This window comes from Sander vitreus, chromosome 14 (assembly GCF_031162955.1).
Source record: "Sander vitreus isolate 19-12246 chromosome 14, sanVit1, whole genome shotgun sequence".
Lineage (NCBI taxonomy): Eukaryota > Metazoa > Chordata > Actinopteri > Perciformes > Percidae > Sander > Sander vitreus.
Window position 1 is genome coordinate 7,025,626 of NC_135868.1, and position 227,500 is coordinate 7,253,125.

Consider the following 227,500-nt stretch of genomic DNA (forward strand, 5'->3'; position numbering starts at 1 on the left):
TGTGGAGTCCTGCAAACAGCATCCAGCATCAATAGTTGCGAGGAGAACGACAATTAATTCACGAGTTTACTCAGGATTGCACATAAATGGACCATTCTGGCAGAACCTTCAATCTTTCAATCTCTCAGTTTCAGCTCCACACAGATTTTTGAAAAGGAAGAAAAAAACACATACAAACTAGGTGGAGCATGGGGCGGCCTCTAGCTCACCCAGTAAGTAAGTAAGTGGAGTGTGCTCCATATAGGCCGAGTCCTCTGCAGCGGCCCGGGTTCGAATCTGACCTGCTGCCCTTTGCTGCGTGGCATTCCCCATCTCTCTCCCCCTTTCCTGTCTATCCACTGTCACTATCTAATAAAGATAAAAAAATAATCTTTAAAAAAAAAAATTAACAGTGGTTGGCATATTTTCTGAACATAGTTATGCTTGAGCTCTCTACAGCAAGGATTAACAAAGCCAAGTCATCGACTCTAGACCTGTGGAAAAACGCAGCAGCACAAGTATCAGTCCTAATGACCTCAGCATCACAAGAAGTAGAGGAGAGTGACTAGACAAGGTGTGATTTCCGTTTTTGTTTTTGTTTATTTGTTTGTTTTTGTTTTCCTCAAGACCGCAGAGGAGAGGGTTGTTGTTCTTGTTCAGTTGTAGCTGTTCTATATGTTCAAAAATATATAAAAATAATAAAGTTGATCTTAAAAAAAAAAATGAAGGGGCAGCCTCTAGCTCACCCAGTAAGAACGTGCGCCCCATGTAGGCCGACTCCTTTGCAGCAGCGCGGGTTTGAATCCGACCTGCTGTCCTTTGCTGCATGTCATCCCACATCTCTCTCTGAGTACCAGTAGCTGAGCTGGGAAGTTATGGGCGTATCAAAAAAAAAAAGAACAAGGATAAGTTTGCTATTTCCTGTTTTCTTTAGAGGCAAAGATTCAGGAAAAGCAAAACACGGCAGATAGAGAGGACGAGTTCCCTGACCTCCACCAGAGGGCCTGAGTTCAGAGAGGATGGAAAAGAGGAGAGAGGGAGGAGAAAGAGATACAGGGAGAGAGTGAAAGAGACAGTAATACAGTACAGGCTGGAGAGAGAGAGAAAAGGGACTGTCGTAAAGGACAGAGGAAAAAGAGAAAAAGTAGCAGGAGTATAAGTAGGCAAAAGAGTAAAAGTGAGTGAGAAGATATGTGAGAGCAGCCTTGTCTCCTCTCCGTCAGAGATAAAGATTTCATTCATTCGCCTCGGACAAACACCACCACTCTGTGCCCTCCGCTCCCCTCCTCCTTTCCCTTTCTCTTGGCCTTTGTTGCTTCCCCCCCCTCTCTCTCTCTCTCTTTTGCCCTGCTTCTCCTTCCCTATTGATGTGAACAAAGTGAAAGGGAAATCGTCTGGTTCAGGGCTGTGATCTAGCTCTGCTCACACCCACCCACTCCACAGAGCTCAGAGGGAGTCAGCACAGTGAGAACCAGACTGGAGCCAGAATGTGAACCAGTTTCACCACTTCAGAGTACTGAGGGGAGAAAAAAAAAGAAAACACTCACTGCAGCACTGCAGGTAGCTGCAAACTCAAAACCCCGGGGGACCAAGAGATGTTCTAAATGGCAGAACTGGAACAGCTGCAGGAGCTACGGGGTGATTCCTAGTCAAAAATGTCACGCTGACCAGTTTCTTGATTCAGTATAAGGAAATAGTGTGACTGCAAAGCCCAGAGCCGACATGCTCATTCATCCCGGACAGCGTGGAGCGAGAATACTTCACTGTGAGCAGGAAAAAGACCACAGTCAACATGCAAAATATGATCTACTGTTGATGATGAATACTAGTGGTTTGGATCTAGGGCTGCACGATATGAGGAAAATAAGCGTTAACGTTGTTGAATATGGCGATAACAATATTACTTGCGATAAATAAACTGTGTACTCAGTTCTGCCTTTCTGTTGCTTTCAGTATTCTGCTAAAATACAACAAAGTGGTTGTTGAGCTTGAAACAAATGAAAGGAAATCATTTCCAACATTCTTTTATTGAACAAATTGAACGTTGAATTGAACGTAAAAGGCACTACTAATCTCTGGGCTGTATTTTAACGATCTAACATGGCGTGAAGCACACGGCGCAGGTTTGTTAGGGCGTGTCCACCGGGTGCAAGATAGGGCCCAAAGAGTGTCTTTCGCGATGTGTCGCAGCCTTTCGCGATGTGTTTATTGCGCCAGTTGATAGTGCGATGATGGTGAAAAAAACAATCTTTGGATCGATCTGAGCTGAAGCTGTTAACCTGACACTAAAGTCTGCACATTTTCAAAATAAAGCCTGAGACTAAACTGTGCGTGTCTGAGTTGCTTCCCTCTCACTCGAGACAGGACTGTGATTATATACATGTCGGTGGGCGTGACAGCAGGATGCCAGGGTGGGTTGGGAGAACGTCCTTCATCTGAAGAACGATCATGTTCGAGCCTCTGACTCACCCAGCTGCCGCCTTGCTGAAATGTCCTCAAGCACGTCGCTGAATCTCTCCCAGCTGTTTTACGGCTGAGCTTGACCTTTGTCCTCCCCGCAGGGTGCCAAAAAAACAACAAAAAAAAGAAAAGAAAGAGGGATCCCTAACTAGAACAGATTGCAGCGATGCGTTGATATAAAGAGCGGTGCTGGTATGAAAGGAACATGTACATGTCATGGTAGTAATGCTTTTACCATGAAGTCACATTGTCCGGTTACAGATCAGTAGATGTCACCAGAGCTTGTTAGCCTGAAAACACAGAGGACACTCAAACTAACTAGTTATTCTCACAGTGTGAGGGCAGGAATGTGAAGAAAACACACCATGACATTTTATTGTGGTTAGGTTAGAGTTTTTATTAGCCATCATTTGATGGCTTTGATTAGATTTTATATCAACACATATCTAATAATAACATGTGATAATAATCTCTTTTTTAATGAAAATCTACTTGAGTCAGCCATGTCTTTACTTGGCAGTACAGCTTTTCTCTATCCCATAATGCACCTGAAGTGTCCTACAGGCTTGTAATGTAGCGGGCAAGAGAGGGGAAGGGTGGCCCTACTTAGGGACAAACACCCTTTTTGTTTTCACCTCAACAAAAGAGAACTTGCATGTATTTCTCTTAAATTTCTAAATAAACCTCTACACCACAGAATGGGATGTAAGTCAAAGCAGTAACCTTTACAACAATAGAACATTTAAACTGAAGGCAGTTTTGTTAAGCTGTAACCCAGAAGCAGTGCCGAAGATATATTGAGGAGACTACTGTGTAATCTGGTAGATTTATTTCCACTTTCAAAGTTGCTAAGAAGATCGCATTCATTCAATGAGTCCATTTTTTTTTTTAAAACAACCACAAGCAGCCTAAATACAGATATGAAGAGAGGAAACAGGAAACGTGTAAGCTGAGGTGGTAAGCACTTCATCTTTTGTGATCATTTTAGTTGCTAAGTGACGGTCTTAACAGTAACTGTGAAAAAGCACCTTCGATTTCTAAGGTTACTTAAATTTCTTCTGTTAGAAGAGGTGGTCATTAATTCATTGGAAGTGGTCAGCCTTTTATGCTATATAAAAGCAGTTTTACTTTACTAAAAAACATTTTGACACAGAGCTGTAAATGCTTGATTGAATGATTTTGTTCTTTCAAAGCTCCAGTCAAATGAAATTGCAATTAGACGCTATCAAGCTTAGTGGTTAACAATATTTACTGTTCCTAAAAGGGGAAGCTATAAAAAGTCAACAAAGTGGGAGACATGGGATATGTAATGTAGAAACATTTGGAGGGGAAAAGAGAGAGACCGATCAGTCTGCAGGGAGACACCAAAGAGGAGGCAGTGGGTAAAGCAGAGCAAAAGAAATAAAAGAGAAAAAGTAAATGAATGTCAGGCCAAAGAGAGAGAAAAGGTTGCATGTAAAAAATAAAAAAGACAACAAGGAGAAGGGAATGTAAAAAAGTCAAAACTGAAAAAATGAGAGAGAGAGAGAGAGCGAGAGGGGCAGAGAGAGAGAGAGGGAGAGAGAGAGGCGGAGAGAGAGAGAGAGAGAGAGAGAAAGAGAGAGCGAGAGAAAGAGAGAGAGAGAGGCAGAGAAAGAGAGAGAGAGAGGCAGAGAGAGAGAGAGAGAGAGGGGGAGAGGGAGAGGGAGAGAGAAAGAGAGAGAGAGGGGGAGAGGGAGAGAGAGGGGGGGGGAGAGAGAGAGAGAGAGCGAGAGAGAGAGAGAGACTCGTCTAGCATTGACAGCTCATTAGAAAACTTCTGAAACTGCAGATCTGGCGAGGACTTCCTGGATCACCAGGCTCCGTTTCACACAATTCACAAATACTGAGATCACCACATTGCACGGGCACAGGTTGACACTCAAATGCTAGGCAACCCCAACTTACTATCACTCACACACACAACACACACAACACACACACAAACAAACAGGGATCAATGATGTCTGTGATGTGTTATCTGATGCTTGAAGGGATATTTCCTAAAAGAGAGAGATTTTATCTCACTCGTCTCCTCAGGGCGGCACTTAAAACAACGTCAGTTATAAGCAGGACACATCCAAACATCATCTGCATGCCGATGCCTGAGGCAGCAGGACAGAATAGTGAGCGTTACCATACGTAAACCATCTTCAAACTAAAAAAAAAAAGTCTTGATCGGAAGCATGACAGGTCTTTATGGATCTACTGGTGCTGGAAGTCTTGTTGTCCCAGCTAGCTCAATTCACATTTACATTTGAGACACTCTTCTGACACTGTAATCTAAGGCCGGCCGCTTTCACACGTGCACCGCAAACCTGAATTATCTAGAGAACGCTAATGTCTGAATCAGTCGGATCAGACATCAAACCGTCTTTACTCCGCCAGCTCCCAAGTACAAAGTCTGTGTAATCTCCGATTGAGCCCAAACTGTGACAATTCTCTGCAAACAAGTGCTTGTGTTGATGACATGAAAAAGGGTAATTTACAAGAACTGCAACAACAACAAAATTCTAGCTGAAGAGACAACCAGATTTGGAAACTTCTGTTGGTAACGCCGAAATTGTCCGACAAATTCTAAAACGGCAAAAGACTCGGTTATTTATGACCGAATTGGTAACCGGCTCGGTGGCGCTGTGTAATGCGTAATGTGAGTGTAGATGCGATCACTGAGGAGAGGAGCCTGTACCATTTCCATGTCTTTGAGCAAGGCAACAATCAAGCGAGCCATGATCACCTGCTGTGTCACTGTTAATAAAAGTGTGGTTTGAGTGCCTGATACGGAAGCTCCATTTACATGTCATCAGGCTGCAAAACATGCTTTCAATATTAAACAAGCAGGTAGACAAACAGACAAGGCTGTGGACAGACAGGTAGGCTAACACACTCAAACAGCCCAAAACATGTAGCGTGTGTGTGTGTGTGTGTGTGTGTGTGTGTGTGTGTGTGTGTCATATTAGGATCTTGGTATGTGCTCTTCAAAAGCAGACCTGCCTAATCTGCTCCAACACATGCAAACTATAAACGGGCGTGCCACAACTGGACCTGGGCTATCGCTGGATGTCTGACTGTACTGCTGCAGGTAGAGGCAGGTGGCTACATTACTGTGTGGTAACTCACTTGACACACAGAACTGTACTGCTATACTTGTGAGGACTCTCACTGGCATAATGTATTCCCTTAAGCGAAACCTAATTCTCACCTTAGTTAGTTAATATGCCCCTCCACTGTTGGAACAAACTGCCAGAAGATCTCAGATTTGCACCAGCTGTTAACTACTTTTAAAAACTGGCTCCCGACTATTATTTTCATGACTCCCTTTTAATTTAAACTGCACTCTGTTAGATTTGCACTAAAATTGCACTTTTATTTTGCCTTTTATCTATAGCTTTTAAACTCATTTTTTAACGGTATACTCTTATTCTTCTTACCGGTCTTTTTAAATTTCATGATGTAAAAAATAAGTTTTGAGCGCTTTTATTTCTCTTACCGGTGTCCTTTTTAAATTCAGAACCGTCAAACAGCCCTATGAAGAAGTGAGGATTCATCAAAAATAGTATCAAAAATGAATACTCAAATTGGTCCGTACAAAGAACACGAGCAAAATTGTTGTCAAATTTAAATACATCTTTCCTCAAATATGTTGTTTGAATATTGCGGTTGATTCCACATATTTAATGTTTAAGGGTTACCGTGAAATGCAACCGTTTCATGTGTTATTTGTTTTAATTTCCCATTTTGTGACACACAGTGGTTCAAAGGTTTTGGTATTAGCAACAGTCTGCCAACTAGCACAGAAACACCAATTACAGAATATATCTAGACATATTTGACTTTCTTGCTGAAACAGAAACCACTGGCACTGAAAATGTCATGTCTTTCCGTTACAGTAATAACGAACAACCTATTACACATGAACTGCATCTATGGTTGAACAAACATTACAGGCTCCAACATGTGAGCACCCATTCACCCACAGAGTGACCTGATTTCAGAGAACCACAAGATGTGCAGACAGACACTGTGCTTACCGCCGCGCTAATTCAATATTCATAACTTTATTTAAAAATATCCACACTTTCAGGAAACAGAGGGCAGAGGCTGCCTGCCATCTGGCTTCTAACAAGCAAACAGCTTCAGATGAAATGTCCTGACGTTCATTTAAATAGGAACCAACACAGAAAATTCAAAATCAAAATCAGATATCTATATAGACATTACACTTCATAACGTTTTGTATTCATAACACGATTGCATTAATGTACAAATTAGCTACAACGGTGATTCATCATAATTTTTCAATTTAGGAGCAAAACGTGCTCATTAAGGACAAACTTAACCATTAAGCCCTGTTCATATTAATTTAAAAAACTGGACTTTTGGGGTAAAGCCGGGCCCAGGACCAGGATGCGAAATCCCCCTTACGGCCTTATATTCCATTATATTTTTAAATGTTACCTACCACCAGATTTTTATGTTTTCCCAGACATAAATAAAGACGTTTTCACCTAAATTGCTGCCTAAAAATGTTTTACAATGCAGGAAATTAAGTCTTTGACCCCCACACCCGCCACTCAATATGTCCCACCAAAGGCCCATTCGGAGTCAGGAAAAACCTTGTGATAGCGCCATATAACCTTTAGCATGCAATCATTTAAACCAGCCAAAAGAGTAAATCTCTAATATTTTTTAAGATATTCATGTCAAGTGTTATAATTTAGTAACCAAAAACATAAAAACTGCTCTACAAGCTATCAATCACTTAGTACAGGTGTGTTTTTTTTTAACAAATACAAGCTCTCTTCTTCTGCGAATGATACATTTTTCAAAGTATTTCACAAAGATAAAGCGGAGTCAGCAGTCAGCAGTTGTAAGAAATGAGTTAGCTGTTGACTGACAGATGCTGACGTCAGCTCCACCTGCCATAAAGCAGGCTTGCTACATCTTTACACACATTATGAAAAAGCCTGCTTTCCAAGAGAAGACTAGAAAGTGGGTCAAAGTTAAGAAGAATAAATCAGATGTGTGTGTATGTGAATACATATAGTGAGACCAGAGATATAAAAAAAAAAGAAGAAGAAAAAAAGACAGGAATGGACCAAAAAAACCAGAAAAGTACTGTGCAATTAATAATGTGAGTTATATATATGAAAGAACTACAATGCAGATTCTGGGTGGAGCAATAAGCGAGATGAACAGCAGTTGAATTTATGTGTGATTTTAATGATTATTGATGTAACCCAAAATCTGAAATGTTACTTGATTTCATTAAACTGACTGGTTGCATGTTAAAAGGATGGTCTGCGTGTCCAGAACCCATATATCAGCACATCAGAAAAAACTAAACATGTGCTTCAGAAAGTTAACATGGGCTCCGGCCAGCAGACACAGAGCAGAGCAGAGCACCGCGTGGTAACTGCTGGAGTCGAGAAACATTTAAGCCTAAATGAGAAACAGAAGTGGAGCTCTGGGGAGACCAGCTATGCATGCAATAGTTTAGAAAGGAGTATTACGTTTGCATTTTTAAATTCCTACATTTTTAGTCCTCACATTAACAGAAATATGATGAAAAATCATCAAAAGAGATGGTATATTCTCAGTCCAAACTCATTTAGGGGCTCTTTTTGGGACAGGTTTAGAGCCTAAGGTGTGACTGGGATTAGGTTTAGGTTAAGGTAAGAGGTATGCAGAGTCATTGTATCGCTGAATGTCCTCACAAGCGTTGTTATTAAAGTGCACGTTTGTAAGTAAATGTGTGCGTGTCTTTCCCACCCCAGATTGTATGCTGCCTCTTTAAGAACAGTAGAAGGAAACAGTCCAGCCCTCTCTCCTCCTTCTTCTTCTCCTCCTCCCTCCATCATGTTTGTTATTTCAGGAATGTTCTTGCTGCCTCACTTTTACTCTGGTTCTGCTGTGTCACTGCTGGCGCGCACACACACACACACACACACACACACACACACACACACACACACACTTTCCATTATCCGTCATAAACGTGTTATGTGTAGGGCTGCAACTAACGATTATTTTCATTGTCGATTATTTTCTCGATTAATTGAGAATTGGTCTTTAAAAGTTGATCAGTGCTTTCCAAATCCCAAGATGACGTCCTCAAATGTTTTGTTTTGTCCACAACTCAAAAGATGTTCAGTTTACTGTCACAGAGGACTAAAGAAACTACAACATTTTAAAAGTTGTAATCAGAGAATTTTGACTCTTTTTTTTTTTACATAACAAATGACTCAAACCAATTGGTTGGCGATTCATTTAATAGTTGCCAATAATCGTTTAATCTTTGCAGCTCTAGTCATGTGACTGTGTATATAGAGGTACGTTTACACTAAAATTAACAGAAATCATGACATAATTGTGTGATTGTGTTCCTAAAAGTGGCTCCGCAAGCTCACACACACACACACACACACACACACACTTGAGCTATAATGGAAGACTTGTGATAATGGTTGTCTCCTCAGGGTGTTGGTGGGTTGGTCAGTGCCATAACACTGTCTTCTCTACCTCGTCCTGTTCTACTGGTAAGACTTGCCGACCGTTGTGAGCTTAAGTCTTCTGTCATCTGAAACGTGTTGGATTTTTATCATCTTTGTTAATCAAGTTGATTACAATTATAATTTTATTTAGGGTAGTAACAGTTTCACTCTCCTCCACGTTGTCTATCACCCAAGGCGACTTCTTCCTGCCAACATGGCATTTGTTTGTTTTGTCTGCAGCAATAATCTATCTTAAATTATTTTGGCGTTTTCTTTGCCAAGCAGCAGCCAGTCATGACTTGTTCAACATGACTTTGTTGAGCAAATGACTCTCTCATTAAATGTCTGACAAGGTCACTAATGACTTGACTAATCTCCAGCCAGCAATGTGACAGGTATAACTGACTGTGAAAGCAGCAGCGTGCTCCACAAGAAATCTAATTTGGAGTATTACCATGTGGCCACCAAACCAAAACAATAATAGAAATATTGAATCATTGTTTAGACTACGGTTTCTCAATAATAGAAAAAAAAACATTTGTTTTGTGCTGCATAGATGATGTTGCTACTTCTCCACTCTCCCTCTCCCTCACATCACTCTGGGTGGTTTGAGTCCAAGGTGGGACTTCAAATGTCTTGTTTTGTCTGACCAACAGTCTAAAGCAGGGGTCACATCAGACATGTATAGTTTATTGACATGATTTTATTTAATCGGAAAAAGTAAAATATATTTAACTGTATCATTGCATGTCTCATATAGCCTTTTCACATACAATTTGGCCCACATAAAGCCCTAAAAAGTTTTTCAAAAGTAGGCCTGAATATGCAAACTCGTAAAGTCGGCAAAACTGCCAAATTCGGCTTTGCGTGACGCGTAATTGCAGTTTGCAAACAGTGTCCCTCCTTTTTGGTTTGGCGCCCAGCTAGGCGGGCTAAAATTGATTGTGAACTGTTATGATAATTATTTATCAAGAGATGGACTGAATCACTGAAATTGTCTCAAAGTTCATTTACTTACAAGTAGAGTCAATTTTACAGCACTCACAGCAATATAGTACAGAAAAATGACTAACGAAAGCCTTCTACAGCAGCTTTTCCTAAGCAAAACTGAAGTCGTAATACAAAAGTTGATGTTGTCTCGCACAAGGTCAGGAAGTAGCTCCCAGGATTTTTCTCGTGAGAATGTCAGCAGTATTTTGGCTTTCTATAATGCCAAATGTTCAATATTAACAGAAACAAGAAGAGTTTTTTTCTAACATGAACCTAAATTGATTTGCGGGCCGGATCAAAATTTTCCAAGGGGCCGGATTTGGCCCGCGGGCCTTGAGTTTGACACGTGGTCTTAAGTAATCCAAAGATATTCCAGTTACAGTGACATAATACGAGAAAATAATGCTCATTTGAGAAGAGCAATTTCTTTGGCATATTTGCAAAAATAAAATGACTTAAATCAATTATCAAAATAGTCGCTTATTATTTTTCTGATGAACAACTAATCGACTAATCGTTGCAGCTTCAGTTCAGTTTGCAATATTGTGTCAAAATGCTACATGTAGCGCCTCATAGCGTCCATCAGTACATGACAATGTATGCACAACCGACCTACAACATCCACGTCTGCTCCGATCCATCTACCTCCTCCTCTCCCCTCCCCCTCCTCTGAATCCCCTTCACAACTCTTAAGAGCTGGGTGCCATGATCCCTCCCTGCCTCCACCCTATCCATCCATCCATCCAAACATCCATCCATCAATCCATTCCCCCCCCCTCCAGGAATGTTATTGTCTGACTAAACGTTTAGATTAAAAAAGAGGAGAAGAGGCAGCGTGAGGGAACGTCAGACTAGGAGGGAGGGAGGAATGAGGATTAGCAAAAAGAAGGGGTGACAGACGGGAAATCCAGGAGACCTGCTAACATGAAGGAGAGCAGCACCCTTCCCCCGTTATTATCCCTTCTTCTCTGAATGGTGGCACGGTTTTTTTAATGCCACATTAGACCATGCTGATAACTAAGTTATTAAATCTACATTAGAGATTGTTTTAAAACCCAAAACAATATAACAATATCTTATTAATTTTCCAACTGTGATTTCTAGTTTTGTCTGCCATTTCCTCTGGACTATATGTGTCCTTCTTAGGGAGACTGCTAACATTCCTGAATCAGCCCTCTGACTTAAATTCCATATGCATGTTAATCTTTTAAAACACTAGCTGATGTAGCCCAAAATACTGTAAGCCTGTCAAAAACTGCAGAATGCAGGAGTGATCCCGAAAAGAAAGTGAAAAAAACTAATCAATATCAGAACATCAACTTGGCCAAAACACATACTGGGCATTGAAGGACAATATAATAATATAATACAATATAATATAATATAATATAATATAATATAATAAAGACATCCAAGATGGCTGCCAAACAGAGCATGGCTCTGTGGGTGAAGTCTGGTGATTAAAGGGTGCAAAGATCCTCTGACAGATGGAGCAGGTCACGGAGAGTGGGACGTGCCAGCCAGGTCTCACACACACTCTGACATACTTAACAGCCCAAAATGAGGTGTGCATTCACACGGATAATCACAGACATAATGTGTATCCCTTTACTTAGGCTTGTACACACACCTATGTGAGCATGTGGCAATCATTAAAACAGGCGACCGAGGGATAGATTATTAGTGACAGAGGGCATTCAATCTGTTTAAATGCAGACACACAGGTAGCAAGTCGGAGTATGCACGGGTCCATACCCACAATTGATGCATCACTCATGGTGTTAAAATGAAAAATAAAAACACAGAGTGTAAATGTTATTAAATACAGCAGTGCAGTGTCCTGCTGCAATCCATCTCAATGTTTGTCCTGTTAGCTGACTCAGTCCATCACGTACAATTCCAGGCTATTGAATCCTCAGGCAATACTACTATCACACATTCAACTATCAGCATCAGTTTTCTGGTGTTTCAACTCATAAAATGCCATTTAGAGAGCATCTTGCGTCCTTATTTTGACGGATATCCTGTATGAGGGTATTAGACTAGAGATGGTCGTATGTGGTGTACCATTTTAGCATGTATGAACAAAATTGACTTAATTTGACTATGGCAGGAAATAAAGCAACCGATCATGTCATGACAATGTAAACCAATGGCATGAGCTGCTAAAAAGAGAGGTGGACGGGCATGGCTGTATTATTTGAACTTTTCATGTACTGTTTTTCAGGAGGAAGCTAAAACCAGTAATAAAACAAAATGGTGCATCTTCCTTGGTATATTTTAAAGAAATATAGATATTATGGGAACAGGGTGAAACAGACATTTTCCCCAACTTTATGTAGTGCAAAAATCAAACTTGTAAACCAAAATTTTGCATCTTTATTTCTACAACTTCTATTCAATCGAAACTGAAATTATACAAGCCTCTCACCCAACATCCTATCTCTCTGACATGCCTATTGATAGCAATCAGTCTTATCTCTGACTTCAAATTGTGAGAAATAAACACAAGACACACACACACGCACACACACACACGCGGAAGAATCAATACACTTGTGATCTGATCCTAGACTGGATATGAATAGCAAATAAGAGCATGTACTTAATAAGGTCAGTGTTATGGCAATGATCTTGTGATCGATGCTAATAAACCAAATAAATGTTCTACTAATGTGGAACTTATTTATCTGCTGATGATGTAAATGTTCGCTGTGTTAAACAAAAAATGCATTATTCAATTAATGGCTGATGAACAAGAATGTTTCTGATTGACAGTTCATCTGCTGAAAAGCAGCTGATTAGCTCAATCCTAATAAGAGACTGCATGCACCCCAGTGCTAATAAATTGAGACAGAAAATGAAAACGCACACATTCACACAAACCCTGAATGATATTCATGCTCTCAGAGACAGTCTTGCCTGCAGGATGGTAATTTTAGAGTTTCTCAATTAGGAGCAAAGCCTTTTAAGCGAAGGAGCTGGAGCTGTAAGAAACTAACAACAGCTCTGACTACTGACCTAGTAAAGATAGAGAGGAGGAGGAGGAGGAGGAGGAGGAAAAGAGAAAGGGATGATGAAAAGAAAAAAGAAGAGCGAGAGTGTGAAAAATAATCACGTGACAGCAACAAAGTGAGATGTAGAAAAGAGAAGATAAAAAACACAGCTGAGATGAAGATAACGGAAAATGGCAATGAAAGAGTCTCAATCAAATATGACAGATATGAAAAAGAAAAACCTGCCTCCCCTCACCGTTTCTGGTCTTGGAAATGGTAGTGCATAAATGGACGGGGGGGGCGAAAAAAAGGAAAGAGGGAGGAGGTGAAGGAGAGAGTGTGTCATGAGAATGGTATGATAGGGGTTTCATCAAGGACAGATAAAAATAAGACGACGAATCCAAAGTCTTTACACTCACAAGACCACACAGAGGGTGCTGCAGAGGTTCAGGACGAGGACAGTAAACATCAGCACCAAGGCTACAACATACAATGTCTAAAAACATTAGCAGGGCGTATTCCTGCAGCGATAACCTGAGTAACTATTTGGCCTTTTTGAGCAACTCTGCCCAAGTTGCTATAACTATTTGAAGGGCAGGGTTTCTCGAACATTTTAATGTAAGAACTCCAATGTAGCATCAGTGTTTGATAAAGTTACATTTTTCTCTTGAACACTTTTAACTTTTAATGACGTTTAACTAAAATCGGCAAGACAACATGACTGTGGATGATAGGGTAAAAACAATTAACAAAAAAGCAAAAGTTTGTATATTCTCCAATTATAAAAACTAATGAAGACAGTAAAACCACTAGAAATATTTGACAGGATGCAGAGAATCCACTAAAACCCCTTTGAAAGAGGCTAGCTTTCTGTTTGAAAGCCATGATTTAAAAAGAGACCTTAACGGAAACACTAATAAAAATGTGAACCTTTCCTGTCCCCATGTTGTTATCCACCACCTAAAAGAAATCCCTCATGTTCTCCGAGGTGAGAGGAGAAAAAGGAGGACATTACTGCTGACACAAAAAAAAGGATTGTTGGATTTGAAAAGGATCCACAATTAAAAGAAAGACACTTAAATCAATTAAGTGTAAACTAATTGCAGCAATCGTGAGGGAGTGCAGGACAACAGTGTGCCATTTAATGTCAAAGGCTGCAGGTGCAGAATGAATCGGAACTGTGACTACTGTGATGTCAGGGTCTTAGCGGCAAAGAGAGATTCAACTCTTGTGATATGGCTTAACTTCAGCATCTGTTAAAACTGCCAAATTGTATCTCTCTGAAAGACAATCAGCTTTCTGTTCATCAAGAAATCAAATCAAAAGTAGGGCTGCACGATATGAGGAAAATATCCAATTGCAATTACTTTTGACCGATATTGCGATTGCAATATGAGTCACGATATTGGAGGGAATGATCATGTTTGTATCGTTATTCTCATTATTCTCAGGAAAAACAGCCACAATTTGCAACAGACTTAACATATGACAAAAGAGCTTAATATATTAGTCAACTAAAGTTGTTTTAAAATTTACAAAATGATTTTAGTAGGATTTCTGTGAGGATCTGTACCAAACAAAGAGGTTTTCTGTAGTCTGTAGGATAGGATTTGAAGTTTGACAGGCTGCCTACTACTCCATGATGCCAGTGCCACCCTGAATCACGTAAGAACCACAGTGAACCCCCTGTAGCAGCAGCATCAGTGGTACAGGCCTGAAACGGCAGAGATGTGAGGGAATGGAGCAGTCCACTGTGACAGCGGGGGGGAGTCCTAGTTCCTCGCCATGGCGTTTGTGTACTAAAGTGGATGAATGGGATTAGGGCTCGGTCCCCACTGGGGGGCTGTCTGTGTGACGTTCTGCCAGGATGGACCAGATTACCCTCCCAACCTGATTTGAATGGCAAATCCTCACACCACCTCACGGCAACGAGGAGACGCTCAGACACACATATTGACACACAAGGCTTATGGAGTGTGGATTGTTAGCAATACACTGGGAAAAGGTATCAAAGAGGAGTGGACAGAGAAATGTGTTTAATAAACAAACACTCAACACAGATTCTATGGCAATTAGGGCTGCATCTAATGGCTAATTCTATTACCAATTTCTTCAACTGTAGTCAATCTAATAGAAATGTCTGTAAAGAATAGTAAAAATGCTTATTTTAAGATGCCTAAAACACTTTGGGCCCTATCTTGCACCCGCGGCGCAAATCCCGACGCAAGTGTCTTTGGTATTTTAATTACACACACATAGGGAAGTGCAGCAGCACACAAACATGCAAAAGATCACAAATAAAAATATTATGGTGCAAATCCGCCATCTTAATAGCAATGTGCCAAGCTACAAACGCGCCTGGCTTTTAAAGGGAATGGGTGATGACACTCTGATTGGTTTATTGCATGTTGCGCCCAAAACATACCTATGAATTAATGAAGACACTAAGTACAACTCTTTTGAACCATGCGCCTGGCGCACGGACCCTTTTTTCCACCGTCAAACTACCAAAAGTGGATTTGGACACGTTCTAACAAACCTGCACCGTGCGCTTCACGCCGTGCGCTCAGATCGTTAAAATAGGGCCCTTAGTAGGGCTGAACGATTAATTGCATTTGCGATAATATCGCGATATGTTAAGACGCGATTTCCTAATCGCAAAGGCTGCAATTTGGTCACGTGACTCGCAAGAGCAAATCAGTCTACACCCGCAGAGAAAGCATCAACTTAGCACGCTAACGCTACGCCGTACCTTGAGCAGATTTCTGTCATTCAAACAACTCTGAGTTGTAGTTTAAAACTTTTACAGCCATTTTAATAAAATGAAGGGTTTTATTCTGGCTCGAGTCCATACATGCAGTTAATGGATACAGGCACGCAGAGCTGAAGGCTCGGTTAGCAACAATTAGCTCTGATTAGCGGTTAGCTCCAGTTAGCTAGCTCCGTTATAAAGATATGGAGTGGAGGAGACTGCCACGGGGAGGGGTAACAACCAGACTCTGATAAATGACGTTCGGGGAGCTTTCACAGCAGCGTGGCTGCGTTGTTTCAACGGTTTTATTAGTACAGTTAAACCCACGGCAAGACAAGCAGCAGCATGCTACTGCTAACGTAACGATAGCCTCTCTGTCTCTGAGTGTGAGTGCAATGTTGACACTGTCATGCACACGGCACGCAACTTCATGAGGGGGAGGGGCTGGGGGCAACTCCTCTGTGTGCGCTGTAAAAAAAAAAATACACCGTTGTATATACTGTATATACTATATTTTTACTTATTTAACTGTCTGTCATGTGCAATCCACATGTTTACATATGTTTATTACAGTAAATGATAATTAAATGTAAATTTGTTTTTATATTTCTGCAATCTGCACTTTAGTTCGTGTGATTTGTTTCTGACTTTCATATAAATGTTTACACCAGGCTTGGTCAGTGCTCAGTATACTACTGTGACTGAAGTAGTTAAATAAAAGATGTCATTCATATAAATTCATGCATCACCTAATTTCATCATCACATACAGGCCTGGCCTCCAGGAAAGAACAGTTTGTTTAATCTATCTAATCTTGTGTTGTTCATACTATACAATGATTTACTGCTTGTCTTTGTTGAATAATACAGAAGACAAAGAGCTTAAAAAATAGTCGCATATTGAACAGCAAACGCAATATTTTTGAAAGAAAATCGCAATTAGATTATTTTCAAAAATCTTTCAGCCCTAGCCCTTAGTAGTTATGAAATGGAGAAAAGCAGCAAATCCTCACATTTAAAAAAACAGGAATCAGTTACTGTATTTATGACAAAGTCAACCAAAAAGTTAGCTTAGTTTATCCCGCCCCTCGGATTGAGCCCTGTCAATGGTGAGTTCCCAGACCCAACATCTTGATGTGGGTCTGGCTTGTCAGGCTACCAAAAAGTGATTGTTTGAGTAATTTGAGGAATAAAATTGGACATATTATCCAGTTATTCACAAGGCTAAAAAAGCAAAGATTAGAAGAAGGTCTGAGGTCTGTTTTTTTTCTGCTTTCCTGCCCTGTTTGTCGTCTCACAACTCCTTCAAGGTTGGGAATGACAGGAGTAATCTACAAATCAAATCGTTTGTGTGTGTGTGTGTGTGTGTGTGTGTGTGTGTGTGTGTGTGTGTGTGTGTGTTTGTGTTTGTGTTTGTGTGTGTGTGTGTGTGTACCTGCTAGAGTAAGTGGCCCAGCTCCAGTGTGTGACCTAGTGTCCCACAGTGAGTGTGCAGTCAGCTGAGAGTCACAGGCTGAAAGAATTGGAGCAGATTAAAAGTCACCCTGCCTCTCTCGCAGTCACAAGCCGGGGTCGACACTCACAGCCACTCAGCACATCCTTTCATCTAACGGGATCTAAGAGCAACACACCCGTCCAATCAGACTGGACTGCCAATTCACACAGTTATTAGAGGGCCTGGACAAAACATATGGTATAGTATATAGATACTTAAATGATCTCCTTGGATACTTAAATGGTTCATAATAATGTCTCTCTTCTCTTAAAAAAAAAAAAAAAAAAAAAAAGATACTGACTTAGAGGAATTAGATTGGTGAAGAAATCTTGAACTGGAAATACAAATCTGATGCTGGTTCACATGTTAAAATAAATTGCTAAGGCAACTTATGTCATATAGAGTGTTTTAAATGAACAAACTTTATAGTATCATGAGTATGAATAGTTTGAAAACAAACAGTAATTTGCTGCTGAGCTGCAGGAGCAAAAAATAAATATATTATATATATATATTTTTTTTTTTTCATGTTTCAACAACTCAGCATGACTCAAAAACAATCAAAACTCCAACATTAGCTGCCCTGGGCGTCAACAGACACTACCCCCACTGACGCCTTTCTCCTGATTCTGGTCAAAGATATGTGGACCAAACCGATTTAGAAAAAAAAAATATATATTATATAATCTTGTTTATTCTGCCTTTCTTCAATTGAGCTTTAAAATGTGCCTTTGTGCATCGTCTTTACGGTTATATTCTTACTGTCTGTTTGTCTATTACTTCTTCTATCAGGCCTTTAGAATTTGTAGTTCACCTGTGTATAGTCATTTTTTTAAATGTCTCTGCATGTCCGTGATAAATCTGATAAGATTTGAAGTATCACGTTTCCAGACATGTGGAATACCTTACACGCAAATACACAGATAAAAGGCGTCTACTATAGCATCCCACCCCTCAGCCTTCTATCTCACTGAGGTAGAGACTGATTGAATAACATCTATCTGAATGACAGGATGATGGAGAGACATGGGGAGGTATAGATTTACCTTCTTCAACCGGCAACAGCTTCCTGCCTTCATCAGAAAATTAACATGGAGAGTATAAAGGGGAGTGAAGGGGTGAAAGAGTAGAAGATTAAGAAAGTAATACAGCTCTTCTCTCCAGAATAGTGGTTATGAACAAGTAGAAACAGGAAGAGATAAGAAAACTAGAGAATGAAAAGGGAGGTGGAAGAGAAATGAAGGAGAGTCAAGGAGCTAAATCAACACTGAAAGACAGAATTGGCATCAGCGGCTCAGCCTCGCCGCACATAGTAGGCCAATGAGACAGACAAACGCACAAGCTAATCTGTGAATTAGCACCAAAAGAATATTTGAACACTTCTCAAAAGGCCAACCATTAAGTCTCCTTGTGGAGGCGAGGGAAATGAAAAAGGATTACAGAAGGGGGAAAAAGAGAGAGGATGCAGTATAGCCTTCAGACAGATGATGCCCTATAGGGGACTAGTGTGTGTGTTCCGCCCCGGTCCAGCAGTGTGCAATCGATTCACACTGCAGACTAACCACTGGTCCCCTATATTGCTTTTAGAGCAGCGTCCATGACTAATTTATTAACCGTCTCTCCCCGTCGTCGTCTTACTTCATCTTGAATGCTCTACTGCCACACAAACACACACGAGTTTGTTCACAATAAGCCGGCTAAATTTGAAAACACTTGATGGGTGAAAATAAAATGCTTCCACACTTATGTTTTGAAGTCGTTTCTGTAAAGATCTCCATCCACATTGAGATACACCAATAATATGAATACAGCTAGATCTCTTTTTTTTCAGCCTCTTTCAGCGGTCAAACAACAAAACAGCTTCACAGCAAACATCTGGTAAGAAGTGGGACAGACACAGCCCAGTTCCTCTGCTGAGTCTCATCTGGTTAAACGGATATTCATACAGCTAATCTCGTGAATTAGTTGTTCTTATTTCCATTTTTCATTTCTGCAGTCACTAAACTGAACAAACTACCTGTTAACCAGATGAAGTGCAATTCCTGCTGCACTGACACGCCCATCAAATTCCTGGTTTATGATCATATCCTTACCTGACAGAATAAACATGAATACAGGTTAATGGCAACAGCTGTGCTACGCAAGTGGCTCTGTTGACATTTCACAGAATGGGTTAGCGGCAACAGAAAGTTGTTTCATAACTTTACTACTACACAGCCTCGAGCCACATCCAATCAGGCTCATGTCACCGTTTTACCCTTCCATCTGAAAAAGCACGGCCGGCATTTTCACCCTAGACAGCTATTTTTTGGATGCCAGATGATGTGATCTGAACGGAAAGGAAAAGATGTCTTTTCAAATTCAGCCTTAGTCTGAGATTGGATGTGACTGTGTGTCACAAAGGTCAAAGCAACAGCAGTGTGTTCTTCCCTCGGTTTCCTTGCGGAGCCTTATTATCGAGTCATGGCGCAGCTCCAAGGAACGAACGAACACACGCACGCGCACACACACACACACACAAACGAGTTTGTTCACAATAAGCCGGCTAAATTTGAAAACGCTGTTGATGGGTGAAAATAAAATGCTTCCACACTTATGTTCTTGAAGTCGTTTCTGTAAAGATCTCCATCCACATTGAGATACACCAATAATATGAATACAGCTAGATCTCTTTTTTTCCAGCCTCTTTTGGCTTGCATGGCAACATCTACTGATATTCTCGACCTATCTTTTTTCCTTCAAATTAATGCAGACACTGACACACAAACACACAGCCTGAGATTCCTCCCCCTCTTTTTCAGCGATTACATTCACCATCCAGTATGCACAAACAGAGATGAAACAAACGTCCCTCTGCGGCTCCGACAACCGCCACGCAACACTGGAGAAAAGTTTTTAAAGATGTGGGTCGGGCCACACAGCCTTCACTGTTACAGGCTGTCATGAACACAGGCCCTGTGTGCTGCTGACAGAAGAGAGGGCCCCTGTTACCAAACACACAAACGCACTAATATGCACCAACACACACATTTATACGTTGGGGCAAATATTTCACACTGGCTGGCTGCAGCCTGCACAACCATTCAACTGAATTTTCTCCCATGACACACGCACGCACACACTCACACAACGAAGCTCATTGATTGTTTTACTGAAAATCAGCTGGGTGCTGGTTATGTAAGAGCCCTGAGGGCTACAGAGAGGAGCGAACAGTAAGAGGGTGGAGAAAAGGGGGCGAAAGAGTGGGGGGAACAGGGAAGAAAGGGGAGGAGAGACTGCATGTAAAGATAAAATGTGGAGAGCGCAAGAGAGACCTAATTTTGACACTGCAGTATTTTTCTTTTTAGCTGATATACATACAGCAGCTGGGCGTCACTATAACTGAGTTCTTTTTTTTGTTTGCATTCTGTGGTGTCGTTTATTTTACTTGCACTGTCCTCACTGTAAATATGTCTGATACTATTAAAATTAAACAATCAATCTTTCTTTCCGTTAGTAATTTTGTGTCTTGCAAGTAGAAAAGTGCTTATGTCTTTATCTCACTAACTCAATACGTTTCCAATATTCCTGATCTCCATTTTTAATGCATTAATAACAAGCGTTCTGTCCCAGCAGGGAGGAGAGGCCTCCTAGTGGAGCCCAGAGCTCTGGGAGCGTTTGATTTCCCTGAAGGCTTCCCCCCAGCTTCACCTCTCCTACTACGGACAGCAGTGCAAGCTTCCAAGCTCGGTCAGCATTTCGTTCTCCCTGCCGCAGCTCTGACAGCGTTTGGTTTTCCCTGCCAACACAGTCAGGTGCAGCTGGAGAATGTGACCAAACAGGAAGCAACCGGGGAAAGACGGGAAATCAGAGAGGGGAGGAGGGAAGAGGCAGGGAAAGAGCGAAGGAAAGAGAAGAAGAAGAAGAAGAAGAACAAGAAGAGGGGGAGGAAGAATTAAGAGATAATGAAATTAGCGAAGTGAGAGTGCGTGGGAAAATGTAGACGAAAGGAAGAAAGTAGGAAGAATCGATAGTGAGAAGAAAAGCGAAGACCGGACGAAGACAGAGAAAAGCAAATGAAACTTCTATAACGCAGAAAAGAGCAACAATGAGATCAATAATATTGTGTGTGTGTATGTGTATGTATATATATATATATATATATATATATATATATATATATATATATATATATATATATATATATCTGTAACATGTCACAGAGTTGTTTTCCAAATCATAATAAAAGTCATTATAAAACTTTATTTGCAGCTCCTGAAGTGACAACAACTGTACAGTAGATGAAAAATACTGACAAAGGTTTGACGGGGGTGTGAGCTGAGAGAGACAGAAAGATTGTGCTGGATGATTGAAGAGGACGGGGAGGAGGAGGTAGTGTTCTTGCGGGCACAGATCCACCGTGAGAGGAGAGCAGGCGCAAGGGAGTTGGAGGGGAAAAACTAGGCCACGTAGAAAAATCCAGCTGTAATGATCCAACTCGGAGACCGGCCGATAGCATGTCTGCCTCTCTTCACCTCTTTCACTCTGCGGTTACATCTATATCTTCTCTCCGATATTCAGTCAAGTTGTTTCGTCTTCTAGTCTACATTCTGTCTCTTTCTACTTCCCATCCCCTCCTCTCCTGAGACTAAACCTCTCCATCTCTACATGTTTAGCTCCTTTTCCATCTCTCTTCGCCCTCTTCTTTCCTCCAGTGTCAGAGAGGAGTGGTTGACTAACCAGTTGCAAAAGAGAAGAACACATTTTCACACGTTGCCCGTTAATGTAATCGCAAACATTTTAATTTTGCCTCTAATAGGGTCACATTAGTCCAGAGGTGTACCTCAGACAGAGGTACAGAGACAGGACACATAAAGGCTGATGTTAAAGATGGCATATTCAAAGCAGCGACAGATACACTTTAATATGGATTCTTGAGGTGGTTGGAAAAGTACAGGCGTCCTTTGTTTGTCCACAGTGTGTGGCGAATCGGTGAGGCAGGTACAAACACAGATCTGGAGAGACAGGAAGCGCTGGCCTGCACCGGCCTGACACTTCCTGTATCCCATGAAAATGCTGAATGTCAGCAAACACTCAACTCCTAGCCCTTCCTGATGCTCTGTGCACTTCCTGTCTCCCTTTTTAGTTCACAGACCTCTGTGAGTCTTTTCAGGGTCAGCAATAATTGACCTTGACTTTCAGTAAAACTGTATTATGATCATATCTAAGTATGGTTTTACAACGTTACGTTTGTACAAATTTATGATTTCAAGCAAAATGCTGAGTTATTAATATCAGTTTGATGATTTTATATGCGAGTTGCCATATCATGGTAACCATATCGGAAACCTATTCTTAATATCATTACATTGATCTCAGCCATATTGCCCAGAGGGCTCCAGATGAATCATTTTAATAAAGTTGCTCAATACAGCAATGGGATGCAAACGCCAGTATTAAAGCTGAAACAATTACATTAGGGCTGAAACGAGTCCTCAAGTAACTTGAATAATTCGATTACTAAAAGTCCTCGATGCAAAATTCTCTGTTTAAACAATGTAATTGACGTTGTATACCGCGGTGTTTCCGCACGGATGATTATTACTGTCGCACGACGGGCTGACGCTGCTGTGGAGACTGACGGCGCAGATTACAAGTTGAAGGAAGAGAGCGAAAATAGTGAGGGGTTAAGAGAGGAGACAGGCGGAGGAAACGACGGAAGGTTTGGGATCATTTTAAGCTGCAAAAAAACTCTGGACAGTGTATCACAGAGCGGACAAGTTACACAAGGTAACATTGACATCTGCACGCAGTCCCTCGTCCAGCGTTTTACACAACTACAGCATGCTACTCTGTATCATTGGGTCTTGGACTATTGGTCAGACAAAACAAGCAATTTCAATGTCTCATTAAGGATTATGGGGTATTGTGATGGGCATTTTTCACAATTTTGTGAGTTTTACAGACAAAATGATTAACAGAGAAACTTTATTGTTCCTATCTGCAGTTTTATCTGTAATGAAGGTAATAGCCCTTTGTAGCCCTGTCCAGCATACTCACTGCAATTGGAGGTCTGGCCCTCAACACCAGGAGGGGGTATAGTCTGCGGGTGACAGTGAGGGAGGTGACGCCAAATCCTAAGCTTTTTTGGGTGCAAGTCTGTTATATCACTTAAGAGAATGCCCCATTGGATTTTATTTGAAAAGTATGATCATCGTGAGAGCCAAACTGTGTCTGTCAGCATCTGTGTTCAAATGTCTGTGTGAGTGTGCGTCACTTGTAACACATGATCGCCTAGCTGCTAGCGTGGCACGCCTTCAAACTCTGCTTCTTAATGGCTAGTGGTCCTTACCTAGCTACTGCACATGTGCGACTCCAAACAAAGATGGAACAGAAGTGAGATGTCTCACTCTGTAGCTAAAACAGAGAGCTCAACACACAGGGTGAAAAGAGGAGCTGCAGCAATGTGCAGTACAACAAAAATATGGTGTTCAACATCTAAATACAATTGTGAACCTGGAAATGAGCATAATATGAGCACTTTAAAAGAGTGTGTGTGAACTTATGTGTGACTTACAAACACAAAAGCACAGTAAAACATTAATCCTAATGGGCGAGAAAAAGCCACAAAGAATGCGTCCTTTGCGTCGCAGCTACATACCAGTTTAGAAGGTCAACACACGTGTATGCAAACACACTGACAGGGCAGCAGGAGGACTGAGCTGACTGGCACTGCCTGCAGACTGATGAGTTAGAGGTGTTAACCAAGTATACAGAAAGAACATTGTGATGCCATCCTCAGCCAAAGATCTGACTGCAACAATTTTGAATCCCACTGACACACACACACATTTGAAGACCACACACACACACACACACACACACACACACACACACACACACACACACACACACACACACACACACACACACACACACACACACACACACACACACACACACACACACACACACACACACACACACACACAGCTGGCGGCTCAGTTTACCCAAGACATGGAGTTTACCCAGACTGAGAAAGATTGTTTGGCATAACTAAATTGAAACTCCATACAAGACTAAATAAATGTACTCTGACAAGTTAACACTGTATGTAAATGCTTACTTAAATTTGTTTCTGGAATACAAACCCATCCACACAGTACAGATACATTTTCTACTGTCTATATTTGTAAAAGTTATGGATGCTGGTTTCCTGACCATCTTGTTCTTCTAAATGTCCAATTGTTCTGTTTCCTCCCATGTTTCCGGACTTATATTTGGCTCTGAGAGGATTTTCATGGACTGTTGTGTATCTGTCATGTTTGGCGCACTTTTAAGCTTCTCTTAAGCCTATGTAAATGTTATTATACTCATCCAATTAGAAAAAAAAAAACATGTTGCATGCTACAAAATAATTATGGAGCTCTTTGAATAAATATAATGTGTGAATGTTGCTGTCAATTTGCCCTGAATCAACGGGTTTTCCACTGACTCAGACTGTGTGTGTTTTCCGAGTCAGGTCCCAGTGTTTTTCCATATATGATCCTGTCGCTACTGCTTTAGATATCCTGTCATTGTTGCACAGCAGTTACACACAAGCACAAACACCCTACCACCCTTGTGAATTATTTAAGCTGGATCAAATGTCCCCACTCCAGTTTCAGTCAAGTGACGCCGCAAGCAGGACGCCAAGTTCACATTTCTGTGTCTATTCTTTCAGAGAGGGCTTGGGCTAGGTCGTGTCACTCACACATTTTCCTACTTTGCCTGTGGGACAACTGTAGTAGATCCACACTTTATCAACTCTATATAAAACAAAAATCAAAAAATTGACCTCTTTTTGTAACAAATCTCTTCCCAATAGCACTTATTCCTCCAGCTGAATAACATAGGTAGAAGTGACGTGTTGAGATTTCTAAAAGGCCAAAAGGCCCAAGAGGCTCATGTCCAGTACTTAAATCAATGTGCTTATGTTCCCTTCCTTTAATCACGTCTCTCATGGGAAACACCACCTCTAATGCCTTGTTTATTTATTTATCAGTAATTCTGCTCATAGATAAAATTGAACTGTGAAGGCAATCGACAAATGTTACTTTAATGGATAGCAATCGTTCGCTACAGGTCTGAGAAATGGACAGCAGTTCTGACTGCGTGCTGAAGTAAACCCTGCAGTCTGAATTATAAGTGCTCTGGAGTGTGTGAGAGAGAAAGATAGATTTAATGGAAGTACTACTGCCTCCTGAGAAACTTTAACACCTGTATTACCTTTACCATTTAGAGTCATTTTAACATTAATAATTAACATAAATACTAATCCCTGTGTGCTAATTAAATACAGACCTGGGTCTAACAGCATATGTTTTAACCAACTTGAGTTATGAGTGGGATTTGTTACAAAAGAACAATAAAGTCAGTGCCAGAACGTTTTTTTTTTTTTAGCCAAAGGAAAGTTTTGCTAACTTAATTTAACATCGTTTTCTGTTATTTATTCCTTTCTATGCCCCAAGCGGACCGATTGCTGCGGTAAAAAGCAACTATTTGGGGCAAAAAGATTTGAGGGACGTGTTATTCAGGAGAGACACAGAAGACATTGGCATATTTTGGCCTAGATATATTTCAGATATGGCCACGTGTTTTCACTTTCCTGAATAGAAAGCTTATGTCAGGGCCTGCAAAGCACAAGAGCCGGGCAAAGCGTTGGCATAGCAAAGATGCAACAAACTGTCACTGTTACCATCTCCCAAAGGGCTTCTTCCTCTGTGGTTAGACATGTTTGTTATACAGATGCTTTATGTAGGAGGAATAAACAACTGCTGATGGCATGAACATCCTCATCCCATGTTGTCTCTCTCTCCACTTGTCTCCCACACAGTCCCAAACCCCGAGGAGTTTAGTTTCATTATAATAATCAATAATTTAAACCACCTCCTTTTCATCAGCAGCAGCATCACAGATGAGACCCGAGTCTATTGGCTGTCCGCACCCCCATACTCTTCCTTACACACAAACACACTCTCCACCCCCCTCCCTACCACAGTCAATTTCAGTAGAGGCATTCATTTTTAAAGCGCCCCTGTCACTGGGATAATAAAACGGCAAGTCTCAATGCTGGTGGTAACGCCACTGCTGCAGGGGGGTAACAATAAGAGAGACACACACACACAGAAAGACATCTGCAGAAGCATAGAACCACTTTGTTTGAGAGGGTTTTTCTCATCTTAATTTAATCTCATCTTAAATCTAAAAAATAAAAATAAAAAACATCAGAGACTAACTAAACCTTTCCAATGACTTGCAGAGCAGCAGCTTTGATATTTACAGCACAAATAGCAAACACAAGGCGGAATGTGAGGCCATGTGGGGAAAATTCCCTGACACTGGTGGGCGGGGGGGACGACGACGACTTCATAAAACTGCTTCCTCTGGTGTACCAAAAGCACACAAGTGATTAGAAGAGAGTCAGGGCATGCGATGCGCCCCTACCCTGTGCAATACAGATGGAGGCCAACAATGTGGCAGAGCTAGAGCTTTGTTTATCCTAAATATCAACAACAAAACAATCTAGGTTATGAAACTGAAAATCAATTTACACTTCCAGACACACTTTGTGCCCCATGTTTGAAGTCTTTTCAACCCATTTCTTTCATCCTCCGACAGAAAACATTCCTATAATATTCCCAGAGGGACATATGAATGGTCAACAGAAAGTCAGCTCATCCTGTGACTTTAGTCAATTGTTTTTGGCTTAGCCAGAGAAACTTCACTTTGATATTTGCTTACTCTAAGAAATAATATGATTATGTACACTATAGAGTATGCTACTTCTCCCCTTTACCTTTATATCTCTCCAGCACATCCTCGTACGCCTGGGCGAATTCCTTCTCCTGCGAATGGTTTGTCGGCAGCAGACCCGGTATGAACCCGGCCATGGTGGCTCTGCAAGCCGGCTTGGGAGTAGAGAGGGGTCGGCCTGCAGACTACCGCAGTGACCCGGTCCGCTGCTGCGCGTCAAGCCCCCAGCTCTGGCTCCTTCCTCTCCCCGGCGTCCAATTCAACACCACCTTGTATGAAACTAGTTAATTTGATGCATTGACGCACACTAAAAGCCCAGTAGCTCACTTTCTAGCAGGGTTAGATAATCCTTAGGGATACTAAGAGAATAAAAAAGGTCAACAAAAGCCTGAACTGAGCGCGTTTTTTATGAAAATGTAGGACATTTAAGATGCGAGTATCTACTTGAATTAAGGTTACATAAACGCTATCTATCCATTACCGCGGTGTGTGTACGTATGTGTGCGGGAACACACAGTCGCATTACTCGGTGTGTCTCTCCGACCAGTCCCTCCTTGAATATCGACTTCCACCCGGCGACTGCTGCTTTTTGTGCCTCCTGTATGTGTATGAGGGTGGGAATATATCCTACACACCCAGATGAGTGTCCGTAGAGGGGGGGGCAGTGTGTGTTTCCGTCCTCAAATCGGCGGAGCTCCAGGCGAAACAGTATCCGGACTCCTCGGGCTTCCTATCCAAGGCTGTGTCGGCGTCCTGTGGATCCGAGGCGAGCCGCCCGAGCTCCCAGCATGCTTCCCAGCCGTAATGGCTGCTTCTATCAGCGGCTTTGCGGTCTCTGCCTCCGTGTGAATGTGTATGTGTTCGTTTCTCTCACTCTCTCTCTCTCCCTCTTCTGCTCAGGTTTCTCCGCTCTTCCTGCAGTGGCTGTCTTCCATCCCTCTCTACCGGCCACGCCAGGAACCTCCGCCACAGGAATTTCAGAGCCGGTGGGGTAGGGTAGAACCACTAGCTAGCTTATGGCTGCCGGTGGATAAAATGGAGCTGGAGCGCCCCCAGATGGTGGGCACCGCTCGGTGACAGACATCACTAAACCCTTGGGCAAAGGCACAAGAAAAATACAAGTAGGGTCCAATTCTACAGTGTCAGATATTAAACAAATTTACTACACTCATAATGTGTTATTAGGCTACTTAGGCTACATTCTCATGGACTAACCAATTGTTTTAGCCTGTGAGGGAAAACTTTAAATTAGCGTGTGTGAGCTATTTGTCAAAGAAGCAGGTGTAGAGAGAGTTGATGAACGATGGGGAATACAATATGGCGGATCTAACGGCGATAAACAATTTTTAAATTGGTGGCCGTGATAATATTACTGAACTTGTTCATTACATCACTACAGGTGATACATTACATATCCCTAATAAATTAGGGGAGAAACATAAGTGTAGTAGGCATTTACTTGGCATACTGTTGGGTCCACTTGTCCCCTCAAAGGTAGGGACCACTTGTATCCTATGATGAAGTAGCCTATTGATAGGTAGGCCTATAGGTAGGTTTTGGAATTAACTTTGCAATGCAAAATTGTCAGAAACAATGGTAAATCACAGCAGAGACATAAACACTCAGTGTCCAATCACATTACGTGTGTATGTTATAAGTATGTTCATAATGAAAGCAAAACAGGCCAGCGGACGGACACACACACGCGAGAGAGAGGTTGTTGTGACCCTAGTCTCAAGGTCCCAGTAAACCTTTCATTCCCAGTAGAGTGCACACACAGCTGGAGATAAACATACTCATATAGAAACATCCATCATAAGATTACAGTCAAAGCAGATTTTTTTTAAACATCTTTTATCAGTTAACTCGTATAATAAAAAACAAAGTACATAGCACAAGGTTCCCTAGAAAGACAACCTGCTATTGTAATGTGTGAAACCTTTATATCCCCACCTAGTGGTGGGCAAAAGAAATGACAATAACTCAGAGTGACTGTAAAAACTTACTTTTGTTTATGTTCACCTATTTGTATGTTGTCTTTTCAATTTTTAATCACCTCATGATGTGTGTAAATGTTAAATAATGGTACAAGGCCTTTCAGAAGGAGCTAACACCTTTGCTTATGTCCTGTTTTAACTGGACTCTTAACGATGGCGGAGACCCCCCCCCCATCGTGGAAGGAAGCAATTGTTACAGTTTTACCTAAAGAAGGCAAAGACAAAGAAGAATGCAAAAACTATAGGCCGAATTTCACTTTTAAAAGTAGACTACAAACTATTTACATCAATTATTTGCAAGAGATTTGAGGCCCTCATACCAGATCTGATTGATGAGGCTCAAACTGGGTTTATTAAAGGGCGCCAAACACACGATAATATTAGAAGTACCCTCCATATTTTAGACAATGCTCAAAAAAGTGGCACAAGTACAATTCTGGTTAGTTTAGACGCCGAAAAGGCATTTGATAGTGTTAGTTGGTTATTCTTGTACGAGGTACTAAAGAGATTTGACTTCAATGAAAATGTAATCCGATGTATTAAAACTATTTATCGAGAGCCCACAGCTAAGATCAGAGTAAACAGAAGCCTGTCCAATACGATTCAGTTGGAGAGGGGGATAAGACAAGGTTGTTGTCTGTCTCCTACTCTTTTCGCCTTATATGTCGAGCCCTTAGCACAGGCAATAAGGCAGAGTCGGGAACTGCAGGGTGTCAATGTAGATGGGACAGAACATATAATTGGCCTTTTCGCGGATGATGTCATTATTTTCCTTGAACAACCAGATATATGTTTCCCACACCTAATGTCCCTACTGGAAACGTATGAATACTATTCAAGGTATAAACTGAATGTATCAAAAACACAAATTCTCAAATTAAATTATTCTCCATCCCGACAAATAAGAGAGGCATATCATTTAAAATGGAATTCTAAAACAATGAAGTATCTTGGTGTAACTCTGACTAAAACACTTACCAACATGTTTGAAAACAATTATAGTGAAATCGATAAAAACATTCAAAAAGATATTGAAAGGTGGTCTACCCTTCCATTAGACTTCAGTGCTAGAATACAGACGGTCAAAATGAATATTCTACCTAAATTGTTATATTTATTTCAAGCTCCTCCAATTAATATCCCCCAAAACAAATGTATAGCCTGGGACAAGCTGATTTCTAGATTCATTTGGAATAGTAAAAAACCAAGAATCAAATTTAAGACACTTCAACTTCCTAAAAGTAAAGGGGGAATGGCTTTGTCTAACCTTACAGAATATTTTTATGCAGCTCAACTGGACTGTTGGTGTACACCTGACTATGAGTCTAAATGGAAAGAAATGGAGAGGGAAATACAGGGCTATCAGACCCAGATAGTGGTGGGGGATAAACATTTGATAGGTGCCTTGAGACATGCTATGAACCCAATAGTAGCATTTACACTAGAAATATGGAGCGTTGTAGTAAGAAAATACAAACTTAAGAGGGATATGTGCACTCTGAGGTGGTTTGCGTACGATTCAAAGTTTAAGCCAGGGACGTATGATCCAGTATTCAAAGAATGGGCACAAAAAGGTATGACAGCAATATATACAGTTTCAGCAGGTGGAGAATTTCTAAGCTTCCAAGATCTAAAGACAAAGTACGGCCTCGAAAACAAAGATTTCTATAGATACATGCAGTTAAGAGATTATTTCACAAAAGAGATAAGGCCAGTTGAAACTATAAATAAGGTGATCGGAGTCATTATGGATTCATACAAACAGAAGGGGTCTCGGCCCACCTCTGCTTTCTATCAAGCTTTGGGTGAGAGCACGGGGAAATCAACACTCTTATATAAAAGCAAAATGGGAAACAGAACTAAAGACCCAAATACAAGAGGAGGAATGGTATCACATGTGCAAGACACAATGTACATCTACAAATTCATTAATATGGAGGGAGTTCTGCTGGAAAAACCTAACTCGCTATTTTATAACACCAAAAATAAAATCTAGGCAACTCGCTATACAACAAAACTGCTGGAGACTGTGTGGGAGTGTGGAAGCAGACCATGCACACATCTTCTGGAACTGTACAAAAATGAGGGCTTATTGGCAAAATGTTAATTTAGTTGTAAAAAATGTTTTGGGATATGAAATCCCAAATACTTGTCCAGTGATGTACCTTGGGAACATTGAGAAGGTTGTAATGAAAGAAGATCTGTACTTGACTAAAGTATTACTTGCAGCCGGTAAGAAAGTGGTCACAAGAAACTGGCTCAATGTAAATATCCCAAAACAGAACCAGTGGTTGGAAATTGTCCAGGAAATCTTTGTTATGGAAAAATTGACATACCTTTTGAGAGTCAAAGAGAATGTCTTTGAAAAGAACTGGGGAAAATGGAACATTTATATGAGACGTGACACCAGCTGAACAAATGCCAAATGGAATAGTGGACTGAATAGTGGATTATCTCCAGACAGTTTGTTAGTGTTATTACTATTGTTATTTTAATTTGTTCCTTATTTGCTGTATTGTTTTGTCTATATATATATATATATATATATATATATATATATATATATATATATATATATATATATATATATATATATATATATATATATATATGTGTGAAAACTCAATTAAAAAAAAGTAAGTTACAAAAAAAATAAAGAACGCTGACAGTATACTGAATCACCTCTTTCTCTTGTCTGCCTCGATCTGTCTCTCACGCTGCTTTCTTTCTGCAGTATGCCTCCTCCTGTTTGTGTATACACTTGTATATGTATAAGTGTGTGTTGATGTGTGTCCGTACTGTCATGCAGAGTCCAGCTGCACAATGAATGTGCTCTGAGAGCCAAAAGGACATACAGTCCTCAACACATCAGCATGACCAACGCCTCAGCAGTAGTGGAGCACCACAATGCCTTCTAACCAGAAACTCCCCGAACTTTGACCACAAATATTTTACATCCCATTTCTGACTCTTTCTGTTACTGTCCTCAATGTTGTTGGGAGCACTGCACATCTCCTGTACAAAACAGCCGAAACACCAAACATTGTGATCTGATTGTCCACGCCTGCATTTTGGTTTGACTTGCAGCCTGATAAAGCAGCACAGTGCCCTAAATACCCAGGAATGAGCAAGAGATTGAATGAAATTATTGTAAAATGTGTGTGACTTGGATTAGTGCGTTATGTGGCCGCATGCTGTACATTTTGGATTAGATTCATAGTAAAGTCTGACCTTTGACCTACAGTCTTAACTCAGTTAACGCAATTATAGTTTAAAATGTGGATACAAACATTTAAAACAGCCTCAGAAAAATGTGTAATGTGTAAAATCCATGGTTGAGCCTAGAATGCAGATAATCACCGTGACGTCTGCAAATCCAATAACTCAACACGTAAACAGAGTTAGTGGTGTTTTCAGCATGCTCATTAAAGCTCTAAAGAATACAGTAATAGAAAAAAAGATGAAAACATAGTCTTGTGATGAAAGCTTAATTGTAGCGGTACCCTTTTCCCACTTTATCTTCTTCTCGTTTTTATTTCTAAGCTTCCCTCAAGGTCTCTTTCTCTCTGTCTCTCCCCCAGTGTTTTTTCTTTCAGTGCTTTTCTTTCATTGTTTTACATTCTGTCTCTTTTCCTCTTTTTGCCTTTCAGTAGAAATTCCTCACGCCTTCACCACAAACATCAAATACCTTTCTTATATTTCTTTTAACCAATCTTATCTTTCTTCTTCCTTTTTCACTCCTCTTCACTCCCTTTAGTTTTCTGTGTCTGGTTTGATCTCTTTCAACCTCAGCTGCAGTTTTCCTCCATGGCAGTGTTTCACTTTGTTTTTCTTTCTCCTTTGCTCCCTCAACCTATTTCTCTTTTGCAATCTTTATCTCTCTTAAGTTTTCAGTGACTTTGTTTTCAATCTTTATCCCTCTTCATCATTCTCTTTCTGTTTAATGACCTCCCTCACCCCTCGCCCTCAGTTAAAAGTCATCATTTCTTTTCCACTCCTCTTTGAACCCTGCCTTTTTTTTCCTCCACTCCCTCCATCTCCCCAATACCTCCCCCCTCTCTTTCTCCAACTCCTCTCTTAATTACCTTTTACTCAATGACTCACTCCTCCCTCTCTCTTCTTTTTACAAACTCCCTCCTCTTTTCTCCCCCTGTGAATTTAAATGCTGACACTTTCTCTCTCTCTTTCACTATTTGATTTGCCCTCCTTTTATATTCAGTGTCAGTCTCTCTCACCCCGCCGCCATTGCTTCTCCTCGCCTTTTATAACCATGGAAACAGAGGAGACCACGTCGCTATGGCAACGGGGGAAGAGCCTGCGCCTTTCAGCTGATGAGGCTTCCTTTCCGCTGCCTGCAGACAAAGAAATGTGGAAACAACAGCAGCAGGCGGGACGGTGGACGCCTAAGTGACATGCAGGCACAGAGCCTGGGGTCCTGATGTTCACGTGCATAAATCATCACGCCTGCGGTCTCACACACAGAGACAGACATGGTGCCTCAAACACACTTTGTTCTCAAGTTTTCTTTCTTGTTTTGCTGTGAAAATTATTATTAAAATATCCATTTAGCCTTTTTAATGAATGTAATATCACAATTTTCTGCCTGAATCTATCAGGTTTACCACTCCTTTTACTGTAAGCTAAAACTAAACCAACGCAAATATATACACAGAAACATAGAATAATACAAGCCTAAAACACTTTACAGATGTCTTAATGTGCTTTATGTTCAACATTGTTGCTTACAGATCATCTATATGGAACAAAATTAGTCCTAATACTGCATGCAACATGCATTTGTGGATCGGATGCTGTGAAAAGAGTCTCAATCCACACAGGTCATCCGTGCACACACATTCAACAATAAATAATGTATGCAACAACAACAAACTTGACTGAACTTTCAACAGCAAATGTTATAAGATTATTAAACTTGAAGTTAGAAATCTATATGCAGAATAATTATTAGATAATGTATATTTCTTCAAGCTGGTTTAAACTAGTGTATGTTTTGCATTGTTACCTTTCCTCATACATATTTGTGAATGTTTCATGTTTTTATTCGTCGATCACGAAACACACATTTGCCACCAGTATTGACACTAATTTCTCTCCATACATCTAGAGCTCACTCTTTCTTAGCAAATCCCTAAACTCTCATTCACATAAACAGAAAACCCAGCAGCTGTTGGGAGGTTTCATTGACATTCATGCTCAGCAGGCAGGCCGAGTCCAGTCAGGACAGCAGCGTCTCTCTTTATCCTCTCCAGTGTGAATTCAAAACTCATCTGTTCCCAAAGCCCCTCGTGTTTGCACTCTCTCCTTCCATTTCTTCTTTATTCTGTCATGTAGGAAAGCAAGCAAGCAAGCTTTCCCCTCTTCTCACATTAATTTCATTACTTTCTCTAATAAAATTCACGTTCCAGGCAGAAGAAAAATACCTGTTACAGATATTTTATGTCTTTTTCTGATATTACACTTATTTTAGTATTGTAACTGGACTGTAAACAATGCAACTTATTGGTACAAGCAGCCTAATGTATTCGTTTTCAACATTTCAGCCTCAGCCTGAATGGAAATTGAGGTCAATGTAAACACATAGTTCATATTATGTAAAATGTAAAATCATCACAATAGGCTTCACGCCTGAGTGAGCACTGGACACGCCTGGGAAAAACTGAATGTTACCATTACTCTGCAAGCTTATAGAGCACATTTAGAAGCATCAGTGAGACTCCTGCTTTGTTTTAATAGTTTGATGTCCAAACAGATAAAGAGGATCCATCAATGAGTGAATTGACAAGAGAAGCACAGCAATCTATATACTCTTCAAAACACAATCCATTTCTAAGCATTTATGGAGAGCTCTAACTTCTAGACAACAGCTCAAACATATCACTCTTTGAAAAGAAGAGCTCTACATTTTGGTTATTTCTGCCAAGAGTTAGAATGGGATTCTCTTATGTCTGTCTGCTATATATGAAGCTAGACTCAGCAGCTGGTTAGCTTAGCTTAGCTTAGCATTACGACTGGAAGTAGGGGGGAAACGGATAGCCTAGCTCTGTCCAAAAGTAGCTTGAGATTCAGTGTTCTGGGCCAAGAAATATTCTGGCAAAAAAAAAAACTAGTTCCTATTTTAATTATTTTTGGCTTAAAGGCATAGTGGAGAGGAGTTCTGCAACATTTTTCAAATTTTCAAGAATCAATTTGTAAGTGTCACTTGTTGCATTTTCCGCATGGCTATATCTAATTTTAGGAAGACCCGCTTCATATTGAGACGTAGACTCAATAGTATTGGCTCTATGAATCAGCAGCTTTTAGAAAGTAAATTTCACACTGCCGAATATCGGCAGTGTTAGAAAGGCGTCGTCTGTGTTTAAACCCCTGGGTGGTTGTTGATGGCGCCATCGTCAGCTCGGTCACTACCTGCTGCTGCCACAACAGAATCATCTCCACACAAACAAGTCTGACTCGCTGACTCAGCCCAAAGGTGCTGCCAGGAAACCTCCCTGTCTTAACTGTCTCTTTTAATAATTGCAGATAATCATGTTTAAATGTTTGTTTTCTCTTCACTCTATCAGAACGGTCCTTTATTTACCTCACACACAAACTCTTTTGGCGTCCAAACTGCAGAACAGCTGTGAATTTCCACTACATATCACATGTAAAACAGACAAAGCCAAAAAAAGAGGACTGGAAAAGTTTAGCCATCACAAAGCGTTCCTTCTCACATCTGCCAGCAGATATGACAGAAAATTAGACACACATTCATATCCTACGCTGGCTGTAAATAAAAGATGAAACTGTACATTTTCTTTTAGCATTTCTGGGTTAAGAATATGTTTCTTCCTTCATCTTGTCTGCTTAGAATGCCCAGTGCAATGAAAAAGATGACCACAGGACATAAAAGTGACGCCACCCGTCTTTAACCAGTGTGATAACTGATTCCACATCTCTGCTCAGATCTGGTTGTAATTAGTCTTTCACATGTAAACAGCAAAGAGCCATCACGTGTTGGTGCCGGAAAAAGAATTTTATGGCATTTAGTCTGCAGCTTTTATCAACATTTCTCACTATTTCATATTGCTTGTGGTCATTTGTTAGCAATTGAAAGATTCCTTTCAGCTGCCCTGGCTGAGTAAAGTCATTTTTTACAATATTTTTACAGTAGGCCTATTTATTGGACGTTTTACATGTGGCCTCAGGAGGCCAAGCTATATTTAAGATATAATATAAAAAGTTGTACCAGTAAGTGACCCTGATTACATTATACTTTTGGTAATTTCATTAGGTTGCTTTTCAACTTGAATTGTTTTTACTTTGCTTTCCTTTGTTTCACCTAGTTTTCACATTACATTATGTAGAACTTTCACTGTTGTTGTTTTTTTAACCACAAGCTGCTTTCTATCTATTATTATCCCACTCTGTGCATACACTGTGCATGTGTAAATGTGTGTGCATGTGACACAGTCCCAGAAACACACACACATACTTTAACATGTATATGCACTCTCCTCCGCAAATTCCCCTCTCTCATTTTTGAACACTTAAAAGTCAACTCAGTTTTGCAAACAGATACACCCACTGTCTTTTTTTCTTTAACATGCAACGTCTAAAGAGAGTAGTAGCCCTCTCATGGAAAAACACCAGAAGTCCAAGTGTAAGCAGGTGGTTGTCTGAGCTATCTACAATTCTCCCCTTGGAGAAAATTACATATACAATAAAACATCAACAACATAATTTTCACCAGATCTGGGACCCCTTCATATATATTGAGATCAGATTTGTCACATGTGATGGAAGAGCCTGGGGACATGTAAACAGTGGCACGTTGCAGTACCTAAGATTACAGAAATATGTTTGTTTTATTCTTTTTTTCTATATAATGGAACTAATTCATTGACCTGATTCCCAACCAAGATTTGGAATCACTTGAGAGGGTGGGGGGGTAGACATGTTTGTTCAAGACATGTATTTGCATTTCTCTGTTATGTTGTGAAAACAATAAAAAGAATGTTGGTAAAAAACACGCAACGTCTAATTTTGCCAATTTCACTTTCACTCGACATGAAACATCTCGCTTGCTTGGAGAAACATACTCGTCATATCATCAGAGAAACATTAAAATACAAAGCTTCTTCACACTAACACTCTGCTGTGAAAATTATTGAATTAAATTAAAAAATAAAGTGCAGTAGCTGCAGCTGTTGCACCACCTGACATCATGGCTCACAGAAAACTCGAAATCTTCCCTCCAAACATTTACAGACAGATTTAGGAAAGACGAGACTCGGCTGAAAGCTCGTCTTAAACCAAGTAGCTGGTTGTTAAGCCAGCTATCTCAAAAAAACACACAGGCTTCTCTTGTGAACAGATAGAGGAGCTTAGAAACTCTGAAACATTAACGATGTAGGTCTGGAATCGAAAGAATTTCCAGTGCAGGAAATACATCTCTCTTTTTTTTCACATACGTGCACTATAAGAGCAATAACATGCACATGCAAACTCCTTCACCCTGTCCTGACCTACATGCTGTTTCCATGTCTATAAAGTAGGCTTTTACTGTCTCGTCATCGCCTCCCTACTCCCTAACACCCCAACCCCCATCACCTCCAATGCAACTGGCATTTACAATGTTAGTGGCATCAGAGCAGCGCTGTCACTTTATAACAGTTTATTTCTCACATAAAAAAAAGCTAAAAGATCACTTACAACACTCTAAAGACAGGAAGAGTTAGAGATGCATGATATGGAGTTCTTTGCCAATAACTGATCATTTCCATGGCAGCTTCAGCTGATACCGATAATTTTGCATCTAGGGTTAGTCCAGAAGTCTGTCCAGATATGACAATATATTTGAATGATTATTTCCCTGTATTGATAAATTCAAATAACAACTTAAGGAGTGCTGCTGGTTGGCTGTAACACTGGTGACATAGGTGTTTGACTGCACCTTGGCCCATGAAATAAGAACATTTCCTCTTTTTTTAATTAAAAAAATGTGAGGAAAAAGATTTATTTAAAAATAATTAAATTTGAGAAATTTGAAAAACTTAAAAAAACTTAAAAACAAATAATTAGAATCATTTTTATTATGTTTAAAACTCTATATCTTATTGTCTCTAATTAGATCCGATTCTTGCACTTTTTGGGGTTGTACCCACATGGACAAATGCACTTATCGTAAGTCGCTTTGGATAAAAGCTTTAGCTAAATAAATGTAAAGCAATATTTGAGTATATTCTACTGTTGCATCGACTTCAAGCAGAGCTTCGACAGAGAGTCACAGCTACGTGCTGAGGGGGGCTGCTGCAGACCAGGACACCCATCCACTAACATCCATTTATAAGATAAGATAGAGTTTATTGTCCTGAAGGAAATTTGTCTTGGGCAAACAAACAACATCTGCTGTTTAAAGAATTCAACACTGCATAATGCATACATACATACACACAAACATAAAGTGTAAATACTCTGCATGGACATGCTCATGTTGAATGCAGAGACTGCTACTAGCCAACAAAATTGCTCACTGCCCGTTGTACACACATCATAATAGTCATCATAATATGTGCAGCAAGGGTATGCCGCCTTATCAACATAAAATCCTGGTAAAAGAAAAGTAAAAATGTACATGTGTGTGTTTAAGATAAAAGCAGCATTTCAGGGCTTAGGTTGGCTTTGATGGACAGGGGGACAAATGAGTTCTTATAGCGGTTGAGTCTGCACCGGGGGACTCTGGAGCGCCTGCCTGAAGGGAGAAGCTGGTACTCATTGTGGAGGACATGGGTGGGGTCTGAAATTATCTTCTAGGCCTGCCTGAGGTTGGTATTGTCAAATACAGTGTGGAGTGTGTACAGTATGTGAAAAAAGCCTCAAACAAATAAATAATCAGCATGATTATGAGATAATGTGAGTGGAAAAAATACCACAGATGATAAGAGGCACCCACTTTTACAGAATTTGCCTCACCGAAGCTGGAAGTCTTCCCTCCATTAAAAGTAAGAAAGCTATTAGGCTGCTACCAGTGTCTTATTACGCGAGCAGGGGAACCCTGGCTTCTCCAGAGAACTGAGTAACCTACATTTCTCGTCCATCTTCTGTTACAGCAAGTAAAAGAGGGGGGAAAAGAGACCGAGAGAGGGAGGACATCCCAGTCGTCCATGTTAGGGAGGTGTTACTATAGCTGATAAAACATCTCTAACCTTCAGCTTTGACGTCTGAGAGGATGGATGCAGATAATTAAATCAGCTCAGGGTTAAACACTCCTCTCTTTTACATGACAGCTATAGCACAACAACCAAACATGAACATGTAGGTGACATTTACTAGATCTCGTGTTTCAGCCCTGAAGGAGAAGAAACACAAGTTCCTCACCGTGTTTTGATGACAACCTTCAGTTGTAAGTATCTTAACAACAGCGGTGAACACATTTGAGTGTTACAAGACAACACTTTTAATAACATGCAGTAGAGGTTTTTATCCAAAGTATAAATATACGAGATCACAACTAGATTTTCCTTGCATTTCGGTGACATTTACTGGCCAAGGATTTTGCAGGAAACCGGGCTTTTTCCAAGTATGTGGGCTTTTAATCAAAGCCAGAAGGAAGCCCCCATAATTAAACATGAGAAGCCAAGAAAATGTCAGCAAGCAAATGTGAATGAAGTGGACACATCCTGTAGCTATTGCTCAATACCCAGTACAATTCTCTGTTAGCTCGCCACAAGCACAGGTGCCATCTGATCTTTATGGTTTGTATGTGCGCTGCTGGACAAAAAAGTGATTCAGTGGATTAAAATTCTTTCTTTGATCTTATTCTCTGATTTCACAGATAAGTGATGGTTCATTAACACTTTTATTGTCAGTTTGAAGTCACTGAATACAAATCCTTAATCTGTTTTTACAAGCGAAGTTTATCAGACACCACATTTCTTGGAGTTTTCTCCCTCCAGGTTTCACTTTAGCATAAATTTAAATTTGCTGATGCGTTGCATAGTCTCTGTTTCCCACTGCTCACTCTTACAGCCACATCCTGCTTCAGTTTTTATTTTTATTTAAGTTTTATTTATCCAGGTAGGCCAATTGAGAACAAATTCTCATTTGCAACAACAACCTGTCACATTCATGCAGTTACACATTCATACCTGGTACAACCACAGTCTGTCAGATTTTTTTGGGTTAATGCCTTGTTCAAGGGCACCTCAGTGGTGGTAATGGGACAAGCTATGCTCTTTCACTTCCCCCCCAAATTTATCCTGTCGGTCTGGGTATTGAACCTACGACCTCCTGCTCACAAGCTTCTCTAACCTTTAGGCCACCACTGCCCATTCAGACTCTTACACACATCCTCCACTGGAAGCTTCACCACAACAATCACAGTCTTCTACCTTTTGCCGCTCAACAGATGCAGGTTGAGTGCCTTGCTCAAAGGCCCATCACAGAGACAGTATCTCTGTGAGATGGTTTCCCTTACCTGCGACACGAACCACCGCCCTCTCCGCCGGGTCCAGCACCGAGTCCTGGCTCTTCCTCTTCCGCCTCTCATGTTTGGACAGATTCCACGGCAACGTGTCTCCGGGCGGACCCACGGGTCCTGATGGGCACGGGGACAACGACCCCCCTGAACGCTCGCTACGGAAGGACGGCTCGCTGACGCAGGAGCGTTCGCTTAGAGTATCATCGTCTGACGACTCCATCTTACTTTAGGGCTGCAGGGAGGAGAGGGACAAGGAAGAGAGGATGGGAGGAGGGATGGAAGGAGGAGAGAGGGATGCAGAGCAAGGGGGGAGGGGAAAGAAAGAAGGTCAAAAGAAGGGAGGAGGAAAGAGGGAGGGAAGAAGAATTGTGGGAAAAGAGAGAAGAAGGCGCTTTAGTCAAAAGTGGAGACACTGTATAATTCATTGCTGGTGTACAGTGTGATCAAGCGGGGGTCATGAATGATGCAAAGTTTCAACATAACAGCACAACAGTAATAATGGGCAGAAACAACTGGGTTAAGTTAGTCATCACGTCTAGACGACTTTTTAAGGAGTTTTCGAGGCTGCAGGCCTACAGTGGCGCTCTACCGCTGTAGAGCTCTGAGGAAAAGATGGAAGAAAGCACATGACTACTGTCATGTGCTTTCTTCCATCTGATGATACAGATTACCGAAGCCTGCTCACAGGACCAAAGGTGGATGGAGACTCTTAGCCTGAACATATATATATATATATATATATATATATAGGATTGATAATCCTGCCGTCCATATCTTCCCATCACTACAGTCAATCAATCAAGATCCAAAGAAGAACTATGCGCATTCTGCTGGGATAAGAGTTTTATTCCCGATATTTCTATTATTTTCAGTAGGGCTGTCTTTGACTAAAGAAATTCTGAGTCGCCACTCATATGATTTTGCCAACTAATCGATTAGTTGATTTAATCGACAGATTAAAACTTAGAAAAACTGACTTTAAAAAGAAATCTTCTCTACAAAGAATCATGCAAAAGCACCACTTTTAAAGCTTGTGTTTGTGGAAACTGGTCATTCAAAATGAAAACGCATTAAAAAAAAAATGACTAAAGAAATCTAAGTCGACTAAGACCAAAACAATCAATTAGTCAATTAATCGACTAAGAGGGGGCAGCCCTACTTTTGATTTTGGTCTAGACAGAAATATCTCAAACAAGATTATATTTATTGCCATGACATTTTGTACAGCCATTCATGGTCCCTAGATGATGAGGTGTAATGACTTTGGTGATCCTCTGACTTTCCCTCTTCATCAAGGCAACATTTCTAATTAGGAAAAGTCTTGCTAACATGTTAAATTAAGTTGGTGAACTAACATTATACTGTCTTAACATTAGCATGGTAGCATGCTGACATTAGAATTGAGTGCAAAGCATTGCTGTGTTTAAGTAAAGCCTTGCAGAGTTATAACACGACAGTAGACTTACGGTTGTTGGTTAGATATAACACAAGGTATGTATATACATGTATGTTTTTACATAAAGTACAAACAAATACTTTTATTAAATAGAAATGTTTTGTTTAATTCTACAATATTACTTACTAAAAAGTTGATTCGCCTTTATACAGAATTTTTTTCCAGAGCTATAGCACAAAATAACACTCGACTGACAAATCCTATTCTTTTTAGGTGTAAAGTCACTCATCCAATAAATGTGATCCTTACTCTGAATATGACTGCTGCCATAAAAGCCACATTTACCAAACTACAAAATGTTATATATGGTGTATATTATATACATATAATAGTCAAATAATCATGCAAACACACACAATATGGCTTTTAAGTAAAAGTTAGTTCAGCTCAATAGAGATCACTTAGGTCTGGACAGATTAAATTACATCTTGCTTGGAGCTTATTTACTGATGATGGATGATGCCGGCTGTGATGGAAGAAAGACGAGAGAGGGATGGCGAAGGCAGGGAATTTCTTAACAGCGAAGAGCGAGAGAGAGAGAGAGAGAGAGAGAGAGAGAGAGAGAGAGAGAGAGAGAAAGAGAGAGAGAGAGCGAGCGAGAAAGAGAGAGAGAGAGAGAGAGAGAGAGAGAGAGAAAGAGAGAACGAGAGAGAGAGAGAGAGAGAGAGAGAGAGAGAGAGAGAGAGAGAGAAAGAGAGAGAGAGAGAGAGAGAAAGAGAGAGCGAGAGAGAGAGAGAGAGCGAGAGAGAGAGAGAGATGAGATTTCAAAGCTCATCTAGTGTTTCTATTTTTAAAGAGACGTCAATAAGACAGGAGATAGTTTTTTTCCTCTTACACTCTTTGTCTTTGTCCTTTCTTCTCCTTCTGTCTCTTTCTCAGCTTTTCTCTATCTGTTGATCATCCATCTCTACACTCTGACTGTTTTATTAGCATTGAGGTTAAATTCAACACCTAGTTATTATAATGAAGACGAATGAGTTATAGTAAATACTTAATGTAGCACACACAAGTGTGTGTGTTTGTGTGTGTGTGTGTGTGTGTGTGTGTGTGTGTGTGTGTGTGTGTGTGTGTGTGTGTGTGTGTGTGTGTGTGTGTGTGTGTGTGGACTCTGGGGACCTGACGCTCTCATCTGTCCATCACAGTATAAAATCAATACCTGTCCTGAGAGAATGAATTGCCCGTCATTGGCTCTTATATTGCAGCTCCACAGGGAACGTCTGCTGTTTGCTGCTTGTTTCATGAGTTTGAGTCCAGCTCACAGACTTTGTAAAAATCAGCGGTTTACTACAATTTATTTTGATCTTCACTGTGTATTTAGCAATATGCTAATTTCTTAAAAAGTAAATCATTCTAAGACTTACAGTGCAAAACATCTATCTTTTTTATCTGACATTCAGCTGTAAAAGTGTTTTTAGAAGACATACCAGCAGTGATTTGGAATGTTTCACTGCAAATAAATATATTATTCTATAAACTATGCCTGAAACTGATAAAGTGAATATCTAGTCTGCCATAATTTTTGTCAAAGTTACATAATCATTTCAAAATGAAGCAATGAAGATGATTTTTTTTTTAGAAATGCAAAGAAAGTCATATGTGTTGTATTACACAACTCAAAACCTTCTCAAGTATCACCTAATTTGTTTTTAAATCAAATGAATGGAGCCAAAACCATCAGCTTTTAGAAGGAAATAAGGATACAATCAAAAATCTGAAACTCCTGACTCCTCATCTGAAAAAATATTCAGCAGTAATGTATATACAATTTGAAACTAAAGGGCAAAAACATGACTTTCAAATCAACATAACAAATCCAACATTCAACTGAGATGACAATTTCAAATGCAGTTTAACGTTTCTCAGAAGGTTTCTAGAAGGTTACTAAAACAGGCTTTTTTCACAGCAGCATCCTCAGTAAGACAAGCATGCCTGCATACCAGGACCCTAAAACTGAAGCAGCAACATGGAATTCAGCCATCATTCAATTTGATCTTTTACGCCCCTGCTTTTCCTAGCCTGGCTCCGCCCTCCTACGTACTTCCGCTCAATTTTTATTTTCCTTCAGTACTCCGTCTGGATTTGCGGTATATTCTTGGGTTTTCTCCGACCAAATATTTGGCGGTCCAATCAGCAAACAGAGGGAGTGGCTGAGAACGATGACGTTGAGGTTGGGTAACCTTCGGTGAGTTCCGTAATGGCGGCAGAGAAAGATGCGAGCGAAGCCATTCGGTCCGTTGTGGCACCACTGCCGAATATCCAGAAGTTAAAGCCCGAGCAAGAACAGTCTTTGCTGAGTTGTGTTGGAGGCCATGATGTTGTGGCCCTCCTCCCCACGGGGTTCGGCCGTTAGTGGTGAAGGAGTTAGCTAAGGCTAACGCTAGCGTGGGCTAAGCCGACATCAACAGAGTACCCGCCTTCACGGAAGTTAACACTTGTCAATGGAGAGTGGCCAGACTCTCTGGTCAAATGAAATGTACCAGAGTCTGATAGGACCAGGCTATGCTTTTCCTGCTGTGACATGCCAAAATGTCTTTTGTGAAAAAGGTTTGTAAGGCAAAACACCATCTTCTGGTTTTGTCTGGAACACAGAGGTTAAAGGTTGTGATGGAGGTTACAAGACAGGCTGACATTCAGGATTACAGCAGGAGACAAATGAGAAGTTGGAGTACAAATTAAAGGACCAGTGTGTAGAATTTAGGAGGATCTATTGGCAGAACTGGAACAAAATATTCATAATAATGTTTTCATTAGTGTATAACCACCTGAAACTAAGAATTGTTGTGTTTTCGTTAGCTTAGAATGAGCACTTCATATCTAAATAGGGAGCGGGCCCCGCCATGTTGCACCACCATGTTCCTACAGGATCCCAGGGCGGACAAACCAAACACTGGCTCTAGAGAGGGCTATACACATCTTTACATTACCTGAAGGCCACTGTAGGTTCCACTACATGCTTGGAAAGAGATAGGTGAGGGAAGGGGTATTCAGTTGGTTGCAATCTGCGAACCTCACTGCTAGATGCCACTAAATCCTACACACTGCTGCACAGTGCAACTTATTGTGCAACGCCAAAGTAAAACCAACTTTGAGTATTTGAAGAAATTTCGAATAATCTATCTTTTTCAAATATTTACTGATGAATTTTTCAGTTTTGTTTTGTTTCCTTCCTTAATGTAAAGTCTTTCAAAATAAAAGTCTCCCAATCCACCAGTGATCTGGTTTGTTTCACAATTCCTCCACTAACAGTTACTGTGGCTCCTGAGAAACTCAACAAACAACCATATTAACTACAACAACTGTGAGCACTTTACAGAGTGACAAACTTCTGCTGGCTGCTAAAGAGCAGATCTGTCTTTGTTCATCCCTGAGGCTGCAGCTGACTAAACTGTGGAGCGACCTGAGTGGTGCTCACCGGGTGGGAATGTTTCTGTGTGCGATCTGTCCGACACAACGGCTGGGATTTCCATCTGGGCTAGTGCTGCCAAAAATCCTCCTCCTCCTCTTCCTCCTCCTCCCGCTGCTGGCCCCTGGGCTAGACCGCTGGCAAAACCCCACTTCCTGAATCCCTGTCTCCACGGCAACACTGCTAGGAAGAGGTTAAAACCTTCCCAGAATTCTCTGCGGTTCTCTGGTGTGTGTGTGTGTGTGTGTGTAGTCAGTTTCCCTGCTGCCTGCTGACAGTGAGTCAGTGCCACTGCAACAAGCGGTTTTATAAATAGAGCCAGAATGGAGGCTTCAAAGCCGCACCGTGTCATTAGTGCTCTGTAAGGAGAAAAAGAGATCTTTGAAGAAGAAGAAGAAGAAGAAGAAGAAGAAGAAGAAGAAGAAGAAGAAGAAGAAGAAGAAGAAGAAACTACCAGCAGAAACTCTGGAGGAGCACTGTGAGTGACATCACTTCCTGTCTGATGAGAAACTTCCCTTAGAACTCCAAGTAATAATTACTTTCATTACTGATTAATCTATTGATTGGTTTTTGTTGTCTTTTTTGTAATTTCTTGTCAATAAAATCTTAAAACATATAGTGAAAAAGTTCCCTAGTCCCAGAGTTTCAGCCCAGGGAGCTTTGACTAAAGGGCTATGACTTGTATTTAATCTATACTATCTATAGTGTATGTATGTGTGTGTATATATATATATATATATATACTATATAAAATATTTTTGAAAAATGTCCATTAAAGTTCCCAGAACCCAAAGGGACATCTTTAAATTACTTGTATTGTTTGGCCAAAAGTCCTCCACTAAAATAAATCCACTTACAATGAAATAAAATGGAGAAAAGCAGCAAATCCTCAGCATTGGAGAAGGTGGAACCAGTGAAAATTTGACATTTGTGTTTGATAAATTACTTGAATGATTATTCAATTATTTCAACTAACCAACTAATATATTCTAATAAAGACTAATATACTAACTGATTTATACAGAGCACACAAACACACACAGATTCATGCAGGGATCTTGGCTCTTGCCTTTTCAGCTGGATGCTTGACTGGCCCGATTTATAACTCACAACCAGGATTTGCATGGACACGGTCTGTTCCCACAGTTTAGCCTGAGTAGGGTATGTGTGTTTGTATATGTGTGTGTGTGTGTGTGTGTGTGTGTGTGTGTGTGTGTGTGTGTGTGTTTGTGTGAAAGCGGAAAGAGAGAAGGAGTGACATGAAACAGACTCTAAGATCTAGAGGTAGTGGGGAGAATCTAAGCAACAAATTAAGAAGGACAGAAAGGGGAAGACAGGAGAAAAAAAAAAAAGTCAGAGACAGAAAACCAAACATTTCCAGAGTAACGGTCGTAACTGCCGGTGCATGTCTTTGTGTCATTCCAGAGCTCTAACAGCCGCTGCTGGCCGTTAAATTCATGATCAACAGACAGACAATAATTCTGCCTGACAAACTCCATAACATAGAGCTACCTGAGCAAAAAAACACATCTTCTCAACATGTGATTTACAGTGTGTGTATCCAGAGCTGTACAGCCGGTGTTACAGCGACGTTAGCTAGCTTGGAATAACGTGTGAACACTCTTAATTTGGAATAACAGGAGTTTTTCTTGTTCTCATGATGTGAATGCAGTTTTAGCACAGACTGCTGAGAGTGGTATCAATCTTCTTATCCAACTCTCTGCAAGAAAACAAATAAGCGCATTTCCCAAAATGTCAAACTAGTCCTTTAAATTGATTATACAACATTACTTTATGTCTTTCTTTTTGACATCTGATCTTCTTCTAAACATTCCTGTCTGGGTCCAATTCTTTATCTTGCACTTACAGACGACACACTGAAAACCATCTTGTTGTTAATACACGTGCAGATAGTAAGTACAGTATGAATGACGCAGCCCCATGATGAGTAACACACTGACTGACTGGATAAACAAATTGGCTAGACTCAGCAGCTCCCCCACGCACATGCACACGCACACACACACACACACACACATAAATTTATACACATGCATATACATTCGCATATATAAACACACACAAACACGCGCGCAAACTGGACTGGCTTGCCAACAATACTATATCTTACATTAGCCCACTACTCAGCATGACTGGAAAGAGAGAGAGTTAATCAAAGTGAGAGTGAAAGAAGGGGAACACTAGAGGCAGAGCCAGAGAGAAAACTGAAAAAGAAAGAAGTGTGTGTGTGTGTGTGTGTGTGTGTGTGTGTGTGTGTGTGTGTGTGTGTGTGTGTGTGTGTGTGTGTGTGTGTGTGTGTGTGTAGGTTAAAGGTGTCGAAGAATACGATAACAGATATATATATATATATATATAAGGAGAAAAAAGAGCAGCGTGGTGTCACTGGCTCTACAGTTTATACACTAATCAATAATTCCAGCTCCAGGACATCATAAAGACCTAAAGATGTCATAAACTCTGTAAAGATAAGAAATCTCTCTTTCTGTTTCTCTCCGCCTCTGTTTTTTTTCCTTCGTTCACTCATGATACAATGCATTGTGCATACCAAAGAGCTGCAGGGAGAGCAAACCAACAGAGACTGCTGGCTAGACAGACATGCAGACAGACAGGGGAGGCTGGAGTTGCCAGTCAAGCATTTCACAAAGACGATTTTAGTATCATGAAAATGGTGCTGAAATGTTTAATGGAGAAGTCCAGAGATTCCCAACCTGGGCGTCAGGATCCAGACTAATGTTATGGGTTCGGTTACACAAACTTCATTTGTTAAAGTTTTTGCAGATCTCTTTGGATGTCTAAAAATTCTCTAGAAAAAAATCTAGGAAGAAATAAAATCTTTGGTTGAACTGATCATGATTTATGTCCACATATCGTGTCTCATTTAAAGGGGTCACGTCACAGACCAAAAAGGTTGGGAGCCACTTGATTAGTTGATAGAGACTAAATCAGTTTAAGTACTTTATCGAGCAAAAAGGCCAAACATTTGCTGGCTTCAAGCTCTCAAATATGAAGATTTGCTGTTTTTCTCTGTTTTAGCTCATTTTATACATGGAGTATATTTGGATTTTGGGCTGTTGGTTTGACAAAACAAGGAATTTGGAGATGTCACCTTGGGCTTTACCCAACCATTATTGCTTCTAGAGCCTAAGAGCCACTTCCCATTTTTTACATAGTATCAATTAAACAGTTTTTTTCTGTTTTATCTAAAGTTCAATTTAATATTTTTTGGTTTCAAACTGTTAATCAGACAAAACAAACAAGTTGAAGACATCAAATTGAGCATTTTAGAGACTAAACAAATAATAGATGAATTGGAGAATATCAATAATGAAGATAGTCACTACTTGCAGCCAGAGGACAGATCCACTGTAGTTATGTCTGTCTCTGATAAGTCTTGTGAGCAAAACGGATTGAATTAATAAAACAGAAATCCTCTAATTCAAAGACTTTTGATCAAATCAATATACAACCATGTCATACAGAAATAGTGCCCTCATTTATCCCCTGCATCAGAGACATACTGGTACTTTCCTCCACTATAACATGCAGTAGTAAGGGGGAGTGTCCACGGCCAATGCAGAGGAAGAAATGGGCGGAAGAGACCAACTTAATTCCATCTTTTCGCCTGAATAAAATGGAAATGAATTATGAATAAGTTCTTTTGTGTTTTACAGATCTGACTGAGGAGAATTAGCCTGCATGTTGAAGGTCCAACATAAGGCTGGAGGGAGATGCACATTCGACCATCTGCTACAAAGCGGCAGGAGGGGAGCCCTGAATCTTTCCCTCTCTGTCTCTGACTGCACCTTGCATAATATCACAGAGGTTTTCCAGACAGACAGACAGCCTGCAGTGCTAGAGTCCATTGGGATCCATAACCTACATCAGGTGGAGGAAGAGGTGTGATGATGGAGGGCCTAGGGGGATTTCACAGATCAATAAAGTCAGCCTCTCATAAATGTGTGTATAATAGAGCTGCAGCTGCTGTTTCATGTCATCATTTTGCATGCATGCATTTCTATCTTTCTCTGTGTGTCTTTCCCTTTGAATGTGAATGGGGAATGTGTTTGCATGAGTGGACATCAGACATGGAGACCAAACGCGTTGTGCACGCAGAGCTGCATGCAGGAGGAGCAGCCTGGAAGCACGGGACTCTTTGTCCAACACACACCGCCCCTGAGCCTTGGATGGATCACACCAACTAATTACATTTATCCATTTGTGGCTGGCGTTGTTGCGGAAATGCTGTCTCCATAGTGCTGCTAAGTGTCTCATTATAATGAGAACAACCTCGGCAGCCTTCTCACGACCCAGAAACCCTCTCTAACTGTCTGTTATTTCCAGCCCAGCCCTTCGGCACACGGATCACGAGAAGTGTGCTTCGAAATTGACACGGTTTCTGGCAACAACTATGTGAGATTATTATAGTGAAACCACATAGGCTACACTACGTCTCGTGTAATGAATGCCAATCAACGTGGAGCCTGTGATCAACACGTTATTGATAATGGTGTCTGCGAGGAGAGCATCAAGACAACCTTATCAAGCCAAATTCATCAAAATATTCATTTTTGTCAATGCACGGTTTAGGATTAGGTTACAAACAACCCTAACTAAATATATCCCTAAACTGTGTGTCTTGTGCGTTTATAGGCTCGTGGCCATACTGTTCCGCCTCGAGTTGATAGTTTTGATTTCTAAGAATTAATTTTCCTATCATTGACTCGGCAGCTCTTGAAAATACATGATTATATGAAGATTTGAACAAGTACGGGTGGCTACAGCAGCAGGCTGCGTGGAGCTCCGGAGCTGCTTACCTTCCCCGGGCAGCAGCGGTCCTGGAATCCGAGCACAGAGCGAGGGAGGCCGGGGATGCTGCCGCCGCTGCTCCCTCTCCTCCTGGATGGAAGGAGGGATGGATGGAGGGATGGATGGATGAAAGGTTGGACGTTTTTCCGCTCCTCCGATCGGGTTTCTGCTATCGACACAGCCGGGAGGGGTGACGCTGGGGAGAATATAGTGAGAAAACGTAGCCTAATCCTTAATGGTAATGGCTGTCCGATTCCTCCTCCTTTCTCCCTCTGACTCTCTCTCGCTTCTCTTCTCAACAACCCCCCACCAGCCCTCCTCTCCTGGGTCGCGCTCTCTCTCTCTCTCTCTCTCTCTCTCTCTCTCTCTCTCTCTTTTCAATAGGCTGTTTTCACGGCTCCGACACTGAGCTAACCCATGTCTATTGAGTGTGTTAAGTGTCGCGGAAATTGAAATTTCGGTTGTAACGCTACTCCTGCGTCATCCGTGGCTCAGAGTCAGCAGCACCGCCAAACCCAAGCCGACACACAGTCACACACACACTTTCTCTCAATTTAGGGAGGAAAGGGGGGGAAAAGGGCGTTCACATTGGCATATTTGCAGCAGCTATACTCATTCAGATATTTCAGGATTACACAGAAGAAGGTCTGATCTGCGCTTTTACATCACATAAAATAGTAGGCTAGGCTATTAATCTGGTTATACATAAACCCTCCACACACATAGACCCTCTTCCCTCTCCAAACAGCTGGAGGAAGATAGAGAGTAGCTCCAAAAACGCAAATTGATTACAGCTGGAGAGATGGAGAGGAGTGGGAGAGTTGTATTTGGGCTGCAACTCCCAAACAGGTCTTCACAGTTTAGGCTGACCTTTGGCATGCAGGGTCATAGTACCAGACCATGAAGGGTCCCCAGATGTCAGTGTTTACATATTAATACGTTTGTAATTTAAGTGTAAAATGCAAAATATATTTTTTCAATCTAACAATTACATACCAAAACATTGGTGATAGACTGCATTTTGATTAAACTGGGGCCCTATGCAAAGGCAAGACAGGGGACCCCTGCATCTCAACCCCCACCTATCCTCTCTTCAAAGCTGCAATAATCATTATATCGACAATGGGTGAAAATGACTATGTGCCATATGAAAGAGGTTACTCCCAATGATGAAATAGAAAATGATCACCACACTCTGCAGTTACCTTCAGCTGTACAGAACGTTTAAAGCGTGTTTCAGTTCATTGTTTTGGTTTTATGGCCCATAGCTTTACTGTTTTAGTTCAATCTTACGTTTAGCATCTAAAAACCCACAACTTGCTCAGTACCAAACAGCAGAACGACACATACACATTTAGAGACTGGCTGTGGAGCATTTAGTAGATAAAAGACTATTTCCCTCAGGAGTTGGTGGAGACTAAACACAGAGCTAAAAGAGAGTGAATATTGGACTTAGATTAATCAAGTAGCAACATGACTCCAACTAAATGCTGCTCTGTTTTAGTTATCACAACACGACAGAGAGCGGTTAATGAAAAGTGGTCTTGTATTAGTTGACCTGTCTGTCTTTTGCATGACTGTCTGGCCCTCAGATTGATAAGGCACTCAAACTCTTCAACTGGGTATCACTGGGATTGCTGTGTGTTTGTTGGTGGTGCAGAATAATCCAGACGCTCTCATCCTCTCTCCATCACAGACGCTCAGAGAGAATGAAGTATACTGCTGGATTATCTGTGCTGCTGCCGCTTAAATCAAACAGCGGCTAATGTACTGACCAGCCACATGCACTGTGACGATAAACAGAGGGTAAAGTTCACTATCACTGCTCAATCTTTCATTTTCAGTTAATTATTGAACAATGCTGGACTGATTATCCCTCAGTATAGAAACAGGACTGTAGTAAGACATATACAACTGAAGCTCCTGACATACTGGTCAGTGATGGTGCCTTTGGCTGTGAACTCAGACAAAAATTCAGTTTACACAAATGAAAACTTGTGATAATGTGAGTCATGGATCATCTGTACTTTTCACATTAATAATGGCAATTTGAAACAAGAGGACAATGAGGCAGACTGCCTTCAGACAAAGCTTTACTGTGTGAGTCATTCTTCGTGGAAAAACTTCACATTCACACACGGGCATAACGTCAAAAACCCTCAATGGAGTTTAATCAGATTTTAAGATGTGACATTAAACTGAGTATACAGTTTTGATTGTGGGGATACCTCCAAACTCCCAAGGCTACTTCAACACCCTTCTGACACTCAAAACTTTCACTTTCATGTTAACAGTCTGGGTATTTAGTTTATATCTCCACTTGTGTGACTGGAAATGAAAATGCCGTTTTAGTTCAACTTGTACATAACAGGGGTCGAGAGATCAACCGGGAGAGTCAAGATGTATCCAATAATTATTAGTGAAATAAAACAACCTATAATTCTTTCAGGATTTTAGAAATATGGAGGTTTAAAGTAAAAAAAAATTCTCAGCAGACCTCACCAAAACAAAACAATTTAGTACTAACCACCAACCAAATTCTGTTAACTTCTCTGAGTATTTATCAACACAACATTTCACAATTTATCCATTTAACAATAGAATAGAAAATATTTTGTCGTCCACTTTTTTGCTGGTGGACAATACTCATTTCATGTCAAATTATTTAGCTTTTAGTAAAAAGAAGAGAACCAGCCTTAAGTGTGTCATTCAGTAAATGTGTAGACATGTAGTGTAGACGTGTGGTGTTACATTGTCATGTCATTAAACCCCCCAAATGTCCATAAATCTACAGAGGACATTACCCTCTGTGGTTGCCTGCCTTTTACTCTCAGGCTGAACTCTACACATACAAATGAACCTGGGAACCTTCAACAAACTTAAATGCAGCCATGAAATGGTTCAGTGCTTTAAGCTTAAATGTCCACCTAAAAAAGAGCAGAAATGTTTGCTTGTAAAACCAGAAAAAGAAGAAACTTTGCCAGTTCTACAAAGAGACTTGATGAGTTTCCCCTTTCTGTATTATCTGTGCTCTTGGCTCCATCTTGTGGCGCTTCACAGAGCCTCCTAATCCCATCAGTCAGAGTTAAACGCTGGTAATTGAATCGAGGCTGTCAAACAGCATCCACTCATATCAGTCTCTCATCGGAGTAGTCCAGCCGTCCCTCTGGAGCGTTTACTCGCTTAATCCATGTAATGATTTACGAAAATAAGGTCAGTAGGTTAAGAAAGTGGACTGCAGTTAAACTTCCATTTACAGCAGAGGCACCGCTGAACACAATACATGACGACCACAGCTGATGGAAGGACATTAAATCACTTCACCAGCGGCCATTTAACCAGCTGTGGTGACGTTATTGAGCAAAAAGTATTTTTTTGCTTTGTGTCATCACAAACAGGCTGACTGGTCTCCATTATCCGTTTTTTCGCTTCACTAATCGGGCCAATGGTTAGGCTTTGAGTATAAACACACGAAACAGCATACAATGATTCAACATCTTTAAAATGTTAAAACCATTCAAATAAAAGTATCAACAGTTTTTGCAGATTTTCACGCCATTAAGTTTTGTCTGCTAATACACTGCATATATCTATATTATTCTTACTACTAGTATAATGTCACTGCTACCAAATTGCACATATCTGTACATGTTGTTCATACATTGTTCATATGACATAGCCATATTTATTCTGCTCTTATAACACTGCAATATATTTCTTGTCCTGCCTATACTTTGTATATCACATTGCACTTTTCTGCTTTTTTGCACTTCTGGTTAGACGTAAACTGCATTTCGTTGTCTTTGAACTTGTACTCTGCACAATGACAATAAAGTTGAATCTAATCTAATCTTTATACAAGTTATATACAGTATCCTCCTCTATGATGTTATTTTTATATCATTTTTTTGTGGTGAGGAAGCATTTAGATTACCTGATATTTACTTAAAAGTAGCACTGTAAAAATACTCCAAGTACTATATCAAATGTTACACATGTAAAAGTATGTATTATTAACTAAATTTACTTTAAGTATCAAAACCAAAAATACTCAGTGTGGAAAAATGTCTTCACTATGGCTATACTATACATTTTATTATAATGTATAGTAGAAAAGATTATAATTATGATGCAATAATGTGTGAGCAGCATTTTAATGTTGTTGCTGCTGAGGTGAAGCTAATTGGAAGTACTTTACATAGTGTTGGTAGTTTAATCTATAACAATGCATCATCATACATTTTTTTCAAGGTAAAAATCTTCATTTGTAAATGAACTAAGTAGTATTGTTCCCATATAAATATAGGGGAGTAAAAAGTAAAATATTTACCTCTGAAATATAGTGTAGAAGTATAAAGTAGCAGACAATAGAAACACTTGAGTAAAGCACAAGTACTTCAAATTTCAAGTAAGAACAGAACTTGAATACATGTACTTAGTTACTTTCCACCAAAGTTTTTTAGTTTGACTTTGAGTTTTGTGTAAACCTTATTTTATATAGTTATAATCTTTCTCCCAAGGCAATCAGCGAACTCTGACAGAATCACGTCACAGCAAATGACTCAACTTATTTTTTTACTTATTAAGAAAAGTATTTGGAAGTACTGAGATTTGTACAATAGTTGTAAGCCTATAAATACTAATAGTAGTAACAGGAAGACGTTTGTTAAATAAGTAAGTTTGTGGTGTCTTGTAATCCCATGTGGGATGGGCCAAAATGTTTGGCATGACACAGAAATAAAATCTAACTAACTAATAGTACATGTTTTCATTCTTGGCTTCTGCACACATCTCAGTGCACAGTAAAAAGAGAGAAAAAGAAGACAGGGAAGGAAAAGACAAGAAGATATTCGATGATAGTATTTATTTGCAAACGTACAGGCAAACAGGAAATAATGATATCTGATTTACTATAAACAAGAACAGAACTGCGGACAGTTGCGTGTTCCCTCATGGTGACTCGTCGGCCTTGCCTGCGTGGCAGGGTGGCGGTGTGTAGGTCCCCTCCTTCATCATCTTGTCACGCTGCTGACGGATCGCATACAGCCTCTGGTGCTGCAGGGAGGAAGAGAAGAAGAGGTTAGTGTGGAGGAAGAACAGGATGGAGATACAGTGAGAGAAAAGTAAAATACAAAAATAATTAAACAGAATGTTCTGCATCCCTTCACCTTTTTGTTTCCCTTTGCCTAAGCCGAGGAGGATAAAACCAAAGATAGCAGTGATTTCAACATCGTCTTTTACTCCTTTCACCATGTGAAGTTGAGAGACACGGAAGAGCAGCTCCCTACCTCAGTTTTGTGCTGTTAACATGCAGATTTCCGTCCAAATCATTTTCGGTTGCTCAAAATGAAAATAAATCCAGCAGAGATGTAGCCAGTCTTATCAGATATGGTCATGTGCTCTGCAACTGATGTTAAAAAGCTACATATAGCTGTTCAACAAATAACATTTCAAGCTTAATACATCTTAAATTGATGCGAGATTCATGTCAGACTCTGAAGTTGTCTTAGCTGACATTCCTCTTAAATCAGCACTTCATCTCCATCATGTTCTGAAAGAATGAGACGTGGCTAGAGAGCAAATCAAGGCGTCTGGATCGAGGCAAGGAAGTTCCTGCTGCTGCAGCACATTCACAGTGAGCGGGCAGTGCATCTGTCTGTCTCTGCTCTGCTGACACACACAGCCATCAAGGCCTCAGTTTAACTCTGACACTATTTAAAGAATTAGATGTGGGTGCTATTTACACTTCTGTTATTCATTTCTAGTAATTTTTACCTTTATTATATGTTTTTTATTCCTGCTTGATACATGCTCTTCTCTTCCTCCCTACAACCCATCACACCAAACTCTAGGGCTGTGTATTGGCAAGAACCTGGCGATACGATACGTATCACGATACATGGGTCACGATTCAATATATTGCAATATATTTCGATACTGTGTGTAAGGTGATATATTGGGATTTTTTTATAGTATAATTTTACAAAAACTAATATTTAAAAAAAATATATAATAAAAGACATGATGTGCATAAAAGGCAAAGAAGTTTACTTTAGGTAAACAATTCAGTACACAGAAAATCAAACTGCCAGTTTGGGATTGTGGTTCACAGGTTCTTAGTGAGCTAATTTTGATATGCTAAAGTAGGCCAAAGGTCAGCCATAGCTACATTGTTAGCTTCTAGCAAAAAGTCAGGCACTGCTAGGCACTGCTAGGCAAGGACACTAGTGGTGTGTCTCAACATAGCCATCTAGAGGTAGGGGGTTTAAACACAACATAAACGTGAACCACTGTCTTACATGAATATTTTTGAAAGTAAACTAAAAAAATAAATTAAATTAAAGAAAATAAAAATAAAAAAAGAATCGATATTGTGTTTTTGAAAATCGATACAGTATTGCAAAATAAAATATTGTGATACTCAAGTGTACCGATTTTTTCTTACACCCCTACCAAACTCTATGCAAGAATCAGGCAGTTTAATGTTGCAGAAATGTTAGATATTAAAGCCATATAAGGGTTCAATTACATCTAATAGTTTCTAGAGTTTATGAGAAACGTCTAGGCAATTTAGGTGCTGGAAGATTCATTTTTGAGATTGAAGGAATGACATTAAGCAAATAGGCTTAGATAGAGTAAGCATCATGGTTACATTATCTGCAGAAAATTATGCAGACAAACTCTTATGTGATGCCCTACAAGCTATGATACAGGCTCTATAAAGAGTATTCAACACTTTTCTCATGTTGTCTCATGTCAACCTTAAAGCACCACTGGTGACAGAAAATCCTTATTACATCCACTGTGATCAATGTTGTAAAACAATAAAATGTAGAAAAAGTGAATATTAATGGCATTTTTTTCCTTTTGATCTAACATCATGTTTATATCATAGCGGGTCAATAAGTGAAAGACAGATCCATTAAACAAAAAGTCACATTATCAAACAGCAAGTGCTGCTAAGAATAGTTGTCCCAGTTGTGTTCCAGCATTAACTTTCACTGCCTGCTGGCATATTGATTCACGTTTCCACTGCAGTGGCACATTATAGTGAGTGAGCTCAGTTCCAATATGTAAAAAGGACACAATACCTAACATAGCAAAAATGATCATGGCTCTGCAGTTTCTTAAACTGGGACCCAGCAGTCAACACTCCTATTCAAAAATACTTTAAAAGTCATCCCCCAGACACTTACCGTCTTCTGCCTGTGCATGCACTCATAGAAGTCCTCAAACTCCAGCTGGCACTCCTTCTTGGCGCGGATCTGCCCAATGTCGTGGGCACATTCAATCCACTCCTTCTCAAAGGCGTGGCAGCGCGCCGCCCTCTTATTGGGCTGGTGTCCGCTCTGCAGCAGTAGCCAGCTGTCCAGGTTAATACCAAGCCGTGACTGAAGGTCCACAAACGGCATGATTGCTAATGAAGGACAATGTAGTGGAGAAGACAGAGGGAACACACAGATTAGGGAGAGGCACAATAGAGAGAAACTGGCACTAGAGATGCCATTTGACAACTGGTCTGATTGAATCCTTGCATGAAATAAAGCACATTATGGCTTACTACATAAGGCTATTTGTTTGGAAGGGAGGCAGAATGACTGATTTTAAACCAAAGACAGTTGAAGAACAGGAAGCCGCAGCCTTTCCCAACTGTGTTATAGTTTATATACTAGTTTAGGCGTTATATAGAAAACTAAACTAAGAATAAAAAAAAATAGAAAACTATACAGCATATAGAGACATATTACAAGGTAAAGTAGCAGTGGTGTGGTTAATAGCAGCAGAGTCAGAGCAGAGTCAGCAAGTCTATACCAGACTGGTGATAAGTAATGGTACTTAGTGTTTGTCTCTATTAATATAGAGATGTATTATATATAGAATATGATGCAAAACCCCAGAACATGGTATATTATGGTAATAATTTACCATAATATACCATGCTATGTTAATATGTTCTATACTACATAAATATCATCACTGAATTAAAAACTGCCACTTTATATTTGTTTACATTTATTTACATTAACGTTAGCTACCTGTATTGCACTAATGTTACACGTTTGTGTCTTGTCTTGTATATTGTTCTGTACCTGTTTGTGTATTGTCTTTTGCACCTTATGTTCATTTTATTCTTTTGCACCATTGACTGAAGTGAGCTTTTGCTTAACTAAAGCCTAACGTTAGTTAACCTTACCATTAGCCAGCTAACTGAAGGTAGCTAGCTAGCCCTAACTGCAATAGCTAACTAGCTAGCTATCTTTCTCTGTAAAAACACCCCAATGTGAAAGCTTTGTGTCTGTCATTTGAGTCAATATATGTACACATTAACTAAAACTCTTTCTATAAATCTGTCCTCTGGTCAGATCTTTGTTATCGTGTATACTAACGTATCAGATCCCGAGAGTCTCCTTCAATGACAGCTTGTTCAAGCTAACCACAGGCCGCTCTCCTTTTACACTATTTACAAACTGGTGCTATTTTTAAACATAAAATATACTCTACACTGAGTCAATATAAGTAAGGCGCTGTTGAAGGACCGTCATATAACAAATAATACATGTATTTACCGTATTTTGTAGGATTTAATTTAACCTTCCTTCGAGTCCACGCGTTACGATTTACGGCTGACCAAAACACGGCCGTAAAATGAGAGGCTGTGTCGTGAAGATACGCGAATGTGTTGTCTGAGTGAGTATTACCGCCGCCTACTGGGTTAAATATTCAGTAAATACTCTACTACTACAATTGAACATAGGTGGAAGTAGTAGCAATACCACAGTGTACTAATAATTACAAGTAAAAGCCCTGCATTCATCAAAATATACTTCAAGTACTAAAAGGAAAAGTAGGCTACTCATCATGCAGAATGGCCCATTTCAGAATCATATACAGTTTATCATATTTGATTATAATAATTGTTGATAGATTAATGTACAGCACTTAAATGCACATGGTAAAGGTGGGCTATAGAAACTGCTGTGTACCTTAATCTGTGATAATATATTATATTTTATTTGTTGATAATATTTTATATTAATACAGTAATCTGAATCTGTAAAGTAACTAGTAACTAAATTGATCAAATAAATGTAGTTGGGTAAAAAGTACAATAATTGCAGTGGAGTATAAGTAGCATTAAATAGAAAGATTCTCTGCTCCTCATTATACAATATAAACCTCATTCCAAACTCACACGTTGAGTTGATCCTGCAGGGTGCTCACACTCCTGTTGTGTGTTTTCATATTTTATAATGTGTGAAATCTGTATATCTAAAACCAGTAATAATGTTCTCCCCCATCGGTCTATGCTCATTCCTCCTGTATAAACATGCTCTTTTGTTTTGTAGAAATATTTCACTGTCATCCTGCTTGAGCCACACATTTTGCATATTTAGTTGTTGGACTTTGTCGATTATATTTCAAATAACTTGTGTATATTCACCTCTTTATTTCCTTGTATTGTGTGTATTGTTTGGATCGCCAAAACTTCAAACTTTTTTTAAAGGTGTGTCTTTATGGACAAATGTGGGGACAGTATTGTTTAATTTGAACGCATACTATATATTCTTCCTCAACATACTACAAGTTTAAATTTCTAAATAAACAATGTGAAAGCGGCCAAAAGCAACTCAAATTGAGTTTTTTTATATATTTATTTCTATATATTTTGAACGTTTTCATATTCTCACAACTTCTTCGGTTGCCTGAAGACTGCAATATTTTACAAATAATTTCCATTACATGCATTTATTAAAATAGTCTCTGACAGCTTTCATTTGTTTTACTCTTAAACAACACAATTGACAACAACTGGTGCAACATCAGATTGTTTATTTATTTTTTCCTCAAAGGTCCACAAGTTTCTTTCACAGTCCTGCATGTACAAGCCCACACAGGGCAGGCCTTTAACAGTGACAGGAAATACACAAACAATATAATAACACTTAAATATTGCTATCTATATACTCTAAAACCTTTTCAAATAAGGACAGGGCCACCGTATTTTTTTTCCCATTAACACTCATTCAGACTCTTTCAGGAAGTTTGGGTTTCTGTCCGTGGTACATTCGTGTGTTTTCTCACAGGCAGGCAGGCAGAAACAAGTGTTAAGTGCAGACCAAAGAAATCACTGCCAAGTTATATAAGCAGCTAAATCCATAAAGCTACTCTGAGATGAAAAATGTTCCCAAGTGGATTCCCTGCACATTAAAGGGAAAAACCTGGAAGCAAACCTTTTTAAACTGAAGCACAGAGGTGATACAAAGCTGAAAAACAATTCAGGCTAGTGAGTATGATTTAGTTAGAGAGCTTATCGGCATCAATATTTGAAGTGTTTGGCTCCAAACGCGAAAGTGACTTTAAAAAAATGTAAAACGAAGTAAAATATAAACTGTTGTTGGATCACTGATAAAAACACCTTGGATGCCCTTTACATTAAAGAATACTAAAAGTTAAACTTGACAAAGTATTTATTTTGTGGTTTGTGTGATGTTTTGGAGCCAAACTCTTCTTTAGTTACATCCAACATAAAAGGCCTGATGGTAGGTGATTCATTTTGGTTGCACCACAGACTTTAGTATGCAGCTGAATTCACTTATAGTAAAAGATGATGAATAGCAAAAAAGAGACAGATACGATAAATTCAGATAAAGTGCACAAGTGCTCATTCAAAAAACAAAGTGGGACAAATACATTCATCAGGAGTTCACACACACACACACACACACACACACACACACACACACACACACACACACACACACACACACACACACACACACACACACACACACACACACACACACAGTGTTCAAGTGGGTCAGACAGCCAGTTAACACTAAACCAAAACCAGTCCTGTTGCTGTGTGCTGTGTTGGTCAGTGAGTGTCTTTAAGGCAGCCAACTGTCAAATACTGGACCAATCACGACACACACCAGAACCAGAACCAGAACCACAGAGAGAGAGAGAGAGAGAGAGAGAGTTCTGACAGTGACCGGCCGAGACGTAAGCAGTGTCAGGTCAGGCTGGAAGGCAAGTGTTCACTGTTTAGTGCAGGGGGCTACAACGTTTTTTAGGCCAAGGACCCCTTAGCTGAAAGAGAGATGGATCAGGGACCTCCTACTACATATATTGTATAAAATTAAGTTGCATATAAAACTGAGCCTACAATAACGTGTAGGGCGGCCTAAAGCCTTTACATACCTTTTTATGATGCATGGAATACTAAGCTATTAAAATAATAATATTTTATATATTTACACATCATATTTTAAAGTTAAACATACGTATAGCACAGTGAATCTTTAAGCTTAACTGTATGTGTGGATGTGTATGGATACCGTCATCAATGTGCACATTTAAAAACAAATCACAAATAGGCCGATTTAGCTTTCCTCATAATATGTTGGGCTCATGTTTATGTATATTTTCAATTAACTTTTGAAAAAAAAAAAAAAAAAAAAGATTAAACATTAACTTGGGGCCCCCCTGCAGTAACTCTGAGGACCCCCTAAGGGTCACGGACCCCCATTTGAAGATCTCTGGTTTAGTGGATAAATTACTACCAGAAGAAATTATTTACACAATATTTCACAAATTACAACTGAAATAATTAGTCTATCGACCAAAATGTAATCAGCAACTATTTTGATAATAAATATAATAAAATATAATAATAGCTTACAGAAAACAGATAGTAGATAGATAACAGTTATATATATTTAGCTTGAATCATAAAAACCAGAAGGAATTTTTGAGGTTAACTTCATATTTATAATAGTTTCTCAGTGGGTTATTTATGAAATGATAAATGTCTGTTGGATGTACATCTCAGTGCAGAAACAGAAGGACAGGCTTGTTCTATATACTGGGCTGACCTTAACATCCAGAGTGTCCGACACTGTCATAGACTTGAATAGAATATAACAAAATGGCTTCTCTCAGTGCATTTCACCGCAGTGTCTTCTGGCCTCGCCTTGTCATTGTCAGAACTCAATCATATTTCTGCAAGTCTTATTTTTTCTCCCCATATCTTCCTCCTCCACCTCTTCCTCCACCTCCTCCTCCTCCTCTGTGCAGGGAAGGTGAGATTCAAGTACAGCTTCATCCTCTAAAGTAAACTTTAACTTTCATCAGTGTAACACAAACTTGCTGCACTTTTAAACCTTTCACACAAGGCATGGCTCATGCAGACTCATGCGCGCAGCAAATAATACAATTTTAAAGTCATCTGAATATAAATAGAAGAAAAGAAGAAAAGAAAGCCACAACAACAGTTGAGTACAAAGTCCACATTTCATTCACACAGTTAGAAACATCCCCTTTGTCCTCAGCAAACATCCCAACAATTTCCCAACAGTCCCTCTGCTGTGCTCGGTGACATTTCACCTTAAATTTCATAATATTTTGTACCTCTTTTTTCTTTTTTTTTTCTTTTTTGCTTAAGTAGCCATGGCATTTTGCACCAAGGAGTAAACATAAATCATTATCTTATAAATCTCAGAGGTAGAACCCTGACAATTGACTCAGTGAGGAGATTGACAGGTAGATAGATAAGACAGACAAAGGTAAACAAACCCTGTCTGTGTTTAAGACGGTGTCTGTGAGTCGCAAAAGCAGCAAACGAGAAATGACAATAGAAAAAGAAAAAAAGCTATGACGTAAAGGAGAGCGCAGCTGTTAACTGTTGGGGGATTGGTTAGTTTTTCTGTGCAATCCTGGGAGCTGCTGTTCTCTCAGACGTAGAGGATGATGTTGCTCTCTGCGGGACAGTGAAGGCCTTCGGAGGGGTTCAGGGCTCGGCAGGAGGGGGGCTGCTGGCCGGCTGCCAGGTGACAGCTTTTCGGGTGAGGGGAGTCACAGTCGTCTGACGTCAGCTCTGCGATGTCGTCTGATTGAGTGTCCGACATCTCCAGGTCACTGCGGATGCTCTCCGGTTGAGCCAGGGTGACGTCTCGGAGTCCGTCTCTCATTGACACTCCCGGTGACAGTCCCGACACCGAGCCAGACAAAGCCCCGCCTCTTCTGGAGCTGCAGTCCTGAGGCTCCTCCACGCCTGTGACGGTCGCCATGGCAACAGAGCCAGGGGGTGGGGTTAGGTCCTCTTCGCTGGTCAGGCAGAGATGGCTGGGTTTGGTCTCAATGTCCACCTGGATCTCTAGGTTGGTGCACTCCCTGCAGGGACACATGATTCACAACGAGTCAGTCTCTAATGTTCAAATAAATGAAGAACAAAGATACAGAGACAAGATAAGTCCTTGAACCTGGTCATATCCAACTCTTTTTGTTTGATTTTCATCTATTTGCAGAAGAGCTGTCATGCCAAAATGCATGCATCATGCTTCATTTTAAACCTAAATTCTTCTAGTTTCTGAAAATGTGCTTGTTTAGCCTGTGAAAACACAACCTAAACTACATCTATGGATGCAATTCATGGATGCACTGGATTATATTTGTTCACAAGGAACAGGAACTTTTTGGAAATGTATTTAAAGATTTGATGCATTCAGTCAACGGTAGTTTAATTTTAAGACATTTATTTTGAAAAATTAGGTTTAGATTCAACCTTTTAAGGCATTGATGTGTTAAGATGGAGATTATATTTGTGAAAGAATATTTTAAAAAGTTGGTTGTAATATAAAGAACTACTGAAACAACCTCAGACAACACCCTAATGGAGGCAAAGATAGCTGAAAACACTTAAATAAAGCAATGTGTACTGCAGAAGAGCTGTGGGACATATTTTAAATGTAATGGACATCAAATTATATACACAATCATTCACAAAAACAACCTTATCTTCGGCTTGACAACCATATATAACCATTTTAACATGGCTGAAATATTCTTACGGATTAAAAAAACAGGAATTTCAACAAGAGGAGGAACAAATATTTCCTTAAATGGCAGCCACACGCTCATACATGTAGCTTGATGTTGTGATATGATTTATTTCCTGTTAATTACGTGTTAAGTGAAGCTGCCACTGGAAAGAGATTAATGCAGCTTTAGGTGTCACTACAAATGACAAAACAACATGAGAACAAGGGGTCAACCTGCCAACTCATCAGATTAGTTTGAATAATCTCCATCACATCACATCCAAATCAAATCTGACAGAGCGACGCACAAACTTTCAGCGTGACAACAAACAAAACCCTCATGAAGTGTGTGTGAAATAAAAAAGAAGAGAAGCAGTAGAGATCAAAGACACCACGGAAGAAGACAAACGTGTCACCTGTCAGGTAGTGTGTAGGATGAGATGATGGATCCAGCCATTCCCCGGGTGCTGGCACAGTCGCTGCCGGCTCCCAGGCTGCCTGTGTCCCTCGGGGCTGACTCTTTAGCCAGCTCGCCTGCCTGCACCTCCAGCCTGGAGAACAACATATTAATCAATGACTGTTATACTGCAATATTTAGATAGTTATTGTTTTTTTGGACACAACTCTGTTGAGTTGACTTGATTCCTTCACTAAAGGTGTTTGCAGGGTCAGGAAATCAACTTAGAATTGAGCATGAAAATGTATTCTTTATTTGGAATCTGTAGTTGGCAAAACAATCTCACCACAAGTTCTATATAATAGCTGTTCTGCTGCTTGTGACATTATTTTGTCAACTATTGTTTTCAAGATCAATAATTAGCTTATGGACCTCCATCTGATGAGGAAGATTGTGTGATACGATTGAAAAATCCACAACAGCTACTAAATGGACATTGTGGTCTAACTGTTAAGGCAACAACCTACGACCTAAGAGAAATAACATGTTGTAGAGTAAAATATAGCAGATGTTTAGTTTACGGTTCGGTTATCCATATTACCTGTAAACATATCTCAGTGTTGGACAAATCAAAATAAATATTCTGATGAACAACTTTCTGCTTCATTAGAACATACATCTTGAACCTCTTGAGCTTTTAAACTTGAGTGAAGTTACTTCATCTCTTTTCCTCACCTGCTGTACTTGCCGCTGCGGGTTCCCAGAGCGCCACCTGCCAGGGTGTTAAAGTGGGGTGTGTCACCCAGAGTCCCAGGGGCCATGGAGAGCCCCTCGCTGGGAGAGGTGGTGCTCAGACCGCTGACCGCCCCGTCCAGACTGCTCTCACCGAGGCTCGGGGACTTGAGGGCTCGCCACGCATCCGCCACTGCAGAATTAGATCGAAAATATTCTTTATAGAACAAATCTGGTGAATAATATCCCGCTACTCCTCCACTGTGCAGGAAATGTTTGGGGTCCTCACCTGTGATTGGACCATCGTCATCATCAAAGTCAATGCGTACACCTCGCCCCTTCCCTCGGCTGACACCACAGCCTCCCCCTCGACACAGAGAAATGGGCACCACGCCGTACACGTAGGCCAACATGATGGGCACACCGATACCTGAGAAGGGACAGAGACAGAAATACTGATGAAATGAGACAATTCAAGCCTGCATCTCTAAAATATTGTATATATTGTGTGGATCTAGCTGTTCAAAATATAGCTGCATAAATCCCAATAACATGCTGTATTTTTCATTTTTATGCTGGAGCTGCTACCCCCGTGACCCGATACCGGATAAGCGGACGAAGATGGATGGATGGATTTTTCATTTTGTAAAAAAGCTTTCCTTGTGTGCCTGGACATTGATAAACAAACTGCGCTCGGTTTGTTTTATCCGTCAGCCCGAGAGATTCACAGCGCATAATAGATGGTGGTCTTGTCGAGTTTCTTACCGACGCTGACGGCTGCGATGACAGGGGCGGTGATGATTGACAGGGCCACGCCTCCTGTGATGGCCAGGTTCCTCCTGTGACGAGACGCCTTCTTCAGCTCGTAGTGGGCGTAGATCTGCAGCAGAGGAGAAGGAAAGAGGTCAGAGGTGAAGCTGAACGTAAGCAGGGGTGCAGGCTAAAGGTAGGACTGTTGTTGTTTTCATTTAAAATGATGAGAAATTAAACACAGAAATGTGTCGCTGATTCACTTCAGGACTCCATGGTAACTAATGAACATACAGCCATGCTGAGTAAATGTAAATAATTATCCTCATGATAACTGACCTATTAATTACAGTATAAAACACATGATTAGTACCTTAATTATTTCCCGTTAAAGTAATATATGTCAAACACCCATTGTAGCTGATGTAATTTGGTTTATGTTGGACCTATTTTCTGATGAACAACTCTGTATGCATCCACCATGCAACTGATGCAAAATACTGGCAGACCTAACACTACACACGTTTTCAGATTACTTATTTAGCATGGAGCATGACCTACCAGGAAAAATAGATGGCTTTGATGCCCATGTTGTCATATAACCAGAAAGTACAAATAAAAATGTATTCTTCTAAAAATCCTTTTAAATGAGCAAGGAAAACATATGTTTTGGTTCCCTGCGTCGCCATCTTTATTTGCTTCAGATTCTAGCAAGTCTGTAGAAAAGTTATGGAGTCAATCTTCGGATTAGTTTTATCGTTTCACATTTTCATGTGAAGTGCTGTTTGAAAGCTTCTTCACACCGCCAGGAATGTAACTTTAGGAAATTGTAAATCCTACTGTATTTTAGGTATAAAATATCATAATCCTCCTTAAAAACACCATCATGTTTAATTTGTGTGTATTTGCATGATGTAAACTCCTCCCGCAGACTGCCTTCAAGGTTGTTACAACCCCTAAATTCCCAGAGAAAAAGGACAAAACCTCTCTGTCTTCAATAGCAGCTATGGCCACAGACTTTATGGAAATACCGGTTAGTGTTGACAGCAGTACAATCTACAAATACTCCCTTAAACATTCAGTAACCACAGGTTTTTAAATAGCAAAAATTCACATAGTAAAAATGGGCAATACTATAAAGCTTTTCCTGCAGTGATTCATAATCATCTTTGATCTACATTTTCCACACACAGACCCATTCCTTTTAAACATCATTCAAAGCTTCTCCTTAAAATACAAACTAAATATGTGTCATAACTTGTCAAAGAGAAACCATTCTGCTTCACTTCACTCTCACAGAAACATTTCCTGAAAAGATTGAGCGTTCTGACTAAGACGGCCAAAGCTCCTCCACACATTTTTTTTTAACAAAACACAGGGTGTGGGTGAGCTGCTGCGCCTGAAGTTCCAGTTCATTTAACTAGTTAGGGACAACATTTTTCATTGCTCCAAGAACCCAAATCACCAGCAGATCCACTTCAACATATGCCATAGGACATATTGGACACTTCAGAAGAAATATGTCTCTAAAGTCATTCCTACTCCCTATCGCACGTTCTGTCTACCTGAACAAACTGAAACTTTCCTGCACATGGTCTGGGAATGTGAACAGGTGCATGAGTTCTGGAATAAAACAACATCAATAATATCTGATGTGACAGGATGTCGACTTCCTACTGACCCGATTGTTTTGTTACTTAATGACGACTCTAAATTACATCTGCTTGGGAGACAGAGGAAAGTTTGGCTAGCCGACTCAACCGCAACCAAGAAAATGATAGCTCAGTGCCCACTGTCATTTCCTTTCCTTCCTCTTTTTAATTGAAAGAGCATCATCATAACCAACTGCAGAAACATGACAAAGCCAGTATAATATCATATTAATGGAGACAAAAGAAGAATTTCAGCATTTCTGCAGGTTTTAGAAAGCCAATGTTGTGTCTTTTAAAGACCCTTTAGGATTGCTATGTTGATATAATTAATATATTTTACCATTTAACACTTTTTTAGTTGCTTTAAATTCCAGCTTTGCCTCAAACTAAATCTCTGAATCTAAAAGACCTGTCAGTATCTCTGTCTTTTTTCATAGGAACGTCAGTGTAAAGAAAAGTTTTCTTAATTTAAGATGCTTTAATAACTTCAAGGTCTTACATTTAGATAATTTGAGACTTTTTAAGGACACTGACTTGACCTAAGGTCTGTCCTCTGAACGATCAGTCAGCTGTGGGTTCTAATTTTAAAGTGCTAAAGTCCGTCTTTAGGTCAGTGTGATTGATGATGTGAATGGAAACCGTTTTGTGCTACTCAGAACAGAAAGCACTTTGTTATTTGTAGGAAAGTTTAACATTGTGTTAAAAAGGAGGGCAGCATACTGACACTTAAACAGAAAAGGGTTTTTTTCTGCAATATCGTAAATTCCAGATAATCACCAGAGGACGATTGTGAAAGAGTGACTGCAGCAGAGCTGTAAACTATTTGTGTGCGTTGCCACAACGCTGAGGTTTTCCACTTCTGGTTTCTGTAGCTGAATATAAACGTTAACTGATCTGACCATAAAGATTAAAAACAGCGTTGCTCAGTGAGACGTTAGTACTCTGCACACAGAGGAAATGAAAGGAAATGTTTGTTATTATCAGCGTGCACGTCTCACGTTTATAGAATTTCATGACATATAAAAATGTAAATAATGTTTCATAATGAGTTTTTTCTTAAGAAGTCCCCTCATCGTCACTCATTTCTATTTCCTTTCGGATTTAGTTTAAAATTGAGAACTGAAATCTCAAATTGAGATTGAAAAGTGAAATTTTGTAGTCAAAACAATACTAAATAAAACACAGAAAATCCAAAACAATCCAGTCGCCAAAACTTAAAGCCTTGATTAAGTTAGAAACAAACAGGAAGAGTTACATGTACGGTAGAGCTTATGTTTAAAAACTGTCTTGGGAGCATTTTGCATTTGTACTTTAATCCTTTGAATTAGACAGAAAATGCCGAAAACCAGAGGAAAAAGAAAAAAGTTAACAGTATAAATGACAAAAATCGGACAAAAACTAACTAGAATAAGAAAAGTGAAGCTTGTAAACAACAAAACAGCAGCCAATCTTAATCTTGGTAAAAGTATGTATTTCTCTGATGTTATAATTTAATAACTTCTGTTTCTGCTCTTAAACCTTGCCATGATCATTCAAAGGGTCAAAGCACTGCACTCTTGACTTGAGGTTTGTTATACTGCTCTAGCAGCTGGAGCTTCTTCCTCTCTGCAGGTTTCTCACCTTGCGGCCGACGTAAACGGGGATGCCGATGACCATGGCGGGAACAGCGATGCCTGCGATGAGGGTGATGCCGACTGGAGCTCCGATCAGGGTGCCCAGCTGCCACAAAATCTTCTTCTTCCTGCTCCAAGGCTTCTTCCCCCAGAATGTGCAGCCAGATGGACTGATGGAGGGAAACAGAGGGAGGGAATTGGAGAGGAAAAGAGGGAGGGAAACATGAAGGAGTTTACAGTTACACATCTGAAAGTTCTTAAAAAGTCTAACATAGAGCTGATATAATGTAGTTTAGTGTAGTTTATTTCAATCACATAGATCACGTGTCAAACTCAAACTCAAATCCGGCCACTCGCAGATTTTAATCCGGCCCGAATATCAATTTAGGTTCACAATACATTTTGGCCCCCCTAGTTTTTGTCGCTTTTTCAACACTTTTGTTGCTTTTTCTGAAGTTTTTGTCGCTTTTTCAACACTTTTGTTGCTTTTTCTGAAGTTTTTGTCACTTTTGCCGACACTTTAACGATTTAACGCGTTTTAACGATTTTGCCATTTCTTTTTCATTTGTTTTGACATTTTTTAGTCACTTTATTCTTTGAGGGCTAAGTTACTTTTTTGGGGCCAAGCTGTAAGTGAGAAGACTGAGAAATGCAATAATACAGTCAAAGATATTTGACTTTTTCGATTATATAAAGCATGTCAATAAACTCGACATGTCTGGCCCTTGATGTGATTCTTATTTTCCAGTGTGGCCCTTACCAAAACTGAGTTTGACACCCCTGACATAGCTACACAACATCACATACATAACATAAATGTTAAAAACAAAAAGTGTCACCTTAATTCATACAGTGTCATCTTAACTCATTTATAATCAACACTGACCGAAGAGGTGTAGGTTGAAGCATTTACTTATTACACCTACCCTTTTTAAATTATTTTTTATTTATATTTTGCTCTTACAGTAGGTCCCTCAGAATCCTATCAACTTGATTTCTATACGTTATATACATATCACATATTAACACACATATTACGTGCAGAAGATATGAAACAAAACAAAATAAACAAAGCAAAATACATTCCCATTCATATACACATTGCCATACATGCCTCACTTTTTTATTTGTTTAGCATCTTGTTCATATAAGAAGTGAAAAAGGAGAATTCAGTACCTGAGGTAGTGCAGGTCAGAGATCTCCTTCATGCAGAGCCAACAGAACTCGCAGCCGCAGACGGCGCAGGTCATGTGATTGCAGCTGCCATCGTTCATCTTGATGATGTAGGCACCACAGCGAGGGCAGGGCTTGATGTCATCAGCTGGGGACAGAAGGGAGTTTAGCACTTAGTGACATCGTTCATATCAAGACATGAAGTGTTTGAATGATGAATGTTGATGAATGGATGATGGATGTTTCCTTTTTTTGCATGTTGTTAAAAAGTTGTTGTAGGAGTATTTCGACATATTGGGAAATTTTTTCTTTTCTTGCTGATAGTTAGATAAGGAGATTGATACCACTCTTGTGTTTGTACAGTAAATATAAAGCAGGAACCAGAAGCCAGTTAGCTTAGCTTAGCATAAGGACTGGAAACAGGGTAAAGTTTTCGCTAAGTGACGTTTTGGCGTTATTACACTTTGGTTTATGTAGAGATTAAACAAACAAAAAAGATATAATGTGTGAATTAGTGAGCTTTAGAGGAGCTGGAAAGTGGATTTTGTTACCACTGAAGATATCCAGGCTAGCTGTTTCTCCACTTCCATGCTTTATGCTAAGCTAACCGTCATATTTTTCAAACAGATATGAAGATGGTATCGATCTTCTCATCTAACTCTCAGCAAGAAAGAGAATAAGTGTGTTTCGCAAAATGTTGACAATTTATTAAAGTACCCAACATAAAGTTTCCTTCCAAAACACGGTTGTTTTGAATCTCAGCTGTGAACTATGAAATAATAAAACATCAGCAATGACTCGAAAAAGAAATCTAGGAGTATATCTTGAAATCCCTCGGATAACCTCAAGTAATATCTGGTTAAAATTATTACACCAACTTAATCTGAATGTAAATGTATTCATAAAGTATCAAAAGTGAAAAAATTCCACCAAAATAGGAGAAACACAAAACATGCCTTGAATGCATAAGATTCAGATTTTAAATGTAAAAAGAACAAAACTCTATGGCCGCCTCATCTAGTTGGTTTTCCTCCCCAGCAACAAAATCAAACCTCATTAGAGTAATGGATCGGACAATTGCAGCAGTTCAATCCTCTAATGCATTTTAAAGGAAAGGGAAAAAAGTCGATTTACTCTGTGTTTGATGCTGGGAACGTTCTCTGCTCTTTAAAGGGCATTATGGCATTTTAACTTAAAGAGACTCTGGCAGATCTGGCTAAATGTGGGCTGTGTGTGTGTGTGTGTGTGTGTGTGTGTGTGTGTGTGTGTGTGTGTGTACACACTGTATTCTGCTGACACACTCTCTTGTCCTCCCTTTCTTCTGCTCTCATCTTTCCTCTTCTTATCTCTCTCTCTCTCTCTCTCTCTCTCTCACTCACATATCTCTGTTTCCCTCTCTCCCTTTGCCTCTTCTTATCTGTTTTATGCCATTGACTAATCAGCAGGTATTATCAGGCAGACAGACATACAGACAGACAGACAGACAGACAGACAGAGAGGGAGCGGCCTGGATTTTTTTTTTATGAGTCAGTCTCGGTCTTCTGGATTGTCACAGACAACTTGGCACAGAGAGGCAGATTGGAAGTGGTGAATTAAGGGAAGACAGCGAGAGAAGATTGACTGAAGACAGCTGGAGGGATTTAGTTAATAGATTTTTAATCAAAATGGAATCAAAGACGCACACAAACACACATGTAAGGATGTTTGCACACACAAGCACGGATGTCTGTTTTTAATCATTAATACAACAAGTCAATTAAAGGAATACCTCAATATTGGGTTTTTTTAATTTTTATTTTAAGGAAACACTGTTTTGCTCTCTTGCAGAGAGTTAGATGAGAAGATTGAAACGACTCGTGTTCGTGCTGTAAATATGAAGCTACAGCCAGGAGACAGTTAGTTTAGCGTAGCATAAAGACTGGAAACAGGGGGAAACAGCTAGCCTGCTCTCTCCAAAGGGCAAAAATCCATCTACCATCACCTCTAAAGCTCACAAATTAACATCAAATTTTAATTTTAAAAATATGTTTGTCAATGTAAAAGTAAAAGATATGTTCCTGAATATCTACAATACAGAATAGTCTCAAAATGATGTCCATTAACAAAAATACACTTACAGAGACCTAGAGATTAAACATTTCTTCCCAGATCACTGATGATGTTCTAAAACTCAACAAGAACTCTGTTTCAAAGTTATCAAAGTGTAATAAGTGAGTTTTGTTTTAGAAGCATATCTTTAACTAAACATTGGCAAAATTGCTCAAATGCATACAAATATCACACTGAAAAGGAGTATAATAGGGGCTCTGTAATTCTGTGGTTAAACTGCTGAGGTGGATACATTTTTATTAGCTAAGAGAACTAAAATCATCTACAAATCTGACTAAACTAAGTGTGAGTACACAAATGTTATGGTGAGATTTGTAAATGCTGTATGACAGGAAGCAGGGTTCTGCAGTCATAGGAGGGGAAACTGCGATATAAATAGTTTCTCATGCTCGGTTGAACGCTGCTTGTGGTGGTAAACGCCGGGGAGTCGGTACAACAGACACGAGACGAGTTTGAGTCAGCGCTCTGACAGACTGACGTGTGATAAAGACTGACAGACAGAGAGGCAGAAAGTTCTCAGAGGTGCGAAGAATATTTTTTGGTCGGCCGGGGGAGAAGATTTTATCTGTCTGTTGTCAGACAGAAGCACAATGTCTGAGTGTCTGACTGGGGTTACTTTTGATCCAGGGAGGCTAAAAGGTGTGTGTGTGTGTGTGTGTGTGTGTGTGTGTGTGTGTGTGTGCGCGTGCGTTTTCCAGGTACCCACCGGGTCCCTGCTCCTGTGTGTAGCTGGGTGAGTGGCTGCTGTGGGTGTGCAGAGATTGCGCCCTCTGTTGGCGGGCCGAGTCGCAGGTCTGGTTGGGATGCCAGGCCTGTTTGCAGTGGTAGCAGAACTCGGCACCACATCCCTCTCTGCGACACACCAACCTGGGACAGCTGGCACAGCCCGAGGCGATGACGGCAAACCTGAGAGGAAGAGACAGACAAAGAGAGGAGTGTTCAATAAAGTGTAAACTGAAAAAAATCAAACTATGAAGTCAGAAAAAAAGACTACATTTGTTGATTATTATGAGGCAATAATTGAGAATCCTACAATTCTGATATTGGCATTGAATCAAAAGACTGTGAAATATGAAAGGGTCGTTAGTACAGCTGATCCCACTGGGAATCAACATCTGAACATCTGCCAGACACCCACATCTAAAACTCAGTCTACGTGGATCTACGCTACCTGCACAGCACAAAAACTAAGAAGAGCCAAAGTAATCAACTTACAACAACAACAAAGTCTAGCAAGCCAAATATATTCCAGTCACATATTTCTTCACTCAAACCAGAGCTACGGTAAACAGTTTGTGAATTTCTGGCTGACATTCAACCAATGGTGAGGACTCCAAAGGGATGGCCATGGTGTTCAGTTTCTGTTGAATGTATGAGAGCCCGCTCACACCTGCATTTATAACAGCAACCAAATTAAAATGATTTCAAAGTCGGTAGATTCCAAATTTATTCACTCAACCTTGACATGCAAATTTGCACCATTAACTGTAAACCGGCTCGACACCGCTGGTGTTAGAGGGAATAGAGACCTTGAGACTCCAAAATGAATGAAGCTTATCCAAATGTATGTCACTTTGCTCTGCCAGAGTATAACATATCCATCTGCACAAAAGAAATGCAGCATGGTTTGCAGTCAGTCATGAGACAGGAGTCAGTGTTGCAAATAGTCAATGGCAAGACCAAATGTCATGGCAATCCATCCAATAATAGGTCTTTTCCATTTAGCTATTTGTGATTTAAGGGTCCTAGTATCTTTCATGCTGACTCACTGTCACTCTTGCTGGGACACTTAGAATAGAACAGAGCCATCGTCAGTGTTATTAGTAACGCATGTGCTTTTCCTACTATGACAAGTCAAAATTTCTGCTGTGAAAAAGGCCTATTGTCGACAGATTTCACATAAAAAAACACAAATGTCAACCTTGTGGTGGTGCCAGAAGAAAAGTCAGGGGATCCCCACAGTTTGTATGAATCATTCTCTGGGAAACATGGATATCTTTACCAAATTCCATGGCAATCCATCCAATAGTTTTTGAGATATTTCCACTTTTTGCTGTCAAGTTAGCCACTACATGATAAGATATTCTATATTATGGGTTGTTTTGTACCCTGGTAACCTCTAATCTTAAATAATGTAATCACAGTATAACATAAACGTTTCTTGCAACCATATGATGCTGACACTGACTGGAATATTCAAACCCGAGCCACCAAGTTTGGCAACATTTTACACATCTGAGATGTAACTTTAGAAATGCAGAAAACCACAGTTTCTAAGAGATGGAGATCTCCAATATGGCCACTAATGGGCACTTTACAGAGTCTGAAAGCTTTCTGCCGCCTGGGAGGAGAGAGAGAAGATTTGATCAATGGAGTAATCACTTAGTAACAACATTGAGTGAGGAGGGGAAAAGAGATTGGATGAGGTCAATCAATAGGGATTTCACAAGGTTCAATACTGAGTAAGGAGACAGAGAGGAGCAGTTAATACAGCAGTGATGGAGTTATTGTGAGCTGCCCGACATGAAGGTTTTGTTAAGAAACAAGCACTAAAATGGTCAAACCAGTAGGTAATTTGTGTTCAAGTCTAAATTGCATTGATGGACCTTGTTATGGAGTATAGAACACAATGTGACAATCCAAATTACTCCGTTATGGATTCTCTTTTTATTCAAGAAAGTGCTATGAATCATGACAAAATAGCAGAAATGTTCACAAATCTTGAAATACTAAGAAAGCCCCTGAACAAACTACTTGTTCCTCAGCCTGTGGTCAATCTTTCCACCAAATTTAATTGAAATGTCTTATGTTTTTATGAATATCCACCAACCGTCAAACAGACAGACCCAAAACTAATTTATCTTGCTCTGTGGAGGTGAAAACTTCCTAAAGAATACATATTCTCTTCCGTACTGACGTTAGGCCAGCACACTTCTAAGCACACTAAATACAGCAAAAAGGGTGGTATTTTATAACAATAAATTAAAAAAGGCAATTACAAAGAGGGAGACAGACTGAGGTAAAGGCCATCAATCACTGAAGAAATCACAAAGCAGGCTATTCATCAAATAGTGTCACCAAGCAAAGTGGGAGAAAACATGTTGGAGGAGTGATAACAAAAGCAGGCCGGGATGTCAAATTTTAGTTTTGCCTTTTTTCTACCCAGACAAACAAAGAAAATGCCAGTTTTCTGCACGTTAGTCAAGTGTTCAACTTATGCTATTAAAAAAGGAAGAAGAGCGTGGGAGAAGTTAAAACAAGCATGCCCCAACATGTTGTTCATTACCAGCTCTTCAAACACAGTAACAGGCCTGTTTTCAGGATGGAATAAATTAACAGATATCAGAGGAGACAAGAGTTTGCTTTCTTGGGACAAGATGAGACGAGAACTTGCATTCCTGCAGAGACACTTTACCGTGCATCTGTTAGGAGTTAGACATTCCTTCTGACTCAAAACGTGCAAAAAGTAGCTTCTGTAATGAAGAAACCAACCGTGTTTTCAACAGGCCTCAAAAGATCAAATGGTCACTTAACTGACCGCTTAAATAACTGCAGAGAATTTTGATAAAACGAAGGGAAAGTAAAACACAGAGATGCCAGTTTTGCATTTCTTTCCTGGAACATCAGCGCTCTGGTTCAAGCTAACCTAAACAGAAACAGAACAGCACAGTGTAAAACGAGTACTGAAAAAGAAAGCCAATTTATTAACCATTTCTCTTTTCTAAAACTCACTGTGAAAAACCCTATTTTCATCAGCTAAAGTCCAACTTCTTAACGTTTTTACTGTAAGTGTAACACCCATAGCACTACAAAAAAAACAGGTTCATTTGCACTTATGTAGTACTTAGGCAAGTAGTTTATGGTTTTTACAATTCCTTCCCCCATTTTTATAATGCCTTTGTATTTATATATTTTATCTCACAAAGCATGTGTAATTTATTTTTTATAAATGGTGTATTTACACAGTGAGGTCACACAGGATTTATACGTATGTTTTGTGTCCTTAAAATCTAATAAAAAAAAAGAGAGAGAAAAGCTGTCTAGCCACAAAGCTTAGAGCCCTATTTTCGTGGTGGCGCAACGACCAACGTAGAAGCAGCACAAAAGATATTACAATTCATCCTGAGGTGAGCATAAATGTCTGGACCAGATTTCATGCTAACCCATCCAATGGTTGTTGAGATATTCCAGTAAGTGGACTTGCTCTGTGGGCAGACCTACAGATCCCTACAGCCTACGTGCCGCTAGCATAGCAAACGAACAACTGGAGAAAAGATTAAAGATAGAGCATATGTGTTCATCTGGCTAACTCAGGACTTGTTGCGGTACAAAGCACAGCTTGCCACGACAGCTTTTTCCTGGGAGAGCATCTCACGTCACAGCTGTCTCACGATTGGTGGATTTTGGATAGATAAAACAAAAGGAGGGTAGAGAGGCGTGTGAGATCATGAGCAGAGATGTAAATGTGGAATACAACAAGACAGATTTAGGGGGAAGGAGGCAGGCAGAGGAGTGTTATGAGTGCCGACATGCTGCGTGTAGAGACAGTCCTGTCAGTGTTCAGCTCCACCAACAGCCACCTGGGAATCCTGCTGAGCTTGTAAATGCAATGTTACAACACACACACACACACACGCACCCTTACACGCACACACACACACACACACACACACACACACGTCTGTATAAAACACCAGGATGAACTGAACGTGCATCAGCCTGACTAGCACAGAAACACCAAAAACACATTGTGTCCATCAGCAGCAAAAGGCACAAAATCAAGAACAATGACAAGCACACATGTACACCGAGTCCAGTGTGTGTATTGATCTGTTTAATTAAGTGCCAACTCCTGTTACCCCTGGCAACACTCCTTCTATGCTGCATCGATAGTTGCTATAGCAACTGACAGCCAGAGGAGACGGCACTCTTTGTTCTCACTGGATACTAGAGCCTGACAATCACACTCAGGCCGAGGCCTTATTGGCTGACGAGATGAGCAGGTTGGAGGTGTTATGATGGTTAAGATGAGTCTCTAAAGATTTACCAGTTGTACATTTTTCAGAACTAAAATGGTTACGTTTTGGGTTTTATTTTTTTACAGTGAAGAAACACTGAAAACCAAAAGACAAAGGGCCTACTGTACATGTTTGTTTGTTTTGTGTAACGTGTCACTGTTTTGGTTGTTTAGACCCAGAAAAAGATTCTACATTCATTATATGAGCTTTTCTGGTGCATATCGAGGTTTCTACGTCATACTATTTTAAGTTTTAGTTTTTACATAAAAGGTCCAGCAGCTCAGGACCATTAACATGTTTCATGATGTCTGAAAAATAAATGAGGAATTGTTTGGTTGCTTAAAAAAGCACTTGAAGTATCTTAGTTAATTTTTTAATATTTATTATTATTATTATTATTTACTAAAGACTTACTTTAAAGCAGCATAATTAAAATTGTCAACTGGATACTTTCCAAAGAGAAAAGATAAGAAAACCAGGTCACATTTACATAACTTTTCCACAAGTGGGCCAACACACACACACACACACACACACACACACACAGCTATAGACACTCCATTCACAGAGTTATATTATAGATAATCACACTAATCACACCTATTTCACTGTTTTTGTGGAAGCAAACTCTCCAGTCACCAACAGTCTGAAGTTGTAGCTGACAGGTGTGTGTGTGTGTGTGTGTGTGTGTGTGTGTGTGTGTGTGTGTGTGTGTGTGTGTGTGTATACAGAGCTGTTTGTGGTGAATAATGAGTTAACATGTCTGATTTAAAGAGGTGGTGAGTCACTGCTGACAGGATCGTCCTGGTAAATATATATGTAATGCAAAGACACACTTTGGTTTTATTTTATTTTTATAGGTACTGATTAACATCTATTTACATCATCTATCGTTATCTTTACCTACATGACGTTCATAAACCCAACCCTAAAATTGTGCTTTTTTTCTATGAGGTATGGTCAGAATGTCTCCCTCTACTTCAGTCCCAGAGACAAAGGCTCAGTTTATTTTACACCAGTCATAAATTGTAAAATCCAACAAAAAAGTACCTGAGAAACAGAGACAGCATCCTGTGTGAGAAACAGAGCCTCATTTTTTTTACTTTCTGTATTGTGTCAGTATCAGTTACCGACACAATACAGAGAGTAAAAAGACTAAACCTAATTTATGCTATATTCCTCAAGAGAAAAGATTCTGCAGATTGTCATGAAATGTATTACAGATATTAACGGCCTCAAGAAAATACTTTTTGGGGAGCCCCGACCTTACTACCACAACAAACCTTATGTTTAAGTAACTCCCTGGCTCCTTCTTTCAGGTAATCATAAGGTCAAAATATTGACTTCTACATAGGAAATATTAAAATCAAATGAGCAGATAGCCAAGATACTAAAACATTAAAGTGAGACTATATAACTTTTGCTGTTGCCGGTGAGCTACAGTGTGTTTACTTTCTGTTTTACTTTTGCTAAAACCATTTGAAGGTTTATCTGTGAAATGTGTAACAGTTTCACAGGTACAGAAGAGTTAAACATTTAGTAAATTAACGTATTAATGTCAGTTAGTAAAGTTTGCTAACATTAGCCACTATATGCCACAAGTAAGGATGTAGCAGCAAAACCAAGTTTTTACTTGTGAAAGAAATACATTTATTTCCTCATTGAAAAGTTTTATAGTCATGCTTTAATGCTGTCCAGAAGATGAGCCATTTTAAACATAACTTAAAGTGCCCATATTATGCTCATTTTCAGGTTCATAATTGTATTTAGAGGTTGTACCAGAATATGTTTATGTGGTTTAATTTTCAGAAAACATATATTTGTTGTACTGCACATTTCTGCAGCTCCTCTTTTCACCCTGTGTGTTGAGCTCTCTGTTTTAGCTACAGAGTGAGGCATCTCACTTCTGTTCCATCTTTAGATAAGCACTGCTAGCAAGTCCATTGCAGAGCATGAGGTCGTGCCATGCTAGCAGCTAGGCGAGCATTATAACGTGTGTTAAAAAGTGACGCACGTTCATCACGGAAGTAAAGGCTGGACTACAATAGAGCTGTTTGAAGCAGTTTGTGAACAGTGTTTTCTGTTGGAGATGGTAACTCCCTTTGGGGTGGACTTTGGGCTTTTTCCCTTTGTAAACCTATAACATGCACAACAAAAGATATATAACCCAATACAGGAAAGGGGAAAAGCAAACAAGCATAATATGAGCCCTTTAACAAAGACAGTGTTTTCCCTAGGTTTGTGGAAGACTTAGGGACACATAGGTTTGGGGGTCCTACCTCAAAAAAGTAAAAAAATGCTATTTCACATAATTTTGTAGTAATCAAAAGCTAGAGCAGGTAATACATACATTACACTCAAAAAGCTTAAAGACAAAACTTGCTAAAGAAGTCCACTGAGGACCAACTACAACCAGATCTGAGACTTTTTGTTAAATTCATTCAGCTTAGGTTATGCCAGAAACGGCTTGGGTGCTGCACCTAAGCCTTTTAATGGCAGGGAAAACCCTGAAACATATCTTATAATCTAAAAGGGTGTCATGACATTTGCTGAGCACATTCATGCTCCAATGGGGAACTGTCTTTCTTCTAGTACAAGAAAAATTTTTTTTTGCAGCCTACAGACATGTTGAATGATCCGGAATGTATGCAATTATAAAAAATTAAGGAAAAAAAAACATTAAACATTAAATGTAAAAGAAAATCTTCAGCCTTTATGTAGGGGTTTGACATTCAGTAATGGAAACACCGAAACAAACACAATGCACACACATAAAGGCACATATAGACAGATTCATGCAAAGATACCACACAGACGCTTTGGCCTTCCCCTGTGACAATTCCAGTATTACTGTACAAAACCACAGCAGAAACACACCACTGAATATCTGTGTTCCTCTTTTCCACACACACAAATACACAAATACACACACACAGAAACACATACACAATGAATCACTTGCTTTCTATGATGAAACAAACGCCTCCAATTTGTTCCATAAACCTAACGAGAGCTTCTCTACCTCCAAAGCCATCTGACTCTCCCCTCCTCTGACCACAAGGCCCGAGCTTAACAGTTATCTCACCTAGTTACAGTTTCAAATTCAACTTCCTCAGCCCGTCTTTCTCTTTCTTTCCTGTTGTCTTTAGCCCAAACAGAGAAATACAGTCATGTATCTGGAGTCTGAAGCAATACTGTTGATGTGAAATCCAGGCAATTCCAGCAGAAAGAATGAAGAAATAACAGAAACTGAGTGATTTAATACATCAGAGAGAGAAAACGAGGTAGAGCGAGAGTTTAATCTCTGATCATAAGACTTGATAATATCACAGAAACAAGAAGATGGAAACAAACTGGCATAGATGAGCCCAGACCAGCACTTCAAATTCTTACTTTTTTTTCAAAGGACTGGCCAGAATGTCCTCATTGTACTTATACAGTCTACTGAACTAATGCTGAAACAATACGTTGATTATTCTATTAGTCAACTGACGAATAATTATCAACCATTTAGGTAATCTATTATTTGTCTAAGAGTAACATTTCATCCAGCCTCTAATGTAAAAATGTTCTGCTTTACCCTTCTTCTTTCCTTAAATGATTATAACTCAAACGTTGGGTTTCATGTTGTTGGACTGTCAAAAAACAAGCAATTGGAAGATGTCAACTTGGGCTGTCTGAACTTGTGACAGGCCTTTTTCACAATTTTGTGACAACTTGAAAGAGTACTGAACAATTCATCACAAAAATATTAATTGCAGCCCTACACTGAACACAGAACGAAAATAAGTCAGCGACATAAACATTTAGCCTGGCTGCTGTTTGCTGCAGGGGAGAGCCGATTAAATACACTTGATCATTTCATAGAAACAGAATGATGAAAGCCAGAAGAGCCTTAAATGAGGACAGACGAAGAGTAGGAAGAGGACAGCAGTGAGGACATCATGGACAGTGTCTTACCCGCAGTCAGGCGCCGGGCACCATCGGCAGTCTGGATCGGAGGCGAGGCACCTCCGCAGCAGGAACTCCTCATACTTGTCCAGCAGGACCGCGTCATCCAAGATGTCCGCCACCTGTCGCGGGGCCAGTCTTTCGGCACACTCGGGGCAGCTGAGCTGGACTCGACTCTCTGTGATTTCAATGCGGAGGTATTGCCGCAGGCAGCAGAGGCAGGAGCGGTGGCTGCACCCCAGCAGCTCGGGGAGCTGTTCAGCGGGCTGGCGCACCAGGCACAGAGGGCACTCCAGGAGGTTGGCGTCCCCAGAGGAAGGGGCTCGGGCCAGGGACAGCTGGCTGGAGGACAGCGGCTTTGAGGGCGTGCTGGAGGCAGCGTCCTGGAGGGCAGTGGTGTCTGTGGTGGTCGTTGTGGGCGTAGCAGAGGCTGCAACAGGTGCTGGGCTCAAGGCTGAAGAGAGAAGCTGTTGTTGTGTGTGGTGATGTTGGTGATTGTGGGATAAAGGGGGGGCTGCTGCTCCTTTGGGGCCCCTGGCTCCCCGTTTGCTGTGGAAGAGGCTGTGAAAGGAGATGCGGCCCTGACGTTTGCCCGCTGCACGGCACTTAGGGTTGGGGACACCACTCACCGAGGAGTGAGGCGACTCTGAGTCCTTTTCTGATCCCATTTCCCCAGAAGACACACACAGGGCCAGTTATTGTCCCCTGAGACACGTGAATGTATCGCAGAGGGACACAGCTAAAAAAAAAAAAAAAAACACACACTCAGTCACACACACACACAAGGGAGGATTTGTCCCTTTGTGAAAGCCAAACTGGAATGCAAATGCTATCAGGGCATCTGTGAGAGAAACTCAAGTCTGTCACCTCCTTCTCTTCCTTTTATGAGAAACAAAACGTTATCAGGAAAAGACAAGAGTGAGATAATGGTGACGTAACTACAGAAAATGAAAGAGATCGTGCAAGTTCAAAGTGAAAAAGAAATCCCCTTTGGCTTTCAGAGTTTCTCTCAAACTTGGCGGTCAAAAGGTATATGAAGAAGATAAATGAGCAAGTCTTTTATTTCCCAGGCAGACGTCGAGGTGAAACATTACCGTGAGTCTCTTTGTCAAACTTAAAGATTAATGTCTGCTCCAAAGAATGACTCTTTAAAAATAGAAAGAAAAAAAAAGAGAAACAGAAAGATCCACAGGACAGAGATCAGTCTGAATGTTAAGTGATAAATCCTCGGTTTGGATTTAATTCTCCTCAGCTGTATTCAGAGCCTCTCCTCCACTCGTCTTCCTCTCAATTCTTTCTGAACGCCGGTCTCTCTGAACGGTCTTTTCTGTCAGGAAGAAGAGAGCAGGAAGTTAGCACAAAGAGCATGCTCAGTATGACACACCTCTCTCTCTCTCTCTCTCTCTCTCTCCGTCCGTCCCTCCCTCCCTCCCTCCGCTTTCTCTCTTTTTGCTTTTCTCTTCCTGGGTTTTAATTTGATCATTAACTGATGATGAATGCAAAGACTCACAAATGCAAGATAACACTACACTACATGCTTAAATAACCATTATTAAAAGGTTAAATGTAAATCAGGAGACACATTAAAACACCAACTGAGGTATTCATGTGAAACCAGTCTCTCTCTCCCCATCACGCTGAGCACTGCAAGCTCTTCCTCCACTTCACACTGGGATGCTAGTGCCGTTGCCATGGTGACGCTCACTATGAGCGAGGCGACCCACTCTGTGACTCTGGCACTTATGTATACGTACACACACACACACACACAATTACATCCTGTGTCCTCTCTACAATTACAGGTTGTGTTAATGTTAAGGAGTCTGTGTAAAAGACACCTAACAGCTTATGTGTTATTAAGTTGCATGTTATATTTTGGTTATACATTTATATATTTATTGTGTTGTGTGAGAACATTGTGACTTCTGCGTTTTAAATTCAGCTGAAGGGTTAAATGCTTCATAATGGGTCGAAAAACCCTCAAAACATGTACAAATACAACATTGAGCTGAAACAAGACATTTCTGAGAAGGTTTTTGAAATTGGATTAAAAACACTTAAGAAGCACAAATAGACTCCCACAGCAGTCCAGATGTGTTCTGGTTTTCATAAGAAAAGCTAAACTGATTACTGGCCTTTATTTTATTTAGATACTTATGCTAAAATCTTTTCAGGAAGAATAAGGAGGGTTGGGCATACTGTTTTTGTTTTGTTATTGTATTTATGGTCATTTCAATTAGCTTTAACTTATATTTATGCGTTATTTGATGTTTTTAGAAACTCAACTTAAAAGACACTTGTGATGCTTAACCAGAAAGTAAAAAGTATGTCATGTTTGACATCCCCAGCCTTCAAACAGCTGTGAAATATTGATAACCTACATTTCAGCGCCTAGCAGGAAGAGGAAGGAAAAATATTGTACGTGCATTTTTACACACATCAACATAATGTAAAAACACATCCATTTAAACGGTTCCCATGGCAGCCATTACACACCATCTTCTCAGGGTCAAACTGGGTCTTCACTGTGTGTTAGTGTATATGAAGCCTGCAGTTTCTGAATATAGCCTCCGACCGGCTGAGTTTGTATTATTCCTCTGCTCTGCTGCCCCTGGAGCATCGTCACACACACACACACACACACACACACACACACACACACACACACACACACACGCAGTGGCTTTGTGTGTCTTTGTGTGTGAGAAAGATGGAGCACTTCATGCTTTTGATTTCAACACCATTGTACAAAAATGAACAGGAGATCTCTGTGTGTGTGTGTGTGTGTGTGTGTGTGTGTGTGTGTGTGTGTGGCTTTCATCTTTCTCCAACATGTTGTATGGTGATAACAATTTGTTGCCTAAACACCCTGATGAAAAACACGTCTTTGTCTCTAACAAACACTTCCCATGATAACACACACATACACAGGCGCCTGTGGAGGCGAGATTCTCGAGTACTGATACAGATTTCTGTACAACCTGAGAACTTTACAATCTGGAGATCTGGACTTGATTTGCTATCAACATGCTCACACCAAGGGCGTAAATCCCAGGGGGGTCGGGGGGGGATCAGGACCCCCCTCCCCCCATCTAAGTGTTGTCCCCCCCTAGAAATATCATTAAAACAATGCTGTGTATTGTAAATAACATAATGATGTATACTTAAAATATCTGTGTAAGCAGTAAAACAATACAAACCCCAAAAAATGCTTTTTAAGTTTAGAAACATTTTGAGTCCCCCCTCCCTTGCCTCATAGTGGTTTGGTCCACTGCATACTGTAGGATCTGCACTAGACTCACAGTCACATGGGTAGTGATAGGAATGTAGTAAGTAGGTGGTTCAAGGCTATTTTATTCACATTAAACATCGGATGAAGTTGTTCTTTTCTCAAATAGAAATGATGCTGAGTAATTAATGAATTAGTCATGACAAAAAGGTTCGCTATGTTAGTGTAATATAATGTAACGTTACCTAGCTTATAGTGTGTTGGATAGAAATGCACCCACGTGTTGCCACAGCGATAAGCCTAACGGTATGTGTGTGAACTGATATTAGGGTTAATATTGAAGATCTACAGTTGTGTTTTGCTCAATATGAAGTTAAGTGGCTGATCAGTTAAATATATATCCAGACGAAACCTAATATTTATGTGGAGGACGCAAGATCATTTTAGAATTATAATATGACCGCGTGGTGAACCTATGAACCGAACTCATATTTAGACATCTGACGTTAAAGATTTGTGTTGTCGTTGAAAATGACAGAGAAATGAAAAACAGACATAAGATCCTTTTTCAGTAGGCCTACACCAAAACGCCAAGTAAGTACAAAAAGTCCTCATATCAAGACAATTTGGTAACATCTTTATAAGAATGGGTGCTTATGGAAATACTAACGTCACTATGTCACAGGCAAAGGAGACAGAAAGAACTGAGGAACAGGGAGACCAGGGACAGTCACGTGTAGAGTCTCAGGGAGACCAGGGACAGTCAGTTGGAGAGTCTCAGGGAGACCAGGGACAGTCAGTTGGAGAGTCTCAGGGAGACCAGAGACAGACAGGTGTAGAGTCTCAGGGAGACCAGGGACAGTCAGGTGGAGAGTCTCAGGGAGACCAGGGACAGACAGGTGGAGAGTCTCAGGGAGACCAGGGACAGACAGGTGTAGAGTCTCAGGGAGACCAGGGACAGACAGGTGGAGAGTCTCAGGGAGACCAGGGACAGACAGGTGTAGAGTCTCAGGTAAGTGTGTTGAGCTTAGTTCATATTTTTGGAGGTGTGTGGCTGTCAGGGTGAGCAGATGAGCTTTACCAGTGGCTCACTAATTTACATTATGATCAGCTAATTTAACAAGTGTACAAAAGTATTGTATTTCTTTTATATGGGGACACTTTTTCAAAATAAGTAATTACGTTTTAAGGTATTTTTGTGGCTTGATTGTAAACAACTTAAACATAAATACATGGTTTTAAAGAAGAATATTTTGGTAAATTTAGTCAGCTTTTTCATTGAATCAAGAGAAACACTGAAAAGAAGTATAATGGTACAGTCTCCATGCTACACTAATGATAGTATTAAGGCTTTCCTCTGTGTACACATGTCCTCTACAAGTATAGTTGGCTGTATTATTTGTGTCCCCTTCAAAAATTGCTCTTCAGAAATGTTATGTTTATTGTCCCCACCCCCCCTACTGTTAGTTCAGATTTACGCCCATGGCTCACACACGCATTTTATTCCACATTTGTCTTCCTACTCACTGCTGCTCAATTCAGCACACACACACACACACACACACACACACACACACACACACACACACACACACACACACACACACACACACACAAACACACACACACACACACACACACACACACACACACACACACACACAGCAGGCTGCTCTCGTGCACTGCTCACCAGACGCAGCCTTCCATGGCTGTTTTTAATCTTTTCCTCAATCAAAGCTTCAGGGACACATTCAGTCTGACCAAAAACAAAACGTTCAGGATAAATAAACTGATGTTCATGAATGTGTCCGTGGCTCTGTGTGTGTGTGTGTGTGTGTGTGTGTGTGTGTGTGTGTGTGTGTGTGTGTGTGTGTGTGTGTGTGTGTGTGTGTTATGGCTTGCAGACAAACATCATGCAATATGAAAGCTATCTATCAAAGATCAAGATTAAACTGGTGTCTAAACCTTCAGCTACTGTCAGCCAACTGATGCGTGTGAGGTTAATTCCCATCATGGACTGATAATCTTGTGTTATAGCACAAATTCTTAAACTGGTTCTCCAGACAAAGAAGGCTTCTGGTTTTTATTCTTGCCATCTGTGCAATTAACTGACATTAAGGTTGGAAAAACACAGCAGCACTCTCACTTTTTTTTTTATATAGGCTGTGATATTTCCAGCAGTGAAATATAACTAAGTACATTTACTATTGTATTTAAGCACAATAGTAAATGTACTAAATAAAGTATTCTGATTCTGATTAGAAACACTGTTATTTTAAATCTATGGCTTAGACCAGTGATCATCAACTGGCGACCCGCAGGCCACATCTGGCCCGCCAAAGCTTTCAGTCCGGTCTTCGGCTGTATTATAAGACCAAAATAGATGTATGTGGCTACTTAATATGCACGTGAATTTCTATTTGAGTAATAACAATCGAATTGTGCTTATTGTTTAGCAGTCTGGAATCTTGTTGATACAGGAATTTACATTCTTTTAGAATTGTGTGTATAGTTCCATTTTTTGTGTGTATACAATGGAGAGAAAACTGCATTGTAAACTGAATATTTCTTTGGAACGTTGGTCCAGTAAAACAAGATGTTACTTGAACTCTGAGAGAGGGGAATGGACATTTTTAACCACTTTCTTACGTTTTATAATCTAAAAAAAAAATATTACTGAAACCTGCCAAAGGGTTCTGCCGGTGCCTAGCAACGGTTGCTAAGCACCAGTCAATGTTGGGTGGGCGGGGCTTATGGAACACTTAGTAAGACTCTATAATTCCTTTGATGACTTTGATCCTTTGATCCTATGATGAGAACAGAGACAATAAATAAAGGTGATTTGACTCAGTTCATTCTTACTGAATTTCCCTTGGAAGCAAGACGTGAGTGAGACGTGAGCAGCATATAAGCTTGTTAAATTAACGGACCAGTTTGTGATCTCATTGAAATAAACGACCATCGAAATAAACAACCATCGAAATAATCGACCATCGAAATAATCGACCATCGAAATAATCGACCATCGAAATAGACCATCGAAGTCGACCATGGAAGCTAAAAATAATTATACAATAATAGTCGTCAAGCCTAGACCAGTAATCCCTGAGTATGAAGACATCCCGGATATTGAAAATATGAATACAGTAATACGCGTCAAGCCTAAACCAGTAACCCCTGAGACTGAAGACATGCCAGAGATTGAAAATAATAACACAGTAGTAGTCGTCAAGTCTAGACCAGGAACCCCTGAGACTGAAGACATGCCAGAGATTGAAAATAATAACACAGTAATAGTCGTCAAGTCTAGATCAGGAACCCCTGAGACTGAAGAAATCAATCTCATTCTCCCAGCGATCGAATCCTTTTCTAAAAGGATGACAAAGGAACAGTGGGGGTTGATGAATTTAGGCACCCCTGATCGTGCCACTAAAGTTATGTTGGCAGAACTACTTTTAGACATAATAAAAACACTGTCACAAGCCTTGTTAAAGGCTAGGAGCCAAAATGTAGTATTTTCTGAGGAGAATGTACTGTCCAGTATCGGCAACAAACTCTCTCAGAGTTTTGGCACGGTTTTGAACGTTGACGGCCAAGTCCCCTGTGTCAGCTCAATATCATTGACCAACTTGCTTGCTAAAGAGGTTGCAGGTATTTGCAACTCTTCCACTATTGAGCACACTGCAGAGTTGCACACATTGCGTGTCACTCCCTCGAAAAGACTAAACGCTATGGTTCGTCATGTCTGCAAAATGTTGAAGTCGTTCACAGCCAGGATGAAAATCTGCTCATCTCGACCACATAGTCAGAGACAAAGTCCGACCTCCTCCGAGGAAGACCTAATTGTGGAAGATGAAGAGAAGGCAGCCACTGATGTCCGCTCTCTGTCACCGTTTGCAACCACAGCTATGGAATCAGAAACCCCGGAGGCCTCACTAAAGGACAGCTCTGAGATGACAACAGCTCAATCGGTCGAATATATAATTAGGGAGGAGATGAGTAAGATCACTGAACCTCTTCTGGACGAAGTGCCAGCCGCAGAGTATGAGCAACTAAAATCTGAAAGCTCTCAGGAGATTTCAACTGTTGCAAAAGACATTGCTCAGTCAATTGCCAAGAGTTTGGACAAGACAGATGCTGCAGAACAAAACCCGAAGCGCAAACTGTGCATGAAAAAAATAGGAAACATGATCAAAACCTTTTTTGCAAAGTGCTTTGTCAAAACTTGGATTCATCGTATGCTGGTGCAACTGAAGGCCAAATTCCACCAGGGCTCCAAAGTTGAAAGCGGGCAGTCCGTGTCGTCACTCCTAGATAATATTGACTCTCTGCTTCAGCCACAGCATGGTGGAAAAGCACGCTGTGGAGACGAAGTCACTGTATTCCGGGACCTCAAGAAGATTTCCAGTGGTAAAAACTTGGTATTCACAGAGGCACTATGTGATCTCCTCTCCAGACACATCTCACCTGGGATGGCGCCCAATATTATCCCAGATGCAATTAGAGAGAAGGCATCTCACAACATGTATGCTGACATACAGAACAAAATGTGGGGTTTCCTGGGAATGCTGAGGTGGTGGCTGAACACTATGGTCGGCGGCCACAGTCAAGAAGCTCTAGGCCGATTGGAAAATCAATCACTGGCACCAACACACATCACACCAACACAGTCAGCTGAGGTGTGTGAGGATGCAACAGCAAAGACATCAAGAAACAAAATGTCCATCAAGGTGATCATGCAGAAGCTGCTTACACGCACATTCAAGAAAGCAAAAGTGGATTGCAACCCTAAAAACACTGAGGAATTCATTGACCGACTGCTGGAAAAAACATGGGCCCAAGTCGAGGGTCTCGATTTCCATACCACCACAAAAACATTCAAAAACCTCGACAAGGACATTTTCCAAGACATGTGTAAGAAGTGGGGCTGTGCAGAAGAAATGCTGGTCTCTGTGATTTTAGGGGAACCAGCACTGGAAGACTCTATTGCCTGCTGTTTCAAAGCTCACCTGATGAAATCACAGAAAACAGGGTTCTTCTCATCTGTGTGTAAAGCCATCTCCAATTTCTGCAGACGCAGAAATAGGGTTGGTGTTATATGTACGTAAAATGTTGTCTGTCTACTATGTTAGGGTTTTCTCCGGGTGCTCCGAGTGTTTCTCCCACATTTAGTATATAAATATAAAAAAACATTAGCTTAGACATAGTAGTCATCTTGAAGGAAAATGTGTTATTTTCCTTCAAACTTAATGTCATAAAGAGCTCTGGTCCTGCCTCATATCCACGTCTCCACCTCGTCCACAGGCCTCTGTCCTTCGTGATGGAGGGTCAGGGGCCAGTGGAGCAGGAGGTTACCTGGATATGAGGCAGGACTGAAGCTGTTGGAGTTTCATCCGGGTGCTCCGGTTCTCCAACATTAACTGCATAAAAACATCTAACAACTAATTTAATAAAACTGAGAAAAAAAAATATCTGCTTATCTCTGTTATCATTTACTATAAGAACTGTAAACATTCAACTCAGGCTGAAGTTCTGCTGATTCAGTTTCATTCATGAATTTCATATTTCTGTAAAGTCCTATAAAAAAGTATTTTGAGAGACAGAGAGAGAGAGAGCGAGAGCGAGAGAGAGAGAGAGAGAGGGGCAGATGTGTTCTGCAGGTAATCTGTTCACAACAGTCCACAGGCAGTGAATCTACTCAGCACTTTTGGTCTTTCCGTAACACACACACACACACACACACACACACACACACACACACACACACACACACACACACACACACACACACACACACACACACACACACACACACACACACACACACACACAAACACACTGTGTACATAGACTTCAGCTTAATAAGCTGTGTGCTACAGGTGTGCTGCTGTGAGAGCTGATTGCTGTTATGCAACTAAATAATTCACTGCCAGCCTTGGTACAGGATGCTACATATCTGCACAGGATTCACACTACAACACACACACAGCCACCAAAAAACCTTTGGTTTCCCACGTGTTAAATGAAGTCATCAAGGAAGAGCTCGTTCACACAGAAGCTTGGATGCGCTTCTAGTGAAGATTTTGTTGATGTGACACTAGATTCACACCTTTTGTCACCAGTTTATTTCCTAAAACATTTGCTGAACTGGGTTTAGGTGAGGCAGCAGTTTAACACTCAATGAAAGAAAAATGTATCTTATCTTTATCTAACAATCTAAAACAGTGGACTTGGTTTGCCTTTCAAAAGGCATGAAATACAGGCATTTTATGACGGCCACAACGGCTATTAAAACAAAGACTAGAGAAGCTCTGGTTACAACACACACAGACGGAGTGTGACTATATTCTCTGCTTAGGACGGCATTACTCCACTATATCTTTACAAAGCAAATATTTGTTTGCTGCTATATATTAATGTTCTGAATGTACAGCCTCATAATAGCCTAATATATAACAATGCATCATGGGGCGGCTGTGGCTCAGGCGGTAGAGTGGTCGCCTACCAATTGGAAGGTTGGTGGTTTAATCCTTGGCCCTGCAGTCCTATGTCAAAGGGTCCTTGGGCAAGACACTGAACCCTGAATTGCTCCCGATGCTACGCCATCGGCGTGTAAATAAGTGATCTGATGAGCAGGTAGAAGCTTGTACGGCAGCCTCGGCCTCAGTGTATGATTGGTGAATTCAATTCAATTTTATTCATAGTGTCAAATCATAACAGGAATTATCTCAGGACACTTTACAGATAGAGTAGGTCTAGACCACACTCTATAATTTACAAGGACCCAACAATTCCTGTACTATGTAAAAGCGCTTTGAGTAGTCGTTAAGATTAGAAAAGCGCTATATATATATATATATATATATATATATATATATATATATATATATATATGCAGTCCATTTACATCATATTTTTTTTAATGTAAAATCTAAATGTGAACAGTAACTTGGAACTCCAGCTGCCAAAAGTATAACATTTATTTAGTGAAATGAAGTGAAGTAGAAGTGCAAAGTAGCATAAAATACTAAAATAATGTACAAGTATGTCAGAGTTGAACATAAGTGCAGTATTTGATAATGTACTTTCAGCACTGTCAGTGACACACTGCACCCTTTTTGCGGTCACATCATTAAACCATTATGTTCTCTCCATTCTGCCAAACACATTATTTATTACATGTCTGTCTTTCCGAAGAACCTCGCTGCTGTTTATTGTCTTTGTTGATTCCCAGGCAACTCGTGAGGCTGCTCTGCCTCTGAACTTTTACTTTCCACTGCTGCTCTCGTATGTGAAACCAAGCCCAGAAAACTAAACATGCCTCGGCAAACCAATTCACCAGCATGTTTTAGTCGCAAAATATTATGTATATCAACCAAAAGCACACACATTTGATTTAAAGTCACTCATTGCAGTCACACAGAATAAAAAAATAGTCTCTTTCTCTTTCTATTGTTTCACAAATCAGACTAAACTGATTATCCTGTTGTTGCACTCAGTGTTCAAGAGCATTTTATCACTTTGGATAAGAGCATCAGCTAAAAGCCTGTAGTCTAAGTGACTGATGACTTTGTTTTAACATGAACAGACAGCTCCACAGAGAGCCACGGTCCAACAGACGGCTCGGCTTAGACTGTTTGTAGCGATACTGACTAAAACTCTGCTAATCTGAGAGCCAGGGGCCGACAGTCTCTGGACGACCAGGTGGTCCCCTTCTCAACGCAGGAGCTAATAGTGTGTGTGTGTGTGTGTGTGTGTGTGTGTGTGTGTGTGTGTGTGTGTGTGTGTGTGTGTGTGTGTGCGTGCATGCGTGTGTTTGGGGGGAGGGAACTAATTAGAGCCAGACTCCATGTAAATAATCAGTACTTTTAGTATGTATAGAGCCAGACTCCATGTAAATAATCAGAACTTTTAGTATGTATAGAGCCAGACTCCATGTAAATAGTCAGGACTTTTAGCGTGTATAGAGCCAGACTCCATGTAAATAGTCAGGACTTTTAGCGTGTATAGAGCCAGACTATATGTAAATAATCAGGACTTTTAGTGTGTATAGAGCCAGCATATTTCCACATGTAAATGGGTTAATTAAGGGTTTATTTCAACCAAACCAGAGTGGTGATTGTTGGAACCGTGAAAAAATGAACCAAGACGGCTTTTGATAGTTTTATTTAGTTTCTGTCTACTTTGACTGAAGTGTGTTTTACCATGATAAAAGTACTGATTATTTACATGGAGTCTGGCTCTATACACGCTAAAAGTCTTGATTATTTACATGGAGTCTTGGGGTAACAAAGTAAACCCTGACCCTGCTGTAAAGATACATCAAAACACACAAGCTTAAAACCATTGCTATTTTTATCTTATAATCAGTGTGGCTGTTTCACTTTCATTAATGTTATTTTGTACATGAGAAAATCCAGTAAACTAGTTGGATGAAACTGTACTGTCACATAGAGCATGAAGTACTTATTGTTTACTTTCACTATTTCACACACCTACAAGAAACACTTTCTGAAAAGCAGGGCCAATGACATTACTGTGTTATTTGTAAGCAAAGTGGTTTGATTTTGGCATGTGCATATGGGGGCGAGTTGATGATGAGTGATATTACCGATAATGGAAGCAGCTCTTACTTCTGTGGAAAAAACCACCCTGATAATCAAACATGATGGCCTGCTCTTCCCAGGAATCCAACTCAACACACACACTTGATCTGCACACTGTCTGTCTGTCAGTGTGTGTGTTTGGGGGAAGGAAACTAATTAGAGACCATCAGCTAGCAGTCACTGGGGTAACAAAGTAAACCCAGACCCTGCTGTAAAGATGCATCCCTATCTGCGTCTCGTGCTTCTACAGAGATATCGTAGCACACCATGCTTAATAAGCTAAATAAATAAATGCTTGTTTTATAGAACAAAATAAGTACTCTGATTTCTTACTTGAATAAAGTAGCATTACCACAAAAATATATTAAAAAAAAATACTCCATTAAAAAGTAAATGTCCTGAAGTTAAATATTACTTAAACACTCATGGTAGTGCTGCACAAATAATCAAATATTAATCTCGATCACGATTGTGGCTACTCACAATTAAATGAAAATGATAGACTGCGATATTGACGTTTAAAATGCATGCTCCGCTCATAGAAAAACTCTGCTGCATATCAAATCAAGCGCTTCCTAAACTGACAGTTTAAGTCTAACAACATTGTGAAAGTAGTGAAAGCAGTGTAGCTAATGAAAGCCAGTGACCAGAGTTTTTTATGAGGAACAACAGTAAAGTAGCCATTGTAAGGCATCGCCTAGTCTCGCTTTGCCAGACAGGAGGGTCTGGCTAGTCCACACAGCATTCCGGGATGGGAGAAATGTGTGCTCTGGTTTATTGGCACAAAGGATATCTGGCCGAAAAGAGTGACATCTGGCGGAATTTCCGGCGGCAATGGAGCAATCCCGGAAGTGGAATGTCGTGGATAGACTGGCATCCCCCAGCCCATGACGTGGGTATAAGTTTTATTGGAGCACATAGATCACCAGCACAAACTGCACAGCCTCATTATTAGTGGCTAAATGTTCCTTCTCTTAAAGAAGAGAGGTCAAGCAAGTCAAGGCTACTTCCAGTGAGCAGAAGGACCATCTGAGTGATGCAGATTAGATATCCCGACTGATTAACTGGGTTATAATGACATTTTGAGCAGAGAAAACCAAGTGCCGGCCTCAAGCTTCAGTGTTGATTCATGGCATTCTGGGTGACCTTGCTACAGCATTCTCCCACACAAATTAGGAATTAACTAATTAATCATTCAGAAAGGGTTAGGGTCAACATCCAACAGTTGGACACACAAACATGTACAGTAACACCTGAGGCCTGCTTAGTACAACTGTAGTAATGTTGATGGGACGTTGGTGGAAACAAAGGAAACAGTTTAAGGTAAAAACTAAAACATCCTCAGTTTACGTCCAACCAGGAAATGTTTTAGCTGATCCCTTCTCTCTCTTCCTTTCAAGTGTAAAACTGTCAAATCAAGAAGACATGCCAAAGATCATCTGCAGAGATAAAATAAATAAAAATGTTTAAAAGATAATCTTACTAGCTCTTTTCCAAAGTGTTCAACCACATCTCACAGTCTTTAATAGCAAATTGAAGTCGGCTCACTCACTAAGACCAGTGAACGACAACTGAGCAAACTCCAACTGGCTGATGAGGACTGTGAGATGCAACTGCAAGCTCCAGAAAAAAAGTGAACTTTGTTGTCAAACACATTTTGAGTATTTTGAGAATTAACTTTCTAAGCAGCTCTGTGAACTTGTACTTAGCTAGCACGTTAGCATGTGACAATGCTAACATGTTGATGTTCAGTTTTGCATTTATTTGATCATAAAGCAAAGTATTGGACACATTTTTGACCTGATGATGGCTCTAGTTGAAAAGTTAAGTCACCAAAGTTATTACAAATCACCTTGAGGAGGAGCTAAAAGTGTGTACTAAATGTCATGGCAATTCATCAAATAGTTGTTCAAATATTTCAGTTCAGGACCAAAGTGGTGCACTGCCATCCCCAGAGCAATGCCGCTAGTATACCTATAAACTAACTATTTCTCACACTCATGTATGTTTACAACAGACAGGAATTTAGCTGGCAGAGCTCCCAGCCTTTCTCTGAAACAGTAAGCGGGAAACTGGGCAAGAGCAAATAAATACCTCATATTCGCTCTGAACATCTTATGCTCTACTCAGGGCTCTAGAGTGCGACCAGTTTGTAAGGGTGTGACTAAGATTTTTCCTAGGTCGCACCGGTGCATCCAACGTCCTCGCATCCGCTGCCTCTCCACTAACGAAGCAATGTCGTTTATATCAATAGTTTATTGTTGCGTTACATGACCCATTTCTTCTGTAAAGCCGTGCCTGTGTTTGGATCTCTCCTCCGCGCAGCCCCCCCATTCACTCACACACGGTTCCCTGCAACATGGAGAGACACAGCGCCGCTACACACTGCTGACATTTGTCTACAGTTTTAATTGTTATTAACACAGCTGTATATTGTTAAGTATGAGAGGGAAACCTGTATTGGTACCAGTGTTTCCGCTGGTAACTCTCTGTTATTGCGGCCGCCACGGCGAAAAACACAGAAGAAGTTATTGAATGCAACTAACTTCAGTTCGTTGAGTAATAGCGTGTGAGACGGAGCCTGCTGGACCTGGGCGAGAGATGTGACCCATGGCCACATTATCATAGTTCATAAAAATGCAGCCAGGGACGATACAGATATTTCATACACAAGACGTGTGTAACGCCGCTGACCCACCAAAGCGCATTCGACCCATGCTGGACCCATTCATAATGAGTCAGCCGTCACTCTGTTAGTAGCATACGCGTCAGTCCATCGCACTCCCCCTCTCTCCCTATATGAGCTTCTGGGCTACCCGGGTCTGTTATTGTTGTTGAAAACAAGTGAAGGAGCTTTCTCAGAGATATGTTTTTTTAAATATATCCCAGGCTATTTATTTCAGATCATTTACATGTGTTGCAGCTGTATATTTTCAAATTGGGAAGGAAACCCTGTCTTTGCATTTTATTTTAATCACATCTGTTTCAATAAAAGAGCTTGTGAAAAGTGGCTTTGACTTAAAACTGAACATTTAGCCCACTTTGTAAAAAATATATATTAGAGATAGAGATATATATTGTGTATCGCCATTCAGCCGAAAAATACAGAGATATGATTTTTAGTCCTGGACTAGTGGAAGATCTGATAAGAATCAGTGTGGAGGGGCCCAGTTTGGAGAATTTTGATGCTAGGGAGTGTGGCAAGCTGGTTTAGCCAAGGCCAAAGGGGAAGAAGGCCAGATTACAGGTGTTGGCCATCTGAGGGGCATTTGACAGCAAGGGGGGACCCGCTATAAGACTTTGAGTACAGTATAATTGTGATTCAAATAAAAAAATATTTTTACCAACACCTTATTCTTATCGTTTAAAATAATTGATGTAATATATATATGAATGTATATGGAGCGTGATAAAAAGGTGATCTTGAAATTGTGGTGTTAATGGCGACGCGAGGAAAGATTTGGGTGCACCTAAAGTTTGTGCTGGTGCACCTAAATAAAAAAAGTTAGGCGCACCAGTGCGACCAAGGCAAAAAGTTAGTCTGGAGCCCTGTCTACCATTCAAGTTTTCTGAGTTCATATAAACACACAAAACCAATATATTCAAATCCAAACACACAAGCTAAAACCATTGCTAGTTTTCTCTTACAATCAAAAAGAAAGAACAGTCCCGTCAACCACACCCGCTGGAACGGATAAATATGTCATCAGAAAAGACGAGATAATGATGAAAAGATTTTCACACACTGCTGGTTTATTATAATATAAAATGTCAGTGTGGACTGTGACAACATGCAAACATTAAAAAAACAGAAGCTGTTTCACTTTCATTAATGTTGTTTTGTTCATGAGAAAATCAACACTTCCAGTAAACTAGTTGGATGAAACTGTACTGTCACATAGAACATGAAGTACTTATTGTTTACTGTCACTATTTCACACACCAGCAGCAGGGCCACCGACATTAAAAGGGGTTACCGTGTTATTTGTAAGCAAAGAGGTTTGATTTTGGCATGAGCATATGGGGGCGAGTTGATGATGAGTGATATTACCGATAACATTTATCTTGATTGTTATAGTTTACTATTTCAAATTTCTATTTTGTTGTTATTTTCTATTTAAGTTTTATATTTCTGTTTGTCTGTGATTTAACTGTCATATTGAGAGCTGCTAAAATGCATTTTGTTGTTGAAAATAATGACAGTATATCTAATCTATTCTTATGGAAGCAGTTTTTATTACTTCTGTGGAAAAACCACCCTGGCAACCAAACATAATGGCCTGCTCTTCCTAGGAATCCGACTCAACACGCACACACACTCGATCTGCACACTGTCTGTCTGTGTGTGTGTGTGTGTGTGTGTGTGTGTGTGTGTGTGTGTGTGTGTGTGTGTGTGTGTAGCTTACCCTTAAGGTTTTGCTTCCTACGCCCTAATGTGAATGCCAAATTAATTTGAATAGAATAAAATGTGTGTGTGAGAGAATAAGTATGTACTGTTGATGTTTACACACCCTTTTACAGTGGAGATTAGATCACACAGTTTGCCAATTTCCATATCATCACTTGAATAGTCTCGCTTTGCCAGACCATCCACACGCTGCGAAGCAGAGGAGGGTCTGGCTCTGGTTTATTGGCATTTCTTTAACCCAATCACAATCATCATCAAAAACTGTGCGAGAGAAAACTCAGATTGGACAGATAGTCTAGCTAGCTGTCTCAATTTACCCTGCAGAGATCTGAGGAGCAGTTTACCATAGTCCTCAGAAATCCACCAAATTTAAAATTCCAACACAAAGAAAGCGGTAGGAAACGGAAAATACATGCATCCGGCAGAATTTCCTGCAGCACCGGAGCAATCCTGGAAGTGGAACGTCAAAGATATAGACTACCACTTTAATGATGCTGTATCCACTGCAACAGAAACTTGTGTATTGTTAATTTCTCTTTCTATCTATGTATTAGGATTATTTTTTTGTTTTTGACTAATCGATTAGTTGATTTACAGAACGAAAATCATCCAACACACATACACACACACAATTCAGAGTCCAGGGCCATTCACTGGAAGGTGAAGGTAGAGCATCTATTATTAGAGGAGTGTTCAGGAGCCATACTGCTGAGTTGTTGAATGTTTAATGTCTGGCCTGCAGGTGTTACAGTCGCAAAGAGCAAACCTCTGAGACCCTCTCAACACACACATTTTTACAACAACAGACACAAACACACACTGAGGCCTGTACAGAGACAAATGTGAGCAGCAGTAGTAAACTAGATGAGTGGATTCAAGTTTCAGAAAGGAAACAGCAGCACAATACACGGACAGACACACACACATACACACAATACGTCTGACAACTGATGGTGTAATTCCCAGCTATCGTCTGTAACCTAAAGCACATAATGACATAGGAACCAAAGCCTGCTCTGGATGAGGTAATGGTCAAACATATCTGATGACAGAGAGAGCTAGAGAGAGGAACAGCTCCCGACATGGACTGACCTCACATCCGTTACAAAATATGTGGTTTCTTTAATGAAATCTGGTTGGGGTTTCCAACAAAATAACATAAAGTGATTTTGTTTTGCAATAATCATATGAAGTATTTCACTTTTAAGATACATCATACACTACTATACATTTTTGAAACGCTTTAACTGATTTTGAGTTTTGCAGGGATAGGGCCCTACATGCAAACTACCCTGTCCAAAAGAGCTGTCTTGAAACGATATTATTTGGTCAATTCTATGTGCAGTTTGGGGCATAATTTGGTTCATAAACATGTTTGTTGAAAATCAGTACAGTAAAAGACCTTTTTCACAGCAGACATTTTAACTTGTCGTAGTAGGAAAAGCCCAAGTGAAATTGATAACATTAACAATGGCTCGGTTCCATTATGTGTCCCAGTAAGCTATTCTAGTAAGCACAATAGCAGGACCTTCCTAAGTGGAATGCACCTATTAATCATTTTATTAATGACACTTGTGCTTTTCCTACCATGACGTGTCAAAATGTCTGCCATAACAAAAGGTCTATTAACCAGTACAATACATTAGCCAATATTCTTTTCTTTTTTTTAACATAAATGCATACATACATAGAGGGCAAACATTTTTAATAAAGATTGCATTGGACTGGGTTATAAACAACTAGTTAGCGAAACATGTACTGAGTCTGGTGGACAAACAATGTAGGACTGACACAGTTTCTAAATAAATATACTGTAAATTTGTCTTTTTTCTGTTGTGAACTTTTTTACTTATCAGTGGACATGTACTGTATGGCATTATGGTTTTAATATTATTATTGGTTGATCTCTAGGTATCAAATTATGAGAAAAGGCTAGCTTCCCTTCTAGCTCAAAGGAAGCACCAGCTGGCTGGTGTTAACTGCGTCAGGACACTTCAGACTGTATCAGAAAAGATCTTGATAGAACATTTTCTATTTCTTTTCAAATGGTTAAAGCTTTCAGCCTGTCTGTGCAGCAAAACAAATGTCAACAGTAAGCATTAGCTGTTGCTGTTTGCCTCAGTTCTGCCTTAGATTTATGTGATCTGTTAAAACTGAACAAATCCACCACTTCTCCTTCTAAATATCTAAACAACAATATGACGAACGAATAGCTCCTTATATACCCGTATCACCTATCACAATTGAGACCATTACAACTGCTTAGCTGTTATTTAATTCCAGTCTGAAAGACAACCTAAGTTTACTGGACTAAAGCTGTTTATCTGTATATCTGTAGTATTGAATATAGTATAGTATTTGTACAGCCCCATATATTAATATGGTGAAGAGACATCTTGCAAGTTGTCTCTTCACCAAGGTTACAAAAACATTACAATGCTGGAAAATGTCACCACACCTTTTCCACCTCAAATAGCATGATCATAAAATCTGACCTCAAACACAATAAATCCCCCAAATATTCATATATCTGTGGGGAGTGTGCCTTTATAACATTTTTACTTACAGTATATCTCTTCTGTTCTGAGCTCTACTGCCTCCTTTTCCCAGCACTCTATTTTAAACTAACATTTAGTATTAATGTATGTCTTTCTTTAGAACAAATTACAGCATGCCCTTAGCCCAAACAGTGACCAGGGAGTGGCAGAGCAGAAGGGAATGTTTTAAAAAGGGAAAGGATGTTTAACTTTGAGACATCCTGGATGACTTGGTCAATGACTGTACTGAAGCTGAAGACATTTTGTTTTTATAGTTGTATGATTATTTCCAGACATGCAGCAGCACTGAGACTGGACACTGGTTTGGATCCTCCCTGCGCGTAACAGCCTCCCATCTCATATATGTTTTATGAGATTGTTCCTCTCTGTAATGAGAATGTTGGGTGGCGTTGACCCTCGTGACTGGCAGATGCAGATAATGTGTGTGTCATGCTATATATCATCATCAATAATCATACAACAAACATTTCAAATCGCAAATTGCTACGCTCCCTTTGAGGTGGCAGTTTTCCTTTTTATGTAGATGGTCTAGAGAAGCAGTAGAGCTAATTAAATCCATGACATGTCAGAAAACAGCTCATGCAGCAGAGGTGGGTTCACTGCCGGACACTTACCCTGCTCAGAGCCGGATCTCTTCGACAGGAGATGCTGGGGAGCGATGCGACGGCCACTTCGGCTCCTATCCTGGCTCCCTCCGTGCATAAATAGATAAAGCTCTAGGTAGAAAAGGTCCTCCGTTACCGTGCCCGCATTTCTCCTTTCGTGTTTGGGGGCTCCTGGCAGATGAAGGCGGTCTCTAGTCTTCCTGCGCCCCGGGAGCGCAGCGCAGAAAGTCTGTGTAATCTCCGCAGCTCGCTCCGTGTCTCTGTGTCTCTGTGTGTCTCTCTCTCTCTCTCTCTCTCTGCCACTGCCCTCTGACGTCATGGAGGAAAGCCCCGTGTCGTCACCGCTCCTCAAGAACTTCAGCTGGCGTTTACTGTAAAAATCAAAATGTGTTTATGGGAAAGACGAGACAATAAGGAAACCAACTGGGCAGGGTTTTGTTTTGGTGGTAAAAGAAACAAACAGAGCACTGTGTACACAATGCTCTTATCACGGCACTTACCAATATGACTCCGCTTTGTTAATTCAAGGAGTAAAAACAGACAATAGCATCTGTGATTGGTCTTTAATCAGCCAATTAGAAGTCTTGTCTCATATCATCCTGTTTGTCCGCATGGATACAAGTTGAGACATGTCTACATCAGTGAACCTCTCCTGTGGTGGATTACTGCACCTCAGCACAGGTTTGAGGTAGGATTTGAGTAATGTCATTTTAGGCTAATTGATACCCCACAACATTATTAGACAAAAATATTTTTTACTGGGTTAGGGTTAGGGGTTAGGGGTTACCACATTTATTTAAGTTAAGATTTCACATAAAATATCCGTTCATAAAATACAATACATTGTTAAAGATGAACCATAAGTCCCCAACCTTTTTCTGCATGTGACCACTTAGATTAAAGTGTGTAAACTTCTGATGTTTCACAATTGGACTTTGACAATTCAAAGTTCAAAATATCTCACAAGCTATAATTAGAGAAAATAAAAAATAAATAAAAAACAGGACCGTTTACTCTTTTCTCTCCCATGAATCATCTCAATCTCTGGTGACCCTCATGTTGATTTATAAGCCCTCAAGAGACACATTTGTGACTTTGGCTATACAATAAACCTTAAGTCTCTACTATTAAAATGAATATAATTACTTTTTAACCGTGTATGACCTTAGTTTCCTTAAAAAAATCTGCACTCATGTTGACACGTTATTTCAAATGATTTTCATTCCCTTTGCTGTAGGTTTAATTACCAAACAGGGATTTCCTGCATGAACCACTGTACTGATTATAGAACAGTAAACATACCTGGAATTAGTTTATATTTAAAAAAACAAAAACAATGAAACCTACTTAAACGGGTAATGCCACTTCTTTTTATATTTATGTATTCCATTTTAGCTAGCAACTTCTTTAAATGGTTTTAAATTCTATTTATGTATTTTCATATTGCCTCGTGTTTCTTATATACTGTAGATGGCAGCTTCAGTATATTTTGCACTCAGTATATACAAGACTCAGAAACCAACCAATACTTCCTAACATGTAACAAACCTTTTCGGTACGTCAGTGCATTTGGGATAATTTGATGAAACAACTATTGTTTTAGGAAAATGCACCATGTACAAATTTGCACGTAATTACCAAAAAGCCACAATGCGCTGAAACAGGTTGTTTTTTTGCAGTTGGTAATCTAGCCTTGCCTATGTAAAGAATATTGCATTGTCTTGTTGATGAAGGCCTGGAAGAGAGAGACAAGTTTGTTTGTATTGATATACAAACAAACTTGTCTCTCTCTTCCAGGCCAAGATTATCCATCAGTGTCATTTGAGGACTAAAACAAAAGCAAACATCAAACAATCTCTGCATTTGTCTCATTTATTTTACAGCAAGAGGCCTAGGTCATTTAATTAGTTAACAAGTCTAATATGTATCTACAACTGCCAATTCAAAATGGCAGTTGTAGATACAAACGTGAGGGGTCAGGTGAAGAGAAAAAAAGAAAAACAAAAGGTTCACAGAAGTTGAAGATTTCAGGGAAAGCATGAGATTTATTAAAAGGGGAAACATGAGGAATATGACAACTACAAGCCCCATAGCACCGCAACATGATTACTTATATAAAGTATAAGGATTCCCTCCATTTTCTGACCCCCCCCCCCCTCCCCCCCTCCCCCCCTTCGTCTGTCCACCCACCCGAGATCTTTTGCCAAAATCCAATTCTTCGCCTTGGTGGGAATGTAGCAGGCCAGCATTCAACCAGCTGAAAGAGAAAGGAGAGAGAGGGGAAGAAAGGTTTTGGGTGAATTACAGAGTAAATTAAACAAGTCAGGAATGATGACATTTTTAGGGGGTAATTTAAATGCTGGAACTGCCAAAAGCAATGGACAAAAAAAAAAACTTTAAAGTGCTCAATTTAAAGTTACATTCATTTAAGGGTGAACAAAACAAACAGCAAGGTTTTCTGTCAGGTTTCTAAATCTCTACGTTCACAGCTTTCAAAAAGGTGATAAATAAAAAGAACTAAGGCATCATTGAGCACAGGAGGGAATGTTAAAAAGGGAAATTTAGCATGAAATTGTCTCGCTGAGCTGAAGAAGGGACAGAAATCTGCCTACTGGGCCTTCTGAACATCTGCTATTGTTTTCATCACAACAACCCCCGAGAGTATACAAACACATCAGTATTCAAGGGAAAGTGCAGGTCACACAGTCTGCATGCAAGATGGTTCCACTGAACACAAACACCAGGTGACTACAGAGGAAACTAATAGGTCAAGGAGAGAGAGGATTCAATCCTCAAAAGCCAGATGTCACAGGAGCGTTCCAAGGAAAAGTTTCCAAAATGTCAGTTATTACTTTTGTTGATAAGTTAAGATTTTTTTGTTCTACAACTCCCATTGTCAGTGGATAGACATTTAAGGTGGGAGAGTGTTGGGGGATGACACACAGCAAAGGGCCACAGGTCGGATTTGAACCCAGGCCGCTGCAGAGGCCTCAGCCTACATAGGGTGCACGCTCTTACTGGGTGAGCTAGAGGCCGCCCTGTTCCAGGAGAATATTTTTATAGAACAAAACATAGTAAGCAAGTACTCCAAGTACACGCCTATGGAACAAAAAGAAAGGTAAAAAGACACCTTTGGGAGCAGCAGAAACAAAAGCCTTAATTTAAAACATTTCCGAGAAGGAATTTTAATGAAGGTTTGAGAGACCAACGTCCTTCAGCTCATCTCTTTGATGAGTTCGCTTCACGCAAACACTGATGTCAGCACACGAGACATCGACTCCCATCTTTGACTTTCAATGTCACTGATAAAAATAAATTTAAAAAATGCACGTTTGTTTATCCACCAGAACTCTGAACTCTGGGCAGTGATATGAAAAAGAACACATTGCCCAATTTTAAAACAAACTTAACATTAGGTAACAGGGAGTTAATAGAACAAAGTGCTTTAACAAGTGCTCTACATTTAAAAAACGACGTCACATGCATACAGACGTCACACATTATTTAGGTCTGCGGGAGGGATTCAGCTACTTCAGCTGTACAGTCTGTGCAGTAAAGTGCATATTGATAAGACAATTAGCCGTTATCAATCAAAAGCCGAATTAATTTTCAACCAGTCGATCTTCAATACGTCCAACAAGGTCATTCATGGAGTCCGAGAGAGAGGGGAGAGCAGGAGGAGGAAGAGGAGGAGATTATACTGAAGGATGAACGAAGAAAGGGAATATGTCCTGGGTGAGAGGTCACAGTAACTGATGCATCATTTAACCCCGTTAACCAGGCCCACACGGACTCTGTGCGCGCAGAGTTCCGTAGAATTTTCCACAGGAAAATAAATAAATAAATACAAACTCTGAAGGTTGACTCAATAGAAATAAAATGGAGCCAAGAATGAATACATTTCATTTCTGTGGTTAATACATCTCCACAACAATCTTTCTGGATCACAGCTAAAAACTATTTTCTTTTAAAATCTGCAGATTCTGTTTGGGTCTGCTGATAACTAGGAGTTCTAAAAGTCGGATACTGTGGAGGTCCCCCTTCAGACAAAATCAAGACAACCGCACCCCCATTAAAAGTATGCAAGACTAGCTATTAGCAGTTCCTATTTGCAGTGTACCCATAGATGTGCAGAAAACTATCACAGGATCATTTTGATACTAAAGAAAACTTAAAAGCGATACGATTGTTAAGCAAGTTCTGGAGTTTTAAGTAGCATCTTTTAGTGGATTTATGGACATTTCTTTGCAAGGAGCATTAGGGATAATGATACCCTCAGAACGTGTACGTCACACTGAATCTAAAAATATGTGCCTCGTGTCTGTGTTCAGAAGTTCTGGCTCTTAAAAGGAGTGCAATTTAAAGGTTTTAAAGTACCTTAAGTGCTTACATGAGCGGTGTGTGACAGCCATAGAAGCAAACTACAGTCAAACTGCAATAACTAACTTCCTGTCATTTTCAGATCATCGGCATGCACCTGTCCATTTACCGCCTTGCCTCACAACTATAAGTAAAATTGTAACCTATTCCATGTTCTGGATTTCAGGTTTCATTAAATCAGTTTCCTCAGCCTTGTGTTTTTTCAGCTAACTTTTCAGCAATAACATCATGCATCATGTTCTTTTCCCTAAAACTGTATTGTACTGTAACGGCCATTGCTGTTTTATGACACATCATGAAAACCCAGAGAGAAAGAGAGGGAAGTTCTCTCTTAATGCTACAAGTTAAATCCAATTTGAGAATATTATAAAAGGCAGCAGAAAATGACTGGCAGGTTGGACAATGTATGTCTGATGCTTCTAATGTGTTTCTAACTTTAAGGAATTAAAAAGCAGAGGAAATATGAATGGAAAAACAGGAGCTTAACTGAATGTGCACAAGAATCCGAGACTAAGGAAGAGAAAAGGGCAAAGTCATCGATTAAACAAGAGCAAACCTGTCCAGCAAAGGCCAACAATATGCAACAAAACATCAATATTTTCTAAACACCTTCTGGTGAAAAGTAGCTAAATGTCAAAACATTAAATGTCATTTCTATATTAAATGAAAGGCAAAAGCAGCAGCAGCAGCATAGAGCTAAGTGCTTTGTTTTGTGGGTAATGTCAGTTCATATCAGTTCTACATTGTTCTCTTTCAGACTTGATTTTGACTTTAAATCCTTTCTGTTTCTACAACAGGGATCACACGAGCGGAACATTGTGAATTTCTCTAATCATCGTCCATGTTTACACATCGCAAAGTTACATTTTGTTGCCACTGTGACACTTGATCAACCTTTGTATAATCTCCACATTTGAAGGAAAAAAAGAACCAGTTGAAGGGGATACGGGAAGGATAAAAAAGGTTTTCAAATGAAGAACTATTGGTCTTTACAGGCGACGGCACGGGCGGGTTCTTCCGTGGCAGCGGAGAAGGCAGCTACGATGGAGGCGAAGACAACATCTGGACTCAGGGAAGCGTTGACGGCCGTGTGCAGGCCCCTGGCACTGTAGTACTGCACAAGAGGGACGGTCTGCCGGTGGTAGGCGTCCAGACGGGAGTGCAGCGTCGTCTCGTTGTCGTCGCTGCGGCGGATGAGAGGCTCGCCAGTCAGCTGAATGCAGACAAGAGGACAGAAAACAAATGAGAAGAGGCGCAAAGACCAAGAAATTAAACCGATTTGAAATTTATTGTAAGGAGGATAACCCCTTGAGATGAAGCATCTCGTTTTCGAGAGGGTCCTCGAGACATAAGACAAAGACAATACAGCACATGTACATTCACACTCGCTAAAGCTCTCCCTCATCCCGCCTCACCCGCCCAATCCTTATTGGAAACAAATGTATAAAACATATTGCAGTATTAAGAGGGATGACAACATTTAGCCCATACATACACATATGTATATACATACATATACATTCATAATATACATACGCACACCTACACCCATACTCGCATGTATACACATAAATAAAAGGAAAGGACAAAAAGTATCCCAAATATTTGGGTATATAAAACAAAAGTCCAGTCACACAAAGGAAAACATTTACAGCAACAGTTTGCATGCAAGTAAGTAAAGAGCAATGTTTTGAAGGAGTGCAAAGAAGTGACAGATCTTAGAGAGCCTGGCAGGCTAGTCCCGTCTGAAGGGGCTTTAAATGTAAAGGTACGTCTACCACTTTGTAGATGTTTAGCAGAGTGAAGAAGGGATATTCAGTGTGTCTCAATCTATAGCTGGGTCTATATGGAATTAAATATTCCTTCAGGTAAGGAGGATAAACTTGTAAGATACATACAGTTTCACAATGTGTCTACAATGAGGCCAATGCTCTTGAGTTTCTGCTTTCATACTGCAGCTTTATCAAGTGTCCCTGTATCCCTCTCGCTACTTGTTGTACTGACATCCCATGTTTGTGTCAACACAGGAGCTTTTGGAAATCTCAGCCTTCTTTCTAAGCCAGAGGTTTGTGTGTCTGTGTTCTGCTTTGTTTGCCGATGAGCCACATGTCTTCATGTGTTACACATGAACGTTCCATATTAAAATACAACTTTCTCGTCCATGTTATTATAAAATGTGTTGTTTTTGCTACCAGTTACATTCATTCAGCCACGGCAGCACCACAGAAATACAATAAATGGCCTCATGTTACCTTACATAAAAATGATCTCAATGCAGCTTTAAATTTGAACAACAGAACCGGTTGACTCTTTTAAATCCACTTTTTAGAAACTACATATTCCACAGAGGAGCGCAGACCATATTGGTCATAGTCCTCATTAAGTAAATGTCATGTGTTTCCACCAGGAATTTGTTTAGCTTTGATAGTGATCTTTGATAATTTTACATCATACTAGCTTCAGCCAAGAGCTGCTTGCAGTCTTCTGCATGTTTGACCCTTTTGCTCATATATGCTGCACAAAGGATTGTGGGTCAGAATAGCCAGAGAAGCATGCTGGCTTGGCATACTGCATTTGGCATACTATGTATTGGGACATACTAATTGGAACACAAGGGAAAAATGTCCAAAATATAAAAATACATCTTCTGTAACTCAGTTTCTTCATGTAAAACTACTATTTTGTGATGCATGCGGATCTAAAAAGATGAATCAAAGGGATGACGGCTTTTAACCAAAAACACAATTAAGAGTAAATGTCCCCTGTAGCGTTTAGTCAAATACTGTCTTTATATGTTTTATGTTCTGTGTGTTCACAAGCTCTGTTTATGTATGTCAAGTAGTCTTTGTATACTGTATGTTACATGTCTTTTATACTCATTTGGGTTATGCAAGGTTTGTGGGTTTTTGTAATTATTTGTATAACACCTATGGCAAAACTTAATAAAAAATAATTAAAGAAAGAGTAAATGTCCCCAACATTTTATACGTTCAGATTGCATCAAAGCCCTCAAGTCTGAAGCTGACTGTCACCAATTTCCAGCTTGGCAGAGAATTTAGGTAGGTGGCAGTTTAGCCAAGAGTGGCTCTAAGTGGGTTGAATGTGAAACTACTTACGTCATCCTTCATGGGCTCTTTAGGAGGGTTGAACTCCTCATGGTAGGAGCGGCCACTTGGCTGATGAATTAGTCTGGGGAAAAGGAGGGGAGACGGAGAGAAGAGGTGGAGGAGGAAAGGACAAGGACGGAAAAGAAATCAGAGAGCAGAGGAGGACAGATGAGGGTTAGACAGCCACAGTGACTCACTAACTACTTAACTGTCCTTTTCACATCCTACATAATGCCCTTGTCCCACTTGGGCTTGAAAAGGCAGCAGCCAGCGTCGTCCTCCTCACAAAAGACAGAAAACTGTGACGCAATAAAAAACACTAATAAAATTGTTCACATATTGTCTACTAGCACTGACATGTGAAGGTCTCTAAAAACCAGTCTGCCTGTTAAATGTGGGGGTCAGTGTCAAATCAGAGCAGAGTTCTATTAAACTGTTGTAAAAGAGTTATGTGAATAATGATATGTTGCACAATGGGGGCAGCAGAGCTGAAGACATGGAACCAACAAGACATTACCAGTTAAGTTGTTATAAAATGTCTGTTTTTCTCTTCAGGCCTCAACCTGTAGAGCTTACATAAATGAATCAGTGCCAGGTCAGACCAGAAAGTGACACAGAGAAATTGATCAGAGCATCTTTACAGAATAGGTGGCACTGTAACCTTGGTGATGTAGTGACTATTTGCAGGATGTGCAGTGGCTAACACCGTAATATGTGTAACATTTAACTGCTTTTGCAAAACAAATTTAAATGCTGTTAAAAAAAAAAAAAGTAATCTAAAAGAAACATACACTTCAACAGATTTCAGTCCAGTTTTAACTGACAGCTAGACACATTTTCACCGGTCAGCACTGTTGAGACGATATGAAATTGGTCAACGTCAAAGATTTGAGTGCCCAAGTTTGCCAAAGTTGAAATGAACTGATCTTGTTCTGCAATTTCGCTGTTGAAAGCTGGTGTGACTGTTGCAGAAATAATGAGAAATATATTAACTAACTTTCTAACAGAACTGTGTGTCCTTATCATATAACACTTAACATTTCCCCTTATATGAATTTGAATGGTTTCTGGCACCTTATAGTGAGGAGGTCACCTTTCTTAATAGCACTTGTGCCTCTTTGACTTTGTTTGCTTCATCATTATTAAATCCTGTGTTTCTCAATGTAAATGTGAGTGTCACTAATGAGCTGTAGCTTTAATCTAATATTCAGTTTTTTGTTCTATACACGTGTCCCTTTGGAGACTCATTAAAAAAACAGTTTCACCGCACAGTTTAAAAGTACACAGAGGCACCGAGCAGCTGTGGTATTCCGCACATTTCATCAGGGACACGTTGACTTCTTTAAGGATTCAACCTGTGACCTTCCAGCTGCAGGAGGCTCTCAAACCCCCTCAGGCCACCTCCTCCGTTAATCGCGTGCTTTCACGCTCCACTTCTCTCCAGCCCTATCTCACTGTCCCAGACTCTTCTGTTCACATGAATCAATCTACCTGCCCGGGTGGATTTAACACGTAGACAGAATGAGGAGCTCATCAGCCAAAAGGAAAAGCACCATCCTGGGAACTCATAAACCACTGTTGTGCCTGGGACATAAAACAGATTGGATCCTCTCTCTGGTCTTGAATAATTCATTCTCTCTCACGCTGGCTCCTACCTGCCACAGATCCTGCGGACCAACAGAGAGTCATCAACGGCGAACTCGATCACAGAGTCCAGCTTCTCGCGTCTCTTGTCCAACAAGTCGTCCAGCTGCAAGAGACAAACACAGAACGAATCAAACAAACAACATGACAGACACCGCCACCATTGATTCAGTCGCCCCAACGACGCACCAATGCCCTGCATCCACTAGCCTGATTGCCATATTAGCAGTATGCAGCACTACCACTTTGCTTTTTGTTTTTTTGGTTTGTTTGTGTTTTATATATTTATTTATCATCATTTATATGTTTTGGTTTCCTTATACATTATTTTTACACTGCCTACTCAATGTAAGTGTGGTTGTGTGTATATGTGTGTGCGCTTCGGTGTGTGTGTGCGTGCGCTTGGCTATGTCTGTGTGAGTGGGTAAGCGTGAGAGAGTTGGAGGGTCAGAGAAGAGAGAGCGTGAATATGGGTGAGCATAGGGATGCGTTAACATTATTTGCCATTGTAAGCATTTAACGGCCTGATCTAATTGGTCTATTCTGTTTTTTTTTTTTTGTCTTTGTATAAGTTTGCCTTAGTTGTCCGTTTGATTTTGGGGGGGGGGGTCTTGTGTATCTTCACCATTTGGCTGTCCCATGCTTTGTTATATGAATACTGTAATCCTCTCACTTCGTATCTGTGAGAACTCCTGTACATATACTCTTGTATTGAAATTTCCATAGATAAATCAAACATAAAAAAGAAAACATAGGACATGACGGATATCTATTGATCAGGCTTTTTCTTTTCCTTCCACTTTTCTGATAGGATGACTAATAATAAAACCATCAGTTAATGTCTGAAATGTTAAATATAAAAAGGTTTTGCTGTTGCCGAATGAAAAATTCACCAGTTCAGACACACCCTTCCTTTCTCTCGTTCTTTTCATTTTTGCTTTGATTTTCAACACGTTATTATTAGAGACATGCCTTTATATTCCAGAAGTATATTTGATCATACTTTAGTAGATGAGCTATTCTCATTTTTCATGTTAATTTGCAGAGATCTTCCTCCATGATCTTTCATGAAGTTTTGTTTTTGAATTTGGGAAATAATGTTTTTGCATTTTAGTGGAAAATCTTACTGAAAGAATGTTTTGGCTGAAAAAAGCTGCTATCTAACCATACTGCAGTGGTGGTTTTGTAGACAGTGGTCACTCCCTTTCCTTCGTGTGCGATTATCCTTTTTCGCTCCTTTTTTAAAATGTTTTGTATTGTATTAGTGTTTGTTAGTGGTGTCAATACGTTCAATGTAAGAATGTCTCCTTGAAATGAACAACCTGTCATGTCCATATTGAATTGCAATAATAATAATAATAATAATAATAATAATAATAAGAAGAAGAAGAAAATAAAAATAAATAAATAAAAGCTGCTATCTGTCCTCCAAAAAGGGGCAATGCTTTAGCTTTAATGAAACATCAATGTATTATTTGTAGGTATATTATGTGCGACCAGGCCATTTTTGAGTACCGCCTCTTATGAGAAATAAAACGTTTTTTTAGTTTTACATTGATGCATTTCACTCATCTGTCAGTGGAAATTAAGGGATGCAGGACTTTCTTATCTTGTGAAGACTTTAAAAACAATTTACGTAAAAAATGCAGGGTTTTTTTATTTTTTTTATTCGAAATAACTGTCAGTTTGTCTTGCTAGGATTGTAGCCTCTAAATTGTGCCGTTAGTGCTAACTGCTGAAATTTAATGAATAGTTCAACATTTGGCAAACAGGATTGTTTACTTTCTTGTAGAGAGTTCTATGAGAAGATAAATACCACTCTCATGTGGATGAAGTATGGAGCTAGAGCCAGGATCAGATCTCTAAAACTCATTATAATACCACGTTGTATCTCGTTTGTTTAATCTGTACACAAACCAAAATGTAAAAACAAGTTGTGGTTTAGGGGAGGAACATCCTGGATCTATTTCACTCTGAGCGCAGTGATTTCCTGTTTTGTTTTTCTGGGAAGAAGGCAAATAGGCAAATTCTCTCTATTTTGATCTATTAATTCCACTCCGTAAAGTTTCACATGATAACAGCATCAAATCAAATCCTAACCATCTCTGCTTGTTTGACTGTGCGAGGAAATCCGTCCAACAGGAAGCCGTTCCTGCAGGGCGCTGTGTCCAGGTTCTTCTCTATGAGCTCCACGACCATCTCATCACTGACCTGCAAGTGAACAAAAGACAATTCTCTCATCCATCTACTGACACTGTAATCTGCTACATTCTGCATAGCAACAGCTCTGCACAGGAGGCACATTAAGAGAACCAACAATACTATGGCCTTTACTAGAAAACACACAGTTCAACTGCTTCTGATACATAAGATTTCTTCACTGACCATACAGTCATTTAACATCCTCCATTAGCAGATACTTAATTATGCAGTATTAGTTATTATTAAGTAATAGTATTACTTTTCTCCATATATGGCTTAGCTCCAACTTGAAGGAATGGAAATTTCTCAGGAAAAATCTGGTTTGCTGTCTTACACTTGTTGCACTCCACACTTGTGTTTTAAGGCCATTTTAGCTGTTAATGTCATGGAAGACAAACAAAACACGAGACATGTAGTCATGTGGGACTCAACATGAAAGGCTGTAACGTCAACAGAGCCTCAGAGAGGGCTAAAAAAGCAGAGAAAGAAAAATACACAGAGCTCATGAGAAGCAGATGAGCAGAAACGTTACCAGTTTGCCAGCATCCATGGTTTTCTTGAGCCTCTGGCCGAGCTCCGAGCCTGAAGCCACCATGGCCCTCAACATGTCTCCGGTGGCCAGGTGGCAAACACAGTAATGCTCTGCTAGCCGAGGGGCCTGCAGGGAGAAGCACAGAGATGAATTAACTATTAAAGTTTTAAATTATCACCTCGTACTGGATGAAGACAATGTTTGGTTGTGAATTTTAACATTGTTCTTTCCACTGTTCTGTCAGAGAGCCAACCACCTGTATTGTTGGCTGTTAAAAGCATAAAAACTGTGTATTTTGGCTGCGAGACCAAAAAGTTTTCAGCAGCAGGACCGAGCTACATCTCATATACAACGACAACAACAACATATAAAAACAACTACATATACAACTCTACTGATAAGTCGACTAGATATTAGGAACACCTCCGCTCTAATAATGAGGTGAAAGCTTTGTTCCCGGGTTATTTTTTATTTTTATTTAAGTTGCTCTCAGGAGATGAAGATGAGAAGAAGTTACAGGACTGGTTGTGCTTTAAGAAGCAGTACCTTAACATTTTGCTGGCTGATGGCTTCATCTGCATACAGCATGCACCATATGGAAGAAAGCAACATGCAACACAACTAAGGCTGCAAATATGGATTATTTTCATTGTTGATTAACCTACAGATAATTCTCTTGATTATTTCAAATGTTTCAATTGTTTTGTCCGACCAAATGCCAAGACACTCAGTAGACTATCATATAAGTAAAAGACGAACAGAAAGTCATCACATTTTAGAAGCTGGAATCAGAGAAAGTTTGACATTTTTGCACAACTTATTTGAAAAATAACTTAAAAATATTAATTGAATAACCGAACAGTTGCTGGTAATTTTATGTTGACTGAGTTATTCGTTTTAGCTCTAAATACAAGAATCCACCCGTCCAAAACAGTTGAATCTTCAGAGCACTCAATAAGTGGGATTGCCACAGAGTGCTTTACTGAGAACACAGGACTCAAACGAGATCACAACACGTGTTAAAGAAACAAGATACTAAACAAACATGCCAGAGCAAGTTGTCTGTGCACTTCAACACGATACTCAATATATCATGATAAAAAACAAAGAAACCAGCAAATCCTCACATTTAAGAAGAAGGGGAGAGTGTATACTTCCAGACAAAGCACCCATTCTCTTCTCTGCTTCTCTTCATATTCATCAGATTCATCTACCAACCCTTATAGAGCTGGCTCAGGTTTGCCTTGCACCAGCTCTTAATTATGCCGTTATAGTTTTAGATTGCTGGGGTCTTCCTTAGACACACTAAGATGCTCTCTGCTCTCTCTTTCCATCTGTGTGCCTTCATGTCCCAGAAATGCTTGTTACTAATTTTGCTCTGGGGAGGACCCCCCCCCCCCAGTCCTTATGTTTTCTCGCCCGCAGTTTTCCTTGGATTAGGGTGGCACCTTGGTCCTGCTCGACACCATTTACTACTACAACTGCTATTTCTAGTTACATTATCTTTATTGTGACTATAATTGTCACTGTTCATCATACCCCCAACCGGCATCTCAGACACCGCCCACCTAGAGCCTGGGTCTGTCCGAGGTTTCTCCCTATAAGGAAGTTTTCCTCACCACTCGAGGTTTCTGCATAACAGGAAGTTTTTCCTTGCCACTTTTGTACTAAAGGCTTGCTCTTGGGGCAATTATTGGAATTGTTGGGTCTTTGTAAATTATAGAGTGGTGTCTAGACCTACTCCATCTGTAAAGTGTCTTGAGATAACTCGTTATGACATTGAATTGAACCATTTTCTCATGATAAAAACTGATGCCTGCTATCTTTTGACTTATTAATTTAAATCGACTACTGATGAAACCACAGTACAGTCCACAGTAACACTAAACAGAAAATGAATTTATGCTGACTTTGATTATATAGTTAGTTTATATTTTGGTAACTGCTGCTCATGTTCACACTGTTCATACTGTAAAATCTTGGCATATTCATGTCTTTATTCTATACATTACTCTGCACTTTACGGCTTTTTGCACTTTTGGTTAGATGACAACTACATTTTGTTTCTGTGAGCATTGCAAACTTTTTATTGACCAATTAAATAATGTTATTGACAACTAAATTGCCTTTGAGGCTGCCCTGCAATTAACCTTTAGTCTTGAGTTTAGCACTGTGTGTGTAAATGGTACAACAAAAAGATGACAAAAGCTAACCTTTGACACCAGAGTTTTAGCTAATTGCGTGCATACATACATATTTCGTAATGTCTCGAAAACTAAATGAAGTTGTTATAGTAACGTTGTTATAGTAACGTTAGTTAACTTCCCTATTACACTGACAAACACATTTAAGAGTAATAAAGCTATCTTAACGGACTGTCCAGCTGTGTTTTCCTGAGAGTTGTAGTCACAAACAGAACCCGGTAAAGCCAGGTAGGTTAGCATTGGCAGCATTAGCTTATGGCTTGTACTACTACCGACCATCTCTTAATACATCCATGCCGACCATGCGTTAAATGCTATAGTTGCTCCAAGCTAACGGCTAACTGGTAGCTCCGTTAGCTCTCCCTCTTACCTGGGTCCCCTTCCCGGCTCCGGGTGGTCCGAGCAGGATGGCACGAATCCCCTCCTGCACATCGGCTATCGCCTCCTTCAGTTGCGTGCTGGGGGACATGTCTATAACGGGAGACCACCAGGGCAGAAACTTTAGTAAAGTCTGTCTGTGTCGTCCTGGTGACACTTTAGCCAAGTTCAGCCAGGAAAGGAAAATCCTCCGCCTACTTTCTGCTACGACAGTTAAAACCCGCCCCATACAGGACAATAAAGGATTTTGATTGGCCACAAGACTGTTCTGTCACTAATTATGTGCGTTGATTGGATGAAATTTGGGTGACGCCACGTTGAGTAACATCCGAAAAAGGCTTGTTAAATATGTTAAGGAATTTAAGTAATATTTAGGTTTTATTTTATTATAAATTAGTGCATTTATTGTTGATATTATTTACTTGTCTTCTTATTTATTTATTTGTTTTGTAGAATCTTAACTCAAAGTTCACTTACTTACTGAGATAACTGATAACGTTACTGATGCTTACTGATGATGAAGCTTTTTTCTGAACTTTCAACTGCATCAGTAACGTTACTGATGCAGTTGAAAGTGTTTCATTTTTGGTGTTGGGAATAGTGCAAAATAAATAAACACGGTAAATAAAATGTATAAGCAAAAGCCTACTTACTGAAGCAAACTTCTTCTACTGATATGAAATGCGGTTTGAAACTCGTATGAGTTATTTAGCCTATTTATTGTGAAAATCATTATTATTTTATTGTGAGAGAGGGAGAGAGAGAGAGAGAGAGAGAGAGAGAGAGAGAGAGAGAGAGAGAGAGAGAGAGAGAGAGAGAGAGAGAGAGAGAGAGAGAGAGAGAGAGGTAATTTCTGCAATTTCTCTTGTTTTTTAATTGTTTGTTTTACCCTTTTTCCACCAAAACAACTCTTTCTGCCTTATCAACAGAGGAACCTCATCACGTTCTATATAAAACCCTAAACTAAATAACAAAAAAGACCAAAACCTCATCTTTCTCATCTATCTGTGAGTTCATTGTTACAGAACATATTTATGTTCTGTATGTGATTCATCTGAACTAAAAAGGAAGAGAAACATTTCTTCAGATGACCTAAAAAAGTTTACAAAACGTTCATAAAGCCTTCCCCATTTCGGGTCCAGGAAGGATCTTATTCTGTGAAATGCTTATTTAAGTTCCTGAAGTGACAGTGACAATGTCTGAAGCCGAGGTTCTGTACTCTGATGTCAAGTTCACAAGAGAAAGGGGAAACACTGGTGAGTCTTAAATATGATACCTTATCTATCTATCTATCTATCTATCTATCTATCTATCTATCTATCTATCTGTCTATCTGTCTGTCTGTCTATCTGTCTGTCTGTCTGTCTATCTATCTATCAGTAGGCTTTACGTCCCTCCTGAATTTCTAAGAATGACACCATAGCTATAAATACCTCCAAGATGTGTTTTCTTCATTTGTCAGAGTTTAAGTAAAATACAGTATGAATGTTAAATCTAACACTTTCTCTATAATCAGCACATATTCGCAGCTCACTCAACAGAAAGTTTTGTGTTTTGTGTTGCAGGGACCGCTTCCTCGCCGGCTGAAACCACATACTCTGAGGTCAGGATCTCCAAGACGCAGCCATCCACAGGGCTTACTGGTGGGTAATGAAAAGAAGTGATGTGACCTCCAGTCAGTGCTTATCATGAAGCAAACCGGTCTTAGCATTTCTTATTTCTTGTCGGAGTAAAAATCTGTATTCTTTATAACGTACAACCAAATTTATTGCAGTAAAGAATTTCAATTGCTGCCTTAACCTTTAGTATTTAATCAAATGTGTATTCTTCCTTCAAAATGTTGCATCCTCGTGTAACTTCAAACCACCTCGTGGTTTTAAACCACCTTTAATGTTTGTACTGTAAATATACAATAATATTGGGAGAATGCATTCTACGTGGATGGGTTTAAAGATAATTTAATGTAAATGCCAAAGCCATAATTTTTTTTGTAAATATATACAGTAGCATATAAACCAAAATATAAATGATTACATTTCAGGAGCAACAAAGTGACAATTGGCATGTTGTGTGTTTGTCAACTGACTGAATTTTCAAAATGACATAAGTTCCAAATCAAACATTAGCTATGTAAACAAACTTATGACAACTTCAGAAGCTGTCAGCATGAGTTCTGAATGAGGTAAACTGAATACGGAGCAAACATTTGTTATCGACTGGTGCGATTTTGACCACATCTTATTGCAAATAGTGTAGCTTTAAAATGTCAAAACCAGACCTCAAAACATTCCTCTCTTGTAATATCACCGTTACAGTTATTCTCAATCGCTTTGGCACAATCGTCGAATGACAATGTCAAGCTATATGACTATTTAAATCAACATTAGGTCAGTTGTTGCCATGACTATAGTCATTTATAGTAACGTTGGCACAAAATGCACTCAATAAGCCTTGCAGATCAAAATAGTTTACATTCATTTGCTATTGAATCATATTACTCTCAAATGCAATTTTACACATGTCCACTGTGTAAATCCCTACACGCAAAATAGAGCAACCAAAAATCATAATAACCTGTCACACATACTATATTAGATATACACAACGATACGATGGACAGACATAGGCTGAATGGGGAACAATTCAATTTTCTCACAATTTGGAGCAACCAAACACAAACAGGTGACAGGTGAGGATATCACAGCAGATTGTTGTGGGGGGGCTTCGTCATGCCTAACGTTTTATCCCTTGTTGCATTGCAAGGGAGGTCAGGTGTGATGTCGATAAAATGTTGTGGCCAAACAGGAAGGACATTGGATGACCCATGAGGTTGATACATTTGCATAAGGGTGTAACTTTGGTTTGAGAAGTGGGGGGGGGGGGGCACAGAACAGGGGGTCTGGGGGTCCTCCGCCAAAAAAATGTGTTCGATTTGATTTCCATTTCCTGCATTTCTACATATACTGTATTTATAGGCACTATTTTGATACCAAATCCAGAAAATGATGAAGTTGACCATACCGAAATGTTGCCTGAAAGAATAGTAAGCTGCTAAACTATGTATAAGAAAAATATGTCTTATTTTCTTTATTGCTTAAAATAGGGGCCAATCACAGAGACTTATAAATAAAGTAAAATCAAACTAATTTTAAAGTGGGGGTGACGCTAGTCTCGCTTTGCCAGACCCTCCTCCAAAGCGCGCTAGAGGATGGTCTAGCTACTCCACACAGCATTTGGAGATGGGAGGAAAACGTGCTCTGGTTTATTGGCATTTCTCTAAACCAATCATAATCGTCTTGGGCGGAGCTAAGCACCAGAGAAAAGCCACAGTGCCGCTGCAAAATAATCTCGGAAGGAACTTGTTTTGGTGGAACATGTGTACGTTTAAAAGTAGTTTTAGTCATGCAAAAGAAAACTCAGATTGGACAGATAGTCTAGCTAGCTGTCTGGATTTAACCTGCAGAGATCTGAGGAGCAGTTAACCATAGTCCTCAAAAATCCACCGGAGTTTAAAATTACAACACAAAGAAAGACCAAGGCAACGGATATCCGGCCTAAATAAGTGAAATCCGGCGCGGCGGATTTTCCGGTGGCAACGGAGCAATCCCGGAAGTGGAACGTCAAGGATATAGACTAGGGTGATGCAAACTGGATTTTGAAAAGTGGGGGGGACATGTCCCCCTGGTCCCCAGTGGAAGTTACACCCTAACATTTGCAGCATTTTTCTTTAATTCTTGCACATATTGTACAGCAGTTCTTGTTAATTTTGCTGTTGTATATCTTTGTTTCTGTAGAAACTTCCTTTGTGTATTTGTGGTTGGCTGGTGTGTTCATACAATGAGAAAGTATAGTGTGTATTGCTGACATCAATACTATTTAGCAGTGTAAATATACAATGTGAACCACTGGACAATATCACAGAGTGGGTAAGTGACCTGCAAAATGTGATTCTCAGTCAAAATAATGATCTCATGTTACAAATGTAAATGATAAATCATTGTCAAGACAAAAAGTTTCTTTAATCATTGCTTAGACCAAGACAGTCAAAATGTTAAGACATCTTGTCATATGACGGTGTACTCTGAAAGTGTAATAGAGTGATGTGCTGAATGTACCATGTGGTGTGAGGATTGTACTTAGAGTTTTAAGTCAGTTTAGTTTAGTTTTGTAAGTTTGTTTCAGTAAATGTGCCAAATCGATTGAGGAAAACTGTAACTGCAAAGACAGAAAAAGAAATCTACCACTGAATGAAGAGAGGACTTGCTGACAGGGTCTGGTAGTTTACTGTGAAAAGGAAAGATGAGAAAAAGTCACGTTGGAGAAAAAATAAGGAACAGACAATGAAGCAGGGTCACATAGTAATTAATGTTTTAGTCATCGTTTTCTACAAAGTCTCAAGCTTCATTTCATCATATTTGAGTACTCATATCCGTATGTCTGTGCAGAGACTACCTGGGTGATGAATAATGTACCTTAAATAAAGTGGTGCTAAAGAAAACATGAGCACATCTCCAGTGAATCAGCCATACATTTGCATAAACCTTTTTTTAGATTAAAAACTTGGATGAAAAAACACCACAAAGTGAACTCAAATCTTCGTCATCTTCGTCATCTTCATTCTGAAGGTCTAGAATTTCACCTTTGTTTGGAAAAAGTTAACTGTAAAAACTAGGGCTGTCAATCGATTAAAAAATGCAATCTAATTAATTACATACTCTGTGATTAATTAATCGAAATTAATCACATACATAATTAACGGTGCCTGAACCAATACATTTTAAGAAAGTAAAAAAAGAAAAGACAAAAAAAGGGTACTAAACAACAGTTGGTGACATTAAAGAACGGCTTGTTTATTGCTAAGGCCATATGGTCAACATTAAATGATTTAATAATAATGTATAACAATAACTTATTTCACCAGTAAATTGCTGTTGAACGACAAAAACAACAACCAGATAGGAAAAGGACATTTACAATAACTTCAAATGCACCACGAGGATGTAGTTTACCAGTTTCATTGAACGCACCGTCTGTGTTGTTTCTCCGACGGCAGCTACAGATTGTTACATCCCGGTGTTGAATCCTCTACAGTAAAACACAGTCACACTTTACACCGTTTAGCGTTAGCTGTCAGCATTTTAACCGTGTTTAATCCAGCTACTAGCTAGCGGTAGGCTAACGTTAGCTGCTGTCGAGTATAGTGTTAACTAGCATCACGTGCAGCGGGGTTTGTGTTCCCTGTAACGTCTGTTTCAGAGCAACAGAGAGAAGCGCAGACATATCAGTGGCACCAGATTTTCGTCTGTATGCAAACGTCAATATGAATGGATTAATCTGCGTTAATTTTTTTTAACGCGTTATTTTTCTCAGATTAATTAATCGAAATTAACGCGTTATTTTGACTGCCCTAGTAAAAACACATTTGAAAGTTTAGACTGGAAAATTAAATTGCTGCCAAATATATGGATTTATATTTCACTTTTACACTGACTGTGATATTTCTCTTTCCTCTTCTGCAGTCTTTGTACGTACATGCAATTACAGGAACTTTGTTTCTCGTTTAAAAAAACATTTAATAAACCATTTAATCTGAGAAAGCCCACTAATAACTCCAGTTACTTCAGTTCATCTAAACACACGTCTCTGTCATTTCTGTTCAGCAGATTCCCAACAACAACTGGTGTCAAATGGACGATCGAAGTTCCCATCGGAGACAGTGGCCTTAGGAGTTGTCAGTGTTCTCCTGGCAGCTGCTGTCATCGCTCTTGGCCTGATCTGTGAGTTTGTTCACTTCTTTTCAAAGTAATTTCATTTTGATTATAAAATCTGATGGTTGCTTTGAAGAACAGCACTGGATGCTTTCAGGAGAACTTAGGAATTCAAGTCTGATGTGTTTTTCTTAATTGATGCGTTTTCCTATTTCAGAACTATTGATGTAAAATCAGAAAATGGAATTTACAAATGTCACATTTTCAGTCTTTTCTTCAATCCAGAGCTCCCTGTATTTATAATAATTACTCATTGGAGTTATTCTGCTCTGAACAGACTCCTGCTCTATAAGCTATGTTTTTTTTCTTTTGTTAAATCAGCTCATAAAAACATGGAACTTTCCCAAAGGCTGACTGAGCATGATGCTGTGGCAAAAAATCTCACAGGTAAACTTTCTCAGCTGCAAGGTCAGTTTAAAATGTGTCACATTTATGACACTTTCCAATTTATTTCTAACAGGTGACACCTAATAATAATCTGTTAATAATTATTTCTCTTTGTTTCTACTCAATTTACTGGACCATGAAAGTTTTGTTCTCTGTTCAGGTTTTCAAATAAGAGTTGATTCAGATAAAAGGAAAATCTTTGTATCTTCTTTTATAACAGAACAATACTCTAAAGTAAAGTCATGCAACATGGTGCAGCCAATGTGCCCAAACCCTCCTGATGTAAAAATGAGTAAATGATGGATTTTTGCCTTTCTTACATGTTTGCATCATTTGATGATAATAGAAGAAACAGTGATGGATTGACAGATTGTCTTATATGCTCTCAGATTCAAACTCTTTCACATCTAAACTCCTGCTGCTTCCAAATCACACTAATGTAAACAGTGATTTGTTGCACCTGACTGAAGTCTTTGCTGTGATCTCTTTAAAGATGAGCCAAAATGTGAAGAAGGCTGGGAGCTTCACGGAGGGAAGTGCTATAATTTCTCCATCGACAGTTTGCCCTGGTACCTCAGCAGAAAACAATGTATAGATCAACATGGAGATCTGGTTAAGATAGACAGCAGAGAGGAGCAGGTATGCCACACTGCTGCAGCTTCATGTTTTATCACATCATATGTTTACACATTAGTTAACATGGTCTCTCAGCACAGAAAAGTGATGTCACATGTTGATGATTTCATCAACTTTTCCTTTTAAGACATTCCTGGAGCTGAAAGTGAGAGAAAAAATGAACGAAGATGAGGACAAGTTCTGGATCGGACTGACGGACTCAGAGACAGAGGACACATGGCTGTGGGCCGACGGCTCGCCACTGGATACAAGGTTGGACTGTTTTGTCAATTTCCAATATAATAAGTAATCAGTTTTATTGAACCAGTTCTTTCTGATCCCAATATCTCAGTTTGACTTTTTGGTTCTCCGGAGAACCAGACAACTGGACAGGACGAGATTCTAATGGAGAGGACTGTGTGAGGATGGGGGAGAAAGGCGGAACTCCAGACCTGAAGTGTTGGTTTGATAAATCCTGCAAAGAGCATCACAGACATATTTGTGAGAAAGAAGCAGCAGCTGCACGTTTAAAATGTGTCTGAGATGCAGTTCAGCTTAAGTCTCGCTCAGCCTGTTACACATGCTCAGGACAGGATGCAGAAAGTGGAGTTTTAATGCAGCTAATGATTAAAAATAAGCCCTGCAAAGATTAAAATGCTTCTTGAATGTTTTCTTGAATATGCATAACTATGAAGGAAAGGATCACATATAAAAGATAAGAGATAACAATCCTGATTGTGCAGAATTAACCTAAAGCTTTTTAATGATTTTATTAATTTGTGCTCAGGCACCTGTACAAAAGCATTTACAAAATGTTTGGATATATTAGAAGCTGTGGATTTATTAGATGCACAATAATAAAAATGTTAAAATCTTTGACTAATTCTGTGTTTATTGAAACTAAACAGCTCCATATTGCTCCAAGTGAAGTATTTTAGCCATGATTCTGAACTATGAGTGTTTTGAGTCTTTTTCAACATATACAGACTAAACATGTAAGGACTGATTATTCTGAATCAAAGATAAATAACATTAATTAAATAACAAAATCAAAAGACAAGCATATCTCTCACATCTAATCAAAGACAGTGGGCCTCCACCTCGTCTTTACATTGATGCTTCTATAGAAGAAATATACATGCCATACTTGAGATGTTTGTTTGTGTCCTATATCCTAGATGACATTCTTAAATATGCTGCTACTTTTCCTTATTCAGTCTAAAATTTAGATTATTGTTTAATCATTTATTTAATGCCAAAGAGCATAACTAGTTGATGAGTGAAGTGGTTTTAAAGCAACACCATGAACTGCAACTGTGACATTTCACCAGTCAACACCTCAGTTTATTGTCTAGCAGACATAACATCTATCAACACTTACACTGTTAACTATCCATACCATTCTAACGTGTCCCACTCGACCTGAACCCACCGTACAGGCAAGACTAACACAATTATTATTTTGTGTATAGGGAACTAGACTCTTTAAGAAAAAAAACCCCTCCTACACCAGTTTGACCAGAAAGCTGTGAAAAGTGTCAGCACTCATAGTCACTCAGTGTTGATGGTGTGCTGAACTTTGATGTTAATCTAAGTTAAGGAGCCTAAAAAGAGCAGGCCGAAGTCAGTGGTGAGTTTTGAATATGTTGCTTGATGCTTTCTATCTATCATGTAAAACTTCACTTCCACAAATTATTTCAAAAAAGATTTTGGTTTTGTGCTTATTGTTACAGAGAAAGTTTCCTCATTGATTGTATAATGAGCCATCCACAGGACTACAGACAAGGTAATACCTAGTGGTGGAATGTAACTAAGTACTGTACTTATGAAGTACAATTTTAAGTTACTTTACTTGAGTATTTCTCTTTTCTGCTACTTTATACTTAGGGCCTACTCTACAATAATTCAGAGAGAAATGTTGTACTTTTTACTTCACTTTATATTTGACAGCTTTACAGATTGATTATTAAAACAAAATATAAATCAATGGTTATGTAAATTTACTGTAAAATAGAGCGAAGAGACAACGTCAAGATAGAGAAAAAAATGAGGAACAAACCATGACTATTTTTGTTATCAGTTTGACACAGTGACCAACAGGAAATTGTGAGTAGCATGCCACCCCATGTTTCCTGTTGGTCTCAAGCAGCAGCAGCCCTCTGCACTGCCATAGACCAACAGCAATGTGGGAAACTGCTGCTCAGTGTCGCAAGTGAAACAGGGCGGCCACGTAATGGAGCAAAAATAACTTCACATTTTTAGGTTTAAATCTCAAAATGTCAAATTTTCTTTAGAATAATCACCAACTTGTAGAAGCATGAAACATAATGTAGCATTTATTTAAACTCAGTTTAAAGCTCACTAATTATTATCTTGTTTGTTGAATCGGAACAAAAAGCAAAGTATCAAAGTATATAAACGACTAATTCTTGGACGGCAGCCATATCTTTTTGGAGTCTTGCTGCCACTTGCGGTGCAGGCAACGAGTTTGGAGACCGAGGTTTATTACACTGTTAATTAGTGAGCTTTAGAGGTGCTGCTAGGAGAATTTTGTGAAGTTTGGACAGAGCCAGGCCGGTTGTTTCCACCTGTTTCCAGTCTTTATGCTCAGCTAAGCTAACAGGCTGCTGGCTGTAGCTTCATATTTACTTTACAGACACGAGTGTCAATCTTCCCATCTAACTCTGCAATAAAGCGAGAATAAGACGAGAAGCATATTTCACAAAATGTAAGTCTTTAAGCACTGTAATGGGATTCTTGGTGGCATGTTGTTGTTGCTTAACTTTATATGTTATTACGTCATAATATTACACGGCTCTTTGATTCTTTGAGAACTGCAACAGTGATACAGAAAATGTGCTTCTAGATAGGTACATATCATTACCTATCTATCCTCACATCTGTTTTACATCTCTGTCTCTTCTGTTGACACAGCAGAAGCTCCAACCTCCCAACAACACTTGGTGCCACGTGGAGGGTCAAAGGTCACATCAGAGAGAGTCGCCCTGTTCCTTCTCAGTGCTCTCCTGGCAGCTGCTGCCATTGTTATTTGCCGTCTGTGTAAGTTTGTCTTGTTGATGGACTCACATAGCTACACTGGAGAATAAAACATGTTTTGGTGTTTGGGGTGACCTCCATGAGTATACAGTACAGTGTGGAAAATTGAAATGAACTAAGAATTTTATTTCAACGCGTTAAACTTCCAATTAATCACTGACTTAATGTTGAAAGGACTTTCTTCTAAAGAAAATGATCAAGCATTGACCGATTTGAACCTGTACTTCTGGGTTTTCTTCAGCTTTTGATAACCTACAAAACAAGAAAAGTCTCCAGACACTGAGGGACGAGCATGAAGCCATGAAAAGAAATCTCACAGGTAAGCCAGTCAGGTTTTGAAACTGTCTACAAGTCACAGGTCTACTTTAACTTGCATTGCAACACTACAGTGTTCAGTTTCATTCCAACAGTTGACAGATCTGTAAGAATAATCTCAGCTGCTCTCGGATTTAACACTTGCACATCTAAACTCCTGCTGCTTCCAAATCACACTAATGTAAACAGTGATTTGTTGCACCTGACTGAAGTCTTTGCTGTGATCTCTTTAAAGATGAGCCATGTCAAAAATGTGAAGAAGGCTGGGATCTTCACGGAGGGAAGTGCTATTATTTCTCCACCGACAGTTTGCCCTGGTACCTCAGCAGAAAACAATGTATAGACCAACATGGAGATCTGGTTAAGATAGACAGCAGAGAGGAGCAGGTATGCCACACTGCTGCAGCTTCATGTTTTATCACATCATATGTTTACACATTAGTTAACATGGTCTCTCAGCACAGAAAAGTGATGTCACATGTTGATGATTTCATCAACTTTTCCTTTTAAGACATTCCTGGAGCTGAAAGTGAGAGAAAAAATGAACGAAGATGAGGACAAGTTCTGGATCGGACTGACGGACTCAGAGACAGAGGACACATGGCTGTGGGCCGACGGCTCGCCACTGGACACAAGGTTGGACTGTTTTGTCAATTTCCAATATAATAAGTAATCAGTTTTATTGAACCAGTTCTTTCTGATCCCAATATCTCAGTTTGACTTTTTGGCTCTCCGGAGAACCAGACAACTGGACAGTAGAAGATCCTGATGGAGAGGACTGTGCGAGGATGGGGAAGACAGCCAGAGCTCGAGACCTGAAGTGTTGGTTTGATAAATCCTGCAAATTGCCTCACAGACGTATTTGTGAAGCAACATTTAAAATGTGTCTGAGATGCAGTTCAGCTTAAGTATCGCTCAGCCTGTTACACATGCTCAGGACAGGATGCAGAAAGTGGAGCAATGCTATTCCTTTACAGCGATTGTTAGGCAAACATTACAATGCAATGTACTTAGAGTATTTAACGTAAAAGTACTCAATGCAGAAAAATGTCCCCTGTTATTGTTTACTGTTATCATTAGATTATTACTCATGCATTAATGTGAAAGTAGGATTTTACTGTTGTAGTTGGTTGAAGTGGAGTTCATTTTAACTGTTTTGTGTCAGACTGCAACTAATGATTGTTTTTATTATCAATTCATCTTCTGATGATTTTCTCCATTAATTGACTGATTGGTTTGTAAAAATTTAGAAAATGGTGAGAAATGCCTGAAGTGACACCTTCACAATGCAATTTTTTGCATATAAAATACTTAAAAAACATCAAAATAGTTGCCAATTCGTTTTCTGTCAATCCACCAATCATTTCAGCTGTACTTGTATAAACTGTTTGGTAGTTTAATTTATAACAAAGTTTTATATTTTATAAGCTCTTCGCTTTTTGTGTGCAAAAATCTTAATTTGTTAAGTTAGTAACTAAAGTCAAATAAATGTAGTGAAGTAAAAACGACATTGTTTCCCTCTGAGATGTAGTAGAGTAGAAGTAGAAATGTGCAGTGAGTGACCAGAGTGAGCAGAATTAACCAGCTTTTACTGATGTTCTTAATTTGAGCTACAACAGCTCGGGTCAACTGTAAAAAAAAAGATGCAAAGAACAATTTTTTAAACTGTCTTTTTGTGTTTGTTTGTAACTTTAAAGAATTTTACAAAAAATATTTCCCTAAAAAAAGTGTTTGTATATAACATGCAGCAATAGTAGTCTTTCTTGGTCTGTTTCCATTTTGGACATATGCATAATAACGAGGTAATATCAAGTTAGTTAAAACAAGGATTACTTTTCAAAAATCTGTATTTATTGAAAATAAACGATAACTAAATCCCGAGTCACAGCGGAAAGCAACATTCAACTGACTCAAGAGATACAAACAAAAAGAGTTGGCGAACTGTATGAATCAGCAGTTAACGTAAACTTTTTCTTCTTTTCTCTCTTAAAGTTAAAAGACATCAGCGGCTGGCTCAGAATTTGAGGGTTGGTAATAACGTTGTGGAGCGAGTAATGAGACGGGAAAGTGTTGGCACAAGTACTGAAGCTAAGATTGCATATGTTTTTGCACTCTTTGCTGAATTTTCCCAGTAAAACGTCCTTGTAGCTGTTGAATTTTCCCAGAAGGCTGCTGAAATAAAGGGAGCTGAGCAGTTTGATGCAGTTGCATGATCAACCAAGTTTTTCAGTAATAAAAAAAAAAAGTCAAGAACCGGGCAGCTTTGTGCAACAGATTAATTCAGACATCTATCTGAAGTCTGACAGTTAGTTTAAGTTAGTCTAAGCCAAAACCCCTGAAACAGCAGCTCAACTGTGCAACAGTAACAGTTCCAAGTCCAAATGTTTGAAATGGTTTGAAATGCAGGCTGGTTGTAAAGTTTCAGTTTGATGGAATGTATTTGTCTTTGGTTTTTATACAATTGCAAATGCCCAAATTTAAACACTGATCTCCAAAAACTTAAAAAGGTAATTAGTGCTCCAACTGCCCTTCATCATTCCGAATCCTCCTCGTCAAGTATGAACCGTGTGTCATCTTCCCCCTGCTGGTCCACACCTCTTCTATCTTCCCCCTGCAGCTCTCGGACGGCGAGGATTCGTACAAGCATGGCCTCCATGGTGCTGTCGTCCAGAGGGGTGGAGGAGAACCACAGAGGGCTGTTGGGAACACAACGGCCATCTGGAGAAAGGTAGAACAAGTCGGTGCGCTGCCTCAGCGAATCTGAGCTGGATGGAAGGAGACAAAACAGAATATAAACATGTAACAACAAGCTCCTAATTATTTTACAGTACACTGTGTTTTTATGTGTTGACTTGTCTTCCTGGATGTACTCTGTGTGGTATCGTACAAACTTTGAGACTGATGATAGCTACCTAAAGCTCCGAAAGATGATCGAGTTTACTTGGATAAATTGATATTACACTCTTTTCCCGAAAATATCTGGGTGCAATTTTCTCTTGATGCAAGTTTCTTTTCTGTGACATCGTTTTAACTAATGTTTATAAATTATTTTATTACAACATTTCAAAAAGCATGTTAAGAAGTGCTTTACAAAAAACAAGGCACTGAAGACCGACGACAGAACAGAACTACAACACAACGTTAAAAAAAGGACACCTTGTTCACATAAATATTGTCATCTTATGCTGGTATGATCAATATTTTTAACTAAACAATGGGTCAAATAACTACATGCATGTGAAAGGGGCCAGTTATTATAAAATCAGTTACTGCAGGTTAAACATTGAGTATCGGCACAATGTAAAGGTTCAAAAAAAAAAAAATGTTAACATGCCTCAAAATCCCATACTGCTCATATCTTAAATCATAACATCTCATCAGCAGGAGGGAGGGAAAGTAGTACGTGGACAAAAAGTCAATAACACGACTAAACTAAAATGCATAACATTTTTTAGCTACTTACCACTTGGAGAGGTAGAACTCATAGAGTCTGACTGGACAGCGGAGAGGGTTCTCGGTGTTCTCCATCATCTCCAGGAGATCCTCTTTACTCTCATTTTTCTTGCGCTTCTTAGCTGGTACGCCGTCTACATCTGATGAACAAACACACTTTTTTTTAACACTCCATGTTTCTATCATTTAATCTGCAGTGAAATACGTCTAAAACTAAAATATCAAACTTTCATATACTGCAGCTGAACAAAATGTCTCTGAAATAATCCAATTTGAATAAGTTTAAGTACTTTTATATGTTAAATGAATATTATTAAAATATAATCAGGTACATCGCTTTGACCCTCAGCCATACTGGTACCTGGCTCTGCCTTGTTTATGGATATTGGCGGGTAGAAGCGCAGGAAAGTGGTCTTGGTGTTGTTCTGGTGTGTTTTGGTGCAACGCATGACGTGAGCAAAGGACAGCTGGCGGTGCTGCTCCACTGTGGTGAAGCCAAAGTACTTGCAGCAGAAGAAAAGGAGAGTGTTGAGGAGGACGATGGGGGAGTACGCCCCCAACTGTTTACAGTCCCAGAGAAACTCCTCCTCCACACGGGAATGGATATAACCTGCAGAGAGGGGGAGAGAGACCCGTTACAAATCTGGTCAACCTGAGGTGATCAGAGCCAGAAAGAAAGACATGGTGACTCACCGCTGGCTGATATTGAAGGTTTGAAACCTTTCAGGATCTTGTTGAACTTTGTGGAGAATTTGTTGTAGATCAGATCGCTGAATATGTTCTCCATACGGCCGTTATCAAACAGGTACTACAGAGAAACGACAAAATTACACTCAGACAAAACAAGAACTGTGTGACCATATACACCATTGACCCAAGTGATTTGTGAAGGTCTATCCTCAGTTTGCAAAAGAAAGAGAATGAATACCGGTATGTATGAATGCTTCCAGCAGAGGGCGCTGCTCTAACAACTGTGTGTCCTTTACTAATCTTTAAACTGCATGACCGGTTTTTGGTTTTTGCTCTGATGTTTTTTAGAAAGCCTTTTAAACTGCATGACTCTTGGAGAATTCTGTCAATTTTTTACCATTTGTATTTATTAATTTACACTTTTCTTTAATAAACTAAACATTTCTATTACTTTTTATGCCCAGAGTCAGAATTGGTATGTTAAAGCGTAAAATTTCATAAAAAAATAAAGAAAAACCTTTAACTGCAAGAAAAAGTTACTTTTACTGAAAACTGGGTTGATGTGAGGAATGTTTATAACATCTTTATGATGCATTATGAATCAAAGCACATGTTGACTTTTTAGCATCTCCTGTATAATGTGGTAAACAAATTAACAAAAAAGATAACTGAACAATATACATCATTTATATAAACATCTGGTTAACTGTCTCATTTTTCTCATATCTACAAATTTGCTAGTAAAACAGGAGCAGTCCGTTTATAGAATGGTCCAAACATATCCATGAAAAGACAGATGTCTGACACAGCAAGTCATGGATAGCATACTGTAAATGTGTGTGTACAGTGTTGCTCATCTTGCCTGTTGTATGCCGAGACAGAGGTAGAACAGGCTGTCGGGGGAGTACGGCTCTCCATCAGGTCGTTTCACCTCAGTAATGAAACAACAGAGGCTGTCGCTCAGCTCGGACACAGAGCAGCGAAGAACATCCTCGTTTAAGGTCACAACATGATCTAACAGAGGAAAAGAGTCAGGAGAAAAGTGTTTAACATCTGTTTAAACCTGCATTTGATAAGTTGTGTTCTGGTAAAAATGTACGCAGAATGAGTGGCATTTCTTGGTTGCGGTTTGTAAACACAACATTCAAAGTTTCAAAGCCTCCTCCACGGCTCAACGAGGATTAGAGTGCGCACAGATTCACTTTTTTTTTTTGGAACAAGCTTTGTCCGCTTGGCGTTTCGCCACACTATATTTGTGTTTTGTTTCTCTGCGCTGTATCCGCCATTGTTGTAGCCTCCTATTGGATGCATGCTTATGATCTGGAATCTGGTCACTACGTTGTTACAGAGGTTGACACCCAGAAACATCCCCAACACAGAAAAAAAAATGAAAATACAGAGAGAGGGCAGGGTCTCTGTAGATACAGACAAAGCCACACACTTCTAGCGGGTCGAGTGATTATTTGAGAGGGATTATTTTTGTATAAATCTATACATAGTTTCTTTTACAAACATCTCTAATCCTAAAATGACTGACAATTAAATTGTAAAAAAAGAAAGACCGAAAAACATACAAGAAACAAGGTCCAGGTTGGTTTGTGATTTCCTCTGCTGTATCCATCTCTTCCAGGCGGCAATTCCACATTGACTCTTCAGTTTTTGGCGCTTCCTAGACATGACCTTTTCTCTTTGAGAAGCGTCCTCTTCAGCTGCTCTGGACGACTGTTGCAGCTTACGACCCTTTGATACGGGAGGACAGACAAGATTGCATCACAGGAAGATGAGACCACAGCTTCTAAACTTATTTCTCAGTTGGTTTGTTACCTTGTTCTTGTTGTGGACTTTCCCCACAGTTTGTTGTAATAGCATTGAGGCCGGTTCAGCGCTCGGTGAGCCCTGGGGATCCCCCCTCATCTCCAGAGCAGAAGGTGGGAGCTCAGGTTGAGGCTCACTGTGTATGCCCACCTCTAAAAACCGACATGTTTTTTTGTGGGTGTTTGGTCGACTGAGCGACCCAAAGCTGGTGTCAGAGGAGTCTTTCTGGTTGTTGAAAGTGGCCTGATGATCTGAATCCAAGTCATCACTAGAGTTACTGCTGTGCTCTGAAAATAATAATGATAATAAATTACGGACACACCAGTATAGAGCTGAAAAGTTTGCATGTTTTAGATTTATCATCAAACCAAAGAGGCAGCTTATCTATTAACCTGAAATCTCTTCTGTCCTAATAATCTCCAAAAATGAAATGTCACATTTACCTGAAATTTATGAAATACGACAATAGCATTTTAAATATCTCCCTTTTTAGCCTTTATTTCACCTGGTTTGGGATCTAAATCAAATTTTCAAGAAATGGCAGCACAATTATCTTACACAAACTAAAGGCCTTTTTACAGTCGCCGCAGCGGACCTGTCCTGCGCCAATGTGATGTCAAAATTACTTAGATCTCGCTGGCGCGCCACTATTCTTTTCAGCGCCGCACGACAAAGCAGAAACAGGAAGCATGGACGAGTTTGAGGGGAACAAGATGCCAGGACTCTCAGAGTGACTGCAAGTCTCTCTTGTAAACTTAAACCCGAGACAGTCTGGCGAGGTCAGTGACTCGAGTTTGTTCTGTGCCGTCGTCCATCCGAGGGGCCGCCGGCCTTCATTTTGGCCTATTTGACATGTTGAATCAGAAGGCGGGCACTGCTGGCAGTCGGACTCAAATGACCCATCTGATTGGTGGAGTGCTAACCCGGAAACGAGGAGCGGAATGAGCGTCTCTCAAAATCTGACGAAAATCTTTTAAACTGACCTGTGTCGATCTGAAATGACGACAGATTCAGCAACTGCACGGCCTATTTCTGGCTTAGAATGTTTTCAGAAACACGTTTCGGTGAACTATTTTAGTAAAATATGAGATCGTATTCTGAACGAGCCGCCATGACAGTCTGGCTTTGAATTTCCGCAGAAACCAGACCGACATGACGTGTTCGTCCAATCAGCTGCCGGTTTTCATTTTTGGGCGACAATACAGATTAGTGCCGCCTGCTGTTATGGAGACGTATTACGTCTCGTCAGACTTGGTGTGTTCGAGGCACTTTTTGGCCGAGGCACATGTCACGACCTTTACTGAGATGAGTTCTTTTATGGTGAATGAAAGGCTTGATCCGACGAAGTAGGTCATCGAATCATTGACGTCAATGCTGCTGCCAGTTCTGCCGTTGTTTACCTTTTTCTTCTAGTCGGTAGAAATAGCAAAGTTGGTAGCCTTTCCTCATTAGCGACACCTCTGTTCAGGAGAAGACTGCAACTAGTGTCGCGACCACCACGCACAAGTATAAATAGTTACGGCGCTCCCATGACGTTACATTTGCGCGCGACAGGTCGGCTGCGGCAAGTATATCGGACGCCTAACACAGAGCCAATAATCACTGAAGTACACAATAAGAACAAAAAGATCTCTTGATCCAGCTGTTTCTCTGGGCTATCCTTCCTCAAGTCCAAAGTATAACAGTATCATCCCTTCATGTTCATCCAATGTCTTACCCTTCGGAGCATGAACTTCTTGTCTTCGTCCATCATTTGTCACCACTCTGTGTTCTCTCTTGTTCTTCTCATCTTGCACTTTCTTCACCTCTGACTTGAAGTTGAGCTCACCTTCCAGCGGGTCAGGGTGGATCGTCTCTTTCATGAATTTTACAGTTGGGTCAGGAAGAAACACTGGCACAGGAAGCTGCAGCGGAGACAGTTTGGGAAAGTCTGTTAAATCTGATGGTTCCCAGTATTTATTTTTAAACTTTGTCTAGGCCAAACTATAAGCGACTGCCAGCCACTGTGGCTGGTGGATGCCCAATTTTACCAGCCACTGATATTTTTTACCAGCCCCTTTTTCCGGAATTCAAATTTATAAAAGAAAGTAGTATATTTTGAAATGCTTCAATACATCATTTTTTATACATATTTTATTAATTTAGGCAAATAAAAAGGTAAAATTGTGTTCTACAGTAATTGTAGGCCTACATGTTTAATGAACAAAAAACATATTGACTCATCTCTCAGTAGCATTAAACAGTCCCTCCAGGATTTCGCGGCCGTTTTTTTGAGATTGTTGCGGCCCAAAATGCCTGATTTTGCAGGAGCTTTTGTAAAAAGTTGCCATAAAAGTTGCGATGTCTTTTGTATTGTTGTTGCAATGAAGTTGCGAGTGAAAGTTGCTTTTTTGTATAGTTCTTTAAAAATAAAAAGGAAACTTGTTTTAGGGAGAATAAAACTACTCTGGGCTGAGTTTTCCTAGTAACCTTACCAAAAAGACTCAGGATGCTGCAAATGTTGGTATAATATGAAAATGGCTGGTGGATTTAAGACAAAAAATAATTTATTGAATGAATGAAATTTTAACATTTCTGTCAGTGGTTTGTTTATCTTTACATTGTTAGTTTATTTCCTTGCGTGGGACACACTTCATACAGTTTGATAAAGTACTTATTGGACTTTAACTTGTCATTGCACTTACAATAACGAGCGTAGCTGTCCTCAATTTAGGTCATCCTGTACGTCTCATCTCCGTTTTTTCCTGCATCCACCGTGTGTGTGTGTGTGTGTGTGTGTGTGTGTGTGTGTGTGTGTGTGTGTGTTGTCAGTCGCGAGGGCAACTGAGCAGCAGAGAGCTGACAGGATTGAAGCAGCAGCTTTCAGCGACTGAAAAATCGTTACAGCGTACATTGATGTTAAAATGTATACAGGTTGGCAGGACGGTCTGAAATGTTTTGCACGGTCTTTCGCTGTACGTTTTGTCAATGTGCCACTTGTTCGAAAAGTACGTTCTCTTTTTCTTTACTTCGCCCTCAGCAGTTTGTACATTCATAGCTAATGCTGACTCCGCGGCGGGCCTCTTAACATCGGGGATATGTCGCCACATTTTTTTTAACCGATAATTTTCCTTTTGTCTGTACCTCAGCTCAGCTACATGGTGTCACGGACTAGCGCTGAAAACTACTTGACAAAAGTCTGGAGTTGACGGAAATATGCGTCATCAAAGCCCCGGCTGTGAACGGTTTCATTTCCTATAAGTTCTTCACAACAAAAGTCCTCCGTTATTTTGGTATTTGAATGTTTTTATTATGAAGCAGCAAAATCCGGAAATGTTGGGGATTCATTAGCAGTAACGTAACGTGACTCCTATAAGCATTGTGCATTGTTACTTAGCAACAGCAATCTTTGACAAAAGCTGTCCAATCCGTTACAAGGAATGTTTTACAATCCACCCGCCACTATGGCTGGTATACAAGGCAAAGTCACCCGCTACTTTGAAAAAGTACCCACCATTGGCTGGTGGCAGGTGTTAATTTCCCACCCTGGATGCAATTAAACAAAGTGCTGGTAATCCCAAGAGCCTGGACATTCATCTAACGTGTTTACGTACAATTAATGTCATTATTTGCATGTAGAGTAGGCAGCAATCAGTTTTTGGCGGCTGACCACTTTTTTGGCACGAAACCGGTTGCCGGTGAACTGCAATAAAAGAGCCTTCTAGTTGTAGGGATGTAGTAACTATCGGTCTTATAATACATCCATGAGCAACACCCCGCCCCCTCTGTTATACTACACATGCGGGAGACACATGCGTACAGAGATTCCTCGATTTATAGTTGGATGTCATAACTTAAAATCTCAACCTACAGTGACGGGGAGATGAAGAGATACTTCAGTTTAATTTTTTTGTGGGGATAAATCATCAAATGTTAAGAAAGCTGTAAGTCTGTGAAGCACTTTAAACAAAGAAAACAGTGAGGCTCTTCTGTGAGATTAGAGTAACATTAAAATGTTCAAGGTTGTTTTACATACCGGTAAAGGCAGGCCCACAGGCGTCGGTGTGTACTGACTGTACATGTTCATTGGCAGAGGAACGTACACCGGCACTGGGACAGGCAGGACTATGACTTTAGGTACAAAGTTGTCTTCACACAAAAACAAAAAAAAAAGAAAACACAACCAACATCAAAACTCTTCATCCGGGAAAGAGGGTACCTGAGTACATCTTCATATTTGTATATTTTACCATGAGTAAAGATATGTGCGTTAGCCTCATATGGACGAAACTGAACACATAGGTACAGAGTGCATCTTTTTGCACTGCATCACAAAAACTCAATTTGGCTGAGCATTTTAAAAAATCCTGTAAGTGATTTTCTTTACCTGTCTGTGCCTCTGTGTCGACAGTCTGTGTGGTACAGGAGACTCCCTTGTTGTGGACCAACGGTGTGCAGAGCACGGACTTGTTCTTCAGCTCCTTGGGGACTGTTTGGACACTGGCCTGTGGAACAGACAAATATTAATTAACAATTAACAATAACTCAAACATGGGATATTTCTTAGCCAATTTGAACACGTGCTGAGAGTACAGGCGTTAGCTTTTAACAAAGTTAACATAGGGATAGATGATAGCCATGTGGAGGACTTGGTTTTTGTAGTAAACTTACATGTCCAACAACCTTTGTTTGAATGTCAGGGACAGAGACTGTAGAGAAATGACAAAGTTGGAGTCAGAAAAACAAAGATTTCCATCTTCATTTAGCACAATCAATAGATTTTCTACACTATGTGCATACATAATGCCTGTGTGTGTAGACCATGCTGTGCAGAGCTGGCAGAGGTACTGGGCTGCCTCGCCAAAGTGCTAGCAAGTGAGATAACGTTAGCGATGACGGGGAAAGACGCCACTGTGCCTGAAGATCTGGGCGGTGAAGAGACTGCAGGCAGGAAAGAAAGAGTAGTCAACAGGGGCTGTACGTGATTGATGTCACAACATTTTATACAGTAAATAAATTAGAAGTACTTAGGCAGATCTAAAAACCCAACAACATGACTCAAAGCAAGTTTTGGGTCTACTAGAGTTACTGTACATTACCTGCTCAGCACCAAACAGCAGACTGACACAGTTAGAGACTAGCTGGTGAACATAGTGGAGCATTTAGCAGCTAAAGAGTTTGTTCCCTCAGGAGTTGTTAGAGAGCAAAAACAGAAAAGACTTTTTAAAAGAGAGTGAATACTGGACTTACATTCATCAGGTGGACAGAAACACAATTCTGAATGAATGATAATGTGTCTCTGTAACTGCTGGATGTGTAAATAAGCAGCTGTTTGCTAAAAAGATTATCATATCAGTGTATGCATTGCTACCACAGGAAGAAAATTTAAAACTGCAAGATTTAAGAGCGGGTTTAGGTAACAAGACGCCTTGTGTTCTGCGTGGGTTTAAAACAAAGAGGCAAAGATTAGGAGTATACACAATGTCTGGACAAGGCTGAAATCCAGTAATTGTCCGGTTTGGCTCTTTGTGTTTTTTTTTTTCTGATGTTAACTTTCGGTCCCACAAGGACTACAACATCAGACAAACAATAAGAGAGTCAGAGTTAGTGAAGCAATGAAACAGACAAACAAAACATCGAATGGCAACAACAACACGTACCCGTGTTGACCATCTGGACCTTTTTATTGCAGAAATGTAAGAGACATCTCAGGTCACAGAAGTGTTTGACCTCTCCCAGCATGGGAAGACTCTGCCTCAGTTGACCGTTGAGGCCGCAGGTGTCACACTTGGCAACCTGAGAGAAAGCAGACAGTTACTGTGAAATCGGTACAGAGCACCTCATGGCTATCATCAATTTTAACAACTTTAGTTTTTAGACTTGCTTATATGCAGGTTGGCTGCAACTAAGGATTATTTGAATTGTCAGTTTATCTACTGAATAGTGTCTTAATTAATTATTTGGTGTATATCAATTTCCCAGAGCCCAAAGTGATGTCTTCAACTGTCCAAAACTCAAACATACTCAGTAGTCTATTCGAGAAGGCAAATGCTGGAAGCTGTGCATTTTTATAATTTTTGGTTTAGAAATGACTTAAATTGAATATAGTTCCCAATAAATGTTTTATGAATCTTTTGAATGACACCTAAATAAGCTGGCCCAGTGGTTTGGTGAGAAGCTGAGTGCATAAAATGATAAACTGTGATATCCAATACAATGATGTCGATACCATAAAACAATGTGATCATTTAAACAAACAAAACCCTCCCAAAAACACACACACATACATAACACACATCACACATATATATATATACACACATCATATATATATACACACACACATTATATATATACACACTTATATATATATATATATATATATATATATATATCATATATATATATATATATATATATATATATATACACACACACACACACACATATATATATATATATATATACACACATATACACATATATATACACATATATATATATATATATACTTATTTGCAAATGCACCACTGGAGCAATAACTGTAACTCTAAACATTTCAAGAGAAATTGTTTGTGTTCTAAACAATGCTTGAGGGAATGTACACAAATAAATTCAATAATTATTTCATTTTCAAATTATATCTATCTAATACAGCGACGTCTCTGTACTGTATGTGTGAACCGTTCATCCACTCTACTTCACACTTGGTTTCCTGGATACCCAATGAACTTGGGGGTTTGATTTTGGAGCATTTGGACGGCATTGGATATTGAATATTAAAAACTGTGAATAAAACTAAACGGCCAAACAATAAACTGCTGGTGCAGCACGCTGTTGGCATGCTCGGGACAGCAGCGGGGCTGGGGAAGGTTTACCGGCTTGGGCTGCGGATCACTTTTTGATGCTTCCAATGTAACATGATTGCGGGATATACCGAGCAAACTTTTCTTCACTTTCCTGGAGCATGAGCGGATAGCTGACAGGAACATTGCAACTGTTGTGTTGGATAAGGTTGGAAAAAAAGGCGCTACGTAACGCTGTCTTTTCCGTGTCTATTATTTCTTTAAGAGGAAACACAATAAAAAGTCATTTGCCAACACTAAATATAAAACAAAAGCCAAACACTATATCTTATTAAGTTGCTGTGAGCTGTAAATTCACCACTTCTAAACAGAGTCAGAACATAACCAAATCTTAGTTTCGCATTGCACAGCGCTCCATCTCGGAGCTGACCGGGCAAAGACAGCAGTTTTCATCAGACTCACCCTGGGTCCGGTTAATAAAGTGTAGGCTACCGCTAACTTATAACACTAATAACATTACCGTGGGCAAAATACCCCCGAGATTCAAATCCATTTTTCAACATTAACCGTCAAGCCACTAAGCCTGTATGGAAATGAACAAAAAAGGGTTAAATTCAGTAACAATAATAATGACGAGACAGGACCGCTGTGGCGATATTAACATGCAATAACATTCATGAAAAAGACAACACTAAAATGTGGCTGAACAAAAACTTGATATTTGCATTGCTTCCACATCCCCCCCCCCCCGATGGGTAGCGCACTGCCATGACTCCATGAGGCAAATGTCTGATTATCCCATATTTTAATTGTGATATTTTGTGATTAAATTCGTTCTCTGTCAGGTAAATGTAGTAGTACAATGTCTTTCTCTGATGTAGAAGTACACTGTAAGTCAATAGTAGGCTACAGTAGAGTTGCATATTAAGTGGTTTGGGGTCCTTCTGTAAATAATTTTGATTTTGGTAGCAATACCACAGGCCAAGCAATCAGCCCGTTCCAAACAGGCACATTTTGAAAGGTTACTGTACTAGTAAATGTATTTTTAAAGCATGATTTACATGATCTGAACTCTACATTCCTTACCCCGAGCAAATAAAAATACATACACAAATACATAAGATTGTATTGAATAACAAAGAAAAGCAAAACCACTTGAAGCTTGAATACTACATTGTCTACAATGGGCAGATAATTTGTGTGATGGGTTAACCCCCACTTGTACTTACATGGCAGAGAAGCCTTTTGTAATTTGAGCTGCAGTTTTCAGAGCAGAAGTCCTTGTCAGCGCCTTCATACTTTGCTGTCACCACTGTCTTAGAAAAGGAGAAGCAGTAGGCACACCAGCCGCAGTGTTTGCCCCACTTCTTTTCCAGCTCATGTTGAAAAAGCATCTTGCAGCCTGGCAGGAGAGAAAGGAGAGGCTCAGGGACCGTTGACCATTTTTTAATCCTGAATTTCACTGTCCGAATCTGAATATTATTCATTTTACAAACAAAGCTCCACCATCACGCATTAGACACTTATGTGTCCAATTACCATCACTGCAGAAGTCGCAGTCTTTGCCGTCGAATTTCTGGACGTGTCTGATGATCCTTTCATTGTTACAATATTGACACTTGCCCATGATGTTGTTGACCCTATTAAACTCTTGAGAACAGGTCAGGCCACACACAAAATACATTTTTCCCTGCGCACGCACGCACACACACACACACACACACACACACACACACACACACACACACACACAGGTATTTTAACAAACGTATTCACACAAATGTCACCATGTACATTACGGTTTCTAAAAATAAAACTGTGCAAATCAATAGACATAACATGAGATTCAATTAGATCCTCTGGTTCAACTAACTTTTTGCTTGAGTTGCCTATTCTATCTTAAAAAACAGACCCTACACACATTTTTCTGGATGACTTTGGGTGAAGCTTTTATAATGCACCGACATTGGGCACATGGCAGTTTCTCTGGTGGTTTGAGGAAGTCACATTGGGTTGATTCAGCGGCTCCCGTTAAGTTAGCAGCCATGTCTTTCTGGGACTCCTGTGGCACAAGAAAACAAAAAATATGCAAAAGGTTTTAAACCTGTATAATATGAATATGGTATCTAATACAACAGGTAACACGGCCATAAAGCATGTCACCCAATGCAACAGCATGGCTCCTTTATGTTTTTCAAACTGGGCAACAGTGAAGGTGTTTGGAACATAGGAATAAGATATAACAGTACTTTTGTTGGTAGGATAAATGAATTAATCCATCAGCTATATGTGCTTATCCTATAGAGGGTGGCTGGAGCAGATCCCAGCTGACACCTCCAACCAAACATACAGATCTTTTTTTTTTTAATCTCCTAAATGACTCAGAGTTGTCCCTCAGGGAGAAAAGGCCCAAAAGATGCTCTCTGGTCGGTTGGTATACCAACTGGCTCTTTTGTCTACAACTATTAGCTTCTAGCATAAATGCAGCTACTTCTGCCACTACTGGTTCATTTAGCATAGAATTAAGAGTTTTGAACATTGTAAAAGCTGTAGGTTGTATTACCTTAAAAGACATGGCACAGGTTAAAGTGCAGAAGTTTCTGATGGAGGCATCTGACATGGCGAGGTGGCAGGCTGGTAATGTAGTCTTACCACAGTGGTCACAATTCAGTGGAGTACCTGTGGAGAGAAGTAGAGGTCATGATAGAAACTTGGCCAAATGGTAAAAGCAAATACTAATGCCACAAGTACTACTACTACTACTCACATGTATGCAATGAACAACCTCAGCAGGGCTCTGAGGTTTCATTGGCGTAGACTAATCCTGTCAACCTACATTTTAAGAGTTTGGACTACACTGAATTAAACTTTTAGGTCCCCTGACAGAACTACTTGATTCAGTGAAAGCTGGAATCATTTTTAATAGACATTAGAGAGAGAGAAAGAGAAGGACAAAGAGCAGCTGTGTTGTCAAAGTTACAGTCCAGTACCTGATGCACTGACAGCCTGAATCTTGGATGCCATCACACAACTGCTGGTGCAGAACAGCTCCACCACATCCTCACTGTTTTTGTTTTCAAACATTTCTGACATTAAATGGGTGGTGCGGCACATGGCACACGGATGCGGCGTTTTGATTTTCTGCAAAGTGATAAAAACAGCACAGAGAAAATATTGTCGATTCACCAACTCAATTTAACTTCAGATTTAATATTCAGTTTAGTTTTGTTTTTGATATATCCTCACAGCATTTATATTTTTCAAAGTGTCGACCTTAAATCAAATTTTTGTTTTGTTTTTTGTTGAAACTAAAACTAGATGTTTCAAGGTTTTGTTACCCGTTTGAATTGGGCCAGACACTCTGCACCGCAGAGTTTTTTGCTGCCGTCCTCCATCTTGAGCATGACAGGGGGAAAACGTGTTTTGCAGGGGGAACGACAGTTCTCACAGATGGACAAGTTGTTCATGTTGAGGAAGCGGAGGAAACAGGGATCGCTGCAGATCTTGTGGACGACGTCCTGCTGTATGATCTCATGTTTGCTCTGCAGGAGGATAAAGAAAGGACAGTGTGTCAACCACAATTCATACATATTTCAATTAATTTCATATAAACCTGGATAACAAAGGGGCAGTGAGCTGAAATGTTTGTGGGTGAGATGAAGATTTTTTTTTTTATTCAATATTCATAAAAAGGTTTAAAGAATCTGTTTTTTTTGTATTACTTTATGACTATGTCATTGTAATAATAAAGAAACATAAAATATAATTAGATCTTTTGGAATCTGTTCCCTTGTTTCTTACAATGCAATATCTGGTGCACATGCTGCATTGTGATTGTGACGCAACTGGCACAAGGGGTATTTTGGTGGACATGATGCTCTTATAGCTGAAGGAGGACAGGCAGGACTGGCCGCAGAAATCCTTCACTGTCCCCTCATTATCCACCGGGGCCTGGAGGATGTCCTGTTGCGGTGTTATCCCCCTGAGAGTACGAGAAGGAATGTGATCAGTTTAAAGTCTGCAATCTTAGACATACAAATGTGTAGATATAGCAGATAGGGCTGGGCGATAATTCAATATGCCTATATATGTCATTCAATGAAATCATATTGTGATGAAATCCTATATCGAGATATCGTGATGTACAATTACGTCGTCTAAAATTATTATTACAAGCACATATTAACTCAATTCTCTCAGAAAATCTGTTGTTAAAATGTATGAGGGAATATCATTTGAAGAACTGCGGATTTGTTTTAACATCACAATTTTTGTGCATGCATGTAAACATAGTAAGTATATAGCTGGAAATGTTCTTTTTTCCCCTCTAAAATTTCACTTAAGACAGTTTACCATATTATTGATGATTTTTTATCTGAAATCTCATTGTAAAAAATATTTTGTGAAAGCACCAATTGTCAAAGTATTTGGTCAAGAATATTGTGATATCTGATTTTCTTCATATTGCCCAGCCCTAAGCGGAGATGAGTTTAGCAGAAAGACATTTAAAATGAATTCACTGAAATTTCTCAGAGGAAAGGGAGAAATGATGCGATAAAGATGGAATTGGTCAGCAAATGGAAAAACTACTGTATGACTCACTGAAGGCAGAAGTGACAGGTCTTCTTAACTTGTTTCATTTGGTAACATTTCAAAAGGCAGGGAGTGGAGCAGAAGATGTCAGCGTGGCCCTTCCTCTGGTAAACAGTCTCCCCGTCCACCAGGACCTGTTTGCAGTTGGAGCAAGACGCAGGAAAATCCACGCGGGTGAGAGTGGGCACTGTAGACGTGGGCTTAGACAAGTCTCCCGTCAAGGAGAAGACTGAACCGATCTTCAAGTCCTCCTGTCAGAAACCAAACAGTAAGATGATGCACAGTGATGACGTAGTTCTCAATAACCTGCTGGACAGTTGGATACATTTCTAAATGTCTACTAGTGTGTTTTTTCTACTGTTTTCCTAATCTACAATACTAGTCATATCACTATTAAATCAAGTATTGTTTAAGGTGGGGAGGCATGATCAGGATCTATATTCATATTATCCTAGAAAATAATGAGAAAGACCCATTTCAAACTCAGTAGAATGTAACTAAGTACATTTACTCAAGTGCTGTACTGAGGTACTTGTACTTTAATTGAGTATTTGCATTTTACGTCCCTGTCTACTTCCACTCCACTTAGGGCTGCACGATATGAGGAAAATATCTAATTGCGATTATTTTGACCGATACTGCAATTGCAATATGATTCACGATATTGAAGGGAATTATGTTTGTATCATTATTCTCATTTTCATTGACTAATATATCTTAAAAAATGAAAATGATTGTAGTGCGATTTTTGCAAAAATCTGTACCAAACAAATATGTTTTCTGTAGGATAGGATTTTTAGGCCAGAACGTCTCACAGCACCACGATACTTCATTCAGAATGGTTTGACACACATTTTACCACAAATATCGCACCCCTCTGCAATTTGGCTATTGCACTAGTCCATATTTCGATAAAATTGCGATTAATTGTGCAGCCCTAACGCCACTACATTTTTACACTAAAAATCATCCACTAAATTTATTTGATTCTGATAAAACAAAAACATATGGTCAGCTTCTAAAACAGGGTGTATTGTTCAGTGAAAAACAACTCATTTTTATCAAGTCATTTTAGTCTCCAAGTTTTATGAAGAACTTTTACTCACCTGTAGGTAACATTTTATGGACTTTTAATGTAATGAATGTCAGCTCATACATCTGTCTACATTTGTTATGCTCCCTTGTAAAAAGAGGACTTTTTAATCTCCTATGAAGCGTTTAAGAGGAACATACCGACTTATTGGGACTTTATTTATTCACCGTAACCCCCAGAGTTAGATAAGTCCATACATACCCTTCTCATCTCCGTGCGTGTCGTAACTCTGACGCACCGACCGCTAGCCTGGTTAGCACAGATCCTGGAGGTAACCGGCTCCAACTAGCCTACTGCTCCCAATAAGTAACAAAATAACGCCAACATGTTCCTATTTACATGTTGTAATTTGTATCGTCACAACGTGTAAAAATAACAAGGTCACATGAGATACGGCCATCTTCTAACCATATACATACTGGGAACTATTCTCAGAAGGCGAAGCACTGCTACTTGGACGAGTAATTAGCGCAACACCTGAAAATGGCGCATTCGTGACAACACAATAACATTACAGGGGATACATGGAGCCCGGGAACAACTGCATGGTTTTTTGCAACTGTTCTCTTCCTGGCCATATGATAAGTGGCTTCATGCGAATAAACATGACATCAGTGATTATCCTTGAAGCAGTGGCTATTGACATGTTGAATGCATATGACAGGAAGGTTGTGGAAACATTAAGCCTAAGACGCATCAATGTCAGCATCAACTGCTTAAACTTATCAAGTGACTTCTTCACAGGGAGGTGGGGATTAAGGAATGTGAAGAGTACTAACAGTATCCGGTATGTAGGTAGGCCAGTGAAAAATAAAACCTTTTCATCTTTATCAACAAAGGTACTTTGGTCATAGGAAGTGGACAAGTGTGCAACATCAGAGCTCAACTGAATGTTTTCAGTTCTAAGACTTTGAAGTTCAGTGGTCATAGCCTCAATGACATCACCAGTCAATTCAGTTTGAGTCCCTGTGAAGCAAAAAGTATCACTGACATAATCACTAGTGGTGGGGTCATCAGTCTCAGCAGCAGCAGCACTAGAAGCAGCTTCAGCCTTCAGTCTCTGCTGGGTTCGATTCATGCGACGTTTGTAGCGTGAGTTCCCCGTTTCTTTGGTTGACTGAGGTGAACCTTCTTGCTGACCTGTCAGTCCAACAGATGGCACCCAATTTGGGTCATCCTTTTGGTAAAGGTCAGACTTTTTACCTGGAATACATTTTGAGAACTTAGACTTCTCTTTATTGATCCTTTTGGGATGACTTCCGCAAGGAAATTAGATTTCCAGCAGCAGATTTTAGCAGCTTACAAAACACTTTAAATAAAGAGGTATAAAAAAATAGAGTATAGAAAAAATACAGTATAAGAATAACAAACTTTTAGCTAAATATTTTTTACAAAAATTAAAAACAGTAAACCATAAACTACAGATAACTAGTTTCAGAATAACATTGTCATTAATGCCACATGTGGTAGCTTGATATGAATTATATTATGTCAATGTCAGCTTTATTTATATAGCACATTTAAAATAGCCAGTGTCCTTCCAAAGTGCTTTACAGTAAAAACAATAAAAGCAATAATTGTTTTTACTATTAAAAATAGTATTATCATTACACTAGAAAATTTGTTATGAGCCGCTGCAATCAACATTTCACTTACCTGACAAGAAATGTGCCGAACAAATCCGGATGTTGTCCAGATTTTTCCCTCGTAGATCCTGGTTGAGCTTTGCCAACCACAAGCGCCTCCTTTCCTCTGATAAGTTCTGGCATTCCTCTCCCTGGTTTTTAATAACTTTTGGAAGTCGATAATATTCCAAATGTTTTTCTCGGTCTGACCTATTGGTACAACCTAAAACACGGCAATAATTAACCATTTTCCTTAACGCCGTTCGGGATCTACTTCAGTGCCTGTGCTTTGTTGTGATGCGGAGTACCTCCAATATGGCGGCTTCCGGTCTGATGACGCGTCGTGAAAACCCTCTATAACAGTGACCCTACTGTCTATGGAACCTCCTATGGCGCCATTTTGATGCTAATAAGCCATCATCCCCCGTTAGCATCCCATTGACTGCCATTCATTTTGACGTCACTTTGACAGTGAATAACTTTACATCTGAAGCGTTTAAAGGCTTTATTTGTCCATTGTTTATTTCTAAAGAAACATGACAATGTATAAATGGCTCCATTACCTTGTACCTCACGTTATGGCTCCGTAGCAGCCGTTTTTGTAAAAATAGGCTAACGATTGTGTCATAACCACGCGACCTACTGTCTCACAGTAGAGGAATTATCGTATAGTACAGGAGAAGCTCGCAGATTGTTTGGACTTACATTAGCGGTTTAAGTTTAATTACTAATGTTAACTAGCATTTTAGTTAGCAATAATTAGCCTGTGTCCATGTTATCTCCTTACATATACCTACGCTCTCCGTCTCTGCGATATTGGAAATGATTGAGATTTCTCTTGGCACAGCAACCAGAAGACTTACAACTTTCAGACAGGTTGCTCACGTCACATTTACGTCGTCTCTCTCAGTTGGAGGCTGCGCAGTAACGCTCGGCGCACACAGGAAAAGTGCTTCTAATGGCCTTCACTGGTCTCCGTCCAGAGCAACGGCATCTGTTGGTCCATTCTTATATACTGTCTATGGTAGTGACCACCCTATTATAGTGTCACTAACGTTACATTAGATCTAGCTAATGGCACTATTACAGTAGTCACCTAAAAACATAACGGAACACTACCGCAGCCGCAGGTGATCCACTTTGTCCTGTCTGTACTATCGATGGGATGGCCGTATCCTTCAGAACACGATTCATGGTCCGTGTGGCAAATTCATTTTTTTTCAAAATAGTCGTCCTCAGTGAAAGGTTCTGAGCAAGCACGTTGGTACTTGATGATGGCTACAGGTGTGTTTGGATCTATATCCAGAGCAAGTAGCCATAAGTTCATCAGGTCAGCATTTTTGGTTGGAATTCTATGAAACATCATGGTGTTACCTGGTGTCCCTTGTTTATTGTCGCAGCTCTTTACAATACAGCGAACACCCATGAATGTAAACTATGCATTTACTATCTAATAATTGCTGATTTCTAGTAATTGTTTACTCTCATTACTGCAACTCGAAGGGAATTCCAGGCGAACTCTCTGCTCCTCACCACGGGGATTCTCAGGTGCTGCGAGTAAATCACTCCGCCCAAGTAGCAGAAGTAGCAGTGCTTCGCCTTCTGAGAATAGTTCCCAGTATGTATACGGTTAGAAGATGGGTGTGTCTTATGTGACACTATCGACTATATAAGCTAACTGATTAACTAACTATATACAAACTATTGTGATTATATAAAAAAACCTTTCTATCTCTTAATACATCCATGTTACGACACACACGGAGATGAGAAGGGTAACTATGTATGGACTTATCTAACTCTGGGGGATACAGTGAATAAGCTAAAGTCCCAATAAGTCGGCGTGTTCCTTTAAAGACTTTTACTCACCTGTAGGTAACATTTTATGGACTTTTAATCTGTCTACATGTGTTATGCTCCCTTGTAAAAAGGACTTTTTAATCTCCTATGAAGCGTTTAATGTGTCCCACCTTGGCCACATCATCTCCTGCTTTAGGCTCATCCTTGATGTTTTCTGTGGAAATGGATGATGGGAGATTCTGGGTGTACTCCTCATCAATGGGCTCTTCTTTTATCTGGATGAGGAGTTGAAGAGAGAGCCAGATTCGCTGTGTCACTTTAACAGAGAAGTCTCTGTAGAAAATTGTGATGATTTTAACTGGTGTGTAATTCAGCATATCTACATTTGTATGTGTGTACAATGCAACATACCAACATACCCAGAGAAGAAATACTTTGCTGTAGTGCAACTAATGTTATGAGCCACGAAATTGGTCAAATTGCTATACTCTACACCCCACACACACACACACACACACACACATCACTGCAAAAATTGAAAGAAATCATATACATGCTGTGGTTTAAAGTCCTGCCTTGATTTTGGTGCGTTACAATTATTACAGAAAACTTTATTACACATAATACTCACACAGTCCAGATTTGGTATGGATGGCTTCACTTCTTTAATGTCATTCTCTTCAGGTGATATTGACGGCTTCACATCCTTAATGTCATTCTCTTGAGGTGATAGGCTCATCCTTCCTATAAAGACATGGTAAAACACTAATCAAATACATATGGGTCAAATGGAACATATGGTGGTCTACAGAGAGATTTTTCTTTGCTGAACAGATGAGCTGATGAACAGATAAACAGACGAGCTCTAACTCAGTGAAGAGATCAGAAAAGTTCCTGGTTTTAGTGTCATCATTTAGCAAAGTAAGCAGCCAGTGCAACTTATTCTTTGTCGCACATTTGTAAACTGCTCATAATATAATATCATAAATCATTCTATAATATATAATAATTCTGTGCACAAGTATGTAACAATGCAAATAAAGGCAGTGATGAGAGTGAAAGTGGGAGGGAAGAGATAGTTTTATTTTCTAGTTAGTAGGTGCAGTACCTGACACAGTGATAGACTGAGCCTTGTGTACCATCATACATCTGTTGCTACAGTAGAAGTCCAACGTGCCCTTATCATTTTTTCTTTCAACCATGTCTGATAAGTAATGGGACGTCTGGCACATGGGGCACAGCTGAGGCGCCTGAACTTTCTGTAAAGATTTAAAAAATACAGCAGAGAAACAAAGTGAGGCACAGTGCAGGATCAGATGAGTCTTATAATAGTGTTTGAACCTGTGATCTATCAAGTGTATTTAACAACCAATCCACTTTGCTGCCACTCCGCTCTTTGACTCTCTCTCTAAGAAAAAACTGAACAGAAATTACTTAATTTGGCTGTTTGTAAAAAACTATATATTTTCCAAATTTCTTTTTTGGTCTGAGAACATATTTAATTACTTATCTATTTAGCTTTTTCCAAATCAATGCAACACAACTTAATATGTGCAAAATGTAAGGAAATAAGTTTGATAATTAAGAGACCAACTGATGTTGCCTGTACATAAATACACTGCTTGGTGTATTTATAGCTTAGTAATATGCATGGTCTTCAGTACTGCATAATAATGTGCTAGTTTGTACATTGCTAATTTGGAAGTTGTAGCTATACCAACACCAGTTCCTTAAAGGGTAACTACTGTTTTTTTCAACCTGGACCCAATTTCCTATGTTTTTGTGTCTAAGTGACTGATGGGAACAACAATCTTTGACATTGGCCCAGTATTAAGCGCGATCGCTGCAGTCTGCAGCGGCGAAACAAGCTACAATGTAAGTTAATAGGGTAATTGTCCAGCTTGTATTTACCTTCACAAAAGTGCTCATTTTGCCACTGACAGGCTCAGATTAATACTGTAAGTGTCTGACAACATTATGGAAGGGATCCCTTCAGACATAGACCTTTAAAACCTCTTTGAGAGGTTTATCTTTAACCAGAAACAGCTCTGAAGTCGCTAGCGCTAAACCCACCAGACTCCATTTAAAAAAGCAATATTTTTAGCGTGTATAGAGCAAACATTTTCACATGTAAATCGGTAAACTATGCGTTTATTTCAACCAAAACTAGAGTTGTGAAAAGACGAAAAAAAAAGTTTCTGTCGACTTTGAATTAAGTATATTCTACGATGCTAAAATTACTGTTTATTTACATGGAGTCTGGTGGGTTTAGCGACGCAATTACGTGGATGTTTTTAGGTTTAAAAAAAGGATCTTACTCTTTCGACCTTACTCTTTCTAAAGAGGTCGACCTCTTTAGAAATCCTTTCCATAATGTTGTCAGACACTTAGAATAATAATCTGAGCCTGGCAGTGGAAAAACAAGCACTTTTGTGAAGGTAATTACAAGCGGGACAATTGCCCTATTAACTTACATTTTAGCTTGTTTCGCCGCTGCCAACTTAAGCGATCTTGCTTAATAATACTGGACCACTTTTAAAGATTGTTGTTCCCATCAGTCACAAAAACAGGAAAATAGGGTCCAGGTTGAAGTGATCGTGATTTTGACATTTGATTGCTGCACCTCTTTGAACTTGATCAGACATTCTTCACTGCAGATAGTTTTACTGCCGTCGTCCGCCTTCAGCAGGATCCGTTTACCGAGGCCGACGGAGCCGCAGACGTCACAAATAGGCACCGGTAAGTTGTTGGTTCTGTGGTAGTTGATGAAACAGTCGCTGCAAATTCTTTGCATCAAGCCATCCAGGGTCATCCTGAATTTGCACTGAGGATGATAAAAGGAGCATGTGGATTGATAGCATTGTGGTAATTCTGAATCTTTTTTTAATTTTTTTTTTATATCCAATGAGAAGGATAGAATGAATTGATCCTACTAACAAGTATAGCCTGATATAGCTAGTTGAAAAGTGTTGACAGACAAGACAAAGGCATTGATGGTTTTGGTCTTTGGTCTCCAAACTTATGAAATGAATAAACCATGAAATATCATATCACAATAGTCTCGCATTGCCAGACCATCCACACGCTGCAGAGTGGAGGAAGGTCTGGCTACTCCATACAGCATAACGGGATGGTTTATTGACATTTCTTTAAACCAATCACAATCTTCATGGGTGGTGCTAAGCGCCAGACAGAGCCGCTGCAAAAAAGTTGTGCGAGAGAAAACTCCAATTGGATAGATAGCTAGCGGTCTCGAATTACCCTGCAGAGATCTGAGGAGCAGTTAACACTAGTCCTCAAAAACAATAAAGAAAGCCGAAGGAAATGGAAATCGGCGAAAATAAATGCATCCGGCGGAATATCCTGCGGCACTGGAACAATCCTGGAAGTGGAATGTCAAGGATATAGACTACAGTGGTGTGAAAAAGTGTTTGCCCCCTTCCTCATTTCCTGTTCCTTTGCATGTTTGTCACACTTAAGTGTTTCAGAACATCAAACCAATTTAAACAAAAGTCAAGGACAACACAAGTAAACACAAAATGCAATTTGTAAATGAAGGTGTTTATTATTAAAGGAGAAAAAAAATCCAAACCATCATGGCCCTGTGTGAAAAAAGTGATTGCCCCCTTGTTAAAACATACTGTAACTGTGGTTGTCCACACCTGAGTTCAATTTCTCTAGCCACACCCAGGCCTGATTATTGCCACACCTGTTCACAATCAAGGCATCACTTAAATAGGAGCTGCTTGACACAGTAAGGTCCACCAGAAGATCCTTAAAAGCTACACATCATGCCGAGACCCAAAGAAATTCAGGAACAATTGAGAAAGAAAGTAATTGAGATCTATCAGTCTGGAAAGGGTTATAAAGCCATTTCCAAAGCTTTGGGAATCCAGCGAACCACAGTGAGAGCCATTATCCACAAATGGCGAAGACATGGAACAGTGGTGAACCTTCCCAGGAGTGGCCGGCCGCCCAAAATTACCCCCAAGAGCGCAGCGACGACTCATCCAAGAGGTCACAAAAGACCCCACAACAACGTCCAAAGAACTGCAGGCCTCACTTGCCTCAGTTAAGGTCAGCGCTCATGCCTCCACCATCAGGAAAAGACTGGGCAAAAATGGCCTGCATGGCAGAGTTCCAAGGAGAAAACCACTGCTGAGCAAAAGAACATCAAAGCTTGTCTCACTTCTCCAGAACACATCTTGATGATCCCCAAGACTTTTGGGACAACATTCTGTGGACCGATGAGACAAAAGTGGAACTCTTTGGAAGGTGTGTGTCCAAGTATATCTGGCGTAGAAGGAACACTGCATTTCATAAAAAGAACATTATACCAACTGTAAAATATGGTGGTGGTAGTGTGATGGTCTGGGGCTGTTTTGCTGCTTCAGGACCTGGAAGACTTGCCGTGATAAAAGGAACTATGAATTCTGCTGTCTACCAAGAGATCCTGAAGGAGAATGTCCGACCATCTGTTCGTGTACTCAAGCTGAAACGAACTTGGGTTCTGCAGCAGGACAATGATCTTAAACACACCAGCAAGTCCACCACCGAATGGCTGAAGAAAAACAAAATGAAGACTTTGGAGTGGCCTAGCCAAAGTCCTGACCTGAATCCTATTGAGATGTTGTGGTATGACCTTAAAAAAGGCCGTTCATGCTCGAAAACCCTCTAATGTAACTGAATTAGGACAATTCTGCAAAGATGAGTGGGCCAAAAATTCCTCCAGGACGCTGTAAAAGCCTCATTGCACGTTATCGCAAACGCTTGGTTGCAGTTGTTGCTGCTAAGGGTGGCCCAACCAGTTATTAGGTTTAGGGGGCAATCACTTTTTCACACAGGGCCATGATGGTTTGGATTTTTTTTCACCTTTAATAATTAACACCTTCATTTACAAATTGCATTTTGTGTTTACTTGTGTTGTCCTTGACTATTGTTTAAATTGGTTTGATGTTCGAAACACTTAAGTGTGACAAACATGCAAAGGAACAGGAAATGAGGAAGGGGGCAAACACTTTTTTCACACCACTGTATATCATACCAACAAATAACGGCACAATCCTCAGAGTAATACATATTAAAATAATTGACGTAACAAAGTAAAACAAAAACTAAGAATCAATTTATTTTTTACTTACGTAGCAATATTTGGCGCACATCTTGCACTCAGACCGAGGTCCTGTTAGGGATGGGGTTTTGGGGGAAGACGTTTTTCTCTTGGAGTTAACAGAAGCGAGGCAGGAGTCGCTGCACAATTCCTTCATAGTTCCTGAATCATCCACCGGGGCCAAGATAATGTTGTGAGGCCGCATTATCACCCTGAGGGAAGGAGATCAAGATGAGATTCAATGTCAGAAAATGTTGCTTTTGTTTAGTTTTTCCAAAGAATGGGTGAATATCTTTTGCTTCAGTACCTCGAGTGTTAACGCTGCTTGACCTGCAAAACTAAAAAAAAAAAAATCTACAAAATCTCTGATAAACACAACAAGCCAGGATTTTTAGTTTATGATACTTACATTTACAAAGTAAAGCAACACATTCTCACAACTGAGAAGCTGAAAAAGGCAAATTGTTTTTCTTGAAAACAATTCCCCACTTAAAGCAAAAGATTAAACGAAAAGTCTGAAATCCCGTAGGACATACTCTGGGCAAGTATCTAACCATATACATTTGAAGTTTTTAGATGACATGTAAAATAAAATGATTTAATTAAATTAAATATTCATACACTGCATGTGTGTGCATATCTTTGATATTCAACTTGGTTTGAGTACATAGATACCAGTTTCTGGTAATTTCTGAGCTATTTTCTTATCATATATTAAGTCTTTGGGCACATATAATGAAATAAATAGAAAGAACAGTAGCCCCATGTGTCAAAAGACAGAAAGAGGAAATTATATGTTTTAGGGGAGGAACAAATCATTTAAATGATTAATCGACTTTTAAAATAGTTGCAGATTATTTATCATAACTTTTAAACTTTGTTAACAAATGTGAATGTAATTATCTGAAAAGCACAAAGAAAAACATCCTTGACTTACTGGAAGCAGTTGTAGCAATTTTTGGTGGCTAATTTGCTGTGCGGATGTCTTTCAGAGAGGCATTCGGCTGAACAAAAAACATCCTGTGAACTCTTCGGCTGGTAATGCGTCTCTCCTCTCTGCAGTCTCTGCCCACAGTTGCAACAGGCAACGCAGGAGGCTTCAATGATGAATGTTGTGTTGTCCAACTCAGCAGCTACAGCGGCATCATTTTCGTTCACAGCGGAGTCTTGACTGATCTTTACTTCCTTCTGTGATTATAATTAATGACAACAATGATTAGAAGACATGGCTCGTCTCGCATGTAAGGCAGCTTCACTTGAATCAGACAAACTGATTCAGTCATGTAAATACACAGAAGACAGCTTTATTTAAAACATAATAACAAAGGCATCAAGTTCGCAAATGCTGTTTCTGCTTTAGATGGCTCTCGTGTGGAGCAGATTTAACTCACACCTTCATGTTTTTACCGTTACTCCATGAAATTAATTTATTGTAGGAAATACTCACAGGATTCAATTGTTTCGATTGTTTGCCTGTTTTCCTCGTCTTCAACTGACCTGAGCTTTTGTTTTCTGAGGAAAGATATCAGAAAACGTGAATTTAGCAGGTTTACTGCTAATACTGTACAGAACACAGAAGTTATCGTTGGATTTTCAAATCCATTCATTCCATTAACGTGTGACTAATTAAACTAGGGGTGCACAATTCAGAAAATGTCACGATTTGATATCGATTTTTAGGCTCAAGATTCAATTCAAAATTGATTTTCGATTCAAAAACGATTCTCGATTCAAAAAACGAGTCACAGTATGTAAATGTAGTTACTTTTCCCATGTGATTGCAGTAGACATACAATTTAAAAATAAAAACTTTTGCAACTAAAAACTGCAAAGTGCCGAGCTTTGGCCAGCTTTCAAATACATTTAATTCAAGTATAAAATAAAACTGTTAAATAAAAAGAGCATTTTGTTCATTTTGGTGGGAGTTTAGAGCACTGAAAGCGTGTTGGTTGACTGGCATGTTAGGTACTTTAGATTGTTGTTCGTCCACGTCTTTAATGTTAATCTCCGGGTGATGGCGTACCGTGTGAGTTCTCAAGTTTGTGGCGTTTACAAAATACTTAATTTTCGCTTTGCAAAGCTTGCATATAGCATGATTCCTATCAAGTTCCGTCTTCCCCTCGAGGTTATAAAAGCCGAAATGTGCCCAAACTCTCGCCTTCAGTGAGGATGGAGCAGGTTGAATAATTCTTTCTGTGAGGTTTGCCATTGTTTGCACCGACTAAACTTCTTCTGCTGAACTCGTTCTTCTTTTGATTATAACAAGTGCCCAGGCGTCAGCGTGAATTCGACGCAGCGCCATTTATGGGAATGGCGAGCTAAACTCATTTCAGGACAATAGTATACACGCCATTACAAAACGACAAAAACGAATAAAAAAAATATGAATTGATTTTTGGAATTCTATGTATCTGTGTATATGTAATTATGATATATTGTTTCACTATATTGTCATTCATTATGTTTATATACCAACCTCCACTTATGGGTGCACGGGAGAAGTCAGTTATTGACAAATACATTAATAAACACTTATATCTGCTTACAACTACATCATAGTGTTATCCACAATGTATTAAATTGTTATATACTGCTTATGAATGCTAAATTAAATGTCCATACACTGCTTATACATGCTACCTAACAGGGGATTAAAGTGTTACCAGCAAAGGAAACATTTTCTCCTATCTGTGTCAGACTGTGCTGCCTATATTTTGGGGGATGTCAGCTGGCATGATAAATGCCTGTAAATAGAAAAACAGAGCAGTGCCCCATTTGGCTGTGCCAACTCTTATGTAGCCGCAAGGGTGGGAAGATTCTGTTAAATGGAGCGCAGGCAGCATATGAAGCAGCAAATATGTTGTTAATTCTGTACCAGCAGCAGGTGTTATTACCAACCACTGTGTAGCGTTTTGGAATATGATAAATCCTAAACTTCACGATGTTTGACATACTCTGGACTTCCTGGATCATATTTTATTGTCTCACTGGTAGCTGTAGAAACCCATCCACACAAACACAGCCCATTGTGTTTTTTAATACTCACTAAAGAGGAGGAGAGAAAGGAGTGAAAAGACAAGAAAAAAAATGCCATCTTGACAAACTTATTGTCCAGTACCTTGAAGCTTGTATACAGTTGCGGGCCGTAGCTTGTATGATGTCACACAGCTGCGGTTGCAGAAGAGCTTCACCACGTTGTTGTCGTTTTTGTAATCAACCATGTCTGAAATTGTTTGAGAAGTGTGACACATGGTGCATTGGTGGAGCGTCTCGATTTTCTGTAGAACAGAAAAAGAAAAGAGAATGTCATGTTGTAGAATAATGATTTCATTCAGCAAAACTATTAAATCAGTGAGCAAACGTCTCACTGTCTGGCATTGAGCCCCTAATGGTCCATTTAAGGGAAATTTTAATAATCTTTATTTGTGCCGAGACTATTGGTCAATTAGTTCATCAAAGAACAAAAAAACTTGATCTAATAACCATTCAGTCTGACCTGACTGCAGCCCCTGTGGTACCACAAATACTCACTAGCACATTCAAATGTGCAATAATCTGTGGCTGAAAATAGTCCCGAACAAATGCACCGTTTAATCCTGCCACAGTAATTCCTTCTGTTCGGAGGGAGCTAAGAACTACAATGAGCCACTTCTGGCCGCACATCGTTGGTTTTGGTCTTTTTAAGGAATATCTTGAAAATAACAAAAATATAGATAACCCCAGTTTATTATTGAAGAATATTTGACCTCATTCCCATTTTGTTATTGTGCTTATTATATCTATTATTATTTCATCAGTCTATAAACATTTTTAATTTCTGGTACATTGCTGGGGACTTAAACAACAAACTAAAGTGAAATAAAACTAAATATGATTTGAATGTACAAAATATCTTGTAGACAGGCTCTGGTCATTATGCTAGTGAGCCTACCCTCTCTACACCTGTAACCATGCTGTTGTCTATGGTGACTGAGCGCACACAGCACATGGATTAAGACTGTGTATCTAAACATTTAAAAAATATGTCCACTGTCCTTTTATATAAACCATGATTTGCTTAAAGCTTGGACACTATGGGGATGATTTCAGACCTGTGCTATGTATATATACAGTTTTTTAGTGTTGCCCTTTCAAGCTGTAATGTTTTTCTGTCTTTGACAATTTAAGTGACCATAATTTCGATATTTCAGCACCTCTTTGAACTCGTCCAGACATTCATGACTGCACATGGTTTTGGTCCCCTCCTCCAGCTCCAGCTTCAGCGGCTTGTCGCGGCAGTTGGAGCGGCAGTTTTCGCAGACGGCCATGTTGTCCCTGCGGAAACCATCCAAGCAGGAGTTGCTGCAGAATGTGTGGACAGCCTCGTTCAGGGTCAACTCACATGTGGTCTGTGGAAGATAATGATACAGGAGCAGTGAGTACGACAAAGAGTTTATGGTTGAAATGAACACATTTTGTTGTAGAAAAATGACATTTGTTTTTTGCTTACAGTGCAGGATGCGTTGCACATGCTGCAGAGCTGCTGTGGTGTTTGGGTGGACCCAGTGTTGGATTTGAAAGAGAGGAGACAGGTCGTACTGCAGAAGTCTTTCATAGTTCCTTTAATGTCCACTACCGCCATGATGAGGTCTAGAGGCTGCGATATCGCCCTGACAGAACAAGAAGAACGCAGAACACACTCAAAAATTGAAACTACTACAACATTACTCTTATACTTCTACTTTGAGATGAAGGGATGTTTTGCACAGACTCACTTGAGGCAGTAATGACACGTCTTGGTGACTGGTTTGTTGATAGGAAACATTTCGAAAAGGCAGTTTTTGGAGCAGAAGACATCTGTGAAACCCTTCTTCTGGTAAGCTGTTTGGCCCTTCGTCATGTTCTTCTTGCAGTGGGAGCAGTTCATCTTTGACGCCTGATACGAGAGAGAGAATATAAAGAACGTGAGGTTCATATACACACACGTGCAAATGAAGTAAAGCAATACCAAGACCCATGGCATTCAAAATGGAATTGCAATAAGACACGACAATAGATATGTATCTGTGAAAATTGCCGTTTTCTTATTAAGATTAGACCTGTAATGTAAAAATTCAGATTTTTATCTCTCAATTTTTGCACTTAATAGAATACACTCTTGCTTTTAAACAGGCTAAAACTGAGAATAATAAACTACTATATGAAAGTGCAGATAAAAAAAAAAGGTAAATATCTTCCTCATATTGTACAGAGGAAATGATGTGAGATTTGAACTGCTCCGATTAGCTCTGAATGAAGCTTCAAAGAATGCTTGCTTATCCTTTAAAATGTAGATGGCACGTACTCCGATCAGATGATTTTATCTTAAACATTACTCAAGGGTATTTAAATGATTCCAGTTATGGCTGAAGACAGTCCCAAGTGGCTACAGCTTGAACGTGCATCCTGCACACAAGTCTCTTTACATGCACTAGCTTGTTCTAAAATACCCCTTTCAGAATCTGTATCAACATACTGCATAAATCCAGTTGTGAGGCACTCCCTCAAGATATGGATACAGTTCAGACGAGCTTTTTCTATAATTGAGATGTCCATATATACCCCTTTGGTGGGAAATAACATGTTCGTTCCCTCCTTGAATGATGCTTTTAAAATATGGACTGAAAAGGGACTGAAAACAGTCAAAGACGTATATATGGGTGGCACCTTTGTATCTTTTGAGCACTTAAAAACACACTTTGACATTCCTAACTCACATTATTTTTTAGATATTTACAACTTCGCACTTTTGTTTCTACAAATGTTCCTTCTTTTCCATTGATACCAACAGATTCCCTTTTAGACAAAATACTTAAGATGCCCCTTTGGCTTGGGGAAGTTGTTGGCAGGTTGTACTCTCTACTCAGTATGGATAATCTGAAACCATTGACAGCATTAAAACATCAATGGGAGGGAGAGCTGGATACAGAAATATCTGACGAGCTATGGCAGGCTGCTCTCAATAACATACACTCATCCTCTATCTGTCTACGACATACCATTATCCAGTTTAAAGTTACTCACCGGTTACATTGGTCAAAAGCAAAGTTGGCCAGAATTGCACCTGATATTGACCCAGAGTGTGATCGATGTAATACAGAGCCGAGCACTCTGTCACATATGTTTTGGAGCTGCCCTAAATTGTCTGAGTTTTGGGAGCTGATTTTTGCTTTTCTTTCTAGAGCATTGCATACTCATATTGACCCATCACCGGTCATTGCCATTTTTGGAGTAGTACCACAGGAACTTGGCATAGACAAATGGGATAGAACTGTGATAGCATTTGCAACTCTCTTTGGCCAGATACATTGTTTTATTAAAATGGAAGGTAGAGTCTCCACCTGTATTTAAACACTGGATCAATGAGGTTACGCACTATTTAACTCTTGAACAAATTCGTTATTATTTACAAGGTAATAATATTAAATTCAGTAATATCTGGCAACCTGTTCTTACATTGGTCGAACAGATGGACTCTAATGACATTGTATGATGTGAATGTTGTCCTCCCCCTCTTCTTTTTTTTATTTTATAGTCTGCTTTTCTTTGTAGCAGTGGTGCGATGTGGGTGGGTGGGATGTGGGTTGTTATGTATCTGTTGTTTGTTGTATATGAAAATACAAAAGTTATAAAGTAATCACATACATTTAATGTGCCTAAATACTTTTGTAAATGCAATGTTCCCTTGATAAACAGCATATGAATTCAAGTGTTTTTCCCTACCTTTGCATAGCTGGGCTTGTTTTGGACGTCTGTGGACGTAGAGGATGTTGGACACTGGTTGTTGTCTTCATGGATGGGCAGATCTTTCACAGGCGACTTGACAGCGTTACACTCAGATGATAACTGGGAACTCTTGACTGAAGCCTGAAACTTTTCCTGAGACAAAAACAACAACAATGAAAGACAACATTGTCACTCAGGAAATCTGATACTTTGTTCAAATCAAGTATTGTTGAGATGTTTAAATATCCTTGCCATTTATAACATAATTTCTAACTGTGTATAATCGAAAGCCAGAGTCTAAAGAGAAAAACAGGCATCTTTTTACTTCAGCCATTTTTCAGCAGAAGAGTGATGTGGTTTATATAAATAATGTTTAAATTCATACTTTGAACCCATTTTTAATAATGAGCGAAAATAGAAAGAAATTGGATACTCACAATGTCCAGTTTGGGGATTAATATCTTTACTTCTTTCATTCCGATCACTGCAGCTGACAATTTGTTCTTCTTTTCTATAAATAATGAAATAAAATATGGGTGTAAGACCAGGTTTTTGTTACGCAGTTCAAATGCTATACTATTGAATGGATTGCCATGCAATTCTATACAGACATTCATGATAAAGCTGACTGACTTTGGTTATGCCCTGACCTTTCCTCTAGCTGCACAGGTTTTTAGTTTTGAGTGAAATATCTCAACAACTGTAGGATGAATTGCAGTGATATTTTCTTCAAATGTTCAAGGCCCCATGAGTATAAATTCTCATGACTTTTGTGATACCCTGACTTTCCCTGTAGCGTTGCTAACTAGTCAAAGTTGAAACTTATTCACTGAAAATAGAAAATCTTCTAGATGGAAAATTTTGTAACAAAATTAAAAAAAACAATTCTACAGACATCCCTGGTTCTTAGATGATGCGTCCTAATGACTTTGGTGATGCCCTGACTCTCCTCTCGAGCCACCAGATTTATTTTACCTGTATTTAACAAGTCAGATAAACTCCTGCTATCCACATCAATCCAGTTATTTTGCTTCCCTCCTTTCTTTTGATTTTGTCTTCTCTCCACATTGTTGACTGTATCGACGTCCGTGGTCTCTTCAAGGTCTGCAACACTGGTGTGCTTGTAAAGTGAGCGGTCGTTCTTCTTGGTATCACTGCTGTCTTTGTCCTGCTTCGTCACATGTGGTATCAGAGGCCTTGCTGCTGAGCCGGTTGTGTCACCATCTTCATAATTTTCCTCATTTCTGACGTCGTCGTCGGTGTCCATGTCAAAGTCCACATTCATGTCGTCATCGTCGCCATCACTGAAAGAAATATGTGTAGCGTCCTCATTGCTACGATACACTGTTTTCTCGGGTGTGCTGACAGCACAGCTCACAGGCATTTCCTCTGACCCGTCGTCCCTCTCTGTGTTCACCTCTGCGTCTTTCTCATCATTCAGCTCAGATGCCTCAGTTTCACTCTCCTGCCTCTTGCTCCGGCCTCGGCTACGTTTCCTCGACATAGAAGCTCTGCAGGGTTTTTTGGTTCCCAAAAGGGAGCCTTTTGTGAAGGGGAGATCTGGAGAAGATACAGGTACAGCTATGTGAGAAGATTATCAACACTTATCACTTGATTACCATTCAGCCTCTCCATTTGGTTTCATTGGTTTTCTTTGAAGTCAACAAATTAAACAGAATACCTTGTTTAGGTATATATTTGCCCTATTACAGCTCAAACTGCAACTGGTCATGGAGGGTAGTCTTGTGCCAGTAAAAATGTAGTAATGGGCATTATACTACAAGTAGATCCGACCAGGCAATCTGATTGGTCAACTAGACATTTAGAACGTGCTCCAATCAGCATGACAGCACACCTAGACCACTTGAGCACACCAGGCGCATCACTTGAAATGTTACTCTGCCATTTCCATGTCAACTTTACAGAGTGAATCATGAACTGTTTTTGAAACATTTGTATTCATGAAAATAAATCAGGAACCACAGTGGAACACAGAGAAGCTTACCAACTAATTTATATAAAGTGATACATCGGATTTATCGATTTAGTTAATAGTTTGGATCACATCAGCTGCGACGGTGACAAGACACTTTGATAAAAATAGCTACTACATGTGAATTTCGCAGACGTACTGGAGCTAAATCTGTTAAAATGTTTATTTGTTCAGCAGTTACAACAAGATTGAGCTAGCAAAGCAGTTTTGTGTTTATATATGTGCGGTCATTATTCAGTTTGGGACATCCCATGATCTCTTCAAAGTTAACATTAGCTTAAATGACTGGCTAACTCATGTTAAACAGGAACCATATATCGTCCCTGTTGCTTGAAGTTCATGGACGTATAGTATAGTCTAGTATACTATCTATATCTATCCCTTGAAAACATATTTTTCAGCAGATGTCTTACTTATAACAAGATTGAGCTAGCAAAACAGTTTGGTGTTTATATTTGCTGTATTTATTCAGTTTGGTACATCCCACGATCTCTACAAAGCTAAGATTAGCTTAAGTTAGCTGGCTGACTAAACAGGGAGGGACTAGAAATCGCCTCTATTTTATTTTGAAAGCGAATTGGCCCACAATATGAATACAGTTTGATTAAAACTTGTATTTTGTTGGTAAGCGTTGTTGTATAATCGCAACATTACAAAATAAAGTCATAGGGTTTGATTTAACGTCATATTATTTCCACGACAGGGATGCGGCTAGTAAGCATCACTGAAGTTAAAGAAAACCTTTCCTGTAATATTGCTGAATTACCAAGTTCAATCTCAATGAAAATGTCTGCATGGAAAACTACTCTGACAGAATCGATAATACAGACTAATGGGTAATCGGAGAGTTTGTGTCCATTACATACCGCCCAGCAGAAGAGAACTTTCTGATTTTTCATTGTCCTCCTCAGCATCACTGTTTTCTGAGTTGTCCTGCACATCTGGCTCCAATTCATCTTCAAAAGGAAAGCAAGACATGTATACATGAATAGTACCAAAGAGGACAAGGTGTATATAGTTTAAATTCAATTCAAGACATTAATACAAACACTGTAATACTCCATGTTGCATTTTATCATTACAATTAGATTCGAATAATCACTTTAGATTATCTTATTTCACTAAAAGCCATGTAAAGACTATGCCATTAAAACATACTTATGGCCGTGTTATTGTTTTTTTTTTTTACTTGTACACGAACATACACATTTTTTTGCCGACGGTTTCACACTGACAAGTGGTGGTAATTTACCGTGAAGGAAAAAAAAAGGGAAATCGGCACTGCAAATGTTTTGAGGAAGCAAATACAGTCAACTTGTTTGTTCCATTTTTTGACTTAAGACTGTATGCAAACATAACTTCTGTTGTTGTCTGCAAACATAGCACAACTCCATATCAACACCTTTAAAGTACGAACTGGACACTGACCTGGAATCTCAATTTCCTCGAGAGATTTCCCTTCGAATTTTTGAAGAGATCCATTCTCCATAGCTGATAGTAGCTCTGAGATTTTTGCAATGTCGACAGCTGCCTCTGGTGTTTGATAATACTCTCTGTCGGTCTGAATGTCACGGCCCAACAGTTTGGCTAGCTGATCAAGCTCGTCATTTGTGAGGCTGAGAATCTGGAAAAGTCTTGCAAGGTGCTTATGAAAAATCACAGACCGGAGGTTCGCTGTGTTCTTTGCACCACAACGAGCTGCAAAAATGCTGGTGCACTGGTGTCCGCGCTGGAAGCTTGAACATGGGGCATCAGGTCTTGCAAATAGGAAGGGATTGTTTTCATGTACACCACATGCGTCTCTCTTGTTCACAAGCAGTGTCATTGCAGTGAGTATTTTAGGGGTTAACGTAACAGCAACCTTTTGGCCACTATCGGTCTCAATGTTGATCTTGACGATGTGCTTGGACAGAATTTGCTCAAACTGTGACTGGCTGACAGCAGCGTCTTCATGAAGTTCAGTCTTGTCACGTTCCTTAAATGACTTAAGCGTTGCTTTTGAAACTTTGGCCGTATTTATGTTCAAGACTGACACTTGTGCAAGTGTCACTCTGAGAAGTGCAGAATAGACCGGAGAGCTTTCGTACATCGTGAGACTTTGCACTGCAGAAGCTGCTGTCTTCTCCAGGCACTGATAGAAAAGCTGCACATCATGAATGAACGGTATGGTTGGCGGGTTGTTTACTTTTGTCTTTGATGAAGGGCCATATCTCCATTCTGTCGCACACAAGTTTATAAATGTCTCTGCTTCATGTATCGTCTCTTTATCAGCATCCTCTTTCAAAGCTCTGGCGAAGTTAATGCCACCAATGTTCTTAAGCGAATTTCTCATTTTCTTCAGCACACTTGGTCTGTCACAGGACTTTGTCTCTTCATTGAAGCCAGTGAGCTCTCTCACACCTTCAACAACCTTGCTGAAGTTTTGGGGTTTGATAGCATCTTCAAAGCTACATATCGACTTTTTCTTCAATGTTAACAGGAGTCGTCCCATTTGCCTCAGTCTCTGTTTGAGGTCTTCCAAATTTTTATTTTTTCCTCTATTCATGCGGTACAAACACTGCGCCAGCTGCAGTATAAAGGAATCGTTCAAGACTTCAGATGAAATCTCATCATTCTTCAATGTGTTTAACATCTTCCTCACATCTGATGAGATTTTTTGGGGGTCCGTTGACTCTGCTGCAGCAATCAAAGTTAAGACTTTAATATTCCCACGTGACCGAGGTTCTGAGGACTTCCTTGCAGAACACTTTTGCATATGTCGCCACATGTCCTTACGAATGTACATGCTTTTACAATATACACAGGTTGCAAGTGTTTTAGCATTGGTGGGCACGCTTGATTTTCTTTTTAGTTTCAGTGGTCCACAGCGAGTCTTCAAAACCTCTTCATTATGTTTGGTATTTCCTCTGTCTCTTAACTTCTCCAGTAGCGTTTTTCGTTCTTTGGAGTTTTTGCGTAGTCTTAACACTTCAGCTATATCAGGTTCTTCATGTCTATGGGTGAAAAGGTGACGAGAAATTTTAGACTGAGCTACCCCACAAACGTAACAATAATTTCTGTTGGTAAAGGAGTGGTCTTTGAGATTTTCATCATTTTCGTTGGGGAAGGAGGGATCTTTGAGCTCTTCATCAGAGGTAAAATCATCAGGAGAATCTGACTCTGTGAAACTCTGACAGTTGTCGCTGGGAGAAGGTACATAGTCTTCATCACAGCAGGATGCTGCAGAACTTGAGAGTCCTGCGGAGTCTTCAGCCTGCAATTATGAACAAATAATTTTACACACTTTACATAACCAAACACAAAACCATGCTAATCTAGTACCTCCCAAGTATGCCATATGAACTATAGATGTTATAATTCTTTGACAGCTTCCATCTACCAATATACAGCTCATAACTCTCATATTGTCTCTTTAACTTTGTTTAGCTTATGCTGTTCTCTTATGCCTAGTTCACACAACAACTTTAAAAGTCATCAGATTGCAGTACTGTTTACAGCTTTCCGTCGTCTAATTGGAGTCTTTGTTTTTACAGTACATGACTGACTGGGGACAGGGGGTCACACACTACAAGATCTTTCTCCAGGAGGAATTCCTGATGCAGGGCTTTCCTTGTAGTCATGCTTGTTGATGTTGTCGTTCACAAAATAGCTCATTAGTTTGCACACGTCTTTACTATTTATAGCCAGTTTCCTCTAGAAAAGTTGCAACAACAACTTTGGTCAATGTTGCAAATGCAACACATTCAGTAAAGTTCCTACTGTTACCGGTGACTCCTTCCGCAGGTTTCCCCTCATCCCCCTGGTCCAGCTATTTATCTGCGAGATATCTGGGGTGCATTTGCGATGCATTAGCGAGATATTTAGCTTGCGTCTTTGTACAGTTCAGCGCCGATTTGCGAGCGCCAAGCCAATGTGGAATTGCGTCTGATCTGGGGCATTTGTCTGGGAGCTCCAGCTGGAGTCCAGCTGAAAAGTAGCTACCTGCATGCTGTAGTTTTTGATTTATAGTTCAGAGCCAGATCACTCATTCATATCACCATTGCAACACTAGATCGAGCTTTAATTATGTGTCGCCACAATAACTGTATTTACATTCTTTCATTCACAGTGTGGTACACATTTATAGAGATGGCTTTGCTAGATGTGGGTCACTAGAAAAGGAGAAGATAATTGAGTCATTCTTCAACTTCTTAACTTTCTCTTCACTATCAACAATCTTCACAACCATCAGAAACTTGAAGAAAACACGAGCACACAATCACAGTTTGTTGTGAAACTAATTGGCAGATTAATCAATACTGAAATAATTAATAAAAAGTTGCTGCAGTTTTAATGGAGACATCAGTGACATCATAAGGGGTACAGTTCTTAAATAACAGCCTTGTCTAACCCTCCAACGCCACATCTACCCGGTTTTTAATAAGGGAAATACATTTAACACTTACACCCTCATTCTCTGGTGAAGATGCAGCATTTACGTCTGTTTGTGATGTATTCAGTTCTTCATTGGTTTCCTGTTAATATTGAGAATACAGAAAAGTAATGAGTAAATATGAAAACACAATAGGACGTTTAGAAGTGTAAGAAATGTGTTATTTCAAACACCTTACCAGTTTATTATGGCCACCTATACAATCCAAAGCAATCCATTACAACAGTTTTGATATAAATGCTACTCAGGAAAAGTTTATAATGTTCAGGTTTTGTTGACAAAATGTTTAATGAAAATATTTTAGACATATTATCAATGACATAATGGACAATAACTCCCTTTCTTTCAAAAACAAGGCAAATGTTTAAAAACAGAAAATAAACCTACCGCTGACCGCCATGGGTAAGAGGAGTCGCCATAGTTGTAAGTTATCTCCTCGCCTGGAGATATTTCTGTCACTGCAAACAGACACAAGTGTGGCTTTCCCTCACAGACAACTTTCTTCATTTCACAGTTGGGACTTATGTGATCATCATTTACAAGTCGTCCAAGGGTCCCGTCTTCTTTCGAGGCATCAACGCTGCAAACAAAATGCCCTTAATGAAAATTCAACCTTAAAATCCTTAAATATCAGTTTTATGACAATGACTGGGATTGATGGTGGTGACTGATTCTATCATTCAAGACAAGGCAACGGACACCTGCTGCACTCAAATGACTCAGTTTTACGTGTGAACATAACTTTTTTACATTTATTTTACATTCTGCCTTCTTTTTCCAAAGTCTCACTTTTGAATGTAAACTGCTGTTAAAATATAAATAATATAGTCAATGAAACACACACACAGATTTTAGACCCTTTTTAGGGGGCTCAAGAACATTGTCTGAAATTGGTCGTTATTACTGTGAGTCATAAAGTGTCAGGTTTAGTTCCATCATAGTGAAAATAAACACACACACACACACACACACACACACACACACACACAGGTGAGTGAGATCTAGTTACATCACTCTTAATCTGGAATACAGTAAAGTTCTCCCTATAACAAAAGCCAATGTAGACAATTTCAACCCTTTAATGAAAAATCTGAAAAAGAAGACGTAAACTCACTGCCAGTTTGTTCCATTCCACGAGAAGTCAAAGAAATAACTGTTCAGAGTATCACCACACTCCTTTTTCCTGGTTTCCTTGTGAGAGATGTTCCCCCGAAACTCAACAACAAAGGTGGATGGCTCAATGGATTGATGGGTAAACACACCTCTACCTGTAAGAGCAAGACAGTCCATGTTACATCCAACTATTGACCAACCATCCCATTGATACTCCTGTGTACAGAAATCTATCGATCTCATAGAGGCTACCATTTAAATAAAGGGTTAAATAAAAAAGAACAAACCTTTAAAGGGGTCTATAAACCTTTCCTCCAGGAAGGGTTTGTCTCTACAAGATTTGATGTGCTCCAGGGCATCTTGCTCAGGAGTCAGTTGCCTGTCTTGTTGCTCCGCAGCATCTGGAAAAGTTATCCAAAAAATAACCAACACGCAAACCCTGTTTTTTTGGTTTTTTTTGGAAAGACGTGTTCAACCTGTGTTGTCTTATCTAGTTTAGTCTAGTCAGTTTTTCTTCCACTAGAAGTTATTATGGTTTCTAACTTGTGTTGTAATGTATTGCCTCATCATGATTCTTTTGGATTTGTGTCATTTCATTTTAGTAATTAGTATCACCTTTGAATATTTAAAAGGATTTTGATTTTATTAAAATTTAACAAAAGAAAATCAGGTAAGAGACTATGTAAAATGTGCATTATCAACTTCAGTGCCACCTCTGCAAAGAAAAGTATTCTAAATTAAAGTATGGATTGGATATTACAGATAAATGATTGGTTACAGGGAGGAGTTATCTTCACGACATACCGCTCTGCTGAAGTAAAAGATCTGATTCTTCAATGTCCTCCTCGGCATCACAGTTTTCAGGGTTGCCCTGTTCCTCATCTGGCTCTAATTCATCTTGAATAAAAAGCAAGATATAATATGTATTAATTTGTAGTTTAAGTAGATTGTTTATACTAAACAGTCACTGGCAGGTCAGTATTACACTGGATACATACCTTCAATCTCAATTTGGTCCAGAGAGTTTCCTTCAAATCTTTCAAGAGAACCCTTTTCCATTGCCAGAAGAAGTTTTGCAATTTTTGCCAGTTCCACAGCTGCTTCTGGCAGGCGATAATAGTCCCTGTCAGCCCGGATGTCATGGCCCAACAGTTTAGCGAGGTGATCCAACTCGTCGTTCTCCAGGTAAAGAATCTGGAAGACTCTAGCAATGTGCTTGTGAAAACGCATCGCCCTGAGATGCTCTGGGTTCTTTGCACGACACAGAACGGAAAAAGCCCTGATGCAGACCCTTCCGTGATGGAGGCTTGTGGGAGAAGAGTCAGGCTTTGCAAACAAGAAAGGATTGTCTTTGTGTACGCCACATGCTTTTCTCTTGTTCACAAGCAAAGTTATTGCACTGACAAGTTCAGAGGTCAACAAGACTGCAACATTTTGGCCAGTACTGCTTGGAATATTTATCCTAATGAAGTTCTTGGACAACACTTGCGTAGAGTCGTCTCTCGCCTGGAATGTCTTCAGTGTCATTTTTGAAACCTCAGGTGCGCATTTGCTTAAGACTGATGCTTGTGCAAGTGTCACTTTGCAAAGTGCATTGTAGACCTGCTGGCTTTCATACTTCTCCATGCTTTCAATGGCAGAAGCTGTGGTTGTTTCTAGGTACCTGAAGAACACCTGCACATCATGTGTGAATGGTATGGTAGACGGGTTGTTTACTCTTCGTCCACTCAACGAAGCGAGGGCTGTTTGGGAGACATGTTCAAACCATTCTTTTGCACACAGTTTCATGAATGTCTTTGCGTCTCTCATCTGCTCATTGCCATCAGCTCCAGTGAGGACAATGGTGCCTATTTTCTTCAGTGAATGTCCTAATTTCAAAGCAAGACTTGGTTTGTTATAGCTCTGCATCTTTTCATCGAAACCAGCGAGGTTTTTGACAGCCTCAACAACTTTGAAGAAGTTTTTGGGTTTGACAGCATCTTCGAAGCTAAATATTGACTTTTCACGCAGTGCTAACAAAAGCCTTCCCATTTCTCGTAGCTTCTGTCTGATGTGCTCACTTGAATTATTTCCATACTTCTCAGACAGATTCTGTGCCAGCTGTATTAGAAGGAAATCATTTTGAACTGCTGATGCAATCTCATCTTGTTTCATATCTGAGAGTATCTTCCTCACATCAGATGGAATCTTTTTGGAGAGTGGTAACTCGGCAAGAGCAATCTCACCTAAGACTCTTGTCTTACCGCCTGATGCAGGGTTTGACGTCCTAGACGGACATCTGGCTACATGCCTCCACATATCCTTACGTCCATACATGCCTTTACAATATAGACAGTGCACATGTGCTTTGGGATCGATCACCATGTTTTTTGGTCGTCTTCTCAGTTTTAACTCTCCACTGTTATTCTTCAATGCCTCTTTATTATGTAGGTAATTTCCCCAGTTACGTAACTCATCGAATATCTTTTTTCGATCCGTGGAGTTTTGGGGTAATGCCAAAGCTTCAGCAATTTCAGGCTCTTCATCAGCATGTCTTAAAAGATGACGAGTAAGTTTAGCAAAGCCTTTCCCGCAAACGTAACAATAATTTTTACTGGTGCAGGTAGGGCCTTTGGTGTTTGGTGGAGAATCGCTGGGTCCGTCGTCTCCATCCCAGCAGAGTTCTTTAGAGCTGGAAGCAGCCTCATCCTCCTGCTCGGTGTATAAAGCATTGTCTGGTTGCAGCATCAAAGTCCCCGTCATCTCTTGAGAAGAGTCTAAGTCTGCAAAACTATCATTGCCATGACTTGGCCCACTGCCACATAGTTCGTCACCATCATCACCAGAGCAGGGATTTTCAAAACTGGAAGCTGATGAGTCCTCCATCTGGAAATACAGTACAAACAAGAAATGTTATACATACAGTACATCGTTTTATACATACATGTACAAAAAAACGGCTTTGCCAGTAGAAACAACACACAACCCACAGTTTATTTTATCAGTGAGCTTAAGAGGTGTTTGAGAGCAGTGTGCTTATGTTGCTTATACAACAGTATGGTCTCATTTGCTGGAGTGGACAGAAAAGTCAATGCAGACAGTCTTTTACATACCCTTTTATTCCTTGGTGTTGATGAAGAAGCATAGAAGTCTGAGTAAGAAGTACTTGCTCCATCACAGGATGCCTGTAAATGTCAAACACAATACAAAAGTCACATGGAAATTTGACACCTGGATTTTTCTGCATAGCAAACTGCAAATCCGAGTCACTTTGTCTACTGCCTTAATTAAAATATAAATATAAAAAAAGGAAAACACAAGATCTGCTGTGATTTACAAGTGTAATGTCGTTTGCTCTAAATACAGAGCGGTAGGCCTGGAAACTATCTCAAGTCAAAACCTTATATCACCTTACATATAAAACATGGCATATACACTCAGTTGCCAGTTTATTATATTTTATATATTTCCATTTATGTATTACTTTTGTATCATATTTGTTTACTCTATATCAATGAGAGAAGGCTCTCTCTAATACAGTTTTAAAAAACTGAACATTATTATTGTCATGAAGGGAGTATTATTGCAGGACTTACATTTGACCGCCATGGGTAAGAGGAATCCCCATAGTTGTAAGTTATCTCCTCGCCTGGAGATATTTCTGTCACTGCAAACAGACACAAGTGTGGCTTTCCCTCACAGACAACTTTCTTCATTTCACAGTTGGGACTTATGTGATCATCATTTACAAGTCGTCCAAGGGTCCCGTCTTCTTTCGAGGCATCAACGCTGCAAGCAAATTACTCCTATTGAATTCTTAAAAATGACTGCACTTAACCATGTTGTTTTACTTATAAAACAATAATAATAGGATTGGCTAGAAATCATATATGAAACACATCTGTATCATGTTATTGTAACCTGTTTTTTGCATTGTCCCAAACTCATAAATAAAATAAATAAATAAGCTGTAGATAACCTCACCAGGTCTCTTTCTGACTAAACTTACCACCACTGTGCTCCTTTCCATGAAAACTCAAACAAAAAATGATTAAGAGAATCACATTTCTTCTTAGGCGTTTTGTCTTTGTGAGAAAAGATGTTCCCCCGATATTCAACAACAAACGTGGACGGTTCGATGGCCTTGTGGGTAAACACTCCTCTCCCTAGGAAAGCAAAGATTAACATGAAAACCAATGCACATTACAGTCAAGTGTAATGACCAATTTGCATGACCATTGTTTTACTTTTACCAAACACATATTTCCTCTTGGCAGTCAAATTACATGTATTTCTTTTATCTTTTACTATGCAGAATTCAAATTTCCCCTCAGTCTGTTGTGTTTGACTCTAAACTGGGTTATCGTAAAATGTCCCAGAACGTCTTACTTTAACTCAGAAAAAAACAGTTAGTAAAGCAATGGTTTTTTTTAAGTTTTGCATCTTCGCTAGAAGGCGCTTATTTCATTTCCAACTCCTTCTAACACACCAGTTAATGTTTTGAATCATTCACATCGTAACAGAAAAAGAACTCTGAAGAACTGACCTGTTGTCAAGTACTAGAAATCTCTTCAATATCAATATAAAGACTGCGATCATAAATGTACCTCGTACCTTTAAAGAAGTCTATAACCCTTTCCTCCAGGAAGGGTTTGTCTCTACGAGCAACTATGTGCTCCAGGGCATCTTGCTCTGGACTCAGTTGCCTTCTCCGATTCTCCATGATAGCTGGAAAATGTCCAAAGATACTAAATTAGCTTTGGGTGATAGAGGATCTGCTGATCACACAGTGTTCTTTGTAATTATATAGCAGACAATATAGAGTTGTGGCTGATTGTTAATAACATACACACTGCTAGCAACAGGTTAGTTAGCCAGCAAAGACACCTTGGAACTACGAGATGTTAACCTTTATTAAACCATAGACTCATATAAAGAGTATAAACACTGTGACAAAAAAAAAAAAAAAAATCTGTCCAACAATATAGAACAAATATATTGAAACATTATGTCTGTGATGCAAGTAAGGTTTGGCGTGGCAGTGTGGCTCGGAGGTGGAGTGGTCACCTCATAACCCAAGTTTGGCAGCCACATATCAAAGTGTCCCTGACACATGTAAGACAAGTTGCTCCACGGATGCTATTAGATGTCCACTGCTCCTAATACTAGAATGGGTTAAAATGCAGAAATATAATTTCACTACATTGTAGTATGTGACGAATGACATTTAAGAATAAACTTTGTTTAAGCAATCCAGCTTGTTTAATTTAACTACAACATACATTTAAGATCCATAACTCAGGCAGCATGTGCAAAAGTTCACTACATTCATTTCTGCAGTGACTCTCTTTCCAACACATGTGCTGCCAGCATGGATGTATTAAGAGAAGGCTGCCACCCCCGGCATGTATAAAACTCATATTTTTCCCTTTGATCATCAACAGATGATCCAGATTACATATTTGTCTAATTCCAATAACAAAGGTACAGTTGTTTGTTGAAAACTGGTACAAACTGAGATTAAGAAGCTTTTCATAGTTTAAATGTAATATTTGCTACTCTATCCCACTATTGTCAGGTTAGTCAAGTGACATTCCCTATCTGCATTGGCTGCCAATAGACCTTTTTCACGAAAGACATGTTGACATGTCATAGTAGGAAAAGCACAGGTGTATTCAAAACCATTAATGATGGCTGCATTCCACTTAGGAGAGACCCTGGTATTGTGCATGCTGACTCACTGAAATAGCTCACTGGGACACTTGATGGAATTGAGCCATCGTTAAGGTTATCAATTTCAGCTGTGCTTTTCCTACTATGACAAGTCAACATGTCTGCTGTCTAAATGGTCCATTCTACAAACAAAAGTCAGTAACTTGGGTATTAATAGAAACTTGTGATGCCTAACTATGTCCAAAAGTAAAGCTAGCTACCTGGCTTAGTTGGCTGCTATCTGTTCTGTCTAATTATGTTTATATCAAACCAGTTTTGTTACGATAAAGTTGTATCTGAATGATGTTTACTTTCTACTGTACACATGCCTTGCTAGCATGCTAACACTAACTAGAAGGTGTTGAGTAAGTTTGGAGTAGTTTGCCAACACTTTGCCCACTGCTTTTGATTTAGATACATGTCGTTTCAAAATATATATATATCTTTTAAACACGTTTACCTGTGCTTCAATATCCCAACGTAGAAGCCAGAAGGGGTGCAGGTGTAGCTAACAGAAGGGCAGCCATTTTTCCTTTCTATCGTCTTTCCAAAGCCCGTCTAGGGAAAGCCGTTTCACTCCCTATTCAGCCCCATTGTACCGAATTTGCTTGCAGTTCCACCAGAGTTCCACTGGGGGTGATCGCGGTCCAGTGCTAAATGAATGGGACTCTATGGAGCTAGACGGCTACATTTGTCTCTTTCGCCTGATTGTCGTTGAGAAATCTCAGATTTGATTGTAGTTTTTGCAAGGTCAACATGGATTATAGGTCAAAAGTTGAATGAACGAGTACTTATGCCCTTTCGATTTCTTACAGGTTGAGTCGTCGTTGCCCATAACACGCTAGCATTCTGCTAATGAATGCTGATTGGTCAGTGAAGGACTGATTACGATCGGAGATCCCGCTTGACGGCATCCAAAGCAGAACCAGAATGTCAGAGTGAATATTTCGGCGTGGTCTTTAAAACATTAGCAGACCTCTTTCTAGCACGTGTATTAACAGGGAGAGCCTAACCTGTCAGCTGTGTTGGCGATGCCTCGAGAGAACAAAGGAAGCGACTCAGAGCTTGCCGTAAAGCAGTATCTCTGGCCGTATGTGTATGACGTCATTGACATTTTAAAAGGCTTTTTAGAACAAAAAAGCCACTTTAAAAAAATCTAACACCCAGCAGTGTGTATTTTCTTAGCCTCCCCTTTCGAATGCAACATTCAAATTACTAGACAAAAAATGATATCCTGAGAAAAGTGGATTTTGAGGGGTATAGCTCCATAGAGTCCCATTCATTCTGCACTGGCCTGTGAGCGCCCCCTATATGGAACTCTGGTGGAACTGCAACCAGTTCAGAAGCCGGAAGTAACGAGAGAGTGGAACTTCTTCCCTGATTAGAAATTCTTTGGTCAAACACACGAAATTACTGCCGTGTGTGGTTTATGACACAGAAAAAGGTCCCCATATTCAAGCTTACAGACATATACAGTAAGAAAAACATTTTATAATGAAATAACTTAAACCGCTGTAACTGTTGTATCATAAAACAACTAAGTTTTAAAATGTTTTATTTAAAAACAACATACAATAGAAAATACTCAGAACCTTGGCAGCCATATAAACTGGGGGTTAATATAACCAAGATATACATGAAGGGACAGTATTTCTGTACTTTATTTTATGTTCAGTCAACAAAAGGATAAATTGTTTTTTTTCTTCAAATGGCATGAAAGTTGTCAAGCATTTTAAACTGTGATATCAGTTAAATTCTTTCACATTATTTTCCTAAATGTATTTCCATGAATTCCAAAAACATTTGAAATCCCATCAATTGGACACTGGTGATCAAAATATGTCCATCTCAATTACGGAGGTAAAATGAAATGTAGAGAACCGTTTGACACTTTGATTTAATGTCAAATGTCACTGTAATCTCACAATCAAATGACCAGACCTTTCAAAGTCAGATAATCTGATTAATATTTTACATTTTGCAAGTTGGAGAAGCCTCTGGAACATCTATTATACCAGAATATATAATGATGTGTCATGTCAGACTTTGGTATAATCAAATCTGTGCTTACTTATGAATTCCAAGAATTACTTTGTTGTGAAGTGTATATCCTGAATTTCCAGGAATGCCTTTCCTTCGGGTATAAAAACTGCCAAAATCTTGGGTCTGGAAATGAGCACGTACTCTTTGACCGATACCAAATCATGGCATGGATGCATTGTTAAAAATCAAAACATATACTGCAGGTTTGTCACCTCAACATGATGGTTGGCGACTTACATCTACATTACAGACCGGTGTTTTCAGTTACTCTTCTGGGTTGGATATTTACTCAGACACCAACTGAAATCAAAATTGTTTTTTTTCACTGTAGCTCTTTTAAACAAGGACAAAGAAATCCCATTGCACAAGAATGTATATAATCATAACATGGAAGGGAAAGAAAGCATTATTAATGAGAAGCAACCATTCACCAGATAAAAAAACAGAAGAAAGCTGTGTGTCCTGCTGAGCAGTTGACAGTCTGAATGTCGTGCTGAGTCTCGTATCTCAGTCCAAAAACGCCACCTACACAACATGTGGTTAAGGAAGGATGACTTTCTTTGCAGTTCTGTACATTGTAGGTAAGTGAGATATTTATTCTGTCCATTTCTGTTTATTGGGCCACGTTTAAATGAACATTTCAGTGTATCTACAAACATTTAAACCACAAGCTGCTGCCCCAATAAGAGATCACTTCTGCTCCTCATCACTCTGAATCCCCATCTTCCTCCTCGTCAGGTATAAATGGTGGATCATCGGGTGTCTTCTTCTCCATTCCTCCATCTTTTCTCGCTGTAAGATGAAGCTCTCTGACGGTGAGGATGCGGATGAGCATCCCCTCCATAGTGCTATCGTCTAGAGGCGTGGAGGAGTACCACAGGGGGCTGTTGGGGACGCAGCAGCGCTCAGGGTGAAGGTAGAACAGGTTGGTGCGCTGCTTGACTGACTCCGAGCTAGATGGAAGACGGTTATGTCAACATTGTGATCAGCAGATTAAGGAGACCAATGTGTAGCGCTACGTTTCATTTTAGTCTTAAGTCTATGATAACAAAAATAGACACAACAGCCAGTGGGTTTCAATATTTGCCTCAGGCAAAGTTAAAATTGTATACACATTAAGGGATAGTTTCACGATTTTCAAGTCCATCTTTAAACAATAGTCAGGTGCGTTTGAACAATGAAACAGTTTTTCGTCGCTGTAAGTAGTTCAGCGTGGTACTATACTTACCACTTGGAGAGGTAGAACTCGTAGAGTCTGACTGGACAGCGGAGAGGGTTTTCTGTGTTCTCCGCCATCTCCAGGATATCCTCTTTACTCTCCTCCTCCTTACGCTTCTTTGCAGGAACCTCTGGATCTGAAAAGGACGCAAACACAAACACCTTTACACCATGTCTAATATGAATCCAGTTTCACGGTTTTTGGAAGCCCAATTTCACAGAACTGCTGGTTAAGAAATACTGTAAATGAACACCACATTTGGAATAACCCTAAGGTACTTTCCAGTTATGTAAATGTATAGTGCAACAACATAACTCATACTTGTGTGACTTCTACTCTACCCCCTGGTGTAGCAGTTGTGCCGTTTAATAAACTTGCACTTGATTAAAGATGTTAACACAACAAATAATAGACAGAAATAGTGCCGATAAAGCCCTGGCGAGTATTTACTTTGCTTTTACTTTTTCTTCACAGAAAATACTGTCTGCAGTGTTTTTTAAATGTTTACAATGCAAAAACTTCCGCTTTGTAAAAAGAGTACACTAGGACTTAAACTGTATATGATACACGTCATGGTAAAAAATAAGGTTTTAAGCAGGTTCAGGCTCATCCTTGTCAGTTTGTGCTCTTCAAAAACAAAACAATAAAAAAACAAATAGACCAATTATTCATTTAACATGTTTTTTTTGTTTTTGCTGGCTTTTGATGCCAGTGTGTTTCTCTTTAACATATAATGGTTCAGGCAATGCAGATTTGACATAGATCTGAAATTATTCTGCAATATCATATAATGTGAGTGCTCTTTTGCGAAACATTCCTGCCTGCCAACAGACCTTTTTCACGAAAGACATGTTGACATGTCATAGTAGGAAAAGCACAGGTGTATTCAAAACCATTAATGATGGCTGCATTCCACTTAGGAGAGGCCCTGGTATTGTGCATGCTGACTCACTGAAATAGCTCACTGGGACACTTGATGGAATTGAGCCATCGTTAAGGTTATCAATTTCAGCTGTGCTTTTCCTACTATGACAAGTCAACATGTCTGTCATGAAAAAGGTCTATTGCTTGACTTCCAAAAACATTCTTATAAAAGCACCACATTTGTGAATGTTAAAATAAACATTTTCAAATTTAAAGAACTTTTGATGGATTTTAATATCTTAAAATATGTTATTACTACATGTTGGTATGGAACAAATAGGTATTTCATTTGGACCTTCGGTCGTACTGGTACCAGACTCCGGCTCATTTATGGATATTGGTGGGTAGAAGCGCAGGAAAGTGGTCTTGGTGTTGTTCTGGTTGGTTTTGGTGCAACGCATGACGTGAGCAAAGGACAGCTGGCGGTGCTGCTCCACTGTGGTGAAGCCAAAGTACTTGCAGCAGAAGAAAAGGAGAGTGTTGAGGAGGACGATGGGGGAGTACGCCCCCAACTGTTTACAGTCCCAGAGAAACTCCTCCTCCACACGGGAATGGATATAACCTGCAGAGAGGGGGAGAGAGACCCGTTAGAAATCTGGTCAAAAGTAGGTTTGTTCATGTAAAATAGAAAAAAAGGAACACAAGCTAAAATGTTGACAGATTACAAATTGCAAAATCATGTATAACTCACCACTTGCTGTGATCGAGGGCTTAAATCCTCTCAGCATATTATTGAACTCAGTGGAGAATTTATTGTAGAAGCGATCCATGAATATGTTCTCCACACGACCGTTCTCAAACAGGTACTACAGAGGCAAAAGATGTCATGGTCATAATGAGATATGACATGGCTGTCATTTATTCCACTATAGTATATATAGATTATAGTATATTTGCTGATGCACTACTTTTTAGTAGATGTGACTTAGTTTTACTGTTTACTAATGGCTTTCAGTCATGCAAGTTACTGCTAATGCAAACTCTACCCTTCCTGATGTTGCTGCTTCCAGTGTTTCCCATACATAGGTTCTATTTGGGCACCCCGCCCAGGTAGATTGAGATCCACCCAGGTAGACAACATCCAAATTACATTTTTTTCCCCGATCAACAATGTATTCTTAGAGCGCACAAAGAGCAGCGGCCTCCAGCCCCTCCGCCTCGTGAAGTCGCACTCCGTATGCATGACAGCGTCAACGCTTCACTTCAGGCTCAGAGGCCGTAGTTAGTAGTAGCATGCTGCTGGTGGTCTTGCCGTGGGATTAACTGTATTAATAAACCATAGAAATGCCGCGGCCACACCGCTGTAAAAGCTCCCTGAACGTCATTTATCAGAGTTTGGTTGTTTCCCCTGTCCGCAGCAGTCTCCTCCACTCCATATCTTAATAATGGAGCTAACCAGAGCTAACCGCTAACAGAGCTTACTGCCTTCAGTTCTCGTTCTCTGTGCCTGAATCCATTAGCTGTATTTATGGACTTGAGCCTGAGTAAAACCCAAGATTTTATTAAGTTGGTTGTAAAAGTTTTAAACTACAACTCAAGAGTTGTTTGACAGAAATCTTCAGATGAGATTTTAATGAATGCAACAAGGACATGTATAGTAGCCTACAAAACAATGTGTTTACGATCCCCAAAACACGGATTAAAACACTTTAAAAAACAATGATCGAAAAAAAAAAAAATAATTAACTTTAGATAGCCTTAGTCTTATATGATTTAACAGGAATTAGTAGGAGACAGTGTTGCAATTTTAAATAACATGTAACTTTCTGTATGGATCATAGTGTTAAGGTTAAGTTACATTTAATATCATGTTACATAATAATAATCAGGTATTTTATCTGCTGAACGATAAAATCTGACAAACCAACAAGATTTAATTGACAAAGCACATCTTGGCTACACTTCATCTGTATCTTTATCATCTTTTAGTCTGATATGTTTAATATGTAAATAGTTATTTATTTCGAAATTATCTGTTAATGTTATGTAGCCTAGTCACTGTTTTCAATAAATAGTTCATAAACCTTCGTTTGACTAGTTTTTACTGAACCTAGCCATCCCGCCACCCACCACCACAAGTACATTCTCAACCTGTGAGAAACACTGGCTTCACATAAAAACCTTTCCACTAACGAACCGGAAAGATTCTTTTACTGTGAAGTTATAGGAAATGCAATGTCTTTGTCAGCAAGATATGGACACATTTTGCGCTATTGGGTCAAACAAATATTCTCTGTGTGTAAAAAATGTCTTGCCTGTTGAATGCCGAGGCAGAGGTAGAACAGGCTGTCGGGGGAGTACGGCTCTCCGTTAGTTCGTTTCACCTCAGCAATAAAGCAACAGAGGCCGTAGCTCAACTCAGCAGTGGTGCAGCGAAGAACATCCTCCTTCAACTCCATGGGACGAGCTGAAATTAGGACACAAAGAGTCCAAAATAAAGAAAGTTTAAGTTGTACACAAAGAATCTGTGCAAAGATACAGTGCAGAAGACATGTCACAGTGACAGCATCAAAATGACCTCAAATCAATAACTTGACCCGTGCATTCAGAGACAGAGGTTTTAAAATCACAGCCAGTCTAATGGCTGCTAAGGGATATTTCCAAAGTCTCTAGTTATAAAGACTTCCTTCATAACTATTGAGCTTGATACTCTTTATTGTTGGGTATTATGGATAAAATTGTCCACTTAATGGAATAATACAAGTGCATGATCTTGGATGAAGTAAAGGAACTATCAAGACCAGCTTTAGCAGTTGTATTTACTGTCAAAACTTACAACCAAAGCGTGGCGTCTCCAGGTTGGATTGAGTTTGCCTCCACTGGATCCATCGCTTCCAGGAGTCAACACCATACTGACTCTTCAGTTTTGGGAGTTCTATAGCCAAGGCCTTGTTAGAAACGCCTTTTTGAGTTGACGCTTCAGCTGCCTTAGACCGCTTTGACTTACGACCCTTAAACAGTGGAGAGCGAGAGAGAAGGTTGCGTCAAGGATATGATCAGGGTGATACAAAGTGATGTGTGAGGCCAACATATTCTATCTCCAGCACATTTGGTAGGGTTGGGCACCGAACTCTGTACTTTTTAGGGTACTGACCGAAATACGTTGGTACCTAAAGGTACTCTTGGGTACTGGCACAAAATTCCAGGTACCTGTACTGGTTAAAATGTGAACGGTACCCAACCCTAATGGTTGGTATTCTCATTAACCTAACTACACATTTATTTTTTAGCAAGTAAAATCAGATGTAGGCTTAAATGCAAGAGGCAGCACATTATCTCTTCCCAGGCAGTTACCCTCTTTTCTCTGGCTTTCCTGTGAGCTTGCCGTCGCTGAGCGGCAGGCGGGCTCGGGGATCGCTGGGACTGTTCTCTAAGCTGGGCCATTCTCTCCAAGGTTTCTGGAAATCACACCAGATGAAACATTAGACCAAGCATTCCAGGGATTTGCTTTTTAACATACACACACACACACTCTATCTTAATGTGTGAGTATGTGAATGTGTGTTTAAGAGTGAATGGCACTAGTTTTCTTTTATGAGAGACAGGAAAGTTTTGTTGTATGTGAACATGCAATGACAATAAAGGCATTAATTCATTCATGTAATACCCTTTAACTCAACTCTTTAAGCACAGGTGGACATAAAACTCAAATGTTTTTCACGTCATGCACTTCATAAATGTGTGTCCATCTCCTCACCGACAGTAAAGTCAGCTTCGATGTCCATGGGAGGCGGAGCTGAAGGTGGAGGTGGGGGCTGGAAGTAATGCTCACTGGCCACAGGAATGTCTAGAATCGGATTGAGCTTATCGAGACCATACGGTCGACTGGGAGACCTTACACCTACATCAGAGGTGTCCTCCCAGTTGTTGAGGAAACTGGTCAAGTCGTCTGTGTCCAAATCATCACTGTAGTTACTGGTGTGCTCTGTGAAATAAACATGAGAGGAACTCGTCATCCAGCGTGACACATTTTTTTTATATTAAAAACCTACAACATAACATTTGTGGGAAATAATTTACACTGAGAGAGCAAACAGCCATGGGTAATGGCGACATAAACTGCTAATATGCAAGACAAATCCTCTAATTGTATATACTATAGTCAACTTATTCTTGTTCTTGTCTACTCCGTTCCGAGGTAGTATGATCTTAGTAGAACAGTAATGATTAAGTTATTGCATCATGTATAGTGTCTTTCACTTGTCTGGGTAACAGAACCCAGGGCACTGACTAGGCTATGCTAAGCCAACATAAATATTAATAATTAATATAATCAGATTTAACAAGAAATGTATCCGTTGGCATGGCAGATATGTGTGGGAAACCAATACCTTTTGAGTACATTTAATCTCCATTAATAGCTGAAATTAAAACACCTGTTGGATTAACATGCACTAGAGGTGTGGAAATTAATCAAATAATCGATGCATTGAATCGTGGACATGGACGATGCTGCATCGATAATCGGCCGGGCCATAATCGATTATTTCTGTTTGCAATTTAATGTGGGCCTAACAACCTTTCTGTTTACATATTCTGTTATGTTTTGCACATTTAGGAAGTGCCATGTGCTCAGTGCTGTAGTTTTATGTATCCAATTTATTTAGTATTAGAGCACTGCAGAATGTTTTGTTTTTGAAGCTTGAAAAGCTATGAATTAAATAGCCTATATGGCTTTAATAGAAAAATGTATTTGATGCATCGAGATATCGAATTAAAGACATGATAATCGTAATCGAATCGAATGATCAGTGAAGATTCACACCTCTAACATGTACGCAATAATCTTGCTAAGCAATGAACTGGCTGGGTCACGAAGACCTAGGCAAAATGAAGGAAGGGAAGTAGTGGAGATGGGGAGTAAGGCTTGAATTAAAAATATGATCTGTTCAAAGCCATCTTTAGATGTAAAAAACAGGATGTAAGTGTGTCTAAATGTGTCCAACTGACACCGCCCTGCTGTATAGAAAGATAGTCACGTTCAAAAAACATTCAGTTGTCTATGCTCATTTGTCTATGCCTGTAGTCTTGCATCCGGAACAGCTTGGTTTGCTTGTAAAAATGTAATTGTTTCAAATAAATCTGCATGGAGCAACCTTCTTCGCCACGCTATTTCTTCTGTACCGAGGGCGCTACAGGGTCGCACGCAGTCAGTAAGTAAATTACTTAGCATCTCTTGAATTGTTAGTTGTTGTCTTCTGGTCTTTTTACTCTTTTTTTTCCATACACTGGTATAAATGGTGATGAATTGCCAGTTTTGTTGTTTGTTAGAGTTATTTCACTTAACTAATATCATGTTAGAGGAAAACATTGTTTCTTTATCTAAAATGTCCACAAAGCAAAATAAAAAAAAATTTTTTCCCCATTCTCAAACTTTCAAAAAGCTATATTTTACCCTTGTCTTGAATGTTTGTCCAGTTTCCTTAAAACCATTCTCTTGCTTCTTTTCACCGTTTCCTTAAACAGTATAACCTGCCGGAGTATATTACCTGCCGGAGCAGCTGCTTCATGTCTCTCTCTGTCTTTCTCCACCACTTTCTCCTTTGGTCTCTCCTCTTTGTCATTCTTCTCATGTTGTTCTGCAACCATCTCCGCCATGAGGATGAGCTCCGCCTCAAAGGGGTCAGACGGGATCTTTTCCTTGATCTCCTGGATGGTTTCCACAATGCGTTCAGCGCTGTCCATTGTAACAGGAAGGAACATGGGTACAGGCAGCTGTAGTAGACAGAGTAAGAGCATAAAAGCTTATGAGGCTCTGTAATGAGGATGAAGATACTATTGTCTAATATACATATTTCATTTTGTAATCCCGATAATTCTTTCACACTACAGAGAATCAAACACTAAGACCAAAGGTGGTTGTAGTGTTTAACGTACCGGTACTGGCATGGCCACAGGTCTGGGGGTACACTGGCTGTACATGTTCATGGGTACAGGAACATACACCGGCACTGGGATAGGAACGATCATGATTTTAGGGAGGACGTCATCTATAGAGAGGGAAGAAAAAGAAAACGTTCTTAAAATGAGTAACTGTTTCAACATAAGCAAGTCTGCAGTCGATATACAGTATGTAAATATATAATACAAACTTAAGGGTCAGCACATTCAAAAGTTGTGCAAATCAGTGACTAAGAAAATGATTGTGGGCTCAAAAGAACAACATATTGCTTGATATATTTAGGGGCAAAAAAAGAAAAATTCATATGAACCAACACACACACAAAACCTTAGTAGAACGTATATATTTTAAAATGAATATGTATCCTTGTTGGCTCCTGCTGAGCCTGGGGAACAGTATCTAACAAAGTATTGAAAAACTTACTTGAAAAGCAGGGGACACTGAAAGTTCAAAGCATTTGCCAAATAATTATTTCCCAACAATTATTAGCCTTGGTTGTGAAAAACGAGTAGATTCTTAAATGCGAGGTAAAATGAAAAAACAAACAAACAGTCTCTTTGGGCCTGTAAAATATATATTATATACAAAAAAATATATACATGTGATGTAGCCATGATTATCAGATATTAAATATTAAAAAAAAACTAAAGTAATGACATCTGTGTTTTAGTGTGTTCGTTTGTCCGACTGCAGAGCAGAAATGTCGTTACCATAGAAACACTGTTGTCTGGTTGTTGCTTTTACCTGTCTGTGCTTCGACATCAGCTGTCTGTGTTCTACAGGAGACGCCTTTGTTCTGCACCATCGGTCTGCAGAGCAGGGCCTTGTTCTTCAGGATTTTGGGGGCAGGAGGAGGGTGAACTTTCATTGTATCTTTCTGAGGAAGGAAACAAAAATGAACGAGAATGAATACATTTTCAAAAAAAACAAATGGACTAATGAGCTTATGTCAGCCGCAGCAGAGATCCTCACAAATGGCAGTCTCTAAAAGCGTGATGTGGCCGAACAAACTGCACCAAAGACTCAGTTCCTAAGAGTGCATACACACCGATACTGTGCAGGCCACAGCACATAACTTTTCCTCGTCATCTTGATCCACAGATTGAGGTAAACTGGGCCTCCTTAGTGTTTTCATACACATTGCACAGTAATTTGGTTATCTTTCACTGCACTATAATTATTACTATCCTGTTTAATTATTTATTCAATTTAAACTTATTTTCATCTTCTATTATATTCTTTTAAATGCCTATCTTTTTGTACTGCCTTTTGCGTTTGTATCTGTCTTGTTTAAAGCACTTTAAATTGGGGCGCCTGGGTAGCTCATCTGGTAGAGCGTGCACCCCATGTACAGAGACACACTCCTCGCCACAGCGGCTGCGGGTTCAATTCCGACCCGCATCCCTTTGCTGCATGTTATTCCCCCCCTCTCCCCTTTCATGTCTAAGCTGTCCTATCAAATAAAGGCCCAAAATGCCACAAGAAATAATCTAAAAAAAAACAAAACTTTAAATTGTGTTGTTGTAAAGAGGTGCTATACAAACAAACTTGCATTGCCTTGATTGCTTAACTGTATCATTGCGCGCACCTGTATTGAAACCTCTTCATTTTTTGTTTCTCCACACATTTATGCATGCATTTCCTTTCATTTGTCTCCCGTATGTATACATATGATTGAATTTTACTGTATATAAAATACATATAACATACAACAACTTACATGTCCAGAGTTCTTTGATTGTAAGACGACGCCTGTGGAGACAATGACATGATGAAACTTTCGCAATCAACACTGGAAATTGATTGAGTGAGCACACAACACGTTATTCTCTCTTATATATTTGACATATACTTCATAAACACCTGTGTTTGTGTGTTGTGTACTTTGCTGGGCTGTTCTGTTGCCTATTGGAGGCCCTGCAAGCGAGATGACGTTGCCGATGACAGGTGTGGCCTCCTCTGTACCTGCAGATCCGAGAAAACACAAGAGGAGTCGGCAGGGGATATTACCGATCGATTTCATAACATTTTAATTAAGAAGTCAGGACTAAAAACCACAATACAGGAAAATAAAACTTGAAATGGCGACAATACACACCTTTGAAGATCTCGCCTTGCGTAGCCACTTTATCACAGCAGAATTGCAGCAGACAAGTCAGATCACAGAAGTGTTTGACTTCTCCCACCATGGGAAGACTCTGCTTCAGTTTCCCTTTGCGGCCGCAGGTGTCACACTTTGCAACCTGAGAGAAAACAGTGAGTAAACATTAAGATTACCATGGTCATCCCTGGTTTTTTTAAGTCTAACTATGATTTTAATAACTGTACTGAGGTTTGCTTACGTGGCAGAACAGCATGGTGTATTTGGACCTGCAGTCATCAGAGCAGAACTCCTCCGTCGAGCCTCCATACTGTGCCGTCACCAGCTTCTTGGACACACTGTGGCAGTAGACACAGGAGTGACAGTGTTTCCCCCAGTTTTTAGTCATGTCGTGTCGAAAGAGGAGCTTACAGCCTGGGAGGAAGGAGAGGAGAGGCTCAGGGACACTATGCATGATTATTTTTCACACCTTTTCAAGATGCAAGTGTGTTGTTCAAACTTGTTCAACCCAACTTGTAAATAATGATATGCTCTGATGATGTGTGATTGTGATTTTTCGTATGTATACATTTCCATCTGTCTTCTTACCGTCGCTGCAGAAAAAGCAGTCTTTGTTGTTGATTCTTTTGGCGTCTCTGGTGATCTTTTCAATCTTACAGTATTCACACAGGCTCGTCACAGAGTTGTCTTTCTTGAACTCGTTAGCACAGTCCACGCTACAAACAAAAACTATCTTGTCCTGCAAACATAGAGGTATCAACACTAAATCACCCAACAGTGTGTACATCACATTTTCACACAGAGCTGGAGAGAGATTGACATTATTTATGGAAAAGACTAAACAATGGCTGTTAGATAGTATTTTCGGGTATATTTTGCGGGTTTCAGACGATGACAACATGCGGAGCCTTTGTGCTTTACGGAAAATAAGTGATTTTATTTTTGGCTCGCACACCATCGCAACGACACCGCGGCGAGCATCAACTTAGCTTAGTAAAAGCACCGGTGAGGCATTTTCAAAAACAAGCAACATTGCTGATGTGGAACTTTCTGTTGAAGTACTATTTCTCAAATTCTGATAGCAAAAAAAATGCTCGTTTACAGACACAAAGTTACCTTGATCTGGATGACTTCAGGTTTAAAAGCTATGTTGCGGTTACACTGGGAGCAGTTCAGTTTCAGTGGTCCTTTGGGGACGTCTTGTGGAGTTTGAGTAGGAATGATGGCCGGGACTTGGGATCCCATTGGTAACTTGGTAAAAACATTCACCTGTTTCTGAGACTTCTTGAACTTATCCTGTGGCACAGAAAACAATACAAGTGTCTTGAGTGAAAACCACTGCAATCAAGCCACAGTTTCAACACACAAAAGGTGTGTTCTCCATAAAGGATAACAACTTTCAGCAAATATACCACTTTGATTTGTTCTCACAATAAGGCAAACCTCATTACCTGAAAAGCCATGACACAAGGTAGAGTGCAGAAGTTCCTGATGGAGGTATCGGACATGGCCAGGTGGTAGGCCGGTACTGAGTTTTTCCCACAACTATCACAATTCAACCGAGCACCTATGGAAAGGAGAAAAGTTTTATAAAAAAAATTAAAATTAAATAAATAAACTTGTCCAACAGTGAAGTATTAATTGCCAAAATCGAAAACTCAATCATGAGAACTACCTTTACCTGATGCACTGACAGACTGAACCTTGAATGCCATCACACAGCTGCTGCTACAGAAGAGGTTAACAGAGTCATCACTGTTTTTGCTGTCAACCGTTTCTGCCAGCAACCGGGTAGAGCGACACATCGTACAAGCCTTGGTTATCTTCGTTTTCTATTATGAGATTCAAAAAAAGAATGTTAAGCTGTGCAGACATGGTGCGCTTTTTAATTAATTATCTTGTAAGCTGTGTTAACGTCACATTTGAATCTGCCTTTCTGCACGTCCACACCCCACAACTTTTATGCTCACAATGTATGGATCAGTTGACCGCGACGTGGAGATCACACTGAACTACGCAAGTCTGGAAACTCCTGCTCGATTTTGTCCATGACAATTCCAATCAAGTTCATTGTAAAGTATATTATGTACAATCAAGACAACACAACCTCAACGATTTTGACAAAAAGAGCGAAAGGTAGCGTTACTTTGAGCAATTTTATTAGTCTCGCATTGCCAGACCTATCTCCACAGCGCTGTTTCTGTGCTCGAGTATGGTCTGGCTACACCGCTTATCTATTCTAGGAAAGGGTTGTTTGCTTGTATGTAGTTCTTTAAACCAATTACAACCGTCCTGGGCAGCACTTTGCAAAATAGTATAGTGGAGATATCGGAAAAGGAGGGACATCCAGCACGTGAGAGACACGCTGGATGTCAGGCTTTATCCCAGCAATACACATCCGTTAAGCCATATACGGGTAGCAAAAGAAAGGAAGAACAAGAAAATTGTCGAATATTTTCATGTTTTATGACATCCTTGCCAAACGCTGAGTATACTGGCCGTCATCTGTACCATTCATACCCAAAAAAAAAAATCCCTGTTAGTGTCTTTGAATTTCCCTACCTCTTTGTACTTGGCCAGACACTCTGCATTGCACAGAGTTTTGTTGCAGTCATCCATCTTCAGCATGAGCGGTTTGATGTGGCAGTAGGAGCCGCAGTTCGCACAGCCAGCCATGGACAGGTTGTTTACAGTGCGGAAACGGTTAAAACAAGCGTCACTGCAGATCTTGTGGACAGCACCGCTCAGGATTACTTCATGTTTACTCTACAGGAGGGATGACAAAAGAACAGTGTTATTTCAGAGTTCAATCTTTTTTACAGGGCCAGCGGGGTAAAAGGTACAACCTATCACAAGAAAAACTCTTTGTCCCATGAAAGAGTCCAATGAACTGGTATCATTCAGGAGAATAGAAAAACAATGTATATGATTTTTTTTATAAATAAAAATTAAATAAAAAGTTAAACGGAGATTTTTTTTTTTTTTTTTTTACTTTCTGCAAATGTCACACTGTTTTTAATAGCTTTAGGGTTTATTCTTATTCTTAAGGGAAGTAGAAAAACATATGATGAATCAATGTTTTTAGATTGTTTTAGAGCTATTATAATTAGTTGATCAACAGAAAATCAATCAGCTACTATTTTTGATAATCGATTAATCGCTTCAGTAATTCTTCAAGCTCATTTGCCACATTCCCTGGTTCCAGCTTGTTGAAGGTGATGAAGATATGAAGATGAAGGTGACTAAATATCTTGGGGTTTTTTACTGTTGGTCGGACAAAACAAAAGATGGAAGACTGTAGAAAAATTATAATGGTGATTTTATAGATAAAACTATTAATCAAAAAAAAAAAAAAAATAGGCAGATTAATCAATAAGGAAAATAACAGTAAATTGCAGTCCTATTCTCTTTTACTTACGACGCTGTATCTGGTGCACATGCTACAGAGTGACTGTGGTCCTATTGGTTGTGGTACTGTTTTGGTGGCGGCGGACTTCTTGTAGTTGAAGGAAGTCAGGCAGTTCTGGCTGCAGAATTCCTTCATGCCGCCTTTATCATCTGGAGTCAGAATGACATCCTGAGGCCGAAATATCAACCTGGGATAACATCAATAAGAGATCCAAATTCAGTCATCGTTTATTTGGGTCATGAACTTTCGGTATACTCATCTACAAGTATACAGTGAATTACTCTACCGTTTCTCACACAGAAAAATCCCAAATAGTCGTTTGGAAAGATGACACTGTTTTCTGTTGTACTCACTTTTGGCAGCTGTGGCAGACCTTAGAGACTCCTTTGACTGTGGGGAGAGACGTGGTGAGGCAGGAGGTGGAGCAGAAGAGCGCTGGGGAGCCCTTCCTCTGGAAAGCCGTCTGTCCTTTCATCAGGCTCTTACTGCAGTGGGAACAGGACATGTGCAACGATGAGGGGTTGGAGGTGGGTTGCGTCTGTGTTTCGGCAGCTGGGCTCACGGAGAAGACCGATCCAATCCTCAAGTCCTCCTGTCAATAACATAACGGAGAGACAGGGTTCAGTGTTGGCCCAGTGATTCTGGATTTTAGTTGTGGAACATTGCCGGCTTCGTTTATCTGTTGAAGTGATGGCTTTTTGTCATTGAAACATGGATTAGTTTTGAAGTTCCTTACAGTTTTATTCAGACTTGACAGGATATTTACACAAAGAGCTGCAACATGGAGCGAATTATTAATCCATGCAGTTGGCATGAATGAAAAGTTAAAATATAGGCAAGAGAGAGCGTTGGTCAGCTTATTAGTATAGTTGTGTGTTGTTTTTTTTCACCTCTTCTGCTCTGGTCGCACAGCAAAGTTTTTATAGACTGGTGTGATATGAGAGGAATCTCCAGACAACTTAAAATTGGCTTTTCCAGTGTTTCACAGTTAAACATAAATAAACCAATTTTATTTTTTTAACGTTGTGTGTGTGTGTGTCCCACCTTTGCAGTAATGGGCTCATCTTTCACACTAGCTGTAGGAGGTTGTTGAGTTAGAGCTTGTTCATAATCTTCGTCTATTGGCTCATCCTTCACCTTGACCAAAGGTGGTGAAGAAGACGACTTGATTGGCTGAGCAGCAGCATGCACGCTTTCCTACAACAGGAAAAAAAGAAATAAATGTTAGATCTATGTACAAAGCTGAAATCAGACATTTGGGAGAAGCACAGCAGTGTAACAGCTTCAACACCAGGACTGTTTTAGTTTACAAGCTGAAGCAGATTTTCTTACTTACACTGTCTAATCTTGGTATTGACATCTTAACTATTTTCATCCCGTTCATTACGGTCGCCGGTGATGAGCTGTCACTTCCTACAGAAACATGAGGAACATGTGAATAATGGTGCAAAGGTAATAAAGAAAATAAATACATATTATACAAATAATTAGATATAGAAAAGCCAGTAATTTCACTAAAATCAAAATGTAGCCATAACTGGACAGTGTAGGGTGTGAGGAAGCATTATTGGCCTCAGAATTGCCAGTTCTGTTTGCTAGTGTCCTGGATTGGATAATACACAATATACTATAACAAGTATACATTTCAGCATTTAACTGTGCACTCGTTAAAAGCTCCAAAATCTGGAAGGATTGTCTCCCATCAGCCATTTCAAGAGTTTAAGAGATTTCCTTTAGAGAGCTGGTCATTTTTAAACTGGTTGGTAAAAGTGTGCACTAAGAAAACACCCCAACACCATCGCTCTGAGGTCATTCACCTGTACTGGTCATGGCTTCAGACAACGGAGACGAGCTGGACTGGATCCCGTCTAAAGACACTTTCATGTCCTCCTCCTCTGCAGGAGGTAATACAGTGGGTTTCTCATCAGCTTCTTCCTTAACAGAGTTACTGTCCTCTGCCACTGAGGCTGGGAGAGAACATTTTAAAGACAGACGTTAGTGGGATGCTATTAGAGCCGGCCTTGATTTACATTCACAAAAAGATGAAGCCAGTAATGTGACGCATTCTATGTTTCAAAAAGGCTAATGTTTAGACCATAATTAATAATGATTCATTAAATTAGCAGTTCTATAAGCAATGATACATAGCCACACTTTTAAACCGCTCACTACTATCAACTATTGAGGCATTTTACTACAAAAGCTCTTAATTAAAAAGGAAAAACTGCATGATCGCTGATGCTGAAAAATCATCCGAAAATATTAACTTGATGCACCTGATGCATACAAGGGTTAATAATAATAATTCATAAGTAATTACTAATTACATGTCAACTTTGTCACCTTGTGCTTTACAACTTTCCAAAACACATCCTCTTCTCCTACAAGAAAAGCACAACTTTTGCTTTACATTAATTAACTTAACAGCAATGTTAACTTAACTCTCGCCGGTTGAAAATGTTTCTTTGCCTCGTTAACACAAAACTTCATAAAACTGCAGCTTTACTTTACCTGTATTTGAAATGGCAGGTGAACAGCAGCTATCCACATCCATCAAACTATTCTGTTCCTCCTCTTTCATCTGAGCTTCCTGTTCCACCTGATCCACTGTACCAATGTCCATCATCTCATCGAGGTCGTCCACTGCAGAAAGCCTCACTTTACTGGCAGGAGACTCCTTTTCCTGCTGTGCGTCGATGTCCTCCTTAGTGTCAATGTTTGGCTTTTCCTCAGTTTTTACCTCCACTTCACTGCCAGGAGACTCCTTTTCCTGCTGTGTGTCGATGTCCTCCTTAGTGTCAATGTCTGGCTTTTCCTCACTTTTTACCTCAGTGGCCTCCCCTCTTTCAGACTCTGAGGTGTTGCCCGTTTCATCACAGTGAATCAAAACTGTACAGACTGTCTCTTCTGTTGACAACTGTGAGGCCGTCTTACTTTCTTTAGGTTCAATTTCTTTACTTTCCATTTCGTTTTCAGAGGCAACAAAGTCACCCCCCTCTCCATGTTCGGAGAGTCTAGGAGACGCTGGGTGAACAAGCTCTGGGTCTCTAACATCTGCTGATGCTCCCGGCTCTAAAACAGCTTCCATGGACTGTCTGTCTGTCCCCTCTGTTACCTGTGAAAGACAAAAATCTATTAACTTTATATACATGCCAGAATACGGACGTTTTCTGGTGTTATTTAATAAGGGTTAAAATAAGGGTTTTCATATCGCTAGTTTGTCTAGTGTACAGTCTTTTGTCAAACAAGATGGCTGTGCTAAAAATAAATACGGAATTTGAATGCATTTTTAAGATAAAAATAAGATACACCTTTTGCATTTTTTTTTACACCTTTATTCAACACATATTTACAAAACAGTCATATGAACTAGATCACATTTTGACAAGTTTCAACAACTGCCCTCCTTAACCTGGAGAACAATTAATTGTTCAGAGTAGTGGGTGTGTACAATGAAATGTAACACCTTGAGAATCTCAGTCAAAACACTTTTAAAGAGGTTGTTGGATAGGGCTGTACTAAACGTAAAAAAAAAAAAACTTTGAATGTCTGTGTGAATATTTTAAAAAAAAAAAAAAAAAAAAAAAAAAAAAAAAAAAAAAAGAAAAAAAGAGAGTAGCCTAATCTTTATCTGCAACTGTGCAGAAATACCGGGTTCAAACTAAATTAATAGACATTTTTTGAGGAATTATAGGGCACTTAACATCTACAACAGGTCTACACTTAGAACGGACCCACTGCGGTGACGTTTTTGGTGGAGCTGTTCATTCAAAAGCCGACTCGGAAGAAAGCAAACGTTTTGACAATAAACTACATCAACACAACAGTATGTGGAGTTAAACTGGACGGGGCTGATAATCTCTGAATAGTTCTACTTGTTGTTAAATTGCAATGTGAGTGGCAGCCAACGGGGGATGCATTATGTCTGCAGGATCATTTAAACGGCAACCGCGACTAAATTTCTTGTACAGCCCTATTTCTGATCCCGTGGTGGCAGAAATGTTGCCATGGTGGGCCGCCACTACAAAATCAACATAGAGGAAACACTGAAATTCTCCTGTAAATGTTCACACCTTTTTTCCTTTTGTTTCTGTTTCTGGCACTGTCCTACGACTCTAAAAGTTTACGGTTTTCCCCGACAAACAAAAACAACAATCACCTGGCATACACACGTGTTGCTGAACGTCCTCCTCAGTGAGTGAGAGACGGAGAGAAAATTGCACATTGGATTTTACAGCTCTGGCCCACACCTATGCTTCCTTAAAGGGATGGTTCGGAGTAATTTCACCCTAGGGTCCTTTGCACTACGACCTTGAGCCAAACACCCCCCGAGAAGCTTTTTTCCCTTGGTCTAACATTGGTCAAATTAGAGCTATCAGCCGAATGGCTTAGTGGAACCAAAGGTGTATCTCATAACCCTACTAATAATGCCCGGAATGGTACCAAACTTCTATAGTAGTACAAACAGGTTCTGTACTCATAAAACGAGGTATTGGAAAGTTTGTAGGTACACCGTGATGCGCCCTCACCCAACCTACCTGTACACGAACACGTTATCAGCAAAATACTAGTAAACTTACCTCAACTATGGCCGTGGCCGGTGGCCCCACTCGTGGAATAGTGTTCCTTTTCAGCTGTACTCTAGTCGTCTTTTTTGGGTCCTTGGCTTTACCAGGATAATAGAAGTCGTCTTCATCAAAATGTCTGCTACAGACACGGTAGCGCTTCTTCTTTAGCGTCTCGACTGGCGTCGTGATGTCCATTTTGAGAACGACAAGCCACTGTTGTAGAAGCTGCGGGTCTTTGTAGCGAAACGGCAGATCATGGAAGGTCTCCGGATTGAACCATTTAGCTTTTATACCGCAGCCGGGATAGATACAACTGTGTGGCATCTTGTCCTATCTTGTAACTCAAGAGAGTAGAAACCATCAGGCAAGTGTTATTTAAATAAACTCCTGGTGTACTTTCCAATGCCTCATTTTATGAGTACAGAACGTGGTTGTACTACTGTAGAAGTTTTGTATCATTCCGGGCACTACTAGTGGGGTAACTTACAAGATACACCTTTGGTTCCACTAAGCCATTCGTCTGATAGCTCTAACTCGACCAGTGTTAGACCAAGGGAAAAAAGCTTCTCGGGGGGTGTTTGGCTCAAGGTCATGGTGCAAAGGACCCTAGGGTGAAATTACTCTGAACCATCCCTTTAAGGATGGTGCTAGAAGCTGCAAAATGTTGTACTTTTAACTATAATAAGCATTTGTAAATGGCCACAGAAGGCAATTGTGTGCACAGATTCTCTAAGGGCTAGGGGCAAAAAAAACGAATGAATGAATGCAAATTGATGACTATTACTTCATGCCAGAGATTTGCACAAGTTCACACAAAAGGGGCAAATCATTCTTTATTCTTTCTGAGAATTGAAAGATAAATTAAAAGTATTTAACATGAAAATGTTGTTGCAGTGCACTTCATAGTTTGTCATTTTAATATTTGAAAGTCACAAACTAGGGCTGTGCTCCTAATGATCACAATAACAATGTAATCGAGGAAAACGATTATTGTGCACTCTACGAAAGAATGAATGGGAAATTTTGAAAAATTCAAGGTGTTCTTACTGTTGATTTGTTTAACTTCACTGTTTTTTTAAGTTCAATACATGTTTTTTATTTCCAAAAGTCAATGAGTAATCGTGTTTAATTAACGTGATTTCAATATTGACCAAATAATCGTGATTATGATTTTTTGTCTTTTTCATAACTGAGAAGATCTAGTCACAACCATGCAGGAAACACACACAAAAAACTCATTTTTCTGGGGGAGGACCACCACATCCCCCGCTTTGGTTTTAGAAATCCTCCCTATTTTTGTGTGTAACTTTAGTTAATATGTCGTACACTTACCATTGACAAGTAGCCTACCCCAAACAACCCCACTTTAAAGAAATTCCAAACTATCCCGTTAACTTTACAGTGAAGCTACCTTTAATGTAAACATCGCAGGCATACATGTGTAAAAAAAGATAGCGATGGTAAAACACGGGTTGTGAACATATAAACGTTAGCATTAACACACCCTCTTGTGTTTTGACCGTGCATCCTCATCAAATAAACATGACAAGTTAGCTTGTTGCTGATTTAGCAACGCTGCTCACGCAACACATCAACCGTTACTGCTGTAACGTTACAGTTCGTTTGGAAATGAGGGGTTTGAATACCTCCGTCTAACTCGCTTCCTTGGATTCAGCCATGTTATGATGTTGCCTAATTACTTGACCTGTAAACAAGAGAAAACTAGCTCGCGAATCGCTAAGCTAACGCTAGCTTGCTTACGAGTCTGCACACCTCTCTGCTTGCTGCGGTTAGCTAGCCTTTACCGCGTCAACATGACACAATAACTAACCGCCATGCTAATGAAATAACTTTTTCTATTTGTTAGACATATACATGGGTTCACGTATCAGCGTTATAAGAAATGTATACAGCTGTAACAACGTGCAGAATATTACCGCGCCAGCGACTTGGACAGACGAGACTTGATTGGTGGCCAGACGTTGGTGTCCGTCGTCAGTTTCCGTAGCCGACATGTTTGGTCCAAAATCCTGGTGTCTGCTTCAAAATCCTGATGTTTCACTTTTGCAAATAAAAAACGACTTTTTTAAAATAGACACTTTAACCGTGACACTTTAATCGTGGTCCCTTACTACATCTTTTGCATACACTCTTGTTGCAGAGCGTTTGTCTTCTTCTTTTGTTTATTTTGTTGCCAGTTATCAAACCTTAGGAGCTCACTACCACCGCCGTTGATGTAAAGTGTGTACTGCTTTCAGTAAGCTAAAATGGCAATGGGCATCTCCTGTGTATTTTCATAGTTTATATGCCAATAATGGGAGTCCTGTATACTAAACTTACTTGAGTAAAAGGCTATAAGTACAATCAGCCTTTCTACAAGGCAATGAGAGTAACAACAAGTGTGATAGTCTAATAATGCACATAGTATGACAGCTACAGACTTACATTGGAAAACTGTTTAAAAGTATAACTACTGTATGTGTGGAGCGGCTCCATGTAGCTACAGAGGCTCAGTCCATGCCGCAGCCGCCGCGGGTTAGATTCTGACCTTTGCTGCATATCATTACCCCTCTCTCTCCCCTTTTAATTCTTCAGCTGACCTATCAAGTAAAGGCCTGAAATGCACCAACAAAAAGAATAACTGTGTGTGGAAATCCTCCTGGTTTTGCAACAAATAGACACTTTGTCACATTCAGCCCACTAAACACAATCCCAATACTGGTGAAGGCATAACATTAGTTTTGTAAGTTTTACAATAAAACTTACAAAACTATTCGATTCTAGGATCAGACATTGGGCTCAGCCCCTAATGAGAATGTGACACGGATACAGTGCCTTGCAAAAGTGTTAACCCCCCCCCCCTTGCTAAATCAGTCATTTCATTAGTCGATAATCTCTTAACCAGCTACTGAACAACAACGTCAGCTCACGTTTTTTGACACTATTTTCACTATGATGGAACTAAACCTGACACTTTATAGGTCATAGTGTTTAACGAGCAATTTGACATAATGTTTTAACATTCAGAAATTTTAGTTGCTTATGTTTCAATTTGGGTTCTAATCTGCGCCATGACATTACCAACTTCTTCTCTGGGGACTACCATCGTAATACTTCACACAACTAAAATTGATTAAAAAAAAATAAAAAAATTCAACTTTTTTTTTTTTAATTATTATTATGATTTTTAGGGGGGCTGAGATGAAATTGCTTGAGCCCCCCCTAAAAAGGGTCTAAAATCGCCAATGGGAAACAAGCTGAGTTGGACTGACTTCTCATAAGAACTTACTTCATACTCAGAAACAGTTTTATAAAGGTACATTTATTACTTGTTATTATCACATCCAAGTAGCCTAGCCTCCATTTTTTGTTCATCATCAATATATCTGTCATATTACGTCCTGTCTACATAAAATCTGCACAACATAATGTATTTACATTAACAAATGCTTTAATACCCAAACTCTACATGTGAATATCAGAGCTGTCTGCAAGCTCTTGACTTCAACAGGAACATGGACGCAGTGAAAATGGGTGTACACTCATGTGAATAATACATGAAAATTATACTTTCATTTGCTACCAAATACACCAAAACTATATTTGTTTTGTGAAAACTCTGAAAAGTGTATTTCTGTGTTTCTTAGTTGTGAAACCAGGAGTATTTAACCATCTCAATGAGAGAGAGTGACCAAGTTTTGAATAAGAAACCATTCATATATTCAGGTATATATATACAGTACACCTAGTATTTATTTTTGCAATTAGCTTATTAATCTGTGTGACTTCCATTTGTCTCCCAGGTTCTCATGTCAATGCATCGCCTTTTAACAGACCAAAGTGTAAATGGATATTTAGGTCCAGGCTGCATTTAAAGCTCCAACACTGATGTTGGGTGATAAGGTCTGGCTCACAGTCTGTGTTCCAGTTCATTCCAAAGGTGTTGGATGGGGTTAAGGTTAGGGCTTTCAGTCAAGTTCTTTCACACCAAACTCAAGAAATGATGTCTTTATGGATCTGGTTTTGTGCAAAGGGGCATTGTCATGTTGAAGCTGGGAAGGGCCTTCCCCAAACTGCTGCCACACAGTTGAGGCACACTGTTGTCTTAAATATCACTGTTTTGCTGCAGCATTAAGATTTCCCTTGATTTGAATGAAGGAATCTATTATAAAAAAAGCAGCCCCAGACAGAAAATACACAAATTACAGTATATGTGGACAGGCCTGTCCGTAAACATTTGGCCTTATAGTGCTACAGCAGGGGATGTTGTATTAGTGGTATGTGAATGTCTTTTGTGCTCCCTGCTAGAGCTTCACAGAAGTTTTCTTATTGTCCAACTCATCCATGAAGCCCTCATCCACAGACTCACTGTCCACCTCCTCTCCTTCATCCTCTGTGGGCAGAAACACATGAAGCTGAGTGCGAGCTGGACCGGCGGCAGCAGCCAGAGCGGGGTGCTCACTGCAGCTCGGGAGACAAGGCTTCCCAACGACAGATAATGGCTCTCCCTGAGACGATGAGTTGCGTCTGCGAGACTGCATCACTAAAGGTCGGACGTCACTCTGTAGCATCTCTGCGCTCAGGGCTGGGTTGTGTGAATGGCGCCTCACTGGTCTTGGCTTGGAGCTAGGTTGAATGGCCTGGGAGAAGTGAATATAGGCCGGTCTGCTGCAACTTTGGACCTGCTGGTGGTTCTGCTGCTGTTGGGGCTGGCAGGTCCCAGATAGGTGGCAGGTCTTGCAGGGGAGCAGGACTGATGACTTGGAAAATGGAGGAGGAGGTGGGGGTCGCTTTTGTAAAACACTGGGGCGACGGTTGCTGGAAAATCCCTCAAATAGGACTTTCTCATTCGGGGTGAGGAGGGATTGCTCACTGAAGCTGTGGAGAAAATAATGGAGGGTTTAGTACTAAAACTTTTCCAGTAATATATGTTAATTATAATTTTTTTGTGGCATTTATTACACAGGACAACAAAAGGGTCGCAGGTCAGAATTGAACCCACGGCCACTGCGGCAAGGACTGAGCCTTTATACATGGCGCGCATGCTCAACCAGGTAAGCTATCCAGGTGCCCCAGGAATACATGTCAATAACAATTGTGATGGGAATGTTGCTTTGTATGTATTTAGTCATAAACTTAAGTATTTCACAAATTGATATGTTGACCTGAAGATGGCTCTAGATAGAACGTTAAGATCACTAAAATTATTATCATTCATCCTGAGGGGGCCATGATTGTCTAAATCAAATTTCACCGCAATCTGTCCAATAACTGTCGAGACATTTCAACCAAAAACAAAAAAAGTCAACCTCATGGTGGCGCTAGAGGAAGAGTCAGGGGATCACCAAAGTCAGCAGGATTCAGTCATCCTCATGAATGTCTGTACAACGTTTAATGACAATCTATCAAATAGTTGTTGAAGTATTTTCCAGTTTGTCAAAAGTGGTGGACTCACTGGCCGACTGACAGATATTTTCAGGGCTAACAAAACCAATAAAAATGTTCACACATCAGGCCTCTTCCTCCTCATCTATTTGATGGTTATTCAAAACCTGCTCTGCTTGGGTGAGCGGAAGCCATCAATACTTTGTCAGACAGCGAGGTGTTTGTGTGTGTGTGTCTGTGTGTGTGTGTTTTTGAGCGTAAAGTGTGTGTGTGTGTGTGTGTGTGTGTGTGTGTGTGTGTGTGTGTGTGTGTGTGTGTGTGTGTGTGTGTGTGTCGCTCAGGTTTCTCCCTCCTCTGAGGTAAGCCAGTGTGGGTGCTGCATCAGGCGACGGATCGGCTTCCACACCTGAGATTTATGACACACTGGTCCCTGGCCTTCTGTACTCAAAGCAAACCAGGGGGGAGCGTAGAAGTGGCCTACATTATGCTATCAAATTGGGATGGACCAGAGAGGAAACAATTACACTGTAATTCCAGTCAAGCGTTGAAGCCTTGACAGGCACTTTCTGCTGAAATGAATAGAGACGTTGGAGATGGGAGAGTGGAGATGACATACAGCTGATTAATCACATTCAAACCGGCAGTGAAGAGGCTGCATGATCGCCACCGGGTGTCCTTTATCACTAATACAATGATGTGACTCAGTCCTTTGTCTTGTCCTGTATTTTAAAAATGCTTATTGCCAATGTAATACACATTAAACATAAATATCATGTAAATGTTCTCAATTAAAATTAAGGTTTACTTAAATAGCCTAAAATAACAAGTGGGTTTCAGAGAGCTTTAAACACCCTTTATCCGTGGCCGGTTGGCTCAGTTGGTAGAGCAGGCGCACATATGTAGAGGTTTATTCCTCGACGCAAGGAAGGTCAAGAGTTTGACCTGTGACGGTTTCCTGCATGTCTTTCCCCCCCCTCTCTCTCCCCTTTCATATCTTAGCTTTCCTATCCATTAAAGGCGGAAATGCCCAAAAATAATCTTAAAAAAAAAACACCCTTTATCCTTTTACTCTGTTTGGTAGAACACACACACACACACACTCTTTCTCTCTATCTCTCTCTCTCTCTCTCTCTCACACACACACACACACACACACACACACACACACACACACACACACACACACACACACACAGTGAGCGTATTGATCTTCTCATCTAACTCTCAGTAAGCCTATTTCCCGAAATGTTAAACTATTCCTTTAAGATGATTCAATTTGACTTTATCTTATTTATTTATTTTTATCTTAATTTTAATCATCAAGACAGATCCTCAGTCAGACTCAGGAAACCATTTAATCTGTAAACACCAAGCGGGTGATTTAAATAATGTTTTAAAAGAAAGAAAGAGAAGACGAGATATAAATGTTGTCTCTTAATAAATCCTAATGTTTTTCAAAACAGCAGTTTGTGGGGTGGGACATCACCTATATGTAAAGCATTATATATACACAAGAAAGACTCGCAATTAATTATTTTCTTGATTAATGGTACAAAATGTCAAAATTTACGTCACAAGTTTCAGAGCCTGAGGCAATGTCTTTAAGATGTTATTTTGTCTGACCAACAGTTCAAAAATAACACTTTTCAGTTGATTCTCACAATGTTTAGAAGAGTCTTTTGGAATTTACTTCACATCAGCAGTTAGTATTGTTAATATAACTGTTATAATTGGACATTTCAAAGAAACAGATGCTTGGTTCAGTGACTTCAATGTAAACTGAACCTAACTTCAGCTAGTGTCTGATGTGCAGCTTACCTGAGACGAGCCATGCTGCTTCGCCTGCGAGGTTCCTTGGCTGTAGCTACTAGTGAAGGCAGCCTCAGAGGGGTCCTGGTCCCCCAGCCTCCTCCTGCTGTTGGTGGAGGGTGCACAGAGCTGGTGAGCAGGTAGGTCTGGACCAAAGCTCTGCTCTTCTGGACAGCTCTCTGATGCCACTGTCCACTGATGTCCAAACCCAGGCCGAGCACGGCTGTTGGCGGTTCAGCTCCAGCAGCAGCACGGCCACTCATTGGTCTTTGAGTTTGTGTCACACCTGGAGGAGAATATACCTGAAAATGTCTTCTGATAGTTAAACTGGAAACTGGTTTATCCTGCCACACATGGACGGCTTGAACAAAAACAACATAATAACTTTAGATCAAGCAGACGGAGTGGACTACTGCCAAGACCTGGATCTATGTGCACCTACAGGCCCTGGGGGGGGTGAATTGAGAGGGGATTGTACCGCTCCACCTGTGGGCAGCGGACACCATCAATGATGCATGCTCATTAATGATGCATGGCTGGAGCTGGTCAGGTGGACTGTGGACACCACCTACTTTACCTCCTCTCTCCTTTTCCCTCTTCCCCAGGTCATCTTACAGTCGGAGGGAACAGGTGGTAAACAGACACGGTGAAGTGTGAGTGTTCAACTGTTCAAACACCTTTAACTTGAATGTACAAGAAATATAAATGTGATACAATAAGCTTCAAATAAATATGACTATTATTTATTTTTGTAAATACTGGGTACCCTTGGGGTACAGTACTAGGGAACAAAAAGTTAGCTATACTGTACGCCCCACAGTTTTTGTAGCATATTATAACTGTACACTTTTCCCCAAGCCTCAGTTTTCCAAAATTGTACCATGGGCGTGCCTAAAGGGGTGGCACCACATCCCCCACCCCCTTTTTTCAATTTAAGACTAAGAGACAGTACATTAGCATTAAATTAAAAGTGTACTCATTTAGATTGGTTTGCTGTTCCCGTTTGTCTGAATTTTTGTTTCCATCACCTGTACCTCAGTTTAGATTTGAGTGGTCGAAGGACACTTCTGTAAGTTTGGAACGGCACACAGGTTAATTGTGTAAGATGTGAGTAAAAATAGTAAAAAAAAAAAGTGTACTAATTCAAGGGTTACCAACTTGTACACCAGTGTGTACTTCTGCAGTTGGCCTTGGCAGTGCGTAGGTGTAAAGGTTGTTGAGTAGCTCACATCCATATATGTACAAAACAGCCACAATAGTTTTTTACAAATACTTTTACAAATTGTTTTAAGGCTGATCTTTGCAGGCTGACTGCACAGGACGCACATTACACAAGTTTTTACACCTTGAAGCCACATTTTGGAGTAAAGAGTGCGTAGAAACTAGGTAAGTTGAAACAGATCACTAAAAGTAATGGATGAGGGTTGAAATGTTCAGCAATGCCACTCCAAGTGTCAGTGCAAAATAAAAATAGGCCTCAACAATTCCAGTACCACTGCAGTAACAACATCCACTTTTGTTAAGTCCATTATTTTAAATTGAAATAAACACATTTGGAACATCACAGGTAGGGTAAAAGCAGTAGTTGAACTCATCTGATAAAGCTGTGGGGGCTCATCACTCAGAAAAGGTTGGGAACCACTAAAGTAACTGAATACGGTCTCTATTTCACATATAATTAGTGACAAATTACACAGCTCTTTTAAGGACACTTCCCATTAGATTATTGGGAACAAACGACCCAGTAAAATGAGGTGCTAACTAGTCTTTTCCTCGTTTTCATTCAGGGTTTAAGATCAGTTTTGCATTTCCAACAAGCCATTGTCACTTAAGCACTGTGGATTCTATCGTTTGGTATGAAGTTCACAGGTTCTCTCATTTAATGCGTCACCCGTCTTGTATTTTTGGCTGCTAGCGGCCTGTTTACAGAGTGTTGAGTACCAGAGTGCAGCTCAGGTGACCGCAAACACCAAACTGACCCACATTTGGCCTCCATCAGTCAGGCTTGTGAGCTTCATGCTCCACTGTATCACCTTCCTCCCTCTGGACTGGACCTCCTCCAGGGTTGACAGCCAAGACCTCAGGATACAAGTGTGATCCAGCAGCAGTAACATTGCACCTTTACCCTTAATTGTAACTGGACTGGCTTCAGCGCAGGAGCACTGACACAAGTCAGGCAGGCTGAGGTGGTAGTTAATCAACTGCTCAGGGCTCAGCTGGAGTATTTCAGGGTGTATACAATGCATCAGTGTGACTGAATTAAGTTAAACTGTCTTCATGGTATTTGATTAACTATGTGTTCTTTGTAATTGTCCACAAGCTGTAACTTAAATTCAACTTCATTATGCAATCATGCTATAAAGTGTAAGTGTCTACTTCAACTCCTACGAACTCAATACCACAGGTTTAAATTAACTCACGTAAACGGGTGATCGTCCATATTGCAAGGAATACAAAACAAAACTCAGGTTTATATAATTTATTAAAACTTTAAAGCAAAAAAACAAAAGTGCATCCCTCCTCTGGACTACGAGCTGCTTGTCCTCCTGCTGGATGCCTCCTAGTACTGCGTCTGCTCCACCACCTGCAGCTCTGCAAATGAAGAAGCAAAATCATTTTTTTTTGTGAGATTATTAAACTGATTCAACAATCCAGCTGCCAGTGTGGTCTTCAATATGACATACATCGCAGCTTATGAAGTGTTTTCCTGTATAGGTTTTCTAGATTTACTTTTGTAAAAAGCTGTTTCTATGGCACAAAGACATTTCACATCAGCATCTGAATGATTAACTGCAGAGGAACTAACATGGAAGTCATCCTGGCATCACCACAGTGCAGTTGCTGAGTCTCCTGCAGCTCTGGCATTGTATCAGACATCAATCTTCATTTTACCTACAAACCAGAAAGAAAAGACCAACTGTTATTACTTTTTGAATGAATTTACAGAAAATAACATTTACTACTTTTTAAATGTCCTGCACACCCTGACTGGCATTTAATGGATGATTGATTTGACTTAAGTTGTCCCCCCAAACAAGTTCAACAAAGCCAACACCTGTGTTGTTGTTCCTGTATACCATGGGTTAGCGGAGGCCACCGATTTTACCCATCAGTTTGTTTACGGGATGAAAGAAGTTGTATAGTTGACACTTTTTATGGCTGTAGAGGGACCTGCATGAAATTGCCTCAAGTGATTTCACTTAAGGCAGCGTCAATTAGGTCTTAGGAATACAAGTTTGAAAATTCCTCTGTAGGTCACTTCTTAACTCTGCTTGAGGCTAGCGGCTTCAGGGTACATTAGCCGCTACTGATACTCTGGAAATCCAGAGTTCTCGTGAGAGAACTATTTGAATTTGCTCAGCAAGTCACTCTGGCATTGAGTAATGATGGTCATTAACTATGTCCTTGTAGCAGAGCTGCACCAATCACATCGATGTATCCGATATAGGCGGGCCAGAGGCGAGCTAAACAGATGACGACAGTTTAATCTACCAATTAGCTCTGCTGGTAGCTAAGCGTATGGGGCTCTGGATACCTCACCCCGTGTATTGTTGTGATTGGTCGTAGTGTTATCCAATTGCGTGCAGTGAGATTTTCAAATGCATGCTTGATGCCGCCCCTCCGATTGGGCCATTTTCATTACTCAATGCCAGACCCTTAATCTTGTTAAGTCAAATTGCATTGTGGGTAATGTAGTTACAAGGTTTCAACAAGGAAGAAGAATGCATGGAATAAAAACATTAAAAAAAAATTGCTGGTTCTGCTGCATCGATTTTCATATTGTATTTCAAATCATCCATCATGACTCGAGAATGGTACAGGAGTGCAAAGCTATATGGTGGAGGACTCTCTTAAAGGAAAACATTTATCTCTAGTTTATAAAGACTGCTGGGTTCTTCTCAAAGCCCACACATTGCACAATAATAACCACTGGGGATCTTACCCTGGCTTAACGGTGTGGACTGTCAGCCTCCATCAACTGGTCGAGGCTCCTGTGGCGAGAAACAAACAATGAGAGCCTGGCAGTGAACTGGTCAGCAGGTTTCTATCATTACCTTTTTTCTTACACTCTTACACACACACAAACTATTTAAAAGGTTGCCATCTTTAAGAAAAGACAAAATTAGTGTGTTTTGTGTGCATGTGTTTGTGAGTGTGAAGATTCAACGTTATGTATTAGTTGTAAATATGAGTTATGACATATGAACCTGCATTAAGAAAATAATAGTGTATGTAAATATGACAAGTACAAATATGTTGTATGCATTGTGCAATAAAGTTAAAATACAGGTTTTAGAAAGGCATCTCAGCAAGATCCATTTGTTTAGAAACTGCAGACAAGACAAATTCGTGACAACAACGTTGAGATCTGTTGCAAACCTCGGGGAAGGTAATTCTGTTACAAAGCCTTGTGAAGCTGGACTTCGTACTGACACATCAGGGGTGTCACTGCAAAAGTACCCAAACAGAGCTGGGAGTTGTACCATGAAGCTTGTAGAGAAGTAGAGACCTGGTCATTTTCAGTGTCAGTCATGCAGACTTTGGGCAGTGCCCTTTTAGATGAGGCCATTAGAGGCCAAAAGGGTTATTCTGGCATCACACTCAGAGACAGGACATTTTGGCCAATCAGGACTGAGAACTTAGTTAGAAAATGGATCACAGTGCAGACAGATGCATCTTGACAGCCTCCAGGGCTTGATACATGGCATTGGCTGAAAAGTGTGGTTCCCTCTTAATCAAGGAGAACCATAAACTTCACCACGGTCCTTTACAGCTACTAGACAACACCTCCGTACGAGCTACAAAAAGGGAGAACGCCACCGTCGTGATGTACTGTGTTTCCACAATAACTGGCTGGTCACTGGCAGGACAGGACATTCAGGTTTAACATGAAGAGTGACAAAATATGAGCAGTAAGATGTACTGAGAGGAAAGGAAAGCAATCAAGTCCAGCACTACTGCAAAATTATTCTCACAGAAGAACTCTCTCCATTTTACTCCTTCCATCCCTTCAAGAGGATGTGAAATAACCGGAAACTAAAAGTCAATATATTTTAGCTGTGTCTGCTCTACAAACCACTTAAGCCTAAAATCAACAGCCATCAGTTAGATCAGGTTTTTTTTTTTTTTTTTTTTAAAGTTTGTAGACATTTATTTTCACTCTGATGCTCTACCAAGGGAAAGATCTTGAAGGGCGTTGCCCTGTTACACCGTCTAAAAACATATACTGAGCACGTTGCGATTCACTGTGTTACGATGCAGGTTGCAACTTCTTTACATTTTAGCAAATTAGTACCATAAAAAGTATGCCGCATTAGCAGCTCCTGTTTTACCCCTGGATGTACACACAACTATTACTGGATTACTTTGACACTTAAGACAACTTTACAAACGTGAGGACTGAAGTTATAAAAAGGAGGGTATTTGTTTTTCTTTCTATGATTCCTAAGCAGATTTATGGACGTTAATTTGTGGACATCAAATATGCGATATCCTTGGGAAGTGCAAGTAACACTGAATCTTAAAATATGTACATAACATCTGTGTGTTGAGACTTGACTGAGCTATGACTCCAAGAAAGGTGATCTAGGTGATATAATAAATCCAAAGTTTATAGACAGAGGTTGTATGGAAAGTGAAGAGAAACTGCTCAAAATGAACTCAGGAAATGAAGTGTATATATATATATATATATATATATATAAATAAAATACTCCATCTAACCAAACATAAGAAGTCACAAAGGTTGTGGTCTAAGGATCAAACTGCATTGAGCAGTATACATTTTCTACATCCCCACCCAGAGCCACCCAAGCAGTATGTGATGCTTCACTTCAAAGCTGCAAAGAGATCCCAACCCGGTTCCACAACATATCGTTTATAGTTTTACAAACATTTCACAGCCAGAGACAGAGGACAGGAGTGGTGACAACAGATAGAGCAGTTCTGTCACTTACTAAAAGGTCAATGCCATGTTTACATAACTGAGTGAAAGTGCAAACTTCTTTTAACATTTAAACAGTTTGAATGATTTTTAGAATTTTCCATGGTTCAGCGATCCACATTACGACTACTGTACTTTAAATTTATATAAAACGATTAGTCTGCATGTGCTATTGTTTCTGAAAAGACAAAAAACTACTCAAATCTATTTAGAATTAAAAACAAGCATCAAACCAGAAATACATAGATTTCTGTAGTTTTTGATCAGACACAGCACTATTTGATTGTTAAATGTGTAAAAGAGGTGCAGCACAAAGACAAAACTACCCCCCACCAAAAAAGGTTCTTACAGCATTACAGTAGAAAATGGCATCAATGAGTTGAGCTTCATTGACTCTTCCCCCCCCATTCATTGTTGCAAACAACCTGCCTATTACCAAAGCTAATTATTTAATTTGGCAAAAAAGTTCAGCAAACATCACCAAAGAAATCAGAACAAGCTGAATGAGAACTGATATATGTTGTACTGTTGTACAAGGTTGAAGCTTTCTAATGCTTTAAAAATGACTAAATACATGTTTGATGTTGCTTGAATACTTCAAGCTCCGAGAGAAAAAAAAAAAAAAAAAAAAAAACAGTTACTCTTCTCTTGACTTCTAGTGTTCACAAAATGACAGCAGCACTGTATCGCACACCTCTAGTTAGAAACTAGTGTTGAACCAGTGACTCAGTCCATACATAGTACCTTTCATGCATACATACAGAGAAGCCAAAGTACTACAACCACACACACACTGCACGGGCTATACATCCACACACAAAAAGGTTGAAGAACAGAAATCTGCACTGTGATGCCATTCTTTGCAAGTGTGATGCCAGAAGCCCTGTAAACGTCACTGTGAGCAGTGATGTGGTGTAAGAGCGGACACAGAAGAGTTTTGAGAGAACTGTGCATCTTGTATTATAAACATGGATGGGACACTTACCTTACTTGTTCAGCTGATCTGTGTAAGCATACCTCTGGCTGCAGTGCAAACAAGTCCAGGCTTTACTGTCCACTGACTTCTGCAGAACTACTCATCGTCAATGTAACCCAACTGCAGAGAAGAGCCTCTACTGTGGACTGGGGCCGCCTGTCTTTGATAAGCTGGCTGACAGCAGCTAATTCACGTCTCATTTACCCAAAGACATTAATACACACACACACTCAAACACACAAAAACAGACACATACAGTCAAACACACACACACACCATCCTCTCTTCAACCGTAAGGTGCATGGGACTTCCTGCCTCAGGTAGATGGTGAATAGGAGGTCGGTCAGGGTTACTACTTGCAGTTTTTACCAACAGCTTTCAGGGTCAGGATTTCTCCACAAAAGAAGAACAAATATGGGTGTTGACGGGGTTAAAAGCAATGAGGCCGTTAAACAAATCTCGACTAAGAACTTCTCTTTAGGCATGTCAGCGTCAGAAGTTTGCTTTTTAATTATTACTTCAATAACAAAGTCAAAAAGCGTTGCAATAGGGGACATCCCTGTTCCGCACCTCTGTATTTACAGTCTGTTGACTATGAAGTTCTTTCAAAAGAATGTCACTCAATTAGGGCTGGGCGATAAGTCGATGACGGCGTCAAAATGATATTAAAACGTCCCATCGCATACATTTTTCTATAGTTTCTATCGCAATGTCGAAAACCCAGCAGCCAAACTGTGTTCATGCAATATTTACATCATTTGGATGGCGCTTTATATTCTGAAGTTTTTAATAAAATGAGAAAATACTCTGTACTTTTCATTTGTCAAGTATTTAATTCACACAGGAGTATCCAAAAAATAGGCTTTACCTTCCAGTTACTTCAGATAGATAATTTATTGAATTAACATAAACCATGCCATATAGAGATATATATTGTTATTGAGATCTGAAATGACCTATATCCGGATAGAAGGTTTTGGCCATATCGCCCAGCCCCAGTTGCAAAAAGAACAATCCCCGTTTCAAACCTCTACATTATAGTTATTTTATAGTCTGTTGACTATAAAGTTATTTTAAAAGAATGTCACTATCAAAGCTTTGCTTTCAATTTTTACTCCAATGATGCTATTGAAGTGTTTGCAATAAGGGGCCTTCCTGTTCTGAACCTCCTAAATAGTCACTGTGTCAGTCTGTCAAGTGGGCTTAAATCTGCCTTTATATAAACCTCGACAAAGAACTTCTCTTGAAAGATGTCAGTGACAAAGCTTTGATTTCCATGTTTACTCCATCAAAATTTGCTGCAACAAGTCCCTGTCCCTCTATATTAGAGTGAACCTCCAATAGCATCAAAGTTTGGTTCACATTTTTGCTCCAATAAAGTCAAAATGTGTTGGCAATATAAGTGGACATCCCTGTTTTAAATATCCTGAATATAGTTGCTAAATAGTTCCTAAAGAACTTCTTTAAAAATGTCATCAAAAATGCTATTTTTACTTTACGCAAAGTCCAAATGTGTTGGCCAGAGGGGACTCCCCTGTTCCAAATCATATGTACTTACTGTGTAGTCTGTTAAGCGCCATCTTTAAAGAAATATTGACGATGAACTAGTCTTAAAAAAATGTCAATAGGTTTGATTTCCATTATAACTCCAACAACGCAAGTCAAAATGTGCTGCAGTAGGGGTGGTTTAGTGATCTTAGCACAGTCAGTTCAATCTCATTTATTTGTGCAAGAAGAATGGCCAAATGATAAAGTCACACTACAGTCTTAAGCTATGGAGCCACCACCACCTATAATAATCAATAAGTGCATATCTTTCAAAAATAGGTGCTGTTCGGTCCTCAAAAGTGACAGCATTTCATTAACAAGAAAAGAAGCTACAGACTTTGAATTTCTTGGTTTGGAAAGTTCCTTCTCATAGTCCAACACCTTTAAAGATGGTCAAACCTGTTAAAGAAAAACAAATTGTACACAACACCAACACAGACATAACATTACAAGTTTTAAAAGTTACACTTAGGTCACGTCAATGAGCACTTGTACTATTTTGCAGAATGTCAGATGCTGTGTGGAGAACATCTGTTTGACTACCAAAGCCCTAAATTAGCCTAATTTTGTTGCTTAAATGCTTCTAACACTATACACAAAAGGACAGTCATTTAAAATTGTGTTAGCTGCAGATTCAACTTCAATCTTTTACACTTTAATAACTTTGTCTTACTAACTCCAAAGTTTTGGCAGCCATCCGTTTTGCCTCTCCCCCACTATAGTTTTTCCATTTCCAAATCCCTTCCAGAAGTTGTATTTTAGTCAGAAAGTAAATCCAGTAAAAAATCTGTCCATTGAGTCACCATTTACAAAAGAGCACTACATAAGTGAATCCAAAGGGATTTTGTTGTTGCGCTATTCTCCTTGTCACTATAAGTGATTAAAGGCTCAAGGATTGGTTAGAAAAGGGAATTGCCACACTGGGGGATCTGTATCTTGGTGGCATATTGAAATCCTTTGAGGATGTGGTACAGCAATTTGAAAAACCTAGGTCTCCATTTTTATTTTAGATATTTGCAACTTCGCCATCTGTTTCGGGGGATTTTTGGATCCAGTTCTTCAGCCCCGAAGACACCAGAATGTTTAGATAAGGGGTTGTTGAAATACGGAAAAGTTCACGAGGTTCTGGGTATTATTCTACGCTTATGTGGAAACCTGGGGGATGGAGCCTGGACAGCCCTCAAAAAGACATGTGAAAGGGATCCGAGTATTACAGTGGATGATGAGGAGTGGGAACGAACCTGTAGGAATATTAAAACTGTCACGCGATGTGAGGGTACGCCTCAATCAGTTCAAGATTATGCATCGCTTCTATTTGACTCCCTCCAGACTGTTCAGAATTGGTCTAAAAGACACATCAAATAGTTGGAAATGTAAGACAGAGGACGGCCATTTACTTCATGTCCTATGGTCCTGTGATAAGGTCCAGTAATTTTGGACCGGGATACACGATAACCTATGTCGGATTGTAGGTACCCAGGTTCCATTCAGCCCAAGATTATTTGTTCTGGGAGATGGGTCAATCCTAAGCAGGTGGATAAGCACATAAGAAGCTGGGTCCAGACTAGTTTAATGATAACCGGACAGATTCTTTTAAGAGGATGGAGGAATGAATGTGTGCCATCAATTCAAGAGTGGGCTTGTGAGATGGCTGGGGTGGCGGCGTTTGAAAAAAAGGTTTTCTAGATTGGATGTCTATTCTAAAAAATAGGTCAAGTACCTGAGCTTTCTGGAGTGCTCTTAAGAAGCTTTGTGCTGGGGAGAAAGGTGTATGATGGGCTTATGGTGTTGTCATTTATAGATGTTCGTTTGGTTTGTTTATTTTTTTTTACCGTTTTGTTGGATGGTCTTGAGTGTTGTGGTTGCCGTCATCTTTTCTTGGTTTTTGTCTGGGTAGGTGGTGATGATGAACAGGGAGGGATGTGTTCATAGTGCAAATTGTATGTTAAAAAGGTAAAAATTGTTAATAAAAAAGAAAGAAAAATTAGTCATTACAAATTAAACGTAACTAGCTATAAAAATAAATAAATAAAAAAAATCAAATCTGGAATAACCTCAATGGTGAACGTGGCTAGGTAAATTAAAGCTGAGGCAGGTTTGAAGGAAGCCTACAGTCTATGCTCACCTCCTGTGACAGCTAGGGTTGGGTATCGTTTGAGTTTTCCAACAACAGTGCTAAAAGTGTCGGTGCCTAAACCGATACTTCAAAAATAAAAAGAGCACAAAACAGCCAGTGACATTAAATAATGGCTTGTTTATTGGCGATATGGCCAAATTTAAATAAATTTAAAATGTCATACCAATAGCTTATAAATGACAAAAAGAAGAATAACTAGATTTCACAATAACTGATGAATGCACCATGATCTTACAAGTGAACGCGCCATTAGGTCTAGTCTGCGTTTGTCCGACAGCAGCAGTGGCCGAGTTATAATAAAAAAAATAATCAAGGGGGAACTTCGCTATAGAGACATTAAAGAGTACACACAATCCATTTAGTTGCATTTTAGTCCTGTTCTTGTCTTTAAAAAAAATATATAAAATAAAAAAATATAAACTGTAGTCGTTCAATCTTCTGGGTTAGAAAATACCTCATGCAAGAAGAACGCCACAAAGCTAAATCAGCACCATTACCCAACTGTGTATCCATGCGACATTGGGTCAAAAGTAGGCTAAAATTGGCATCATGGTTTTAATCATCTATATATTGTACTGTTGTGAATAAGGGCTGACACCTTCCAGTGGTTGGTCGACATGTTCTTGCCCGACCAAATTCTCACTGGTCGGACAATCTCTGGTGTTACTTTTTTTAGCCTCGTCTAGAATATCCGCAGAAGTAAAAATGTCGGCAGAAGGTAGAGTACTTGCTGTGGCCCTTGCCCTGAATGAAGGGAAGGCTAAGGCACGTAGGGAGAGAGGACGCATCCCTGGTCTATGTGGCCAGCTGTATACATTTTTACTTCATTGATGTTGCTCAGCACTTGTCCCACCCCTCCTTCACTGTGATTGGACATCTGGGTAAAATAGTGCCAGTGATGAGTGCAGTTTTACCCAGTTACACACTAACTCACGGCAACCAGAAAAGAAAATGCCAAATGTGCAGAGCTCATCACAGGATAAATAGGCACCTCAGCATGTAGCATAGTGTAAATACGCATCTATCCCATGGCAAAAAAAACAAAAAAAAACAAATAGAATAATGCTGGCCTCAGGAAAAACCGTTGGTGGACACAATGTTACAAGGTAGAGTTCACTCAGTGTGCTGAAATCCCGCCCCCCCCGACCAGTCCACTAGTTGAAGAGCAAGTAGAATTTCAGTCAACCAAGAAACAGTTGACTATCCTATTGTGAATCTTAAGTAGTCCAGTGTTTAGGTTTCTTTTCTAAAGCATTCCTGACTCCACACTATACAGCCACAAATCTTTAAAGCTGGTCAAACCTGTTAAAGAAAAAATGTACATGACAAACACACGCAACATTATAGATGAACACTCCATGATATCCAATTCTATTACCAAGTGTCTGCAGTCTTCTGTTTTGCAGCCACTTCAGATGCGTGTTGCAGGGTTGTCAGATGCCAAATGAAGAAAGAGGTTTTACTTCGGATATTTTTTTATAACAAAGCAATCCTTATATTTATAGTTATAGTGCAGGGTACATCATACTGTGCACAGGAGAAATGCTACAAGTCATTTTAAAGTTTCTTGATGTCTTAACATATTCCAGTTTTGGCAGCTACAGAACTACTATAGGATGCATTGTGGTCATCCAGTTATAGGTCCAAATGATGTTCAAAGTCAGCCATTGGACAATTATTTACAAAAGAGCACTATACAAGTGACTCCAAATCTAAGACTGAAAGCCACTTTTTGTTCTTTTTCGTCTTACAAATGTAAGCATTATTAAAGAAGTTTCAAAAACTGTACTGTTGTAAGGAGACTTGTCAACTACACGTAATGTAAATACACCTTCAGCAGTCGACAGAATCAGTCAAGCTAGTGCCAGGAAAAAACAAAGAGCCCTGCTTCATCGCTCATCATATTCTCCATTTCCATATACAAAAAACAAACAAGTGAAACAATTACACTTTAAAATGAAATGTGCTCAATCTTAAAAGTTGTAATTAATACAAGAATACTTACACTCACTTTTACAGCCCGTCTCCTCCTACCACAAAACTGAGAAATGCTTGCTGAGGCAAGCCAGTGTCCATTTGCTGCCAAAGTGATGTCAAAATACCTCAGAACAGGTACTGACATGATTCATGGGGAGAGGCCAGATTGGGCAGCAGAGTAAAAATGTTCATTTCAGCTGCAGGAAGCCCTTAACAATGAGTGTTTTAAAAGTTGTTCTTTCATATGATAACATGTTCATAATATGACTGTTTATTTATATAGCAGGCCTTTCAATTTACAGAATTGCAAATGTCAGAGGGAAGCTCAATTATGCTTTAATTGTTCCCCATTTTGAAGGCTCTGCATCTTGGGCAGAAGGCAGCCATGACAGGTGTCTAACAACATTGTTAAATGTTCCGTTTTCTTTTAATACTGTTTGTGGTCTCTTGCGTCTTGTAATATTGCCACAGATAACATTAATGCAACTACAGCTTAACACATATTGTCTCCTGAAATGTAGAAAGGTGCTGGTGAGCTCTAAATGGTAATGATATGAATCAGTGTGAAAACAACAAATTGAAGCCAGAGCTGAGGAAAATAACAAAATGAAAGCACCGTGTCCCTGGCTGTACCCAAGTAACACAGTAAGCTCGGTTATTACCAACAGATAAATACAGAGATAACTTCTTTCAGCCATGTTGGTTTATGCATTCAGCTAATTCAACACAATATTCAATTAGAATTCACAGCGTAAAATAGTATTAGATTATTAAACCAATAATCAGTTTTCCTTTTGTGAAGTGACAAGATGTAAAAGGGAATTCAAAAAGGGGAAAAGGTGGAGCAGAGACGGGCCACATGTTCCACTGCAATAGCTCCATATTGATGTGGTTTACCTTGCTTTGGGCAAACTCTGGATATCTTGTCTTCTTACAGGTCCAGCACAAGGAATTCTCATCACAGTACAAAGTACAACTTGTGCAAAGGTAGGAGTTATATCTATTTTCCAACATTGCCTGTTTGCTGACTGATATGCAACACTAGTGTCATGCAGCTCTAAAAAAAATGACTGCATTCATGTTGAATTAACAGCAATATTTTAAATGTATTATAGGGCTGCAGCCTACAACTAAGTACTATTTTGATAATCGAATAATCTGTCCGATTACTTTGATTACTTGAATACATTCAAAAAGTAACTTCTTGTACAATGCTCTTTTGAACATTTACAGTTACAATGTTGTTTAAGTGAATCACTCATGTAAAGGCAGGTCCTCCACAATAAAAAATTTAAATAAATGATGCAGCCATGCACTGAGAATAAAATGGAAACGTAACGTTAACTGATATGGACCATTTCACAGTTTTAAACGTAAACATTCTAAATGTGTCCCAGTTTTTTGTTGCAGCCAGCCCAAGAAAACTATACAAACACACACACACACTGCAACCAAGGGAATTATTATAGTTTGTTTTGTCCACCAAAACATACACAGGAAGTGAACATGGACCACATCTGTTGCCTAGCAATGCCAGTGAAACGGTCTATGTATTTGATTAGACTACGCTCAAAATTCTGTTGTGAAGAAATAAATGATTCACCTTAGGCTGCCTCAGTCTAATGGTATGAAATATTCAAACACACGATTACAGTTTTACGTGACGGACAAAATACCTTCTGTCTGTTTGCTCTCCGTTTTGTGATGATTTAAACAGCCTGGCGTTAGCTTTATGAAACATTAGCTCTAAAACAGCATTAGTGTAATCAGGGGTGTTGACTTTAAAAAGGTTAGCTTTGTCAGAAGCCCAACAACGTTGTCCCATTACTACATTTTTTTTAATTTATTTTTTTTATAAATATGTTAAGGTTACCATTTTGATCCATAGATGGAACAAATTTATACATTTATTCTTTAGTTTCTGGTAGTCAACATGCCTTCAAAACTGAACACAATGCATGTTTGCAAGTCCAACTGAGCCCTTTGCCAGTCATGCAAAGTCACATTTACTCATGCTTACAAATAGTGGAACTATGGTATGGGCATTTGAGTCAGATACAAGTTTGTCAATGAAGTAAAGACTTCCTTTTGTGTTCCTTTAACATACAAACTAGTGACCTCTGTTGTAACCAAAAAATAAGTCCATAACTGAACTGAATATGGCTACATTTACATGCAGGTTTGTGAGGGACCATTGGTTTAAAGCGTTAAAACAGTAACCGGTGGCCAACTACATACTGTAGCCATTAAGGTGACTGGGGTTGAGGTTATTGGCTTCCTTATTTGCAGTTACACTTGTCAGGGCTGTCAGCATGAATCGTAATGCGATTGAGGGCCGAGCAAAAAGGCGTTAATTTTATTTATTTATTTTTTTAAATCGCATGCTGCCATTTATCAATTTATTTTACATTTCACTCGGCTTCGTGTCGTGCCTACCAACGCCCCTTAGCTGTTCTAAAATTACTAGAATCTATGGCCTCTTGAAGCTAGGCTACTATTTTGACCCTTTACTCATCAAGCTGCCATACTTCACATCACAATACATCCTACTGCTGCAGACATGATGGAGAAAAGCATGTGAAGCTGGAGCTACCACCTACGAGCTAAGCATAGTACAGTTAACGTGACTCAGGTTGATGCTAGCGGGCTCAGGCAAAGCACTATTTTTGGAGAGTGCTAGTTGCCGACCTGTGGATGAAACCAAATCCAAAAAACTATTACTATAGCTCTTTCAAAATTGGTGAAATAAACAAATACAAATCTTAAAGTCAAGTTCATAAAGTAACTTTCTTTGCATTCATTCGATTCCCAATAAAGATACACTGGTAATAATAGCTTTCCATTGTTAATTGTACTTTAAACAATTCTGAAATACAAAATAGAATTTTAATCATGTGATAAAACATGCGATTAACTAGAGAAATTCAGCGATTAAGAAAAAATTAATTGTTTGACAGCCCTAATATTATTATTATTAGTTGGACTGCATGTAAACATAGTCAATATCCTCTAAACGTGCACACAAGACGCACGATGTGGACTGACGAGAGGGTTTCCACTTGGCTACCCACACCCACACACTACCAGAGGCGTTCTTAAAGGATCTATGTAGTATTTCTGCTTTCCTAAAGCACAACTGTAAAAGCAGTTACTGTATACCAATGGCTTAAACATGGTTAACAACTCAGTGCAAGCACTTAAGTTTGAAAATAGCTTTAAAGCGTGAAGAGAAATTGAAAGTTGCGTATTAAAAATGCGTAAAATTGAGTCTCGTGTACAGTTTACATGTGCTGGGTGCCATCTAGTCTTAGCATCTGCTAAGAAGTCTATAATGTCTTACCGTGCCGATTGTGGTGGCGTCAGCCCGTTATGAATTTGATGGCAATAAAATACAGAAGCAAAGGACGGGAGTGGGGCATTTGTAGCAAGCATTTCGCCAGGAAGTGCCACATGCTGGTGGTCAGGACTGCGGCAGAGATAACACATAGACCCTTTAAGACCTAATGTGGCAGATGTATCCACATTATTTACAAACAACCAATTGTTGGCATTTGGTTGCTTTTCAAAACGTACTGTATGTTTCAACTTCTGGGAATAAATGTTAACGGTTTGTCCTGATAGAACCAATGTCTCTTTATTATAATACATGCTTTGACTCCAAATGTATGGCACAAAACACAGCCATAGAAGGTCGAGAAAAATGTTACAGTTATTACTTCACGGCGACTCACAGAGCATAATACATCTGAAAAAAAAAAAAATGATACATGGGTCAGAAAGAACTAACGATCACACGAGGGTGTCCCATCTTTCCATACTACTGACAATACAAAATAAAAAAGGGAAAAATTGACTGTCATAAAATGAGTAAATTGTCAGGCTAAAATGTAGCAACAATTTAAACTTAAATACAAGAAATGCGACTCAACATGTTTGTTGAGGAGAATCTATACAAAGGGTGCTGCTGGGAGCATCAAAGAGCAGCGTTTAAAAACGGGGTTTCTTAGCCGGACCATCAAACTCTTCGCGGACCCTGCCGAACCCGGGGTTACCAGGACCCATTCCCCTAGGACCACCCTGGGCGAAGCGCTCGTTGCGCTGTGGGGACAATTTGCCAGGGAGGCAGATAGTGGTGGTAAGATATGGGTTAAGTGCGCAAGCACAAAGTTCATGTCCATATGGAAGTGTATAAAAAGGTACGCCAATAGAGGTGATTTGTTTTATATTGTGAGGTATACAACACAACCAGCAGGAGACACATCCGAAGAAACCGTTCGTTCCAATATGAAGGTCCACAGGTGCCACAGGTTACATACGGAAAAGGAAGAGAGGGTAATGCTTTCGTTAGTCAGTGCCTACCTAGTATGGTCTCTCCAGTGCATGCCAAGACTAGCCTATAGCCTAGCCTTACTACTTCGTAGGTCTAGCATTTTGTAAATGCTGCCCATGTTTCCCCCAAGATCACTGAATACAGCAACATATCAACGTCTTGATAGAGGTATTCATAAAATATATATATATATATAAAAAGGTTATACATAAGAGCCAAACATTCTTAAGTTAGTTACATTTCCCTAGAAGTTTGGAAAAAAAGATATGAAATTAATTGCCATCAAAAACCAATTCATGCTTAATTAGTTCCAATGTTTCCTAAACAGAAATGATGGTGTATTAATCTACTGTCCAGCTTTCTTATGGCACTGCATTGATCAAATGGAAAAAAAACTTGCCCCAAATGTGACCAGAATCTGAAGTATAGGGACTGTACCAGAAATACATGTGTAGAATATCGGCAAAGTAAAATGTAAACATTCACAAGACATTCAGCACAACCATTTCTCCAACAAGAAATGACTATGTGCCAGTTCAGACACGCTGTGAAACTTAAAATAGTGTGAGAAAGAATGAAAGTCTCAAAAGCCAAAACTCCAACAGAGGAGGAGGCTCAAGGCTACAGTGGCACAATATGGTAAGAACGGAACATACAAAGTAACGTAGTATGTATGAATGTAGAATATATCCTGAACTGGATCTGCAACAATCTGCTCAGCCGACTATATTATAAGACTTTTACTGAGCTTCACATTTATGTGACTATAAAACTGTGTCAATTTGCACCCTCCATGCAACTTCATGGATTGTGAAAATGCATCGCCAACATCAACACTGCCAACAAGCTTGAACCTAAAAAAAAAGATTTTTAGATCCTAAAAAAGCCTTTTCTACATTGACTGTAAAAGAAAATGGTGCTTCAAATTCAATGCAAGACTAAATTAGGGCATGCTATATTAGCATGAATAAACAAAGTAGATTTTTTAAAGCTACTAATGTGAGGCACACCATTTTTCAAATACAAAACATTTCTATAAATTGAAGCATATACTGTACAATAGAGATGGGTCTTGATTTTAAAATCTTTAAAGTTATTAAATTATTTACATATATTTATTAAAAAAAATAAAAATAAAATAAAAAACTTTCCTCTTGATTTTACGGTGGTGGTAAAACATGTTTTCCCGACGAGGGCAGTATAGCATTTGCTACAGCACTGTTAGATGCTACTGTACAAATAGGAAACACATAAGACTACTACAGCCATCACAAGGTTCTGTGTGGAACTTCTTCAAAAAAGAAATTGGGTGCAGTGCCGTTGTACGGTGACCAGATGGCAGATGCAACCACATGGTTTGTGTGTTGAAGCTTGAACCGGTTGTTTAACAAGTGAATGTGCAAACAAGGCTGAGAGTCCGATTCCAGGCTTTCAGTGTTGGCTAGCATCATGTTGCTTTTCTGTTTAATCCACAGTGTTTAGAAGCGGTCGAAAGCACATTTGCCAGTTATGAAAAAGTTGTGAATGAAACTCTGTGTGCGTGCACCTGGGGTGTCTTAGAAGAACAGTCGATTCCATCTCTACTGTACAGTTAGTACAAAGGTTGTATATAAACCTTAAAGCTTGAGTAATACGTTAAGTATCTTGGAAATGCTTTTGATTGCTTTTCACCTAAAATGTTACACACATTTAACTGTTCTTACAGTCAACTGTAATCCAGAAACCAACCCAATATTGGTACTACAATTCTGCCAGACGCATAGGTTTAGTCCAGTTTATCACATAAAGTTTAGTCCAGTATTCCCCAATATCATCCTAATCACAAATGGTCACAAGGCTTTGCCTGCCCCCATCAATTTATCTTGCTGTAATATACAATTTAGACAACTGTTGTCCAAGATGTAATGCCTTACACCGTCAGCCTGCACTAAAAGCATTTGAAATGCTCAAAAAAGATGTTGATGAGAAGGTAAAGTTCGCTGGTCCAGAAAATGAACTACACACCTACTTCAAGTCTCATATTGGCTTGTAGCGCAAAAGGAGTTTTACACAGGATTTCACACTGCCACCCAAAACTACACATAGCCTGTTCACTTCCTTTCTTCTCATGACAGATTATGCATAAAACTGCTAGCACAGTATGAAAAAGGTCATTTAAAACTAAATGAGCACATTGTCAACAGTTAAGAACTCTGGTAGATGACATTCTGACTCCAGTCAAGAAAAGGTGCCTGTCCAGCTCACATGAGACAGGGCTTGCAATTGCAATCCACTACACAAACAGTGTGATAACAGTGAGCAGAGCCCCTGAAGTCTGTCTACAGCTTACACAGAGCACATTGGAAAACAATTTCTTATGATTTAGTGCAGGTTGACGGTTTCGCTGCTAAAAAGTTGTAAGACTCAGGTGAAGGTAACTGAGGGGGCTTGGCTTACCTTTGAAAGAAACCCTATCATGCAGGCAGCATTTCTCCCATTCAACAACCAACGAGCCACCCGAAGACAGCTGGGAGCACAAATCATTCATAACTTCCCATCCTGCTTGGCCAGCTGGCCTTCATGTTCTAAGATCAGCTGGGAGCCTCTCCAACAAAAAGGAAATCCGAATACAGACTACATTAACTACTGATCTTCCAAAAGGTGGGATACGTTACCATTTCGTTGCTCATCAAGCCTGCTGAAGCTGGTCCCATTCCCTGCTGTCCTTCAAAGCCCAGTCCACCCATGGAGAACTTCTGGTTGGAACCACCAAAGGGCATATCTAACAAACAAAAAAAAACAGTCAAATGCCTATACTGCAATAAACGCTTCAGACAAACTCCAAATGCGGCATGTTGGTTGCAAAGCTGATGTAAAAATGTCAACATTTCCTTAGATATCAGTGTTATTTCAAAAGAGAATCACACATTAGTTGAATCTGTTTGGTCAACCCATCTTCGAGTCATTTTCTCCCCATTTGCAACATCAGCTTGAAATTTTCCCACACAGGTACGAGTTGTGTATTTGCGGTGTATTTTTGCCCCCTTTGTTTAAGCTTGCAAAAACACCATTATTGGCAGAGAAACATGTTGTGACTATCGCTTGGCGTTTTAAGACAAATGAACAGCTCTGTTTGTTGTGTATGTAGGCTTAGCGCCGCAAAGACGATTGCGATTGGTTTTATATATATAAAAAAAAAAGCACTGAATTGAATCGCCTTATACTGAGATGTTGAGCTCACTCTGAGCCCATTAAGAGGTTTTTTCCCTTTTTAAAAAAAAGTAACCTCAATGAATTGACTAATAAAAAATAAAAACTTACCACCCATGCCCAAAGCACCACCAGGATTCATTCTCATTTCCCTGTCCCTCTGCAATGAAAAAAGAAAAATTTAATTGAACAAATATTGATGAAATATCTTGCGTCATTGCATATATGCAATAGTCTTGTTTTCTAGTGTGAAGTTTGACTCACATCCATGAAGTTGCCCATCCTGTAGTTCTCATCACGTTTGCGGCGCATCTGTTCTTCCATCTCCCTATTGCGAATCATCTCCTCTTCCCGCCGGCGGCGCTCCTCTTCTTGTCTGTTCACAAAATGGAAAACACGTGATCCACGTTTAGCATAAAATGAACAAATCAGGTTTTATATTCATGTCTCTTTATACAAATAAAAAAGGAACAATGGAAGGAGTAATGTGTTTATGAGAGGACGACCACATGACTTACATCTGCCTCAATCAACAACCAAACAGACTTTTAATAAATACCTGATCTGCATCTCCTTCCTCTTTTGCATCTCCTTACTGTGCAATTCCTCCATGCGCCGTAGTTCCTCCTGTCGCCTCAGCAAATCTGTAAGAAAATGAACACAACAGATGTAATTGTGGCACTTGAACACTAAGGTACTCCACATTATGAAAGTGACACGCATGTTTTCTGGTGATAAATAGCAGATATTATAAATATAATCAAATAGCTGCAGGCCTTTGGACAACAATATCACTACACTGGCCTTGTCTGAGCAGGTTGGCCTGGTGCTCGTGGTACGCATCCTCCATCTCGCTCTCCAGCTTTTCACGGGCCTCGCGCATGTTCTTCTCCACCTGCTGCCTCTGCTGTTTCTCCATGTCATCCAGGGACTTCCAGCGCTTGGAGTACTCGTATTCGAACGTGCCGGGACGAGCAAAGCGAGGAGGTTCCTCACGCTCTCTATAGACACAATATACCAATGTTAGGTAACCTGATTGTATCCACACCATATACTGATTAGTCAAGACTAATGCCATTTCAAAAGAATGCAGGAAACTTATGAGTGAATAAATGCTCTATAGTTATAAAAAGGTGCCTGAACAGCAGTTGCAAAACATTTAACTAGTATGGTAATGCTGACAATATTGTGATTAGTAGTCTGCTTCATACGGTGATCAATATGGATAGGTGCCAGTTGCCAGTGTTGGGTTTTGAAGGCTACAGACAACATCCTTTCTCTACCTCCCCTTGATTTACATAGGTTAACATCTGCTACTCCACACAGAAGATTGATTTTTTTTTTTCCAACAGCTGCCATCCCTGAACCTCACCCCCCCAACCCACATCACACCATCTGTTGTTCACAAACAATGACTTCTAGAACGACAAATATAACATGCATAATAAAAGAGACGCAAGTTAACCTTATTTAACTCAAAATGGCTCAACTTATCCCTACAAAAGCAAATGGGTGGGGACAAACAGTGATTTGCTTACGCTTGATATCTGGGGTTCTTCTGTGCCAATTTTTCTGGAAGACCATCTTCATCATCAAACTGCTCCAGAGGCTCTACGACAATAGGCCGGGGTGACCTGAAAAGGGTGAAACAAGAAGATGAATAAGCAATGGGTTCAAGCACCTTTTATTGAGGCGTATAGACTCATTATGCACACGTCTGCTTTTACTTACGTGGTAAGGAGGAAGACACCCTCGTTGCACCGATCAAGGGCTTTTCTAGCTGCCGGTTTGGAGGCAAACTCTACAATACCCTTGCCTGTGGCACGCCCACGGTCATCTACAATGACAATGGCCCTCTCAACCATTCCAAACTGTGAGAAAGCTTCTTCCAGGAGCTCATTGGAAACAAACGGTGACAGATTTTTCACAGACAAAGCTGCGGAGTGTGTGGCAAATCGGACACGCAAGGGTCTGTTTTTCATTGGCGTGTCATCCAACTCTGCCTTTGCTATCTCTGCAAGTGCACGGGACTCCTACAAGAACACAAATGTACCATTACTATTAAAAGGATCTGTTAAACACGAAATCAACATAACAAAATTCTGAAAACACTGAAAGTAGTGCTTAATAACACATCACAGATGTAAAACTGGACCTCGCATTCTTACGTCTATTGTAGTAATCTTTACACAAATCAACTATGACAATCTTGTATATTTAAGGAGTTTATGTCTTACCAATCGGATGAAACCAAAGCCTTTGCTTTTGTTGATAAAGACCTCGCTAGGCTCTCCATATTTTGCGAACAGCCTCTTGAAATCCTCCTCTGTGATGTCGTTGGGCAGGTTTCCAATGAACAGACGACACCGCTGTGTGTACGTCTTCTCACCGGGTTTCAGCAGCATGGAGAGTGTTGCCCTAAACGCCTGTCGATTGATCAACGATGTAACGTTAACATTAAAACTCTAAAAATCGATGTGCTACACCAAATAAATGTAAACAGAAGAACACACACAAATGAGAAAAAACTAAAAAGGCTAGCTTATGTTCAAATAATTATGTCTTTGTTTGCTTGGCTCACGTAACACTGCCCATCCCCCATTCACTGTGGGTGCTCAGAGGACAAATGCTTGACCTATATTTTAACACGTTGACTCAAGGCAACCTAGTGTACAAGACATTACTCAAGAAAGATGGGAGTCGGTGTAAAAACAAACAGCAACCTGCATGTTCTTTGTTTTACCAGAACACATTTTGCATGGACGGATTTTAGACAAGATGGCGGATAGCTAAAGCGAATAATCTATGGTGCGCGTGATTTTAGTCTCCGCTTGTTTGTGCGGGAAAGATTTCTAAGCTCATCTAGGGTTTATTTTTTAAACAAATGTCAATAAGACAGGAGAGAGGTTTTTCCCTCTTACACTGTCTTTAAATATATAAATATGACTGATGAGTAATATTACAAACAATAAGCCGTTAGGAGAATATAGTAACACTCCGCCTTTTCGGACTGCATGTGTTTCAAATCGAGCGTACTGCCCGTACTGAATAAGCTAGCTAGCTATTTAGCTAACGTTTGCGAACAACAATGACTGTCGATGCCATTAACGGCAGAAAATACATTGGAAAATAATAAAAACAGACCTTTGACTGGCTCGCATCTGACTCAGCTGCATCGTTGTCTGTGGCCATTTTCTCTGGCTCCTGTCTGGGCTTTATCGCCGATGGCCCGGAGTTCTGGCCTTGATAATGGCCCGTCTTCTGGCCTTGATAAGGGCCTGTCTTTTGGCCTTGATAAGGACCAGAAGACTGGCCTTGTTGGGGGCCAGACTTTGGACCTTGTTGGGGACCAGCTTTGGGGCCTTGTTGGGGACCAGCTTTGGGGCCTTGTTGGGGACCAGACTTCGGGCTCTGTTGTGGTGGAAGCTGCTGCTGCTTCTGCTGCTGTCCGTTAGCATTTCCTACCGGTGACGCCAGCTGCTGGTTCTTGGTTTCCAGTTTAACGTTAGGTGGAGGGGAGGTCATGTTAGGTTTCGGCGGTGGTGACTGAATCTTCGGCTGAGGCGCAGGGGTTGTCGGTGTCTGCTGGGCCGGGGCCGGTGCCGGTTTCTGCTGCTGCATTGGGCCTTTCATGGTGAGAGCCGGGCCAGGGCTTGGCGGAGGCATAATAGGCAGCGACTGTGGCTTCTGGGGAGTCTGTGGTCCCTGATTGGGCGATCTGTTGAAGTTATTATTTGCTCCCCTTCTGTTTTGGTTCTGATTCTGGAAAGGATGGTTCCTGAAATGTGGGCTTCCCATTAGCCCACCCCGCATCGGGCCGCCGGGCCCACCGCCCCCTCTGCGTTGCTGAAAATTATTCATACCAAAACCGCCGCGATTATTGTTGAATCGAGACATTGATCCTTATATCAACAAACACTATAATTAAAATACAAAAACGTTATAAATTTGCTCCGTAACAACGGTCTTCTTACTGCAAGTCGAGCTCCTCAAAATGGCGACTAACGGTTGTGCCTAGAGAAGTTTTTCTCTCTCCAGTACAGTGAGCGCCGCCCCGATTAGTTCATTGGTCCGCTGCTCAGCAGGAGGAGTCACCAGGGGCGTAGGAAGTCTTTTGAAGGATCCCGTTCATTTGGATAATTCGTTCTCTTATTTCAGCACTCATTCGGGTCTGATTTCAGTGATTTAGGAACACGTTAAACTTGACTGCAGTGTACCAATATTACTGATGTAAAACACAAATCACCACCCCTGGATGGGGGTATGATTTTCTCGATTCCCCAAAACCTCAGTGATGCAGGGGAGCCATGATTGGCCTGTTTATAATGCCTCGCCATGACGTATGTTACATTCTGGGTACCAATAGCTGTTTTATGTTCAGATATTCTTAGTTTGAGTTGACGTTTTGTTTGGCCTATATAAGCCAGTCCACAGGGACACTTTAGAAGGTACACTACATGTGTACTGTTACAATTAATAAATGAAGAGATGGAGTATTTCTTGCCAGTGTGAGGATGTGAAAATTCCTTCGCATTGGTCGAGTTAGAGCATTGCGCACAGTTACCACATTTATAGAAACCCAAGGGTGGGTTGGGGAGCCAAGTGGTCAGAGGTGGATTAGACATATCTGAATGGACCAATCGGTCACGAATGTTGCCAGCACGCCTAAATATAAACCTAACCTGAGTGTCTGGTCACTCTTCAGAACATGCCAATGCTTGCGAATAACATTTTTCATTCTTCCTGCTTCTGGAGTGTAGTGTCAGTTCAAAAATAACTTTTTGGCCAATCACTTCCCCCAAACCCATTAACCATGGCCACTTATTTTAGAGCTATATCTACATTGTTTGTTTCAAAATGCCACACAGTGATCCTAGTTCCATCACCAACATAAGCCTTCAAGCTAAAAATGATCATCAACTGTAAATCTTTCTTTAATCTGAGTTAACTGAGTTTTAATAGTGTACCCATTTAAACTCTAATCCACTTACGTCAACCCTTTTGAAAATATTTTTGATAGTTTTAGTTACTGAAATATGCTTATTGATTGCAGACCAGTATATTAAGCAAGTTTGCAGAGGTGTGATTATATGAGATAGTATATTTAAAAAAGGTAAGGAACCTTTGACCTCTTGCTAGTGGACGTTATAAGGCAGGGCTTTGGACTCGAGTCACACATTTGATGAACTCAGACTTAAAAATAAAAAATGACTTTTGACTACTTGGACTTTATGAGCCCTTTGACTTTGAAATATCTGATGCCTTCTATCAGGCAAGGAATAACTTTGATTATAACTTAATTAACACAAATGTGTATTTCCCTGGTTTGCAATATTGTTTCACTATTAGTCTTTTGGTGTTAACGTGTTGAAGTGGCACTAAAGAACAGATGACTTGTTTTGGATGCATAAGATTTGAGATTTATAAAACAATGACTTGTTCCAACCTCTGTCGAATGGCTTGAATTTATGTTGTCAACTTGACAACATAAAGCAATGGTTACACTTTTTTTTCTATTAGAGGACACTTGTGTTTACTTAATTATAGATTTTATATAAAAAAAAAAACTTTTATATTCCTCACACCTACCTTTTAAGAAGTTAATCCCTCTTGTGAAAAATATCCAGCTATGGAAAATGAATGAAGCTTAACTCAAATGGACCTTTTTTTGTCATTTATTCCGCATACAGGTGTTTGGAAACAAAAAAAGCGGAGACTATCAAGTCTCGCCTAGACATGTTTTCTTAATGCTCATCATTATAAACAGACACAAAAAGATGAGATGACAACTGTGACAAAACCCAACAAAACATATGTCCAATAAACAAAGAACATTTAAAAAGCTTAACCAATGACAAGATACAACCCAGGAGAAAACACACAGGACGATGCAACGTCGTCACACAGGGGGAAAATGTCGGAATAATAAAAAATGGTGAAGGTGTAAAAGAGGAGAAAAATAAACTAAATAAAGAGAACAGACCACGTAGGGCTGCATCAGAGATTCAGAGTGACAAGAAAACAAAAGGACTCAAGGAGGTAAGAGAGACATTCATTGATTTGGTAAGAACAATCAAAACATGTCTTGCCTCTTAGTTTAAAAAAATAAAAAATCAGGATTGAGAACAGCAATATAGAACAAGTAATCATGAGAGCAAAATTAACATTCACAAAGGAAAAGGCAGAACACCTGATACTGTATATATATTTTTAAGCACACACGACTCCTCAGAGTTACACTCCTATGTTCAAGGATCACACGTTCAAGATTAGCTTTTTTTTTTTTAAACTTGTAAAATCACCCTTCAGTTAGGTTGGAACAGCTTCTTGCCAAAGCCCCCCCAGTGTATAGCCATTTTATTTTGAAGAAGTGAACCTTTTATGTTCTATTAGTGGGTTACAGTAAGTGGAACAAGGAAGGGAATGTTTTCTTACATTTTCTTGGGAATAAATGGTCAATGAAAGTCAGGACTGCTCAAAAAATCTGAGAAGATATGGAGGAAGGTTTTCCCAGTTTAAAACAAACAAAACCACAAAATCAACCTGGAATAATGGCGAGAAGGGGTTTGATGGTGAAACAGGAACCCTTGAAAGGGGACAATGTTTAAAGAGGAAAAGTCGGTGGGAGGAACAGTGAAGCGACTGATGGTGGGCAGTCTGTGCAGGCCTGCAACCTGAATCTAAAGTGAGGCTGTATTTCATGCAACTCATTCCTGTCATTCATTCACCTTTAAGCCTACAATCGTAATTATTTTAGAAGGAAATCAACTGAGGCAATTTTACATTAAGAATCACAAAGAGGTTACTGACATGCAGGTGTGGAAGTTTTGAAATAAACAGCACATGGTGGCAAAAGCATTGATTGATTAGTTTTCTTTTATTTCAATTGGATTTTCTTCATATTAGTTCAAGATATTTTATCACACTCATTAAAAATAGAAAAAAAATGTGAGGCCCTCATGAATGTTGGTATTTTAATAAAAAGGGCCGCCCGTAGGTAGATTACTGACACAAGACCGGGACTGGCTGCAGTGTACAAGTCATGGGGGGTGGTAGGTGGTAGGTGGTAGGATGGATGGGTTGGTAGGAAACTAGCTGTTCTAACTCTAAAACCAGCACTCACAGCAGTCAGTCAGTCGCTGTGGGACTCCAACGCTGGAGTGAAGCTGCAGTCAGACTGAATTTCACCAGGCGAAATTTACTTGTGTGGCAAAAAAAATCAGGAGAGGACAGGAAATAGAGTGGGCAGGGTTTTATCAAACATTTAACTGTCTTTCAACTTTGTCGCTGTCCTTACACCTCACCATCCCTTCTTCAAGGGTGCTTGTATTATTATACCCTGCAATTATAAAGCAAGACTATAAACAACCAATATTTCCTGAATGAGAAGTCAATCCCACCTTTTCTATCAAACGTGTCAAAGTTCAATCAGATTGAACCAAAGGATGAAGATCAATGTTTCATGTCTCGTTCCACATAGAAATGATTAAAGGTGCCCTGCCACATGTATTTCATTACTTTGTGGTAATGTCTGAAGGTCTACCATGGACTCCGAACATTTTTTGTGGTAAAAATGCCTTGGTTACCTCGTTTCAAGCCATTCTAGCGTGGTATAGAAAGCCTGCAGGAAGACTCAGCTCGATTTGTGCCAGTTCTCATTAATATTCAATAGGCTAAGCTGCTTGACTCTGATTGGCTAACAGCTAGCCAATGAGGGCCTGGCTATCAGCATCCTTTACCCAGCGCAACTGGGCGAGCTCATGAATAGTAATG

The 227,500-nt window shown here is 39.8% G+C and overlaps 10 protein-coding genes across 24 annotated transcripts in view; 2 read left to right on the forward strand and 8 right to left on the reverse strand.

Moving 5' to 3' along the window:
- Nucleotides 1–27,905, reverse strand: part of macf1a (microtubule actin crosslinking factor 1a) — a 219,733-nt gene extending 191,828 nt beyond the window's left edge. The window contains exon 1 of the mRNA XM_078268399.1: nt 27,001–27,905. Within this exon, the coding sequence (XP_078124525.1) occupies nt 27,001–27,094 (94 nt within the window). The 5' untranslated portion in view covers nt 27,095–27,905. The remainder of the gene's footprint in view (nt 1–27,000) is intronic.
- Nucleotides 27,906–54,968: 27,063 nt separating this feature from the next.
- ndufs5 (NADH:ubiquinone oxidoreductase subunit S5) lies at nt 54,969–58,791 on the reverse strand. Its single transcript, XM_078268388.1, has 3 exons — nt 58,687–58,791; nt 57,316–57,536; nt 54,969–55,174 (listed from the first exon to the last, which is right to left on the reverse strand). The coding sequence occupies exons 2-3, from the start codon at nt 57,529–57,531 to the stop codon at nt 55,070–55,072; spliced, it is 321 nt and encodes a 106-aa protein (XP_078124514.1). The 5' UTR covers nt 57,532–57,536; nt 58,687–58,791; the 3' UTR covers nt 54,969–55,069.
- A 1,139-nt stretch (nt 58,792–59,930) lies between these two features.
- Nucleotides 59,931–101,167, reverse strand: rnf19b (ring finger protein 19B). 2 transcript variants are annotated; one of them, XM_078267041.1, is made up of 10 exons: nt 100,750–101,167; nt 81,344–82,073; nt 73,072–73,271; nt 70,260–70,404; nt 69,091–69,253; nt 65,834–65,948; nt 65,358–65,498; nt 65,072–65,261; nt 64,356–64,490; nt 59,931–63,292 (listed from the first exon to the last, which is right to left on the reverse strand). In XM_078267041.1, exons 2-10 carry the CDS (start codon nt 82,000–82,002, stop codon nt 62,854–62,856), a joined length of 2,187 nt encoding a protein of 728 aa, XP_078123167.1. In that variant the 5' UTR covers nt 82,003–82,073; nt 100,750–101,167; the 3' UTR covers nt 59,931–62,853. The 2 variants fall into 2 exon arrangements, with proteins under 2 accessions (XP_078123167.1, XP_078123166.1); XM_078267040.1 differs by having other exon boundaries at nt 81,344–82,661.
- Nucleotides 101,168–102,598: 1,431 nt separating this feature from the next.
- Nucleotides 102,599–115,376, reverse strand: ak2 (adenylate kinase 2). Its single transcript, XM_078267811.1, has 7 exons — nt 115,180–115,376; nt 112,606–112,731; nt 111,972–112,082; nt 109,883–109,977; nt 108,237–108,309; nt 106,114–106,333; nt 102,599–102,997 (listed from the first exon to the last, which is right to left on the reverse strand). The coding sequence occupies exons 1-7, from the start codon at nt 115,276–115,278 to the stop codon at nt 102,990–102,992; spliced, it is 732 nt and encodes a 243-aa protein (XP_078123937.1). The 5' UTR covers nt 115,279–115,376; the 3' UTR covers nt 102,599–102,989.
- Nucleotides 115,377–116,343: 967 nt separating this feature from the next.
- On the forward strand, nt 116,344–122,834 carry LOC144528748 (hepatic lectin-like). Of its 3 annotated transcripts, none has more exons than XM_078267537.1 (8): nt 116,344–116,443; nt 116,753–116,830; nt 120,848–120,964; nt 121,277–121,342; nt 121,563–121,634; nt 121,836–121,981; nt 122,106–122,230; nt 122,310–122,834. In XM_078267537.1, the coding sequence occupies exons 1-8, from the start codon at nt 116,383–116,385 to the stop codon at nt 122,497–122,499; spliced, it is 855 nt and encodes a 284-aa protein (XP_078123663.1). In that variant the 5' UTR covers nt 116,344–116,382; the 3' UTR covers nt 122,500–122,834. The 3 variants fall into 3 exon arrangements, with proteins under 3 accessions (XP_078123663.1, XP_078123664.1, XP_078123665.1); XM_078267538.1 differs by having other exon boundaries at nt 120,851–120,964; XM_078267539.1 differs by lacking the exon at nt 121,563–121,634.
- A 651-nt stretch (nt 122,835–123,485) lies between these two features.
- illr4 (immune-related, lectin-like receptor 4) lies at nt 123,486–126,971 on the forward strand. 3 transcript variants are annotated; one of them, XM_078268284.1, is made up of 7 exons: nt 123,486–123,587; nt 123,664–123,743; nt 124,892–125,017; nt 125,256–125,333; nt 125,565–125,716; nt 125,841–125,965; nt 126,045–126,971. In XM_078268284.1, the coding sequence occupies exons 2-7, from the start codon at nt 123,716–123,718 to the stop codon at nt 126,235–126,237; spliced, it is 702 nt and encodes a 233-aa protein (XP_078124410.1). In that variant the 5' UTR covers nt 123,486–123,587; nt 123,664–123,715; the 3' UTR covers nt 126,238–126,971. The 3 variants fall into 3 exon arrangements, with proteins under 3 accessions (XP_078124410.1, XP_078124411.1, XP_078124413.1); XM_078268285.1 differs by having other exon boundaries at nt 123,691–123,743; XM_078268287.1 differs by having other exon boundaries at nt 126,021–126,100.
- Nucleotides 126,972–127,158: 187 nt separating this feature from the next.
- LOC144529274 (uncharacterized) lies at nt 127,159–173,032 on the reverse strand. 3 transcript variants are annotated; one of them, XM_078268273.1, is made up of 48 exons: nt 172,727–173,032; nt 171,169–171,282; nt 170,564–170,720; nt 170,151–170,343; nt 169,668–169,739; nt 167,574–169,440; nt 167,380–167,472; nt 166,863–166,976; nt 166,577–166,730; nt 165,850–166,042; nt 165,476–165,544; nt 162,459–164,283; nt 161,897–161,986; nt 160,013–160,597; nt 159,475–159,548; nt 159,035–159,190; nt 157,048–157,208; nt 156,783–156,942; nt 156,487–156,681; nt 155,412–155,571; nt 153,741–153,805; nt 153,231–153,481; nt 152,325–152,505; nt 149,807–150,007; nt 148,292–148,442; nt 147,815–147,927; nt 147,354–147,458; nt 142,675–142,916; nt 141,874–142,054; nt 141,411–141,614; nt 141,063–141,213; nt 140,636–140,751; nt 139,994–140,134; nt 139,612–139,762; nt 139,302–139,474; nt 136,927–137,062; nt 136,067–136,207; nt 135,938–135,975; nt 135,654–135,771; nt 135,303–135,415; nt 133,005–133,191; nt 131,297–131,574; nt 131,047–131,212; nt 130,335–130,486; nt 129,476–129,590; nt 129,144–129,392; nt 128,793–128,922; nt 127,159–128,094 (listed from the first exon to the last, which is right to left on the reverse strand). In XM_078268273.1, the coding sequence occupies exons 2-48, from the start codon at nt 171,275–171,277 to the stop codon at nt 127,863–127,865; spliced, it is 10,908 nt and encodes a 3,635-aa protein (XP_078124399.1). In that variant the 5' UTR covers nt 171,278–171,282; nt 172,727–173,032; the 3' UTR covers nt 127,159–127,862. The 3 variants fall into 3 exon arrangements, with proteins under 3 accessions (XP_078124399.1, XP_078124400.1, XP_078124401.1); XM_078268274.1 differs by lacking the exons at nt 171,169–171,282; nt 172,727–173,032 and having other exon boundaries at nt 170,151–170,360; nt 170,564–170,652; XM_078268275.1 differs by lacking the exons at nt 165,850–166,042; nt 166,577–166,730; nt 166,863–166,976; nt 167,380–167,472; nt 167,574–169,440 and having other exon boundaries at nt 172,727–173,031.
- Nucleotides 173,033–173,787: 755 nt separating this feature from the next.
- Nucleotides 173,788–194,615, reverse strand: LOC144529275 (zinc finger MYM-type protein 4-like). Of its 7 annotated transcripts, none has more exons than XM_078268276.1 (28): nt 194,370–194,450; nt 192,445–192,773; nt 190,376–190,979; nt 189,682–189,831; nt 189,201–189,277; nt 188,909–189,061; nt 188,218–188,456; nt 187,874–188,051; nt 187,018–187,221; nt 186,131–186,287; nt 185,907–186,022; nt 185,572–185,751; nt 185,044–185,194; nt 184,697–184,869; nt 184,453–184,597; nt 184,218–184,319; nt 184,075–184,106; nt 183,099–183,231; nt 182,330–182,442; nt 181,942–182,167; nt 180,150–180,377; nt 179,747–179,850; nt 179,229–179,403; nt 178,708–178,859; nt 177,144–177,258; nt 176,748–177,014; nt 175,538–175,664; nt 173,788–175,262 (listed from the first exon to the last, which is right to left on the reverse strand). In XM_078268276.1, the coding sequence occupies exons 2-28, from the start codon at nt 192,754–192,756 to the stop codon at nt 175,016–175,018; spliced, it is 4,860 nt and encodes a 1,619-aa protein (XP_078124402.1). In that variant the 5' UTR covers nt 192,757–192,773; nt 194,370–194,450; the 3' UTR covers nt 173,788–175,015. The 7 variants fall into 7 exon arrangements, with proteins under 7 accessions (XP_078124402.1, XP_078124403.1, XP_078124404.1 ...); XM_078268277.1 differs by having other exon boundaries at nt 192,445–192,766; nt 194,370–194,448; XM_078268278.1 differs by lacking the exon at nt 194,370–194,450 and adding an exon at nt 194,079–194,363.
- Nucleotides 194,616–202,090: 7,475 nt separating this feature from the next.
- On the reverse strand, nt 202,091–223,756 carry sfpq (splicing factor proline/glutamine-rich). 2 transcript variants are annotated; one of them, XR_013502927.1, is made up of 12 exons: nt 222,872–223,756; nt 221,965–222,153; nt 221,459–221,760; nt 221,266–221,361; nt 220,532–220,728; nt 220,287–220,371; nt 219,992–220,103; nt 219,839–219,887; nt 219,193–219,299; nt 203,570–203,618; nt 202,433–202,518; nt 202,091–202,218 (listed from the first exon to the last, which is right to left on the reverse strand). XR_013502927.1 is itself a non-coding variant. In XM_078267495.1 (10 exons), exons 1-10 carry the CDS (start codon nt 223,622–223,624, stop codon nt 216,196–216,198), a joined length of 2,001 nt encoding a protein of 666 aa, XP_078123621.1. In that variant the 5' UTR covers nt 223,625–223,755; the 3' UTR covers nt 215,827–216,195. The 2 variants fall into 2 exon arrangements, 1 of the variants encoding a protein (XP_078123621.1); XM_078267495.1 differs by lacking the exons at nt 202,091–202,218; nt 202,433–202,518; nt 203,570–203,618 and adding an exon at nt 215,827–216,306 and having other exon boundaries at nt 222,872–223,755.
- A 1,630-nt stretch (nt 223,757–225,386) lies between these two features.
- lypla2 (lysophospholipase 2) overlaps nt 225,387–227,500 on the reverse strand; it is a 14,311-nt gene continuing 12,197 nt past the window's right edge. Inside the window, exon 10 of the mRNA XM_078268283.1 lies at nt 225,387–227,500. This exon is cut by the window's right edge and continues 810 nt beyond it. The gene's annotated coding sequence lies outside the window, so the exon portion shown is untranslated.

Coding starts and splice junctions, on each gene's coding strand:
- ndufs5 (XM_078268388.1), bottom strand. CDS start 57,531: ATGCCGTTTGTGGACCTTCAGTCACGGCTTGGTATTAACCTGGACAGC. Junction 55,175..57,315: donor GCATGCACAGGCAGAAGACG/GTAAGTGTCTGG, acceptor TCCTCCCTGCAG/CACCAGAGGCTGTATGCGAT.
- rnf19b (XM_078267041.1), bottom strand. CDS start 82,002: ATGGGATCAGAAAAGGACTCAGAGTCGCCTCACTCCTCGGTGAGTGGT. Junction 65,499..65,833: donor CATCGCAGCCGTCAGCGTCG/GTAAGAAACTCG, acceptor GTCCCTTCTCAG/GTATCGGTGTGCCCATCATG. Junction 64,491..65,071: donor CGCAGCGGCAAGTACAGCAG/GTGAGGAAAAGA, acceptor GTTGTTCTCCAG/GCTGGAGGTGCAGGCAGGCG.
- ak2 (XM_078267811.1), bottom strand. CDS start 115,278: ATGTCCCCCAGCACGCAACTGAAGGAGGCGATAGCCGATGTGCAGGAG. Junction 112,732..115,179: donor GAGCCGGGAAGGGGACCCAG/GTAAGAGGGAGA, acceptor TTCTCCCTGCAG/GCCCCTCGGCTAGCAGAGCA. Junction 112,083..112,605: donor CCATGGATGCTGGCAAACTG/GTAACGTTTCTG, acceptor GTTCACTTGCAG/GTCAGTGATGAGATGGTCGT.
- LOC144528748 (XM_078267537.1), top strand. CDS start 116,383: ATGTCTGAAGCCGAGGTTCTGTACTCTGATGTCAAGTTCACAAGAGAA. Junction 116,444..116,752: donor AAGAGAAAGGGGAAACACTG/GTGAGTCTTAAA, acceptor TTTGTGTTGCAG/GGACCGCTTCCTCGCCGGCT. Junction 121,982..122,105: donor TAGACAGCAGAGAGGAGCAG/GTATGCCACACT, acceptor TTTCCTTTTAAG/ACATTCCTGGAGCTGAAAGT.
- illr4 (XM_078268284.1), top strand. CDS start 123,716: ATGAGCCATCCACAGGACTACAGACAAG. Junction 125,334..125,564: donor CATGAAAAGAAATCTCACAG/GTAAGCCAGTCA, acceptor ATCTCTTTAAAG/ATGAGCCATGTCAAAAATGT. Junction 125,717..125,840: donor TAGACAGCAGAGAGGAGCAG/GTATGCCACACT, acceptor TTTCCTTTTAAG/ACATTCCTGGAGCTGAAAGT.
- LOC144529274 (XM_078268273.1), bottom strand. CDS start 171,277: ATGGAGAATCGGAGAAGGCAACTGAGTCCAGAGCAAGATGCCCTGGAG. Junction 152,506..153,230: donor AATTGCTACAACTGCTTCCA/GTAAGTCAAGGA, acceptor TCCTTCCCTCAG/GGTGATAATGCGGCCTCACA. Junction 139,475..139,611: donor CTGCGACTTCTGCAGTGATG/GTAATTGGACAC, acceptor CTCTCCTGCCAG/GCTGCAAGATGCTTTTTCAA.
- LOC144529275 (XM_078268276.1), bottom strand. CDS start 192,756: ATGCCACACAGTTGTATCTATCCCGGCTGCGGTATAAAAGCTAAATGG. Junction 189,278..189,681: donor TGAAGCCATGACCAGTACAG/GTGAATGACCTC, acceptor ATGTTTCTGTAG/GAAGTGACAGCTCATCACCG. Junction 180,378..181,941: donor TGAAGCAGCTGCTCCGGCAG/GTAATATACTCC, acceptor TTTATTTCACAG/AGCACACCAGTAACTACAGT.
- sfpq (XM_078267495.1), bottom strand. CDS start 223,624: ATGTCTCGATTCAACAATAATCGCGGCGGTTTTGGTATGAATAATTTT. Junction 220,104..220,286: donor AGGAAGGAGATGCAGATCAG/GTATTTATTAAA, acceptor TTTTGTGAACAG/ACAAGAAGAGGAGCGCCGCC. Junction 219,300..219,838: donor TGGTGCTTTGGGCATGGGTG/GTAAGTTTTTAT, acceptor TTTGTTTGTTAG/ATATGCCCTTTGGTGGTTCC.